General features: G+C 42.6%; 2 protein-coding genes across 4 annotated transcripts; one reads left to right on the top strand and one right to left on the bottom strand.

Moving 5' to 3' along the window:
* Nucleotides 1-91,904: 91,904 nt before the first annotated feature.
* DROSHA (drosha ribonuclease III) lies at nt 91,905-195,649 on the bottom strand. 3 transcript variants are annotated; one of them, XM_080933899.1, is made up of 35 exons: nt 195,525-195,649; nt 194,386-194,496; nt 192,584-192,651; nt 188,768-189,601; nt 186,117-186,209; nt 181,789-181,899; nt 181,307-181,538; nt 178,594-178,735; nt 176,333-176,487; nt 173,059-173,139; nt 166,534-166,620; nt 163,950-164,036; nt 158,284-158,355; nt 156,747-156,828; nt 155,571-155,645; nt 143,102-143,271; nt 141,026-141,150; nt 139,471-139,570; nt 137,406-137,513; nt 133,284-133,391; nt 132,727-132,865; nt 132,350-132,410; nt 124,588-124,647; nt 123,137-123,236; nt 120,334-120,436; nt 118,420-118,490; nt 113,521-113,565; nt 112,021-112,178; nt 110,775-110,880; nt 100,811-100,952; nt 98,963-99,045; nt 98,769-98,872; nt 96,144-96,236; nt 95,514-95,560; nt 91,905-92,166 (listed from the first exon to the last, which is right to left on the bottom strand). In XM_080933899.1, the coding sequence occupies exons 3-35, from the start codon at nt 192,598-192,600 to the stop codon at nt 92,036-92,038; spliced, it is 4,122 nt and encodes a 1,373-aa protein (XP_080790025.1). In that variant the 5' UTR covers nt 192,601-192,651; nt 194,386-194,496; nt 195,525-195,649; the 3' UTR covers nt 91,905-92,035. The 3 variants fall into 3 exon arrangements, with proteins under 3 accessions (XP_080790025.1, XP_080790024.1, XP_080790026.1); XM_080933898.1 differs by having other exon boundaries at nt 195,529-195,646; XM_080933900.1 differs by having other exon boundaries at nt 141,050-141,150; nt 195,529-195,646.
* A 226-nt stretch (nt 195,650-195,875) lies between these two features.
* On the top strand, nt 195,876-209,973 carry LOC308433589 (UPF0489 protein C5orf22 homolog). The gene is made up of 9 exons (XM_080933699.1): nt 195,876-195,990; nt 196,820-196,965; nt 198,903-199,052; nt 202,442-202,868; nt 204,386-204,448; nt 204,753-204,874; nt 206,801-206,867; nt 207,982-208,121; nt 209,193-209,973. The coding sequence occupies exons 1-9, from the start codon at nt 195,910-195,912 to the stop codon at nt 209,323-209,325; spliced, it is 1,329 nt and encodes a 442-aa protein (XP_080789825.1). The 5' UTR covers nt 195,876-195,909; the 3' UTR covers nt 209,326-209,973.
* The last annotated feature ends 293 nt before the right edge of the window (nt 209,974-210,266 follow it).

Below are 210,266 nucleotides of genomic sequence, written 5' to 3'. Positions count from 1 at the left end.
CAGGCTGCATGCTGTGCTCTGACAAGCGTGTTTACTTTTCCAGAGAGTAGAATCACATTGTGGTCTCCTCAGAGTTCAGTGATGATCATGGGTGCAGGACTGTAAATCTTCCTTTGACGTCTTAACAGAATCGTTTTCAGAACGGATAATTCTCTACTAAAAATACCAGACCCTGACAATATTTAGTGTGAAGAGCAATACCCTGTTAGGAAGCAAATACATGGGCTCACGGACTTGTTAAAAGTTAATAAAGAAATAGCTCATTTTTAGAGCCAGGAGTTTATGGTCTCTGCATCATCGATTTAATTTAAGCATTGCTGAGACAATCTTTAATCTCCCCATTTTGTAATACCTTATTTATGGTGCATCCTCCTTTTTTAATTTGGGGGGAACATTAGCCTGCCAGAGCCAGCAGATGAAAGTGTTAAAAAGAGGTCAAACGGAAACAAAGGCCATTACCTGCCATATTTCAGACAGGACTGGGGCACTTAGCCGAGGAGACACTTGGTTATTAGATTAATTTCAAAGGACCTTTTACAAGTTGCTTAATTCCATTAAAAGAAAAAAAACCCATGGATCACAAACTCAAATTTCCTTTCAAATGAGGTTATTTGACAAATGAGAAATGGCCTCAGTGTTATAGAAAAAGCATCCCGCTGTAAAGAGAGCTTGGTCCTCATGTGAGACTATCCTATTTATGTAAATATATCTGAAGCACCTTCAGTAAGCTTTTAGTTTTCTACGATCTATTAGTTTAGTGTTTATTAAAAAAGAAAATAAAAAACCCATATGTAGAATCACTTGGCACTCACAAGGAATGCTTGAACAACAAACATCCAATAGATCTGCTCAGAAGAAACACAGAAACCCTTCAAACCCACTGGGCTGCTCTGTCCGCAATTATTCTTACTGCTTTGAAAGGAAGCTGCCTCAGAATAGGCCTTGTAATAAGCGCCGTGTGTGTCTTCTCTAAGACCAAGCTAAGGCAGTTTGGCGTTCTCCTACTGTGACTTGTGATTTCTACTCCAAGAAAATAAAGGCTTTCTGGTATCGACTGTACTTACTTAAAAAATAATTCAAGTATAAATTGAAGCTTATGCCACCTTTTGAAGACCTACTGGCCGGAGTGCTCTATCCGTTCGTGTCTTCAGCAAGATGAACGAACGGGTGGATGGAAACCATCGGGCTGTCTTCCATCCATACACCTAGTTTGGCAGCTCTCCGTAGCCTTACACATTACATGGCAAAGTTTTCTGAGTTTGAAGAATGAGGTGGTACAGTATGGCTGGACCTTACGTTGTAGTCAGATGATAGATAACACACTCCTTGACACGGCTTCTTTTGTTTGGTTTTCTTTTCTTAGTCCTATAAGTTTGAAAAGAATGCAACTTTAAAAAGTGATTTCTCACAAAGAGTAAATATGCCTTTTGCAAATCAATTTTTGTAACGTTATTTATATGATATTACTTAATAAACTGTTTTTTTCTAACTCGTTTTTTTTTCCCACAATTCTCTCAACTATTGTTTGTCATGGCGGAGTTTTTGTTGTTGATGTTGTTGTAACTTCTGTTTTTTTTGTTGTTGTTGTTGTTTTTTTTTTTTTTTTTTTTTTTGGTTGGGGGTAGATAGTATATTTAACAACTTTTAATTTTCGAAGTCCAGTATTTCAACTTCTTGGATAGCTAACTAAAGTTAATTCATTACTCTGGAAGTAGCTTGTAACCCATCATTTCTCCCAAACAGCAGTCTATAACACTGGCCCTACGCTATGCATCACACTGTCGGGACACCAAGAATCCTGCAGTTATTTATGGTGCTACTGTATCGAAAACAAGGTTGTTTATCCCCCATGGTAATTGCTTCAGATAAAAAAAAAAAGTGGCAGTTCTATATTTGTGTCCCTTCCAAACCCCCATCCTTTATTCCATTCCTTTAAAAACAACTGTCTGTGGATCTATCATTTAGAGAGAGGGAGAGGGAGAGAGAAAGCAAGAACCAGACTGGAGTAAACTGAGAAGAAAAGCCAACATCCTCATACAAGGAATAAATGGGGGGCGTTTTCAGGCCAATCAGAGCTGTAAGGCTGCCTCCCTTTTATACAGAGGCTAGTCGATCATTATTTTTAAGTAGTAGAATTCACAGCTGTGCCTAGGAGATTTTCCTTTATTTGTTTCTTTGTTTCTAGTATTCTCTGTTGAGAGCACACAGTGCGTTGTGGAAAGTTCAACAGAGAACCAGACTAGGATCTCCCCTTCTCTCTAGGCAAGGAAGGTATTCGTTACTTTTGTGCTCCTGTGATTAAAAACACCAGACCAAAAGCAACTGAGGGAAGAATGAGTTTCAGAGAAAGAGTCCATAGCAGAAGGGAGACAGAACAGCAGGTGGCCTGAGCAAGAAGCCTGTTTCCTTTAGCCGGAAATAGGAAGTGGAGCGGAAACCGGAAGTGCGACAGCAAGGCTTTCGACTCTCAAAGCCTTTCCCCAATGCCATACTTCCTCCAGCATGGCTCCATCTCTGAAGGATCTGTAACCTCCACAAACGGGGTCACCAAGCTGAGGACCAAGTGTTCACATATGCGACCCTATTTTAGGCATTTCTCAGTCAAACCACCACAAGAGATAAGAAATCAAACAGAGCAACAGGGCTGGAGAGGTGGCTCAGAGGTTAAGAGCACTGACTGTTCTTCCAGAGGTACCGAGTTCAAATCCCAGCAACCACATGGTGGCTCACAACCATCTGTAATGAGATCTGATGTCCTCTTATGATGTGTCTGAAGACAGCTATAGTGTACTCATATAAATAAAATAAATAATAAAGTATTAAAAAAAAAAAACAGAGCAACAGGTGAAAGCAAAAAGAAAAGGATGCTTAAGCCTTGTAATGTGTCTCACCTGAGATCCCTAAAGGGAACTGGGCTTAGAAAATTCAAATAGTATCAGAAGGTATGAATGCCGCATAAACTTTTTTGTTTCTTCACTTGTCATTTTGTATTTCTTCGTGTTATTTTGCCAGGTGGGTTAGAAGGAATGTATTCAGAAACAGAAGTCTGCAGAAGGAAATGAGGCTGTTAGAAATAGTACATAGTGTGCTGTAGAACCAAGTATCTCCCCACTCAGCACCCCAACCTCAGCCCCAACTCTGTACAACACTCATAATTGTCTCATCCCTAAGGACAGACAACACTGACGAATGCTGGCTAAAACTTTCCTAACCTTGTATGCTAGGACAGGCAGGACGCACCGGAAGTACATGAAGCACAACCAGCCCTGCTTAGACAGACCGCTGGTATGCCTGCCTCACTATAAAAGGGCTGTTTTCCCCCCCTCCCTCCCTCCTTCCTCATGCACTGAATAAACTCTATTCTATAGTATACCTTTGTGTGTGGTCCCTCAAGGTGAAGGGATGCCTCAGCATGGGCCTGCCAAGCCACCCCCTTCTCCCATGCCTGACTACATCTCCATAGAACTTATACCCCCTCCAAACTATCTTTTTATAAACACATCAAGCCGTGTCTACTCATCATCATAAACATTCTTTGCTATGTTTTTAGTAAAGATTAGGGGAAACAACCTGTTTATTACAACCAAATAAATAAGTAAATGACTGCTGTCTCTATAGAATTGATCTATTACTGTTTATTATTATTATTTTATATGTTACATCATGACTGCAGTTTCCCCTCCCTCCCCTTCCCCCAGTCTCTACTCCGACCCAGCTCCCCTCTCTCCCAAATTACCTTCTGCCTACTCTCAGAAAAGAGTGGGCCTCACAGGAACATCAACCAAACAGGGCATAACAAGCCACAAGAAGACCATGCACATACTATCACATCAAGGTTGAACAAAGCAACTCTAAGAGGAAAATGGTACCACATGTAAGCAAAAGAGTCGGGGACATCCCTCATCCCCACTGTTAGGATGTCTCACTCTTGTAACATAAGAAGTAGCCTTTCTCCCTCTTCTACTTATGTACTGGGAAGCACACTGCTTCCAAGACATCCCAGGCAGGCAGAACTCAACCACTTGGGCCCAAACTAAGTGGGAAGAGGCTAGGATACAAATGACAGCTAGGGTATCATCAAAAGAGAAAGTCAGAAATCATTTCAAGTTCAGTCCTTGTTTCAAGTTTAAAAAAAAAAAAAAACATTTTAATGAGTATTTGTTTACCACCCCTGACTCCAAGCCCATGGAAGGCATTGATAATCAATTGAAACATTCATTGATCTCCTAAGTAAGACCTTAAACTATGATATAGTAGTATCCTAAGAAGCCATCATCAACAGTGTAATGTTGACCAATGTACTATTCCAAACCTAAGAGATAAAGTTCCCTAACAAAGACTATGCTCTCTTCCATTCAAATTTTGTTGACTACTCACTTCAAACATTTGAGATGAGTCTTCTGTTCTTAGAATTTTTTAAATTAAATTAAAGTTAAGAAGGTAAAGGACTTAGCCTACTTTTACAATTAACTATCATTTTTCTTTCTTAGAGCAATCATCTCTTCTCTCATAGGGCATTGCTACTTGACAGGGGTCCAGGACAAATGATAGTCAAAGTATCAACTCCATGGAGTCAGCAAGCATGTATCTCCTTATTCACACAATTGGGGTACTAAGTGCTAGACTTTTACACTTGTTCTGCTGCAACTCTCAAGGCACAGATCAGTGTGACGAGACACGGTGTTTGATAAAACTGACACATACCCTACATCAAGGGCTACTGTGACTAACTGTTCCATTATTAATAATAGTTTGCCCCACTAAACAATTTGTTCGGAATGGCACCATGATTCTTTATAGTGCTTTCCTAGGTTTCATATTCCTGAATCCAATACTTTTCCCAATATGCTATGAATAGATATAGCTCTTTAAAAGAAGAAGATTGTCTCCTACTTCTCTCGATAATATAGTTATTTCGTTTTTAAAATGCCTCCCTTGACATATTAGATCATCTTTATTACTTCCTGAGCCATTTAGTCTCAAAAACCTAACTTTTAAAGGAGATCATGTCTTGTTTGCACATTGGTAAAAACCTGTCTTCATACAGTCAGTCAAGAATAAGTTGTATTAAAGCTTTTAACTTTGCGTAGCTGCCTGATAATGCCTTACTTTTATACAGCACTTTAGAAATAACTATCATATATATTACTTAATAAAGTCTCTGTACATTAGACTGTATCATTTCTATTTCATGAACAAAATGCATAGGTCCATTTGCCTGAAGGTCCCCATCATAAGAATTCTAATTACACTGACTTTTTTAATGCAGACTCTGAAATTCTGCCATTGAACCCCACATTTTCTTCATTACACATATGTCCATTTGAGTGAATATTTATTGGGAAAGGAGGAGGGATTTTTCTCTTTATTCAAATTCTAATGATGATAGCTGTGGCCCCAAAGTCATTACTCTTCACGAGATCAGTCCAAAGGCTCTGTTGGGAGAAAGAAAGGCTGAAAAGCAAATTTCTGCCCATTAACCCCAATTACCCAACTAAGTCTTATTATAAAATTGGAACAGTGTTATTAAGAAAAAGTATCCCCAAGAAATATCAAATTCCACAAGATCTGCAAAAGCTCTAATTGTTTCAAAAGAGTAATCTTGGTACCATCGATACTTTGAGTATCAGTTAAACTGGAACCCCTGTCAAGTAACAATGCCCTGTGAGAGAATAAGAGAGGAATAAGCACTTTCTGTCTCTCCTTCAGTAATTCAGATGCTGTGACTAAAGTAGAAAGTATTATAGTCTGGGTCTACATTATCCCATAAAGACATGCATGTCAGTGACTTAGACCCCATCCCGTTGCACTATTAAGAAGTGATATAACCTTTAGTTGGTGAAACCTTATGGAACAAAGTTAGGTCATTGGAAGAATGCACTTGAAGAAGATACTGGGACTCTGGATCCATCACCCTCTTCTTTTCTTCCTGGCTACCAGGATATGAAGAGGTCTCCTTTCTACCAAACACTTGCTATGATATATTATGTCATGTGGGCCCAGTACAAGAAGGTTAAATGACATAAGCTAAGTTGTCTAAAACAAATGTAAAACTAATTTGTTTCCCTTCTTAAGTTGATTGTCTCAGTATTGCATGACGTTTCCTGGGGAGATGTGAACCAATATCTATCCAGATAAGACACAAATGACAGACTAAAGTAACTACTCAAGTCTAACTGGCGAACTGATGAGTTTAAATTCTTTCCATATCATGAGAGAATCCCCTCATCTCTCATCAAATGTCAAATACTCATAAATCTTTGGTAAGGTCCTCATGATCTTAAGATACCCTCTAAGCCTCCTCTATTTCCATGAGAAAGGATGAATAGGTCCAGTCTTCTAAGGCTCTCCTGTTGCTCAAACCTGCTCTGATTTCAATGATTTCAAGATAGAAATAGTCATGCTATGCCTAAAGACAGAATTCTGCAATACTTGTATATTTTGTTATAGTGATAGATGTTGAAGATTAATACCAATATGAAGGAAGAAGGGATATTAGTTGGTCATTAGCTACCACTTATGTGCCTTAACTCAATAGTGAGGCATCTGAGATAGTCACATAAAACCCAACTGAGCCATAGGTGGGTACAGTTATGAAAATTTATCAGCCACAAATCTTTGATTATAAATTAAGATAAATATTATTATTTTTTTCTAATTGGACTTTATTTTCTATTTTTCAACCCTACTATCTGTGAGTAGCAGAAACTCAGCTTTGACTATTCATAATAAATACTCTAGCTAAATTCTTAGAGGCTGAGACAATGTCAAAGGTTAGGCAAAACAGGACCAAAGCTTCAAGCTAACCACCTAAGAAAGAAGGAGAAACAGATGGGTTGCTCCATGCACTGGATAGTTTTATGTCAATTTGACTGAAGCTGAAGCTAAAGTCATTTGAGAAGAGGGAGCCTCGATTAAGAAAAAAAAATGTCTTCATAAGATTGGGCTGTAGGAAGGCCTGTAGAGAATTTTCTTTATTGGTGATTTATGAGGGAGGGCCCCACTCATTGTAGGTGGTACCATCCCTAGTCTGGTGGTCCCAGATTCTATAAGAAAGCAGACTGAGGAAGCAATGGGGAGCAAGCCAATAAGTAGCACCCCTCCAGGGCCTCTGCATCAGCGTCTGCATCCAGGTTTCTGTTCTATTTGAGTTTCTGTGCTGACTTCTTTCAGTGATGAACAGTGAAAAGGAAAGGTAAACCCAGTAAACCCTTTCCTCTCCAATTTCCTTTTGGTTTTATAACAGCAATTGTAACCCAAACAAGGACACTGAACAAATATGGTGGCTCTTTGTTTTCACCCTTCCCGTCTGTCCTTCCACTCACCACCAAATGAGACAGAATTGTATTGATCACATTTTATGTCACTGTTCTTATTTCTTAGTCTCAGAAGGTCAGAATGAAAAGCTTGACAAAAGCACCTGGTTTTCCCCTGAATTACAGCTTTGCAGAGATTTAGAAAGAGCTGAAAATTATCTCAGAATGTCACTGTTTCCAACCTAATGCTAATTTGCCATAAAGTTTTTTGAGTGTTACTGCCTTGAGCATTGTAGGAATGTATTTATTTGTGATATATAAAAATATTAAGTAATATTTAAAAATTGACCAGATTGGCAATGATTTCTGAGCTCTTCTTCTGTGATGAATACTTTGATACTTAGTTTATATATGGGGTATAGTTTTCCTTTATTATAAATCCAAAAGAACATGACAAAGTATTTTCTGACTTATGAATATGTTATATAAAAATTCTGCGATGTCACAAAATCACATTGGATACATATTTAACTAATATTTTACATTGAAAATAATAAAGATGTTCAATACAGACTGCTTGGCTCAGTTTAAATCTACTGACATCTCTTTCAGCTTTAAAAACAATTTGGTGACACACCTTTAATGCCAGCACTAGGGATCTGAAAGCAAATGGTCAACTTGGTCTATTTTGTGTTTCCCAGGACACCCAGGACTACTTGTTTCAAGTAAATAAATAAATAGGTGGGGGTCAGGAAAATAAGGAAATATCTCAGGAGGTAAAAGCACCTGTGCCAAACTTGATGATCTGAGCTTGACCCCTAGGAACCCCAGGGTGAAAGGTGAGAACCAGTTTCCACAATCTCCCTCTGACCTAGACACAAGCATGTATGCTTACTTGTATGTGGGGAAAGGTGAACCCTTATTAATGGTTAGTTGAAGTATAAATTTGTGCAGACATTATGGAAATCATTGTGGGGGCTGTCTCAAAAATCTAGAAATAGAACTAGCATTTGATCTAGCCATACCATTCCTGGGCTATACTGAAAGGATCCTGTCTTGTAGCTCACTACAGAGAGACTTGCTCAGCCATGTTCATTCCTGCTCTATTCATAGCATCTAGGAAATGGAAAGAACCTAGACATATATCAGCTAATGAATGGACAATGGAAGCATGGTACATTTACACAATGGACTATCATTCAGTTGTCAGATCATGAAGTTTGCAAGTACGTGGCTGGAACTAAAAATAATCACTGTAAGTGAGGAAACCCAGACCCAGAAAGACAAAACCACACAAACTTCTCTCAGTGATGTGGACCCTAGACTTTGGTCTTTAGATGTATGTGTTTAAACTGGAGCACTGATAGAAGTGAAGGAACTAAATGGAGGCCCTGTGAAAGCAAGATTTAAAGGAGGGGAGATAGTAAAACTCAGGGAAAGTGAGGAGATATGGCATAAGAAGGGTTGAGTGGAGAAGAAGATGAGAGAGCAGGGAAGAGGTTATAGAGAAGAATAACTAACACAAAAGTTCTCTGAAAAGCCATATGAAGCCTACTACTTTATATTCCCTAACACGAACGACACATAAAGAGTGTAGATGGAATTACACTATGTAGGGTGAGAAAGTTTCTCCAAGATTCCATACACTATCAAACAAATAAACAAACAAAACCAGGGTGATTGACTATGCTGGTAATGAAGTAGAGTCACCTTAGATCTACCTGGGCAAAGAGAACAGATATTGAAGGTTTGCCTCTATGAGTTGGCCTATAGGGCATTGTCTTGATTTGTGACTGATGGAAGGGCTGTCACATCTGGACAGATGGTCCTGGGTTACATAAGAAAGCAAGAAAGAAAGCAAACCATGGGGAGCAAGCCAGTGATCAGAGTTCCTCTGCACTGTCTCTTTCAGTTCCTGCCTCCAGGTTTCTGCCTTGTGTTCCTGCCCTAACTTCCCCTTAGCCTGTAAAAAAAAAAAAAAAAAGTAAAACAAAACTTGCTTTAACAATGGTATTTATCATAGCAACATAAAGCAAACTTAGATAATTCTTTCCCTACAAGTTGTTGGTCAAAGTGTCCCAGGTACTCATCCAAAACAATAAAAACTATTACCAGTGCTTTTAGTTACCCTCCAGAAATTAATGGAAATTTGCTAGCAACTTGCAAAATCAACCTAGTAATAACATGGAAGCTGTATTTCCATTGGTTAGACTTCATCGAGTTAGAATGTTCTAAACAGGATGCTTGGTGTAAAAATAATCAAGACCCTTACCCAGTTTTGAGCTATAATGGTTGGTTTGGCAAGGTATGCTCTACTGAGAATTAGTGGCATAAATTAGTTATGGAAGCAACTACATGCTTTCTGATTGGATTTCTAATGTCTGCTCCACAAGACATAACTCATGCCTGGGACTGTTATCTGGACCAAGAACACATGGCTGAGTAAGTCAAAGAGGAAGAACCTACACCATTATTCTGCTAAACAGTATCAATAGCCCTCCAAATAATTATCTCTGCACCTACTGATTGACATCTCTCAACACTCATCAGGGAATCTTTTTTACTTTATTTATTGGTTAATTGATGAAAATTGATACTGAGAGTCTCAACTAGTCAAGATGCAGAGAATTAAAGGTCATGGCATGGGAGTAGAAAAATGGCTCACCAGTTAAGAACAAGTAGCACTTTTGCAGAGGACCAAAGTTCAGTTCCCCACATCTACCTCATGCAGCTCACATCTGTAAGTCTATTTCTAGGGGATCCAACACACTTTTTTGAACTTCAAGGGTACCTACAGACACACACACACACACACACACACACACACACACACTATTAAATAAATCTTAAAAATATGAGATTGAAGTGCTCAGCCTTAAATAGGACATTTATATCATTCTCCTTCCTCCAAGACTTGGCAATTATTATAGGAAGTTGAGTATGTTTTAGTTACTTTTCTATTACTATTATAAAACATTACAACCATTGTAATTTATAAAATAAAGCATTTACTTAGACTTATAGTTTCAGAGGTTTAGAGTCCCTGATGGCAGAACAAAGGATCAGCAAGGAATTTATATCCTGATCTACACCCAAAAGGGAAAGAGAAAACTCTGGATATTATAGGAATCATTTGAAAACATACAAGTCCACCCAAGTAACACACTTCCTCCAACAAAGCCACCCCTTCTAAATGTTCCCTGTTCCACCAACTAGGGACCAAACATTCAACTATATGAGCCTAGGAAACCATTATCATTCAATACCTGTGAATTCCATTCATTGGCTCTCATAAACTCCTGAACACATGACAATAAAAAAAATGCATTTAGTTCAACTTCAAAAATCCCCATGGTCTTCCATAATTTCAAGAGAGTTTAAAAGTACAAAGTTTCTTCTGAGATTTACAACCTTTTTCTAGCTGTAAACTTCATATAATCAAAAAGCAAATCACATACTTTCAACATACAATGGCACAATATATTTATGATGGGTGTAAAAGAGAGGAGTGGAAACATAGTAAAACACAAAAACAAACAAACAAACAAACAAACAAACAAACAAAAAACTGGACCGGAGTAGGACCAAAGTGCAACATAACAAACTCCAAATTCCATAGCTCCATGTCTTGTATCAAAGGCTCAAATGGCTCGACCCCTCCAACTTTACTCCCTGTAAGATAGATATTTTTCTCAGGCTGATTCCGTACCACATAGGCAGCTCTGCTTGTCAAACACCCTACAACTCTGGCACCTTTAACATCTTAGGGTCTCTAATCCAATCTAGGCTTAATTATTTTTTCTCTGAAAATAGTTGGGTTTTTTTTTTTTTCTTTTTTATATACAATACCTTCCTCCTAGTTCCTTCTCTCCTGTCCTCCCATTCCATTCAAATACACAGCAACCTTTCTGTCTCTACTTAAAAAACAAACAGGAATCTAAGAAATGGTAATTTTCAAAAGGTTAAAATAAATTAGAATAGGACAAAACAACCAAACAAGAGAAAAGAGACAAAGAAAAAACACACAAAGCATATATGGACACAGAGACCACTTTCACAGCTTCACCCAGCCTCAGCATCTCTCCTCAGTTACAGAGGAAGATTCCACAACACCTTTACTCATGTGCCCATCATGACTGAAGTCAGACCAGGTGGATGACAATGTATGTCTTACTGCCAATTTGGGTTGAACCCTAAAACCCTGGCTCATATCTGTAGCGATTTTGACTTCTTGTTGCTGATCAGAGACAGGAAATTCCTTAGGCCTTTTCTTTTTACAGGTTTGAAGCTTATTTGGATGGTGTCTCACCCCACGGGCACCCTCCCTTTATTTCATTTTAGGTCAGGCCTCTTTATAATCTTCTCATCCCCTTCTGCATAAGCCTTTGATTCTAGAATTAAATTTCCTGATGCCTTCCCCCAACCCCATTTAAACTGTATATTTTATATTTCTTTTCCCCCTACTTGCTGTTTTTCATTGTAGACCTGCATAAAGTGATTACTAATGATAACTATGAGGCAGTGTCAATATTAGGCTATCTTAAGATCTCCTCTGCCAAGGAAATTAGTCCATTACTCTTCAATTTATCCTCAAGGGGATTCTTTGGACAATGGCAAGAACAGTTACATTATTTGTTAAAATGTCAAAAGAATCATTTGTGGCCCAGTTGCTAATATTGCCTCTCTGAGACCCCTAGAGCTGGGCCTCCATAGTCCACATTACTCTCAGCACTATTGTCTTCAGGCTCACAGTAAGATGATTCATTAACCTCTGCTTACAGTAGTCAACTGCTTTTGTAGTCCAAAGTCTTCTGTAATCCTCAAAAAGCCTTCATAGGTAGGATTGTTACCACAACAGCCCATTCCCTGGTGCCAACTTTTGTTATAGTTACTTTTCCATTGCAGTGATAAAACACCATAACCAAGGCAACTTATTAAAGAGTTTAATTTAGCTTATGATTTTTGAGGTTTAGAGTCCATGGTTGCAAAGCAAAGAAGCTGAGATCTTGTACCTGGACCTACAACCCTGAGGCAGAGAAAGAGAGTGTGGGATATAGAAGGAGTCTTTTGAAGCCACCTTCAGTGACACTTCCTCCAACAAGGCCACACCTCCTAACCCTTCCTAAATAGTTGTACCAACTTGAGATCAAGTATTTACATAGCCTGTGGGGGCCATTGTCATTCAAACCACCAAAAGGCAAAAAGATGATAGGAGCCTACGGTCAAAGAACATTGCTATGAAATAGGGTTTTCTGGAAACAACACAGTTTGCACCTAAGAACTCACAGAAGCTATTGCTTCATGAATAAGATAAAGCTAGCTAAACTTCCAGGAGAAATGGAAGAGGAGTGCCTGTAGTCCCATTCCTACCTAAAATACTTGGTAGTTAATTATAGGTCAGGGTAGCTAGAGGAAGGAGTGGGAGTTGAATCTGATCAAAGCACATTTTACATATGTATGTATGAAATTCTCAAACAATCAATCAAAAGTATACTTAACCAAAAATAAACGACAATTTGTTGGGAAGACAACGTTTAAAGGATGGGCTGGTGGGTGAGAGAAGGTTGAGGGGCAAATTGACCTCACCATGCAGACTTGAGCACCTCAAAGAAGAACAAAAATGTGACCCTTTAAAATGTAAGTTTTTTGATCAATATAAGAAAGAAAGTCAAAGTTAATCGATGTACATCACCAGCCTTAGATATTCCTCTCTGTGGAAACCCCACTTACACTGTAGTAGACTTATTAAAATCTACCACTTTATATTGAAAATATAAATTAAGTGTGGTCTGCTAGTTTACATACTGTTGTATATACCCATTAATTAGCCTTTTGTAAATTTTTGTCCTTTCTTCTTTTCTTTTCTTTTTTTACCCCTGATGCTATGACTGGAAACCCAATGCCTAGCTGTGCTAAGCATAATGATTCTCTACTGTTGAGGTTTAGAACTATCCCTGTTTGCTCACTCGTGTGTCTGTTGGTTGGTTGGTTTGATTCATTGGTTAGTTTTAGTACAGTATTCACAGAGCTATAGCACCTCTGAGAGGAAAGGATGGTCCAATGAGTACATAACAACACAAACAATGGAAAGATTAAAAATTCACAAGTCTGCACTTAGAACAAAGTTCCACAGACTCTTACTTCACACCAGAATCAAAGATAGAAACAAAGCCACTGAGCCAACAGAAGCCAAGGTGTGCTCTAGAAATTGTGGGTAGTTCTTTTGATTAAGAAAGGAGGTTCCTTAATGAGAATTTTCCTCACCCCCCCCCAAAAAAAAGAAAGAAAAAGAAGTTTCCAGAAGTGATGAGATCAGTAAGGCCTCACCACACCCCCTCCAACATTTCCATACCTGAACATCTCCTAAGAAGGTTGCAAGCTTCCAATTAAAATACCAGAAACCATACATACATATTTATTTAAATTCTCAGGTGAGCGCTCCCAACGCCTACACTTTTGTTCACCCAGAACTTTTCTGGCTACTTTCCCTGCATGTGTCAGTCAATAAGTAAATAATTGAAAGCCCTGTAGAGTTGATGTACCAGTTCAGCTAAGCATCTGCTTCAACTTCACTGAGCCCCAGCTAGGAAACTCCCCCTCTCCCAGGACCCAATCAGTTTCACTTCAATTAGCTTAATTGGAAGAAGACACAACTAAATCTCCAAGTAAAGTTCTAAAGGAGCTATTAGAATAGTCTATTTTTGTCTTTTTCCGTGTAAGCTCTCCTAATGGTCATTTTTTTAGAGGTAAGTATCCCTACAGGAGAGAAGGTGAGCATCATCAGATCAATTATAGCCATTAGCCACACCTCACCAGAAACCAGGGTCACTCCACTTAGGTGATTCTGAAGTGGTCCACGTATTCATTTTTTTTTGATAATTTTAATTTTTCTAGAGTTAATTAACATAGTTTCAAATGTCAAATGGATCTTCAGAGTTTGTGGTGAAGGGGTGGGTGTACAAAATAAAAGCACATGCTATAAAATCATGATTTGAATTCGATCCCTGGATCCCACTGAAAGGTGAAAGGAGATACTGTAATAACTTTTATTTGCCTGATGTAATCGTCATCTCAAAGACTGAATAAGTTCATCCTTTCTGACTCTTTCTGAACTCTGACTGTATGGTTCAATTCAGCTGTTCTGAGTCAAACTCCTCTCCAATTATTGATTCAATCTGGCTTCTCTCAGCTTCTCATAGGATTGCTCTACTTGGCCTCGAACTAACTCTGACACTCTGTTCTTATCTTCTGACACCTTATTCTCTGGCTTCAACTGCCTCTGCTTCGTGAACTAAACAAAACTCCACTCCACCACCTTCTGCTCTGACTGACTGAACTGAACTCAACTAACTAGAACACAGAGATCTGCTTACCTCTGTCTCCTGTATTCCAACCAGATTACACAGACCTAGAAAGTCTTTAGTTGTGATCCCTTCAGAGAAACCATGTTGCTGGATTAAAATTCCTCCACAAGGAGAGAATCAGTTGTCCTCTGATCCCCATATGTCCACTGTCATGCATGTGTATGAAAACATACACATACAATATATACATTTTGCATGTCACTCCTACTCCCTTACACAGAAATAATCTCCATCAACTCTTCGAGACTCCCATTAATCATGATGTTACCATTTTGTAATTTATAAAATTGTTAACATCAACAACCTCAGAGAAGTCAACCTACTGCTACTATTTCTTGGGGTTATAGTTTTAAATATGTATTGACTTTCCATTATTAAGAGTGATGATTTAGATTTTAGTACCCTCAAAACAAACACATATGCACACACACACAATTCTTTCCTTCTATCTTTCCACTATAATATCCAAAGCACATTAGGCAGTTTTACTTATCGAGTATGTGACTATCTCTGTGTAAATATACTGATACAGTACTATAAATTCACTCCATTTCTTACTCAACTTTCTCCTGAAATCAATATGCTTCTTAATCTTCACCAAATCTCTCATAAATCTCAAATGTATAAGGGAATTATAATATCAGGTAAGGAATTGTCCGTCTCTCTGATGTCGTAAATATCTCTAATTTAAATGCACTTATATAAGGAAAGTTTGGCCATCATGTTACCATCTACGATGTCTTTTCACAAATCATCCACTAGGAAGCAGCGACGGTGGTGACAGCAGAGGATAATGACTACACAAGGTCCAAAGTGATGGAGGGAGGTGGGTGGATGGATGAATAGGATACTGCATGTGGATGAGTGACAGGTAGAGAGGTGAGTATTATCCTGTGTGTGGATGAATGAGAGGTGGATTGTATGATACTCTGTGTGGATGAGTGACAAGGAAACCGTAAGTATGATACTCTGAACCACAAGAATAACCTTAGTTGTGGGCAGTACTGCTTCTGTTCGGGTCGGCCCACTCCCAGCCATCAGTATTTCACAAGGTCTTCCCCTCTGTTCCTGTCCATGCATGCTTACTTTTCTGATGCCATGTTTGTGTCCTAAAGTTAAAAACTCAACCCACTAAAATGAAATGACTTAAGTCACTTTTTAAACTTGTCTTTATGGAGTTGTCTGGTGTTCATTTTCTTTTCTTGGGGATTGATTTTGTTCTTTGACAATTTCATACACACAGTATTATTCTGATTATTCTTTCTTCTACACTTCTTTTGTCTCCCTTCAAGACGTAGCAAACCCCCATTCTTACCAGTCCCCTTTCCAGACTGATAACTTTTTGTTTGGGTTGGTGACACTCTTTAGTTTAACCAGAACCATTTGTATGAGCACTGATTTAAAACTATCCCTTGGGGCCTGGTGAGGTCACTAGTAGTTGTACAACTCAATGTAATAACAAAGGAGGCAAAAACACATACTGGAAAAAAAAGATATCCGATTTAACAAATAATCCTTATTCACCTCCAGAAGAACTAAATAAAATTCATATATTTTACCTTGTACAAAAAAAATCAACTCAAGGGGGACTTTAATTTAGAATGTGAAACAATGATACTCCAGGCAAACAGGGAGTGGAGTATTCTAGTAGGATCCTGAGCAAGACAAACATGGCTCTGCAGCTCTTCCTCTCCTGCCCACCCTTACCCCACCACTAAATTTGAAGACAGCATTCCTAAAGCTAGCCACCAAGGCCTATTCTGTTATTTGGTCATTTTCTCCTCCTGAGGCTGACCACCAACAACCAAAGTATTGGTCTTTGTTGACGTCTGGCAATCAAAAGCCCCCTTCAGCTCACCTAATTAATATGTCCAATCAAAACAATCCAACTCATCCTAACGCTATTTCTATTTAAACTGCCATTTGCCCATGGGCTCTTCTGTCTCAGGCTCTATCCAAAGACAGTCCTATGTCCCCTTAGAGCAAGTATCTCTTTTTCCCTTTCCCTTCTCCCCTTCCTCCTCCCCCTCCCTCCCTCCATCCATCCTTCCCTTCCTCCTCCTCCTCCTCCTCCTCTGTCTCTCTCCCTCTCCCTCCCTCCCTCCCTCCCTCCCTCCCTCTCGTTCCTTTTCCCCTCTCCCTCATCTTCTGCCTCGTTTCTTTCTCTCTTTTTCTCTGCCCTTTGTACAATCATATTTGTGGAAGAACTTGGTAATGTCTTCTGCCTATTCCTTTTCTTTCAGGCAACATTCTTAAAGAAGGAAAAGCTTTCTGAACAGAACATCAGTGGCTCAGGAACTAGCTCTAAGTATCAACAGAGGGGAATACATGACATTTAAAATGTTAGGGCTGAGCACAGGGAGCACCTCTTTAATCCCAGCACTCAGGAGGCAGAGGCAGGTAGAGCTTGGTGAGTTTGAGGCCAGCTTGGTACATATAGCAATCCAGAGATACATCCTGAGACTCTGTTTTGATGTTTTTCTACATGGTAAAAGAAACTTAACAGCAGAATAAACATCCAGCCCTCCTAATAGGGAAAAATTCTTTACTAGCTGGACTTCAGAAAAACTAAATATCAAGGAAATGAAGCTTCTATTCAACAAGTGGACTAATGAATTGAACAGGCAGATAAAAAAACAGAAACAAATGATATTTATTATATAGCAGTTTCCTCTAGAATTAAAAGACTCCATCCTTCAGGAAAGCTCCTTAAGATAGAAAGTAAACACAACTCAAAATAGCTCCAGGAAGTACCTGAAGCTGACCAGTCACCAGGCCTCCCTGTACTCAAGAGTAAACAGTAAAGATAGCTAAGAATTACTCTGAGACCAAGCAAGCTGCAAAGCAACAGATCCAGCATAGCTGCGTGGAAGAGGCAGAAAGGAGTTGAGCTGCCTGGAAGAGGCAGAAAGACATCTTCCTACCTGTTGAGCTGCCTTTCCGGCTGTTCACTGAGCTCCTGTCTCCCAGCATTATCAGTTGCCGCCCCTGCTGGAGTGAGCTTTGGTGATACAGCTGTCTGTGAGTTGTTTCTGCTCCTATAAGTAACCACTCAACCATATTTCTGTAACTAACCTCAATAAAACTCGATGGTTCACCAAGTTGAACTTTACTGGTATCCATACTTAGATGTCAGGGGCTCCTTATCTGGGGATGAATAGATATGTGAGTATTGTATCTCTCTTGGAAAACACTTTCATAAAATAAATGGCCTATAATTTTTTAATGTTATTTTTACTGGATATATTTTATTTATATTCAAATGTTATCCCCTTTCTCAGTTTCCCCTCCATAAACCCCATTTAATCTCTCTTCCCCTTGCTTCTATAAGGGTGCTCCCCCACCCACCCACCCACCTCACCTCCCTGCCCTGACATTCCCCTACACTGGGGCATCAAGCCTTGGCAAAATCAAGGGCTTCTCCTTTCATTGATGCCAAACAAGGCCATCTTCTGCTACATATGCAGCTGGAGCCATGGGTCCATCTATGTGTACTCTTTGGATAGTGGTTTAGTCCTTGGGAGCTCTGGTTGGTTAGTATTGTTGTTCTTATGGGGTTGTAAACCCTTTCAACTGCTTCAATCCTTTCTCTAGCTTCCCTATTGGGGACCCCATGGTCAGTTCAAAGGTTGGCTGTGAGCATATGCCTCTATTTGTCATAATCTGGCAGAGCCTCTCAGGAGACAGCTATATCAGGCTCCTGTCAGCATGTATTTCTTGTCATCAGCAATAGTGTCTGGGTTTGGTGGCTGTATATAGGCTGGATCTCCAGGTGGGGCAGTCTGTGGATGGCCTTTGCTTCAGTCTCTGCTTCAAACTTTGTCTCTGTATTTTCTCCTGTGGATATTTTTATTCCCTTTTCTAAGAAAGACTGAAGCATCTGCACTTTGTTTTTCCTTCTTCTGGAGCTTCATGTGGCCTGTGAATGGTATCTTGGGTAATTCGAGCTTTTGGGCTAATATCCACTTATCAGTGAGTACATACTATGGGTGTATTTTTTGTGCTTGGGATACCTCAGTCAGGATGATATTTTCTAGTCTCATCCATTTGCCTAAAAATTTCATGAAGTCTTTGTTTTTAATAGCTGAGTAGTACTCCATTGTGTAAATGTACCACATTTTTTGTATTCATTCCTCTGCTGAAGGACATCTGGGTTCTTTCCAGCTCCTGGCTACTATAAATAAAACTGGCATGAACATAGTGGAGCATGTGTCTTTGTTGTATGTTGGAGCATCTTTTTGGTATGTGCCCGGGAGTGATATAGCTAGGTACTCAGGTAGTAAAATGTCCAATTTTTTGAGGAACCACCAGACTGATTTCCAGAGTGGTTGTACCAACTTGCAATCTCACCTAGAGTGGAGGAGTGTTCCTCTTTCTTCACATCCTCGCCAGCATCTGCTGTCACTTGAGTTTTTGATCTTAGCCATTCTGACTGGTGTGAGGTGGAATCTCAAGGTGGTTTTAATTTGCATTTTCCTGATGACTAAAGATGTTGAACATTTCTTTAGGTGCTTCTCAGCCATTCGATATTCCTCAGTTGAGAATTCTTTGTTTTAGCTCTGCATCACATTTTTAATAGGGTTATTTGATTCTCTGGAGTCTAATTTCTTGAGTTCTTTGTATATATTGGATATTAGCCCTCTATAGGATATAGGATTGGTAAAGATCATTTCCCAATGTTGGTTGCTGATTTGTTCTAATGAAAACGTCCTTTGCCTTCAGAAGCTTTGCTATTTTATGAGGTCCCATTTGTCTATTCTTAATCTTAAAGCAAATGCCATCGGTGTTTCTTTCAGACAAATTTTCCCCTGTGCCTATGTGTTTGAGGCTCTTTCCCACTTTCTCTTCTATTAGTTTGAGTGTATCTGGTTTTATGTGTAGATCCTTGATCCATTTGGACTTGAGTTTTATACAGGGCAATAAGAATGGATCGATGTGTATTTATCTACATGATGACCACCAGCACCACTTGTTGAAAATGCTGTATTTTTTCCACTGGAAAGTTTTAGCTCTTTTGTGATCAAGTGACCATGGTGTGTGGGTTCATTTCTGGGTCTTCAATTTCATTCCATTGATCTACCTTCCTGTCTCTGTACCAATACCATAAAGTTTTTATCATTATTGATCTGTAATACAGCTTGAGGTCGGAGATAGTGATTCCACCAGAAGTTCTTTTATTGTTGAGAACAGTTTTCGCTATCCTGGGCTTTTTGTTTTTCCAATGAATTTGCAAATTGTTCTTTCTAGCTCAATGAAGAATTGAGTTGGAATTTTGATGGAGATTACATTGAACTTGTAGAGTGCCTTGGAAAGATGACTATTTTTACTATATTAATCCAGCCAATCCTTGAGCATGAGAGATCTTTCTATCTTCTGAGATCTTCTTCAATTTCTTTCTTCAGAGACTTGAAGTTCTTGTCATACGGATCTTTCACTTACTTGGTTAGAGTCACATCAAGGTATTTTATATTATTTGTGACTATTGTGAAGGGTGTCATTTCCCTAATTTTGTTTCTATGCCTATTTATCCATTGAGTAGAGGAAGGCTACGGATTTGTTTGAGTTAATTTTCTACATAGCCACTTTGCTGAAGTTGCTTATCAGCTGTAGGAGTTCTAAAAGTTCAGCTTTTCTAGAATACCACCTAACCCAAATCAGAATGGTCATCATTAGGAGATCTGGCCACAAATGCTGGAAAAGTCATTGGAAATACAGACATTATGGAAATCAGTTTGGGGTTTCCTTGTGAAGTTAAAAGTAGAGCTATCATATGAGCCAGATGTCCACTCCTGGGCACATCCTCAGAGAATCCCACACTCCATCACATAGATATTTGTACCTCCAAGTTTATTGCTGCTTTATTCTCTATAGCAAGGAAATACAACCAACTTAATTGTTCATCAATAGATAAATGAATGATGAAAATCTGGTACATACATAAAATGCATTCATTTCCGTGAACATTCTCCTCATTTTATAGGATTTTAATGCACTCTCTGAGAGGTTAAGCAAATTCATGAATCCTATCTGACAGGTCATGCAAGATTATGCATTTTTCATATCATTCAATTTGGTGGCACGAATAAACATTAATTATAATGAGTACCTAGCACTTTGGTTGGTGGGTTGTGTCTTGCATTATTGTCTAGCAGAAAAGAAGATACTTAAGTGTGCAGTTGAAAAAAAATGTTGTGATAGAAGTATGCCAGTCTATGAACACACATCAATGCTTCTGAGGGAAATAAATGATCTTGCTAGACAGTAACAATGAACTACAGGAGAGGAAGAAGGAATACCTAAGCAGAATGGTCAGCCTATCAGATTGCCCAAAACATGAAGATACTGTGATAAGCTAGAGAATTTAAAATGTCTGGTGTGAGTGGAGAGCAGTGTCACGAGGGGGAGGGGCGCTGCCATGAGGAAGGTGCTGGAAGGCATGCTCCTGAAGTATAGTGTGAGGTCCTTGGCGAGGTTTGGGCTTTAAAGGGGAAGCTATTGTGGGATGTAAACGTAGGACCCAATGATACAGTGAGCACTGTTGAGAGACAACTCTGGTTCCAGAATGAAGAAAGGCTGAAAAGACAGAAGGAATGACAAACAGAGAGTGGGAACACGCATAGTTGAGAGACGGTATGGCAAGCATCAGCAGTGCTGACACTGCTCTGGTCATTGTGTGTACGGACAGGAAGAGATTTCAAACCATTTTGCTGATGGACTGGGTTGAGGACAATTCCCACCTTCCTACTCTGAGCATAGATGAGACTTAATAGAAAGTGCCATCCAGATACCAAAGACAAGAAAAGGTTTGAAGTAAAGACAGTGTTGGTTTCAAACATGCTTATTTTCGGACACCATATACCGTTTTAAAAAGAGAAGCCAGGTAGTAGTTAAACCCGTTGAACCAAAGTTTCATATAAATAATTTAAGCTACAGATGTGGGTTTGAGCGACAGGGTCTTAGTCCATATTCTCTTGCTGTGAAGAGACAATATGGCAACTCTTATAAAAGAAGCACTTAACTGGGTCAGGTTTATAGTGTCAGAGACTTAGTCTATTATCATGACTCATACATGGCAGCCTGCAGGTGGACATGTTGCTGGAGAAGTAGCTAAGTGTTCTATATCTTGATCTTCAGATGGCAAGAAGAGAGCTGTTTGAAACCTCAAAGCCCAACCCGTTCACACACTTCCTCCAACCAAGGCCACACCCCCTGATCCTTTCACTTAATGCCACTCCCTTATTCAGATCTATAAGCTTGTGGGGGTGGGAGACAGGATCATTCAAACCACCACAGAGAGAAGCACATGGATGGCTAGTTGGGGTGAAGAATGAGATGGGTCAGAGAAATCCTGAGAGCCTGTAAGGAAGGCGAATAAGACCCAGAATCAGAGACACAGTATTCATGAAATAAGCTCAAGCAAAGAATGAGCTATGACTGAGAAAGACTTTCTCCAAAACTAGGAGGAAAACAGGAAACATTGACAAGTCCAACATGAGGAAAAGAGTCATAGGAAGGATGCAAAGTCAGCCAAGCAGCACTGGGTGGGTGGGGGGGGGGCAACTTGGAAAAGGATAGAGTTTTCAATGGACACAGAAAAATGAGGCCATTGAAGATCCTGGCTATATAATGCCATGATAGCCAGGCTCCTGCAGTTAAAGACACAAGATAGTTGAGGTTAGCTAGCCATTACCAGAAGAAAAAAAAAAAGCAGTAGGAAGAATGCAGAAGAGGATGTGAGGTACAAATCCTCAGAGATGACCAATTTGGAGTCAAAAGTGCTGAGATGCCTATAGAAAGATGATTGTGTTAGGTTTTACTGTGGAGAACAGGAGAAAGATGACTGAGAAAGAAAACTTACATTTTAGATGAGCCAGGCTACGATGGATGAGTCATCAGAACTTTTCCATTTTATAATGGTGTGGTCTTCAGTCAGCAGAAATCAGTCTGAATTTTGCATTCAGGTTTCTTCTTGGCCAGTGATCTATGATTCAGTCTCCTGAGAAGCTGGACAAGAACGTCAAGCCATGGGTCCCAGACAGCTACCAGACCCCAGGGGAGACACTTGTATACAGAGTGTGCTGAGCTGCTAATCTGTGGTGTTTGAGTGTTAGAATTCTTGAATGTGCTCTCTCCAAGGACCAGTTTGGTGTTTGAATCTGTGACTCTGCAGTGGCCTCAGTCTCTATGCTACTCTGGGTAAAGTTTGGTCACCCCTTCTATCACCACCCCAAAACCTAAGGGACAGAAGGCCACTCACCTTTCCACCAAACTGGAAAAATACACAGAAAATGTAAGGAAATGATAGTGCTGTGTGTTTTTATTGGTTAACCTTATGAGAGATTTAACAGTGCTAAAAAAAAAAAGAAAAAGAAAAAGAAAAAAATTTTTACCCTCTTAAGAATCTAGCTCCCAGGTCAGAAGATTATGTTTCTTTGGAGATAAGAAGCTTTTAAACATTTCTCTTAAGCAGTGATTTATTATTCTTACACTGTTGTATTAAAGGCAATTAATGACATTCTTAAAGCATGAACTGGTTCTGATACCTAAACACCTCACACACACACACTACAGTCTAATTGTAGGGTCCTACTATGGCATTGCACTGACACCTCTTAGCTTTAAAGCTGTACCGTGGTCTCAGATCACAGGTGACCTCTCTAATCAAGGTGGGCTGACGTCATTGCACTTGGAAAGCTTTGAAAGCATCCATGTTTACACTGTCTGTCCTCAAATCAGATTTGGCTTTTTTAGATGTACTTTCTTCCTTTTTCTCCATAGGTAGAACATATCTGCCGGGCACGAGTTGTGAGAGGGATGCCTGGTCACATTACTGGTGTGTGTAAGGAGCAGTTTTCAACACCATTCACAATAAGAAGTCCTCTTTCTTTTGATTTGTTGGTAAAGCCCTCTAGGAAATCGCATGCATGTGGTAAATACAATAATCCCTTATGGTCTGTCAATATACCTGCTGTTTATATACACAGTGGGCTCCCAATGAATATTTACTGAATACTGCAATAAATAAATTTGTAAGCCTTTGAAAAGTACCCTTTAATATCTGTTCTCTGGCAATGTCAAGCTGTGGCTGAAGCAATCAGACGGAGTGATAGTCATCTTGTCCTCAGCCTTGGCACCTCAAGTTTTACATAAGCATACGTTTACTTTCAGATAACAAGTGCACAAGACATCTCTGTTGTGTTTGTTATGAGTCTCCATATTAGAGACTCTCAGTGTTGCCACAGACACCGACCTTGAAATCCCTAGGTAAAATATTGGACAGTGACACAGAGAAAGATATTAAAGGTGTGTGTGTGTGTGTGTGTGTGTGTGTGTGTGTGTGTGTGTGATGTTGCATTTGGTTCCTTAATCAGGAGGAAAAGGTTGAATACCTGAGGGACAATATCATACAGAAAAAGACTGCTCGTCTCTTCTGAACACATGCTAATGGGGAGAATGATGGTGCTGAGCAAGCAGAACCTGTAGGATATTAGTGTGGACCATGAAAAGATGCTGCACAATCAGAACTGATGGGAGGGGGAGGGGAGGAGGGAACTGACGGGAGGGTACTGGGGAGGGGGAATTAATGGGAGGCGGAGGGGTGTGGAGGAAGAACTTCTCTCAAAGTTTTGAAAAGCAGCTACATTGTTTTTCAAAACATGGGCTTTTTTTTTTTTTTCTTTTCGAGTTTTAGAATAGAAATGCCTTCTAAACATTTAGTTCATTGTCAAAAGACAACATTGTTTTCAGAGTTTGGCTACTTAAGTAAAATAGTCTTTTGTTAGGATGAGGAAATAATAAAAAAGAAATAGCTGAAATTCAGCACCAGAAAGTTCTATCCAGGGAAAGAAAAAAAACCCACTGATTTAGAGGGAAACATGCTTTTCAGATGAGGGTTAATGAGACAAATAACTTTTTACAGGTACAACTGTTTTGTTTTAAAGTTACTCTCATCTTCCTAAACATCCCAGACATTTATGTGGCCTTTGTGTTCTGCTCACTCCAGCCCTCAGTCTTTTGTTTCTGGACACCTTAATTGGGGTGTTTCTGAAAGCATTTGCTATGTACCTTTACCACACACGGTTCCCTGCAATGCTCTGCAGAGATAAAAAGAAAGTTGGATTCTTCCTTGTCCTAGAAGAGCTGTTAAATATTTTCATGCTGAGAGTGTTTCACCATTGTTCATTAAAAATGCTTGTTTATATTCTCAACGGTTAGAATAAAAAAAAATTACTTGATTTATCTAACTATTTTACCAATAATAGATGGGCGTCTTTCTAACTAGTCTCTTATGTGGCTTAAGCTAATAAACCCCTAAGGAGAAATTAATAGGCTAACTTTCCACTTTGCAGAACTGGATACATTAAGTCATGATTCTAAGTATTTCAAAGTCTTTAACTCTGCATAATTTTGCATGGAGTGAAGGAGGAAAAGCTACATAAAAGCTATTCTTTCCCACTTGAGATGAAAATTTAAATTTAGAGTAATTGTCTAAATTGGTAATGTCCCTCCTCTAGCATATGGATTGCTAACTCAAGTAATTAGAGAAAAATTAATGAACAATTAAATATTTAAGTTTTTCATTGTCATAAAGATAATATTTGGTATAGATATGTGTTTATTATCATATTTTGACATGTGATCTCTTGATTATTAACTTCTTTGTCTATTTTCTGTGAAGAAAATCTATTTTGGATAGTTTTCTAGTTTGGAGGTGAACAATATCCCTTAAATATATTGCTATGGCATTGTTTTATTCTGTCTTTCATAATATTTAACTTGCCAAAATTATGTTACCAGTCAGTGTGCAATAAATATTTTTCTCAGCTATTCAAATAAATTATAATTAAACACTGTGCATGATGACCAGACTTTATCATCCTTTTGAAATATAAAGCCACATATTATATTGCAAAACATAAAGACCAGAACTTAAAATTGTATTAACATTTGGTTTTGTTAGTGAAGTCCTGTGGTGGTTTGAATACATTTGGCCCCTATAGACTTATATTTTAATGTTTGGCCCATAGGAAGTGGCACTATTAGGATGTGCAGTCTTGTTGGAAAAAGTGGCACTGTGGGGGTGGGCTTTGAGGTCTCCTATGCTCAAGCTGTGTCCAAGTCTCCTTCTGCTGCCTTGGAGTCAAGATGTAGAATTCTCAACAACAACACCACCATGCGTGCCTGCAGTCTACCATGTTTCCCATCATGGCAATAATGAACTAAACCTCTGAACCCGTAAGCCAGCCCCAATTAAATATTTTATCAGAGTTGCCTTGGCTATGTTGTCTCCAATCACCAATGTTAGCCCTGACTAAGACAAGTACTTAACATATTTGTTTTTTAAAGTCTGGAAATCTATCTAAATGGCAGAATGATTGTCTACCTAGTACAGGACCCTGGTCTAGAGTCTCAGCAGGGCATAAACTTCTAGGGCTACGTACTCCAGAACTCACAGCACTAAGGAAAATCAGGAGTTCAAAGTCATCCTTGGCTATCCCCCAAATACAAGACCAGCCAAGGGCCTGTCTCAAGGAAAGCAAAGAATAAGACCTTAAAATGTTTTCAACTGGCTGGTTACACAGGCAGATACCAATGGCTACAATGTAGTGTATTGTGGACATGTGAACACTGTAGTCTCATCTGCCAGCCTTCTTGTCTCCATCACACACCAGCATGACTCAGGTGTGGTATCTTAGCCAGGACTGCTTAGACTGCTTAGACTTAAATGAATCAAAGAGCTCTTCCTGTAAGTATGCCCCTAGCTAAGATTCAGTAACAGTACAATAATGAGCATTAGAGTACAGGGCACCATGCTCAAATACCAATATGATAATAGGTGAGAAAAGCCCATACATTTCAAACATGGAGAAACTGTTTGACCAAGGGCCATGGAAAATCAGGTCCAAAGTACCTCAGGTGTGGCAAACACTACTAGATTCTAGAGCAGTAATAGCTCTATCAGGGACCCTGGCCATTCCCCAATGTCCTCTCAGTAAGAAGCACCCCAACATAGGACTTTACATTAGCTCTCTTTCCCTTTCTCCTCCTAGCCACTGGCACGCTGTGGAGGTATCACCTGCAGCGTGGATGGAGTAAACTCTTGTGCTGGCTAGTTTTACATCAACTTGACACAAACCAAAGTCATCTGAGAAGAGGAAACCCCTCCATAAGATCCAGATATTGTGCATTTTCTTATTTAGTGACTGACTGATCAGTGGGGGAGGGTCCAGCTCAGTGTGGGTGGTGCCACCCCTGGCCTTGTACTCAACGGTCCTATAAGAAAGCGGGCTGAGCAAGCCATGATAAGCAATCCTATAAGCAGCATCCTTCCATGGCCTCTGCATCAGCTCCTGCCTCCAGGTTCCTGCTCTGCTTGAGTGCAGACCCTCACTGCTTTTAATGATGACCTATTACAGGGAACTGTAAGCAAAATAAATCCGGTTTTTCTCCTCAAGTTACTTTTGGTCCTGGTGTTTCATCATAACAGCAGTAATCCAAACTAAGACAGTTCTGGTGCCTCACATTTGGGCTGAGAAAAAAAATGAGTGCCTCTGAATGAAGAACCATCTCCTGAAATAAACCGTCAAGGAAAGGGCAAGAGCCTCTAAGCTCATCTTCACTTCCATCTCTTAATAAGTGGCTTTGTGCCATAGATGTTTGGGAAAATATCCCCCTAAGAGAAAAGCTTCTCCCATCCAAAGGGTCATGCCTTAGCAAAACAGATGTGAGACAGGTGATGCCTTCTCCCAAGGTAAATTGTCTTATTCAGGGTTTCTATTCCTGCACAAACATCATGACCAAGAAACAAGTTGGGGAGGAAAGGGTTTATTCAGCTTACACTTCCATATCGCTGTTCATCACCAGAGGAAGTCAGGACTGGAAATCAAGCAGGTCAGGAAGCTGGAGCTGATGCAGAGGCCATGGAGGGAATGTCACATACTGACTTGCCTCCCCTGCCCTGCTTTCTTATAGAACCCAGGTCCACCAGCCCAGGAATGGCACCACCCACAATGGGCTGGGTCCTTTCCCCTTTGATCACTAGTTGAGAAAATGCCTTACAGTATAGAGGCATTTTCTCAACTGAGGCTCCTTTCTCTGTGATAACTTCAGCTTGTGTCAAGTTGACACAAAACCAGCCAGTACACAAATGTTACCCGTTAGGTAGGATCTTTACTAATCTTATATCTGATAGAGGGCTAACATCCAATATATACAAAGAACTCAAGAAATTAGACTCCAGAGAATTAAACAATCCAGTTTTTAAAAAAATGGGGTACGGAGTTAAACAAAGAATTCTCAACTGAGGCATATCAAATGGGTGAGAAACACCAAAAGAAGTACTCAACATCCCTAGTCATCAGGTAAATGCAAATAAAAACAACCCTGAGATTCCACCTCACACCAGTCAGAACGGCTAAGACTAAAAACTCAGATGACAGCAGATGCTGGCAAGGATGTGGAGAAAGAGGAACACTCCTCCATTGTTTGTGAGATTGATTGCAAGTTGGTACAACCACTCTGGAAATCAGTCTGGTGCTTCATAAGAAAATTGGACATAGTACTATCTGAATATACAGCTATTCCACCCCTGCACATATACCCCAAAGATGCTCCAACATATTATAAGGACACTTGCTCTACCATGTTTATAGCAGCCTTATTTATAATAGCCAGAAGCTGGAAAAAACCCAGATGTCCTTCAACAGAAGATGGATACAGAAAATATGGTACATTTACACAATGGAATACTACTCAGCTATTAGAAACAATTACTTTATGAAATTCCTAGGCAAATGGATGGAACTAGAGACTATCATCCTGAGTGAGGTAACTCAGTCACAAAAGAACACACATGGTATGCACTCACTGATAAGTGGATACTAGCCCCAGAAAGCTCTGAATACCCAAGAAACAATTCACAGACATTATGAAGCTCAAAAAGAAGGAAGGCCAAAATGTGGATGCCTCAGTCCTTCTTAGAAGGGAGAACAAAACACTCATGGGAGGAAATACAATGTCAAATAGAGGAGCAGGAACTGAAGAAAAGATCATTGAGAGACTGCTTCACCTTGGGAACCACCCCATATGCAGCCACCAAACCCAAGCACTATTGCTGATGCCGAGAAGTGCTTACTGGCAGTAACCAGATAGGGATGCCTCCTCAGGGGCTCTGCCAAGTTATACAGATACAGCTGAGCATGCTGCAGCTAACCGGCAGACTGAGCACTGGGACCCCAGTGAAGGTGCTAGAGAAAGGACTGAAGGAGCTGAAGGGTTTGCAACCTCATGGGAAGAACAGCATTATCAACCAACAAACCCTCCACAACTCCCATGGACTAAAACACCCACCACTGAGCAAACATGGAGAGGCCCATGGCTCCAGCTGCATATGTAGCAGAGGACCGCATTGTCTGGCATCCTTGTAGGTGCAGCTCCATCGCGGTTTCTGTGGCACTGGGTACCAATGGCTCCTCTGTCACTGCAGGTGCCGCAATTCTCCTGCCTCTGTCACTGCTTACTTCACTGCTGCTTTCATGTCACCAGCTCAGCCCACTCCACCAGAGGAAGGCAAAAAACAAACAAAAAACAAAAACAAAAAAAAACTAACCCCTAACAGTAGCCTGTTAGAAAACTTAACTACAGTGCAGTTAACAGCCACTTCACAGGCTCCAAATGAAGCAGGTTCGGGTCACTTATGGACCAGCAGTAGACTGGAACCATCCCTTTGCTTTAGCTTTTTGTATCTCACGCTAGACTCCATTGTGTGAAGTATGCTGTCATCCCTCTGCCATGTCAGGACTCTACCTGACAGATCTCTACAAATTCACATGTCAGTGAGACAAGACCTCAACCAGACAATGTCTGAATTTCCCATGCAAAGCTTCTCATCTCTTCTCCAAAGCTAGCTATGTACCAAGGCAAAGATTAAAGTCATGGTGTACTTTGGACCCTAGACTGAACCCTTTCTGACACTCTGCTACATAAACAGTTCTAAACCTAGGATGGTTGACCCTTGGGAAATGGTTGTCAGGGTCTTTCAGTAGAGAAAAAGTCCCATATCACCCAATGCTCTAGGAGTCAAAAGGATTCTGGAAGTGAAATGTGGGTGCCTAAATGCTTAAATATGTCTTGGGCATAATCATGATTGAATTGACTTTTAAGAATGAGTGGCAATTTTGCAGACACAGCCAGCAGAGTCGTGTTCCAAGGGGAGAGATGACAACAGGGACCTCACCGTAGTGAAGGAGAGTGAGTCGGGATGACAAAAGCCAGCAGGAAGCGTGGGAGGACTTTGAGCCAAAAATAACATGACAAGGTGTTTGACTCTCCTTCTAAGGCTTAAAACATGTCCTTGAAGGGATCGAAGTAGACAAGTGACATAATAAATTAAGGATCCAGAAAGTTCAAAGCAAGAGCTATGCAAAGAATCGAGTCTGGTGTGGATTCGGTCCGTTATTTGTTATTCTAGGCTTTTAATCAAGATGCAATGTGGATTTCTAAATAAGACCACTTGATAAGAGTACAAAAAAGAAAAGGTGTGTGTGTGTGTGTGTGTGTGTGTGTCTGTGTGTGTGTCTGTGTCTGTGTGTCTGTGAGTCTGTGTGTGTGTCTGTGTGTGTTTGTGTCTGTGTGTGTCTTTGTATGTGTGTGTCTGTGTGTGTCTGTGTGTATTTGTGTGTGTCTGTGTGTGTCTGTGTGTGTCTTTGTGTGTGTGTGTGTCTGTGTGTGTCTGTGTGTATTTGTGTGTGTCTGTGTGTGTCTTTGTGTGTGTGTGTCTGTGTGTGTCTGTGTGTGTTTGTGTGTGTCTGTGTGTCTGTGTGTGTGTCTTTGTGTGTGTGTGTGTGTCTGTGTGTGTCTGTGTGTGTGTCTGTGTGTGTCTGTGTGTGTGTCTGTGTGTGTCTCTGTGTGTTTGTGTCTCTGTGTGTATTTATTTGTGTCTGTGTGTGTCTTTGTTTGTGTCTGTGTGTGCCTTTGTTTGTGTCTGTGTGTGTCTTTGTGTGTGTGTGTGTCTGTGTCTGTGTCTGTGTTAGACCACCAACTCTATCTGGTTAGTGACTGTTGGGTTGCTGTGCACTCTTGGAGGAAAAGAGTTGTCTTATGGCTAGGGATGTGTCTCAGTGAATAAAGCATTTGTTCCTCAAGAGTGAGGACCAGAACTCAAATTCTTTTTTTTTTAATTTTTATTTTTATTTTTTTAACAATTTTATTTTACAAAACAAGGATAAATGTACAGATTTTAAGCATTTTTGCATAAAATTATACAATACATTTTTGTCAGTACTTTTTTTTTTAAGATTTGATAGTGTGATAAAGATCCCACCAGTAACAATGAGCATAAAGTACATGTAAAACAAGATGGAACCTGGAAATAGTCAAAGTTTTCTTGGTGTGTAAAGATTTTTTTTTTTTACAATGAGCAGACAGTACATGTAATACAGGGTACAACCCGGAATTTGTCAATGTGTTCTTGGTGGGTATGGATTGAGCATGACTTTTTTTTTAGTCCAAGAAAAAAACAAAACAAAACAAAACAGAACTCAAATTCTTAAAACTCACATAGTGCTGGCCTGTCTGTAATCCTACACCTTCCACTCATGATAGAGACAGGGTATCACCAGGGAAGTCTGGATAGCATACTAGAAAAATTGACAATCTCCAGGTTCATCAAAAAAAACTCTGCCTCAAACAATAGAGTGAACATCAATTATGGAAGGCAGCTTATATCAATTTTGGAAACATACATATGCACACATGCAAACATGTGAATATACATGTTTTGGCATACATACACATGTACACATACCACATATACATAAATCTTAAAATAAGAATTCTCTTATTATAGGCTGGCCAATGGTATAAAAACATTTTTAATGTTCTATGACTCTTTTGTATACCAAATTTATTATCAGACTTCTCTCTGAACTTTATTAAGCTACTGAACACTGTATATATTAATTCTCCATTGCTATTGAAAAATACCAGTTCTCTGCTGCTCTCTGTTTCAAAGACAGTCACATCTTCTCGTGCAGTGCCAGTCTCATCCCTTAGACAAAATGGTGAAGGTTGGTGTGAACAAATTTGGCCATATTGGATGCCTGGTTACCAGGGCTGCCTTCTGCTCTAGATCTGGCAAAGTGGAGATTGTTGCCATCAACGACCCCTTCATTGACCTCAACTACATGGTCTGAATGCTCCAGTATGACTCTACTCATGGCAAATTCAATGGCACATCAAGGCTGAGGATGGGAAGGTTGTCATCAATGGGAAGCCCATCACCGTCTTCCAGGAGCGAGATCCATGTTTGTGATGGGTGTGAACCATGAGAAATATGACAGCTCACTCAAGATTGCCAGCAGCGCATCCTGCACCACCAACTGCTTAGCCCCCCGGTTAAGGTCATCCATGACAACTTTGGCATCGTGGAAGGGTTCATGACCACAGTTCATGCCATCACTGCCACTCAGAAGACTGTAGATGGCCCCTTTGGAAAGCTGTGGTGTGATGGCCATGGGACATCCCAGACATCATCCTTGAATCCATTGCTGCTACCAAGGCTGTGGGCAAGGTCGTCCGATAGCCAGGGCTACACAGAAAAACCTTGTCTCAAAACAACAGCAACAACAAAGAAGATAGATTTTTTTTTTCATACAGTTTATTTTGATTACAGTTCCCCTCCCCCTACTTTTCCCAGATACTCTCCATGCTCCCCCCTTTTGTCTCTTCTTAGAAAATAAATGGGCATCAGAAGAATAATAATAAAACAAGATAAGATAAATCAAAAACTAATAGATTAGAATATGACAAAACAATCAAAGAAAGAGCCAAAGAAAAAGCACAAGAAATGGATGTAGATTCAGACATACATGCTCATGTGGTGTGTGATAAAGGAAAGCAAAAATAAAAACAAATAAACAAAAACTAGTTTCAGCAGCAAAGAAAGAAATAAAACATTCCTTTTTTATTGAAAATATATTTTTTCACTCAGGAATCCTATAAAAAAAAAAAAAAAAAAAAAAAAAAAAAAAACAATGCTGGAAGCCATACTGTTTTGCATGTAAGATAAAGAATAAGAAGGAAAAACATGCCTTGATCCAAAGAAGCCTCTGAGTGTCTTTTGTGTTGGCATCTAGTGCTGGGTATGGGAGCCTACCCTTGTTTCCCCTGTGAGACTCCCTTGGAGAAACCAAACTTTTCATTTGCAAGTGGATATCAACCGGAGATAGTGTCTGGTTTAGGGCCTGGGGTGTGTGCCCACTTCCCCTGTCAGCTCTAGGAACCCATCTGGTGCAACCCACGCAGGCCCTGTGCATCCTAACAGTCTCTGAGTTCACAAGTGTTCCAGCCCTTGATTCCTTGGTGTGCTCCAGGTCCTCTCTTACACTCTTTTTGCCTCTTTCATAGAGCTCCCTGAACCCCGAGAGGAAGGATTTGATGAATACATCCCTTTTAGGGTTAAGTGCTCCAAAATCTCTCACTCTCTGCATAATGTCTGGCTATGGGTCTCTGTATTGGTTCCCATTTGCTGTAGGAGGAAACTTCTCTGATGATGGCTGAGCAAGATACTCATCTATGAGCAGAGAAGAATGCCATTAGAAATCATCTTATTGCTACGTCCCTTCAGAGCAGTGGTTCTCAGCCTTCCAAATGCTGCAGCCCTTTAATACCTTTCCTCATGTTGTGTGACCCTCCATACCAAATTATTTCATCGCTACTTTATAACTGTAATTTTGCTACCGTTATGAATCATACTATAAATATCTAATATTCAGGGTATCTGACATGTGACCCCCCAAAGGGGTTGTGACCCACAGATTGAAGACCGCTGCTTTAGCAGAACAGTACTATTTACTTTTCACCTAGGTCCCTGGACTAGCCAGTCTCAGGTTCTTAGCCACCCAAGCAGCACTGAGTATGAGTTGCATCTTGTGAAGTGGCCCTTAACTCAAGTCAGATATTAGTTGGTTACTCCCTCGAGCTTTGTATCACAATTGTACCAGCATATCTCTGTGCCTACTACTTTCTACTCTTATTAAAGGGTTTGTCCTTGGATTATTGTTTATCTTTCTCCTTTGGTAGTATGCATGGTAACTTCCAGTACTATGAATACTACCGCAGAGAGGTGAAGGCTTCAGGTAGATGAATATCAGCTCTACTTCTTCACGTTCAATGACTTGTGTGGGTGTTGTTTACAGTGATAGGGCCTTACCATCAACTTGTGGGGATCCATCTATAGCCTTTACAATATTCCAAGTTGTTTGGGGTTCCCATAAGACCCCTTTGGCCAACAACACTATTAGATAGATATAAACCATTCCTGTATTGGGAGCTTCATTTGGTGACAAGAGATAGCCTCATGGCCCTCTGTCTCCCCCTTTATTTGGAAATTTCACTTAGGTCACCTTCATATATGTATAAATTTTAGGAAGTTTCTACTGTATTAGGTTTCCATGCAACCTCTCAAATGACCTTTAGTTTTAGACATCCCTCCATGTATTTTCTCCTTCATTCCAATAGTCCCTCCCCATCGCTGTTTCATACTCCCATTTCAGTCCCCATGAGCCCCTCTGTCCATCCATAACTATCTATTCTATTTTCCCCTTCCCAGGAAGACACATCCTTCCATAGTCCTTTGTTCTCTACCTAACTTCTGTGGTTGTACAGACTGTAGCTTACTTACTGATGACTTAATAGTTAACATTCACATAAAAGTAAATACATTTCACATTTGTTTTTCTGGGTCTGAGCTACCTCATTCAGAAATTTTTCTAGTTCCATCCATTTACATACAAATATCATGATTTCATTTTTTTAAATGGCTGAGTAATATCCAATTGTGTAAATGTACCATGTTTTCTTTATTCATACATTGATAAACATCTAAGTTGTTTCCAATTTCTGGCTATTACGAATAAACATGATTAAGCAAGTATATCTGTAGTAGGATGAAGCATCCTTTGGATATATTCCCAAAAGTGGTTCATCTGGATCTTGGGGTTGATTGAGTTCCATTTTTCTGAGGAACCAACACACCAATTTCCATAGTGACTGTACACGTTTGCACTCTCACCAGCAGTAGATGAGTGTTTCCCTTACTCCACATCTTCACCAGCATGAGCTGTCATTTGGCCATTCTGATTAGTATAAGATGAAATCTCAAAGTAGCTATGATTAGCATGTCCCTGATTACTAAGGATGTTGAACAGAGAAATGAAACCTTCAAAATAGAATAGAGAGTTCAGGGTGCATTAGGGTATCACACAGATTGGGACTCTCTTAACTAATTTTCTTGAGCTATGAAGAGACACCATGCTGAAGAAGACAAGAACGTGTTACAGACCAGAGTGTGAGTCTGTGACTAATAGAGCAGAGGCATGGTGGCAGGCAAGCAGGCACAGCACTGGAGCAATAGCTGAAAACTTAAATCTGATCCACAGGTAGAAGGCAGAGAAAGGGCTAACTTGGAACGGTGAGAAGCCTTAGAAACCTCAAAGCATGTCCCTAGTGAAACACTTCATCCAAAAGGACCACGCCTCCAAATCCTTTCCCAACAGTTCCACCAAGTCTAACCATTCAGTGCATTGATCCTATTGGGGCCATTCTGGTTCACACCACCACGAAGGTGGGTCCAGAGCCAGTTTAGAAAGGTCCATGCTGAACCAACTGTTGGCAGCTCCAGGTTCTAAGAGTGAAGTTCTCTATTTGCAAGTTGCCCTGAGAACACATAACAAGGATCAGAATATTTGTGTCTTAAGGGACAAGCTCTGAAGCAGTGCCACAAAGTGTTCCAGGCAGTGAGAATTTGCTCTAAGCCATAGACTAGAACAGGTAGTACCCTGGACAAAGGACAAGCAGTGGCAAGCACTGAACAATCTCTAAGATGCACCATGGGAAAGGTTTCCAGAAGCCCTTTCCAGTATCCAGAGACTGTAATTAAGATGTACAATGCCCACCTAACAAACCACACCCCCTGATTCTGAAACACACATCATAAAGATCCACACTAGAAGTGTGTATAGTAACACTGCTTTAGCTTCAGTTCTATTGCTATAAAATATCCTTCCCGAAGCAAGGTATTTCTCCTCTCTTAAGGGAGAAATGGTTTACTCAGCTTTCAATTCCAGATCGTAACTGGAGGGAAGTCAAGGCAGAAACTTGGATCATCTGGTCACATGCAGTCAAAACCAAAGAGAAATATATATATATATACTGTTCAGCTCTTTGTTAACTCCATGACCCAAACCTAGGAAATGGAGCCACATAAAATGTGATAAGTCTTCCTACATCTATTAACATAATAAAAACAATTTCCCTCACAGGTCATCCTGTTCTGGATAATTTCTCATTGACATTTCCATTCCAGGTGCTTCTAGACTGTGTCAAGTTCAAGTGGACAAAACTAACCATCATGATCACAAATTTTCTGCTCTCATCAGACTCTCACCAGAAGGTCCCCCACAATTATCAAAGAAGGAAAGGCAACAGAGCAAAACAACAGGATCTTCGGCAGCCCACGACACGTGATGTCTTACAGATGTTCTGCACATGTTCTCAGGAGAGTAACTGCATAAAAACAGATGTTGCTTGTCTTAGTTAGGATTTCATTGCTGTGAAGAGACAATATGATCAAGGCAACTCATATAACAGTAAACATTCAATTGGGGCTGGGTTAAAGTTTCAGAGGTTAAGTCCATTATCATCATTGTGGGAAGCAAGGCAGTCTGCAGGCAGACATGGTGCTGGAGCTGAGAGTTCTGTGTCTTGATCCACAGGCAGCCAGAAGAGAATTATCTTCTACAGGCTGATAAGAGGAGCCTCTCTCTTCTGCACTGGGTGAAGTTTGAACACTCAGAGCCTTCAAAGCACCCCCTAAACTGTGACGCACTTCCTCCAACAAGGCCACACCTCCTAATAGTGCCACTTCCCATGGGCCAAGCATATTCAAACCACCACACTACATAATATCTAATTTTAATTTTGCACACGGAATAGTACTTCACTGTTCTCTACTTCTTACTATGTTTGTGTATTTGTACGATGTATGTATATGTATGTGTATATGTATGCATCTTATGTATGTGACTGTGAAGGCGTGTGTCACAGTGTATCTGTGGAAGTCAGAGAACAGCCGTGGTTGTCAGTCCTCACCTCCTACCTTGTTTGGAATAGTGTCCGCTCTTCACTGATGCATTCACTGGGTGAGCTGATGCACAGGTTTCCATGGATTGTCCTGTATCCACCCCTCATCCCACCGTAAGATTACTGAGACTACAAAATGCAGTACAATGCCTGGGGCTACACGGGTTCTGGAGATTTGAACTTAGTCCTCATACCTGTGTGGCAAGTAGTTTACCTACTAAACTATCTTTCTAGTTTGTGTCCCCCCCCCCTTCACTCTCGGGTTGGCACAGAGCATTTCCTTGTATCAGCCATCTGAGGGTTAGTATTGTATTACTGCATTTTTAACCCTTCTCCTTTTACTTCCTGTATTCACTTCCCTTTCTGCCTTTTTCTCTGTTGCTTTAATATTCATTAGTAGTGTTACTCAGCTTATTTTGTTTCTGTTCCAGCCCTTAGTGCACACTGTATGTATGCCTTAGTATGTACTATACCATCACTGTTCCTTTACAGGGAGGAAGTGAAGGAATCCTACCCACAAGAGGAAAGATAAGCGCACTTACGAAGCAGGAACACTGGATAGAATACTCAACAGTCACACGAGAAATAGGAAAGTTCCAGACATTATGAAAATACCAAAATGGTGGGAATTAATACACCTTTCAATAAAGACTAAATTTTAGTTAGCGCTCTCAGTTCCTCAGTCAAAAGACACTGACAGCCACGTTCAAAACCCACCTATTTGTTCCCCATGACGAATCCTCCTCGATGGCAAAGACAAACAGAACCTTAGGGTAAAATATGCAAAAAAAAAAAAAGAGAGAGAGAGAGAGAGACATTCCAAGTAAATGAAACTTGAAAGCAAGCAGATGTAGCCATGTTAAATGTCAGACAAAATAGACTTCAATCCAAATTTAGTCAACAAAAAAAAAAAAAACAAAAACAAAAACAAAAATAGGTACTGCACATTGATTAAGTAAATGGTCCATGAAAGAGGTATTATCATTCAAAACATGCACGTGCTAAACATAAAAAAAATAGTACATTATTTATTTACTTCACATCCCAATCTAATTCCTCCTCCTTTCTCTGTTCCTCCCTTTCATCCTCCTCTCCTCCCTTTCTCCTCAGAAAAGGGAGCCCTCCCAGGGATGTCAACCAGCCTTGGCACATCGAGCTGCAGCCCAGTGAAGGGGAAGGGATCCAAAGGCAGACAACAGGGTCAGAGACGGACTCTGCTTCCACTATTAGGAGTCCCACATGAAGACCCAGCTGCATCTTTCTTACATACGAGCAGAAGGCCCAAGTCAGTCATTTGCATGCTCTCTGGTTGGCAGTTTAGTTGATTCTGTGAGTTTTATTGGGGGTGTCCTTGACACCTCTGGCTCCTAATCCTTCCTCCTAATTCCTGCCACAGGATTCCTCAATCTCAGCCTAATTTTTACCTGTGGGTCACTGAGTCTCTTTCCATCCGTTGCTAGGTGAAGTCTCTCTGACAGTTTTGCTAAGCTCCTGTCTGCAAATATAGCAGAATATCGTTGGCAGTGTCCGGGGCAGGCTCCCTCTCATCGCATGGGTCTCAAGCAGGATGAGTCAGTGGTTGGCTATTACCTCAGCTTCTGTTCTATCTTTACCCTTAGAAAACTTGTAAGGCAGGACAGATTTGTGAGTCAAAGGTTTTCTGGCTAGGTCGGTGTCCCCATCCCTCCACTGGAAGTCTTTCCTGGTTACAGAAATTCTCAGCTCCTCCTGCACCACCCCTGCCTAGATACTGTCATACTCCCACCTTGATGATAAATGGACTGAATCTCTGAACCTGTAAGCCAGCCCCAATTCAATGTTGTCCTTGTAAGAGTTGCCTTGGTCATGGTGTCTGTTCACAGCAGTAAAACCCTAGTTAAGATCTTGTTAACCTTATTTTTGAGACAGGGTTTTTCCCTGAACATAGAGCTTACCTATTAGTTAGGCTGTCTACCAATGAGCTCCAAGGTTTCACCATCACCACCTCTACCCCCCATGCCCGCAACCCCTAGACACTCCACCCCAACCCCATTTTCACTGCACTCTGGAGTGTGACACAAATGTGCTGTCACACTCAACTTTTACACAGGTGCTGACGACTCTAACTGGGGTTTTCATGCTTAGGCCCAGGTGCTTTGCCAACAAACCTTCTCCCAAAGTCCCCACTTTTTCTAATTAAATTTAATTTTTACTTATTCGCTTTATATCCCAATCACTGCACCTCTCCCGATCACCCCCAATACACACAATCCTTCACCCATCCTAACTCCCCTTCTCTTCTGAGCAAGTGGGGGTTCCCCTTGGTATCCCCACCCTGGCACTTCTAGTCTCTGCAAGGCTAGGCTTATTCCCTGCCACTGAGGCCAGACAAGGCAGCCCAGCTAGAAGAACATATTCCACAGACAGGCTTTTGGGACAGCCCCAGCTCCAGATGTTCAGAACCCACATGAAGAGCAAGCTGCACATCTGCCACATATGTGCAGGGAGGCCTAGGTCCAGCCTGTGTATGTTCTTTGGTTGGTGGTTCAGACTCTGAGAGCCACAAGGCTCCAGGTTAGTTGACTCTGTTGCTCTCTCTTCCTGTGGAGTTCCTGTCCCCTTCAGGGCCTCCAATCCTTCCCGAGGTCCCTGCTTTTCAACCTTATTGAGTCAGTCTGAGATGCAGCCCTTTAGTGTTTATTAGGGAGTTGTTCTAAACAGTATGAAGTAAGAGGCAGGATTTTCCCCTACATTCAAAAGGTTGCTTACTCTGTTTACATTTAACAGACTGATAATACCTTTGACCTTAGCTCTACTTTTCACTTCATACTTTATGCTTTTAATGGTTTTTTTTATATATATATTTTGTATGCGATTTGGGTTTCTCTGGTTTTGTGTGTGACTCTGTGTCTGCAATAAATTTCTAGTTTCAAATTTTATGCTTTTGAATAATACATTTAATCTACTTTTAAAATTTATTGGTCAACTTTAAACAGTGTCCATAAACTTTCTTAAAGAAGATAAAGAAATTACCTTATATACCCATTCTCTCAAAATTTACACACACCCCCAATACATACTGATGTGGTTCATTGTGTTAAATTATCCTGGTATTATCTTTACATACTAAAATTATGTGCTTAAAAGTTCAGCAGTTGAGTTATCATGCTGTAATTTCTCAAACACCAGAACGAAGGCAGAGAAACAGGGGCGCATGCACCCGCCCCCAGCACCGCTTCCTTCCGACCTAACGACTGCTGTGTTGAGAGCATTATTTCTGCGCTGTTACAATTCATAACCTTCACTTTCTCTTCTGAACTCCCAGTTTCCTATCGCTTAGCCTTGGCACTGTATCTAAATTATTTCAGCACTCATCAATATTCAGATTCCCTATCCCTGAACTCTTTGTTTTTATTCAGCCCCCAATTGCTTACTTAGCTAGATTTTATAACCAAAGAGATATTTTTCCCAAAAACCTAATGTGTACCACGTTTCTGATTCATTTTGCATACCAAAAACAATCTGTTTGTTTTCTCCATCTCTGAATGATGTTTAACAGAGTACGAGAATCCCAGAGCACCCTTATTCCCTGAAGGCTTTGTGACAGTTACCATACCATTTGCCAGCATTCCTGCTATGAAATTTAATGCTGGTGTGACTTTCCCTGAATCTGGGTGGATCCGCCTGCTCACTTACCTAGCAAACACTAGAGAGCAGCCTACTGTGAGATGGTACTATTTTAACCACAAGGTCTATCATCAGATTTTTTTTTTCTGTAATCTGAGACAAGGTCTCTTGCAGCCCAGCCACAGTAATCAAAGACGACCTTGAACTTCTGGATCCCTTGCCTGGCCTCTCAGGATCACAGGTGTGCAGCATCACACTTAGTTTGATATGATGCTGGGGGTCCAGCCCAGGGTTTTGCACATGCTGAGCAAATAATCTGCCATCTGAGCTTCATGTTATCCTCCACATACGACCACGGGCCAGTTTCTTTATTCTTGACACCCAACAAAACTTCCCCAATTGTCCTAAGGCATGGGGAACTGGCATCCACCGCAAAGGCACAGAACCAAGTCTTCGTGGTGGTGGTTTAAAAAGAAAAGCATAGAAATGCTTTAGGAAGTACTTAACTAGTTTCATTCACTTCTGTTTGAAATCCGCATCATGATTTAATCCGTCTTCTGATGTGCACCATTCACTTTCCTTTTGTTTTCTTTTTCTTTTTTAAACCTCTGAAGTCATTTTCAAAGTTCCAACTTCCTTAAAATAGTTAGTTTCTTTAAAACTCCAAGGTATTTCTAAAACTCCAACAGTGTAAATAACTTAGTATCTAGTGTCTGAGATTCTCTCATAATTCTATAACAGCCAACATGAGTTTCATTCTTCAACACACACATCTTTTGTCTAGGATCAGGCTGGTCCCAACCCATGGCTACCTTTACTATTGGCTGGCATCTCCAAACGCTTGAGTCTTTACTGAAATTGAGCTGCACCTCCACCAATAGCCTCTCCTAGAGTCTCTTCAGGGACTCTTGACTCTGTTACTTGAGGCAAGTCCTCTATCTCCATGACCCCTTCAATCTTGGAGTTTCTTCTGCAGCTGAGAGCACAGCTTCACCAGGGGCCTTTCCCAGCCTCTCACAGTGTCGTGCCTCAGCTGCACTCCAAGACCCTGCCCTGCCTTCAAAACCTGAAAAACTCTTTCACTTTACCAAGTAAGGTGCAAGCTCAGGTACAGCCTTGGACCCTTCTAGACCACAGCCTCTGTGCTTGCTGACCCTGAGGAAATATTTCCAAGATTTTTGTCCCAATGTTTTTTCTCTTACTGCTAATTTCTCAGTCCCAGCTAACCAGCATCAATTGTCCCAACAAAGCAAAAGTTTCACTTTAGTGGTTCTTAATTCAAAATATCACACAATCCCAAAAAGTATTTAAGGGACTATCAAACTTCTCTCTGAAGACTCCACAGGAAGACCAACAGAGTCAACTAGCCTGGATCCTCAGGGTCTTCCAGAGACTGAACCACCAACCAAAGACTGAGCATGGGCTGGTCCTGGCCCTCCCTCACATATGTAGCAGATGTGCACGTGGTATTCATACAGGTTCCCCCACCAGCTGGAGCAGGGGCTGTCCCTGAACCTGTTGCCTGCCTATAGTTCCCGTTCTCCGAACTAGGTCACCTTGTTTGGTTTCAGTGGGAAAAGATGCACCTAGTCCCACAGTGACTTGATATGTCAGCATGGGGTGACATGGGGTTCCCCCTTCTCATAGGATAAGGGAAAAGGGTTGGGGAAAGGAACTGTGTGGCGGGGGCACTGGGAAGAGAGGTGAGGTAGATATTGGGATGTACAGTGAATGAGTAAATAAATTAATTAATGAAAAAAATTCCCTCTGAAATTTGTCAACCCAGGCCCCCATTGTCTGCACTTGCCTCAACATTACCTTCTTATTTCCCACAATAGTCCATTACACTCCGAACACTTAATAGCTTTTCTAATCCAAAGTTCCAAAATCCTTTCACAATTCACCTCCACACAGGGTCAAAACAGCAACACCCCACTCACGATACCAATTTCTACATTAGTTACAGTTTCTGTATCTGTGATAAAGCACCATGACCAAAATCAACTTGGGTAGGAAAGGGTTTTCAGTTTACAGTTTGACATTGGAGTGCATTGTGGAGTAAGTAGAAAAGCAGCACTCCTTCACAGCCTCTGTATCAGTTCCTGATTCCAGGTTCCTGCCCTGTTTGAGTTCCTCACCTGACATCCTTCAGAGGACTATAATATGAAACCATAAGCTAAAATAAATTCTTCCCTCCCAAAGCTGAATTTGGTCATGGCGTCTCATTGCAGCAACAGAAACACTAAGGCCTGCTTCCTTTTTAGAATGAGCACAAGGATCAATGGCCTGTGCTTAAGTTGCCTGTAAAAAAACATGTCGTTTACTATCATCTGACCAAAGCTGACTCCTTGAACATGGCGGGAACATGTTAGGGTCTGGAATTTAAGAATGCAGGCATGGGCTTGGATTTGGGCCTGGAACTGACTAGTAAGCTTGGGGTAAAAATAGCCCCCTTGTCATGGAACAAGAATGATCTGAATTGGTACATGTAATCATATCTGGCACTGACTAAGCTCTTGGCAAATATCAGCTATGGTTATAGTCAGTATTGTCATTAGAAGTGCCATCATTTCACAATATTCCAGTGTCTTTCTATAAAATGCCTGCATTTTTCTCCTAGTCCCATCTGGTCTGCAGTGTTAGTGTGGAATATGGACCTAGTGGTTTTTAGTTAAGGAACACCAGGAAAGCCCTCTAAGCTGTGCCTATTATTGAAGAATAGTCCTGTACATGTGAACTGTCCAGCCTGCAACCACTTTTGGCATCCTCAGGAATCGGGGCCAAATGGCCCTATATTTAGAAGCAATTCTTCCTAGTTAGGACTTGTGTCTGTCTCCTGGTTTCATTAAAGGTAGATCCCTTTGTTAGACTGTGTTGCTTTCAGCTGGTATTAGCGACCAGAGCTCAGCACAGTTATCTGTATGCTGCTATCTTCAAGCAAAAGCTCTTAATACTTTTAAATCCAGGAATATTTTTAAATAAGTGAGAGACTGGTAAGCGCCTCTTTCTCCACTGAAGCTTAAATATGAAGACATTATAAGAAGGATTTAAGAGTTTTTAATGCACTGTTCATAAAAGGATAGTTTAAACCTTAAAATCAGTTCCTAGGGGAGATTATTAAATCTTATTCCAATTTTGTACTTATGACTAAATATTTTCTTTATTTAGAAAACGATTTTGGATGTGAAACAGAAATATGGTGATAATACAAAATTGTGGTAAATAAATTCCAGGTTGTTATTTAAAGTGTCTATAAAAGTTTAATGAAGAATAAATATATTTTATGGCTTGAATAAATATATTTGAATATGCATGTTAATATAGATTTTTAATGTATGTTTTTCAGATAATATAAACCTGCTTCTACAACTCTTGCCCATAGTTTGAATTGTGATTTTAACTTTCCCTCTAACACTTGCCTTATTTATTATAGTAAAAGTATAATGTAGCAAAGCCAGTTCAATGTTAGCTTTTATTTTTATGTTAACTGGTGACTGTGAAGTCTTGTCACATTGATAAGAAAATTGAAACTATATTTAGAAATGATCTTTTTACAGCAACCTCTTGAGGTAGGATAGATCATTGCTCCTGCTTCACAGACAAGGAAACTGAGGCTTACAGGGCTAATTGCATGCCTGCCATAACTAGAAACTAGGATATTTACCGTGCTGCATCAGCTCAAAGCCCATGACCCTGAACAGGTGAGACTCCCATATTTCAGTGTTGCCTCTCCTAATAATGCAGACAGAACAATAGTCACTTTGTCAAGGACAAAAGAAAAAAATTAACTCAAGAAATATATCCAAGGTCACCCAATACTGAAGAGAAACTTAACACTAATGTCATTTTCATTACAGCTCTTGAAAGTTAGGAAACTGAACTTATATGTCCCAGAGCACAGAGCAAGTAAGGAACATCTAATCAATACTGCTCGATTCGTTTATAATTCATTGAAGCCTATTTTCCCTGTCCTAAGCAATAGAAGCAAGACACTCAGAAATGTGCTTTTCCAGGTGTTGCTAAATCTTCCAAAGCTGCACTGAATCTCCAAAACAGATGGTCACCTGGCTATTTAGCAGGGGGAGAAAGAAATTGTCCTGCCCAACAGCACATATAAACTGAATTTTTGAGGTATAATAAATACTTTCTCCTTGAAGATTTTTTTTTAATTTAGGTTTGCTGAAGTCCAAAGAGACAAATATAGCTCTCTGCTCCTCTGCATTGGAGGTAAATCATAAAGTGCATCTTTGTTTTAAAATCCCATGAATGTCAGAATAGGAAACCATCTAGCATCAGCTCCTAAATGGAGTATTCTGTTTGAAACCTTGACAAATGATTCTCTGGCTTTGCTCCTCTTTGTTGAGGAAGAAACAGTGGCCTTCTGGGACAGCTCTTTAAGGTATTTCCCTGAGATTTATGTGGCACGGAGAGCTTCCAAAGACAAATCAATATATCCAAGTGGAGCATTCTAATATAATCACACTGATGGAGAAGAGGGCCTCATCACCACAGATGTGTCATCTTCCATCTTCCTGTGCCACCTAAAGTTTTTATGCTCCCAAACCAAAGCTTTGAGTGACACTCTTTACTCGTGTTTGATATTAACAGAATTCCATGCAATCAGTCATCCCTGTAGTCACAGACTTTCTCTCGGGAAACCATTCAAGTCACAAGTCAGTAGAAGAGATAGCAGATAAAAAACAAACCTACTGGAGGAACCTGGACCTGGATTATGCCCTTAGAACTTGTAAACATAAAATGCATGCAATGGGAGTCTGTAAACTTTTGTTAAATCCTAAAACCTGTAATCCCTAATTGCTATAGGAATGGTGGCCATATTGCTCCACACCATTTCTGAAGGAAGATTTACTGATATCATGATTGTTAGGGCTTGAGTTCTCATGGGACCCTGTCTCCAAAAAACCTCCAGTTCCAGATGTGCACATCCCAGCTACTGCCCCTGCTGTTATCTTTCCACTGAGTACCACTGTCTCACTTCATTTCTAAAGAAGCTAAACAGCACCCTGATTAAAATTTCCCTAGGGTTTGGCATTAAAATAGAGTGAGATGGTGTGATTGCTAGCTTAAATTTCAACTTGACACAACCTAGAATCACCTGGGAAGAGCGTCTCATTAGGGAACTGTCTATATCGCATTGGCCCATGGAAATGTCTGCGGGAGGTTATACCAATAAAGTTAACCGAAGTGTGAAGATGCCCACTGTAGGCAGCACAATTCCCTAGGCAGGGCATTCTGAACTGTACAATAGTGGGGAAATCAAAGTGGGCACAAGCAACAAAGTGACTGTACATCTATTTATTGTTCTCTGACTTTGTGAATATAGAAGAACTAGCTGTCTGAAGTTCCTGTCTTGACTTCCCCACAATGGTAGGCCACAATAAGCTAAAACAAACCCTTTTATCGCCTATTAATTTAATCACAGCAGCAGAAATGAAACTAAATCAGTAGGGGGTGTGCCTCAAAATTATGAATAAGGATGTCTTTTTTAAGGCAAGGTAGGAACTACTACTAATAGAGTTTTTAAAACCATTCTCTCTTTCTTAGATGTAATGATAGGCACTTTACCACTATCATCAATTCATACATCAAAATCCTAAATCCCAGTACTACAGAATGTGACTTCATTTTAAAAACTGGGTCGCTGAAAAGGTCATTAAATTAAAAGGACATTTAAAGATTAGACATTAATAAGTAAATCAAACAAGACTGTCTTGGTTAAGGTTTCATTGATGTGAAGATACACCATGACCATGGCATGTCTTATAAATGAAAATATTTACTTGGGGTTGAATTACAGTTTCAGAGTTTTTAGTCCACTATAGCCATATTGGGAAGCAAGATGGCATGAGGCTAGACATGGCTCTGGAGCTGAGTTCTACATCTGGATTCACAGGCAGCAGAGTAAGACTGTGTACAACACTGAGCATATCTTGAGCATAGGAGACCTCAAGTCCCACCCCCACAAGACACAGTTCCTCTAACAAGGCCATACTTATACCCAGAAGAAGATTATGTAAAGATACAAGGAAAACCTAGATATCTATAATCTACACCGAGAGCTCTCAGAAAGACAATACTGCCAATACAATGGTATTTCTGACCTTCAGAAATTGTTTAATTATTCAGTCTATGCCATTTTGTTATGGTAAACTGAGCAAACAAATACACTATATCAGCATTTATAATCAGCTAACAAATAAGGAAGATAGGTCCAAAGTTTGAGCTTTGTTATTCAGAAGTTGGTTTGGGTCCATAGCTTTTGACCAACTATCAATAGTAATGACGTTGAACTCATCACCTCAAAGCAACAGGCCTGTTCTGGAAGGAGCAGCAAGGAGGAGCTTCTAGGACCAGCAACATCTGAAATATCCTCAAAGACTTAAAGCATTCATGAAGGAAGAGAACAACCACAGGGAGGGGGGAGTAATAGGAGGGGAGCTAATACACTCTGCCTCCATTTGTCTTCCTTTATCTTTCTCCATTTCATGTTGGGTAGGAATAGAAATCCTAAGAGATGGAAATAAGAGTCTTCGTGGTCCTATAATTCTCTCTTTAGTGGATCCCAAGTTTTATTATATGTCCTCTTTAGAGACATGAGATCAACCCTGGTCATCATCATTTAGACATGTCCTAGGCAACTAATGTGACAGAGCAAGACCTCACTCTCTTGTCTTCATTGTGATTGTGTTTCTGTGTTTTTTTTTTTTTTTTTTTTTTTCTTAGACCTTACTGCCTAATCTCAGACCAGGTAGATAGTTAATGTCTTGGTTTCTTTTCTGATGAGGTGATGAAACACCATGACCCAAGCAACATAGAAAAGACAGGTTTAATTTGGGCTTACAGTTCCAGAGAGTTAGAGTCAATAAAGGCAGGGAAGCATGGCAGCAAGCTACAGACTGAAGAGCTGGAATGGCAAGCTGGGAGCTCACATATCAGACTACAGACACAAAGCAGAGAAAGCACTGGAAATAACAGGAGTCTTGAAACTCTCAAAAGTCACCTCCATAATTCCTCCATCAAGGCCACACCCCTAATTCTCGTAAAAAGGTGCCACCAACAGTAGAACAGGTATTCAAATGCTGAAAACTATGGGCATGCAGAGGTAGGGGTAGTGTAGCATTTCAAGTCACTACATCTGACTTTCTGCTTCTTTCCTCTTTTGGTGTTCTTCCTCTTTAATGGCAAACTAGCCTGTCTACCACACTCAAGACCCATCACTTACGCTGATGGAGTCTATCCCCATTTTCTTCATTTTCTTCTATGGTTTAGATGCAGTTTGATTCTGTAAAGATTCATGTCCTGGAAATTTGGTGCCCAATGTAACTGTTTTAAAAGCTGGTAAAGCCTTTACCATGTAGGACCTACTAGAATGATATTGGCTCGTGAACACCCTAAGGAAGGAACTAATTCTCATTTCGAGGAATGTTGATAGGTGTCATGGGATGGACTAATACCCACGAAAGTCAAGTTGTTTGAAAGAGTGAGCCTGCCCCAACCTCTTGCTTTCTTTCTGTCAACATGGCTATCACACACACTTCCACCATGAAGCCCATACTAAACTGATGCTTTTAGAGCTCAAGCACCTTGAGTTAGACATAAACTCCAATTTGACCCCAATACTCGATAAATTAAAATTCTTCTAATGTGTGAGAGCTGAGGAGGTATGTCTGTAGGTAAAGCACTTACAATGCAAGCATGAGAACCTTCTTTCAAATCCCAAGGCTCACATAAAGCCGGATATTGTTGCATGTGTCTTTAATCTCGGTGTTCCTCTGGCAAGATAGGAGGTGGAAACTGGCAATCCCTAGAATCTCACAAGCCATTTGCCTGATACACCTAACACTGGACAACAAAGGAAAGATTCTGTCTATTATGGCTAGTCTTAGTTGTCAACTTGACTATGTCTGAAATAAATTTAAAAATGGAGGACACACCTGTGACAGATTTTCTGCTTGGTTTCAAGAGTGTGAATCCACTTCTAGTCCAGACCCAGCTAGAAAGACACTATTGATCTGGATCGTGAGGCAGAAAGACACACCTTTAATCTGGGCAACACTTTTTGCTAGAAGTCTATATAAGGACATAGAAGAAGGAAGTTCTTCCTCTTTGCCTGCTTGCTCTCACCATTTCTTCATGGGCATTGGGGCCTACTTCTTCAGGATTCCAGCATATATGAAAGACCAGTAGAGATACTCAGCCTTGTGAGGCTGAGAAAATATTAGATTCTTAGACTTCGTTCACAGCATACCATTGTTTGACTAACTGGACTGCAGCCTGTAAATCATTCCAATAAATTCCATATATATAAACAGGAAAAGAGAGGGAAGGAGAGGGGAGGGGAGGGGAGGGGAGGGGAGAGATTCATTTCATAAGTTCTGTGACTCTAGAGAACCCTGACTCAAACAGAACATTGCCTCAAACAAGGTAAAATGTAAGTATCAATGTTTATACTACAGAGTCTTGGGAAGAGTCCCCTATGGCAGAGAGAACCTTCATTTCATGCCTCCTAAGAGAAAAGTCAAGGAAGGAAAAGTCCAGAGCTACCTCCAACTTCCTTTTTGTTCTTGGGAGAAGAAAATTAAATTGGATGGCCCAATATATCACCCTCTTCTCTTAACATGTGCTACCTAAAGAGAAGTGTCTTGCCTTAGTTCTTGTTCTGCTGCTGTGACAAAAGCAACTTCAGATAGAAAGGGCTCAAAGTTCAAGTGAGCAGTCTATCACGGCAGAGAAGACAGGATACTAGGGCCTGATGCATCCGGTCTCATTGGATTCACACACAGGAAGCAGAATTTGGTGAATACTTGTATGCTCACCTCACTTTCTTCTTTTGATACAGGATCCCATCCTAAGGAGTGGTGCCACTTACAGTGGGCCTATCTTCCTGCTTTGATTACCTAATAAAAACAATTCCACACAGGCATGTTCAGAGGTCTATGTCCCAAATGATTCTAGAGTTCACTCAGCTATCCATGAAGACTGACTATCAGAGTCAAGATAAAGAGTCATGTGAGAGGTAACTGGGGTCCCAAACTCTGATTATAATTCAGTGAATACTTTAAAATGTCTAGGGAGACAGAATAAAGTTTAACTGACCATCCACTAAAGCTTACTCTCCCGCAGTTTTATTGGCATTTACAATACATTTTGATCTGCACCTACCCCAATCTACAGTTTCAACTCTGATCCTGCACAGAAAAAATGAATGTCACACTAACCCCTTCAGCCTTGGCACTTCTGAAAATCTACAATTCTGTCTGTGTTTTATAGATCTGCAGTGTTAGGAGCTTGGGCATAGGCATGCTATACAAGTTCACAGTTAAGGGCTTTGCTCCTAAGAGTTTGATAATAGCCAAAGAAAATGCCTCTTCTTGCCAGGTTAACCCAGGACCAGTCATCCCAAAGCAGCAAACAGCAGCTGTATTGTGAAATGGACACCTTGTGCTTTTGAGTGCCTCCTTGCTTATTGCTTGTCGCCTGATGACAGAATCCCATGTCACTTCTCAAATCCGTCCTTTAACTCTTTCTAAGTAATCCGTTACCATGGGGATTCCATTATTACCCGTTTCTGTTTGCAAACTTCTACCCCACGTTACAGCTCTTTATTGAATACCGTAAGAGTTTCCTAACTTTTTGCCTCTCTCCACAGCAATGTTTTCCAGCTCATGTCTAGAATATTATTGTTTCCAAAGGGTACAGTAGGTTATATCTTTCCTCACTTTAAAAATCGCCAGTGAGTCCCAATTACCTTCTTAATTAAATACAATATTTCCTGCTAGAATTCAAGGGAAGTGGAAAACCCTTCACAATAAGATTGTCTCTGTCTCTCTACGGTTTATAAATAATCGTGACAGTTTAATTACTGTCACCCTAACAACTTTACCCTTGATTTTTTTCCTCCCTGGTTTTACTGATATATGTTGTGTATGTATCCTTTTCCTTTCTCAAATGGATTTAGAAGGATAAGTAAGAACGAGTGAGGTGCAACTATGTCATGAGTATTTTCTTATCTTTCCAACCCTGACAGGAAATTGAGTTATTTTGGGGAGGCCGGAGGGAGCAACAGAATATAAGAATAGATTAATTTCTCAAGGCTGGGTCCATTAGTATCTTGTCACAGAGAAAAGAGGGACTTGTCCTGTCCCAGGGATGGGTTGCACAGCCATTAGCCGAGTGCGCATGCTCCTGTAAATACCATCTCATCTGGGCCCCTAAAAGCAAGCCTAAGAGAACTCATATCCACTGGGTCATCATACCCAAGAGAAGACGTGAGAGCATAGAGGGACAAGTTGAGAAGAGAGGGGGGATTAGCAGAAAGAGGCGGGACAAGAGAGAGTGAGTAAATATAACAAAAATACATTATTTGCAGGTATAAACATGTCATAATGAAACCCATTATCTTCTATGATAATTAATACGTGTTAATTAAAAATCACTTTAAAATCAAGCGCCATGCTTTTTTCTTGAATTTTGTGCTTTTATTTTTCTTTCTAGCTGCATGTCTATCTGTGTGAGGGTAGTAGTAGAAGCCCTGGAACTGGAGTTACAGACAGGTGTGAGCTGCCGTGTGGGTGCTGGGAACTGAACCCAGGTCCTCTGGAAGCCTGTGCTCTTAACCACTGATCTCTCGTTCCAGCCCTGACTTTCTGCTTTTTCTTTCTTTCTTTTTTCATTCTCTCTTTCTTTCTTTCTTTCTTTCTTCCTTTCTTTCCTTCTTTCTTTCTTTCTTTCTCTCTTTGTTTTTGCAACCTTTGTTTATTTGGCTGTGTTATAGTGACTCACCTCTTACCTCCAACAGCACTGGTGTTGTTTCTTGAGACAATTTCTCCTTTCTAGTCTCCTATCTAAGTACTCACCAGGCCCTGCCCTGCTTAGCTTCTAAGATCAGGTGGGTTTGGGGTGGTGTGGCCACAGACTTTCCTGTTCTCAGCCATCAATGTTAATACGATTTATTCCTCCTTTGTCTTCAAGAAGAACATTTACCAATTGGCTTCCTCTTCCCTTTCCCTGAGTCTTGGCATTTGGTATAGAGAAGATATGACTTATAAGACCCATGGGACACATAAAATGTTGGTTGGGTCTTTAAGAGAAGCTTCCCTTGTCACTGAAAAATTTTCAAGAAGACTTATTTTGCTTTTCTCGGATGGTATGGTGAGGATGTGAAAGCTAGCACTGCAGAAGTAATTTTGCCACTATGAAAGGAGAGTGTCCAAAGATAAATCTAGCACAAAGCAGAGAGAGCCAGCTAAACCCATCGTGGAGAAATTGTGTTATTTTGAGCTTTTGTGTTGTCGTCCTTGGACCTGGGCCTAATATTGTACATCCCAATCTGAACCTGATATTTGGACACCAGTGGCCAATTTTTTTACCTTCATACTAGATTTATGTCACCATTTCAGTGGGTCAGGTGTAAGCCTACTGTAATGGATCTCATAGAACCTACATTGTAGCCTTTTAGTAGGTATCTTTAAATGGGATTGATCCGTGCAGAGGAGGAAAAAAACATTTCCAGGAATTTACTTAGACTTTTTTTTAATAAAATAGAATAAATATTCACTAAAGGCTAGCTAAGCTGGGGTGGATACACTGATATTTCACAGAGACACATTGCATCAAGCAGATTCACTGTGGCAAATAGCTTTTAAATCCAGTTTTCTTAACCAAGAGGGTTCAGAAAAGCAACCAGTAGGAGCATTTTCTGAAGGCAAAACATTTGCAACATCACAGTGTAGACAGTGGGCACTCTGTCTTACTCTGGCACGTAGAGAAAATGCTCTCAGACTCCCCACTTAGAATAGTGCTGGCCACGGGTTTATCATATGCAATCTTTATTATCTTGAGGAACGCTCAATCTATACATGTCCTGGAGAGAAGCAGGTGAGTTGGAGAACAGCAAACACATTTGAGTATTGTGTAAATGCCACAAGGAAACCTGTCTGTATGCTGATTGGAAAATTAAATTAAAAAATAACTAGAAGTTCTAACACTTTATCATCTAGGCCATTTTCATATTTAATTAATATGGTCTGTCCCATGGAGCCAATTAACTTCTTTGAATAGCAAAATTATAAAAGCTTTGAATCCATATGCTTAACTCCAGAAGAGGCAGTCTTTTTTAAAGGCAGAGGGCCCAAGGCCATCTCCAAGGGTGACAAAATGTATCATAGGCAGAATAGGATGTTCTCACAAATGCAGGGATCCAGGTAGAAATCTAACTTATTAGATATAGCTGCAGCTAGTGAACCGGAAGTTGAGGGAAGCAGAAGAACAGAGATGACAGATCTCTCATTCAGAGTAATACATCATCATAAACAATGACTCCAAATAATTTCCATGTAACTAACAGTCACATGACTGCATGCTTTGCGTTGCTGTGCCTTGGCTACACTTTCTGCTCGGGGACCCAAGGTTGACTGAAGGCTCTAAAGTCTTTGAAAGTATGTAGCGGGACTGGCAGGAGTGAGTTATGGGTGTATACCCTTGAAGTGTTCTCTACTTCCTAACCATTCAAGCTGGTGGCAGATTTTCAGTGCCTTGTGATTGAGGAGTGAGGTCTCTCTTGCCTCATATCAGTCAGTCAGAACTGCTCCAGCGACACAAGGCCACCTCCGTTTCTTGGCACATGGTCTTCTCCATCTTCAAGTCAGCCATGATGCCAATACTCCCTGACTTAAGGGCTCACTTCCTCTGTCTCTGAGTTCCAGAATAAAATTTAAAGGCATCAGTGATGTAGATCATACCTGCACATTTAATGTTCCTCTCTAATGTCAATTGTTTGAGATTTTAATTAGGCACACACACACACACACACACACACACACACACACACACAAAACCACCCTGCACACAGCACTGTTGGTTAATGTTGAGTTAGACTACTGGAAGATGTGTGCAAAGTGTGCAAAGTGGGGATCAGAAATCCTGGGGCCTCTGCAGAGCACCACCTAACACACTACAAGGAGAAGTAAAAGTTAGTGCACAGCACAGAGCCTTGAAGTTCTCTTCAGGAAATCACGGTTCGTGGGACCATGTATGCGTCCCCTGCTCGGCTTGACTACTCTGACTCTCCAGTTTTATTATCAGGATGATACTGAAACAAAGATCCCTCTCTGTGTTTTGTTTCTCTGTCATCTCAGATTGCCATAACAGCATGAAATTATCCTTCAGTATCTACCAAAATAGGTTCCAGGACCCCTGTGAATCCCAATAGCCAGAGATACATCTATTACAAGAAATGGTATAATTTCCCATATAACCTATATGCAACTTCCTGTAAAACTTAAATCATCTCTAGATAACATATTCAATTTAATTTAATATAAACTGGCTTTTCTGTATTATTTATGGCCTAATGGAAAGCAGCCTTTACCTGTTCAGTTTAGATAGAGTGTTTGTACAAACATTTTCCAGCTCCTACTTTGTTGAATCCATGAATGCGGAGAACTCAGATGATTAGCTATGCCTTAGACTGCATGATAAAATAACAGGGACGTTTTCCTTACCACTTCAGAGACAGAAAATGGAGCAGCCAGCATGGCCATGAATTCTTCTCCATATAGTTACCTCCCAAAGGCTCCATCTCCAAATATCATGATATTGAAGTTAGGCCCACACTATAGAAAGGGGAGAGACAATTCAGTCTACAATAATTTAAGGGGATTGGAGAGATGGCTCAGTGAATACGAGCACTGACTGCTCTTCCAGAGGTCCTGAGTTCAGATTCCAGTGACCATCCATAAGATCTGATGCTCTCTTCCGGTGTGTCTGAAGACAGCTACAATATACTTATATATATATAATAAATAAGTCTTTTTAAAAAAAGGAAAAGTAAAGCCAACAAAAGTGACTTTAGGATTCTATCTCATCCCAGTCAGAATTCTATCACCAAAGAAACAAACAACACAAACCAGCAAAGATATTGCCAAAGAGAAACACAATTCATGGGAATGTAGACTGGCCCAGTCACTACAGGAACCAGTGAGGAGGTGCTGTCCCAAAATCACTAAAAGCAGAACTACTGTAGATGCAGCTATGTCGTTCCTGGGTACACACTAAGAGATACTTGCACATTCATGCGTATCCTGGCACTGTTCACGCAGTCAAGACTTGAGCCAGCCCAGATGTCCATCAACAGATGAATGAAGAAAAAATGTGGGGTCTGTGCACAATGGAATTTGATTCCACTGTAATGAGGAATGAAAGTATAGCATTCTAAAGAAAAATAAATGGAACCAAAGATCACCCTGTTAAGCATATAAGCCAGACTCAGATGAATAGCATGCTTTCCCACAGCCTCTAGGTTCAAGTAACGTACCCATGCACACATATGCACTGAGAGAAAGAGGACTTGGAAAAAAAGGTCTAGAGGGATGGGAAGAGAAAAATACTTGAGGTCAGGGAGGTGTCTAACCAGCAGAGCAGGGGAAAGAAAAAGTGAAGGCTATAGGGCAGAAAGGGTAAGAAGACAGTACAGTGGCATGTACGTGTGAAAATGGAACAGTATGACCCATTTAGCTGTATGCTAGACACAAGGTGAATAGAAAGCTCTGTTTATAGCATTTTAGGGCCCACGGCTCTAAATTTCTGCCACATATCTCCCACGAACCAGCTCCAAAGACCCAAACATGCCCATATTTACCATAGCAATGCCTCTGCTCCTTGGTACCAATTTTCAGTATCGATCTGGTTTCAAAGCTCTGTGACAAAATATTAAACAGAAATTCAAGGGAAGGGAGGTTTATTTTGGCTCATGGTTTTGGAGATGTTGTTCCTTGTGGTAAGGGAAAGGTGCTGCCTGGAGCAGTTCTGTCTGTGGTAGTAGGCACTGTGGCATCCTCCTCACAGAAAGCAGGGGTAGGAGGTTAGAACCAAAACCTCATGTGACCTATAAAAAAAACCTCTAATTACCTATTTCTACAAGCTAGGCATGACACCTCAAAGGTTTCCCAATGTCCCAAATAGTACCACCAGCTGGGTATCAAGTGTTTGCACATCGGGATCTGTAGGGGACATTTTAACTGAAGTTTAGCATGACTTCACTCTTTTGTTTCTTCCCTGTGTGCATGTGGTGTGCATACACATGTCTGTGTAGACCTGCACACACACACACACACACACACACACACACACACACACACACACACACATACACACACACGAAAGCCAGAGGTAGATGTCGGCTTTCTCAGTCTCCATGTTATCCTGTGAGACTCGTGGTCTCTGTCTCAGAACCTGGAGAACAGCAAGTACAGGAACCCTCCTGCATCTGTTCTTCCTCGGTGATGGGGTTACAGGCACTCAACCAACCATTCACAGTTTTTACTTGGATTGTGGGGATTTGAACTCTGGCCCTCATGCTTGTATAGGAAGCCCTTGTAACCACGGATTCATCCCCTAGACTCTTGTTTCTACTTTGAGTTATCATGGGGATCAAATCCCAGTTGTGACGGTGAGTGAATGTTTTGCTGTCCTGTGTATATACAAAGAAGAGCGTATCTTCTGTCCATGTTCAGTCTGGTGTGCACTCTTCCTGTGCTTTCCGAAGTACCATCATGGCCAGGCCCAAGTTCCACTAAAGACAGCTGCCCCCAGTTTCACTGTAAAATCCTTTTGTGTTCAAGATAACCTTGAGTCTCCAAATGGTTGACTGTTGCTAAGAAAAAAATAATTAAACCCTACCACCATCCATTACATTACATCTTGTTTGCACATTCTATCTGTGAGCTTCATGATTATTGTTTATTAACCATTTAATCTTGTTCTCATTATCCAATTCATATATTTTGCTCAAGAAATTGAGTACCTCAGACGCAGACAAAAAAATCCATTAACATTAATAACAGAAATGTTCTCTCCTGTCAAAAGCTTTTCCCCTTAGTGCCGGGGTTTTCAGGAAAGAATTCGAGGTTACAGAAGAGAGTTACGTGTGTTTGCTTTGGGGACTAAGCAGACCATTCAAGAGGTTTACCCAGAACAAAAGAACCATCTTCTTCAGAAAGGAGTTCTGATGTCTCCATCGAGCCGGATGACTGTGGGCAGCTTTTAAATGACATGTTTCCCAACTCTACCCATCAAGACTTCAAAAATCCTAGGGTTGAATTTCAACCAAAGCACCCTGTGGGAGGCATAAAATAGGTGTGTGGAGCTTGATTTCGATTAAGCCTCTGTCTGCATTGTCACCTGTGAATAAGCCTTCTCCCAGGTGGCCAGATGAATGGCCAGAAAGCAAAGGGCAGTTTTTCAGGTGTTGTGTTCAAGCAAAAGTGATATACCCCCAAAGCTTCCAGAGGCCTGTTATTGGAAAAGCAAAATTGCACTGTGAGAGGTCAGAAGTTCCTATACACCTCCCTGTGGTCACATGAAGAGACTTTCTCTTTGGTGGGGCCATAATATACTGTGGAGCAGCAAGATCACACTTCTGGGGCCATCAGTTGAAATCAATTTTAGAAAATAAATCACTCGTTCATTCTGACCATTTTACGAGTTCTGCAAATACTTTTAGGAAATGTCGGGCTGAGATGTTTAACTAACCCCACTAATTGCCTCTATCATCCCGAAACCAACTGGAACTGATTTGGCACCATATCTGTCCCTGTCTCACCGCTCCAACCTTTCAGAGATGAACTCAGTAAGATGTCGGAAATGTTACTTCACACAGACAGAAGGAAGCACTAATTGGGGCACGCCATTTATGTCACTTCTCTGAGTGGACGACTATTCATTCTGGTCCAATCAACCTGAGAAGGTAATGAAGGCTGTTGCCCAGAGTTTTGGTACAAAGGTCACCTAGACCAAAAAAAGAACAAAGTGTGAAAGAAAGTAAATGTTGGTGCCCTGGCTTTGACAGCACCGTGGGGATTGGCAGAGCTGTTCCCCTGACTTCTGCAAAGACAAGTCCTTTGTTCTGGAAATCTTATATTCAACCAAAAGCCGGATGATTTCAGATTTCACTCACAACTGCCTGCCTTCTGTCAGCCTTCCACTGAGGAGCAGTTGGGGGTGTGTCACAGACTGTTCACTTCCAGTGAGCTACCTGTGGGCCAAGACCCAAAAACTAAAGGGAAAAAAGGATTATTGGTAGATTAGCATTCAAAATAAATGTGTGTGTGGTAGGGTATATATGTGTTCATGTATGTGCACATAGTACACAGATAGATATGCAGGCAAAACATCCATACATATAAAAAATAAATTAGAAAATTTTTTTAAAGATCCATTCCTGCTACATTAAAAAAAAATGCAAAGGAGGAGAAAGTAGCTCAGTAATTTAAGTACTTGCTATGCTAACTGAGGACCAGAGTTCAGATCCTCCAAATTCCCATAGACGTCCATGTACTGATTCCTGGAGTTTGCTCTAAGTTCAATTGAAAGCTCCTGCTTCACTGAATGAGATGGAAAGCAATTGAATAGACTTTAATTGAATAGACTTTAACATTATACACACACACACACACACACACACACACAAACACACACACATACATACACACACACACACACACACACACAAATGCACATTTACTAAACCAAGCTTCTCACTGCTATAGACAACCTGGGCTACAGTCTCACTTTCCCTAAGTAACTGATTTGAAAAACCTCCCTGCATGTTTTGCATGTTACTGTCCTTAGTTCCTGCCCCCATTGGATCTATTCCTGTTGTTTGGGTCTGGGGGTTCTCACAGGGGTCTGCTTGGGCACATTCTAGTGCACAGTGTTTTCAGAATGCTAACTCAGTGGCACGTTTTTCTTCCACACATGTACTCTATTAGCATAAACCACTTCAGCCGGGAGCCCGGCAAGCACTGCCAGAATGACTATTTCTCTTTTCCAGCCTTACTTATCTAAAAGCAGCATGGCAATGCTGTAAGAAAAGCAGCCCAGAGTGTGGACAATGCATAATGGGAAGAAGTCTCCTACCTAGCGTCAGTGGCTTGCCTAAGAAATGCCTTTGCTGCCTCTGGTTTTAATTTGTGTGCTTGCAGCTTTCAAAACACTTAATAACAAGCAGAGGAGATTTCGGAATGTATCAAATTTATATTTAGCCTATTGTCTCCTGAAATGAAAGATGAGGATTTAATTAACTTATTCAGCTATTCTCTCCTCTCCACCTCTTCTTCCTTTTATTTGATGTATTATCATTTTTATTTCTTTGCTTGTTTATCTTTAATTACTTTAAATAATATACTTATGCCTCAATGTCTTATTGAAACAGGTTCAATTTTTCTTGAGCCATGTTCTTGGGAGTAAAAAAGGGATTAACTTCCTTTATTTTCCGTAACTAAAAGACCACATTTCACTAGTTGGCAGAGACCTTAATCATTGTCAATTCCTAGCAAACTGGATCATTTTACGTTTGAACTCTGCAAAGTCAGACTTAATTCCTCTCTTCCTTCTTACTTTTCCTGGGCAGGCAGACTTTTCCTGTCTTGGGGATTCAAAGGAGCTGAGGCACAGGAATAGAGAGGCTCTGAGTACATTCCCGACCCTTGTCCTACTTGGCATCTTCCCGTGGTCATTAGCTTCTCTATTGCTGTCCATTGTGCTTAAGGTACTGTCAAGATGAACTCTGGCCATTCATCCATTGTGTAGTGCCATTTATGCTACATTCTGGTAATAGACCCCCTTCAGGAGCTGGAGAGATGGCTGAGTGGGCAAGGCGCTTGTTACACAAGCATCAGGACCTGAGTTCAGATGCCCAGTGCCAGAGTGAAAAGCCAGGGCATGGCACCACACACTTGTTCCAGTGTTGGGGGTTTCCTGGCGCTCACTGGCTAGCCACCTAGCTAATTGGTGAACTGTAGGTTCAGGGAGAGACACCGTCTCAAAAAAAAAAAAAAAAAAAAAAGAATAAGGTGGAAAGTTTTGAAGGAAAACACGTGGCTTCAACCTCTGCCTCCATATATTCATACACAGGCAAGTGTACAAGTGTGCTCTTACACACATGGGGCACACCGATGCACAGACATGCAAGAGCCCCTTTAACTGGACTAGACTTCCTGTGACCCTACTCAAACACAGGAACAGTTCACCGATTCCATTGCTGTGGCCACAGAGACAAAAATCTGAGCAGACCCGTCTCAGGCCCTCTGTGCCTTTGGATGCCAGACAATTCCCATTTGCCATGTGAGGCACCATGTTGTTGGGAGGTGAGGTCATGCCTTTGAGGCTTGCTACCCAGCTTGCTGCTTTCCAGAAAGAAGTGTACAGCCTCTTAGTACTCCTCTCTTTTTCAAACCAACCTCTTCCACGTCAGCATTGGGGTGGAACAGAGGCAGAATCCAGGGAGCCTTCCCAGTACTTACTGCATCTTTCATTCTCCCCAACCTCTGACCTCTTCTTCTGATAAATCCGATCTTTGGGTACTGATTTTTGTTTGTTTGGTTGGTTTTGGTTTTGTTTTGTAGTTGCTGTTGTTTTTCAAGGCAGGTGTGTGTGTGTGTGTGTGTGTGTGTGTGTGTGTGTGTGTGTGTGTTGTATAGCTCTGGCTGTCCTGCAACTAGCTCTGTAAACCAGACTGGCTTCAAACTCACAGAAATCCACCTGCTTCTGCCTCCCAAATGCTGGAATTAAAGATGTGCACCATCCCCACTGACAGCTGTGGCTTTTGAGACAATGTTTGTTTCCAAAGCACATTCAGAATTTTAAAGGGAAGAATGTGATTGATACATGTATCCTTTATACAATAAACCCAGAAAGCCTTAGTTTAACATTCTGTGTTTAAGAAAGAGAACATACCCTCAGGATTGAAAAAAACAAATGTTCAGGTAGGTCTGGAATTCCCTACTATTTACCATAGGTGGATTCTAATAACAGATGCCAGTATCTCTTATCTTACTTTATCAAGCAAGGCTATCAAGAATCTTTTGGAATCTTTACATTATTAATCAGTTACCATCCACACTTAAAATGTTGCCCTGATCGAATATACATTCAGTTTACTTAAATACTACCAAGTCCAGAAACAGGTGATCCTGGACTGATACGATGGATAACAGCATTATTGAAAAGCCTGCATTATCTGCCGACAATGCCACGCTCAGCTTGTGGGCTTGTTATCCATGTTTGTAAGATGGCTGTAATTTCAGGAATGCATCTGTTGCAGAAGAGAAGGAAGGGCTGAACCCAGCTGTGTTTGTTTCCTTTACCAAGAAATGCAAATATTTTCCTATAGCAGCTCTCTGTCACACCCTTTTGTCTGCCTTTAACTAGTTGAAACCCCAACAGGTAACTGCACTGGTTGTGTCAGTGACAGGTTGTGGTCTATACCTTTATAGGAGTGTCTACCAACATCCTCACTATTCTTACGCACTAGTACAGCTTGCTGCACTCCATCAGTAAGAGAGACCATGTGGTCTCATTCAGTTACTGTAGCAAGCTTGAAGTCCACAATCTCTAAATGCTGAAACAGCCTCTCTGCCAAATATCCATGGCTCTTCTTGGGGTTAGGGAAGATCATCTTTGGCTAAGGAAAAAAGCATCTGACTTAGTTAGGGTTACTGTTGCTGTGATGAAACACCATAACCAAAAGCAAGTTGGGAAGTAAAGGGCTTCTTAGGCTAACAATTCCACACTATATTCCATCATTAAAAGAAGCCAGGACAGGAACTCAAACGGAGAAGAAACCTGGAGGCAAGAGCTAACGTAGAGGCTGTGGAAGAGTGCTGCTTACTGGCTTCCTCACCATGCCTTTGCTCAGCCTGCTCTCTTAGAGAACTCAGAGCCACCAACTCAGTAATGGCACCATCCACAATAGGTGGGGCCTTCCTGCAGTTGTTTATGAATTAAGAAAGTGCCTTATAGCTGGATCTTATAGGGTCATTCTCTCAACTGAGATTCCCCACTTTCAGATAACTCTAGCTTACATCAAGTTGGCAAGAAACTAGGCAGGACAGCATCTGACACACAGTGGAGGAGCGGAAACGGAATAACTGGAAAACAAAACGTGTAAAACCCGAACCAAAGCAAGATAGACATCTATTCATTTGAGAGGACGCAGACTATGAAGACCAGAGCTGCCCTGTGCATGTATCAAATCACACCATAGCTAAGACAGCTGTTGGCTCCTAAGTCCCTGTGTAAGTTGTTTTTGTATTCCTGTCCAGAGCCTCACCCTCAAACACCGTTAGCATAAACTGGAGAACTGAGTTTCTAACACTTGAAATTTTGTGGGTAGCACATTCTAACCATAGCACCGTTTTTGGTCCCAGAGAGTTTGTGGGCTTATTAAAAAGCAAATGTATTTGAAAAACCTGCCATTTTTCAAGCCAAAGTATGTTTTTTTGTTCATTTTTTTTGAGTCCAAGACTCAATGTAAACAAGCTGGTCTCAAACTCATAGAAAACCACCTGTCTCTGCCTCCCAAATACTGGAATTAAGGCCATATGGCACCACACCCAGCTCAAAGCATGTACCTTTGAGGACATACTTTGTTATACCAATAGGCTATTTCACCAAGAAGGCACCAGATATTAGTTAGTAATATCCAACTAAGGGAAGGGGGTGCAAAATCAAAATCAAAGATAAGACTGAACTTAACATCATTCTAGAATGCTTGACAGTATAGATTGGGGACAGTTGGTGACAACTCCATAGCTATGGAAAGAATTTGGAAACAGTTTTGCCAGGAAAGCTTGGATTAACTCAAGAAAGAAAACATAAGTCATGTATCAAATATGACCATAAAGTTTTAAATTAACCTCAGAAAAGCTAATCCTTTGATGTGGTATTTCTTTACCTTTTAATCCAGTAATATACTTTCATGTTTGCCTATAATGTAACATTTGAACCCGCAGAGGAGGGATGAAATTAACGCAGTCTATAGAACTTATAAATCCAGCCCCTCCGATTGGCGCAGAGTTTGACAAGTGGTTCCTCTCATTAGCAGTGTTACTAAGGCAACATGAACAGCAGGAATGATTTTAGGAAAAGAAAAAAGAAAAGAACCTAATCTCTAAATTTGAATTCTCATGGTACTCAGAGAGAGAGAGAAGAGAGATCTAAGAAGTTTCTGGATAATTAACTTTTAAGTTCTCAGAGCTGTAATCTGTGTGGTACCTCAGCATTCCAACCACCTCTTCAGAAATGCAAGTAGGAAGGAGATAGAGGGCTGGGTGAACGCCAAGGACACAGTGGTCAGAGAATTCCACAGGCCCTGAGGCAAAACTCCCTAGGACGCTTACACAGACAAGCAGGTTGGTGCCTGGTTCTGTGTGAGGAGCTGCGCTGCTTGAGCTGGTGAGACCATTGAGAAGCAAGCAAAGACCTGCAAGGTCTACAGATATCTGTAGATATCTGTAGATATCATCCTCATCCTAAAACTGTACAGTTGAGGCTTGGACTCACTGTCTGCTGATGCAGCCTCTGAGTAGAGACTGTGGTTCCTATTCCCTCCACCAAGAGCCAAGAAGTAACTTATCCCTGATGCCAGAAGCTGCCAGCTATCTCAGTGACAACTTTTCTGCCATTCATGATGGCTTCCCTCTCCTGCAGAAACCCAACATCTCAGCTTCCGGCTGTGCTTCCAACCCAAAGCCATTTCATGTTCACATTCTGACTTTTCGATCAATGCCCCATGCATTGGTGGCAAGTGGAGTTTTAAACAAAACTCTGTGAGGGTTGTAAAAAAAAAAATGCAATACCAAGTAAAGATTTAATTTTTATCTATAACCTGCTTCTCCGAGTGTTTCCAGTGTGAACATAGTTTAAAGCTCTCCAGGAAAGACAGCAACTGCTCATTTGCAAGGTTGTGCTGGGCACTTATTTCCCTACAGCCACTTGGTGCACATATTTATCTCATTACTCTTTAATGGATAATAAGACATATCTAAAGAGAACAGACCACATAGCGGGAAATCCCTCGTGTGGTTGTCACAGAACAACCCGGGTGGAAAATAACTGACTATTAGTGAAATGCTAAACGGGAAAATAAGCACCTGAGCGCCACGTTTGTCCTGTAGCAGAGAACAACACTAAACTGTTCCGACCTCATCTATCCAAACCCACAGGGGTATTCACAACAAGGGTGGAAACGTGGCAACTGGTAGAGTTTGCAGGATGTTTGGCTTTAGAGAGGTGAAGTGTTTTCCACTGACGCTTAGGTTTCTTGGGTTGTTTCTGTTGATGCTGAAAGGGTTTTTGTTTGTTGGTTGGTTGGTTTGTTTGTTGGTTGGTTCGTTGATTGGTTGGTCGGTGCTTGGAAGATTAACATTGTAAGTTTTTACAACTGATAATTGTTCTTTAAAAATATTGCAGGTCTCTCTGTGTATGTATACTTGTGTATATGTCTCTGTCTTTCTCTATATCTCTATAAATGTGTAGTGTACATGTGTTGTGTGTGTTTGTGTGCAGGTGTATGTGTGTGTGCATGTGCTCACATGCACATGCATGCATATGAACTCTCTGGGAAGAGAAGAGCAGGCTGAAGTTCATGACCCTGCTTACACACGGTCAGGATGGCAAATGCACATTCCTGGAAGGTCCTTGCTAACTATTGCTTTGGTTGCCTTTTCACACCCATGATCCAAACTGCTCAGTCAGCTAAAATGGATAACAAGTGAACTGATGTAAAGTACTGGAATTTGCCAGACAAGCTCCAGGAAGTACTCAGCCAAATGCCCGCGTAGTTCTATTAGACAAGCTGTGGAATTATGGGAACAGGCCAGAGAGATGCCCCTTTGACTGAACATTTCTGATGCTGGGCATCTGTAAGCATCATGAAAGAACGTAAGGGCATTACTTGAGAGGTGAGTCACTTCCAGGGCTGAGGAGTGGTTGTTTTTAATTTATCTATTGACCTTCAGTCATGATGAGTAATAACCCAAGGGAAGAACCGGTTCTCCACTTGAATGTCGATAACCGAAGCAGAGTGAGTGCTCTGTGGCTATCCTCGAAGGGCCTGAGAATCCAATGGAAAATGGCAAACGAAAACTGCCCACGGCCCTCTCAGTCCCAGTGGTACAGGCTTTGTGCTTGCTCTGCGTTCCTCTGCTAAGCACACTAACACACAGCTCGTAGACATGTCTGCATTCCTAAGCCGAGGAAGACTGAGTACCAGCTGACCACCCTTCATGTTCCATAATTGAATTTCTACTTCTGTTGGATACAGCAAAGAGCAGAAAAAAACCAAAGGTCTCCGAACACTTAACTGTGCCCATCTGATGACTGAGGCTTTGTGCATTTTATCACATTTAATTCATATGCCACCCTGAGCGATAGCATTATTACATTGATTTTTATGAACAATTTTAGCAAAATCACAATACTAATAGATTTTGTATAATCTATCCTACTTCAAAGACTGCACTCCACCCATGACCTTACTTTCTTGAACCAATTCGAAGTATTATCTAAAAATTGTAGGACAATGACTTTTCTCCTAGGCCCACCTTCAAGATGAAGTCTCCCTTGATTACACTCTTGCAGACTACTGTGTGTTACATTAAGTCACAAATAATAAAAATGAAAAAAAAAGCCATTGTCCTGCTTCTTTGTTATTGTAGATTGAATTTAAGATGAGTTCTCACTCGACTTCTGAGATAACTTGAAGTAATTTACAAGCTGAAGCACCATGTAAAAATATGACATTTACATCAGAAATAGAACTGCACCCATCAAAAGGCACTAATCCATTTCCTCTGCCATCACCAAATAGGTATTAGCCAGGCCCTTTGCTAGGACTCATCACAGGACCAAGATGAGCTCAGTATTACATATAAATAAATTCTAAGCAATTCACAAGGAATTGGAGGAAAGTAGAAATGCCTTCTATTGTGAAGTTTAAGTTTTCTAATAAGTTAGAACAATGCATTTCACATGAAAAATAAAAGATTCATTCAAAAAAAAAAAAAAATCAGGTAGATTAGTCATATGGGCCTTTATAGAAAGGCCACAGAGTAAACCCTGAAGAGAAAATCAAAACTGCCATTTTGAAAAGTACAAGGCACACTGTTCAAATGGGCGATTCTCCTATTGATCTCCCATATACTTAAGCTTTATAGGAATTAAAGTCTTGGTCATCAAACATCACGGATCAATAACTGGCACACAGAAGCATTTCGGAGCCGTCTGACAATGCTACAAGTTTCCAGTCTCCCGCGATATGCTGGAAAAAATATCCTTATGCAGAAAATTCGCTTCTCAAAAATTAACTCAATGAAAGACGGTATCAATCACGTGTCTTTTCTTAAAATTCGACGACGTGCTTTCAAAAGTCAGATACAGACCAGGTCTAAACTATTTAACATGAAGCACATGTACTAGACACTGCTTTGTAATTACCTAGTGCCTCAGATAACAGAGGTCCTGACACATCCACCCTCCTCCGTGCACCGTCCACTGTAGCCTGATGGAAACTGAGAAGGAAGGAGCTGTACGGAGCAGTTCTTCACAGAACTGTAAGGAAATGCTACAACCTAAAAGGCGTGCGGTGCTAAGATGAGCTCTGTGGTCCTACCTGGAAAACACTGTCTGGCGAGTCTTCTTAAATACAGTCATCATGCCCAAACCTCCCACACTCGATATTCTGCGCGCATCTGACATTTTTGACAGGCCCCACTATTTCTTGACCTTTGTCGTCGTCACTGCTTTTAGGGTGCAAGTGCTCTGGCGATTACCCACAATCCTTCTGGACCTTTTTTGTCACTCCTTCCCTGGCTTCTCTCAGCGATGCACTGGGGCTTTTAACACCCTGGTTCCTGTACCAAAAAAACAGACATTTAACTCTGTGCTCTGCTGGGGAAACAATCATTCCCAACGTCCCCACTGTCACTGAAATTTGCCTACAAAAACTCTTTCACAGACCCACTGCTCATACCTGTCACCTGAGCTTATCCCGTGGCTTGATAGATTCTTACCATCCCACCCATAGGCGTCTCAAACATTCCCTTGCACTGTGCCTCACCTTATACACTGCAGCCAAAAAAGCAGCACCACCATTTTCTTTAATATGTGGATAAATGATTTGATTGCTGTGTGCTGTTAGCTTTAAGACACAGCTTCCAGGGAGCCATTTTAACCCTACTTCAACTGAGAACCCGCTTCCTTTCTTTAAAAAGTGGTGAATAAGTCTGAAATTTATTTAAGTCTTTTGTTTAAGTGGAACACAGGACAGGTGTATTTGTTTCTTATGTTTATATGCCTGCTGGTCAAATAAATAGTGACAGTAAACCAAAAGTTTAAAATCAAATGGAATGATTGGGGGGGGGGGGAGATACAATGTGTCAAAATGGGGAAGGAAGGGAAAAGGGCAAAGATTTGGAATAAGATAAAGAAGGTGAGTTACATAATGGATAAAAAATAAGCAAGGCTTTAAATTCATTCATGTATCTTCTGCTTAAGAACTGCCACGGTTTAGGGAATGTCAGTAACAAAACATGCTCTAGTGTTGTGTGTTTGTGAGTGTGTGTGGGGGGTGGTCTTTATTCCAGAAGATATGACCCAGAATGATGCTTCTCCTTTGGAAACATGCCCATCAGTTAGGTCTACACTTCTAGCCTTGCAGCCAGTAAGCAACACCAGGCAGAATCCCGGCATGTAGGCTGCACACCCTGAAGCTAATCTAATTGAGAATCCCCTAATGCAGCTAGCAGAACTTGGGCTGCAGCCCATCCAAGGAATAAAAAGAATAAGGCAGAAGAGCCTGTGGCTTCTCAGCTGGGGAAAAGTGGCTGCCCATCAAAGAAAATGGCATGAGGACCCTGGAAGGGGGTAAGGAGGGCAGAGGCACACCCAAGGAGATGACATTGTCCTTCAGTGAATATCTAAAAACTACATGGTTGTCTAACACACTACTCTGCCAATACCACTGAACCCCGAAGTCCTTTTTAATTTGGTTTTATGTATTTTTTATTATTTTTTATTTTACAAGGGGTTATAATTAAGAGATTGCCTTCAGTCTCAGAAGAAACAGGGACTATTAAACTGTGTTGAGACTGTGGAAGACTATGGAGACTTTAAGTTGAACTAAATGCATTTTGAATTATGATATGGCTACAAGCCTGTGCACTGCAGGAACAGAATGTGACAGCTTGAATGTAAATGGTCCCCCTCTTTGTTTTTTATATAATATATACATTTGTTTATATATAATGCCTATAAATTATATAATTGTTATGTAATTATACATAATATAAATAATTTTATAATTTTATATGATTTATAGATGATCATTTATATGAACACTTGGTTCCAAGTTAGTGAAACTGTTTGGAAAGAATTACTATTTGTTGTGTTGTTGGAGGAGAGACATCACTGGGGGTGGGGGGGGATGAACTTAGAGATTTCAAAAGCCAGGCTATTCCCAGTTGGCTTTCCTTGCTGTATGCTTGCGGGTCAGATATAAACTTCCAGCTACTGCTTTAGTGTCATGCCTGCCTACAGACATACTGCCCATACTCTCAGATCATACTCCTTTTCACTCAGCACTGAAGACTTTCTCAAATCCCTGAATGATATTAAGGTTGTTGAGGCTAGAGAGATGTCTCAGTGGTTAAGAGTACTGTTTCTCTCACAAAGGACCCAGGTTCCATTCCCACCACCTGCATGGTGACTTGTAACCATCCATAGCTCCAGCTCCATGAGATTCTTTGGATCTCTGTAAGTACCAGGCAATATGCAACACATGTGGTGCATATAGAAATGTGTGTGTGTGTGTGTGTGTGTGTGTGTGTGTGTGTGTGTGTGTCCATATACAAAAAATAATGTAAAACTTTCAAGTTCACATTGTCTTGGAAATGTCTTTTACCAGCTTCTCCACTGAATTACCTTGTCAATATCCATCCACATGAACGATGACTCCCAAAGTTTAAAATTGTGTGTTACATACTTATGGCTGTTTGAATAAGAATGGTCCCCACAGGGTCATATAGTTGGATGTTTAGTCATCTGGGAGTAGAATTCTGATAGGATTGGAATTTGGATGTATAGCCTTTTTGGAGGAACTGTGTCACTTGGGGTGGGCTCTGGGATTTCAAAAGCCCAAGCCAGGCCCATTGTCCCTCTCCCTCTACCTGTGGATCAGGATGTAGGTCTTGGCTACTACTCCAATGACTCCCCTCATGCTGTCATGTTCTCCGCCATGATGATAAAGAACACTAAACTTCTGAAACTAAAAGTAAGGCCTGCAAGTCCAATGTTTTCTTTTATAAGAGTTGCCTTGGTGTCTAGAAAATACCTATGCTCCAAGTTTGCTGGAAACTTTACTTTCTTCAAAATAATACAGCCTAGAAAAAAACTGTGTCCATGAGCTGGCAATAAGCCACTCCTACACAAACAAGTACACTTTTGTGACATTTAAAAATACTATGTCATCAGCCCACTTAGAGCTACCTGCCCATAGTCTCCTGGGTTATCCACTGACTACTGCATTCCTTAACTGCAGCAAAGCTCCCTGCTCACTGTGCGTTTCTGGAAAGGAATGAAGGTCCCACTATCCCAGATGATGTCAATAGTGTTCTTGACATTTGGGAACAGAGTGTGGGTTTACCCCAGCACTGGCATACAGCAAGAGAGGGAACAAACCACGAAGACTAGCTGGGGTAAAGGGTGACTGTGTCTTTTCCTCTTGCTGGCTCACCATCTCACACAGACTCCACCTGTAAATGTCTTTGAGACTCTAATAAAGGCGTATGTCCTTGTGGTGGCATGGGACTTTCAGATCTCCCAGCTGTGTGCTCGGAAATAGAGCTGCCATGTTTGCACAGAGCCCGTGCTTCTGACAGCCTGCTTCCAATAACTGCATGAATAAGTACAGGTGTTCCTAAGAGAGCAGGGTTTCGATGGCGGGTATTTTGGTTGAAGGCTATCATTTGACTGTCTCCTCCCAAACTCATGGTGAAATTTAATCACTGGTATATTAATATTAAGAGAAAAAAATCTTCAGGCTGGAGAGATGACTTTGGTGTGAACACTTGCTTCTCTTCCAGAGGATCCAGATTCAGTTCCCAGCACTCACATGGTTGTCCACAACTATCTGTATCTCTAGTTCCTGGGGATCTGACACTCTCTGTGACCTCCTCAGGCATGTATGTGTGCACACACACATAAATTCCTTTAAAAATAATTTTAAAAAGAGAGTGATAAAGAATCTTCAGGAAGTAAGTCACAAGGACAGATGCCTTCATCGCAGTGTTCATAGAGGTGGGGTCCTGATATAAAAGATGAGTTTGACCAAAGTTTCCTCTTTACCTTTACAAATATTTCTTTCCCTTCTACCACACTGTGTCACCGCACAAATGCCTTTGGCTGCTGATATCGAGATCTTGAACTTTGCAAATCTTTAGAACCAGCCCAAATAAAAATTTACTGCCTATAAATATTCTAGTCTGTGGTGTTGTTATTGAAGCAGAAGATGTGCTACAACACTAGAAGACTCCATAATGGCTTTACCGAACTTCTCTTACATGGACAGCATTCTAAGAAGCACCGGCCAGAAGCATCCACCTTCCCTCCTGCTTTTATTCCTTCTCTCCCATCTTCTTTCTTCTTTCTTCCCCTCTCTCTGAGGATGCTTTCAGTTGTCTTCCCATTATCTTACTCAGATAGTTCCTGTAAGAAACTTCTTGAGTTTTAATACTGTCTCGACATCTTCTTATTGGTGTAAGTTACTATGGTTTGAATATACACGTTTGTTATTATGTTAGGAGGTCACAAAGCTTGAGGATAGGGCCTATCTAGAATAAGTAGGTCACTGGAAGTGGGTGATAAGGACCAGCCTTGGTTTGTAGAGCTCTGAGAAGGGGTGTTTGAGACGGTGAAAGTACTACACGAAGTGAAATCATGGAGCCAAGCTGATGGCCTACGTTCTGCTCAAGATAGCTTACCAGATAGAATTCTCTTAAGACAGCTCTCTCTTGCAATTCAAAAAACTCTCTGGCTAGAACATCTCTTACAAAGCAAAAGCCCAGTCTTTGTTCACATATCAGTTTAGTCATTGCTCCAGGTTCCCTTATGATTATCCCATGAATTAGCATTCCATGGCCTCAGCCTCATGATTCTTAGAAAAAGACAGGAAGCACATTCTTTTTAAACATTGGAAATAGATTCAGAGACCTGTCTGCCCTTGTACACATATACAATAAACTAGTTTAGTGGGATCTCGCTCTGAGATCAGCATTTCCACCACACCTGGGCCTAACCTTACTCTGTCTCAGGCTGACCTTGAACTCAGGAATATGACTGCCTTTGTATCTTTCTGTCAAGCTGGATTACAGTGCAGCTGTCTCTGTTTTTTTAGGTCGGCAAAGGTCCTTATACAATTAATATTGCATCCTTATATTTCACATAGTTGAGAAATGATATATTATTGAACTCTTGTCTTCAGAGTTCTTTCCTACAGCCATAAGGGCTGTCCTGAAAGTCTCAGCATTTATCATTTTGCTGAGAGATTAGCCATACTCTCACATCCAGGAGTCATGCTTTCTCTGATTGTCATGGAATCATTAGCCTTGGCAGAGAGGACATTCCCCGATAACCTTAGCAAGAAGAATATTTCCTGAAGAAGAAACATGAGGTTAAAAAAAATGATATATGAATAAGCTTCACATCTAGCAACAATAAACACTCATGGAGGCTCACACCCTGCTGACTCTGTTTCAGGGCTGGGAAACCAAGTCACACTGTCCCTTCCACGTGGCCAAGCAGGACTCAGCAGGTAGGCCCTTGGAGATAGTATTCTTGACCACTTCCTGCTTGCTATGGTACAAATAGCTATCTTACTGATCTTACTATTATGCTGTTCTGCTTAAGTACCTAAATCCAACAACCATGGACTGACTTCCCTGAGACTGTGAGCTCAAAGAATCCTTTGCATCTTTGTTTCAGTCAGGCATCTTGGTCACTATGATACAAGTGTCTAATATACTCATTGAATCTGATCCTCAGTTAAACTTATACTATTAGTTCCCAACATTGGACAAGCTGACTTTGAGACTTATAGAACTCATAGTCCATCTTTGGGCCTTGCATAGGGATTGCTGGCATCATGGTACTGCCCTGCAACCTGCCCTTTCTTGCCCATCCATCATAATATTTCTTCTGTCTGGGTTTTCCCTCATCTTTCACGTGGGACTTAATGCTCATTTCCAATCTAGTCCTTATGTAGCTTCCAGAAATAGTTTTCTGAAGAGAAAATAAGAACCTTACTGCATCACTGTCCTGTTCACACAACACCAGCTATTTGTCAATGTGTAAAGGTGGGGTGGGTCTGTGACTCAAAAAGGCCTTGGCTATGCACAGTCCTTTTTCTTCTCAACCCCACTCCCTTCCCCAGGCTCAGATGCTATCTTGACATACTGTATGTGGCTCCTCTATCTTAATAAGACCATGTCTACTGGCTAAAAGTCATTTCCTTTTGGTGGCAGAGTGCTTGCCTTGGATGTGCAAGGCCCCTAGAATTCTTTTTGTTATTGCTATTATTGTTATTGTTATTTTTGTTGTTTTGTTTTAATGGCCATAGACAAGAGTGGGTTGTCAGCATTAGAAAGCACAAGTAAATCTTACCAAAAATGAATACCAAAATGAACATTTGCTAGTCTATGACAAGAGATTCTTGTAGTAAACACCACACTACTTGGAACAAATTTGATCAGTATTTTGAAGTGTAAGAAAATCCATCATATCTAGCCATTACCCAACTGCTGTTGATGGTATCTGGTGCATGCCTGCTTTCCCTCCAATAAAGTCTGGCCATGTAGCCCAGGTTGTCAAAAAACTCATCATCCTTCTGCCACAGACTCTGGAATGCTAAGATTTCAGGAAGCTAGTGCGCCAAAAAAGCCAAAATAAATAAAAGTGGATTTCATAACAAAAAGAAAAGAAAATCCATAAGGAGTTGTAATTTAAAACCTAAAGAACACTTGATGGTTATAGAAAGAAAATAATTGAATTAATAGAATATTTAGTAACATCATTTATTAATTTATTTATTAGTCTAATTGGGTGTCTCCCCAAGTCCTCTGATGTAGGCCTCTGCCCAAGCCATGTGTTTGGCCAGTGAAAGCAGATTGTTAATCAATGTTAAAAACTCCCTTTTCTCTGATTGAGCTTAATAAGGACAGCACAATGCTAAGTCTTAAGATGAACTAACCTTGCTTTTCTTGATTATTTTCTTTACATGTTATATGTTTATATATTCCATCTCATTAGAGAACAGTCTCCTGGGCCAGAGGTCCGGCTCATTAATTAAGGTGACCTAGTATGTCTATTCTTGACCTGTAATGTATTGGCTTACATACAAGAGCTGGCCTTCCTTTCAGCTCTTACTGAACTATAAACTGTAGCTTCCTTGCTATCCTCCATCTGCCACTAGTCCCAGCATAGACAGACCTAGCATACTAACAACCCTGCTATACTTTAACTAAAAAGACATTCTACTCAACTATGCCATTGTATACCTAATGCCCCCACATCTGCTTCTCCAACATTGCCCCATACTTGAAGAATCGAGTAAGACTTGAGTTTCTCCATATTGCCACCTCCAATCATTTCATCCCATCTGAGAATCCTTGCTTTGTAGAACTCCCATTCATAGTAAGTTTCATGCATTTGGTTTTTTTTTTAAAACCTATGCTGTCTGGATGTCTATTTAACCTTGTATTTAGTGAATATTGAGTCTCCTCAGCACTTTGAAAGCAAGGGTTTTGCATTAAACATTAACAGTTGAGATAAGCATTATGTACTTGCTACTGTCCCCGGTGACCTCTCGACAGGACCATCTGTCATCATAATCTTGCTCCTGTTAGAAGACTCTTCTTGTGGTTCTCACTCACTGTGGGCCTTTCTGCAATAGTGCAGCAGTAAATTCTATTGGTTCTTAAACCCCTGTCTCCTATTTGACACTTGTACCCCTTCTATTCTCTGACATTCCTTGACATTTTGGCCCCTGAAGGGACCTTTATACCCATACATCACCACGGTGCTTCTTGCCTATTGACTATGAAGTTACCAGGCTCTCCAATGAGACAAATTATCCAGACATCCCCTTCCACCCCACCCCCTCCCCCCTCTCAGTCTCATGTATCTTAAACTGACTTCAAAATTGCAAGATAATTAAAGATGATGGCCTGAGACTTTTGATCATCCTGCCTTTACCTCCCACGTGCTGGGATTACAGGTGAGTGGCACCTACTTTTATACAATATGGGGCATTCAGAGCCATACTGATACAGAGGAGGATGCTTGCAGCTCACCATAAGACTGAAAACAAAGGTCCCAATGGAGAAGCTAGAGAAAGAACTGAAGGAGCTGAAACGGTTTGCAACCCCATGGGAAAAACAAAATTATCAACCAAACAAACCCACCACTGCTCCTAGAGACTAAAACACTAACCCATGAGATCTCATTGAGAGACCCATGGCCTGAGGTACATGTGTGGCAGAGGACAGCATTCTCTGGCATCAATGGGAAGAAAGGCCTTTGGTCCAGCAAAGTCTTGTTTTCCCAGTGTAGGGGGATGCCAAGGTGCTAAAGTGAAAAAGGGTGGTTGGGAGAGGGAGCACCTTGATGGAAGCAATGGGGATGGGGCTAAAGAATAACATCTAAAATGTAAATACAATGAATATTCAATTAAAAAAAAACAATATGGGGCATTGGGTCCCAGGCTTCCCACCATCCAGGCAAACTCTCTGACAACTGAGCTACATCTCCAGCCTTCACATTCATTTTCCTTCAGGGGTGTTATCTGTGGGAAAGACTTCTGAATTCTGGCTCCTAGCACCCAAAGATCATCTAAGTATTACAACATCAAAAATATTCTGAGACCAAGGTCATAGAGTTCAGATCAAGGATTTCCTGGTTACAGGTACAGACTGTAAGATGCAAACAGCATCATGGTGCGTTCAGGGACTGGTCTTAGTTTGGGCTCTATTTCTGTGAAGAAACACCATGACGATGGCAACTCTTATAAAGGCTAACATTTGATTGGGTTACAGTGTCAGAGGTTTAGCCCATTAACATCGTGGCAAAAGGCATGGAGGCACGCAGGCAGACATGGTGCTGGAGCAAGAGCTGAGACCTCTACATCTTGATCTAAGGCAGTCAGTATGATACTCATCTTCAGGTGGCTGGGAGGAGGCTCTCTCTGCACTGGGTGGTGCTGAAGCAATAGGAGATCTCAAATCCCGCCTACACAGTGACACACTTCCTCCAACAAGGCCACACCTCCAAATATTGCCACTTTTCATGGTTGAAGCATATTCAAATCACCACATCCATACAGGACTAGGAAACTCCCATATCCCTGACTGTCACATACCCATCCCCTGACAGGACCTGAAAAGTGCATTGTGGGGGTTGGAAATCTAATGTCACTTACCTTCTGCTTTGTACTGGCTGGTTTTGTGACAACTTGACACAAGCTGGGGTTATCACAGGGAAAGGAGCCTAAGTTGAGGAAATGCCCCCATGAGATCCAGCTGTAAGGCATTTTCTCAACTAGTGATCAAGGGGGGAGGGCCCACCCATTGTGGGTGGAGCCATCCCTGGCCAAGCCCATGTTGGGTGGGGCCATCCTTGGGCTGGTAGACCTGGGTTCTATAAGAAATCAGGCTGACCAAGGCTGGAGAAGCAAGCCAGTATGTGACATCCCTCCATGGCCTCTGCATCAGCTCCAGCTTCCTGACTTCCTTTGGTGATGAACAGCAGTGTGGAAGTGTAAGCTGAATAAACCCTTTCCTCCCAAATTGCTTCTTGGTCATAATGTTTGTGCAGGAATAGAAATCCTGACTAAGACATGCTTCTATTGACTCTAGCAGCTATACCTGAGATCATGGATGTGGATATGGTTTGTCCCCCAGAAACTGGAAGCTTGATCCTCATGTGCTTGTGATACAATAAGACTTTGGGTTTTTTGTTTGTTTGTTTGTTTTGTTTTTTAAGGGGTGGAGCTTAGTGGAAACTAATTAGGTCATTGGAGTTGCCATCTTCTCAATGGTTAGTACTATCTCCAAAAAGTAGATCATGCCTGGTAGGAGTGAATTAGTATTGGTGTGAGAGCAAGTGCTACCTGCCTAAGTTAGTGTTTTACTGCTGTGAACAGACACCATGACCAAGGCAAATCTTATAAGGACAACATTTAATTGGGGCTGGCTTACAGGTCAGAGAGGTTCAGTCCAGTATCATCAAGACAAGAATCAGGCATGGTGCAGGCAGAGCTCAGAGTTCTACGTCTTCATCTGAAGGCTTCTAAGAGAATACTGGCTTCCAGGCAGCTTGGATGAGGATCTTAAATCCCACACCCACAGTAACACATCTACTCCAACAAGGCCACCACTTCTAATAGTGCCACTCCCTGGGCCGAGCATATACAAACCATCACCCTACCCAAAAGTGTAAGACTGGCACCTCTCTGGTCCATGTTTTCTTGATCACACACATGTTCCTTCTGAGCTAGTCCCTTGCTGGTTCTCCACCATGCTGTGACCAAAGCAAAGGTCTCTTTTTATGCCAAAGCACAATACTGATTGCACCTTTGTATCTACCACAATGATAACAAAAATAATAATCTTCTTTCATATATATATACTATTCCATACCACCTTTTCCACTATGACAACACAAGACTGACTAATACAGTGGACAAGCAGAAGATAAATGAACTCAGAAGTGGAGGCAGAAAGGGGAGTGAGGGCTGTGTAAATCCCACTGGGAACAAAGAGACATATGGTGGGAGCTTGTTCACTACAGTCTCACACATGTCAGAGAATTCTGTCAATCAAGCCACTCCTCCAAACAGTTCTCTTGAGAACCCAGCTGTCATTGAATTAATTGGAAGGGAATAGACCTTGGTTTGGGTTTAGTTTCTGGGCCAGTTTCCCAGAATGCATCTCTTCTCTCTGCTAAGAGCAACTGAAACTCAAAGAAGATGAGACTTCCAATAGCATAGTCCGTGAAGATGTTCTTGCCTTTTGAGAGGCTCTGTGCTACAGAGGACTTGGTCGGCTGCTACAAACTCTAGCTGCTCTGACTTCGGGATCTTGATAACTACCTTTACTCCCCGTTTGACAGATTAGCCTTGTCGAGAAGTTGACATTCATCAAGCACCAAAACCTTAGGATCAGAGAAATAGAGAGATGATATGGTTGCCTGGGATGCCCCTCGGATGGTATCCTGATATCCCTGACGGTCCTGGACAACAGAATTCATGGTTTTGAGAGTCTGCTGCTTCACTTTAAAAAAAAAAATGGCAAGATGTTAAAAATGTTTCCTGGAGTCTCATAGCTAGTAAGAGACAAAGTTGATGCTTGCCTTGGATGTCAGGTACTTATACAATATGACCCCCATAAAGGCCAATAACATTTTTACTATTTTAAGTCAATTTTAATAAAAACCTTCCAGACAGAGCATCCATTTACACTTATCTTGAAATAGAGAACAGGAAAACGTATTGACACTCCATCCTTCCCATGCCTTAGTTACTGAACAAAAACAGTGGTTTTCTTCTAGCACTAGCTGTCATCATTTTATCCCAATTTAGTTCACTAAGCTTTACAACTGAACTCTTGTCCTCAGGGCCTTCACAGGGAGTGATGGCAAAGAAGAGACCGAGAAACCATATTCTGCCTGCACTGTTTCTTTTGTTGTAGCGGTTAGGATCTGTTTGAGACAAGATTTCCCTATGTAGCCCAGGCAGGCCTTGGCCTCCCGAGGGCTGGGATGCGGGGCAAACAATGCTACCCTTCACTGCTCTTTTTACTGACTTGTGCCCCTCCCACCCCTAAAACATGCACAAGTGCATAAAGATGGGTTTGCAGATGGCCATAGAATCTCTGGTTTTCAGACATCACCCACAGTGCTTCTGACTCCTGGAACAAGCATGTTCTTGCATGAAAACATAAATGTGGCTCCTGAAACTCCTCTGTTCTTGTTGGTAATCCTCCTTGATGGAGTCCTAATGCCTGTGGCTTCACCTCAGAGTCTCAGCTGTGTGTGCAAAGCAGACTGAGCTTCTGTGCTCTGTAAGAAACCAGATCTCTCTGTCTGTCTGTCTGTCTGTCTCTCTCTCTCTCTCTCTCTCTCTCTCTCTCTCTCTCTCTCTCACACACACACACACACACACATACACACACACACACACACACACGCACACACACACACACTCAATTTTCTATTTTCAGTCTGCCTTAAGTACAAACCTGGTTTTCTTCAAATGGCAACATCAACTTCCTGCTAAAATATTATTTGATTGTGAGCTTACAAATACATTCCGTGATCAAATTTAAAATGTGCAATGTCATGTATACCCTGGAAAATAATATTTAGCCAGTTCTTGATCCAGACATGTTCTTGCGAATGTACAACATTTGAGTTTTATAAAACAATACATTTCCAAGACTGCAATTTATATAATGACACCAGGCTTATCGTTTCCTCGATCTTAACATGTCTCCAGCTATCTTGAGCCATTCTCTTTATTTGCCTGTTTTAGCCCATGCTTGCCATCCAAACAGCAGAACTTGACTCCAGTGCTTATAGAAAGGCCTGGTCAAGAAGAGTCAGGAAGTCTGCAAGAGGAGCTAAGGGCTTTATTCTGTGGCAGCTTTTCTTGAGTGGGGTTGTTACCACTTAACTTCTGTGTCAGGGCTACACTTTGCAGAATGGAAGATATAAAACCGGTGAATGAGAAGCTACAGTCTTTAGTAAGCCCACGACATCTCTAGGGACAAAGGAAGCCTTGGTTTACTGACAATAGCCACAACTCCTAAAAGCCACTGTCTCCTCAAGACCTTTCTTTTGAAGGACACTCACGTTCCTGGCAATCTAGTGACACACCTTGGGAGAGCAAAAACAACATGGCTGAAAAGGACAAGAACGTAACGTAGCCATGGCTACTTATCCTGAAGTGGGATTTCCTCCAGCAGACTGGGAATGGTTTGTAAAGCCTAGAATCCCTGAATTTACTGACGCAGCACTGTCGTCTGTGAGGGTAATGCCAGGCCTAGGAAATGTCCCCTTACACTTCTCTTCATTTGGCTTATCTTTTCTGCTCTGTGTGCATCACTGACCCTGCCCTCAAATGCCTTGCATTCCTATTGGTGGTCTGAATTTTCACTTAGGGTTCTGTACTGAATTCTGTGGCTTCAATGTCTAAAATACCATAAAATCCTCACAGCCAACAATTCGTGGGTCCAAATTCCTACAAATGATATCCTGTCATGAGCATACCCTCCTGATGCACAGACCCTCAGTTAATTAAATATGAGACCAAAATAAAATCATTTTTGGCATGTTGTCCAAAATGCAGTTGATTGGTGTCCAATTATCTCATTAAGACAGGTATGTTTATTTCGGAACTGAAGTATATATTTCAGCTAATTCACACAGATGATATCAAATTGCTTTGATCAAAACTGTGCTCTTGATGAGAACATCATTCAAGCTACATGGTCCTGAAGAGGAACTAGGAACAACTGTTCCTCTAGTTTATAGGTCCACTGCTTTCTCTCATGCTCTATGGTGTAAAAGAAGCAAGGCTCAATCAATCTCTTCTTCAAGTACCAAATGAGTCTCAGAATTATTGCCTAAGGATGATCCCAGCTTCTTGCACCCTGGTCCCATACTATCAAATGACTATCATTCCAATTAGGTGGCTACTCATATTTTATTAAATAGAATTCCATTGCCACCAATTTGCCCTTCCAACACAAAGGACAAAGTTCCATGTCAACTGACACATTGTCTCTTAAATATAAGCCTCTGTCTGAAACCATCAACACCAAACTGTCAACCGGCCAATTCCTGTCAAAATTTCAGTTCAAAAAAAAAAAAAAAAAAAAAAAAAAAGGCAATGTTGGGTTGATGGACAGTTACTTAAAAATACATGTGATGTTTTAACATGTGCTTCAGTGATGCCTAAAGCCTATTGTTTGCTCAAACTCAACATGAGACTCACAAAGTTGGACCAGGCAATGTTTGCCTTTCCGACACTCCACTGCATGGTGATGAGCCCTTTGCTTTGGTCAAGAGACACTAGGAGAAAAGCCCTAGAGAGAAGATGGCATATTCACTTCCGAAATATGACTTGAAGGCATTGCTCTCTTGGTGTCACAATGTCTCCCCAGCGGCCCTACTGTAAGATGAACCTTGGAATTCATGCAAACCTAATCTATAGCCATCCAGGGAGACATAAGCTGTGTAAAAACCATGGTGTCGCTTATTCTGGGCTACAATAATGGACACATTCCTCCAGTTCAAGTAGCAATACGGTGATGCCTGGTGGAACTCCTTAACTCAAGACTTTATGGATCTATTAAAAAGACCAGGGGGAGAGATATACTTTACACTGTGCAATAAACACGAACCTCACTTAGATATGATGACTTGTAACTCTAGACAACTGGAGTTGTGATGTCCCTTACCAGACCCAAATCAAAGGCCAGTGGGGCCCTTGGAGCAGGTTGTTTTCTTTCTTTCTTACCTTGTTCTATTCCTGCTAACAACTGTCTTCTATGTCCTTACCACACCCATGTCTGGCTTGAAACATTTTGGAAAAGAACACTGTGTGTGAAGGGCCTAAGTGGCTTAAGTTTACATCACTGGCAGCCTTCGGCCATACTAAAACCATCAGAAGCAGGAGGATGATGGGCTGTTTCTCTCCTCTCAATGGCTTCAAGCCACTCCTGTCACTGAGGCTGGTTCTGCTTATCCAACTCAGGGTTTCATCCTATCCTGTTGGCATTGAAAAGCAACATGCAGATAGAGAAAGTTCCCAGAAAACCAAGAATAGGTAGAGAGGGAGTTGGAAAACAGAATGCTGTCAATAGAATAAGGTGCGGGGGAGGGGGGCGATGTTCCAGCCCCAGCAAGCATCAGAACACTGTAGCTTCAGCCATGTGGCCTGGCTTTAGAGTGAAAACTAAAAGGGACTACTGGACAATTAATGTTGGTCAGCTGGAGCTAAGAAATAAGTGGTGATTAAGACGATACAATACCAGCATCACTGAAGTGAAATCTTTTGTTTTCTGAGAACACAAAGAAGCTGTGTTCCAGAGACAGCCAAGGTTGTACCTCATGCTGCAGCTGTACTTGGTAATGTGTAAGAGTCACCCAGGTGGTCCTAGTTTGAAGGCATGAAGGGGTCATGGAAAGCAGTACTGTGTGCAACCAAGGAAGACCATTGGTGAGGGTGTAGCCTTCATTGAAAGTGACAACCCAGGACTGAAGGGGTCATGCAAAGAAGTTGAGGCTTGGCACCATGAAGAGAGCCTATGAGAGGACATTGTTAAAGTCCAGTTGCAGCAGAGAAGACTGCAGTGCATTGGAGATGTCAGTACCATGGGATAATCACCAAGAACAGCAGCAGCAGCAATGGTGTGGATCATCCTGTGCTTAGAGTACTACAGAGGGCAGAGATGGAGAAGTGAATGCAGCCCTTTAGAGAAGCCCAGAAGATCATGTGTGGATCCCAGACAATGGGACAAGAAGCTGTGATGCTCAAGTTGCCTTGGAGGCCCCAAGATATTTGAGAATCCAGAGCTCTGAGGTTTCTGCTGAGGAAATTGGTTAACAGGGAGTGGAACCATTCCAGGAGAAAGAAGTTTGTTGTAGTCAACGAAGATGAAAAATGGAGCTGGATATCTGAGGACCACTTTGACATCCAACATGGAGATGCTGAATTTCAAGTTTTTCCAGCTCATTTCCTTGCTTGCTTTGGGGATTACAGTTCCATGAGTAGAAGAATGCCAGAAGAGACTTTGAAGTTTGGATTTTTAACACTGTTGAGACCACTATAGACTCTGGGGACTTTTGACGTCGTTTTGAATAACTAAATGTATTTTGCACTATGCTATGTTTAGGCGTGGTCCCTATAGACTCATGTTTGAACAAGCCCATGTGGGACATGGAGTGGAATGTTATAATTTATATATGCTTGGCCCACAGAGTGTCACTATTTGGAGGTCTGGTCTTGTTGAAGTAAGTGTGTCACTGTGGGCATGGGCTTTAAGACTATTCCCAGCTTCCTGGAAGTCAGTCTTCTGCTAGCAGCCTTCAGATGAAGATGTAGAACTCTCATCTCCTGCACGATGCCTGCCAGGATGCTGCCATGTTTCTCCCTTGATAATGGACTGAACCTCTGAACCTGTAAGCCAGCCCAATTAAATGTTGTTCTTCTAAGAAAAAGAAAGAAAAAGAGAAAGAAAGAAAGAAAGAAAGAAAGAAAGAAAGAAAGAAAGAAAGAAAGAAAGAAAGAAAGAAAGAAAGAGAAAGAAAAGGCAACATGCTGGTAAGCATCCCTGTCTTCATCAGCAGTGAACAACTCAGCAAGGCCCCAACAGAAAGCTCTCCTCAGGACTTTGGCTCACCCCCAGCCACACCAACCACCACACCCCCTTATCTCAGACTACTCTGTGACCTCAGGCAATGGAGGCAACTTCTCCATCTACAAACAACTCTAACTGTGGTAATAAGTCTGTAGGAAGACTGCAAATTTCTGTGTCTAGGAAAGGGGCGGGAAGGACAGGGAGAAGAGGAGACAGCAAGACAGGTATGCATTCTTACAATAAGAAGAAAAAGGCACACCTCTTTTTTTTTCTCCTTTCCCCCTCAGCACACGTGGAGATACATTTGATATTCACTCTGAATAGGAAAGCAGATGCAATCGTCTTGCCCATAATTTTGAATGTTTGTTTCTCCTGCATCTTTTGTGCCCACCTTCACTTATTTTTGGATTCTCATTTTTACATTGTTTTATAGACAATTATTATTCTGTGTGGATTTTTTTTTTTTAAGTGTGGGTTCTGAGCTCTGCCTGAGGTTTGAAGAATGTCTCAAATCATTTGTGGAATGAGAAGTGGTATGTATTAATATGTCTATATGCTATCCGGAACATTTTTATGATACAATATAATCTTATAAAGTTATCTTGTCTTCCTTAATACTCCCAATGACCCTACGAGACAGACATTATGAACTCCATTGCTAAGATACGGCAGCTCGGCCTCAGGAAGACCCTTCCCCCATGGTTAGAATTAGATATGCATCCCCTCTCTTGAATCCCAGTCCAGAGATTTTTTTTTTTTTTTTTCTGTCACCCACTTGCCTCTCCACAGAGTCATTAGCCTTGCAGGTTTGCTACTGGCCTGGTAACACCAGTGACATGTGGGTGTCTGTGCCATCTGCCTGCTACGTGGCAGGTGTTCTATATGCATTATCTTATTTAGTGCTCCCTATACGCCAATGGTGTGGTGACTATATTCCCCTTTATAAACCATCAGCTATGCACAGGCAAGTCCCCCACAGTCATACCAGTAAGAGGAGACTGGAGATTTGAACCCAGGTTAATGCTGATCCAAAGTTCTTGCTCTTAGCCAGCACCCTGCAAGGGCATTGGTTCTGTCACCAAGTGACACTTCCTGAGGGTAGTGTTCAAAAAACTTTGGGTTTGTGTGATGTCACTGTGTGGCCGTGATTGAAGCACACAGTAGCAGCAGGCTGTCCCAACTTCCCTGACCTTTCCACAGAAGGAAGGCCACACCAAGCGGGTAGCAGGATCACCTTCGCCACTAATCCACTGTGGTTCATTAAAGCCTCAGGCCTTTCTGATCCCCTTCAGATCTGTGCAAAAGGGTCACAATCCCGGGCTTTGGTCCCAATTCATGTTTCCCTTTATGTTCAACCTGAGTGCTGGGATTTTTCTTAGCATTCTCTTTGTCATCTGTTTTAAGATTTTGACAGGAGCGTGAGCTAACAAGACTCACAGAGGAGTACTGGCCATTTAGAAGCAGCTGAAGATTCTTTGGGGGAAGTCTAATTATTACCTTGAAGTCCGTTCTTTTTATCTTTGAGATTTATTTGGCTTTTAGACCCTTTTACCTTAAGATATGCTTTTACGTTACAACAAACAAGGCAGACTATTTCTGAAAATATTCAAACATGGACTTGGGTTTCTTTTTCATCTTAGTATGTGCACCGATTCTTTTCATGTTAACAGGGCCACAGGATTGCTACTCTCTGGGTTGGCTGACTGTTTTGTTGGTCAAGACTCAGAACCTCCTTACTACTCTCTCCCTAGCTCCCGAGAGCCCTGAAATCTGTCCTGGTGGCTGACCTCAGGCACCAAACTAAGACGACTCACGGCCTGGGTTTTGTTCAGGCTCTTGTTATTCATAAAAATGAAGAAAAATATTCTCTCTCAAGTAGTTCTGAAGATTAAGTGAGGCAACATGCTTAAAGTGCTTGGAAAACCATATGCTGTCATGAAAACGCAGGATCATGCCTCTGGCCGGTGCCAACTTCAGACAAAGGCCATGTGTTTAAGGCACGTGCTGCGTAAATCACAAAGGCATGTGGGTGTGCAAACTAATTATCTGGAAGGCAGAGAATTCTGTAACTCCGCCATATTGTCTGCCTATTAGGGATCACGCACTGATTCCTAAAGCGGGACGTGATGCTTGCCATTTTTATCCATGGCCATAGCACGTCTGCAGACATAGGAAGGAACCACAGGTCACCTTACATGCAGCTGGCTTTCTGGTGGTATTTCCCAGTCTTAGAGGTCGGGACACAACAGGTCAAACCCAGCTTTGCCATCTATCTGCATCCCAAGCCAAGAATTTTTATTTTTATCCCTTAAAAGAGGTGAAAAGGAACCAAAATAATATATTTCATATGTGAGAATTGCATAGACTCATATAATGCATCATCTATAGAATGTTTATCACTAAAAAGTGTGTGTTTGTCATTTCTTATTTCTCTTAATACCAACATACTGTTTGTGATGGTTTGCATATGCTTGGCCGAGGGAGTGGCACTATTAGAAGGTGTGGCCTTGTTGGAGGAAGTGTGTCACTCTGGGGGTGGGCTTGGAGACACTCCTCCTAGCTGCCTGAGGATGCTTACTTAGTCTGTTCCTTGCTTCCTTTGGATGAAGATGTAGAACGCTCAGCTCCTCCTGCACCATGCCTGCCTGGATGCTGCCAGGCTCTTGTGTTGATAATGGACTGAACCTCTTAACCTGTGAGCCAGCCTCAATTAAATGTTATTTATAAGACTTGCCTTGGTCATGGTGTCTGTTCACAGCAATAAAACTTTAACTAAGACACTGTTCTTAAGGTTTGCCTGTTAGGCCACAAAAGCCACAGCATGTCCTGCCTGAGCCTTTAGAGTCAGCCGAGTCCCGTCTTAAAGTACTCATTCCGCCCCTGCCTGTACGACGCTCTAGATCCCCAATGTGACGCAGCCATGCTGCCTAAGGAACTTAATTTATGCTGAGACCTTAACAGAAAGATGATTATCTAAACAAAGGTAGACCTGATAGAGCAGAGGGGCCCTTTAAGGGCTCCATCGGGATGGGAACGGCCAAAAGTAATTGAGATGGGAAATAATGTGTTGAGGTGGAAGAATACAAATTTCTCTTGGCGCTGTGACTCAGATGTTGCCAGACCCGTGTGGTCCCTGCAGCTCTCTTTGTGGTCACTCTATTGATCTTAACACACGTCTTTATCCTTGCTGCACATATGAGTGAGCAATCAGTGTTTTGCCAATGCATTCTCAGGACGGGGGAATATGGTGCCAGCGGGGTTGCATTCTGTGATCCCTAACCACCAGTTAGACTTCCTTCCCTCCCAGCCCTCCTTGCTCACTCCCAGTTCTCCCAGCTCTAAGAACCAGCAGGCTCTGGAAGCCTCTCCCTCCCACACCTCCCCTCCCAGGCTTTCTTCTCTCCCCTTTGCCTGGGCCAAATTCACACCCCCCACTACTTAACTCTGCCTTGCAATTTGCCTCCTAGGAGAGAGGGGTTATGAATAATATATGAGGTTTCCCGGACCCTGAAAACATTGGGGAGTAAACTGGTGCTTTGAAAGCCTTTGTTAGTGGTTTGGGGGGGTATTGGCAAGTACTTCTGTCTGTTGATGGATTTCTTACCTGTAAGATAGAAAGCTAGGCTGAGAAAAAATAGAGAGATTCCTATGAGAAATCAAAGTCAAAGAGTAATTTCCTTGGCAACTGTCAGGCCCCGGTATGAGGAGTTGGTTGATAGGAAAGCAAATGGCTGTACCAGCTCAGAAAACCAAACCAAGGCAAAACCCAGAAGTGTTGTGGTTGTGGATGTTTACACATCAGGGTTGTCCAGTCATCACCAGGGCTTTCCCTTGTCTGAATTTTACACTTGCTACTTGTTATATAGTATCTGGATCTCACCTAAGCTTCTGAATGTGACCAAGGTTCACAAGAGGGTTACAGAAGTGGAACGGTGTGCGGGTCACCAGCCTCTCTGCCGCTAAGGGCAAGGAGGAATCCACAGAGTGAGTTCTGGATTCAGACACATTCTCATGGAACCGAGGCGAACCAGCAAGAGGAAGCAGCCATCAGCCACAGGGAGAAAACAGCAAGGACAGAACACCACTGGTGGTTTTCTAACATGTGCCCTTTCTGAGGAGTGTTCGATTTTAAGAACTAGAAAGTCCTTTGAGCAGGACTGACTTCTTAGTGGGTAAAATAACACTGATTAACACAGCGCCGCAGAGAGGCCTCCGGGGTCGGATCTCACATCCCCTTTGGACTTTGTCTGCAGGCAGCGAAACACTCCGGAGAAAATCCCTCTTCATGTGGCTTCTTGAGCGGCATCATTTGTGAGGCGATTGTTACTAGACAAATACAACAGAGCAACACACTTGTGTTCCTCTCTTATCAGAGACTCTAAGTTTTCCTGTGGCTGAGTTTTTTTCCACGCCTCCAAGTCAGCACCATTAAATTAAAAAAAAAAAAATTAAGTAATAACAAAAGAAGGAGAAGGGGGTAGAGAGTCCCTTGTGTTACTCAGCAAGAGTTAGGTGATTTGTAAGTTTCTAAAAATCCTTCCAGCCCTGCTTATTTTGACAAAACTACTTAACACTTCAAGCAATGAACTAGGGGGCATAAAAGTATAATCTGCAGAGAAAACCTTAATCCTCTGTAGTAACCCATTTGAATCTCCTCAAACACATTTCTGTGTGGAGGCCTAGAGAATTAAGTCAATTGTTTGATCTAAGAAGAAAGGCAATTAGGACTCTCTCTTGATCTTTCTGGCTGAATTCTAGTCAGGGGCAGCCACTGTTCTCTGCAGCCGCATGAGTGCCCTATTACAGTAATAACAGACTCGCTACCATTACATCTGACTGCAGGCTCATTGTGAGTTGTTTTATCGGAGAGTTTCAAATCACGATGGGCTAATGTGCAGCATGCAAATGATTAGCTACTGGATTAAAGAAAAAGAAAGAAAAGTCCATTCAAAAGTTTCTCCTAATATGAAGTAAAAGAACTCAGTGATGGGACAGCTGGCTTCACTTACCATTGGGTTATTGGCAGAAATGGTGGGGAGAGGGAGAGGAAGATTCTCTTCAAAGGGATGTCTCTGGGCCCCAGATTTGTGAGTCAGCAGTAAAAATTTAGCTGGGGTGGCCACAAGAGAAAACTCTCTGGGGTTTGATTTAGAATTAAACACAGAACAGCTCCCAAAATAGTAAACAACAGCAGCAGTTTGGTGACAGTTTAGTTGGAAATGAAGACAAGATGTATTATCAAAGACTACATGAAATTAAATAAAGGTCACTGGTCTGTAGTGGCAAACGTTGGGGAGGAAGGAGATTGGAGACAATGGGTGTTGGGAAGAATGCCTTTCTTTATTGGTTTCTGAGGCTGGTAGCTTCTGCTGCGGAGAGATAGACAAGCCCAGGGAGACAAAAGGCACCCTGTTTCTAGCTGCATTTCTCTGGGCTCCTGCGGTCCAGTCTGAGCATCCAATTCATGCTGAATTTGAGTGCAGGAGATCCTGGAGGGCAGCCATGTTTCCGTGGAATCCCATGGGTCAGTCTCTTCACCTCAGTCAGAAAGGTGTATATTACTTCGGAGGTAGCTGAGGCGTATGGAAAGAGGAGCCCGGCCATGTTTATTTGTTGAACAGTGATGGAATCCACAAGTAACAGAGGACAGTTCAAGAAGCCAGTGCTTCCGAGGCAGATTAATGATGACCCTGCTGATCCTGAGCTGTGGACTAGTAACATAAAGATTTTGGCCCATCCTCTTAATCCCAGAACTTGGCAGAGACAGATGGATCTCTGAAGTTCCAGGCTATTCAGTGAGACCTTGAGGAATTGGATGGGGGGAGGGAGAGAAGGAAGAGAGAAGAGGGAGGGAGAAAGAATAAGTTTGGTGAGACTACAGTGAAGCAGGCAGTGTAATGACAAGTCCAGGAAAAGACTGACCGGCGTTATAGTACCTGAGCTGAGGTCAAAAGCTAAGAAATGATCAGCAGAGAGATGTCGTGCTTGGGAAAGGAAGGGCCCTGGAGGGAAGAGAAGTGAGAACGCCGTGGGCTGGGCAGTATGCAGGCAGGGCTGTGAAAGAAGCTGATGCCTACACTCAGATCTGATCTTCATGCCACTAGAAGAAAGTTGGGCTTTATTCTAGAAGCCACAGGGAAGCCAGGACATAAGAAAGTTAGCATCTTGAACACCTGTAGCTTTCCCTATATAAAAGTAACCATCCTAACTACCTATCAAAAAAAAAAAAAAAAAAAAAAAAAACAACAACAACAAAAACCAAAACCAACCAAACAAACCCTCAGTAATTGGGGAGAGGCTGTTCCTAAAATATACATGTCAAAATTATCTAATCTCAATCTAAAACTGAGGCTTCAGACCCAACCTAAAGGATACAGGGAAAAGGCAGCTGATGCCACAGGAAACCAATGTGTTACGACTGGGAAATGATACTCCGTGCACTGACTGGAGGTTTGACTGTGCTCGGCCCAGGGAGTGGTACTATTTGGAGGTGTGGCCTTGCTGGAGGAAGGGTGTCACTGTGGGAGTAGGCTTTAAGAGCTTCCTCTTAGCTGCCTGAGGATGCCAGTCTTCTGTATGCCCACAGAACAAGATGTAGAACTTTCAGCTCTTCCTGTGCCATACCTGCCTGGCCACTGCCATCCTCCAGTCTTGATGAAAATGAACTGAACCACCGAACCCGTTGTCCACAGGAACTGTCTATTCACAGCACTGAAGCCCTAACTAAGACATTGACCTAGTTCCAACTCGTCAGGCAAAAAAGTAGAAGACTTCCCTAAATCAAGTCTAAAAGACTGAATGTACACTCGTCATGAACCTTAACTGAACCATTCCTTGGTCCAGCCAACTGCATGTGTTCATATAGACCAGTTATTTCAAGCTTCTAAAAGCTCGTTGGAAATTTTATGGTATCCCAATACTGTTTTGGTTAAGTAAAATGTTTGACTTGAAAGTCTTTTTGTTCGGGGGGGGGGGGTTAAGGTAGAGTCCACATAGTGGGATATGTTATATGAACCCCAACCTTCCAGAAAGAATAGGTCACTCCTTTCTGGCCCTGTGTGGCACCTGACACACACTGGCATTTCTTCTTCTAAACAGTGAGCTCCCTGGGGACAAGAACTTTGCATCCAGGTTATAGTATACGTTACAAATAAACCTCTGCATGAGGAGTGCTCTGAAAATCCCTAATTTGTACACAGGACTGTTTCATGGCTGTCAATTTTAACATGTCTCAACCTGCACACAGGAATTTCTGAGTCACATACATAGGCGTCAGTACAAGACACCTGTGAGCTGGTTCAGGGCAGTGTCTGACAATAGATGAGTGGACAGGTTTTGTTTTTGGTTTCTGTCTTTCTTTTTCCTGTGGTTGGGCTGAGAAACACCTAATTGCAGTTAAGTACTCAATATCAGGTACAGGAGTGGGCGAGCTCCAGGTTTCGGCTATGGTAGACAGGTGTTTCTACCCAGTTCAGACATTCAGCAGCTCCTGCTCACTAACCCTAACCCAACTGCAAATTCTTGCAAGATGTCCATGCAAGCTATCCCTCCCAGTCACTTGGAGCCCCTTCTTCTGCATATGAGCCTCCAACTGTCCTCTCACCCACACCAAGTAACGTTCAGAGTAGTGACCAACGGACTTGCATGCAGTTCAGTTGTTGCATGAACTTACCCCTCAGCAGACCTGAATGACGACACTGGGTTGGGGTGGAGTCTGTGGTCACAGCGGTCATTCTGTGGTCATGTGTCCATGACAAGCCCTCTATTGGTATTTTATAGACTTCATATTACTTTGGGAAGCAGAAAAGGGTCAGAGGACTACAAGTCCCAATATTCTTGACTGGCACACTGGATTGGCATCACTTTGGAACATTTAAGATTCATGAACATTTAAAGAACAATGCAAAGCTCAGCAGGTAAAAGTACTTGCTGCAGGGTGACTTGGGTTCCACCCCTGGAGCCACGTGGTAGAGAACTAACCCCCAAGAGCTGTCTTGACCCAAATATGTGTCACAGGATACTTCACACAGACACACACATGCACACACGCACCTCTTTTATAATTTTAAGTATATTCCTTGCATATTGGTTTTGCTTATAACAATGTTAAGGCACCCAGATATCTGGCACTCCCACTTCCTATCCTGCTACCCATAGCACATATAACTTAGATACATATATCCACAGATATATATCCACTGCACACATAACTTAGATACATATATCCACACAGATATATATCCACTGCACACATAACTTAGATACATATATCCACACAGATATATATCCACTGCACATGTTAGATACATATATCCACAGATATATATATCCACTGCACACATAACTTAGATACATATATACACAGATATATATCCACTGCAGATATAACCTAGATACATATCTCCACACAGATATATATCCACTGCAGATATAACCTAGATACATATATCCACACAGATATATATCCACTGCAGATATAACCTAGATACATATATCCACACAGATATATATCCACTGCACACATAACTTAGATGCATATATCCACACAGATATATATCCACTGCACACATAACTTAGATACATATATCCACACAGATATATATCCACTGCACACATAACTTAGATACATATATCCACAGATATATATCCACTGCAGATATAACCTAGATACATATATCCACACAGATATATATCCACTGCAGATATAACTTAGATGCAATGCTCAGCTATAACTATACCAATGACATGGATGACATGCTAGAAACAAGTGGCTCAATATGAGCTTTGCTCCCTCCCCCGCGCTGGCCTGTCATCCTGTCCCCAGCTTCCTTGGAAAGTACAAAGCAAAAACATGTGATGTGTATGGATATGTATACACACTGTACATGTACATGTGTGCAATCTACATATCTTTCAGAATCTTTGATAAAGACGGTGCATTCATACAGCCATTGACGGCAACATGTTCCACACGCCATGCCAGATAATTCAAAACAGCAAAGGAAACTGAATATACAGCATCCCGTTGACTATGTTTGAGTGGCGTGTACCCATACATGCATGGGTCTGACCGGATATACAAATTCTATGGGTGATGGAGTCATGAGGAATTTTCTTTCTTGCTTGTACTTCCTAATATTTTCTAAGTAACAGTTTTTTCTACTGCTAAAATACCGTTTAAAACCTCAGAAATGTACATTACACACATAAGGAACTTCCAGGTCCCTAACTGGTTCTTTCTGGTCCTCCTCATCCTAATTCAATGATGTCCTCTCAGGGAGACTTCCTCTAGCACCCCACTTACAACTGTACCCACTAACCTTCGTACCGACTGTGCTCTGGGCATGGGCACACAAGCTCGCTGAGGTGTGGCTGTGGTGTGTGCTGTCCACTGCTGTGTCCCCGAAGGACTGAACAGAACCTAATACAGTGGGAATTTGCTAGGTATCTGCTGAAGTAATGAATAAAACCACATTTGCCTTACAAATTTTGCTTTTATTAATAAGAAATCCTTGATGTTCCATGTAACGTGATTTTAAAATGCCCTGCTTCTTTACTAGGGGGACCACTAGAGAAGCTGTTGAAGATAAGAGAACTTTTCTTCCTGACTCCGAAATTAAATACTTCAGGAGACTCCAAAACAACCCCGAAGCCTCTCTAAACCCCACAGGAAGAGCAGCTGGTTTAAAGGATGTCCTGACTCAGCACAACTTCTTGCCTCTTCTGATGACTCAGAGAATATGAGTGGCTCAGAGAGAGCGGCTTTCTCTTACCCAGGACTCGCTGCACTGCTTGGAATGGTTTAGCTTCAGTAGTAACATGTGAGTACCCGAGAAATATCCAGATGAAAGCCGGAAAAAGGTGATCAATGATCCATATTTCAAAAAAGTAAAGCTGTTACCACAGGCAGTAGTAACAAATACCAACAGTGCCTGGAAAAGTGAGTATGTCCCTTGTCAGCTGACAGTCTGAAGTCACAATCTGAAACAGAAAGCAGCAACTATTTCGCTGAATATGCCCGCCTGAATTTTATGTATTTATTTTTATTCAACCTAATGATTCTCTTTTTTTTATTGGATATTCTCTGCATTTACATTTCAGATGTTATCTCATGCCCCTCCCCCTCCCCCATTCCCTCCATGAAGGTGCTCCCTCTCCCCGCCACCCCTGAATTGTCTATAAAGGAAACAATGCATGTCTACTAAATAGGAATGGAATACTCTAACAGAGACCACCCAGCTAGAAACGGAGCACTCAGCCATTAGGACAGCAACCGCAGTGAGACTTTATTTCAATGTGGACACTTCATTCATTGTCTGAAGGAAAACCAGGCTAGGTCTCGATGGGCCACCGTCACAGTTCTTAGGAAGTCAATGCACCGCCACTTCCGTGTCCTCCTTTACTTCTTTATGTCTTCAGCCTCATCCGGCTCTCTCTCCTGATGCTCTCTTTCCCACCTCATTTCTTTTAACTCTTGTCTGTATTTCCGTTCAATGAACCGCTTCTGATGAGCCATCTGGGGAAAGTTATCTGACAAGGAGATAAGTTTAATACTTAATAAGGGATATCCATGGGTGCAGACGAGAACCACCAAACATGCACACAGACAAACATGTGATCAGCACATATACAGAACTGTTCTATAAAACTGACACTGAAAATGATTTTTTACTTTTTCGTTATGCACACACACACTAGAAGTCTGGATTGGCATCTCAGATTCTAATTTCAGTATCTGATGTATGTAAAACAGAATGAAAACGCCGAAACAAAGTAACTTAAAGATGGAAGGTTCTGGAAGGTTTCCAAACAGGCAGGTGCTTTAAGGAGAATTCCCTACGACTAGTGACTTCCAGGGAGACAGGGAGAAGGAATGTGAGGCTTTATGGCTTGGAAAAGCTCGAATGAAAAGTTTCCAGCAAGCAAAGCAGGCGTGATTGCAAGACGGAAATTTTCCAGACAAGCAAAACCGCACCAGAGCACAAGGAAGCCTCGTTCTAAGTCCCCGTGTCCCCTGATCAATTCTATCTTTAGTGCACCAGAAAAGGCCCCAGCTCTGCCTGCACAGGTAAGTCGTGTGGAGAACGCTGATGGATAAGGACACTGTCACTCGGTGGGACAGGTGAGCTATATTTAGTTTGAGAGCCAGACACAAGGAAACTCCGGACTAAGAGTTGGAAATTCTCCTTTTCTCTTCACATGGCACCGTTAGTGTCACCTCGTGCTAGGAAACCAAGCACAGAGTGAGAAAGCCATTGCGTTCTTAGCCAGCAAACACACAAAGGTCATAAAGGACACTCTCTGGCAACACCACGAGAAAGGACCAATCCTCTGCTTGGCCAGCCAGCTAAGGATTATTCTGTATTTCACACATGAAGAATGGGGGGTAAGGGTGTGGTCTGAAGGAAAGCAAGTCTGTTTACTTGTTTGCTGAATGGATGGAGTGTGAGGAAGTGGGTGTGTCTATATGCACCAGGCTCCTCCCCTTTTTATCCCTTTTTTATACTGTACCTGTCTTAGCTGTCGGCTGGGGACACAGACAACATGGAAAAAGCACTTGGAAGAAAGCAGTAATACTGGGTCCTTATATACCGTAAACACTGTTACTTCAAATACTGTATACACTTAGAAAACAAACTTATCAAATAAATTCCCAGAACTCCACTGTAAAGACAAGTTTATGCTAAACAGGCCCCTTTTTTTTCAGTAGATTTTACTGTGTAACTAAGTTTGCACTAAAAAGTCCTATGTTCATATCTACCCACAGACAAGCTTTCGGCACACATCCATGACTGTTCTACTACATTATATAGTGACATACATAAGTACATGCTTTTATGTATGTTTACATACACTACATAAACCGTGAAAATCCACTCTCCTCCCCTACACTGCTATGCATTGGTGGATATAACATTATTCTTTATTTCAGTACAAGCATTTCCTGTATCAGTTTCCAACGCATTATTTCAGCAGATACAAACATATCCCATTTGGGTGTTCAGGAACTGGTAAACTACTGCCAATACGCCAAATACAGCTCTCAGTATTCGGTTTCTGTAAATAAAACACACACGGACATTGGGCACCACCTGTGCCACAATGTCAGAATTCAGTGTAACCGAGACCAATTATGGCTCGTGAAGCCTAAATCCGTGCAGCCGTCCTTTACACAATGTGTGTGCACACGGCCCTCGCTCACTTGCTGTTCCATTTTATTTAAATGTTATGCTATTATAAATCGAGTTGTCATGATAACTGTGGTATGTGAGCTGTAGCTCAGAATCTAAGTATTTCCTTAAGTCAGATTCCTGGAAAATGGAATCAGGACCAAAAGGTAAAAACTTCCTTAAGGATGGGACATAACACCAACTCGCTTCCCTGCATGTAAGCAATCCACGTCTATTGTGCTTTGGGGGATGTCTGTCTCAGAATTAGTCATTTTTGCAGTGCCATTTTATAGCTGACTATACGCATCAGAAGCTGGGGAGGACTCTCTTGTTATAACTGGAAGGAAGAATCCCACTCTCATTCAATTAAATGATGGGGCATTTATACAACGATCAATAAAAATGTTCTCAGAAAGAGTCAATGTAAAACTCTCAGTGTAGATTCTACGGATGCCAGACCCTGGCTGGCAGCACTGGCTTCTGTCCCCACCAACTACTCTCCCTGCCTCTGAAGAGTAAGCCACAGTCTGCTGGTTTCCACGTGGCTAGAGGGCCTCTAACCTTCTCCTGGGATGCGTCACTTTGAGCCTGTGCATTCACTGTCCCCCACTCCGTTAGCTGGTCCTCCAAGCATCGGCATATTGTACCCACAGGTTCTTCTGGGAAGCACAATGGACCTTAGAGAAGACTGCCCTCTGCTAGTGCCTTCAATTCACAAGACCAGACAGCTCTCGCCACCGCCCGTTATGCCACTGAAGTGTCTTCAGCATGGGCATGCCACTCTTGAGACCATCTTCAGAATTCAATGCACCACAATCTAGATGTGTATTGTAGACACTGAACACACACACACACACACACACACACACACACACTCAAACCTGTGAAGCATCCACAATAATAAGAAAATAAGAAAACCATCAATGAGATAAAGCACAGCCTCAGTGGGAAATGAAAACAGCATGCAGCTATTAAGGAAGACCAAACTGAAGCCATTCCCTGTGCTCTATGACTTGCAGGCCGCTCAAGACATGGCGGACAAAAGTATATTATTATGTATATTATATATATACATTAGCATGTAAATGTATGCAGAAGTATGTAGCTGCCATCCAATTTAAATAAGACAAAGGTTAAAAACTAAACAGAAAAATAAACAAAAAACTCTCCATGTATACATTTTGCCTGTATAAAATTTTATATATACATATACATATATATATATGGTTTCTCTGTATATACCAGGCTGGCCTTGAACTCAAAGATCTGCTGCCTCTGCCTCCTGAGTACTGGGATTAAAGGTGTGCACCACCACACTCAGCTTTTTTTTTTTTTTTTTTTTTTGACGTGAGCTTTCATGTGGCCCAGGTTCACCTTGCCCTCATAATGCATGTAGCTTGAGGTGACCATGACCCGTGATCCCCCGAATCTACCTCCCAAGTGCTGGAACTACACAGGCATGTGTCCCCATGCCTGGCTTATGTGACTACAGAAATATGGGAAATACGGTCAGAAACAGGCCACTCACAGAGGAGCCTATGCTGAGTGGGTGCCATGTAAAACAGGAAAATGGGATTTTGATAAAATGTGATCCACAAAGATTGATCACATTTCATCAAAACTCAGCCACTCCTCTGCTTCCTTTTCCTTCCGTAAGACCCGCCTCACGCTGTGGAGGCGTGACTGTGGAAAAAGAGATGAGCTTACATTTTTCAAGTGCGTCCATTGCTGCTCCCATCTCCGCCTGCTGAATACTGTAGACGAAAAGAAAGGTGAGGCAGACTTCAAAGGTTTGCTTCATTAAAACCACAAGTCATTAATGCTGATTTCCATATCTAGTGCATAAAAGGTCACGTGATTACTTCCATCACATACTGAGCTGCATGGCTAGGAACACACACAGGAGCTTGCACACGTCTTTTATTTACACAGAGGCTCTTCAAAGTATTGGTTCCACGCTAAGGCTGCAGTGGAATATCTTCCATTTCTATTAGGGCTGAAGTATTTCTTAAGTCTGAAAATACTCCATGTAAAGGTTAAACATGAAAAGGAGAGACACAGGCGAGACATAGATTATATATATATATATATTTCTTTTCTCTAACTTGTGTAGCAACTGATGCAGTTTCTCAACAAGACCAAGACTCCCTGTACGATGGTGTGCCTGGCCCAAGGCTCATTTCTAAGTTTCTCAGTCGGCCTGGAGGGGACATTAGTCCTCGGGATTCATTTTGCTACAACTGAAGACACTTGACATTCTAACCTTGCTATACAGGCTGCAGAGGTAGGAACTTTCCAGAACACAGATACATGAAATTCAGTGTTTTCTCCTCATACCTTGGTCCTTTCCCACAGCCTATCCTTTCTCCCTTGAAATAAACGGCCACGGTGTAGGTTCTAGCATGAGATGGTCCCACTGTCTGCAGAGTCCTGAAATGGAAGAACGTTAATTATGATACAGTGCTCAATTATTTTGCTATTGTACAACTGACAAAAACAAAAACAAAACAAACAAAAAAAACCTTATTTTTACTACCCAGAAATAAGGTAAGAATAACAAGAAATATGGAAAAAAGGAACTGATTCAGTTTCTGATTTGCTAACCTAACAAAATTTAGAGCTATAAATTAGAATTTTTTTTAAAAGTGCATTGCAGTTTGATATTTTTCTCAAATAGCCATAGTGCCTGATGGCTCACGGTTAAGTATGAGATACTTTAAAACAACTTCTAGGAGTTGGTATTCTAGTATCACATAATTAACAAACTTTTATTATGAAGAACTGGGGGCTTTAGTTTGTTATTTTACAATGCTGATCACAGCTAAAAGCAATAAATGGGTAATAACATGTCAAGGCATGGCTGAATGGTTTCACACCCCTTATGAATTCTTTCTAATGTCTGGTACTTTACCTAAGATCAGAAAATATATTTAATTTCTGAAACATCTGTGATCATTTCAGAGATAATGCTATAAGAGCAAGCATATTACACAACCACAAAAAAAAAAAAAAAACAAAGCTCCAGGTACTCTGGATTTAATGACAAGGTGCAGATTTCAAACGTAAAAAACCTGATAACTCATGGGAAAGGGAAATTAAAAGAAGCCAAGAATGATAGTGGAATAAACACAGTAATCACGAAGACTATGTAAAGCAACCCCACCATCTTGATAACAAAGCACAAAGTCACCAAGTACTTTTGTGGGAAGATTTATGGGCAGAGGACACAGCAATTTCCTTTCTGTTTACATACTCGAGGGTGTGTATCTCAGCTTAAGGTGGTACTTACTAATCACCCGCGTTATAAGACATGCGCCATCTTTATCACTGACCCTCAGCAATCACTTTGATGGGGAAATTCTTCAGTCATACCACATAGCTTAGACATTCATTATGCTTATTAGGCAGATTGATAACCTGTTTCTCTTAGGGATTTTCTCCAATAAAGATAACAGTTTCATACCAGCAGCCCCTTGCCATAGGCAACTAGTCTTCTGGCTTCTGTTTCACTAGCAGCACAAAAGCTTCTAAACTGTTACTTTTTTTAAAAAAAAATATTTTGGTTAGAAAAGTCCAAAAGGAAAGGCTTTCGGGAAGAGCACAGCTGTACAAATGGGTGTGTTAGAGCCTTCTGTTCCCACAGGCATGGAGTAAACAGTATTGAAACTAGATTTTTTAAATTAGTAACAAATATATATGTGTTTACATGTAGATGTGTCAGAACACAAGTCCAAGGATGAAGTTACATGAGAATTTTGAGTGCTTGTGAGAAAACTCCAAGGAAATAAGAGTCTTGTGACTTCAAAACAGGGAACTGTTCTTGGGATATGTCTGCATGTGCCTCTCTGATGCAGCAGACAGGAGAGAGTTTACTTCAGCTGCTGTGACCCATGTACCTCTATGGAGGAAAAACCTTGCTATGTGTGTCTTGTCTCTGTGATTGAGCACTTACTCGTGATTCTTCTTAATCCCAGAGTATAAACTGTCTGATGCTTTGAATAAAGTTGGCTACCTCATGCCACTGTAGCCTGGCTCGGTTTCTAGGCCCCCACCCTGTCAGGTTCACGCCACCAATTAGAGAGGTAAACATGTGCAGGTGCCCAGAGGCCAGAGGAGTAACTGATCCCTGGAGCTGCGTGACAGGTGGTTGAGAGCTGAGTGTGGGTGCTGGGAACCGAACCTGGGTCTCCCTGCAAGAGCTAACTGCTGGCGATTTCTCCAGCCCAATATAATTAGATTTTTAAGTATCCCTAAAACAGTATCCACAGTACCTTGTGAGGCAGACATGTACCCTAATGATTACATTGTGATTCCCATTTAAACTCCCTCTCAATCCACAAGTGACTGTCACAAATAGAAGGCAACTTTTAATTAAAATTTCAGAAAAGGCAAGGACTTGACTAACACAGTAGCAGCAGAAGGCATTTGTTCCAATTCTCTCCGGCTTGGGAGACAGCCTTTCGGATAACAGAGGCCAACAGGGGCCCAGGGGAAAGTACAAGTAGAATCCAAATATTGCTAAAACAACACACTGTCCATTACTCCTACACAAAATCAGACCAAAAAAAAAAAAAAACAAAAAAAACAAAAAAAACTACAAAAGAACTACTTCATGTGGGGACCTAAGAGATATAGTTCAGGGGATGAAAGCACTTGCTACTCTTACACAGGACCCAGGCTCAATTCCTGGCACCCACATGCAAAGATCACAACCATGACTACATTAAAAATCAGCAAATACTACATCTGAATTGCTACACCTTGACCTTATATCTTAGTGTATCTTTGTGCCAGGCAGTAGGTAATTTACAGATGGGAGAAAGCAGAGACAGTCAGGGTGCACCCGCTTATGCAGGTGGGCGCTAGGACAGAGCACTCTAGGGCTTAGCTAGTGTCATGAGAAGTCCCTGCGTTCTCCATTTAAGCACGCGGCAGGGCGGCTGACAGACAGCAAGCACTTACTTGTATAAGGGGATGTCTGGCTCTTTCCCTTCGGTCCTCAGGGTCAGGCAACACTGCTGCAGCTGTGATTTGGGGTCATTCCAATCCTGATTCAGAATGAACTCCTGTAGGAAGCCCCCAGAGCAGAGAGTGAGTGGTGGTGCTTCAGTGCCACCCGCAACAAGGCAGGCACCGATGGAGACGGGAGCGCTCACCTTCAGTCGTGGAAAGAAGCAGACGTTCATGAAAGTATGAACATATTCCAAGTCCTTGTCGATGTACAGTGCTGCAATAAATGCTGAAAAGCAAGTGGGAAACGGGCAACTCACTGTTATTTAGCAGAAATGGCGTGAGCTGAGCTTCCTTCCTTATTGATCTCTAAATGTAAGTAGGTGTGGAGACGTGTGTGGTAGGAACAGAAGGAGGGTCCTCCGTGAGTGCCCATAACTACTGAGCCACCCAGCCCCAAGGTACCTGACTTCTAGACACTCTTTTCTTTTAAGCACAATTATTTCTTCTTTCTTTTTTCTTCAAATAAAACTGCACCCCTTATCACTACTATCAGAAGCACCAACACAGATGTGTGGTTAAAATGAAAAAGCACAGAGCAGACACCAGTTGCCCTTAGCTAGTGGCTAAGCAAACAGTCTAACTGTGGTTCTCACCCTCCTAATGCTGGGCCCCTTTACTGAGGTCCTTCATGCTGTGGTGACCTCCCCACTGCAACCATAAAGCTCACTTTGTTGTACTAACTGTCACTTTTGTACTGTTATGATACAAATCTATCCTACTCTTAGGCAACCCCTGGGAAAGGCTCACTGCACCCCCAGGTTGAGAACCACGGATCTAAAGGCCACACCAACACTGTAGTGCGGATCAGGGATGGGACCTGGGGACACGATGGAGTGAATGTCCTGAGGACCTGGAGACTCCAGCGGCGGAGCACAGACAACGCTGGGACATCCCGAGAGCACTGTGCACCAGCACCAAGGTGAGTTCCATAGCCAGAGAAAGAAAGGGGAAAATTCAACAAAGACGCGGTGATTCATGTAACTGGATTAATAAGGGGCGATTCCAAAGGCGGGCTCATTTAAAAGACGTTTAGCCGAGTCAACAAATAGTGCATTAATTTAAAAGATGGCAAGAACCTTTTATTGAGCTAAAATGAAAATGGCAGTGACACCATCCACTCAGCTGAACTTTCCTTCCTTAGGTGCCTTGGTTAGACTGCCTTTATGATCTATAAGTAAGCCAGCTTGCACAGTTGGCTTTAATATTATATATAATTTCGATTCTGAAAAATACTATGACATAAAAAGCTCTAAGGCCCAGAGAATATTCTAGTTCTTTTGAAGAATGTTAGAAATAATAAAATTATGTGTATAATCCCTTAATTAGCTATAATGAACTTATTTATGCTTTGAGACAATATCAGAGAATGAAAAAGATGGTGACTGTTTAGAGAGTTTTGTTTTCACTCAAAACAATACGTGGCGGTTTTAGTGTTTATGAAAAAAATTATCTTTTACTCTGTGTCCCTTTATGAAGGGTGCTGGTAAGCAAAACTAACAAACGGAACCCACTACTGTGCTGCTTCTGCATAACCAATCTGTACTTCCTGCTACCGTTTCATACAAAGGGACATGATGACTGAGAGACAGGACAGTGGGAAACGCAGCCACCCCTGAATACAGATCCAACAACAAAAAATGTATTATTCACATGGCTTACTGCAAAGCAAAAATAAATAAAAAACGAAAACAAAAGAGATTACTCAGACAGATGTGGTCATCCAAGCATGTAATATCAGGAGACAGGCAGGGGCGTCCCAGGAGATCAAGACTACCTTTGACTATACAGAAATTTCAAGGCTAGCCTGAGCTACACAAAAGAAAAGTAGAAAAACAGATAAAAGAGGTTCTTTAGCTAGAACAAGAACAATATCATCATCATCACCACCACCACCATCGTCATCATCATCATGAAAAGAGTAAGTTCTAGCTGGTTTAATTTAAACCTTGGACCTACAAGTTTAAAAGCTTCACACTGTAGGTAGGACTCACATTCCAAAAGGTCTGCCAGAGTCTTGGTTCTCAGGGCCACGGGTCTCTTGGTTTTGTCATTGGTGATGGCATACTCTTGCATGCCCAGTTCCTCTGCTACCTTGGCTTGAGTTCTGTTGTTCACTAAAGAACTTCGTAACAACTGGTAAGAAGGAATTGGTGTACAGTTAGAAACCACATCAGCTCTGGACTCCTGCTCCTGGGCTGAACCCAACCACCTGACAGCGGACACCTGAGGGCCTAAGCCCTCTATCCTCAGGTGACTGCAGCGTACTCCAAAATGCTTCTACGGTCTCCTGGATGACTCTCCTGCCCCCACTATCTGGACTTAATGGAGCAGTTGTTAGATGTCGCACTGAGCAGGACTTTGTGGAGGGTGCACAGCAACTGATAAGGAAAGACTACCAAAAACCTCAAAGCTACCACATCAGGAAGCATTAACTTTTAAAAAGAATCTTACTTAAATATAACTTGTACTCAGTAAATTATACCCCTTTTGTGTACAATTAGATACATTTTGAAAATCTTACTTATTTTTACTACCCCAAACAAATTTAGCATATCCCGAAATAATAATCAGTCTTTGCCAGTGATAACAGGAGCACATCCACCAATCAAAGTTGTGCTTAAAGTTGTCCACAAGAAACATAATTCATGACATGGGTCCTAGTTTTGATACTACTACATGACTAAGAGAAGCGATGTTCCAATATTATTAAAACACCTATTTATTTATATTGTTATCTTAAAGATTTATATTACATTCCCTGTATCTCAGTCTCTTCATGCTCAGACCCAGATCCTTTATCTTTAACTACATTTAATATAAAATTAGGATTTGACTTTATTTATATTCTGTGTATGAGCTGGGAGCACACATGTGTAATGCATGTGTACAAATAGCTGTGAAGGCCACAGGAGGCTGGACTTCCCAGAGCAGACCACAGTCAGCCTCCCCACAGAGGTATGAGGAACAGAACTCAGATCCTCTACAAGAGCAGCAAGCTTAAACCACTGAGTTCCAGCCCCAAACTTCAATTTATTTATGTATTCCAACCTCAGGAATTCAAAACGGAAATGTCTACGAGGAGCTTGGGGCTAACAGCCCTCCAAGGACTATTCACATAGTAATGTTAGACACGGCCTAAACATTATGTAACTGATCCATTCCAAGTGTCCAGAAAACAAGCATTTAACACACTGTGGAAGAGATGGGAAGCAGGCAGATTCCACGATGGGAATTCACCAAACGTTAAAAAGTTGACATTATTATCTCCGATCCCTAAAACACGAGGGAACGATGTACTTGAATCTACATTTCCTACCAGAAGCATAAACAGAGAGTTGGCTTCCTGAGCCCAGGACAGGCGGAAGCAGCTGTGAGTCACGCTGACAGTACTGCTGCCACTGTCCCATAGAGCACTGGGTTTATTACATGCGAGCTTTATGCTCTACGGCTCCAGTGTCAACAGAGCTTATGAAAATCAAGATTTATCCTCAATGCTTGATAGTGAATCTTTGACAATAGATAAATAAGGAACAATATGTTCTTAATTTGTCTGACAATGATTCATGAAGCAGAAATACAACTTGATCTCCATAAGCCCTGCCTGAATTGGATCTTAGACTGTAACTCTCTGCCTGCCTCTGCTCCATTTTCATTCCCAATTCCCCTTTAGCTACAGCTTTTCTTCAGTACACTAGTTCTTCAAAATCAGTATATGCATGTTATTTTGTACAATTAACATATAGTAATAAATATATATATATAAATATTATATATATATAATTTAATATATATATAAATTAAAACCTACAAGGAAGCTTAAAAATGAAAAGGTCAAATGTGCCCCAAGCAATAGAAACCTATATCACCAACTCACAAAATCCAAGAGCTGGAAGGACCATCTCTTTCTGTGGCTTGGATTTCAAGCTGAAATAAACCCCACACAGATAGGAAGGTTATTCTGGGAGTGATGCTATGTTGAGCAAGTTGACTCTATGCTTTGGGGAAGCTCCACGGGCTGTGGAAATGGCATGTTCTTTCCCCAGGCCCAGTGGGACCAATGTGACACACTGCTAGCCACGAGGACACGGCTGCCACCTTCCAGCATCACAGACCCTCCTTCAGTGCCATGCAGTGACACAGTCTGACAGAAGGAAGCAGTAAGGATGGAGACAGGAGTTGATTGAACCAGCTATGCTTTAAGACAAGTCCTGGAAAGTCTTAGAGCAACGAAGTAGCAAAAAGCAAGTGAGATCTTACTTTTAAGTTCTTGCTGAAAACTCAGAGTAAGAACCAAGAGTCAACGAGAAGGAAACCAGTAATTAACCTTATTTTTGCAGTCCATTTAACTTTGAATCAGGAAGTAAAATGAGGTAAGACTTTGCTCTCTACCTAAACATGAAAGTCCAAATGGAGGTTCAATAAAGTGACAATTTCCATCTTTGTCCTCAGCTGAATTCAACTTCAGAATAAAGTTAACGAAATAAAATACTATTGGCAAACCACGGGTACACTAAGGCCCAAAAACAGTGAGCAAAGCCTGTGAGGTTCTGGGGTTGACACGGTGGCAGCGCAAGCTGATCATTCTCCAGGTCTGCGCTGAAAGCTGAAGGCCCAGCAGGACCAACAACATCCTTTTTAAAGTGCTTCAGAACGAACCCACGCTGAAGAAATACACACACACGCAGATGCAAACACAGGCTCAGAACACACAGCTGCTCTTCCAACCGAGCTTCCCAGAGAAGGTGACCCAGGAATCCCCTTCTCAAAAACATTCCGGTCAACTTTAATACTGCGGTCTAAGGTGCTTCTCCAGTACTGGTGCCCACGTCAAGGGATCAGGATTTTGAACTCTGAACTTTGGGATGCTTGCTTTTTGAAAAGGTTCACGTGGGTTCTGATGAATGTAGAATTTGACCTAAGAAAGACTGGGGCAGTTAATGGGAAAAGGGCTGGAGAGGGTTCTCTAGGAAAATTAAACATAGTGGCAAAAGTAGAAACAATGATATGGCAAGATGACCATGGTGGGAGGTAGAAAAAATAAAAAAGGGAAGCCAAGTGAGGGAGAGCTGGTACAAGCAAGGCCACCAGGAGACAGAAGGAAGGTAAATGTCCCCGCAGAAAATAAGAGATCCCCAAAGATGGGTGGCAAGGCGAGATGCTGATACTACAATTGCTGTTTTCCAGAGGTGTTATCTACAGCAGCATCAATATTCCAGAAGATATGCTTGCTCCTCAACAATAGGGAAAAGATTCTAGAAAGCCGTAGAACCCCTCTAGATTTTATTTTAATACCAAACCTTCTAGATATCCTTTTCCTTACTGCTTTCTAAATCCTCCCCTTTACCAAACAGTAATCTATTGCTAACAATCTTTCTCGCCCTCACTGAAGTTTCATTCTAAATCAGAAACAAGAAAGAGAAGCACAGCTAAGGCCTCTGTAAACCCGACAAAGGGACTGTCGGTCCCTGGTGCAGTGATGGCCCGTACATGTTCCAAACCTCAGATTCTGGTTTTGAGACTTCAAGACGTCCCTACAGTCTCAACAGAGACGTCTCCCACAACGACTTAAAGCTGAAATTTCCATAAGAACATGAAGATTGATAGCCTTCCTTTAACACTCTTGGTTCTAGGAGGAAGCCTTAGTGTGGGACATAAGCTACCCAAGAGGGCCACCTAGTGTAAGGTGAAGGGACAGATTTATTATTTTGAGGACTTCAATAGAAGACAGTGCAGCAAAACCGAAGTATACAATTAAACTTGACAGTGATATGCCACACAGGTTTTTTATACGGAAAGTGGTAGGTGGATGGTCTCCATTTCCCATGATAATTAAAGAAAAGGTACACAAAAGATAGCCGGCAGAATGCAGGTCAGACACGAGGAGCCAAATTATGTCAGTGATAGAGAAATCCTCCGTGAGGAGGCTGGGGAATCCATCTTCTCAGAGCACTGTTAGATAGGGCACCTGCCTGCCTGGATGATTTATACTGGCCGCTGTCAGGAGGCAGCAGGGCAGGATGAGATCACCGCTTCTCAAGCATGTTTGCAATCCCTGCTCCCTCTTACCATCTCGCACTGTTCTCTAAAATCAAGCAAAACACTTCCAACAAGTTCATCCTGCTGGTGCCTTTCACCCCTGGACACGGCGCCTGACACACAGCAGGCACAGAATGAGCAGCTCCTGCTAGCTCAGCGGTGGAGGGAAAGGCTGATGTCCCACACTAGGGCTTCCTCCTAGAACCAAGAGTGTTAAAGGAAGGCTATCAATCTTCATGTTCTTATGGAAATTTCAGCTTTAAGTCGTGGGAGACGTCTCTGTTGAGACTGTAGGGACGTCTTGAAGTCTCAAAACCAAAATCTGAGGTTTGGAACATGTACGGGCCATCACTGCACCAGGGACCGACAGTCCCTTTGTCGGGTTTACAGAGGCCTTAGCTGTGCTTCTCTTTCTTGTTTCTGATTTAGAATGAAACTTCAGTGAGGGCGAGAAAGATTGTTAGCAATAGATTACTGTTATGGAAGCAGGACGGGACCAAATTTGCAAGTGCCATAGGACAGGCATTCCAGCCTGAGCGTCAGTTTTCTCTGAGGTTCTCTCGCTTCACGCTGACCTTACCAGGGAGGCTTACCCTAAAGAACAAAAACTTCAGTGTACAGACAGAACATCTGTCTTGACAGCCCAATCCAAACTTGACTAAGCTATGGCTTCTGTATCTGATTCACATTCTTTCCTGAGCAGGCCCCTTCAGTACTTTCTCACAGGCAACCCTTTTCCTCAACAACCTGCAACATTTGGAAAACAGTTATATTTGCCTTTTTCTCTTTATTCTTTAGAAAGCAAGGGTATATCCAACCAGCTCAATGCTAAGGCTTTCCAATGTAATTAGCTGCCATTCTGTGCCTTTAATTACAAGAAGGAATCAATTGCTGCCCTTCCGATGCAATTCCAGTAATCTGCACACTTCATTTTTTTTAATCCTTAAGCATTTCAAAGTCAGCTTCCAGTCCACTTCTTGACATGTAAAGTAACAGGCGATTTCTCACGGAGCCCCATGCTCTACCCGCAATGTGGCATTCCATTCTGTAGCTCCCTGCTGCACCTCTTCACAAGTCTGTTATCTAAGTACTGCAGGGTTAGAAAACTACAGCATACTCATATAGAGCTTCTGGTCTAGTGGGGATAGGCAAGCTGAAATAGAACAGCACTAGAATATTCTAGCAAGTGCTAGAATAGAAAGGAGCACAGGGTTCAGACTTGAGTGGAGTGAGGGGTCAGGTCAGAGCTGCCAAGTGAAGGAATTAATTCTAAAGGATACTAGGCAGCTAAAGAACTCGGTGTAGATCGGACGCCAGACAGAAGAACTGCAGGCGCAAAGGCAACAGTAGTAGGATCTGGACCCAGCAGGCTGGCACGGAGCGGAAAGAGTACAGGGCATAGGGCTCGACTGATAGACATGACCACTGAGGTCTTGCTGGTTCTCTAGCCATTGTCCAAAGAAGAATCCGAAATCATTCATCAAGGCTGTGAAGATCGTTCATTCAAAGACTATTTTCTCAGTACCTATATAATAGGAATTTGCCAATCAACCAAAAATCAGAATAAAAGACAAGACATATTATTTTTGTAGGACCCCCTTTCGGGGACCCCCACTTGAGTCTCAGGACACAGGGTCACCCAATGAAACACGAGAGACCTTCTTGTTGCAAAAACATGAGGTAGTTTAATGACAGTGCTCCGGGCCGATACCTATTCAGTTTATATTCTGATGGGAGAAGACTAGTAAAACATATACCTGCTTGTCCTAGGGAGAAAATGGAGTTGCAGTTCTACTCTAAGGGAAGGAAGGCAGGGACGAGAGGAAGAGGCTGCATGTGAGAGGAGACTACTTATAAGATAACTGAACAGAAGCTAAAGGAGGCAAGGAGCTGGGTACAAGGATCATGAGAGGAGGACTGGGTACATGGATAACTAGAGGAGGACTGGGCACATAGATAACTAGAGGAGGACTGACATGGATCACAAGAGGAGGACTGGGTACATGGATAACTAGAGGAGGACTGGGTACATGGATAACTAGAGGAGGACTGGGTACATGGATAACTAGAGGAGGACTGGGTACATGGATAACTAGAGGAGGACTGGGCACACAGATAACTAGAGGAGGACTGACATGGATCACAAGAGGAGGACTGGGTACATGGATAACTAGAGGAGGACTGGGTACATGGATAACTAGAGGAGGACTGGGTACATGGATAACTAGAGGAGGACTGGGTACATGGATAACTAGAGGAGGACTGACATGGATAACTAGAGGAGGACTGACATGGATAACTAGAGGAGGACTGGGCACACAGATAACTAGAGGAGGACTGACATGGATCACAAGAGGAGGACTGGGTACATGGATAACTAGAGGAGGACTGGGTACATGGATAACTAGAGGAGGACTGGGTACATGGATAACTAGAGGAGGACTGGGTACATGGATAACTAGAGGAGGACTGACATGGATAACTAGAGGAGGACTGACATGGATAACTAGAGGAGGACTGACATGGATAACTAGAGGAGGACTGACATGGATAACTAGAGGAGGACTGGGCACACAGATAACTAGAGGAGGACTGACATGGATCACAAGAGGAGGACTGGGTACATGGATAACTAGAGGAGGACTGGGTACATGGATAACTAGAGGAGGACTGGGTACATGGATAACTAGAGGAGGACTGGGTACATGGATAACTAGAGGAGGACTGACATGGATAACTAGAGGAGGACTGACATGGATAACTAGAGGAGGACTGACATGGATTACCAATGTACATGCTAAGTTCCCACTCTTTTAGGCCAATGTCAATGTCCGATGGGAGAGGACGGCGTGAGTCAGAAAACAGCACCACAGTGAAGTCCGTGCAGAATTTACACGAAGGTAGAGTTGGCAGGTTATGCCAGTGTTGGGGAGGTGTAACAGGAGACAAAAACAGGAGTTAGCAACTGAAATAACGGAATAATCCTTTCGGGTAGGAAGAACACTGAGAGGAGACGCAGGGCTGAGGGTGGAAACTGAAAACTGTTTTGTTTTAGATGCATCAGTCAGCTACCTAATTAAAGATCTGCATGTCCTCATAGTCTAGGTATTTGAGTATTGCTATATTCCATAGACAAGAGCCTAAAATATGAGGAGGAGATTTGGCTTTGGGCATAAATCAGGAAACAGCACACAGATGTTACCAAAGTCACAAGACAGAATGAGATCACCTATGGTGCAGAAGTCAGGGACGATTTCGATGGTAGCACATTGCGGATAAACTAGTTGGTGTAGTCACCGGACAGCTGCTGTGAGTCGACTCTCGGTTCAAACACATAAAATGGATCTGAGGTACAAGCTGATAGAAAAAAATGACTTCACAGCATCCTGAGACAGCTTTAAACTGTCCATCTCTTAGGCTGAGGACAAAGTGCCCTCAAAATACCAAAGAGTAGCACAGAGTCAGGGAGAATCTGGGGGCCTAGGAGTCTACTCTTCTTGCAAAAGGATGCCCTACTATCCTGTCTTTGAATGACCAAACCACTAGGCTTCCCATCCTTTACATCGTTTTAAGTGTTACTGCTTTTAAGTGGGTCTCCCTGTCAGTCACATTCCTCCTGTAACACCTTGATGGCTATGAAGTGACCAGGTGATCGGAACTGGGGGGGCAGCGATCTGTGATGTTATTAGGTGGTAACGAAAGGACATGCTCCAGAAATACCAGAGTTACACTGTTAGGACTCGGGAGGAAGCCAGGTCAGGAGAGGACACAAAGATGACTCCTAGGTTTCTGATCCACAGGACGGGAGAGCTGATGCTGTCATCAACCCATTACTCGGGGAAACTTCAAGAAGACCAAGGTGGAAAAGGTTATATTCCATCTTGACACCTGGAACTGGAGCTCGGGATAGAAGTGACCCTAAAGAGATCAGCTCCAAGTTCCCTGCAAGTGAGGTAAAATTGCTGACACACACATGCGTGGACTGAGTAGTAGACATGGTCTACTAGCAGGAGACATGGTCTAGCTGTGACCTCTTAGATGCCCACGTGTTTACTAGCTGGAAAGAATAAGCTGAACATGCTAAGGATGCTAAGACACAGTAGTTAAGAAAAGAGGTATGGAAAAATCCAGAATACTGTGTGACAGAAGCCAATAGAGATGCCATTCAAGGAGGGAGCAGTCGTGTGAATGTTTAACAGCCTTTAAAATATGTGCTTATGACACATCTTCCTCTTGCCAACAGAGCTGCTGGTACTATTCGTTTCTGAGAGCTTTCTGTAACAATACTTTATAGAGCCACCATATGGATCATAGTTTTATCATTTGCTATAACCAGTATGGTAAACGCTAATTTTAAGACAGCAAGGCTGATACACTCATTTGTAGAGGCTGTACTTCCGCAGCACCCATAATGCCAGCCTTGGGGAAACTCAGGCAAGAGGACGGCTGTGAGTTCGAAACCAGCCTGGACTACAGAACAGAACCTTACATCAAAATAACAAAATCAAAGCAATCACACCGCTGGCTCCGAAGGGAATGACCGTGGAAAAGAGCCAGGCCCTGTCCATGCAGCCCTGCCCTGGGCCTGCTTCATCAGCTCACACTTTACCAGAGCCAGCTAGGATTAGCACAGCGGAAAGCAGGCCCCGTGCCTAAGACCCTAGAGGAAGAGCAGGAGGCCACTTGAAGCACGTATTTTCCAGAGTCCATCAGGGGAGCTATTCTTAAGCTACGTGGCATGCTTTGGCTACTTCTCACATAAATCAGGCCCTTTGGATATACATGATGTTTCTTCTGTAGTTAAGAAGAGTCAGCACACAACTTATGTTTTCCTAAGCAAGATGCAAGACACTAGCTCCCAAAAGGTTCATATTTTCTAAAGAATTCAAAGGGCAGTTCATTCCTCATGGCAACCACCCCGCTCACTTAAAACTGAAGAGGCGCTCGTGACTCTTGTCACAGCGTGTGGCATATGACAGAAGCACAGCCCTCACCCAGGGAGTGGGACTGAGATGAGAAATACCTGAACTCCACGTTCTCTCTACTTCCAATACTTAACATCTCGGAGCTGCAGAACTATGGTTCAGTTCCAGGCAAAGAAAACCACACACAACAATTTTAAAAGTATGAAAGAATTGCTATTAGCATCAACACAATAGAGGCCACACAGAAGAACACAGGGTGCACACCATCTTCCACCTAACAGAACCCCAGCTTTCCCGATAGGCAGTTCCTAAGGGGCTTCTCAGGGCTTAGTCGGAAGCCTTCCCAGATCCGGGAGTGCTAGACAGGCTTTTCCCACCACCTGGGCATACACCGACAGGTTTCAGGGTAAACAAAAACTAACACGGTCTGGTTTTGGACGGCACAAGTGAGAGGAACGTGGCTGGTTTACTCTGTCTGACTATCCTCTTCTCTGTGCTTCCTTCCAACTGTGCCCCAGAACCAACGTGGGCCCCACCGCCTCTCTGTTCATTCATTTCCCTTGCTTCCCTGGACTCGGTGTGAAGAAAGCCACTGCACGGAAACCGACCCTTACCAAATTCACAATGGCTAAATCCTGGCCATCTATGAGGGTCCGACATCACAGACCCACGACACATTCCCTGCACCCTGTAACTAGAAGAATCTTTTCCTGACCGTGTAAGCCCAGCAACTGGTCTGTGTCTCTGTAGTATCTGACATTACATACTTCATTCACAAACATTCACAAGTACAGTTATTCTCTGTCACACTTTTACAATGAGCACGTGTGTGCGTGTGTGTATGTATACGGATATACATACACACCTTATATTGAAGAGTATTTATTCCTGTGGGTAAGAAGAGTGACTATCATAGTCACCGAGAGATAAGGGATTAGTTAAACATGTATCTGGGCCTCCTGTTCCCTTCTAAGGAGTAACTGAGGACACTCACCGTTAAGTGCCCTTCATGATGGTCTGGGAAATGAATGAACAGGTACTCTGTAGCTACCAGCTGCATTATGGAGTCACCTAGAAATTCCATCCTCTGGTTGTGGCCTCTGAAAATGAAACACCACTGTAAATAAACCAGGAAGTGCTTGTGGATTTTAAGAAACACATGCTTTTTCAGATTACAGCCTAAAAATATAATTTGTTCATTTTGTTTTAAAGCATAAAACTAAATATAGTAAGTACCCTGATACCCTCAACTGTGGGAAAATTCTGAAAATAATTCTTTTAAATGTAATTTTTATTTAATCATGGGCATGTGTGGTGTGTGTTTATGTTTTTGTGTACAAGTACATGCACACAAGACCAGAAAAAAAAAAAATCACCTGATCCAAGTGACTTATATTTGTATCTGACTCGAACCAAGCTCAAGTCCTTAGAGAGCAGTAACGACTCTTGACCACTAACCCATCTTCCCAGCTCCAATGGCAGTACTTTAAGGAAAAGTGAGTAAGTTTCTTCCCAGCTCCAATGGCAGTACTTTAAGGATAAGTGACTAAGTTAAGACTGGTGAACAGCACCTGGCCAGTAACACAGCATTACTGAAATGTAAAGTAAAATATAAAACAATGCTCTTGAAAGAAAAGAGCCCCTAATTATTTCTCTAAACCTATTAAATATGTATGTTATTTATTCACATCTGCAATTTAATTAACAAATGTTTACAAAATCTATGTCTTTAATCTTACAGTTTAAAGAGAGCTGGGAATTTTCCATTCAAGGGAAGGGAGAAATGTTTTATAGAACATAACAACTCCTACACAATCAAACCTCCAGTTTTACTACTTTTCTTTCTCTCTTTTTTTCTTTTTCGCTGTTCTGAGGGCTGAACCCAGGGTTTTAATCTCTAGAAAAGTTTTTTCTATTTTCAATTTCAATAGTCGTAACAAATTTATCTAAAGTAGGAGTTAGAAAGCATATCCTCTCATAGCCTGTTGGAAGGTTTTTGTAGAGATTGGTCACAATTTTTTTTTTTTTAAATCTATGGCTATTTTTAAGGTATTATGACATATCATAACAAACAGACCACACGGTCTTCAAAGTATGTATAATTCTTAGTCCATGTCTCAGTTTACTTCCTTCAGACCTCAAACTTCAAGACATCAAGATAGCAATGGAGCCGAAAGCACAGGAGAGGGGTGGCGTGTCTGCCCTGAAGTCCTCTGGAAGGTCAGGAGCCCTCCACTCACAGCGTCAGGTGGTTAAAGCCCACGGTTCTGAGTGTGAAGGCCCGCGCCAGAAGCCGGACGTGAGTGAAGATCACTCCAATCGCTTCTTCAAACTCGGTAAGTTTCTGTAGAACTGGGGAAGTTTCAATAAGTTGTCGATCCGTATTTGGCTCTTGTAGCTTCAGAAAGAGAGAGAGAGAGAGAGAGAGAGAGAGAGAGAGAGAGAGAGAGAGAGAGAGAGAGAGAAATTGAAATTCACAGTTTTTGTTACAAGAGTAATTATCAATTCTTGGACACTGTTCTGTAAAATTCCATCTCCCGTGGGCAGAAATTTGGGAAATGCCAAATAAAACCTGAAAGCCTCTTTCTCAGCTCTTAGAACAGCAAACAAACCTAATATTTAAAGAAGGCTCAAATAATATTTTCCAATCTTCATTCAAATTTCAAGGCCAAGTTCTGTACATAGATAGTTCAAAATCTCTGGTATTAGACTAACTCTCTAAGGAAGACGCAAGCTAAAGAACTGCTGCCATATACGTGTGTGTGTGTGTGTGTGTGTGTGTGTGTGTGTGCGCGCGCGCGCGTTCATGCATGCCTAGAGTGGGAATTGGTTTTTCTGACAGGTTTCTAGGAGCTGCCCTTTATGAGTCTCTGGTTTTGGAGGAAGTAGACCACTTTGCATACTGAACATGTTGTACACACTGTTTTGGCAAATGAGCGCCATTAAAACTGAATTAGCTTCCGGTGGATATTATTATCCCTCTAGACAGGTGGTGCTCCATGTAACAATGAGCCTTTAACAACTGGTTAAGAGAAAATGTAACTAAAATTAGCATTTTCAACAATATTGGGTAACTTATTTTTACTAGAACCTTCTTACAGCGCTGAATTGCCGTTTATTATCATAAACCCTGCATGAACATCTGATCACTGGTGACTACTATTCTTTATGTTAAATATATATTTACACATAACATGTGTGACTAGGGGAAATACGCATATCCTAAACTAAAGCAGAAGAAAAGGCCAGGAAAAGAAACTTTTAAAGCTAACTGAGGAAAAGCACATCACCACGTGTAGATCTTTTAAATTCCTAACTCCCGGATAAGCGGGTATCATACAGCACTAAATCTTTAATGTGTAGTAAATTTTCTACAATCAATTTAGCAATATCCATTTAGTACTGGTTCTACTTTGTTTTAACTATGTCTAAGATCGCCTCTAACACCACTTGCCCCCAATGGCAGGCATGTGGAGTGCGGGCTCCAACACTGAGTAAAGCGCCTGTCGGGAGAGGGTTATTCCTCCACGGCCGCTGTTTGTCTCTCAGGAGCACTGGCACCAGGCTTTAGGGAGCACAGACAACACGTGTGCATTTTACTACTCCTTTCTGACACTTCCCTGAGACCCAATGTAAGGTCATTAATTGTGGGGAAGAGAACCAGAGAGAAAAGGTGGGGAGGAAGGGAAAGGCAGCCATGGAGCAGCGGGGCACACTGCAGACAAGACGGTCGTACTCACTTGCAGAGGGTGGAGCGGATAATTGAGCCAGACTTCTCTCAGGTCCTGGAAAATGGAACGATGTCGTTAGTGCTCAAGAGAGTCGTTGAACACACTCGAGAGTACTAAATAAAACGCCGTTATTTGAAATGCTGAACTATTTCAGATGCTGACTCCACTCACTGCAAATTCAATAGTGCTAGCAAACTAATTTTTTAAAAGTGTATTATTCACCACTCAAAGTGCCTATAGTGACTGCAAGTAGCCTATTAGGCGGGGGGAAGGAAGGAGCCTTTCAAAACTAAGTTCCATGTCTGCTGAACCTAACACACTGGATTACACTCCTGCTGTCACAGCCCAGACCTGGGGATCTGCTGCAGCGACTGTCACCTGGCACCCTCTGATTTCACTTTATTGTCACGAGTCTGTTTCAGAGGAAGCGGGCACACCTCACGTCACGTTCCTGAGCCTTCACAAACTCTGAGACCGTGCTTGGACGGGATTCATATAAATGTTTACTTGAAATATGATAATAAATAAACTCTTTGGGAAATCCTGGTATATTACCTCAGTGGCTGAGCTAAATCCAGAAGCAGTTAGAATTCCGATTTCCTTGAGGGGAAAAGTAATTTTCTTACAGGTTCAGAGTCTAGGGAACCTCTTCTACCTGGATCTACTCTTGGCCCTTGATGCTAGGCTTTTTTTAAATAGGCGAGAAAAAGAACCTGAAATGTTTTTCTAAAGTGTTGGTCGGATACAGGAAAGTTTAGGATCATTTGTGATAAAATGAGATAGAAGCTCAATGGTTCTGAACAACTAAAGCACTGATGTTCTCAGGCACTGTTTAAAGAAAGGGTTTAAATATCAAACTGTTCTTTAAAGGCACAAGAAAGGACTTCTGTTAACCAAATCAATAAGCTCTCCCTTTTATTCCCCAGTGTCAGCCCCTCCTCACACTCCCAGTGTTCCCTCCACGTCTTGTTCCCCCTCCCCCACGAAAGGATGAACTTCCCGACAGCCTCTGGCCACCCGTCTCCTCTTGTGTGCGGCACCATTCCTCCCACGTCCACCCCCGCTTCTGTCTGGATTCTTTTATTCCGCTACAGTGACCTCTCATCTACGCCATGACTGGAAACACCTTACGGACATCTTTACCTCACATGCACTAGGGAGTGTGGAAGCTCGGGCAAAGAGCCTAGGTTTAATTCTGAGTGCATGCTGGTAACTTACTTATTCTTCCCAGGCCTCTATTTCCACAAGTATAAACTGAAGCTAATCCTGGGTCCTTCCTTCAAATTGGTCCCCGACAGTAGCTCAGTGAGTAGGGCACTGAGAGCATGGGCAGGGCAGTCAGAACACCATGATCGACAATCACATGGATAACTCAGCTTTCCCTCCCAACCTTTCCCAGTGTCTCCAGAACTCAAGACTCATGTGACACTGATTCATTTCCTTCTCGATGCTTCATGTTTTCCACTTAAAAATACTTGTGATTTCTCCTGGGTGTCCATGGCCATCCGTCTTACAACCAGACAATTCCACGCGTGTCTGTTTCCTTTTATTCACCCCAGTGTAGTGTCAGAGAAAATACACTGCAAAGATCTAGACTGGGGTCTGACAACACTGTTAATCAGCTCTAGGTTTATGACTTATTCCTAGAAAATGCTCAAGACTGACTGGGCCATTCATTAACATAGCATATTGATATTAAATACCCATTATGTATTCCGTTACTAAGATAAATAGGACACAACTCTGTCCTCCGAGAGGCCTAATGAGGAATAACAGAGCTTGCATACCTGTAGTAGGTCCCTTAATAGTGAAAAATCATTTTAAACTACACCCCAGCTGCCTGTTTCTCAGACAGACTAAATCTCTTATGAAAAGCAATGGATGGACTTGAGGTAAGCTCACTGACTGAGGTCAGGCTACCAAGCTGGGAGGAAGTGGGCACCAGAGGAAAAGCTTTACTCTGCCCAGGGTTACCAAAGAGGACTTTAAGAATAGAGGAAATCTAGCAAGTCCCAGAGAGGGTGAGAACCAAACACCAGGCAGACACAGGCAGCAAGGAGAATGTCTCAGGATGGCATAAAGACGCTGTGGACAAAAAATGGAGACCGAAACCAGCAGAACCATCAGGGGAAAATTTCATCCCAGCCCTCAGAAGGCAGTGGTCGGTGACTCTTTCTAAGTTCAAGGCACCCCTGTTCTACACAGTGAGGTCCTGGTGAGCCAGGGCTACTTACTAAGGCTGTTTAAAACAGCAACAAAACCCCACTGAAGCCTTCTATATGTCACGCTATATAGACTTTGGGGGCTAGTAGTCAAATATCTTCAAAGTGGAAGCCTGTCACCCCCAGAGCACTGGGGGATGGTGACCCACAGTTAACAGGCGAGAGAGGAGGGGCCCTGGGAAGAACGCGGGACAGCTTCGGGGGAAGCAAAGCCGGAGTCACGCAGTCAAGTGATGAAAATTTAAAACTAAATGGATTTACAGTGGCGGGTTGGGGGGAGCTTAGGGCAGAAAAGAGTCTAAGGCTTGTGATTTAAAGATAAAAATAAAAGCAAAGTATGCTCGAGACAAAAGGCGATGGGGCCAATACTAAACCTGTTAAAAATGCCAAGTCTGTGGAAGACCCGTACCAGGCTGCTCAGAAGCAATTTGAAGAGACACCTTTTCCAATTTCTAGCAGGCCAGAGAAAGGCTTGGGTCAGAGATGCTGGGGACAGATGTGTAATGAGAAAAGAGAGAAGATAGCAAAGATGATGTAATGCCTTTCAATTGTTGTAAGAGGGCCCTCAGGGTACACTTTCCACACAGGCAAACTCACTGGCTAGGCCTGAAGGCTTATACAAACTAAAAGCACATAGTTTTTAGGGGGAAAAAATGTGAGGTGAGGCAGAAAAGACAAGATATCCCCACTATGGAAAGGGCCAGGATGAGAGAACTGTTGTCAACAAGGACATTAACAGGAAATAAGGCCTCCTTCCCAGCCGCCTGCAGGAGAGAAGTCAAAGGACCCTCTCTGTGAGTACCTAAGGCCATTCTGAATACACCGACCTCTCAGCTGCCTCGCTCTTCCCCGTCCCCTAAAAACAACTACTGGGCTAGGTTGCTAAACCACCTCACAGAAGCACTCAATTTCAAACTAACCCCTTCTCTTAATTTGTCACACACATAGCAGCCAACCAACACCATCTGTTCAGCACCGGCCCCAGCCTTAAAGCCCTTAGCCTGTCTCCTCGCCAACACAGACACCCCTGAGTTAGAGAGTTCATCAACCTGCATAAGTTGTCTATGTTTTTCCTCTCTGTGTTCAGCTTATTACATGTCCATAACACCACCACCAAGACCAAAACACACACACACACACACACACACACACACACACACACACACAGTTTGTCCATGTTTCGCCCATTCAGTAGCTAGTAGATTCCAGCCAATTTGGAAATGTCAGTCACGTTCAAAGGCTCCAGCGTGTATACATGGAAATTCAGAAGCAGAGCATTACTGAGCCTTACTCAGTTTTACAAGAGACACCAAAATGAATTCTGAACCTCAGCTGTTCCATTTGTAAGATAATGCTCAGGCTTGGCTTTTCCGCTCAGACCCTTCTTCACTTGGCCCTTTAATAAGTATTCAGTGCTGGGCAGGTCAGCGCCACGTGGGCGCTGGAAGTGTAAGATAAGCTTACTAAGTAGACAAGTGGGACAGAGAAGTTTAAAGGGGGGGGGGGGGGAGTCTGAACACAAGCAGATCCAATTAAGAACAAGGAGAGAAAGCCACGGGGAGGGGCACCGGAGTGGGTGCAGGTTAAGCCGGGACAAAGGAGCAGCGACAGCGGAGGTGAGGGGAACACTCAAGGAGGCAGGAGAGGGCTGCTCAAGCTGCTGACAAAAGATAAAAGTCAGGACGGGGATATTTTAAAATTTGAGAAAAAAGTCTTAAAATACATGCCATCTGCTCCAGACACACATCAAGATGCAGTTGTTTGTGTATGTAGGGCAAGATGGGCAACCATGGGTCTGCAGAGGGCTCTTCTCTCACAAGCAAATACACCAACATAAAAGTCATCACATCTCTAGAAAAACAATCTATAATTCTTGGACATACCATGGAGGTTGCATGTTTAAAAGTATTGACTTTTAACTACACAGAGCAATGCGGTCGTTAACACCAGACAGCGTGTACGGTGAGGGCTTCGCCAGACTAACAGCAGCAGTGTGCTGTGTGATTCATTCTTCAATGAGGATAACATTTCGGTCTGGAATACACGGCTGCCTTTCCCTTTTAATGCCACACCGGCTTGTTTTGGTACAGAAAGCATTTAGGACGCTTTAGAATACGCAGCAGTAAAAGGACATCTCTGACAATATTAATGGCTTAAAACATTAGCAACACAAACTATCTTAGAATCTTAAAAAAGAGAAAACCTGTAATTTGCTTCAGAAAAAAAAATTCTCCTAGGTTATTTATTCATAGGCCCATCAGAAACTACTGTCTAAAATAAATATGTTCCTCTGGTGTAGCTAATTTACAAAACAAATCACGAAGAAACTAATATCGTTAACTGAGCCTGCATGGGGCAAGTATTCACATATTTAAAACTGTAGGATCATAATTATCCTAGAAAATCTACAGAACGTAACAACTCCTATTGTATTAGTAATGCACATTTAATCTAGACATAGTTAAATGATCTTTCCACAAGGAAAGATCATGAGGTTAAAAAAAAAAATCCTGGAAAAAAAAGTCACAGAACTCTCCCGTCAAGCACCGCACAAGCTGATGGGGCCGTATTTGTCACCCACTACCTACGAGAGGCTGGCATTTACTTTCTCCCCACAGTCTTTTCAAGAAACAGAACTTCTGTGCTGATACACAGTGGAGGAAAAGAGATGAGTTATCATAAATACCGGATCATTAAAGAGTAAGCGTCCAAATAACTGTTTGGCTTCCTCCAGGCTTCCCTCCAAGTAAACAGCTCCTAGATGAAAGGAAGCAATGTCAAAAGGAAGGCTGCATTAATATTCAGAGAAAATTACACAGCTCTATAAAAAGCAAAAAGTCAAGCTAGACCCAGTCGCAGAAGAGAGCCTAGGCGCTAAGAGGAGACTGTTTTAAAGGCTCATTCCTGCCCTTAGCGATGCTTTTGTGCTAAAATTCAGACTGCCACATAAAGTTAATTCACTAAAATTTGTAAGGAGAAGAGGCTAAATATGAGCTGTCATGAGAGATAAGGCATATAACCTATTAAGGAGACAAAATTTAACCATGCTTCTGTTTTTAAAGTGCATATTTTAAAACAAACATATACACGTTTTTTTTAAAAAAAAAAAAAAAGTCATACAGATAAAACCAGAATCTAGGTCAATAAAGTTTTCTAAAAATAAAAGCCAGGCTAGGCTCCACTTTTAATTTGAAATAATGAAGTACTGTAAATGCACTTAGCATTAATCATAAGCTGTAAACACTATAGCAACAATTTAACTTGGTAGCAAAATAAACCTAGAGTAGAAAAGTCCTATTTTCTTAAAAATCAAAATGTTCTGTCTTCGGAATGGCCACATTTCCATGTATAAGCTACAATGCTAACTAAGAAGCTTTTGATCAATAAATATTACTGAATGTATCAACAGTTCCATCAAGAATGATGCAACAGCAGCTGTGGTTCAGGGGCTGGCAGGCACCAGGGTCACTACTCCACACTCCTCACCGCCTCTTCTCGGGGCAGCCTGGGAAAATCGTCAGAAGATTCTCGAGATTCAGGCTCGGGGCTCACTGGTGCAGGATTCAGTTCTATGGAACTCTACTCTAGAACTGGGCTGCCAGGACCAGGGCGACTCTTTCAAGAACTCCTTGAAGAAGTGACACTACCTCCATCTCTGACAGGCAAATGAACATCAGGGCTTGGATTATCTGCCAGAGACGGGTTTGTAACACAAGTGATGGAATCCTGTCCGCTCGAGCCTGAAGCCAGACCATAACCCTGCCAAATTGTGTGGACAGGACACAATAATTCCATGTGAAAAGCTCTCTGGAAATACAGCTATTTATGAAAAACACACAGCTTAGAAAGAGTGGAGAATTGTTAACATTCTTTTGGCACTATCATCAGTATAAAACTATAATAGGAAACTTCTGTGTGCATTTCCGAAGAAAGGGAGCAAAAAAGTACAAAGGTCTTTGAGAAATAAATGTACTTAATCATTTATTTAAAAGCAAGAAACTGTTGGTTGACTATAACATTTTATTATAAAGTGCATTTCAATTACCAACTAATTAATTCTCTATTAATTTTCCCACACCAACAGCTAACCATATGCTATAGTTATAAAGCCAACAATAGTTACACAGATTCAAAACCAAGGATTCGAAAGATTTTTTTTTCAAGATAATAAAATCAGAAAATCTTACAAGCAATTTAAAATGTGTTCAAAAGCCACACTGGGACATTACTAGCAACTTAGTTCCTGTTTTCTTGTGTGTGTGTGTGTGTGTGTGTAATACAGAAAGTAAGCCATCTACATATAAATTCACTCCAACACAGAACTGCTAAGCATGACATCAGACACTGAGAATGCACTAACTAGAAAGCATGATTGATTCCTTAGAATCAATTCCTTAGTTACCGAAGTAACTACAGCACAGTGTGGAGGTGCTCACATGCTTGGGAACAGGTAACTATGGTGCTCACATGCTTGGGAACAGGTAACTATGGCGCTCACATGCTTGGGAACAGGAACTTGTACTGTAAGCTTCTACAGTGATCTTCATGCACTCTGCGACAAGCTCAATACATACAAGAAACAGATTTTAAAGGAAATTACCTATCAATGCTTCAAAACAGTTGGCCATTGCATGCCGGAGGTCTGATTCTCTACATAGGTCGGGCCCATGGGCATACAGCATAAATCGATCCAGTTCAAGTTTCTATAAAATCCAAAGTGACAAAAAGTGAGGACATTTACCAAAAGAGCCTTGTATATCCTGGGGAAAGGAGCAACGGTGAAATGCATGGACCTCATGCAGGTTTATCAGGTGCTTAGTCTAACACTTACAAGAAATCCACACAGTCCTGCCCAGCTGAAGGATTTTCCAAATGCCAACCGTCAGATTTGGCATCAGAAATGACTAGACCTGACTTTTCAAATCTAAGTGCAAACCAAGTATGAGACCTCACTAAAAAAGATTCTGCTATAAGAACATGGGTGTTTGGATTCACTTAGAGGATGCAAATCTAACCCAAGGGTGTAGCCAAGAGTCTGAGTCTTTGGAAAACACTACATGGATGATGTCTGGTGCCACACCGAACAGGTGAGGTTTGGCTCCTTTACCTTGATTTCCACATCTACTCAGTTCAGATCCTAATATACAATTAAATATAAGTCCTTTTAGAGCTAGACCCAAACAAACACATACTTCCTTATAAAATTCCTGAGACTTTCTCATAAAAGGAGAAAGATACAAAATTACATAAATATGTATTAAATCTGTTTCCATGTTCATAAAATTAAAATTGTAAATACTTCCTAAACAAATGTCTAAACATACTAGGGTAAGACACAAGCTAATGAACAGCTGTAATCTTGTCAGCCTTTGGGTTAAAGACGCTCAGACTCGATCCATATCCACTTGGACTGGAACGACTGCTAAGAATCTAGGGTATAAAACATCTTGACTACCACAAAGATAACAGCACAAAGTTCCTTAAAAAAGAAGGAAAAAAAAAAAAAAAAAAAAAAAAAAACACTTGATCCCAAAGTGCCAGAGTTTATACTAGACTATGTAAACGTCATCTGTTTCACAGGCTCAGTGGGAAATACAATTGCTATCTCAGGAGTCCTGCTTGGGAGCCGACTGCAAACGGCATGTTTTATGTTAGAAACAATTATTCTGGAGAGCTGTGGAGTTCCAACTTCTCGCACAGCCCACTCTCGCAGCCTTGACTTTCTGAGTAGGCTTTAGCAGAACTCTGAAGGAAAGTGAGCCCTGGTGTGAAGCCCCTAAGATGCACAGCAGTTTTCAGTCCTTCTCCAGCTCCTGGCTCCTCAGCAGCTGCGGGGCTACTGCTCCAGAAAAAAGTGGGACCACCTCAGTCTTCTGCTGGAGACAAACGCTACAGGGAAGGAAGCTCGGGGATGTCTGGGGAACTTTGTAAGATAATTTATCCTGTCTGGTTCTCCAGAAAGATTTATATTTGATTATATATGAAGATAAGAAATAAGTAACTTCAGAAATCAAATAAAAGAAGAATATGGCTGAAGACACCATATTCTCGGCACAAATCTCAGGATTCCAAATCGCAGAACTGTGCTAGGGTGGGTTTGGTGAAATAAGACCGTGTAGCAATCCCTGAAGGGGAACCCTGGCCATCCAGTCATTCCTCGTGGCTCTAGATAGCATCCACTGTACTACGTAAAGACTTTCATTTTCAATTACATTCTCCAGTGCCTCCAAGGGTGGCTTGCAGCCCTCCACTGTAACTGTGGTAATGAACTACACCAAGTAAAACAATGCTTTTGTGCTGACACAAAAAACGTAGGCTGAAAATTGCTACACTTTTAATATTATTAACATTCTTACACAACCAAATCAACAAGCCAGTCAAAATGAGTCTTTTCCAACTTTTATATCAAAATGAAGGGGAAGGGGAAGAAACTACTTCAGGCAAAAGCAAAGGAAAGCTTTTCCAATAGACACCGATGTCCAGGAATTTAAAAGCTTTCGTTCTTTCTGATGTTGCATAAACACAAAAGCCTATAAAATCTGAGAATTTTTTGTAAGAACAATGATAAACAACACTAAAAATAGCTGCTACAAATTCATTTACATCTTTGTGTGGTTTCTATGAACAAAAATCATGAAACCCACTTTAAATAGACTCATAAAAACTCTTAATTTCATTTAATTCTCATAACCAGCATGGGTGTGGAAGCTAATGGCGTTATCCACTCGAGATGTGAGGCTTTGGGAGAGAACAACTGTCCTACATGTAAACCCACACAGGGTGTAACACGGGGATGGACAAAACATAAGGGGCCACCAAAATGACCATGCTCCTCTCTGGTATGAGAAACTGTAAGACACATGGAAATGGCAACACCAGCTCAGAGCAGGGGGATAACTTCCTAGCATGACTGTTCCGTCAGCCACTCAGCTAAGTCAAAGAGGCACGCATACAGCCTAAATCTTAATTAATGGGATTTGTGATTTGGAGATTCTCAAAGGTCCAAAAAAGTGTCCCGTATGGATGTGAACTGTCTGAAATATTCTGTTCAGAGCTATAACTCTGCCTGTTAACATAAATTAATACACAAATGTATTACAAAAGTACTTCATTTCTTTTGTAAAGCTCCCATGTTCCTTTCCCCCAAATGCTTAGCTGATGGTGGACATCTGGCCGTTTTTTACTCATCTGTTTTCAAGTTACCCCACAGCTGAGTTCATTAGCTGCTGGCGAAATTCACAAAGGTAACAGACCAAAACAAAGAAGTGAACAACTCCACCATGGTCTGGTCCATAAAGCCCGCCTCCCTGGAATACTCTCAAGAAGGATTCACTCGGCTGCAGCTTTGTGGGCTCCGGAAGCCAATGTCAGACTCCGCAACTGCTTCTGATGTCCGACAGTACCTTTGCAAGCATGGCGAGGTGCTGGTTCTGAACGATGGCGGTCCGGTAGGTTGCCAAGCCTCCTTCCTCCAAGCTAGGAAACAGGTAGTAGAGGTGGACACTGCCGGAAGAGAAAGAACACACAAGTATGCATCACAAACTGCAGCCCTGCAGTACAGACAGAGTGACGTCATGTACTGAGAGACGCTAGTCAGGTGCACTGAACTAATCCGAAGAGTAATTTACGAACACACAGAACCCTAATAGCAACATGTATTCATATGTCCATATGTATTTGTGTTAAAAGACTTCTCTGGGGACAGACACGATGACAGACATCTGCTACCCCAGCATTCTAGAGACAGAGACAAGAAAATCACTGTAAGTATAAAGCCAGCCTGGTGTAACTGGCGAGTTCCACACCAGTCAGGATTAGATAGTAAGACCAGGGCTCAAAAAGTAAAAGCAAATAAAAAGACTTCTCTAAATCTGATAATGATACCATCTGTCACACTTTTGTGATTAATGAGAGCAAACATCTAAAAGTCCAAACTTGGGCCTATAAGCAGATGCCTTTTGCTGGGTAGGATTTTAGGCGGCCCCTGGGGACAATCCAGGGAAGTCCTGAATAGCAACATGGTTGTAAAGTATCAAAAATACAGCAGCCAGGAACAGAGGAGTGAGTGACATCTGGAAGGTTCTATGCAATGAGTCAAGGAACTCCGGGGCAGAGTGGCCAGAGTAGAAGGACCAGAACACATCTGGATCACAGCTGCAGCTGCCCTCTCCTACAGCACTCTCTACGTCATCAAACCTGCTGTCTACCTCAACAGCTTATGTTCTTCTTAGGCAAACAAATGACCGGAAAATAATAAAAATAGTTCAAGATAGTTCCCAGGGAAGTATGGGTCAATGTCACCTCCTTAAGGAAAAGACTGTGAGCACGGAAAGACAAAATGTACTTTCCAGTCTGTACCCCCAATGAACAATCTTAGAACTCGAACGCACGTGCACACACACACACACACACACTCACTCCACCCATGTGCGCCCCTGGTCATTAAAACTACTTGGAAGCTTTACTTCCCTCAAGATTAGAAAGACAGAACAGGATCAAAGGCAAATCCTGGAAGATGAAATGACATTTTAAAATATCATCCTTTCCCTTTCAGATGCAGGATAAGCTCTGAAGCGCCCAGTCCAGGACCAGCTGATCTCCTGTGGCTGTGAACAACTTTAACACATGCTTGACAGGACAGAGGCACCAGCCTTTCATCTTGTAATCTCACTCATCACAGCAGCAGCAAGAGCAGTTGTCAGGGCCAGAGCCACAGACATGTGGCTTTTAAGCTTTCGGAGGAGAAAATACTCAGCATTCCAATGCCTTGCTTAGAATTGCTGGCTAATTACAAAGGAGGTAATGCTTATCAAATGTAATCACTGGGGGGGCTCGATGGGGAAGACCTACTTACCTGGTCAGAAACTCAACAACAGCATCTCCCAGGAACTCCAATCTTTCATTGTGATTAATCCTACAATGAAAATGTAAAAGGCCACTTAAAATAATACATTTAGGACCAGTGAAATGGCTCAACAAGTAAAGATACTGCCAGGATGAATCCCAGGGCCTACATGGCAGAAGGAGAGAATGACTCCAGACAATCTGTCCATGGATCTCCATACATGTGCTATGACATGGATGGACGGACACATGGACACACGTACGGGACACACACACACACACACACACACACACCCATGAGGCAAACATAATTTTAAAAAGCTTTTATTTGAAAAACAAAACAAAAACAAGAAAAAATTCCCAGCATATTTACCTTCCTTCCCTACTCTTGAAAAGGGAAACACAGGGTTAGCTCACTGAGTAACCCAACACCTTACTGGGCTGTCTCTCATATGCAGAGCAATGACTATCTTATCCTGAAGTCACGCAGATCCCACGCAGTAGGAAGGTGTAGTGGTTTGAAGAACGCTGCATAGGCTAGTACATCTGAATACGCAGTCGCCAGGGAGTGGTACTATTTAGAAGGATTTTAATGGTTGGGGGGTGGGAGGGGTGGCCTTGTTAGAGGAACTGTGTCACTGGGGTTTTCGGTTTCAAAAGCCCATACCAGGCGGTGTCTCTCCTCTGCCTATAGACCAGATTCATCTCTCAGCTACTGTTCCTGCACCTGCCTGCCTGCTGCCGTGCTCCCCTCCATGAAGATAATGAACTGACTCTGTAACTGTAAGCCAGCCCCATTTAAATGCTTTCTTTCCTAAGAGTTGCCTTGGTCATGGTGTCTCTTCATAGCAACAGAAAAGTGACTACAAAAGAAGGGGAGAAAGGAGTTCAGTCCTTCATACTACATGGTTCCAACTTTCAAACTCAAGGCTTTCTTCCCTAGCAACTAGACTGAAAACCTTCCAGAGAGGGCAGCTATCACACTGACTATGGTGAGTATCTCTACTCTGATCCGGAGAACTAGAGAGCGTGCATTCCAGAAGAGTTCCTCAGACAGCACCTCATCTCACCTCCAAACTCAACAGGCCTAATGTGTCTCAGTGGCCCCTGCTATCCTCTCCCACCTGTGTGACGGACTCCCGTTCCAACCATGTGTGCATATATGACACATACAAAGCACAAGCCCTATGAACAAATTTCTCACTCTGCCAAATGTACACTATCTTAAAGGATGCTTGGGGGTTTGTTGCTTTCACTACTCCATTACCCAAGGGTGACCAGAAGGATTACATTTTTTTTTTTTTAATTGGGCCAAGCATTGGGTGGTGCATGTCTGTAATCCCGCACTCAAGAGACTGAGGAAGAAAGACTCTGAGTTGAAGGCCAGCCTTGACTACTTAGTTTAGGGCAGCACTGGCTATAAAACAAGACTGTCTCAAAACCAAACCAAACAAAATCCACTGACTCCAAAAGTGTCTGCTAATTACTCTTACTGAAAGTATCAAGGAATAAACATTATTTAAACATAGAATGAGACAACTTTATAGTTCTCTTAGTGTGTGTATGTGTGTATGTCTTATGTGTGTATGTCTACGTATGTGTGTATATGTGTGTGTATGTATCTGTGTGTGTGATGTGTGTGTGTGTATGTGTGCGTGTATGTATATATGTCTATGTGTATGTGTGTGTTTTTTTAAGTTACTCAGTTGTTGTTCTAAGAAATAGAATTGCCAGGTGTAAAGGCTCACACCTATAATACTAGCACTCAGGAGACTGAGGCATGTGGAATACCCTTAAGTTTAAGGCCATCCTGAGTTACAGAATTCCTTGTCTCTCTGTCTGTCCCATGTATGTCTCTCTACACACACACACAAACACACACATACCAATTTAAAAAAAAAAACAAGTTACACTATGCTAGTCTGAGCTATGAAAATAAAAATCCATTTTCTTTGATAGAAAATTTTTTCCCTAACAATCCAAAGTATTATACAGCAAAATCTATTTAACGTGAAACATAAAACCCTGCTAGGAGTTTGGGGGTAGGTGTGAGAAGACAAGCTATATCTGAACTGTAGGCTTTATTAGAGAATAACAAGACATCTAGTCAAAGAACAGGAGCTACTTTAAGTCATATGATTTTAAATGAAGTCTTACTGTCATAAATTTCTTCTAGAACTTGCATAGAGACAGAAGACTATGTCTAGTCTTTTAATTATGAGAAATTGGACCATTCGATTAGCTAAAATCCAAGATCACAGTATTAAAACAGTTTGTTCAATAGTAAATTTACTATTCATTTATATATATATATATATATATATATATATATATATATATGGCTTTGATTTTTTTATTTCTACATCACGACTAAACTCTGGCAATAATCATTACCCTAAAATGGGGACTTAATTCCACTCTAGCTATTATGCTGGTCAGTTCCTAATCCAACAGTTCATCTACAAAATGGACCCAGAGTGGTAGTTTGAATGAGAATGCCCCCCACAGGCTCACAGATTTGAACACTTGGTCCCCCCGCCCAAGGAATTATTTGGGAAGGATTAGGAGGTGTGGCCTTATTAGAGAACATGTCACTGAGGGTAGGCTTTGAGGTTTCAAAAGCCCATACCGTTCTCAGTGAGCTCTCTCTACTACTGTTCCAGCACCATGCCCCTGGCTCCCACGCCACCAAGATAGTCATGAAAACTCCCCATCTAGAATGGTGACCCTCAAATCGAATGCTTTCCTTTACAAGGTGCCTTGCTCTAAGGCTCAGAATAAGCTACCAGTGCTCATGGCAGCAGCAAACCTCCTGCCCTTTTCATTGTTTCTGCTTTAAGCACTGCTATTACTAACAAAGCAAGATCCATGGTGAAGTGTCTGCTGAGTAGTAAACACTGTTTGAGAACTGAATTAACAGAGGCATTATGAGACTGAGATTATCTGTTACGTTTATACCCCAAATTCTGTCTAAAATTTCAATATACCTCATAAAATATATAATCTCTCTACACTAGCCAACAGTCTAAGGTCCATTTATTCCATGCAAAGGCATCTTGGCATAGGTCTAATCCAAGGGTGAACACACATTTTCGCACAGTCTCAAGTAGTGACTGGTAGGCTAAATCTATAGGGACCTTGAAGGTTGGGGAAACGCCTACCCACCTCAGGAACTTCTGTCACTGTCTGACCTGGATTTGAGGGAAAGAGAGAAGAGGACACAGCGTCATCAGATCTCGGGCCCACTGGACTAGCATGGTCATGTGAGCAATGCTCGGGAAGAGTAATCAGGGAAACACTGAACCTTTGGCTTCCACATTTACACACAAAGGCATGTGCGTTTATACATACACTTACACATACACCACATACACACAAACAGCGGCTATTGTGAGCAGTAACTTTTTTGTTGTTGTTTTAATACTTAATTACTGAAGTGTCTTCTCTGTGAAAGGAACTGGTTACAAAATGAAAGGAGAAGAAAAAGAGCAGGAACACAGACTTTGAAACCCTCACTGTCTAATAAAAAAAATAATAAATGAGCTCTGTGGCATGATCAGAACACACAAAAGAACAAGACACATAGCATGGAATCAGTACCGGCGGGACCTCAGGAGCAGATGTAAAATGACGATCGGCAAGTGAGAAAGAAAGAATGCTTGACAACTCAGAAAGCCTGTGGCTCTCCACACGAGAAAGACAAGGCCATAAACACAGTCCAGGGCCAGGACACATGAGCTGCGGCTGCCGGGTGGCAGCTCAGCCTTTGCTAAGTTGGTGGGAGCTTTGGAGCAGACAACAGCTAAGATGGAGAAGTGAGGCTCAGAGGCAGTAGGATGTCTAATGCAACAGTAGCTCCAAGGCCAACAGGCAGAATGTGGCCAGCCACGGGGATGGTACTTCAGGGTGGCCACAGGGGGTCAGGGCACCAGAAGTAGTCTGTGAAGAACTCAGTGGACCAACGTGCTAGCTTCGGTGCCTCCCTTCTCCCTTCTCCCCTTGATCAACACTAGAAACATTCTCTACCCAACCTCTTGCTTGAGATCTAACCACCAATTCTTAGACTCTCGGGAAGTGCGCTTCAAAGATAAGCAAAGGCTTCCAAAAAGCAGAGACAACCGCACCCCATTTCAAACGGCAACTGAGAAACAAACAAAGGAGAGGGCAAATAGTTTAATGTCAACTCAATTATTCAAGTGCACTGTACAAAGCTGACCTGTAATCCCAGAACTACTGCCCCGTCTATCCTGAGCCCCTTGGCAACGGTTTGCACGATTCACTTTTGATCTTTACTAAAGCCCTTATCAGAGCCTCTCCTATATAATTCATGTCTCTAGCATTCTCATCCTATCCTAGGTAATCTTGCCTCCCAAGGACGGGGGTCTTGTGGCACTTGGCTTTGGATCCCCTAAAATACCTACAAACTGCCTCAGACTAAAAGGCTCTGGATAAACATCTGCTGAATTAAATTTGTACGGGTTCTGTGGCCGCATAGCTGCAAAGGCCCTGGAAGCAGTCCCCCTGCAGCAGACCCCGCAGCAGACCCACCCCCGCAGCAAACCCCACAGCAGACCCCGCAGCAGACCCCACAGCAGACCCCGAAGCAAGGTCAGGGGCTCTTGAGATCAAAATCAGACACCTGAGGTCAATCAACTCTACATCCACAAGGCCCACAACTCCATGGCCAAAGTCAGAGAGGAAAGACACTATTAGTTCTTTGACTGTGGAGAAATGGTGGCATTCTGCCCGCTGCCTGCGGCCAGCGGCTGCACTCAGCCAGCTAACTGCTTTTGCCGCCTCTGTTTTAGACCTTACCTGCTGCCTACTCTGAAGCTTCAAAACAGTAAACTCAGAAATGACATCATTCTGAGATTTCAATCTTTTCACAGTGATTAAAAATCTTGCTCGCCGAGCCCGCCTCTCCTTTTCTATCCCCCCCCCCCCCCCGTTCACATTCCCACACATTCAAACTCTTACTCTTACACTCTCTCTAGAAATGGAATCCAGGGTGTTATAAATGCTAGGCATGCGCTACCAGACAGCCACATCCACACAGAATCTCTGTTAAAGGAAGAGGAAGAGGAGAAGGGGAGGAGTGTGAGGAGGAGGAGGAATGGGGAGGAGGAAGAGAAGTTCTGTACTCTGAGCAATGGACACCATCAGAAGATGTACTTTACAGACAGACAACAGTGGTGGGTGTGATGTGCTTTGCCAGGGAACTGTTTTAAAAACTGGTCATCGAGAGCTAGAGAGACAGCCTGGTGGCTAACAGCACTGATGTTCTTTTAGAGGACCTGGGTTCAGTTTCAGCACCCACATGCTGGCTCACAACAGTCTGTAACTCTAATTTTAGGAGACTTAACACCCTTCAGGCCTCCATAGGGACCAGCCACACACATGGTACACTGACACACATTCAGGCAACACACCCGTACACATGAAATAAAAATCATAAGCAAACAAAACTACAGCTGGTCATCTCAGTCAGCGGGATGGCTCAGCAAGTAAAGGAACTGGCTGTCACTCTTGCATTGGATCCCTGGATCCTGAGGGTGGAAGACAAGAACCCATTTCCTGCTGGTTGTCTTCTGCTGTCCACATGCAGCACACTATGTGTGCCCAAATGTAATAAAAGTGTAAAAAAACTGCTCAGCTCGAGTCTATGACACAAGAGAAAATGGAACCAGGGCTATTATATCTCCGAGGGTGTGACTAGTTACTTCATAAGTAGTCCTTCTATAATCTCAGTTAAGACATTTCAAAATAGAATTCTAAAGCTCAGTTCTTCTGTATCTCCTGTTTGTTTGTTTGTTTAAGGCTGGGCTCCTTGTCCTAGCCCTATCTGTCCTGGAACTCACCCTAAAGACCAGGCTGGCCTTGAACTCGCGATCAGCCGGCCTCTGCCTCCCAAGGGCTGGGATTAAAGGCAAATGCCAACACTGCCCAGTTTCCTTTATACCTCTGAATTGAAGAGGAAAACCATGGTTGGAGCTAAGACAACCCAAAAGAAAGAAATCTGAGTCAAGCCAACTGAAAGGGAGAACTGTAAGGCCTACCTACTGTCCCATTTGCTCCAGTGGAGTGTCACTTCTTAAAGGTTCCACAATTTTCTAAACAGTGCCACCAGCTGGGGACCAGCTGTTCCACCACACAAACCTATGAGGGGTGTTTCACATTGCAGCCAAAACATGATGTAGATCTCATATAGTCCAGCCTACTTCCTTCCAGAAAGGACTCAAAGCCAAACAAGAATGAAGATGTTAATACAGATATTGTAGTGGTTTGAATATGCTAGGCCCAGGGAGTGGCACTATTTGGAGGTGTATCCTTGTTGGAATAGGTGTGTCCTTGTCAGAGTAGGTGTGGCCTTGTGGAGTAGGTATGTCACTATGGAAATAGGCTTTGTAAGTCCCTCTTCCCAGCTGCCTGCAGGACAGTCTTCTCCAAGCTACCTTCAAAACAAGAGGTAGAACTCTCAGCTCCTTGGCCCCATGTCTCCGGCCTTGCTCCTTCCTTGGTGATACTGGACTGAACCTGTAAGCCAGCCTCAACTAAATGTCGTCCTTATAAGAGTTCCCTTGGTCATGGTGTCTATTCACAGCAATGAAAACCTAACCAAGACAAGTATCTTTTGTGAAATCAAGAATTAAGGAAAATTAACCAATGGCCAATAATTGTCACACTAAACCAAATAAAAATATCACAGGAAAGAAAAACTATGGACCAGTATCTCAAAAGTTCCTCCAAAGCTATCAATCAACACAGTGTGGTTCTGGCAGAGGGCAGACCTCATCCGCAGAGGAAGTGAGCCCTAAAACAAGTGCTCATATCCTTAACAGGGCATCAGGAGACTCCTCAACAAATGCTGTTGAAAACAACTAGATAACACAAAAGAACACAGTGGGTGGTCTCTACATCACACCACATCCAAAGTAACTCAGAACAAGTTAAAAAAAAAAAAAAAAACTACACAAATTATGGAAAACTGTAAAAACCACTAGCTGTGCATGCCTACACCTCCAATACTGACAGACACAGGCAGGTCCTGGAGCTTAGTGGCAGTCAGACTAGCAAAGGCACATGTTTTTGGTTAGTCTAGAGAGCCCATCTTAATACAATAAGGCAGAAAGCAATAGAGGAAGTGTGCATACACACTTACTATGTACATGCTTTATACTGTACCACACACACACACACACACACACACACACCAAAATTTTAAATTAAATTATTTTTTAAGAGACATAGGAACACTTATACACTGCGATTGTGAATTTTAAAAGAAGAAGAAAGTTCCTTAAAAGACAAAACAGTTACCACGTGACCTCAAATTCCAGTCTTGGATAAATACCAGGAAAAGTCAAAGCATATGTCCACAAGTCCAACAACTACCGAGTGAATAAACAAAATGTGTCAGATTTCACACCATGGCATATTATCTAGCAAGAGGAGAAATAAGAAATATTTGTTACACACAGATTTCATGCCAAGAGAAGTGAGCTACCGCGCAGGGCTGCTCACTGTTCAGAAAGGTGTAAGAAGGGAAGACGCAAAGATGGGGCGGTTGTTTAGGGCGGTGGAGGCTGAGGGTTATCAGGACTCCTCGTGGGCACAGGTTATTGGTTTTGACATGAAAATGCCCTGAAATTAGACACCTACAGTTCAAGAATTTCATGAATTTCCTCTCCAAACCATTTGAAGCCTACACTTAAAGTAAGTAACTTACAAAATATGTACATTTCTTCTCAGAAATTTGCTTTTTAAAAATTTACCTTGAAGGAGTCGGATCATCTTGGCCGAGGCGTGACATGATATTTATTAGAGTGTTAATTCCTATTAAAAAAAAAAACCACAAACATACAAAGAAAATAATTTAAGAACTAATTTAGAACATATGATATCTAGAAAGGAATTCTCACCCCACTTTTGACTTTCAAAACTTTAACATCCACATCTCAATCTTTAAAATATGTGATAGAAGGAAGAAAATTGTTTAAAGTATGCATCCGTGCCCGAAGTGAACGTTACCCAGGATGTGTGAGAAAGGGGTTTACGGAACCACCAGGGAACTAGTCCAAGAATAGGGGTGAAACTTAGGAAGCAGCGCAAAGCAGACAGACAGTAGAGTTTTACAGGCACCCAAACAAACCTTTTTTCCGCATGTGCATGTGATGAACTTTTCTGTCTCCATATTTGGGCTGTCGAATTCCACAGTTAGACAAGGAATTCCTGGCATGATCAGGATTCATTCCAAAATTTAAATGATGACTCGGATGAGTCATGGCCAGCTACAGTTTTAATGAAAAAAGCTCAGTTTAGAAACTCAGCACAGAACCACCACTTCATAAATACTCCAAACAAAACATTTCAGGCAAACATTAAGGCTCCTTCAGAATCCAATCGGCAGAACTGAGCTGCAAGATTTTTTCCTATACAATCCTAAAATCCCACCCGTTCCAGGGAGGATTACAATCCAGGGGCTGTAGAAAGAAGAGCCGTAAACAAGGGAATGCTGAAAGAGGTACTGCCCCCAACAGAGTACAACATCAGTCTACAGACTCAAATAAATACAAGATAAAGAGCCTGAGTGCACCCAAGGCAGAGGGGAGAGCAGGGAGGGTTCTATGTCTATACTATGAATATGCCCTGCAGGGTGAGCTCTCCCAGCCTCACTGCCGTGAGGAGTTCTGGAACAGCACTTCTTACCTGGAGCAGACAACGATCTTGGAAAGTATATCCTATCAACTTGTCCAAGTGCATTAAGCATTGATGGTATCGGATGTGATGGGTCAGGACAGGCAGCATCATTGCATGCTGGGGGGGGAAGAGTTCAGTATGTTTAGCTCTATAAAAATTCATAAGAACACTTTGTTCATTCTACAAAAGAAAGAACTATTTTCTCGCCCCAAACTCCATCACACACGGTCCTGAAGCAGTTTGCTAGCTATGTGGCAGCCTGCAGAACCGTCTGTGAGGAGTGCCTGGCTCCTGTTCTACCCCTCACTCACTGCTTGACTTGGGGCTATTTTATTCTGCCTTTTCCTCACCTCTAAAATGAGGATATTAACTGTAGCTAAGCTCAGGAACAGTTAAATGAATAAAATGTAAGAGAAAAAAATCATGTTTTTCCTCCCTTTTTGCATGTGCGCGAACGTGTGCATGCTCAATGTGTGTGTGTGTGTGTGTGTGTGTGTGTGTGTGTGTGTGTGTGTGCTCCATATGTGTCCATTTGTGAAAGCCCAAGGTCAATTAATCACTCTTCATTTTCCGACAGGTTCCTCATCGAACCTCCAGTTCACTGTTTTGGCTACACCACTTGTCCCGTAAATCCCAAGGATCTATCTTCTGGTCTCCCATCCATCTCCTGGGGTTACAGAAATATGTTTCCCCATTCAGCTTTTACATGGGTGCTGGGGACCTGACATCAGGTCCTCACGCCTATAGACTATTTTACCCATTAAGACATCTCTCTGGTTTGCATTTACTTACTGACTGACTGACTTATTCTTTAAGTCCAAGGCTTTGCTCTATACCTAAGGCTAACCTGGAATTTGTGATGGAGAAGTATCGCCTTGAAATCATAATCCTCCTGCCTCAGCTTCTAAGTGATCATGGCCATCTCCTAAGGAATAGCTCTGGATTTATGAATCCTCAGCAAAACAGCTTCAGGTAAGCCTTTCCCTTCCTCCCTGTCTCTAATTCTAAAGGAATAAACTAAAACACATATGTACACTTTAGAGTCAAGATATTTGAAGCCTCAAGTAAAAAAGCTTTCTCCAGAAAAAAATCCTATATATGCAAAATCTGTATCCAATTTTAATGTGTGCATAAACCAAGCCTTATCATTATCCTTCAATACTATGTCAGTCCCATGGTGTACAAAAGCTACACTGGGTCTGATAGTTTCTGATCAGACATTCAAAGAGAGCCTTTATAACACCACGAATACAGCCACGGCAGCTGAGGACTTGGAACTGAAATCTTTGCTTCAGTCACTTTTCATCTGGCTAAAGATTCCTTATTGGGAGACGATTTCATGAAAGGCATATCTTTTGCTTTTCTTTAATACTGTTTCTCAGGAACGCAAGAGAATGAAGGAATCATTCTTATTCATCAGAAGCTGGAGGGTGGGCACAGCCCACAAGATGACTGACACACGCTTTTCATGTTGGTCTCTGAAGTATTTTAAGCTCGTATTATTAAAAATATACATGAAAATGGGTCTACTTGAAGCTCCAGAAATCAGTTTTATCTTATTAACCTAAAAAGAAACACTAGTTCTGCCAAAGAGGATCTAACCAACAAAAAGCCTTTCTCGCTGGGCCAATTCGGTGTCTACTGAGCATCTACAAGTGCAAGGCCTGCCTGTATCTGTGGAAGATGGGGGGGGAAAGATGAATACACAGTTTTTGCACCACAGGCTTCCAAGAGAAACACCATTATGGTATACATTATCAGCACTTCGTCAGTTTTATTTCTCTAAATACAATATGATGCTTGTTTACAAAGCATGCAGCCAATAGAAAAGCATATCCAGTCACTTCATGAAGCCCAAGAGAGCTGACATGAACAGCTCAGTGTTAAAACACAATTATTAAACCTCTTACATGCATGATGAGTGCATGTATTTAAAAGACAGAGAGAGAGGGAGAGAGAGGCGGGGAGCAAGGGAAGGAGAAAGAGAATCCTTTGAAATCGTGTAAGAAAACAGTATATAGTTTTCAAATTTCAACTGGCCCATAAAAGTCAGGCTCCTGATACTTCCCACACCTAGACAAGCAGCTAAAGGCAGCTACTAGATGCTGAAGAAAGGCCATTTTTCCCTTGGCAGGGAGTGAGGGTGGGATGGGGGATTCACTAAGCCGCTGGTAGTCGCCTAATGCTCTAGTAGATGATCTACACACATACACACTAACTGGACTTAGCTCACTACTAAAAGTAAGAAAGGGGAAAAACGATGTAAAGTTGGGAAGGAGATGGAAAAGAGATGGGGGTGGGGCTTGAGTCAGAGATTGATATGACCATGAAACAGTGAATACATGCATAAGTTTCAAAAAATTAAAAAATAATAAAAAAAAAAACCTACCAAAACCAAAGATCCCTGAATAAGAGCAGTGTGCAAAGACAAAGATCTGTGGTAGTGTCGGGATCTACATGAGAGAAAAGGGGAGTAAGGAGCAACTGTGTGTAAACATGAGCAAAGCCAGAGCGGCCTGTGCACACTTAGTTCCCGAGGTGAGAAGTGCAGGAGAAGGTACCCTGGGCGCAGAAACTGCTTCTGGAGGAAGCAGTACAGGGCCAAGGGAAGAGAAGGCCTAGCATACACAGGCAAGGGGCATGACGGACAGAGCCCAGCAGAACCGCCCCATCTGTCCTGGCTCCTACTGCCTTCCAGGATACACAGGGAGGAGGTATCTCTCTCACTCTGCTGAACTTAACCAAGTTAAAAGAACTGGCAGAGCTACAGAGAACAATCATAGTTAAGACTGTCAATAGGAAGGTGTAAATTTAAAAAAAAAAAAGTGAGAGCTATAAAAGAAAATGACAAATAAGTTTGATAAAAATGAAAATCATGAGGAGAAAAGTTTCTAAAGAGATGAAACTCCAAAGAACACAGACACAAGCTGCCGCAGTGGACAGACACAACGAGGGTGCACAGCATCTTACAATATCACGTTCGGTTCCTGAGATATACGACCATCCAGAAAAATTACGTGGTAACTTCAAATAGTCTGAGGGAGCATGAAAGCAGTAACAGTGTGTTTTAGAGAGCTCACAGTAAGATACGGCCACGCTGGGTATGGAGCTGCACTGCACGGCATCTCAGAAAGGCAACTGGTCGACCAGCACCCCCACGGCAGCTGACTCCAACTGTCTCCAACTCTTAATTAACACTCATCAATAGCAGCTCATCTTAAGGCAAAATTACTTTGGACTGCTACTCAGAACATTAATTTTTTAACAATATTTTCAATAATTTGTATAAAGACCACTGCTCAGTTAAATGGCAACGTGATTTTTTTTTTAATTCATTACTAGGAAATGAATACCTTTATGTGTATAACCTGGACTTTTAAAAATGCATGCTACCATTAAAAGGACATGTAGAAGCTTTTTTGTAAGGGCAGAATGGAGCCAACTGTCCTACTTACCCAATCTGTGTGGCTCAGCTCCTTCACTTATCTACTTGAACCACAGTCAACCATGACAAAGAACCAAGTAAAATCCCACAGAACGCACCACGGTGGTGCAGCATCAAATCCGGTGTAGATTTAACTACAACAGATACCAATGCTTACAAATGAGTCATTGACAAAAGCAGAAATGCTTCTCTCGTGTTTACCCAAGGGAAAAGTACTGTCATTGCCACACAGAAAATGCACATTGTGCTCATTAATACTGGACACAGGTCCCGAAACTTCGAATACTTCTGGTGACTCTGTGTGGCTGCTGAACTTTCACATGAGTATATACACATGTGCTGTGATGGGGAGACATCTGAAAACGGACTTGTCTTCACCCAAGTGACTGATTTTAATATTCCACTCATTCATCTTCCCTACTGCTCCTACACACTACACGCGCACACACACGCACGCGCGCGCGCACACATACACACACACACACACACACACACACACACACACACACACGAGTGTCATCACAGAAAATAAAGACAAAACCTCAACAGCTAAAAAGAAACCTATGTCTGGTGTCTGATTTCACATCAGAGTATAATCCACAGAAACCTCTCAATTAGAGACATGCTCAATGCCAGCGCCTGTGAGGAAGATGTGTAGGCATGACTGTTTTCAGAGGCATCATCACCTGACAGACATCAGAACGAATGCCGGTTTTCCAGAATCCTTGGCTGCTCAGCTCCACAGTGACTTCTCGCCGCATTGTGTTCTTTTGCCGTATTTTCTGGAGCGCTTCCTGCAGAAGAGCTCACTGTAAGTGACCCAACATCAGCAAAGTAATTCTAAGCCAAGAATCAAGCATGAGGAGATAAGAGCCCCTCAATATGTCCTTACACTCAGGCACCAAGCCTTCTCTATGCAAAAGAACAATATTTAACCTGAGGTGAAGGCCACGGTGTGAGACACTCTGGGTACAAAGCAATCCTCTCTACTGACCACATGTCAAAAACGCTAGACTAAATCTCACTAACCCAGCATGTCTGAACAAAATACGTTTTTACGAATGAGAAGTCCTATATGGCTTGGGTCCTGAAATCACCACGTAAAAAGTGTACTTCTATCCAGTCTTATATTAGGCATTTCCATTTAAGAAAGACAATCAAGCTGATACCCACATGATTCTAATGTTGCCTAATCTATAAAGTCCCTACAGTCTTGCTGCAGGAGTCCACTGTAGAAGTGGGGGGTGGGGGAGGGGAGGAGGTGGGAATGGGGGAAGGGACAAGAAGGGTACAATGGTGTGCACCAACTCACAAGGTTTTACAAGATAACTGCAAATTAGAGTACAGCCTGACTATAAAATGACATTCTCCAGAATAAAGAGTCCAGAAAAGGTAAAGACAAGGACCTCAGACTTCCCTCATGAGATACAATCGGAAGTCACATCTTCCTCTTTACTACTCTTCCTATACTGACCTGTACAAAAACACTGTACATTTGGATACATACAATTTAATAAAAGTCCCAGGAATTCATAACAAAAAGTAACTACAGCCATTCCACCACCAAGTTCCTACTAGAGGCTGTCGACCAGGAGATGAGCAAGGCCTCAGAGCCTTCCTTTATAAAGGCTGACTGGCTCACGTCACAGCGAGTGACAAAGCCAGAATCCACATCTTTCCTCAGCTTCTTAGCCTTGTACAGTAGAATAAAACCTCACTGAGAAAAAAGTCTGTGTTGATACTAAATTTATTCTTACCCAAAAACTAAAACAGAATCTTGAAATATAGAAGGTAATACTACTCATCAGTATGGGAGCATGGGATGAAGATCTCAAACTTTACAAAGTAAGTTCATAATGGGAGGATGGTCTCTTACAACAATAATACCCAAGAATTATGGCCCAATGTTATGCAATGTAAGGTTAGGGATAAAGGCTGACTTACAAGTGTGAGCTTTTTCTGCTATCACAGAGGCATACTTAAAGGCCGGGTTATTGCTCAGTAGTAAAGTGCTCACCTTGCATGTAAGTGTGTAAGCCTCTGGGTCAGTCACCAATACCAAAACAAACAACAGGTAATGGGATTCTCAAAGACAGATCTATTAAGAAACTGGCTCTTAAGGGTAAAAATGTCCTACAGTAGATGTCCCTATACCTCTGCAAACACCAGCAACACCAACCAAACCCAGTGGTGAAAAAAAAAGCATGAGGTGGAGTAGGGTGGGGTGGGTGGGGTGGGGTGGGGGCTGTGAAGTTATAAAGAAGACCAGGCAAGAAGGATCTGGGAGAAGTTAGAGTGGACAAACTAAGGTGGACAGATCAAAACACTGCAGACATATATGAAACTCAAGTAAAAAGAATTTCCCTTGACTACTAAAAGATTTTTAAGAAGCAATCAATCTACTAAAATACAGAGAGAAACATCCATAATTATTTAAATCTTCTTTTTAAAATATTCTTCTAGGGGGCTGGAGAGATGGCTCAGTGGTTAAGAGCACTGACTGCTCTTCCAGGGGTCCTGAGTTCAATTCCCAGCAACCACATGGTGGCTCACAACCACCTGTAATGGGATCTGATGCTCTCCTCTGGTGTGTCTGAAGACAGCTACAGTGTACTTATATATAATAAATAGTAAAAAAAAAATTAATCTTTAAAAACAGAACATTATTCTAAAGCTAGTGTAATGTGACAATCTGAAAATAAACCCAACATGCACCGTCATTCATTGCCAGGGAGTGGGTTCAGTACCGACCTCCCGCTGAGCCAGCTTCTGTTTGTCAGTTTGTTTGACTTTGGGACTATTTGCCAGGAGGTGGCGAAGTTTCACATAACTTTTCCATAACTTTTGGTACCTAGGAAAAGGACAGAAAGTTATCTTAGACAAAGAGAGGGCCGATCTACTGTGAAAAACCAACCCAATTGTTCTAATAACCCTGCTCAAACATATGTTTCTTTAAATACCTTAGTGGCAGAAAAGCTCATTCTGAAGAAACCCATGGTTTGAGAGTTCAGGAACTGGATGACCAAGAGCCATGCGGAGCCTGCTGATCACGTGACTGATAGTTTATGTGGATCAAGAATGAGGTGCAGACTAAATGGATGAGCCTCTGGAAACAACTCAATGAAGACTCACACAACCACTTCCGCCGATGGACTCATGCCCTCTTCTCAGCGCTACCTCTTTATAAGTGATGTGTTTATCTAAATTTGATATATCTTTTGTGGGGAAAAAAAATCCCTCTCGTAAAATAGAGACGGGGGATTTGGGAGCACTACAACCAAGAACCCATTGGTGTATCCATTTGCCTGCTGGAGCTCGGGAAGGCAAAGGGTGTACCAATTTGTTAGAGCGATCTGAGAATGCAGACGACGCAGTCCTTTCTCAGTCCCCAGTCCTGACATGAGAGTCCACAAGAGCCCAGTCACATTCTCCTAACATCTTTGTGACAAGAAGGGGTCTGCAGACTGCCTGCCCTGTTGCACCTGCTCCCTTACAGACTCTGCTTGGTACTGTTCCTTTGTCAACAGTTTTAGAATGGAGGAAAGAAACAAGTACTTACACAGGGCCTGGGTCACTGCTTCCTACTTTTATCCAAAGAGGGAAGAAAAACAGAACCCTTTAGCCTCTTCTAATACACGACAGCCAGAACTGCGGTTAAGAACGGAAATCTCCCAAGCCCTTTTCTCCCAGTATGGGTCCTTCTCTCTTTAAATTAAGTCAGGAAATCGTTTATTTGTCAAAAAAGTAGGAAATCCAAACACACCTGAGAGGTCCTATCTATCTCCATTCCCACAAATCCTCATCTTCTCTCAGAAAAATATTAATGTGCCAATTAGAAAAGCTCCCACCTGCAAGGCAGTATAAATTCTAAGGGTAGGAACGCAGGGCTCCTAAATCCCACACAACACTGAAGTCTGTATGGGATCTTCCATGGGATCTTCCAAATGCCCCCCCTGCTAGAAACCAGCACAGTGTTACCTGCCATTCAGAGCACTGAGCAAATTCAAACCGAAACGAAACAAATATTCTACTAGTAAGTGAAGGAAGAGCTCCCTGGGGTCTAAATCCATGGAAGACTCCGGGTCACAAGCTTGTGGACAATAATCTTCTGGGTGATTTGTTGCAGTCACATGTGTAAAGAAACACATTCTTCACCAACTACAAGACCTAATTTGTAAAATCTGAGATAGGGTTTGTTTCAAGTCTTAATCTGTAAAAAAAAGATGTCCACTAAAAGTATCCTCTGCTAATTGGGTTGTTAGTCGAAGGTGAAACTGGCTATGACAAACACTGAGAAATATCTTACTGTGGGTCTCCTGCATAACTCAACTGTGCAGGGCGTATCCCAAAGTGAACGATGATCGGAAAAGTGATCACTTCCGGGTTGAACTGCTCTCGATCCAGTTGGTCAATTCGGACAGAGCTTGGTTTCTAGGGAGAAAAGAATTTCAGGATCATTTATTCCCATCAGAAGTCCTGAGACATCAGCTTAAACCTAAAAAAAGAGATCAATCAGATTTTTTTAATCAAAATCGTCATTTAGGTGTGAAACGTTTTGTTTGGGCTTATGGTGGCATACTGTTTTTTTTTTTTTAAGCTGTATAAGGAATGGTAATGAATTATTTCTGTATCACGCTACTACTTGTATCGCTACCATCTACAGAAGCAGTGAGGACCTGCAATTACTGCTACCCAAGATCACGTGAGCCCCGCCATTCAAGACCAGCCTGAGCTCAGAAGCACGGCAGCATCAAAAGTCTCCCAGCAGCTGAGCAATCACGCAGCGTCTAACCCCAGCCCGTGGGACGTGGGAAGAGTGGGCGGGTCCAGTTTAAGGCCAGCCTGGACTCATAAAACCTTGACTCAAAATACCGACATTAATTTTTAAAAATTAAAGATCATCTCTAAATTACGAGGACAGTGGGGTGGGGGATGAAGTAAATTCTAAACTTTAGCCACAGTCACAAATCTATCATTGCGTCCCCCTGTAAGAATGTAAAGCCTTCCCACTAATGACCAGTGTTCTCAGGCAGAGGCACAACTGCCAGGGAGGAACATTAATTATCTTAAGTCTGCAGCCAGAAAGTATTTAATGTGACCATAATGGCTGGGAAAACTCAATAAATTTCCCAATGTCCTTGCCGCCAGGCAATCTTTCAAACGAGCACCGTACAGGGTAGGCTGCAGTGTCGTGCCTACTCGGCCCAGAAACATCACACATCCACAGAATACACAATGAAAAGCCGCTTCTGGGACAAAACTATCTTTGCATAAATAGTAAGAAACACCTGCCGTCATCATCACGTCCAGGAGCCAAACACCCATGCTTACTTTCCTAATCCACGTCTGACCATTTCCCAGCAGAAGCCTTAGATCCCCACTAATCCAGACCAAGCCATTCACCATTTCTGTGACTTTTCACTGTCGCACTTTTGGAACGCTGATCTGCTACAACTAGGGGTTTCAGTGTGGGGGCCACTGGCTGAACGTGCGTCACAGACAGGCTGGGCTGGCTGCGGCTCCCGCACCGGCTCTTCAGTCCACCCGCTGCGGGAGGGCTGGCTGACCTATGCATCAGAGCTAACCAGGAAGGGTCAGAAGCACTGGGACTGTTTAAACACCTTAACTTCTGCAACAAATGGGATGAACTGTCCAGAGTGATCTTCACCTCTTCCTAACGGCCTCTGACTGTAGGATTTCAGGAAAACTGACCATGCGACAGAAGCAAGCCCAGGGTGACGTGCTCCCAAAGAGACCACTACAGCCATTCTCTGACTTAGCTCTAAGGTAGTCAGAAAAATGCACCTGTTTAAAGGGAACAATTCAGTGCCTCATACAGGGCTGGTATATTTCTTTTAAGATACTTTAGTTCTAAATGTTTTGGATATGTACCTATTAAAAATAGTGTCTATATGACAAATGATCAATAACAATAAATAAATACCATAGAATAAAATCAAACAATGGGTAATAACAGACAACTCACTTAAAAATATAAGAATTGACAAAACAATTTAAAATACAAATTTTCACTAGAAACTAAATCTAAAAAACTAAGTAAAATACTAATTTCCTCCACTACCAAAGTGGCAAAGGTTTTTTGTTTTAAAGCTAGTACAAAAGAATGAATATTCTCATATAACCCACAATCCTCCTGGGGAGAAATCTACAATGTACATCAAACGTCTTATAGGTATATACAGCTTCAGGCAGGTGAACAAAATATGCCCAAACTGTAGTATTTTTCTTCTTCACTGAGTATTTAAAGAAAACTTATCCAAAGGACAAGAGGCCGCAGCAGCATGCTGTGACATTTGTGTGGGTGTCAGAACGGGAAAGGCCGCTCGCCCACAGTCCGGGTTGCGTCAGCTCCAGAACTCACCGTTCCAGGGTTGGTGACTATCATGCCTTTGCACTCCTCTGCATACTTCTGCCACTCGAGCTCCTCCCACTGAAGCATATTGGCAATCTCCTCCTCGGGTACCAGGGCCTTGCTACACCGGAGCAGGTAGAGAAGAATCTGGTGCATTGATAGCACCTCTTTGCCTCCATCTTGGGGTGGGAGAAGAACAGAGCTACTCAATTTACAGCAAGGCTTCAACTCACTAAGGTAAAACAAGACACTGGCTGTGGAAGAGCCCATATAAAGAAGTCATTTAAAATTTACACAGTTCAGCCAGGTGCCAAATAATACGACCACCGTTTGTCTCATTGACGAACAGTACTCGTAAACCGTCTCATTTACTAAAATGGGAACGACATTATAAATGATAAAGGCTTTCTTCGTGAGGTATGAATACAAGAAAGGGTGTTTGCCTAAATAAATTTAAAGTAACCTCGCATAAGAAACCACAGTTTATAATAAACAGAATCGTGTGATGTCTAAATATTTTATCGTTCTTTCTAGAGTAACAGATGAAAGCTTCTCAGAAGTGATATTCCTGTCTTAGGGAAATTCTAAGCTTTAGGAGATATTTATAGATGTTTTCAATAAGACGCTGTTGCATTATGATCTAATTTGGAGGCGCTAATGTGCTGCACCTGCCACGGTGATCCGAGCTCAAGAGCCTGTGCTAATGTTACGGAAGATCGTTACGGAGTTAGTGCAGGGAGAAAATACCAACTGTCTGACGTTTACCAGGACTGTGGACTGAAAACCACAAAAGGCACAATCAAAAGTCAGCTCAGAAAAGGACAGTCCATACCTTACAGACCAAAGACATGCAACTCATGTGTGCCCAAGATGGAGGCTGCAGGGCTGTCTGCTCTTTGGATTTAGCTTCACGACCACAACAGATCATGTACCACTTTTTCCTGACTACCACCAGGCAATGGGATGAGCACCCTCCTGGGGACTCTGAGAAAAACTTTTCTGAGATCACTACCCTCCCCTCAAACGTGAGCTAAAATACAAGCCAAACAATGAGTGGGCAAAAAGGAGCAAGAAGACCCCTTTTGGGTCGAAAGAACAATGGGCCCCACAGAATCTAGTGGGTAGATAACACAGGAGGTTCACTGCTGGTGGGATTGCAAACTGGTACAATCACTCTGAAAATCAATCTGAAGGTTCCTCAGAAAACTGGAAACAGATCTATCTAAAGATCCTGCTATACCACGCTTAGGCATATACCCAAAAGATGTCCCCCCATGCCACAGGGCACATGCTCCACTATGTTCATAGCAGCTTTATTTATAATAGCCAGAAGCTGGAAAGAACCCAGATGCCCCACAACAGAATGCATACAGGAAATGTTCATTCACACAATGGAACACTACTCAGCCATTAAAAACAATGACTTCATGAAACTCAAGGGCAAGTGGATGGAACTAGAAGATATCTTGAATGAAGTATTGTACTGGTGATTTTGTGTCAACTTGACACAAGCTGGAGTTATCACAGAGAAAGGAGCCTCAGTTGAGGAAATGCCTCCATGAGATTCAGCTGTAAGGCATTTTCTCAACTAGTGATCAAGGAGGGAGGGCCCAGACCACTGTGGGTGGTGCCATCCCTGGGCTGGTAGACCTGGGTTCTATAAGAAAGAAGGCTGAGCAAGCCAGGGGAAGCAATCCAGTATGTGACATCCCTCCATGGCCTCTGCATCTGCTTGAGTTCCAGTCCTGACTTCCTTTGGTGATGAACAGCAATATGGAAGTGTAAGCTGAATAAACCCTTTTCTCTCCAACTTATTTCTTGGCCATGATGTTTGTGCAGGAATAGAAACTGACTAAGACAAGTATCTCAGACCCAAGAGGACATGTAAGGTATATACTCACTAGTGGATATTAGCCAAAACCTACAGAATATCCAGTGTACAATCCACAGAAGTCAAGAAGGTTAACAAGTCAAACGGCCCAAGTGAGGATGCTTCAGTCCCACCTGGGAGAGAGAACTGGGTGGGAAATGGGGGGTAGGAAGGGCAGGGAAAAGGGGAACATAATCAGGCATTGGCAGTAGGGGGGAACAGAACTGAAGCCCTTAGGGTCAGCAGAAAGAATAGAAACAAGCAATCTTGGGAGGTAGGGAGTGGGCAGGGGTGCCCTCTAGAATACACCAGAGACTGGGGAAGTGAGAGAATCTCAAGACTCAACAGGAGGGACCTTAGATGAAATGCCCAACAGTGGGGAGGGAACTTGTGGAGTCCACCTCCAGCAGAAAGACAGGGCATCAAGTGGAAGGATGGGGGTGCCATCCCACAATCAAAAACTCTGACCCAGGATTGTTCCTGTCTGAAAGAACTGCAGGGACAAAAATGGAGAAGAGTCTGAGGGAAAGAAGGTTCAGTAACAGGCCCAAATTAGGATCCATCTCAAGGGGAGGCTCTGAGGCCTGACACTATTACTGATGCTATGGTGTGCTCACAGACAGGAGCCTAGCATGGCTGCCCTCCGAGAAGCACAGCTGACTGAGACAGAAGCAGATACTTACATCCAACCAATGGTCTGAAGTTGGAGACCCCTGTGGTTGAGTTAGGGAAAGGCTGGAATAAACTGAGGAGGAGGGTGACCCCATGGGAAGACCAGCAGTCTCAACTAACCTAGACCCCAGAGATCTGTCAGACACTGAGTTGCCAACAAGGCATCATACACCAGCTGGTCTGAAGCCCCTGACACACACAGCAGAGGACTGCCTGGTCTGGCAAAAGCACCTAACCCTTGAAAGACTTGAGGCCCCAGGGAATGGGAAGGCCTAGTGGGGTGTCAGGGTGTGGGGGAGGGGACAACCTCTTGGAGATTGGGAAGGAGGAATGGGATGAGGAACTGTTGGAGGGCAGACCAGGAGGGGATAACAACTTGGACAGTAAAACAAAACAAAACAAACAAACAAAAAAAAAAAGTATTAAAGATAATAAAAAAAAGAAAGAAAGAAAGAAAGAAAGAAAGAAAGAAAGAAAGAAAGAAAACCATAAAGCTAAAGTATGGTATCATTAAACATTTAAGTGTCCTAAGTTAAGATAATACTAAACTGAGTTTTCTATCTATTGCAATTCCTTTTAGCTCACAGTTCCACAGGTTACATTTCATTTTGAGGGCGTCACAGCTGCAGGAACTTAAAATGGCTAGACACACCAGAGCCACAGTCAGACACACAGTCAGACACACAGTCAGACACACCAGAGCCGCAGTCAGACACACAGTCAGACACACCAGAGCCACAGTCAGACACACAGTCAGACACACCAGAGCCACAGTCAGACACACAGTCAGACACACAGTCAGACACACCAGAGCCACAGTCAGACACACAGTCAGACACACCAGAGCCACAGTCAGACACACAGTCAGACACACAGTCAGACACACCAGAGCCACAGTCAGACACACAGTCAGACACACCAGAGCCGGGTCAAGAGCAGAGGGAGGAGCTGCATGCTTGCACTCAGCCAATCGTCTCCTTTTTTATACAGTCCAGGACTCCCCATGAATCAACATAATCAAGGCAATCATGCAGAGACCTGCCTTGAGCCAACCTGATGTTCACAACCTCTCTCTGCAACTCTTTCCCCAGGTGACACTAGACCATGTAAAGTCGACAGTGAAAACTACCCACCACAGTGGGCAAAGAGCAGCTTAGTAGAGTGAGGTGGGTATGCTCCAGGGACTCAGGCAGTGTCTCAGCACAAATCAGACAGGAGGAAGAGAGGCAGCAGGAAGTGGCAAAGCTTGCCGAGCGAGCGTTGAAGCACTCACTATGAGCTTGGTGTCTTATTTTTAACCATTAGGTGCCAGACTCTGTGTGTGGCCCCATGTTAGTCATGCCAACTCCAAACAAAATCCACAAGCCTTGGGTTCTCTTCTAGGGTGGACATGATCACAAGAGCACGGTCCTACAGAAGATGAGGCCTGCCTTCCAGCTGCTTCTCCCTTCCTCTGTCTCTCAGCCCCAGGGATGCTGTCTTTGAACTTAAAAGAAGTGATAAGAAAGCCAAGTCTGCTGCTACGGCCCTGTCCAGTTCTAGGCAGGAGGATCATTGCAAGTTTGAGGCTAGCCTGATCTACAGACCAAGACCCTGTCTCAAAATGGAAACTGAGACAGGCAGGCAGACACACACACGGGGGTGGGGGTAGGGAGGAAGGGAGAGAGAGAGAGAGAGAGAGAGAGAGAGAGAGAGAGAGAGAGACTTCGTTTTGTTTTCCGTTGCATTGAGGAAACAATGCTGACATGTTCACCTCTCATCCTCCAGTGAGTCTGAGGGGAACAGGCAGACAAGAGACACTGTGTGACTCTACACTGCACGTGCCTACATACAGAACAGCAGGAGTGAGGGGACCTGGAACTCCTGAGCAGTGACCGCCACACTGAGGAGATTCAGCAGGAACCGAGGGAGGAGCTCACTCGTCAACTCTAACTTGCGCTGAGTTTGTCTAGGAAAACTGTGGGCTCACAAGGCTGCGCTCCAGTCCGAGACAGCGGAAGGAGCGGGATGTTCTCTGCCTTAGGATCTGGAAAAAGCTTCATGTTTTTATGAGAGGAGAACAGCATGGGGATAGGAACAAATATAAACAGAGATGGCTATAAACAGCACAGGATCTGTCTGCATGCAGTTATGCCGGGCTGACTCTGAGGCACTTCAAATACCGTGAGATGGATGAGGGGTATCTAAAGTGAAAAGGCTAAAAGGAGCTATTGGCAGAGGGAAAGAAATACTTAAGTCTACAAAACGTCTGTCTCTTAAAAACCTCAAGTCCTAGGCCAAATAAGAGGTATAAGTGTTCCCCATTGAGAAGGGGTATCTGCAAGATAAAAAAACAAGGCTAATAAATGCTAACAAGAAGCCCACTGCGCAGTCTCCAGTTTGGGTTAGGAGCATCCCGGCTGATGAGAAGGCGGTGAGTTTTATAGCAACATAGAAAGAAGCTGGACATAATATGAAGGAAACACAAACTACACATCAGGTGCAAAAGCTGCTGCTATTAAGAGAGAAAACAGACCCACGCTAAAAGTCGGCTGACTAATTCACACGGCAGCCACAAAAAGACAGTCATTCACGACTGTGGGAAACACAAAGTCAGGACAGATGACCTGAGATGCAAGGATGTCCAGGAAGGGGGCGGAGGCTCTGCTCCATAGTTGGTGCCCGGATGCAGTCTTCACGGAAGCATTAGAGGAGGCAGACAGAACCACAGTCCTGCACCAGCCCACCAGGCACAAGCTGTATCCCTCACACCCCTCCTAGCAGAGAGACACCATAATAAACAGCCGTGGAATGACTTTCTGAAGCCGATTAATCACATGACCACTCGCCCTCCTGCTGCCATGAACTTACCAACCTTTAATGAATTGGCTCTTTGCGTTTGTCTGTTTTGCTACATGTTTATGTTGGGGATTTATGGAATTATGTCACTGAAGGCAACAAAGTCATTTTTATCTCTTTGGCTAGACTAAAGAGGACACAGTACAAAGGAGGAATTAGAGCGGGTAAGCTAAGGTTAGCAGGGATTCTGCCAGATCTGGGGTTGGAACCGTGACAACGGCTCATTATTCGGGAAGAAGTAGAGTTTGTGTTTCAGGGAATGAATCTAGACAGTCATTAATGAACTGACAGACTTTATAAACTCTTTCTTAGAGACCCAGCTCCCTCAGTTTATACTGCTCGGTTATTTATAAGGTAATTTGGGAGAGGGACAATTTGTTAGGAAATCTGTGTTAAATATATGGCTGCTCCTACTAGTATTTGTCAACGACAGAACAAATACCCGATTCCCCTTTCTTTACACTAACAGTAACTATACACTACATCTTCCACATAATCCACCGAGAGGACTTGGAGTGATTTGATTTCCTCAAGTTGGTATTCACAACAAGTACTTCTTCTTTTCACAGTACAAAGTTCTGTTAGGAGCTGGAGGTGGCTCGGTGGCCGGGAGCACTTAGCGAGGGAGCACTTAGCGAGGGAGCACTTAGCGAGGCAGACAGTGTCCCGCTCCTTCCACCATCTTGGACTGTATGCATCCTTGGAAGCCCACAGCTCTACATAGACTCAGCACACCTCAGAGTTTCTAAGCCAGCTCCTCCCTCGGTTCCTGCTGAATCTCCTCAGTGTGGCGGTCACTGCTCAGGAGGGGAGGCCTCCCTCACTCCTGCTCCTCTGTATGTAGGCACATCAGGGCAGCCAAACACCTTCATGGGACCTGGATCTACGTTCCAGCACCCATGTATCCATAAATAACCCCAGGTCAAGAGGACCCAATGTCCTCATCTGACCTCCAAGGCCATCAAGCATACACATATATGCAAGCAAAACACTTACACAAATATAATTTTTAAGTTTTTTAAATAAATTAATAAAAAAATTAAAGATGTCGTATCAAATGAAGTCCCGCACCCCTACACACACACCCCAATACTTGCTTCTTAGAAATGCTGAAATGCCCTCTATCCTCCTGGCCTCCTGTCAGCCATACAGGACAACTACTGCCCCAGACAAGGCAATTTCCAAAATTCATTTCCTGGAGAGCCAATCTGCAAATGGTCAGGATTTCCCAGCTCACTCCGATGAGGATGCAGTTCTCTAAGGTTTCCTCCTGTCCCAGTCCGTTTAGAAGAAAATCTTATCCTGGGTCTAGTTCCTCCCAGTGCTTTTGCAACCAGAGGGGAGAGCAGCATGAGAAAGGAATAAATGAAGGAGATTCCTAAAGTCTAAACTCAGCAACCACGCGACCACTTGCCTTCTGGTAAGCTGACGTGCACTGAACATCTAGTTGGCGCTATCAAACGGGGGTTTGTACGAATGTGTAAGGCAATCGAGACCTCTTCAGATTAGAAAAACGAAGAAAAAATAGGATGACCGGCCCAACTTTAACATTCCATCTGGTATTGTAACTCACTGATACTGACAGACAGCAAGCCAGGCGTGGTGGTGTGCGCCTTTGATCCCAACACTAGGGAAGCAAAGGTGGAGGTGTGGTGGGGGCGGGGTGGGTTGTAAGTTTGAGGCCAGCCTGGTCTACATAATGAGTTCCATGCTAGCCTGAGCAAAAAATAAGTAGTAAATGAAAAAAGCTTTAAACAAAAGCTAAGTTGAACAAAAAGACAACAAAATACTTGGAAAACAAACTACTCAGCCTCTCAGAAACTCAAGAAACATGTACATGCCAACAATGGCACCGTTTTTTGTGACTTAGGTGAACCAAACTGTAAGGGACAGAGAGTAATATTCTGTCAGCAAGTAACCTTTTCAAAAGAATATTTTCACAAAAATTCTTGGCCAGAGGTCCCAATGGATGTGTACTTTTTCAAGAATACACTTTTTTAAAACTTTTTCTTACTTAAAGTTTGTACGTTCTGTTAACTAAGCAACACTGTAGAATTCTATCTTTAGAGGCACACACATGCAAGTGAACAATTGCCCAGGACCACTGCTGAATTATTCTATGGAATGGGCAAAAGAGGAAACCCTCAAACTTCATCACTTGAACAATTGTCAGCATTAAGAATGGCACAAAACACTTACACAGAAAAATGTCTCAAGTATTTGAGTAAAAGGGCAAGTTATATAGCGTGCCCAATATAATTTCTTTTGAAGAGCAAAGCAAAATGTGCTTCATACAGATTAAAGCATGAGCAGGAGTGTGCTCAGTTTTCAGTGTATACTCCCATGCACTGTCTGTGCACACTAGCCAAGGGCAGACCTCACGTACTGTGTGCACACTAACCAAGGACAGACCTCACATACTGTGTGCACACTAGCCAAGGGCAGACCTCATGTACTGAGTGCACACTAGCCAAGGGCAGACCTCACATACTGTGTGCACACTAGCCAAGGGCAGACCTCACGTACTGAGTGCACACTAGCCAAGGACAGTTGACAAAGGCATTCCAATGCTATGAAGAAATGTCTTTAATAAATGGTATGTGGTAATTGATATCTATACTGAAAATAAAGAGGTTTGGCCTATACCTATACTGGTTATTAAAACATTTAGACAAATTTAAGATAAAGACATGAAAGAAAATTATGACATTAGAATAGGCAAAAATTTGATCAACAAGCTACACACGAAAAGAACCAAAACTGTAAGCTGGAGCACAGCCTTACGATTAGGAGTTCGCACTCCTTACCCAGAACCACTCAGAATGTGTGACAGAGAACAGCTCACACAGACAGGCAAAGGGACCTGTACCTACAATCCCAACACTCGAAACTCAAGCAGAAGGACTAAAATGGAAACTGAGGCAGAAGGACTAAAGAAAGTTAAAGACCAGCCTGCTCTACACAGTGAGTTCTCTGCCAGCCTGGGCAACAGTGTGACAACTGTTTCAAAAGAGGGAAAAGGGGGCGGGGGTGGGAGGCTGATGAGATGCAGACAGGCACAAAGGCTTGTAGACCTAAGTTTGGTCCCTAGGTTCCACAAGGAAGCAAGAGAGAATCAACTCCTGAGATATGCCCTATAAGCATATGTGTGTGCTATGGTGTGTGCAAACACGCACGCTTTAAAAAGTCAATGTGTAAAATTTAAAGAAAACACTATGTGCAGTATTTTTGCAAATATATACAGGAAAAGGAAGACATGACTCAATTAAACAATGGGCATGAATCGAACGAGCTCTTCGACCACTGTAAAGAAGTAAAGTCCACGGGCAAAGTTGTACGCCATGTCATTAGTCACTGCAGTAAAGCAAAAAAGAAATCACGTGGGACTTCTGACCGAAGGGGTGGAAGGGAACTAAAACCAACGATGAAACAGCTTGGGGTCTGGTCCAGCGACACCGACAAACAAGAGGTGTGGGAAGAAAAGTGTGTAGAGAGTAAGGGGCAAGTGTTGGAAAGAATGTCAACTTTTACACACTACTGGTGGACAATAGCTTCTGAGAACTGAAAGAAATACAAAGCTTAATATAAAACATCTGTACATCTCAGAAAAAATGTATGCAACAGACTCGGGTCTTAAATGAACATGTATGTGCTGCTTTAATACACATATGTATGAAATATCTATCTATAAAGCTTGTGTTTTAATTTCACATATTATAAAATCTGACAATATTAAACTGTTCATTAGTCAGATTTATTTTAACCGTATAAACAGTCCAGCCATACACAGTAATTTCAGTAACAGCCATCTCCAAACATACTGAACCACAGAGAGCATGGAATTCCAGTTTCTATAGATCAGAGACAGGTAGACCTAGTATGCGGAACTGCAGGCCAGAACAGTGGTCCCTATGAAGGTTCTAGGCAGTGAATGGTAGATCCAAAATGGCTTCTCAGACACAGGCAGGCTTGATCTGCTAACTGACGGCAGGGTCGCCTTCCTTCAGCAATACGCACTCGGCACTATTCTTAGGGCGTGTGTATTTGTCAATTTTATCACAGTTTGGTTAAAGCTTTACTTTAGAAAAATGAGATACAGTTTAAAGTCCTATCACCTTGAACACACCCAATCTGATGTGCTCTTCTTGGTACCTAAGCAGGGCTGGATCCAGTCAGAACATGGATGGGAGAAAAAGGAAAGACAAAATAACAGATTTGGTGATATATATCCATAATCTTAAGAAACTGAGGCAAAGGAATATGAGTTTGAGGCCATCCCAGGCTATGTAACAATTTATGAGGCAACCTGGGCTACAAAACAAGAATGTCTTTTTAAAATAAACAAAACTAGGTTTGGGAAATAACAAAAATGTTTTAAAAGCATCTTCATGGATAACTAAAACATCAATATTTAAGTAAGTACTGTCACACTGGAAAGATTGCTGTTTTACTTCCCAGCTGGGAATGACTCCCAACTACCTGTAACCCCATAACCAAAAGATGTAATGCTCTCCCCTTAAGCAGCCTTACTTTCTACATACTCATTTACAGTGTACATACATATCTGGAGGCACTCAAATACACATATGAAATAAAAGTAAATAATCTTTAAAAAATAAATAAGGTGCTATTATGGCCCACGAAATAAGATCAATAATTAAGTATTTATAGGGTCCCTGATAAGTGCCAAGAGTCACATGATCACGATACTGCCAAAAGCAGACATGGTGGAGCATGCCTGTAAAACCTGCACTGGCAGACAGACGTCTAGATGTCACGTGTGAGACAGGAGAGGTGAGTCTGTGCAGTCTTTATTCTTGACCTCAAACGACAGCTGGCTGGACAGTTTTCTTACTCAGGAAGAAAAGCGTGTGGGAGGGAGAGAAGAGGGAAGGGCCTTCCTGGGTCTAGTGTTAAAGAGCAACAGCGTCTTTTTCACAGCCATGCAAACTGTGGTCATTCCTTTCATGAGAAATTTGGCAGCACTATAGACTATAGAACGAAATGCTTAAAAATATCCATCTGCTCAATAAATTATTTAAAAATAGGATGCAAGACTAATGTGGTAACTATACTGTTAAAAAAATCTCATGCATAGAAACATATGGAACTATGTATCAGATGAAGCTTTTAATTCACTTTAAATGATCTTTAATGAAGCAACTCTGAAAAACAAATCAACCATGTGCCCCCCAGTACAAGAAGAATATTGTACAGTGGGCATTGTTCTGTAGCCTTTGGAGTTTTTAAAATATGTATATTTTCAGAGGCAGGTTTAAAACAAAAGCGAATCCTGCTTAAAAATAAAGCAATAGACCTTTCCATTTATGACCACCTAAATGTTATCCTATAGTTATGAGGAGCATTTTCTACACTGAAATCCCATAAAATAATATTTCTCTATATGACGGTTTTAAAACTGCCTACTTTCTTCTAGATTTGTTTGGTCATAAAATGCCGAGAGGCAGAGAGGTACCGAAAGAACAGGCTTTCCAGCGATGTCTCTCTAATACTATTTTCTAAGACGCTTGTTGTTGAGGCCCCATTATGAAATCAAAGATGCATTCAGTTGAAATGAAACCAGAAGCAAGATGAAAAAGAGCTTCTGAATGCATCTCCTAAATGAAATCAACAATAACAATAATATTAAAAACACAAGCGATGCTCTCCTAACATAAAAATAAGCCAGTGTGACAGCCTAGATAAAGAATGTCCCCCGTCCTCAAACTCTCCAGGGAATTGGGGAATGAATAAAAACAACTAAGGAACCAAAGAAGGAGAATAGAGAAGCCAGAACCCAGATGGAGTCAAGAGTGCAGGCGCCACCTCGAAGCGTGCAGCTCTCCCGTGCACCTCTCTGCAGGAAGCTGGCCCTGCCATCGAGGCTTCAATGCATCTGGCACTGAAGCAACGCTTGCCTTGAATAGACTAAGAACACTTGAGGAAACCAGCTTATCAGGTTCCTAGGAAGGTTCTGGGGCAGGGGGAAGACCCCTGAAGTGTGACCGCAGAGCGGGATTTTGTATTGGCCCTCAGGAAAAGCAGCAGGGTTTCCTGCCTCCGATTCCGGAGTGGACCACACATTAGAAAGGGCTGGAAAGATGGCAGGGCAGTGGTAATGGTACAGGGGACTAAAGTGGCAGAAAGAGCCATGTTTAGAGAACTTAGTGAAGAAAGCAAAGTGGCTGTACACATGAGAAGGGATAGAGTCCACTGAGACAAGAGGGGACAGAAGAGAGAAGATGTCACCCCCAGGCGAAATACTGGATCTCGATTCTGGGAACAAATTCATTTAGAGTGACAGTGTGGGCCAAGGTTTTAAGGACTCGGTGGCTGAGTTGTAGCAGTCATTAGAGTGGAAAGGAGGGATGTGGTCTGGCTCAGGGAGAACGGTGCGAGGCATTCACTAGCTGGTAGCAATGCTCTGTGAACTGCACAGCGCTGCATTGAACAGCGCAGGTGACTGCAAGGTCGGAGAAAGACCGGGTGCCAGGAGACTCCAGAGAAAGACTGAAAATAAGGCTTCCAAAGGTTTCACTAAAAACCCAATCACTAATGAGACTAATATGGACATAGCTTATAAGTATACTCTTGAAAAAAATCAGAACCACTTCAGCACAAACTACTCACTGACTTAATTTAATGGAAGAACAAATTATATATCCTTTTTCACTGCAAAATATTAAAAGCACATCTATCAAAATAGAAAATCAACTATAATCCTATCACCTTAATATAAATATTATTGCAGTAAGTTTAGCATAACTCTAATTATGAATTTTCACTAATTGTTTTCCAATTGACCATATGCAGTACTAAGCAGCATGTATTTTTCCATAGAGCACTTACATGACAAATTTACTAAGTGCATTTTCAAAATGTATAAATCATCTATTGCCCAGAAAAATCAAGGGTTCTGATAAATTATGAAAGGTATAAATCAGCATGAAAAGGTTTACATTTCCAAGTTCAACCTGAGAAGTAGATAATTAACAGCATCCAAGGTAGAAAAGCCATCCCTAAAGACTAGAAGGAGAACAGCAGGCTTGTTTTCAGACACACAGTCACACCAGGTCACCGGCAAGCCAAAAGATTTACCTGGAAGAAATCTTACAAAACGTGGCATGAAATGAAATCTCGGGCAGCAGGGAGGGCTGTCTTCAAACAAAGGACCTAAAAGAAACAAGAAGAGAGAAAGAAAAGAGAAATCAGACCGCCACAGAAAACACACACTGCAACTGAATTCCCAAGATTTATAGTAACCACAAAAACCAGCACCAGAGGCAGGGACATAAACAGGACCACTTCCCCCACTCTGCCTCAGCAGCAATGAATCATCTGGAACTGCCTCAGGTGCCTGCAATGAGAGACCCACAGCAACTCACAGGGATAATGAAAGCCAAGGAGGCAATGCTCACGAACACACACACACACACACACACATATCACTTTGTAAATTAAAAAGTACCAGCTTCTATACTTCGTTAGAACTGAAGTATAGCATTAGATGACATGCCCATATGTTAATTCCATCAGTTTTCAATCAAAGCACTAACAAACGCTGCTGCTGGTTCAGGAAAGCATTTATCAGTGCACTTGTCTTTTAAAAGCTCCTCATTTATTTCATGTAAAAACTACCTTCCAAAGTCTTCCTCTGAAATACAGGTTTAAAAATAAGCAAATTTAAAAAAAAACGGGCACCTACAAGACCACGCGTTTACCTGGCGTGTGCATGTAAGTTTAAAGACTAATTGGTTCTCTTAATAACCAGAGTTTATGGGCTGGAGAGATGATGCCTCAGTGGTTAAGAGCACCGACTGCCCTTCCAAAGATCCTGAGTTCAAATCCCAGCAACCACATGGTTGGCTCACAACCATCTGTAATGAAAACTGATGCCCTCTTCTGGTGTGTCTGAAAACGATATATAAGAAATAAATCTTAAAAAAAAATAATAATCAAAGTTTATTACAGCGATGGTCACTGTATTTAAAATATTAACCACTGAGATTTACTCCCTAAAATACATAAATCAATGTGGTTCTATTAGTAACTACAGCCATTCTTGGCTACCAACAGGCACTGACAACCTGCATGAAGAAAATCCATAGCCATCCATTCATGCTGAATAACAGCATTCCTATAGATAGCCCACTTTTACTCACACACTGACAACATGAAAACTTCAACTACGCCCCCGCCGTGTCATGAGAGTTGTCATATGCACTGTGAGGTGCACCTCAGAAATGCTTCTCTTTTCTAAGCCCTATTACTTACCTTTAAGATTCCAGTCATATAATTCCAAAATATCTCTGAATAGGAACAATGAAAACAGTTCAAGTCCCTTCACACAAAAATTCTGAAAAATAAGCCAAAATCAAATTACTATAGATCTGCAAATATACATTAACTTTTCCTGGCCGAGTATCTCAAAACTGATGAAACCAAAGTGAAAGCTTCCCTGACACGGCCTGGCCACTGTCCTAAATGGCTTGCCAATTTCAAATAGAAATGAAGAAGACAGGGCTGCCATTAGGATTTCCCCAGAAGTGTCCATTCAGCCCTTTTGACTGCACAAGTAAAATATCCAAAACAGAACATTGTACGTCTATCTCCATTTTCTAATCTAGCTGTAAAATGTGTAAGAGTCTCCTGGGAACATTCTGCTAATTGAGGTTACGTACACAACTACAAGCTGACTAGCTTGTCCCCCACCCCATCCTCCCTACCCCCACAACCCAGGAACACTGTTGCCAAGTTACCAAAAAGCAGGAGACCTCTGTAGCACAGAAGCTTCAAAGTCTTAGCAGAGGCTAAGGGCAAAGAAAAACTACAGAATTCTACCAAAATTCCTCCTGCAGACAAGCTGAGCAGATGACATATTTGCAAGTGAGTTTTGTCTCCTAAGTCTTCTGCCTACTTGTTTTGCCCAGGGTTCATAAATCACCCTGCGTGAGATCACATCAGAAGTCATAAAGTTTTACAACACTAAGCAAGGGCTCATGACCTTAGAATCAAACAGAAGCAAAACAAAAGTAAGAAGGAAGGGCCAGCCTTTGCTTTTTATGCTATTTAAATGCAGGTAGGATGACCAGGACTCAGTAACTTAGCATGAAGCCAGGTCGTCCGGGCCCTCCCCATTGCTCCCTGACCTTCCAGGACAGTGCTCGCCTGTTCAACAGATTCCAGGAGCCAAAGGCTCCAGAAATCATCCCCATCGCATCAAGTACACAAGCTTGTTTGCTGTCTTGTTATTCCTTACTGTGATTTGTTGACAACACTAAATTCTAGACCAGGCAATGAATCACTCCGAGATTCACATTAATCTTACTTTGGAATTTAAAATCCCTTGCATATATTTAGATAAATCTGCTGTTTAGCATCTGCTATGAAAAACAATTAAGAAAAAAAATGTAAATATAGGGGAAGAAAAATGAACCTAGCACAGATCTTGTCACTGGAGATAATGAGTCAGATTATTCCGACAGCCCTCGGATTCAGTGTCACTATTCCAGTCCTCTCTGTGACAGTGGCCAGTACCCAAACTCTGTCCCCTAAGCAAAACTGTCAACAGATGCACAGTAACCATCAGCAGATGCAGCAGGAGCAGAAACGGGTTGAACCGTGGCACCAGAGTGGATCACAGTGAGCCTTTTGACAGGGAGCATGGCGTTTCAGGGGTCTCGGGTGACAAAAGACCGGCGCTGACCAACTTCAATTATGGTTTGGTTTGGTTTTGGTTTTTCTTTTCTAAGAAAAATATTATTTAAAAAAGACAGAGTGGATCCAGTTAGCTGCTGCGCTCTCCTCTTACCTCGGGCATCATCTCTTCGATAAAATGAATCGTGTAGTCTATGTTGAATCGAATTACTTTACACAGTGGGACCTGCAAGAAGAAGAGCTGTTGAGTCCCCAGCATTTCTCTGCCGGCTAATGACGCAGGGCTCCCTGTCTGACCCAGAGGCCAGGAGCCAAATCATCTCTGACCTCCACTTCATGTGGCAACAACCTTGGCAAGGTGCTCAATCGCAGCTTCTTTCTTTCTTGTTTTTTGAGGGTTTCACTCTTTGACCTTGCTGGTCTGGACCGCCTGTGTAGACTACTAGACTAGGCTGGCCTCGAATTCAGAGAAATCTACAAGCCTCTGCCTCCTGAATGCTGATACTAAAGGCAACCAATGTGTCAGTACACTAGGCCAACACTACTCCATTCTAAAGGCAAGACCCGAGCTTTGACCGACCTACAGGAGGGGAGGAATATTGGTGTAACACAAACTCATCAAGAACACGCTAGACCCAAACACACCACCTCTAGAAAAAAATGAAATAACCAATTGTGTACTTATTTTACCTTAACTCTTCACACGGATCAGGAACAGGGACACAACAGTTTATCAGCTACATTAACTTTGTTCCTTGATTCGTTCACAATGCACAGCTCGTTCTACGGTTGTGGCAGTCAGTACACCCAACAAGTATAAAAACAGGGAGTATTCACTGGGCCAGGAACTGGTCTAACTACTCATCACAGGCGCCCTAAAGAGTTTTCACCATTATGTACTTAGAGGGAAAAAAACTAAGATGGGGAACCATCAGTACCGTGCCTAATGGAACAGATGGCTGATTCTAGACCCAACTCTTACTACCAAAGAGGGTATTCCTCGTTTCCTACCGCCCAGAGCATGTGAGGAATTGTAGGCTCGGCATGAACTAGCCCACAGCTGTCTCCTCCCGGTGTACCATCAAACACTAGCCTAGTATCCAGACACAAGAGGATCCCATAAATAGATTTCTCAATGAATAAAAGAATGGGGGAGGGAAGGAAGGAGGTCACAGATCTGGCTAGCTGGGTACAATAATTGAAACCAGAGGCCCTGTAGATGTGTTACGCTGTCTTTCTGGCTTAGCAATCTGTCCATGAAACAATGTAATCACTTTTACAAACCACAGCTGTCAGAAAGAAACAAACTTTAATTCTCCCAGCAAAAAGAACAGTAAGATAGTCTTATGATGCCATCTACTGGGAAAAAAAATTTAGCTTTTAGATATTCTTTTTTTTTTTTTAACAAGCACATGAAAAAACATAAAAGGTACAGGTAACATTGGGGTTTCTTTGAAAAACCAGCACGAAGCTAGACACACGTCTATAATACCAGCACTTGGGGGAAAAGGCAGGATAGCTGAGAAGCTGGCCAGCCTAGTCTACATAGTAGATCCTAGATCAGCCAAAGAAATACAGCAAGAGTCTGCTCAAAAAAAAAAGGGGGGGGGGGCAAGAAAACAAAGGGACACAGAAACACAGGTGAGGAGGGCAGGTACTGGAACACAGAGAAAAGGGACCCATGATTGATGTCCCAGCTCACTGTGGGCGGTGATACTAGTGGAGCCATAGAAAGCATGCAAAGTGAGCCAGTAAGCAGGGCTCCTCCACAGCCCTGGGTCACTCCTGCCTGGAGATCCAGTAAGCAGGGCTCCTCCACAGCCCTGGGTCACTCCTGCCTGGAGATCCAGTAAGCAGGGCTCCTCCACAGCCCTGGGTCACTCCTGCCTGGAGATCCAGTAAGCAGGGCTCCTCCACAGCCCTGGGTCACTCCTCCCTGGAGATCCAGTAAGCAGGGCTCCTCCACAGCCCTGGGTCACTCCTCCCTGGAGATCCAGTAAGCAGGGCTCCTCCACAGCCCTGGGTCACTCCTCCCTGGAGATCCAGTAAGCAGGGCTCCTCCACAGCCCTGGGTCACTCCTGCCTGGAGATCCTGTTCTTCCTCACTTTCTGGGATGATGTGCTACAAATCACAGCAGTAGAAACCCAGACTGAAGCGACATCTGAGGGCACATTAGAGACAAGCTAAAGACAGAGCCAGGGCAAAGCTACTCATGACAGCTGTCCAGCGTCATGAAAAGGTGGAGGTGAATCTTTCAGAGTGTACATAGGAGGGACACACTTTGGGCTTCCATCCATGCCACCAGGGCCCTTCTGAGAGGCTTAGAGCTGGAAAGGTCACCATTCCCACCAGCTCACATTTCCACCTCTGTCTGAAACTTAGAAAGAACTTATTCTCTCTCTAGAAGTCACCCAACCAAAGCGGCATCCATCAATCCACAAAATAACATGATAGCACTTCTAAAAAAAGATCTGATTACTTATAAGTAAGCATAGTTGTATGCTGACACTAATCCCTAACCCAAAATAGCAAAATTAATTAGTAACCAACCACTAATTCATACATTCAGGCCCTATTTCTTCTAGACAGTGAATGACCAAGTCATCAGTGGTCAGAAAAGTGGAAAACCAACCAAGTTCTTGATCACAGAAATGGCCACGGGGTTTTCTTGTGCATATGACAATGTCACTTGATGTGTACAATCATTACACTTTTTGTCAAAGCTGCCAACATCATCAGGTACTTTAAGTACCCACAAGTAAAACACACAACAGGATAAAATCCCTCCGGAATGCTACACACTTAGCTTTCAATCCACTTCACCTGAAGACCTTAAGCCGAGCCGCCAGAGCCCGGGTAAGAGTCCATGTGACCGGAACCTGTAGCCCTTCCTGCTGATGGGCTCAGTCTGAGGAACGCATCAGATTAGCAACGCAGTTTAAAAACCTTGCTGTGTGGGCATCTATCTCAAATCAAGAGCTCTTAGATGGCTCTACGTCCTATGGACTTTAGAATACTCAATCCAAAAATTTACTTCTATTCTCAACATCACCCAAAAAAAATGATAGAGCTGTTTATTATAAACTGAAGTCGTCAGAATTTAAGAGATTCAGTATTTATATAAATATATGATGAGGTAAGGGATTTTGTTGTTTTGGTTTCATCTCCTCTATAACACAAGAAAAATTTAGTAATTTAGTATTAACTGCCTCTCAGCATCAAGCCTTGTGCTGAGAAACTTTTTAAAAAATTATCTTTATAAAGAAAAATGAAAAAAAATAAATAAATAAACCAGACTTTGTACTCACTCTTGCTGTGATGCTAAGACTGCTCGAGAAAAGCAAACACACAGTTTGAGGCTGATCTGGACCACATGGTAAGATCCCGTCTCCCAAGAATAGAAACAAAATAAAAAGTCTATTCTTCAACATAAGTCCAGTCCGGGGCTGGAAGGAAGGCCCAGCAGTCACTAGCACTTACTGCTCTAAGAGGAGGCCTGAGACAGAGTCCCAGCACCCATGTCAGGCAGCTCATACCTCCTGGATGTCCATACCCGGGTGACCTAGCTTCCATGGGTACCTGCACTCCTACACACATATTCACACATAGACACACACATACACACACACACACATAATGAAAATCAAATACAAATCTTTTTAAAAAAAGGAAAAACAGGCCTGATGTTAACTAAAACCCTAAGCATAGCTATCATTCATTTATAAAGCTCAAAGAATCACCAGTCAAAAGTAAAGCAAAAAACAAAGAATTAAAAGATTCAAATGAGGGGGCTGGAGAGGTGGCTCAGTGGTTAAGAGCACTGACTGCTCTTCCAGAGGTCCTGAGTTCAATTCCCAGCAACCACATGGTGGCTCACAACCATCTGTAATGGCATCTGACGCCCTCTTCTGGTGTGTCTGAAGGCAGCTACAGTGTACTCACATACATAAAATAGATAAATCTTAAAAAAAACTCAAGCACATCTGTTCCCTATCTCTCCCAGTATGAGGTATCAGTATTTTTTATGCACCAACACCATGACAAACATTTGCCATGTGCATTTATTCTTCACAAAAATGGGAAGCTTAAGCACGCAGTGCCCCACCTTACAGACCACAAACCAAAGAGCACAGACTTTACAGTGGCAGCCCACCCAGCTAGTACATGGAGCCCACTACCGTGAGCTCACTCGTGCAAAACTGCTATCTACAAAGCCACACCGCTTTTAGGGTGACCTAAAGTCAAAGTAAAATCTTAGGGAATTAGAGGTAAGATGATAGATAAGGTTAGGCATTTTCATGCCAACAAAACTGGTACTTACAAGTAGAGGTTAGTAGACTCCAAAACCTTCTCAACGCCATTAAGACTCTTAAGACTAAAATGTTGTGAAGAATGTGATCGTCTGAGGCACATAAACACAGCAAAGAAAACACCGAAATTCTAAAGCTTCTTTAGCATATCCTCTGACGTGAAAGGAAAGAACTACGGGGACCAGGTCTAAGTGGAGAACATTAACAAGTAGTGCAATGGTGAGACAGAGCGTTGTGTATTTGTTGGTATTCAGAACCTAGCTCAGAGAGAGACATCCACTGATAGACAGAGAGAGACATACACATGGCATGAAGGCAGAAGGAAACCCCTGTGGGGAGAGAAAGGAGCTGACAGTGGAATGGAGGACAAATGTGAGGAATGCTACAATACACGTAACGATACTGTAAGGAAGCTTATGGTTTCATATATTATTAATACGACAATCTTCTGAAAGAAAATTCTCCAAAATAAAACCAGATATGGCTATGCATGCCTGTACCCTGTACTCAAGAGACTAAGGCGAGAAGATCCGAGTTTAAAGACCCTGGGCTAGTCAACAAATGCTAGGCCAACTTAGTGAGACCTTGTCACAAAAATTCAAACAGTAAAAAAAAAAATAAATAGAAATCTGTAAGGTGATATAATGTGAAATAAGAAAGCACCGTTTTAAGTTAATGTGAGTACTTAGAATTACATCTACTTAATAAAGGAAAGAGTAAAGTAAAAAGAGATGACAGATAGAAACAAGGTAGGAACAAGATTTGAGACTCAGCCTCCAGTGGAAAAGTTCACACTCCAAGTAGGTATAGTAAGGTGACCTTCTGACTATAGACAAGCAACACAGTGAAACCCAAACTCGCCAGGCCCCACGGGACACTCAGCCCAGGTAACGTACTGCCACGGTCTTCCCAACACTACCACCGCAATCACTGATCAACCTGAAGAAAAATGAGCACCGCTATTCCCAACTTCAAAACGGGACGACTCTGATGCAGGTACAGAGCATCCATTTCTCCCTAATGATCAGATAAACAAGTCAGAACAAGTCTCCAAGCACAGACAGAGCCCTGGAATCCAAAGGCGGAAACCCCATGAGGTCACTTTGGGCTCAGTGTCCTGAACAGGTCCTGTTTCTCCTTCTTTTGCTCAGGGACATCTGTTACCTTCCTTTCAAACTTCAACTTTCCTTTGAAGGACAACAACCCCAAATAGCTCATCACATCACCCCACAGTTTTATCCTCTTTTTCAATACTTCACACTCTCAAAACGTTACTCTAACACATTTGCTTACACCGTTTAATGCGGCCCAAACCTGTGACTCATTAGCAGACTCACAGGCCTGCCTGAGACACGGCTGCAGCCGCCCTGCAGTTCACATGGGTGGGATGTAGAATAACTTATGAACACATAAAGGGAATTTGTTTGGAGTTGGGGGAAGGAAAGATAACAGAAAGGCAGGGGAGGCAGGTGTGAGGAAGGAGACGGGAAGCAACTGGCACATACTTACATTGGTCAGAGGGGCGTGTGCAAACATCGAAAATCCTTCAAAGATATACTCATGGTCATCGTACTCTATGACTGTCGGCCTGTCAGTCTAAAAGTAAACAAGATTTAAATCAGTGGCAGCATCTGCACGTGCAGGAATCCACCCAGAGACAGACTAACTCAAAGCATAAACAAAAGCAACTTTGTAGACTCAACGTGTCCTCAAATATCAGTAGTTAATTATGTTATACTAATATACATTCATTTGAAATCCCCTGGCTTCAGGTGTTACTTATCACCCTTTATATTTAAATAACCAATGTTTCTAGTGGACACCATCAAGAAAAGTAAAGGCTACTTTGTAGCTTCCTTTTCTACAACACTGCTGGTTCCACTTCCCTGAACTGTACTTTGGAACAAACAGGTTGGCAGTGCTAGAGTGGAGACCAGAAACAACCTAGGGAGGACCCTGAGGGCTGGGTCCCCACCATCCCCAAGGAGAAGACAACCCACCAAACCCTGCAGAAGAGTGGGGCCCAGGCAATGCCAAAGGCTTCAGTTACCTGGGAACAGAATCTAACCCGTGATCTAAATGTCAATCTCAGCACAACAGACTCTCCCCCTCATAAGTCATTCTCAATAGCCAATTCTTTTGCTATTAAATGCCGAATGTGCAGAAAATTATAAAGATTGGCTGCGTAAAAGATGCTTCTTACCTAGATACCAAACATCATTATTTCACAAATTATCTACATGAGAGCTGGAGCCAACTAAAGAGGATTTATAGACATTTTCCTTTTGTCAATGTAACTGTCATTTTCTATTTGAGTGACCCAATACAACTAAATTAAATGTAATGAGAAGATTCTGATGAACAAGGATTAATAATGAGCAGAAGAACCATTCTGATCGATAGGCTGTTCCTCGGAGCATTAAACAGTCAGCATACACATTAGCAACCTCAGTCCTAACTATATACCCAAAAGATAGCCAATATAATTATAGTTAATTATAGTAATAACTATTACTTCCCCCTTCCCTGTCCTTTCCCCCAGTCCCTCCTTCTTCCTATTTTATTTTATTTTATTTCATGTGTATACCGTGTGTATGCTTGCTGTCCAGAGAAGCTAGAAAAGGGAATCAGGTGCCCTAGAGCTACAGTTACAGATGGCTGTGAGCTGGAATGTGGGTGCTGGGAACCAGAAGTGAGTCTTCTGGGAGAGCAGCCAGTGCCCTCACCTGCTGGGTCATCTCCTCAGCCCCACACATGGACTCCCCTCAGCACTATTCACAATAGCCAACAACAGAAACAACCCAAAGCCCATCAGCTGAGTGAATAGATTAATGAAGCATACTGTAATCATACAACACTCACACACACACACAGTATTACCTGACCATTAAAAAAAAAAAAAAAAAAAAAAAAAAAAAAAAACACTATAAAGGATGCAAGTCTCACACCTCTGTGCAGGGCACGTGTACAGTATACAAGAGACTCTGAGTTGGATAAAAGGAAGAAGGGAAGAAGGGAGAGAGGGGAGAGAAATACTGACACATGCTATAGCACTGACAAATTTTAAACAAAACAAACACCCTCTAAGTAAAAGAAAGGAAACAGAAAAAGCAGAGGCCATGTGGCCCCAGGCAAAGTATAGGCCAGCCAAGTCCATCAGACACTTGCCACCTAAAGGATACAAAGTTTCTTTTAGGATAAATGTTCTAAAGTTAGACTGTGGTGCTTTTACAAGTCTGTAATTATGCTCAACATCATGAATTACACACTTTAAATGGGTAAAGCTGGTGGCACCAGAAGTCTAGCTAAATAAACTTATTAAAATATGTAATTATGAATAATCCTGAAATCAAGACTTTTCAGCGCATGTAACAAGTAATAAACTTCATGAGTAGTATGAGAGGCAACGCAACAGAGCGCAGCAGACACGTACATTGGAGCAGACTCCCTGGCTTCTGAAAGCCACTATACCTAGTACCTGGGCTACCATTACTCAGCCTCATCTATAAAAAATTAACTAAGCCCCAAGTGGATAATATGAATAATACATATACAAACGTGTATTGTAAAATCAGTTAACCATGTCAACCACTTAGAATGATGCTAGAACATACATAGTACATGTGTATGCTAACCATACTACCATTCTGCCATATTATACAAAGAATTTTCTGATTTGGTCACAAGACGATAAGCTGCTACTGACTTTTAAAACATGTGGAAATGTCCTATTTAACTCTTCGCACGTCACTATTCCAATGAATAGCTCCATAATTCACTGGCTACCATCAATTTGGCTAATGCATGGAACCCATACAAATAAATAAATACAATACAAATAAAAAGACATACTGAAACGGTAGAGGAAAGCTGAAATCAGTATTAGCACGATAAAGCCAAATTTTATCAAGATAATGATCTTAAAAATAAAAATGATGTAAGGACTGAGTGGAGGCTGGTGTGATGGCTCATGCAATAATCCCAGTACTGTGGAGACAAGGCAGGAGAAATGCCGCAAGTTAGAGACCAGCCTAGGCTACATAGCTAAATCCCAGGCCATCCTAGGCTAGACTATGACTCATTAGTAACTTACTAAAAAGTTGGTAGGCGGGGAGACGGTAATCCGATAGTGGAAAAGTCGTCCAGCGTTGTTGGTCATAGGACGGCAGGGCTTGATTGCCTGTGGGGAGGGGAAATGAAAATGCTTTACAAATTAGGTAGAAAATCATTTTCTTTTAAAACAGACTATCCTGTCAGCTTCCCATTTAACTACCGCTTTTATATGTCTTAACAGACTAGTAGGAAAAAAAACACTGCTTGCTTTAGTGTATATTAACTAAATGAGTAATTAGTTACCGGTTCTCAACCTTCCCATGTGCAGTAGGAAAGTGGGACCAGACTGACCTGTGATCAGTGTGTTCAGGGACAAGACCTGTCCGTACACCTTTTGCTCCCGCACCAAATACATGATCTCAGTGACTTAGTATCTGTCATCAGCTGGGTACTTGGAGGACAGGACTAGACCTCCAGTATATACAGTGGGACCTGTTACTGGTATAATCTGGTTCTATTCAGTACAAATAGGTAATTAAGTGACTTCAGCATCCAGGAGGGCTATGGGGAACTCATGAAGCTTGCCATCCAAGAGCCTATCTGGGACCCCACTGGGCACAACTACCAGTAGAGACAGCCTACCACTTGGCAAACAGCCGAACTGGGTCTCTGTATAAGAGGATGCACCTGCAATGGCGTCCAATAGTCCAGAGTAGATGAACTACTGTTGTGAAGTCTTTACTGAATTCTTTGCCCTTTCCAGGGCAATGAGGCCCTGAGGCGCCTATTTAACTCTAGACACTATGCCATAAGATCCACAGAATATTTAGCTGGTGGTGGGTACCCTTTAAAAACAACTGTAAAACATCTGACCCTGGGATAACCTGGTGAGGGCTTTTCCAGAATGCTCTTGTCCCAGAGACAGCACTTGCAAACATCACTGGGATGTGCCTGAATGTGTTAGTGCCCCCCCCTCCTCACTTTAAGAGCTTAATGTGAGGAGCCCAGTGCTAAGAGGCAGTCCACACCAGGCCACAAACAGCTCCCAGAGCAGAGAAGAGGAACGCCACACGTATGTTCTCCTGCGTGGATGCCCTCCAGGGTAAACCTTGTTTAGAGGAACATTCTTACCACTTCTGTAGTCAGCCACCAGCTGTGGTATGCCTTGGCCTGTGAGTTGCAGACTATCTTTTCAGTACAATGTAACTGACCCGCCTCGGGGCACACCTCTTTGTGGACCTGGGATGTCTACAGTGAATGCTTTTCCATCTGAGCGGATTGTGTATGTGGCAGCTGAGTCCTTAACCACGCCCTGAGTGATGAATAACAGTGCCCTCTGCATAAGCGCTAGAGATCCGTCAAGCAGAGTGAAGCGGTTCTGAGGGGACCCGAAAGACCTGAGCAAACTGTTTGGTTGTGTGTACACCTGACGGAGGTGGTCTGCAAAGGCTGGGTACAAAATAATGAGCAATCAACAAGAGTGTGAGCAGTTTCCACAAGCAGAAGAACTAACGAAGAACCAGATGGCCAAAGGCAAGTTACTCCCCTGGGCAGTCATTCTATCCCCTGGGCAGGACAAGCTTCATCAAGACTTTAAGACTGAAATCCACTGGCTGGGAAAGTAATCTGGCTGCAGGAGCAAAGGTCCTGTACACTGTAATGATTAAACTGGTGATGAGTATCTATTTCCCAACAGATCCTAAGGGTATTTCCTTGAGACTGTACAAAGTGGGAAAGAGATATCCAGACAGTTCAATGAGTATTGGCCACAGTAGCCAAATAGTCATTGGTAGCATACAGACTGGATGTGTTATCTTTGCACCTAGTAAGAGTAGACAGTATGATGGAATGTTGGCCAAGTCTGGGTTAGTAAGTCTACTTCAGATCTAACAAGCACTCATTTCTCTGGCCCTTGAGTAGCTCATTGGAACTGACAAATCTTGGCATATGAAATTATTCCCTTATTAGTTCCTAATGTGGAAAGAGAGCAACCATAATAGCATGACCAGGAAAAATCTACTTAAATTACAACCACCACTCCTCCAGCCCATGTACCAAAAATAATATTGCATTACAAGGAAAAGGGAGATCCGTGCCATCCTCAAGGAATCACAGAAGTACTGGCACTGTTGCATCCGCCAGTGTAGATACTAAAGGATCCTAAAGAGTAATAGTAGGCAACCATAATCTCTTCCAAGCAGTAGCTCTGATGGCAGCCACGGGGCGGAGCACTGTGGCTCAATGAGACATTAACCAAACTCCATGGCAACTCATCCTGTCAATGTGTCTGTCGCCATCCCAATCAAAACTGATGACTGGAACTTCTCACTACATTATATCTCCATCGTAATATTCATAGAGGTCCCAACTGTCCAGACTTGCTACAGCCCAAACTGCTCCATTATCTCTGTTGTACTATGATATCCAACTAGAAACCTTAATAACGACATTATGTACTACAGAGGATCAGAGAAAAACCCCACAAAGCTTCAAGAACCTACCACATCCAACAATATTCTATTCCCAAGTCCAGTTATCTAGAAACCATCAGAACAACATCAAGAGTAAAAGATATATTATTCTAACCATTCCCTTTCTACAACGAACAAAGAACCATAACCTCTGGAAGTCCTCTACAGCTTCATAGGACAGGAAACACACACTCACCAAGACTTCTCTGGCCATTACACAGCAGCACATAGGGTTGCAGTATAAAGTGGGGCCCAAGAAGGTCCCTTAGCATGTCTAGGTTAAAGACAAGCACTCCTGTCGCTGTGATCCAAACAATTCAGCAGATCCTATGGCAAGGTCAGGAAAAGGTGCCAAGAAGAATCCATGGCAGCCCACACTGGCGAATCATAATGCTGGCCCCTGGACCTAGGCCTGGTCATCTTTAGTAAAGAATTACATGCCTTGGTGGTGGGTGTGAGGGATTGAAAGGTAGGGTATCTATTTAGTATGAAAGGCCTGGCTTTGGGATATCAAATCAATGTGTCCAGACCTGCCCATCACAAGCTGGATTCTGTCGATCCCAACAAACAATTAAGCTGAGTGGCACAGGCAGCAATCCATTCTAATGGAAGTTGGCAAATACAGAATAGAACACACAACAGGAACAAGGGACAGACAAGCTGGCTGGCAGATGGCCCAGATCCCTACTGGCTCCAACACTGTGGCATCAGCATCCCCCCCCCCCCCCCAGCTGATGGCTAGGGATGTTACGTTGGAAGTGGAGGGGAAAGCTCAGGCCTCGTTTACAAACAAGTTAGGTTAAGAGGTGGATACAAAAGTGACTGCACTGCAGTCCTTCACTGGGATGACTTTGAAAGACACCAATGAGGAGACGAACAGTTCCAGCAGTGTCTCAGATCTGGTACTTAGAATGGAAAAAGAAGTAGCCTCAGGTGCCCACAAGGAAAAAGACCAAAAGATCCAGAAAAAAAGTCTTGGGGGAGATTTGTAACCAGGCAGGTGGGAGGGAGTATGACTTCATCACCATGGCGACCATCAGAGAACAGCTACTCTGGAAGAAGCACAGGAGTACCAGACAAAATGACAGGGCAATCATGTCTGCCCCACCCCACCCCAGAACTGACAGGGTGGGCACAGGAGTGACGTGAGAAGATGTGACAATCAGAAGATGGCCATTTCACATGACCATGATGCCAACAGCACATGCCCCACTTAACGAGACTAAAACAGCCAGCCTACACCTGGAGCTGACCCTGTGCTACAGTTCTCTATACCCAGACCCCACTGGGAGAAAGCTGGTCTCCCAGTAATGCTGAAACACCTGAGAGCACAGGTGAGACCACCATTGCTGTTCTGGAGCCCTCAGGACATAGGAATTGAGGAGCAGTCTGGGACAGACCAGTCCAGTTTCCACCTGCACCTGGAGCTGACCCTGTGCCACAGTTCTCTCTGGCCAGACCCTGCTGGGAGAGAGCTGTTCCCCCAAGTAGTGCTGATACACAGGCTCACAGGAGAGTCAAACCACTGTCAGAATCAGCAAAACCAGCTAACACCAAAGATAAGCAGATGTCGGGAGGCAAGTCCAAGAATCTAAGCAACAGAAACCAAGGCCACTTGGCATCATCAGAACCCAGTTCCCCCTCCACAGCAAGTCCTAGATACCCGAACACACCAGAAAGGCAAGATTCTGATTTAAAATACAACTCATGATGATGTCAGAGAACTTTAAGAAGGCCATAAATAATTCCCTTAAAGAAATACAGGAAAACACAGGTAAACAGGTAGAAGTCCTTAAAGAGGAAACACAAAAATCAACAAAACAGGTGAAGGAATTGAACAAAACAGTCCAGGATCTAAAAACAGAAATGCAAACAATAAAGAAATCACAAAGGGAGACAACCCTGGAGATAGAAAACCTAGGAAAGATCAGGAGTCATAGACACAAACAAGCATCACCAACAGAATACAAGAGATAAAAAAGAATCACAGGGGCAGAAGATACCATAGAAAACAATGACCGAGCAGTCAAAGAAAATGCAAAAAGCTCCTAACCCGAAACATACAGGAAATCTAGAACACAATGAAAAAAATCTAACCCGAGAATAATAGGCATAGAAGAGAGTGAAGATTCCCAATTTAAAGGGACACTTAGTATTGTCAACAAAATTACAGAAGAAAACTTCCCTAACCTAACCAAAGAGATGCCCAGAAACATACAAGCCCACCGAACTCCAAATAGACTGGACCAGAAAAGAAATTCCTCCTATCACATACTAGTCAAAACACCAAATGCACAAAACAAAGAATATTAAAAGCAGTAAAAGAGAAAGGTCAAGTAACCTATAAAGGCAGACCTATCAGAATCATACCAGACTTCTCAAAAGAGACTATGAAAGCTAGAAAATCCTGGGCAGATGTCATACAGATCCTAAGAAAACACAAATGCCAGGCCAGGCTATTATATCAAGCACAACTCTCAACATAAATGAAGAAACCCAAGATATTCCATGACAAAACCAAATTTACACAATATATGACCACAAATCCAGCACAAGGAGGAAAACTATACCCTAGAAAAAGCAAGAAAGTAATCTTCTTTCAACTAACCTAAAAGAAGACAGACACACAAACATAATTCCACCTCTAACAACAAAAATAACAGGAAAAAAAGTCGCTTGTGCCTAATATATCTCAACATCAATGGACTTAATTCCCCAATAAAAAGAACAGACTAAAAGGAGGACCCAACATTTTGTTGCATACAGGAAACACACCTTAGTGGCAAAGACAGACACTACCTTAATAAAAGGCTGGAAAACAATTTTCTAAGCAAAATAGTACCAAGAAACAAGTTGGAGTAGCCATTCTAATACCAAAATCAACATTCAACCAAAGGTTATAAAAAAAAAAAAATAAGGAAGGACACTTCATACTTGTCAAAGGAAAAATCCACCAAGATAAAATCACAATTCTGAATAGCAATGCTCCAAATGCAAGGTCAACTACATTTATTTAAAAAAAAAAAGTTATTAAAGCTCAAAGCATACATTGCACCTCACACAATAATAGTGGGAGACTTCCAACACCCCACTCCCATCAATGGGCAGATCATTGGAGACAGAAACTGAACAGAGACACAGTGAAACTAACAGAAGTTATGAACCAAATGGAATTAACTAACAGACATCTATAGAACATTTCATCCTAAAAAAAAATTATACCTTCTTAGCACGTCATGGTAACTCTCCAAAACTGACCATATAAATGTCACAAAATAGGCCTCAACAGATATAAGAAGACAGAAATAATCTCATGCATCTTCTCAGATCTCCATGGACTAAAACTGGCCTTCAATAACAACAAAAACAGCAAAAAGCCCACATATACACGGAAGCTGAAAATGATAACTTGGTCAAGAAAGAAATTAAATATTTTTTAGAATTTAATGAAAATGAAGGCACAACATACCCAAACTTATGGGATACAATGAAAGCAATACTAGAAGGAAAACTCACAGCTCTGAGTGACTCTGAAAAGAAACTGGAAATAAAAATCACAGGAAACTAATCTAAAGGGAGTAGTTACAAGTGGCTATGGAGCGACAGTGTTCCCTCCCTTCAGTCAAGCCTAGAGTGTCTGAGAAGCCCGGGCTGGGGCATCCAGTCAATGGGAACTCACAGTTGGTAGAGACAAAGACTCTGACCTGTACTACAGTGAAGATAAAGAGCTACAGGAGGTCCAAAGCAGAGTAGGTTCCCAGGAAGAGAACATCACCTCACAGCTTCCTGGGGCAATTCATAACCACTTCTGAAGAACACTGGAAACTAATACCACAGTGTGCACAGTTTGAAGACTCAATGACAGCACATATAACACATGAGCCTTCCAAACTCTTCTTAGTTTCCCTGACAACGCTCTGCAGTCTACTCAAAGCCCAATAGTTTTTCTCTATAACTGTCAGTAAGAGTCATAACAGGGAATGTGAAAAGGGTATTTGGATGACATTATTCCATTTAATGAAAAAGAATAACAATGGCATCTGTCTACTTCTGACTCCTTGGTGTTTATATAAATCATAACCCAAGCCAGTTACCTCTTCTCCGGGATAAATGCTATGCCGAATTCCTGTGCGTCTTGCTTTTGCACTGCATTTGCAAAGTGGTCCGTCGTTCATCTGTCAGAAACAGAATGCAGGTCAGTGTGACTGGGAGTTTTCCACACAAGGCAGGAGTATGCCTTCGAAACCATGTGCTCCAATGTCATGAGTACTGAGTCTCTGAAGAGGCTGTCTGATTAGAAGATTAAACGGGTCTTCCAAAACCAATAAAGCTGCCAACTGCCTATCAAGTCTGATAAAAGGAAGCTGCGACAACCCTGGAATCCCAAGTTTTGTGTGCAGCCAAGCAGGAAACACCAATGTCAGCAGCTGTCTGTCCCATTGTCTCCTACGCAGGGCTCTCGCCTTTCTCTTATTTCACAAAAATGATGTCATACACAGAGAGATGTGTATTTCACATCCTAAAGGTGTGAATACTTTGAATTAGTCTGCTCTGAAGATGACCTACAGATTAAATGTCTTAAAAACTGAAGTATATGAAGCAGAGGGGTCGGAGGAGTATCCAGAACACACACACACACACACACACACTTTTAACACACCCTCTTCCACTTTCCACCTTGTTTCTGTTTACTTGGTAAGTGAACAATATCAAATGCCTCACAGAAGGGGATAAATAGCAAATGCCCATGAACTCAAGTAACACTTATTCTAGAAAGAACAACAAATGAACTTGAATTTTGAAAGAAAAGGAAACGCCATCTAAATGGACGTCCCACTGGAGCTGCTGTGGTTGCTTAGGCCAGGCCTAAAGAGAAGAAAACCAAGTGCTGAGTGGTACAGAAAAACACAATGGTTATTCCACACAGCAGCAGAGGCACGAGAGAAAGAAGGCAGTGTCACACTTGTGACTGTGACACTTGTCATCCTCAGGGCATACAGCCCAACGGACAGAATGGATCATGTGTGTGAAGACCAAATGAGAGCTTCACTCAAATCTAACAAGCTGTTTGCTCACAGGACCTGAGTTTGGAACCCACCAAGCGAGATGGCACACGCCTTAACTCTAGCAATGGCATGATTCGAGGTAGAGATGGGCAGGTCCTGAAAGCTCAAAGACCAGCTCGCTTGGCCCATGTTCCAGGCCAATGAGAAAATCTGCTTCCCCTGAAAGGTGGAAGGTCCCTGAGGACTAGATGGAGCTTGTGTTCGAACTCACCTGCAAACACACACAGCACAGGCTTATGCGCAGGCACACCAGTTGTGGAAGTTCATCGAGTATAAATGTACTAAGGATGAATGTTTGTTTTTACATTTCCCTAAATGTGTAACAATGACTGAGGTGGTATTGTGTTGTATTAGATATTATAAATAATCTAGAGATTTAAAGCATAAAAGAGGTGTGTGTCACTTACATGTAAATACTACAATTTATTCATGAGACTCTACACCTGTGGATTTTGGTATCTGAGCAGATCCTGAAATCAATCTTTTTAGACATGGAGGAGAGACAATATATTGATACATTTTTTTTTAAGTACCTAAGATTTGTAATTCATTGTATTCAATTAAAATACAAATGAAAATATCTCAATAAGAGTTTGGCAAGAAATAGTACAGTGAAAAACTTAAACTCTTTTTAGCCTTTTGGGAAATCTAAAGCTCTAGGAGGCATAGCAGAAAAATAACATTATTACCTAAAAAATAGTGTTAGGGTATTTTGAAGTAACAGCTGGAAAGTAAGAGGCTTAATAACGTTTCATCAAAAATCACAACACACGCCTAGTGCTAGTCATAGCTTCCAGGGGAGCAGACACATAGTCACATTCTTGCCTTCCGCCAGCATCTGCGATCCTACATGAACCCCTTCACAAGGCTCAAGTACAGAAGACAGTGTAACATAGTACAACACACAGAACGGTGTAACAACAATGTAGCCCTAGTGAGCATAAACAGAAAGTGCGCACACACCCACACACGCACACACTCACACTCACAGCAAGGCTGATACTTCCTGACTCACAACAACCACCAGTGAAAAAGACCAGGTACCCAGGTATGGAGAAAGGTTTCTTTTCAGACACACAAAAGTGCTCTAAAACTTGTAGTGCTGCGGTACAGTTCTGAAAAAAACAGCAACGGATTATGAACTTGTGTAAATCCTATCACAGGACATGTAACCCCTCCGTCTGAATGAAAAGGAAACACTACGTGTGGGGGCATCTGTTTAGAATGCCAGCACTCAAGAAGCTGAGGGAGAAAAAAGTCACAGCTTCAAGGTCAACCTGGAGTAGCGATAAAATCCTGGTTTAAAATACGCTGAAAACTTTGCAAAGGTCTCCACTCAAATCCAAGGACTCACAACTATATGTAACTCCAGTTGCAGAGGATCCAGTGCCCTTTTCTGGCCACCATGAGCACAAGGCCGGCAAGGTACACAGAGAGACATGCAAACACCCACACACTTAAAATAAAACAAAATAACAATTTCTAAAAAGCTTTTAAAGTAGCTATAGTCTTATCACAATCAGAAGAAAATCCTAATTAATCCCGAAAGGTATGAACTTATTCACAAACTAACTGGTAAATTGCCACACAGAGCAAGTCCGGAAGTGTCTTACTATACATAACAAATCACATCCATAATAGGCACATTTCCATATGGACTGTGTATCTGTAAGATACAAGTGTGTTATAAAGTTACTGTGTTTAGAACCAAGCCCTGTGGCCCAAGCCTGTAACTAACCTAGCACTCAGGAGGCCAGCCAAAACTAGTGTAATTCTGTCTCAACAACAAAGAATGCCTATTTACAATTTTTATAGGATGTTACTTCAAAAAACAAAATAATCAGAAAATTGTAGCTGTTCCAGCTGCTATGGCTTTACTTCAGCGCTCTACCAAGAAGAGAATTCAAAAAAAGTCACAACTGTTACCAATTAAAACAAAACAAGCGATACTGGATAGAATGCTTCTGTTCACTACTTAGCAGCAAGCCCCCTTCCGGGTGAGAAGCCCACTTCTCTCCTCCTGCCTTTCTGCTTCCTCCTGCGAGTCTGATGAAGAACATGGCTTTGCTGCTCTGAACAAGGTCACAGGCGCTGTCAGTGTGACTCAGGGAACAGCTGTTCTGGGCTCACACTCTGCAGCTGAACTTTGAAGCAGGAGGGAAACGGCTCTGAAAAATGACTCACAGCCCTGGGAGTAAGGTTCCATTCCAATACCAGCCAGCATGCACCCTCTCAGCCCTGAGTCATAAATGTGACATGTGGGTCCGAAACTTTCAGAGCAAAAACATAAAAACACCCGCACCTGGCCCGGGTCGTTGTACCAAAGTTCATCATGAAGTCGGTCAGGGTGAGCCTTTTTGCGTTTTATCTCCGCAATGACATCGAACACCTCCGAGTCCGAGCTGCTTGAACAGGTGCTGTCCTCGTCCGTCTCGCATTCAGATTCACTGGAACTCTCTAGTAGAAGGTGGGAGAAAACAAAGTTCAGGGATGTAACAAAATGGCTCTGCAGAGACTTTCAAATGCCCTAAACCTCTAATGGTACGGGTCAGCTGGGGTCCCGGTTCACTCCTACAGGAAATTTTTGAGGGGTTACTGGGCACCAAACACTGCTAAGCAATGCCAGTTCAGAGTGTAAGTCATAATGTAACTGGGAAACAAAAAAAAAAAAAAAAAAAAAAAAAAAAAACAAAAAAAACAAAAAAAAAAACAAAAACAGATTTTATAAAGAAAATAAGAATTAATAATGACAAATATCAATTAAAAATAACACAGTAATAGTGATTTCACACTGTAAAAATGATATCGATTCAATAAAGAGCTAGTCCACCATGAGCCAGAAGGGTCCGTGGCATTTCACAGAACAGACACTTGCGACTGAGCAACTGGACAGAAGAGGAGACAGACAGACGGAAGGGTGGGAGAGAACGGGGACCTCCATGTAGTCCAGACCCGGAGACAGGCCTGGGACAGATTCTGAGCACAACAGAGCAACCCTGGTTGGGGACGGAGGCACCCCAAATGCCAGACTCTAGGCTAAGGATGAAAACACTGAAGATCTATCCTTTTTTCTCTTGATAACAGCAAGAGAAACAAAATAAAAGGGTTTGTCCTTTCTGAGTATAACCCTTCATCGCAATTGTAACCCAGTACTCGAGGGGATGCAGGGGGATCGAGAGTTCAAGGCCACCCTCAGCTACATAATGAATTTGAAGACAGGTTAAATTAAATGAGACTCCATCTCAAAAAGAAAACAAAACAAAACCAGAAAAAGACAGAGTTCCTGAAAGCAGCTACATGAAGAGAGACAGGTAACTCTGATGTGTGAAATAAGCCACAAGAGACAAATACTTCATGAATATTGAAGCCATCAGATACAGAGACAGAAGGTAATGAAGGTTGGGAGTGGGAGACTGTCTGCATTTTAGCTTGATGGAAACATTTCAGTTTCGTAGGATGAAGAGTTCTGCAAACTGGTTGCTGACAACACCCACGTACTTGCTAAAAAACTAGAGGGTCCCAATGGTTATGATGGTACACTTTGTGTTGTGTTCTGTTACAACTTGAGAAACGAGCCAGAGAGTAGCGGCATAAGAAAACCCAGTAGTACACAGTTTACCTTAGACAATGCACTCAGTCACGTTTTACAGTGGGAAAACCGGGACTCAGAGAGAGGCTCATGCCCAAGTCACTTAAGAGGTAAAGAGAACAAGGATTCTGAGCCAGGCCATGTGGCTTCCGAGTCTTTAATGCTGCCACTACTGCACGGCATGAGACAAAATGAATCTGGGCAAGGGAGAGCTAGACCCAAGAGGGGACAGCATACGGCAAGCCCCACTGTGCCCACCTCCCCACCTTCTGGCCAAGATCAAGTGTAGTAACATCTGAGCACGGCACTATGCTAGGGGTCAAGGACACAAAGTGGTAAGAAGCATGTCTACTCTCAGAGATACCATCAGCACACCTGGTAACCTGCAACCCTTTGAAGGCTGAAGGAGGGAAGAGGACGACCACAAGCTCAAGTCTGGCCTGGGCGAGACACTGGATTTCAGGCTAACTGGACTGCAAAATGAGAGCCTGTCTCAAAACAAACAAACAAACAAAAAACTGGAAGGGGGCGGGGAGAATCTCACCGTCTACTTCAAACATCAGAACGAACACTTAAAACATAGACGATGAAGGGGAAAGAAATCTATGTCAGTAGGCAGAGGCCGGGGTGATTCACTCACACCGGAGTGATGCTGTCTCATCAAAGCAGTGCCTGGCAACAGAAGAAGCATCACCGCCTGTGTTCAAGAACGTAAGGCACAGCTCCTCTACAGGGGTGCCAGAACACAGTGCTTCCCGATTCTAGGGCTAGACAACTCTGCAAGAGATGAGACAAGTCAGCCCGCCTTACAAAACGAGATCTTACACAGTCTGGGATGGAGAAAGGGAGACCACATATTTGCTGACTATAGCTAATGAAAAGAAGAAGAAAATATTAAGTTGGGAATCTGAAGGCTGTTTCCCAAAGGCCAGAGCCGAGCAGTACGAACGGCAGCCTAGAGCGTTTCCACTCACCTAAATCTTCATCTAGTTTTGTCTTCGGAGGCTCCCATGGAGGCCGGGCAGCTTTGGCCTTCTCTTGCCTGTTCCCCAATTCTTCCTCAAATTTGTCATACAAATCACGGAGCCTGCTTGTTCCAACGACAGTAGAGTCTCCCTTTGCAAAGTAAAGGATCAGTGTGAGAAGCCATATTAACGATCATCATAGGGAAAAACCCTGAACTACAAAATGCCATTTATAAGTCCCCAATGCAATCAGTATTTAGAAAGGAAAACACCCCACACTGGCAGCAAGCTTCTGAATCAAACACACACTGTATGCCTGGTGGTTTACCAGTGTGCGTTTTGGTCACACCAAGCAACATTGGAACCGTTTGCATATGCCCATTATATGTGACATTAAAAACTTACCATGACCCTTGGAGCAAAAAGGAAAGTCCCCTCCCCTCCTCTCTCCCCAGTAAGCACATCCAAGAAGCACAGGGCTTGGAGGAGTCCTCTGCCACAGCCCACTGTCCTTCCACAATAAAGATCACTTTGAATGGCCAGACTGTTTAACCCAATGACCGCAAAATATAAGGAGTAGAGCTTTCATACTTAAAAATAAAACTAAGGCAAACTGTGATTCATCTGTCACTCTGAAGAGGAAATGCCTGCTGTCCATCAATCCTTCCCAAGACTCTCGCTGCCCTGACAGCTCTGCCATCCTTCCCACCTTCTCTGTGCACCGTGTGTGTGCCTGCCACCTCGTCGGCCAGGAGATGTCAGACCTACAGACAGTTGTGACCTGCCATGTGGGCGCTGGTATTAAACCTTGGTCCTCTCTGAGGGCCTCCGGTGCTTTTAACCACTAAGCCATCTTTTCTAGTCCCTTCTCAAAGGGAAGGCGATAAGACACCGGCAGTCTTAGCATTTGGCTTTGAATCTTGACTCTGGCAGAGAAGGCAGATAGAATGTCAGGGCTGTCACAGAAGAGTCTGGGGAATGAGGAAAACTACAAATGGCTACCAAAAATGAAGAACCCACAGGAGATACTGAGCAATCAAACAAGAACCTCCGCTCAATAGCTACAAAAAAATGGGAAGTGCCAGAACGTAATGAGAAAAGAGTTTTCTAGAGCTCCAGAAAGGAACATACTGCTCCTCTGACACCTTGACTTAGACAACGAAATCCAAGCTGAACTTCTGACCGGGGAGCTGGGAAACCACAGACACTTGTTTTTCAAGCCACAGGGCTCATTAAGCATTGTCATGGCCTCGAAGGAAAATTCCATGGCCAGGAGTGGCACAGCTCTGGCAGAGGTGGAAGGGGACCTTGGAAAAGGCACATGTCTCCGTATCCTGGGTGCAGACAGACATACAATACAGAGGTAGGAATGGCCTCCACAGTGTCATTTGGAAACTGTGGAGGATTCTCAAGACAACATTAGACGCTGTCCCTGAGCCACTAACCAAATGCTGGCAGTGACCTCCCTCAACACTTGTAAGAAAACTAAGCCCAATACATTAAGCAGCGTAGGAGTGTAACTTCTGGTTATACTTTATCAAGTATCACACCACCACCATGAATTCCTCAATCCCCTTTCTTCCAAAGACAAGGAAACCTTTCTAGTTCTGCCCAGGGAAGGCTCACAACAGAAGCAACTGACAGTCCAAAAGCAATACATACTCAGGAGAAGATGCACTTTGGGACCAGCGAGAGGGCTTAGCAGGTAAAGGTACTTAAAGCCTGACAGCGTGAGTTCAGTCCCCACAACCTTCCAAATGGACCAAACCAACTCCCACAGCCATCCCGTGATCACACACATGACCACACCTATACACAATATCAATAAATGCTTACAAAAAGAAAAGGTATTTCATATTTAGGGTTCTAATCTTTTCCCAAATTAGCAAATGCTGTGTGACCTTCTCTTGAGGCTGGGGCAGTGGCAGCGATGCTGCTCTCAGGCATCTCTGCCGTGACGAAAAGGCACAGCCCACATCCTGTTTCATACTCTGCTGCCAGGACACATGTTTCAGAAACTTTACAAGAGCTACTCAATATGTCATTGTAAGTCAGACTTTGTAGATGATTTTGTCCAACCACAGAGTAGACCCAAGGGCTCTGAGCACACTGAAGGCCGAGCAGAGTTAACTGACAATTTGCTGGGTGTCTTAAATATAACTTGGACTTAAGACATCTTCAACTTACAATGGTGTTGCTAAATGTAGCCCTGCCCTAAGTCAAGGAGCATCTCTATACTTACAAATTCCCAAAGAGCAAAACGCCACCTTACGTAACTTCATGCACTAAATGTCACATGGCCAACTTCTTGAGCCCTAAACCTATAGGGGTATTGTTCCACTCATTCATTTAATTAATGACCCTTATTTATATCTGGCTTGTATCAAGTATGAGACAGGAGCCTAATTTATACCTAATTCAGTATAACACCTGGTCCCCACGTGGTGGCGCTGCTGGTGAGGTTACAGAATCTTTACAAGGTACAGGCTTGCTAGAGGAAGAATGTCTCTGGAGGACAGGCTCTGAGCCTCACATGCCTCCAGTTCTTTGTCTTTGAGTTTCCTACATGCCACTGAGATGTGATCTGTTTCCCAGACCTTCTCTGGTCTCAGCCCTAACCCTAACCCTAACCATGGGACCTCCCCACAAAGAATTATCTGCCTAAATGCCACCCTGCTGAGGTGGAGAAATCCTGGTCCCATGGACCCTGCTTCAGACCTACCACCTGATCCATGGGGTCACTAGAGTAATAACTTTCTGAATGTGTGCAGCGAATCCACACGGGCTTCAGAAGCTCTTCATCCTCCTCCTCGACTTTCTCCGGAGGCACCTCCTCTGGCTCTTTTTCCTTGATGGACGTATAGTTCTTCTCTTTGCCAGAGCTCTGGCTGTCACTCCATCTGTCTTTTTCCTCCTCCCAACGAGCTCTCTTCTTCTCTCTGCTTGGAGAACGACTTCAAAAATGGGAGGAGGAAGGGGGAGTTAGTTATTGAAAATAACATTCCATTGTCTAAGCTACCTGGTGCATTTTCCCCTACATGCCCATGAACCATGCCCACACACTATACCAATGCACCACGCCCACACACCATGCCAAGTTTCACTAAACCAGTGATTCCCAAATGCCAGTCTGCTAGCATCCAAATCACCTGACTTATCTGTATAGAAATACAAATTCCCAGGCCCTACCACAGGCTTACTTACTGATTCATATTCTCCGGGGGTGGGGCCCAAGAATCTGTAGTTTTAGTAATCTCCCCAGGTAATTCTGGTGTGCTTCCGGCAGGCTCAGGAGTAACTGATAAACCGTAACTCCTAGAAGAAAAACACACTCAGAAAATATTTCTACTTATGGACGATCTCATCAAAGAAAATGACAGTTTTGAATCTTCCACATACTACTTTGCTAAAATAATGTTTTAAAGCTTCCCAAAGCCTGGCCTGCACTTGGCTATGAATTTAATCTAACAAGCTAATCCAGGAAGCAGCAGAAACACTCCTAACCTTGCTCTGGAAAAACAGACTTAAGTATTACACCAAGTCAATCAAAACTGTGGCTTCTTATGGTCCTCAAAATACTAATGTTAACTTAGTTAATAAAGAGGATACGAAATCTACTATACTTGAATTCCTGGGGCTTAAAAATACATAAAGATTAATCCTACAAATGTACTTGGAGAAAAATATCCATAGGGTAGATTCTAACTTAAGCCTATTAAAATTAGAACCTAAAATCCTTCAAAAAGACAGCTGGTGAGAATTGTCACATTATTAAATCAATGTTCGCCCCATGGTCTACTGATAAAATTACTACTACCCAATAAAGTTTGCCTCTAGACTTACGTGAAAAATTATTTTGAGACAGACACGGCAAGTTGTTGTGGTCTAAATAAAATGGCCCCACTGAATAATAAGGCATGGTATTACTGGAGGTATGGTCTTGTTGGAGAAAGCACATCACTGGGGGCGGGGGAAGGAGGAATTAAAGCTTTGATGTTTCAGAAGGGCAAGCTCACTCTCTCTTCCAGCTGCCTTCAAATCCAGATGTAGAACTCTCAACTCCTCCCCATGCCTGCCTGCATGCTGCCATGTTACAATGGAGTGAACCTCTGAACTGTAAGCCAGCCCCAATGAAATGTTTTCCTTTCTAAGTGTCCTGGATCATAGTGTCTCTTCACAACAATGGAAACCCCAGCTAAGATATGGCTCCTGCCTGCAACGCCAGCACTTTCGAGGCCAAGGTAGGAAGACTGTTTCAAGTTCTAGACCTCCATGTCAGCCTGGGAACAAATCTGAGACCCTGCCTCAAAAACTTCTATAAATTCTAGACACAGATATTAATTATAACATGCATTAGCTTTGTTACCACAAATCCAAAAGTGCCTCTCAAAAGAAACCTGTGGAGCCAGTTAGAAGGCTCCTCAGGTAACAGTGCTTCCTGCCAAGCCCAACAAGTGTGATGCCCAGATTCTGTGTGCTGAGAGGAGAGAACTGTCCCTGTAGCATACTCACAACAGACCTAAGCACGCCCTCCCCCATACCTACACACGTAAATAAGCAAACAAGTATGTGTTCTCTGTAGAAACACAAGCATAAGCCAGCAGATCTCTGAGTTCAAAGCCAGCCAGAGGCTACACAGAGAAACTCTGGGTACACTGGCTCAAGCCTATAATCTCAGCACTGAGGAGGCAAAGGGAAGAAGATCGCTGCAAGTTATCTACACAGCAAGCTTAAGCCAGACAGAGCTACATAGTAAGACCCCACCTCAATAACAACAAAGAAAAAGCAAAAAAAATAAAATAAAATAAAATAAAGAAAGCTTAAACATATTAAAAGTTATCTAAAATACTACTTACTAATAACAATTATATTCTGTATTTTTGATATTCTTACTCATTTATTTTTAATGTTTTTAATATTAATTAGACTATTAATTCATTGTAGCCACAGCTGGCCTCAGAGCTTTCAATTCCTGATCCTCCTGCTTCCGCCTCAGAAGTGCTAGGACTAGAGGGTGACCGACCACTGGTGTCTACTCTCCTCCTCCTACGTGCTCACCATCATAACAAACCTAATGGTAGGTTAGTTAACACTTCCCTTGCGGGAACACCACCACATCTTTGTAGGTTTGTCAGATCAATTACCTTAGTGTGTATACATCGTCTCTCCAAATATCTAATGCCCGTTTAAACTATCCTGGAAAACATACACAAGGTCCTATTTCCACACATCTCATCAAAATAGTATTTTTCAAATCTTTGCTGTAAGCCAGGATTTTTTTATTAAATTTTACCTGATGGTTGCATACGTGTATTTAACGCATTCGGGTTATTCCACCCACCCCTCTTATAAAATGACATACTCCTTGGATCATTCTTGCAAATGGACCATCCATCATCTCTGCTGCATTCCGAGCCTCTTGGGGAGCACACAATTGTTATGTCAATGCCATAACTAGTCTGTGTCTTCCTTGGTGAACACTGGTTATGTTACTGCCGCAAATAGAACCGATTTTCTCATCTCTGTCTTCATGTCCCCTACCCACAACAAGGGACAGCAGAGCTCAGAGTTATGACTGCTGTTTCTTCCCTGCTCCAACACGGCTATTCAGCTCTCGAGTCCTAATAAGACTTGGTATCTTAATTATCTACCCTCATTATCACTCCCGCTGCCAAGGTCTAGGCCATCGGATCACTCCCGCTGCAGACTAGCACAGCATTCCCTACCCTGCACCTTCAGGCCTCAGTACAATGTCTCTGAGTCCGCTCCACACCATCTTTTGCTCCACACCACCTTTCACTGCTGGGTTCCCAGAAGATCATGGGATTGTCCTCCCAAAAAGCCCTGGACTTTTACTCTCTCCTATTAAGAAGTAAGTATCACATTCATGACAGCACAATACTGAGGGGACACAATGGTGCTGTTTTTAATTTGCCGGCAGGAAACACTAAGCAACAGGTAGTCCTTTGTTTCTTTCTGTGGGAAAACCTCCGGGTTTCAACATTTAGATGGCTCTTTTGAGATAATATAAATCGCATTCATCAATAAATCACTATTCTTTCATAAGTGACCATTCTTTCGTAATGGTTTCACTCTAAATACTAGTTTTACTTACTAAATATTTAATAGGAGAATACTGATAACCAGTTTTTTTAACACAAAAATTCCTAATACTAACCTATCTATGCATGTATTCTTGGGGAAAAAAATAAATAAAAAACCTCTCCTAATTACTGTTCCTCACACTACTGAAAACAACTTGCTAACTGTTTTAATTCTAAGGTGCTTTCATCCCCAAAGAGACTGCCCTGTAGCTTCTCTTCCCTAGGCTGGGTTTTGCGATCTGGATAATCCCTGCAGTCCAGCTCGGCCTCCCTTCTTCAAGTGCTCCACAACAGTTTAAAGCCCTTTTTGTACAAGAAAAATTAGTTTTTGCCTAAGTAGTTTTCTGTTGCTTTATGAAATTTATAAATTTGTTTTCCTAAAACTCAACCCATTGCACTCAAGTATTTAGGATTAGAATAGAATTACATCATTTTGTAATTTTTGGTAAATGTATTTTTTTTAATGTGTACATGTGTTTTGCCTGCATGTATTTCTATACACCAGAAGAGGGCATCAGATCCCACTGCAGATGGTTGTGAGCCACCATGTGGTTGTTGGGAACTGAACTCAGGACCTCTAAAAGAGCAGTCAGTGCTCTTAACCGCTGAGCCATCTCTCCAGCCCGCTTTTTTTTTTTTTTTTTTAAGATTTTGAGACAGAGTCTTACCCCGCAGCCCAGGCTAGTCTGAAACTCAGCATTATAGCCCAGGCTTGGCTCAGACTCAGAGTGGTCCTCTTTCGTCAGCAGCCGCCCAAATGTTGGGACATGGGTGTGAGCCACCAGCACCCTCAGCTTCCTAAATCAGCTCTGCTGATTCACTGCCTAGTTTTAAAGTCCAGTGCTCACACGGGGAGACTCGGTTAGCACTCACTTGGAACGTGAGTGCTATGCTTCAGACAAGAGGGAAACCGAGTCACTCGCACTTGCATGGAAAGATTACCGCTTAGAGAGGCCGGGTGACTTCAGCTAGAAGCAAAGCTGAGAGAGGTAGTCATCAGCCGGCACTGTCTGACCCCAGGACGCACTCCTAAGCGCCATGATCTAAGACCACAGAGTTCCTTTCAGACACAGAAATGACGTTCTCAACTGCAGCCATCACAACTGTGCCGCTGGACTGCTAAAGGTGTCTAACTGAACACTTGGCTCTTTTCCCTCACACAAGCAAATTGAAGAGCATACTGATGATGAATTTCAGGTTTTCATCTAGACGTATATTCTTTACTCTAGATTGAGAACTTCATGGTTTTATAGCACTGTGGGTCCACACATGCATACTTACAGACAGACAAACAGACACACTTTCTAATTGGAGGACACTTGGTGAGATTTTCCTCAGCATTAGGTCTGTCTGTGCCAGAGCTGTAATGAAGACTTGACAGAATTGGACAAGCACAGAATTGTAAGAGGTACTGCTACAATCGCTTACCTTCCAGATCTCTTATACTCTTTTTTGTAGGACCTCTCCAGAGATGGCGATCTGCGGGTCTCTCGGTGGCGGTGTCTCTCTCGCTCCCGCTCTCTGACAGGAAATAATACATAGCTGAGAGACTCAAAATCACCAAGTCTTCACTGAACCTTCCTCTGAAGAAATTACACATCTGAGAACATTTTAGGGAGTATTCCTTATTGCTCCTCAGTTTACTGAGGGACGGGCATACACTCCATGGGCAGTTTTGGATGTTATCCCCCAGTGTTCAGCACCTGTCTTAGAGTTTCTATTCCTGCACAAGCACCATGACCAAGAAGCAAGTTGGGGAGGAAAGGGTTTATTCAGCTTACACTTCCACACTGCTGTTATCACCAGAGGAAGTCAGGCCTGAAACCCAAGCAGGAGCTGATGCAGAGTCCATGAAGGGATGTTACTTACTGGCTGGCTTCCCCTGGCGTGCTCAGCCTGCTTTCTTATAGAACCCAGGTCTACCAGCCCAGGGATGGCACCACCCACAATGGGCTGGGCCCTCCCCACTTGATCACTAGTTGAGAAAATGCCTTACAGCTGGATCTCATGGAGGCATTTCCTCAACTGAGGCTCCTTTCTCTGTGATAACTCCAGCTGTGTCAAGTTGACACAAAACCAGTCAGTACAGCACTCAACACAAGTCTCTCATCTTCTCAAGAACTTTGAATCAGCAAACCTACAGCCAAAGAACCCTCTCACTACTGGCCTCTAGAAAGCCATTGACTTAACGAATAAATTCGGACTAAAGGTCTTACAACAAAGACAGGAACAAGCAGGGTGATAGAGTGCCCTGAGCCTTAGGGAGGGAGGGCCCTTGAGCTGCAGCTGGGAGTACTCAGTGACCCACCAGACTTCGAGCACATGGGCGCTACTTTCCTCTAGAAAAGAGCCCCAAATAGGCAGATTTATCTCAAGTGAAATGAGAGATTGAGAAAGTCTAAAGCTTTAATACAGTATCAGCTTGAGTCTATCTGACAGATGCAGTGAAGACCTAGAATAAAGCCAGCACCCAGTGTGTGCAGCAGATGCACCCAGATGGCCAGCAATCTGAAGGAAGAAGTCATCACCCAACTGAAGAAGGGAGGTGAGGAGCAGAGAGATGACCATTCCCTTATTTGAAGCTTTCAAGATTAGAATATTTATCAACCTTACAAAGCTGGGTATCCCTTAATTTGAAAATCTGAAATCTTCAATTTCCAAAACTTTCTGAGCAGGATGTAACATCTTGATTCTTCAGACTATAAATCTAAAACATCTGAACTCAGAAATAGCACCTACCCACCCCCCCCCCCACTTATAGCCAAGAAATGGAAAAACAGTAAAATCAAATCAGTCGAATTCAACAGCTACTTAGCAATTCAGACACAAAATATTTTTCACTTAAAGATTACCTCATTCACAAGGAAGATTACTCCAAGTTATATGATTCTGGAATACACAAATCCTCAGGTGAATACCAGCAAAATAAAACACCCAGAGGTGGGAACTCACTGCCCATCTGAAAGACTTCTGAGACCACAGTTTAAGGAGCCTCAACTACAGCGTAAGGGACAGCTGCTTCTAGTTCCAAAGTGAGGACCCAAAGACAAAATGGCTCGATGCCCGACCACCCTGCAGAACCATGTGCTAGTACCCCAGTCCCAGGTTTCTCTCCCCACACTTTAGAACAATCCTGATCTTTGATGGTAACAAGGACATAGAACTCTTTCTGCAAAGTCTGCCTTGGAACAACATCTATTTATTGCTATTTATATTTGGGGCACAGGAAAGCATGTAAGCGTTCCATGGTCTCTGCTCTGACCATGGATATGATGTGACTGGCTGTTTCAAGTTCCTGCCTCGTATTCCCACAGTGATGGACTATAACTTGGAATCAGAGGCCGAAATAAACCATTCTCCCCTAAATTGTTTAAGCTTTTTGGGTTTTTTTTTTGTTTTTGTTTTTAAGATTTATTTTTTATTTATATAAGTGCACTGTAACTATCTTCCATCACAGATGGTTGTGAGCCACCATGTGGTTGCTGGGAATTGAACTCAGGACCTCTGGAAGAGCAGTCAGCGCTCTTAACCGCTGAGCCATCTCCCCAGCCCTCTTTAAGCACTGGGACACATTACCTCCTGTAAAGATTTTTTTTTTCTAATTTAGAAAAATTTGGTACTAGAAAAAAAAATCTACAACTAACAGTATTTTTCAAAGACAACTTCCCTCCATGAGAACATTTCAGCGCAGGAAAACAGGCTAAAGCTATTTGGAGACGATCACTTTAGTCTTGCTTCGCTTTCCCAAGGCAATGGTGTCACAGCACCCTGAACAGCTCTCTCAGGTCAGTAGTGAGCAACCTGAAGGTGACCACGATGAGCAAAACGTGGCTTAAGACAATATGAAAGAAATTAAAACAATTCTGCGCAGTGTCATGAAGAGGAAAAGGCCACAGTGGTCTACACCGGGCATTTTGGAATGTTTCCCTGAACCGTTCCAGGACGACCTGGGCTACCGAGAAACACTGACTCAAAACTCCAGGGGAGAAAAGTGCACAAGCTTTAGTTGGTCTGCAGACAGAAACACGCCGTGTCGGTGCCTCTGCAGCTCCATTAAGGAACTCTGCGCCTGGGCTCACCTGCTCCTTTCGTAGCTGCGGTGGCGAGGGGGTGGCGTCCTCCCCCGATCGTATTCAGAGCGGTAGCGGCTATCCGGTCTTCTCCTTTCGGGGCTGCGGCCGCGCTCCCTGCGCTCCAGGGACCGATGCCTCTCACCTCGCCCGTGACTGTGATCTCGGTGCCTATGGTCATCATAGTGTTTAAGCCTTTCGGGGGACCGTCTCTCACTCTGAGCCTTCGGGAGTGAGTAAGGGGGGAGATGTCTAAAATGAGGAGTGCTGCTGTTACTAGCGCTGGCTGGGAAGGAACTGGAGTTGTTCTGAAAACTGTTGAAATTGGGAGGTGGGAAACTGTGCGAGTATCCCGGAGGGTACTGATAATTAACCTGCTGCGGCATGACGGGAGGGGGAGGGGGGTGGGGCATGGACGGAGGGGGGACCATGAAAGGGAAAGTGCCTTGTCCAGGAGGTGTCCCAGAGACTGGGGGGTTATTGGAACAAGGCATTGGAGGGGGCATGGGTGGGAAACAGGGAGGCACTGGGAAAGGGTGTCTCATCTGGTGGTTGGGGTAGGGAGGCCTAACCGGGCAGGATGGGAGAGGGCCCTGTGCTGACGGTGCAACTGGTGGAGGATAAGGTGCAAAGTCTGGTCGTGGGGGCATAAAGTTGGGGGCTTGAGAGTTCGAGAACGAGGAAGAAGGGGCACTCGGAGGCTCATATTGATATTGTGCAGGAGGCTGCTGAGGGTGAAGAAGTCTCAGATTTTGGGGCCTGAAAGCTGGTGCTGAGGGTCTGGCTCCATGTCCTCCTCGTCCCCGGGGACACCCTCGTCCTGGGTGGTACGACATTCTGTGACTTTTTAGAGAAAAGAAAAGGAGAAATCACAACACTGGTCTCACCAAGAGCCACAGTGTGGAGGGAAGTGATTCCTGCAAGCTGTCCTGTGACCTACACACATACACATACACACACACACACACCACTCAGCAAACACTATGCAAACAGGTTTCCTGAACACCTAACTACACAGATGAGCCCCTAGGCATTTAATCAGTAGCACCAAAATATTCAATCCATATAAAAACTCCTGTCCTAAAATCTTTAAAGCCAGCTCTTCTTTCTCATCTCTTCCACACAGCCCACCACTACAGCCAACCCCTGGACCCGACAGCTGTCCCTCCTCCTCTCCACTCATGTCCTATTCTTTCCCTCTAACCTTGCTCAGCATCTTAACAGCTCATTTGTTAAAACAACCGAAGTAGCTCTGATCCACTCTGCTTTAGTCACAGAACCAGGCAAAGCCTCAGACCCAGGAGGAGCCAACATTTCATTCCCTGAAGGCCAAGCAGAAAACAGGACTGCTGAACGCCACTGAAATGGGCAGGCCAGTGCCCATGTTATCTCAGTCAGCTTCTGCCAACACCTCCCTGGCACCCACCAGCAGGCAGTTTACTTTCCAGACCACCACGGATGCCGCGTGCCATCCATGGGCATCCTTCCTCACATCTCAACCCCTCCTCCTCGTTTACAGTAACCTCTTCTTTTAACAGAAACACCAACACCATCAGAACTGATGCTGTTATCAACTCACCAAACTCATCTGCATCCAACCCCATCCCCAACTTCCTGCTCCTAGCAAAGCTTATCTTGCTAGAAGCACCTAGGGCTCCATCCCCAGACACATCCTTGGGACTAGGGTACCACTTTCTGCCTGCTATCTCCCAGTCTATTCACCATGCAATGCTTGCCTTGGCCTCCAGTTCTCCCTCAGCTTTGCACTGCCTTTTTCCATGCTCAGACTTCCTCAAAATGATGGTATGGACTGAATGTTTTTGTTTCCTCAAAACCTATATTCCTGTGGTGCTACGTGGAGGCTGGAGCTTGAAGAAGTAACTAGGAATAAAGTAAGTCTCGGGTGTTATTAAAGCGAGTCATGAGTGTGGTGGTTGGAATGAGAAAACCCCTCCCCACCCTACCCCCCCCCCCCGTTTGTTCATGTATTTGAACCCTTGGTCCCCAACGAGCAGAACTTACTAAGAAGAATTAAGACTTGGAGGAGCTGTCACTGTGGGCAGGCTTTGCAGTTCCAAAAGCCCACACCAGGCCCCGTCTTACTCTTTCTGTTTCATCTCTCTCTCTCTCTCTCTCTCTCTCTCTCTCTCTCTCTCTCTCTCTCCCCCCCCCCCTCCCTCCCTCCCTCTGTCCTTTCCTGCCTGCTTAAGCTCTTAGTTCCTCCCTGCCTGCCACCATGAGAATACCTCCAGTCAGATGCTCTCTTACAAAAGTGGCCAGATTTCTGGTGTCTCTTCACAGCAACAGAAGAGTCCCTGTGACAATGGGGTAACCTCACGATGAGATCAGTGCCCTTATTTATGAAGACAGGAGAGAACCTGGTCTCCATATGGTGAAGAAAGATACTGGAAGAAAGCCATCTGAACAAGAATTATGACAAGAGGCTTCACCACAAAAGCAAACCTGAAAACTGACCACTGGCACCATGACAAAAGCCTACAGTCCTCCCTCAGAATGCAAGCAGGATTAGTACCAGGACCTTTATTTCTACAGTCACTGAGAAGCAGGGACGCTCAATTCCCTTCCAATAAATATCATTTCTTAAGTATCAAGACATATACACATACCAGGGAGTCATCCTGAAGCCTTTTTCTCCCTTCCCTTATTTAACTAAAACTTTATCTCAAAACTGGCATAATGTATGTGTCATTATATGTAATAAAAAGGTTTGAAGTCTGTTTTTTGTTTTGTTTTATGTTGGTTTTGTTTGTTTTTTGAGATCTGGTCTCATTCTGCAACCCTAAGTTGCCTGGAACTTGTTATGAAGCAGATTATGATCTCTGGAACTCACAGAGATCAGCCTGCCTCTCTGCCTCCCAATAAAAACCCCTGCCATTTTCTTTGCAAATACTTTAATAATAGTTAATAAATAAGTACTTCCTTAACTAGCTACAGTAATATTCTTCCTGCTCGTTCAGCAACACCACGAGACTTCTGTGATGACCATTCTTTGCTGTCAAACTGGTTATCATTAGAACCAAAACCCAAAACCTGAAGCCACGGTTGGGGATTTTTGCTTAATTTATAGTAGGAAGATCTACTTCCTATCCAGATCTTTAAGGTAGGGAGACACATCTTTAATCTATCTGTACCTAATCTGGGCCACACCTCCTTGCTGGCAGCCTACATAAGGCCATGGGAGAAGGAAGCTTTTGCTCTCTTGCCTGCTTGCTCTTGCCCTGTGAGCAAGTTCATTCCTTCACTCATAGTAAAGCCTGCTTTGATTAGTTTCTGGCCTATACTGAAGAGCAGCTCAGACTCATGGACTAAGTAACTACAGAATGGCTGCACCTTCACAGACATTCACGGCCAGCCATTGTTGGGTTAGCCAGAAAAAGTCTAAGCTATTCTCCCAGTCTTCTTATGAAATGAAAGAGAGTCACTCTACAAATTCTTTAACTCTAGAGAACCTGACTAATACACCTTCCTTAGATTTCCTGCTCTTACAATACCGTGTGAAATACCTCTTATAATACGTCTTAGCAGGTCCTGTAAGCATCACACTCCACCAATAACTACGTATTGTGCCTTCAGAGCCGACGGCCCATCAAGAAGTGTGAGCTTCATGAGAGGAGAGTTCTGGGATGTTTCATTGACTCTTCTGGTCTGGTTCCTAGCCCTACACATAAACCTCTTAACAAGTCAGGACCATAGGTAGCCGAATGAGCTCAGTCCTCACCCTTGCCCTGTATCAGAAACTTTCCCAACCTCTCTGGCCCGCTGCCCTCTCTTCTCCAGTCTCTCCATTTCCAGCACATCACTCACCATGTATTGCTTTGCATTCCGACGCGTCCCTGTAGATGACGCTACATCTTCCACTCGCGATGCGAATTCTACAAGACAGAAAAGGTTTAAACACATTTCTGAAACTGACAGTGCTAAAAAGAAAGAAAAAGAAAAGAAAAGAAAAAGGAAAAGGGTTGTTTTGTTTACAATTATCAGTAATTTTAAATCCTCTAATGTGTGGAGCTCAGCCCATTTAGAAAATCAGAAAGATACTGAGCTATTGTCGATTTTCCAAGCAAACTGCTGTCCTCATTATTGGGGCGGTGGTGTTGACCCAAAACGATCTATCGCTAAACTGACCAGAAGCACAGTCACCTCCCATCTCTGGTTTAGTAAAAAACTGAAGGAAAGGCTTCCTCCACCCTCCACAGACAAATCCCCCTTCACTATAATATAAAGTAGGCAGCACAAAAACCCCTGAAACCTGAATTCAAATCCAAATACAGTCACAACCTAACACACAGCGACCATTTCTTTCCTTTCCTTCTCAGCTCTTCCCACAGAACAGTGTAAACATAAATGAAATTCCACAAGGTCCTTTAAAGCACACTGAATTGAGAACACACAAGGACACAAACGCATGCACATACATTTTGGGCTATCCTAGCCCGGGAGGGGGGTCAGGGCAGAAACAGGCAGATCTCTGTGAGTTCAAAGCCAGCCTGGTCTACAGAGCTAGAGCTCTAGGACAGCCAAGGTTCTAATGTATGACCATCTTTCCAGGGTCTATTGCAAAGTCCAGTTTCCAGCACCCATGCTGGATGGCTCACAACCGCCAGAAGACCCAATGCCCTCTTCTCACCTCTGGAGGTACCTGCACACAAGCACACATACAAGTATGTAGACTAGAGGTTCTTCTCAACCTTCCTAATGCTGTGACCCTTTAAGACAGTTCCTCATGTTGTAGCCATAAAGTTATTTCATTGCTACTTCATGACTGTAGTTCTGCTACTGTTATGACTGTAGTTCTGCTACATGTTATGAGTAAATATGTGAGAGGCAGGACATCTAATATGAGACTCCTGTGACTTTCCATTCATTAGGCGGATCACAGCCTGCAAGTCATTCTATAAACCCCCTTTGTATACATGTAGATTCATTCTGTAAGTTCTTTAAGTCTAGAGAACCCTAATACACATGCACACATACACACATATATACAAACATACAGACACACAGACACAAAAGTAAAATTTTTAAAAATGTTTCTATCAAACTGACATTTATATGTGTGTGTGTGTGTGTGTGTGTGTGTGTGTGTGTGTGTATGTGTGTATGTGTGGGTCTATATATGTGCATGTGTTTATATATATACATATATATACACATACATACATATATATACATATAATTGAGTTCTATCAATTACTGCTTAATAAACAACAGCTACCAAATAATAGGATTAATGATTGCTCCTCAATCCAATACTCTCACAATTAAACTTGGACCTCAAAGAGCTACTACTGGTATCACAGCCCAGTTTGAGGAAAAATACCATGCTTGATACCCAAGGCCCCACAGAACCTGAACCCAACTTCTTCCAAGCTTATCATCTTATTTCCTTCTCCACAAAGCCGTCAGCCCACAGTTTCTGGACCACTCAACATACCAAGCATTATCATCACACTTCTTTGCTTCCGTTCTCCCTAACTTGTCCAATGAATTCCTACCCATCTGCCAACCTCTTCTTGTGCAGAACTCTGACTTCCTTTGGGAATCCAATCTCATTCCTTCTAGGCTGCTACTGCTTAGTGTCTACTCACTTCATTTCCAGAACTTACCAGAATCCGCCGTATGTGACAACCATGTGTACCCATGCTGAACTCCTGCAGCATTTACTAGATCCTTGAAATCATGGGTTTATTCGGTCATTCCTGCATCCTTCACAGCCTCTGCACACAGAAAACAGCAGGTAAGTTTTAATCTCCCTGAGTACGTATCTAAATCACGACGTTTACACTTCCGTTCCATTTCTCCCCACAAATATACACTTTCAAAACCATCTGGGAAGTGGGCGTATTCATTGATTCCATCACTTACTGAGCTAATACACTGTGAGACACTGTCCCAAGCTCTGCAGGCTCAAAGATGAATGAAGGCACACAAGCCTGCAGAGTTCAAGAATCACAAAACCCAAATACAAATGTTTATATAATAATAACAACAACAATAATACAATGTCCCGAACCCTACAAAAAGAAAAATGAATGTGATACATACAAGAAAATAAGGATGTAAGGAGTCGAGGAGAACAAAAAACGCTGAACTGAAGCTAGAGTTGGACAACGTGAGGGGAATTAACACCTCTCCACAGTGTAAAAACGAACGGCACACTCCGTTACAAAAGCTAGACAATAATGTACCACTGTACTGTGGATGCAAAGTTTCATTCAAGTCAATGAATTTAATGCAGGTGGGAAATGCCTATTTCTGGGCTGCCCTTTGAAAGCAGGGAAACCGGGGGGAGCTACTCTGAACAGTTTACTTGTCCCGGACCTGCAATCGACACAGGAGAGTTGCAAGGTGTGCCTAGAAGTCGCTGAAACCCCGCAATATCCCCAGGTTGAACCTGCAGCCCGGCCTCTCCTGCTAGATGATGAGCAATTGCGTGTTGGCTGGTTTGCATCTCCCGCCAGCCTGCGAGGTTAAGTGCGGGACTCCAGGACTCGCCTCCCTCTGCACCCGGGCGGCCCCAAGCCTGGATCAAGGCTTGTGCTCCACAAATAGAAGAAAGGCATCCCATCCCGCTGCTCCGTATCCACAGGATCTGTACCAAGGGTCGCTCTTTCGCCCTGGAGGCAGATCTGCCCCGAAGCTGCCATTCACAACTCCCAGGATTGTTTCGCTCAGCCCCGGACTCCATTTAAATCCCGATCGTCCACACTCGTTCTCCGAACGCCCATCAATCGCCCCCGTTTACCTACAGAGAGTGCCTGGGTCGCCGCCACCAAAGCAGTGCCTGGTTACTATAACAGCCTCCACGACAGAGGCGCCGCCCGCGCCTCCGGAACAGGAAACCCCGGGAATTAAGAAGCAAACCCGGAGAAAGCTGGGCCTGGGGAGGGAAAACTCTTCGGAGAGCCTCGCGGCAGCTTTTGCGCCGTAATTGGCAGGTCAGCGAGAATGACGGGCGTCTAAACCAATCGACATTTTGTACAGTTCTCACACCCGCCCCTCCACCTTTTTAGCCTCCAATCAGGAAGCGCAACCGGGTGAGCGCGCGTTTCCGCCGCGAATGGGCCGTGGGGCGCGCGGCTTGGACGAGCCGGGCTCCTCTGCCGGGTGCCTCTCAGTCGCGCGGAGACATGAGTGACACCGGAGGCGGCGGCACGCGCCTCAGGCGCTATCCCAGGCTTCCGGTGTGGGTGGTGGAGGATCACCAGGAGGTGAGCGGGCGGCACCAGCCACCGAGCCTTGGCTGGAGGGAGTCAAACCCCGGCAGCCTTCAGAGACTTGATCAGCACCTAAGGCTGGCTGCAACCTGGCCCCTCCTCCCCCTGCCGACGTCATCATCCTACCGTTTAACGAGAGGGTTAGCTAAGACCTGAACCCCGGGCTGTGAAATGGGGACAATAATCGTAGATGGTGTTATAGGGCTGACGGAAGCCTTCGGCGTTTATTAACGTTTTATATGGCAGTGCTGTAGTAAAGCGGGTGCCTTAAGTAGACTCGTGGAAGACGAACAAGCAAGTGTAGATTTGTTCATGGACCCGTGGAGTGTCTCTGGATATCAAACAAAAGGGATCAAGGGTGAAGCTCAGTGGTACAGTGCTTGCCGCAGACCTGGGATCAACCTCTTCCCCCAGGAAAAAGTGGGAGAAGGTTATTTACTGATGGAGAAAATTAAAGGAGGAAAGAAAGTCGGTCTCTGAGACAAACCCAACTTTGGACTAGTCTGGGCTTTTAAATTTGGTAGTAAACTTGGATGTATGGGGTATGAGAGGAAAAAGTCATTTAGTCCGACTCCACCATCCTAAAGGGACAGAAATGCCGAAAACGACACAGTTTAATGCTAGAGTGAGTGATTCTGGGTTGTTGGGTGATAAAGATGGAGATTATTATCAGAACCATCGACAGTAAAGGATTTTTGTATTTTTCCACTTTTAACAACTTGATGCACGTTAAATTAGTGCAGTTTTTTTTTCTTTTGTTGTTTTTGTCTGCACGTGACAAGATGCGATTCTCAATGTGTGTGTGTGTGTGTGTTTATTACAGGTTCTACCTTTCATATACCGGGCCATAGGTTCGAAGCATCTTCCTGACCGTAACATAAGGTTTTTACATTTTGACTCCCACCCAGACCTCCTTATTCCTGTGAATATGCCAGCAGACACTGTGTTTGATAAAGAAGCACTCTTTGGGTAACATGATTTTTTTATCATATTTTATGTATATGAAATACAAACGTATAGCAGATGATAAACAATAGATTTTGCTATATTAATGTTTGGGGTTTGTACTTGTTTGTTTGCCTCTTAAATTTTAATTTAAGACAATTTTTTTTGTAACCAACTAAAAGCCAAAATAGGGATCGGGGCAGTGGCTGATACCTGTGATCCCAACCGTTGGAATGCTGAGGCAGGAGAATTACAGTTTAAAGAGAGCCAGTGCCCCATTGAAGGTTATGGTTAAGTGTTGTCAAGATTCTTGACAGAAGTCTAGATTCTTTGCAGAATCTAGAATTATCTGAGAAGGGGGCTACAGGGCTTGCCTGTGGGGGATTATTTTGATTGGATTAATTGCGCTACTCCCTTGCCATTTGAGAGTCTGTGGGCCCATTCTTATTCAAACCACCACTCCTTCCTATCCTTGATAACTAATATCTTAGTGTGCTGGCTGGTTTTATGTCAACTTGACACCAGCTGGAAGTGTCACAGAGAAAGCCTCTATGAAGGAATTGTCTCCTTGAGATCCAGCTGTAAGGCATTTTCTCTACTAGTGATCAAGGGGGGAGGGCCCAACCCATTGTGGGTTCTATAAGAAAGCAAGCTGAGCAAGCCAGGGGAAGCAAGCCAGTAAGTGACATCCCGCTATGGCCTCTGCATCAGCTCTTGCCTCCAAGTTCCTGCCCTGTGCTAGTTCCAGTCCTGACTTCTTTTGGTGATGAATAGCAATGTGGAAGTGTAAGCTGAATAAACCCTTCCCTCCCCAACTTGTTTTTTGGTCATGATGTTTTGTACAGGAATAGAAATCCTAAGACACTCCCACTGAGGCCAGACAAGGCAACCCTGTTGGGGAACAGATTTCACAGTCAGGCTACAGTCCCCCCCAACCCCACCACCTATCTCCAGTTGTTGAAGATCGACTTGTTATACAGCCAAGGCTGACCTTGAACTCATGCTTCTTGCCAATGTGCCCAAGGGTTTTCGTTCTTTTATACTCTCAAAAATCAAGCCTTGGAATAGTAAGTTATGTTATATATGTTTACTTTACTTTAAATTAATAGTGAACTTTGTTAATGATCATTGTAAAATATGATTGTGTCTACATACACAGGTTTTCTTATTTTTAAAAAAAAGTACATTTACAAATCTCATGGCATTATTTAATTAAGATTTCCTTAATTTTTGCCCTTGCAAATGACACAGGGACTCTCCGTCTGTTTTAGTCCATTGCTGTGTCATTTTGATTGAAGTTTCTGAGGAAAATCCATACTCTTACAAAAGTGATTAGAAAATAAGATGGTATTTTCAGTACTAATTCAGATAAGTAATGCTGTGACTGTTCTTCAATCCTCCACCAAAACTCCACAGACTTCTGAAAGCCTAGCTGGAATACAGAACCCACCAGTTAAGAATCCAACAGCCTCGTGCTGAATAATAATTATAGCTAATTGATCTTTCAAAGAAAGAAAGTCATACTGGTTTCAGAATTCAGCCTGAAGCGCTTTTCCTTGAAGCACCTGCTGTACTTCCCAGTCCACAGGAGAAGTTTTGTCGTGGTCCCCTTTTTGCTACGCAGAATATTTAAAAATATCTCCATAGGAGCAAGAATTAATAAAACCAAGGGCATTCTTCAATAAAACTACCTTTGAACCAGGTGATTGCTAGTTACAAAACATGTAGTGACTACTCAGAGACCTTGCATGGTACAGCACTTGGGATACCAGCCCACCATGATGCTTTTGTGCAGTCTGTACAAATGTCTGTTCAGCGAATAGAAAATAGTATTCCCATGAAAATAGCTTTAATCTTGTAGTCTCAGGAGCCTCCTAAGGGGTCATACTCTTAAAAGCTGCTGTCTTCAAATGTTTGGGAAGAAAAATCATTGATATTTTAATGTTTCCATTTTTTTCCAGAGAACTAAGTATTGAAAACTGGATTATGCCTGCGGTTTACGCTGGCCATTTTTCTCACGTCGTATGGCTTCATCCCACATGGGCCCAGCAAATCAGAGAAGGCAAACACCACTTCTTAGTAGGCAAAGACACTTCTACCACAACCATCAGGTAATTTCCTCATTTTCAATGAGTATGAAAGGATTGATCTTCATATAACCCATGTATCGGTTACTAGTTAAATTGTTCTGCTCTGTTTTAATAGCATTTCCTGGAATTTGGATTCCATTGCTGGCTAACTCCAACTAGTCTTTGTAATACCAGAATAACCAACAGTGCTGTGTGGTACTGTGTGACCATAGCAGTGTATTGTTAATAACCAGTGGTGCATTTTTTTCTGCTCCCGATGCAGCTATAGTGTGTTGAATTTCACTCTCAGAAGTGAGCCGGGCAGGGGGAGGGGCACACATCCTAAATCGCTGACCTTAAGAGGCTGACGTAGGAGGATGTTCAGAGTTAAGAGTCAGCTCAAGGCCCTGTGTTAGATGCAAAAATAAGGACTGGAGGTATACCTCCATAGTAGATCACTGTCCTAACGTGCCTACAGCCCTGCGTGCAAGTCCCAGCACAGAAAGAAAAAACAACGTAAGTTTACATGGGAGTTGGGGCACATGTCTGTAGTCTTAGCCATCTAGAGGTAGAGGCTGGAAGATCCTTAGCCCCAGAGAGAGTTTGAGGCCAGCAGAGGCTACATGAGACCCTGTCTCAAACAAACAAAAGAACAACAGCAAAATTCACTGTTTTTGTTTTCATTTTTAATAAGTCAGTATCTGGACATATTTAGGTTTTGCACTTGTTGGTGTGATTTTTTTGGTATTTAGTCCAAGTTAAATTATTATGCTGTCTGACTGGAGCTGTATGTGTATCAGGTTTTTTTGTGTGCGGTACTTAACCAGCATCCCCTATCTAGTATGGTACAGAGTCATCTTTAGAAGCAGCAGTCAAGTTCTGACTTCTCTTGAGATAAGAGGAACTCTTTATGAATATACACATAACTTTCTGGGCCCTAACTGATAATGAAATTGTGCCCTTTGTTTTTGTTTCCATTTTTATGACAGCATTACCTTTGGTGGTGTATGTTTTTGTCATTTATGTAAGTAGCATCATCTTGATTTATAAAAACTGTACTTACTATATAATTTTTTAAAGTAATTAAAACTCAACATGTAACAAATATTGTTTATAATGTTGGTCTATATGAGAGTGAGTTCAGGATGTTGAGTGGACCTAATAGAACCTATAAAATCAAATCACTTCATAGGTTTTTATTGCTGCTATTATCTGACAGACGATAACAGCCCTTTGTCTCCCAAATGCTGTGGTTAATAGTGTAAACTACTGTGCCCAGCTTGACTGGGGTGTGTGTGTGTGAGAGAGAGAGAGAGAGAGAGAGAGAGAGACGTGTTCTCACTTACCTTGCGTAGCCTACAACTCTCTGGAGACCAGGCTAGACTTGAACTCAGAGATGCCCCCTCCCCCCGCCCCCAAGTGCCAGGATTAAAGGTGTGCATCACGTACCTGCTGCGGTTTTTCTGAGACAGGGTCTTATTCTGGCACAGGGCAGCATAGATATTTTTGGAAACCCAATGCATAATAACAGTGTGGGGAATATTTTGCTTACCTCATGATGTCAGTTAATCTAGCAAGTAAATGGATGACTAGCCAATTACATTGTAGCCATGAATCTGAGCTCATTTATTTACAGAAAAAGAGAGGGTAAAATTTGCTTTACTAAAAAGATCATAAGGCTGTGAAGATAGCTAAATTGGTGAGGCGCTTGCCACACAAGCATGAGGACCTGAGTTTGATTCCCAAACCTATGTGACAAAGCTCAGCATGCAGCACTTACGTCTAATGCTAATTCTGAAGAGACAGACAGGCATATCTGTCTCAAAGCGAGGCAGAAGATGCTCTGGGGATGACCCCCAGGTTAACCTGTATCTTCCATGTACACATACTAACTTACATACCCACATATGGACTGTAAGTTTAGGTTGAGGTTACAGGCTTGACTTTAGTAGGATGTTCCAGTTTTTAACAATCTTAGGCCTTTTTATTTAATGTCGTTGATCTGTTTTGAGAACTGTCTTTTTAAGTTTATAGCTACAGGGACTAGGGTGGAGCCTCAGTTGGGTGTTTGGTTAGTGTGTTGAAGGTCCAGACTCAGTCCCCAGCACAGATACCAGCTATGCTGGTACATGCCCATAATGCCAGCACTCAGGAGGTGGAGACAGGAGAATCAGTCGTTGAGGGCCAGTCTAGGCTATGTAAGACCCTGTCTTCTCCAGTAAATTTAAAGCTGTGTGTTAAGTGTGGACAGGTGGGAAATAGGTTGTATTATTTTTGTGTAATAGAGTATGTGCCTTAGGGCTTTACTGCTGTGAACCCTAGCATGACACATGACCAAGGCAACATCTTCATCTGAAGGCTGCTAGTGGAAGACTGACTTCCAGGCAGCTAGGATGAGGGTCTTAAAGCCCACACCCACAGAGACACACCTATTCCAGCAAGGTCACACCTCAAAATAGTGCCACTCCCTGAGCCAAAGCATGTACAGACCATCACAGTATGCCTCTGAAAAATGTATTTGAATTTGGTGTTGTAATAAGTCTTCGTCAAGACATGATATAGTCAAAAAGCTGAGAACATAACCTAAGTACATATTTCTAGAATCAGAAATCTACATATGCTCATTGTCCAAGATTCTTGTGCTGTTGAGGCAAGATTTCTTGAACACCAGAGTTAGTACCAGAATGAGCAACATGGTCACACTGTCTCTTTACAAAAGAAAGAAAAAATTGGGGCTAGAGAAATGGCTCCGCGGGTAAGAGCACTTTCTGCTTTCTCAAAGGACTGGAGCTGGGATCTTAGCAGCCTTGTTCCGGAAGCTCCCACACACCTGTCTCCAGCTCCATGAGATCCACACACACCTGCACATACATATATCAAGCCTGTATAACAGCTCTCCAGTTTACCTATCTCTTCTGTCTGCCTTGTCCTGCCGTGTGTGTGTGTGTGTGTGTGTGTGTGTGTGTGTGTGTGTGTGTGTGTGTGTGTTATAGGCCAGGTTCCACTTTGTAGCCCAGGCTAGCCTCATTAAACCAGCCCCGCCCTACTTCGCAAGCTCTGAGACTATAGGCATGAGTAAGCACTCCCTGTCTTCACATTTGCCCATCACTTGAGTCCTCAGAGTAACTTTCTACTTTCATGGTCACCGGCTGGCTAGCAGGGAAAGCAGTGCCAGTCGCCTGTTCTGTCACAGGCACTGACCAGAAAGAACTCCGGTGGCAGCCATATCTAGCTGCAAGGTGGACTGCAAGAAACACGTAGTCTTTCCTTCTTGCAGTGGTGAGCCAGCTTGGAATATGGAGAAAGCTGATTCTCCTGAGGAGGAAGTGCAGGGGTTAAAGCCCCTTGTTTTTGTCACGTGTCTTTTGTCTACAGTGTCACGGTATGATGTCAGCTCACTCGTTCCTTACGATATTTTTTCTTTGGTCCAGGGTTACAAGTACAGATTATTACTTCCTAAGTGATGGTCTGTTTGTACCTGAAGATCAGCTAGAGAACCAAAAGCCTTTACAGTTAGATGTGATTGTGGTAGAACCGTACAAACTCTATAGCAACCAAGATGACAGTGACTCTGTGTCTTCTACAAAAAAGCCCAAGCTGGCCCTGGGAGGTGGAGAGAGGACTGATGCTGCTGATGGGGACTCTTGCTCAGAAGGACATCCAGGGGACGCAGTGACACCAAGAAGTGACCATGCTTGCCAAGAGCCGTCCTGCTCATGTTCTGGAAGTCAGCAGAGCCAGGGCGCAGCCAGCACTGCAGACATTCTGGCCATGTTGAAGACTGGAGATGCATTTGTTTTAGATATTGACTTGGATTTTTTTTCTGTCAAAAACCCCTTCAAAGAAATGTTCACTCAGGTAAATGATAGTTTGAAAGCATAGACCTTAACAACTGCTTAGCATGTATCTGGGTTCCAGATAGCAAGCTTTCTGCAGACAGCCAGATGATAATTATTTTCTCCCCTATAGTCTTCTGTTCTTTTCCAGTCTTTTAAAAGTATATACAAGTTAATTGTCCCTAGTTAAAAATTACGAAACCTAAACTATTTCAAAATCCAGAACTTTCTATGAACCATGATGAAGTACACCTGCCAAGTCCCCAGATAGTCCAGAATCTGAAAGACAGAATTTGATAGGACTTTTGCTTCCAACATCTCAGATAAAGATATCCAACCTGCATTATACTTGTAGCATTACTAGCTATATTTTTATTTATTACACAAATTTATTTATTTGTGGGTGGGGGTAGCACATGCCACAGCACACATGTGGATGTCAGAGGACAACTTTTCAAACTTGGTTTCAAAATTACCGGGCTTGGTCACAGCCATCTATACCCTCTGAGCCGTCGCATTGGCCCAGCTTTATTTTTAATATAAGCAAAGATAACAGGATAAGACATAATGGCACATACTTATAACACCAACACTTGGGAAGTAGATACAGGAGATCATGAGTTCAAATCCAGCCTGTGCTACATGAAATCCTGTCTCCAAAAAAAAAAAAAAAAAAAAAAAAGATGATGATGATGGGTAATTCCAGTTTCTCGAGTCCATTGCTTACCAACTGTGTCATCCTGGGAAAGGGACTGCCTTTCTGACTTTGGCATAAGCAGTCACTCACAGCCTGCTAAGGGTGCGGCGCAGTACTTGAGTACTTGCCTCCCTCGCTCAGGGTCGTGCTTTCAGTCTCCAGTGCTACAAAGAAAGTGCTTAAATAAACCCCAGCTCGTAGAATTGTTCCAATCAGTGAAGCACCGAAGACAGTGCTGCAGTGTGGTGCCTCATCCATTCTAACTCTTACCTAGCACTAGCCAAATAAAGCACCCGAGGCTAGAGGCAGCCACTTACATGTGGAGCTGACTGGCTGTGTTTTTAAGGAGTTTTCTGTGTTGCTTTCTTTCACTTTCAAAACCTAATGTCTTAGGCACCTTCCTCTGAACTTAGAGTCTGTGTCTGCCATTCTGCGGGCCAGCATAGCTTCTGTACTCCAGAGCTCTCTCTGCCACTAGGAAAGTAGCCACACAGTACACAATGGGAGACTTCTGTCATTGTCACTGAGGACATGTATGTCTCCCATAAACAGCCAAAGTCTCTTTAGATCGAAGGACGTGTCCGTTCACATAATGGTAATGATACTGGAAATGCTTTCATGACCTGTTAGCTTATTAGCTCATTTTTATACTGTGTAATGCCCAGCTGGATAAACTTGTGCTGATAAATTAGGAATTTGGAAATCGAAAGTATACAATATGCCAGTTTTTAATACAAAGATAAAGTTACAGTTCTCTCAGACAAACCTTTGGGTGTTATCTAAGCTATATAGCAGATATTGTTGGGAATTCCTGACCTTGGAGGGGTTGTTTTGTCTTACAGGATGAATACAAAATTCTGCAGGAGCTTTACCAGTTTAAAAAGCCTGACAGTAACCTTACTGAGGTAAGCCGTGCACTTGGGTTTTCAGAGAGAGCCTCAGATCCGGCCTCCTGGGTGCTGGGATTGTGTGAGCCGTCTTCCCAGGCTCTAATAGTATCTTGTAGTTTATTTAAATGTTCTCAACTATCCAGACTGTGTGTGTGCATGTATACTCACGCACATGTGTGTGTTGGTGAGATATACATACTTAGTACATAGAGGATATTTTAGCAAACTGAACTGGTATTTTCATCATAATTGTACTTTGTTTTTTTTTTTTTTTTTTTGAAGAAGTAACTGTAACCTCAGTTTTTCATTGTTTTTAAAGGAAGATTTGGTAGATATTGTTGATTCCCGGACTCATCAGTTAGAAGATTTAGAAGCAATCTTTGCTGATTTGTGTGACGGCGATGGTGAAGAAACTGTACAGAAGTGGGCTTCAAACCCTGGGTAAGACCCTGAGCCTTTTCTTCCCAAGTCATGAATCATCCGCTCCAAACACATTTCCAAATTTGTTGGATGATTTGCTCTTTAAAATTCAACTAAGCTTAGGGGGACTGCTTACTCTGAGTACTTGCTATATCACCGTGAGGACCTGAGTTCAGATCCCGACATCTACTTAAAGAGTTAGGCTCTGTAAGACTAAGGAGGTAGAGACCAACCAGCCCAGCTGAATTGATGAACACAAGAGTCAGTGAAAGATCACTTCTCAAAAAGTCACTAAAGACATCACACGGGGCTGACTACTGGCCTCCAGCCTTTATTGAGTGTTATTGACGTGCTCTCTGGCAAAGGATTTGGAGATAGAGACGGGAAGATGGGGAGTTGAATATCATCTGTGTATTAAGTTACAAGCTAACCCAGAGTTTATGAAATAGTTATTTTTCTAAAATAACAGTAAAAATAGTAATTATATTAAATTTTGTTTAAAAGACAGGCAAAGTGGTACACATTAATTCTAGCACTCGGGATAGATGTAAGAGGATCTCTGAGTTCTGGGCTAGCCACAGCTACATAGTGAGACCCTGTATCCAAAAAAAAAGAAGTTCAGTCTCTTTAAAATATCCAATCTCCTTAAAAATCTAAAAGACTCTTTTAAAAGTTCAAAATGTCTCAACTATAGGCTCCTGTAAAAATCATAAAATTAAGTTAAATACTTTTTTACTTGAAGAAGAAAGAACCAGAACAAAGCAAAATCAAACTCCTAACACTGCAAATAACTCAATGTCCAGTAAGTAATCCGGGATTCATTCACAATCTTCTGGGCTTCTCCAAGGGCTTGGGTCACTTCTCCAGCTCCACCCAGCAGCACACACTTGCCTTCTCGGCTCCAGCTGGCTCCTCCCCAACGCTGCTCTTGGTTATCACATGGCACTGGTGTCTCCAGAACTGCTGGGCTGCACTTTCACCAGTAGCCTGTCTCAGCTCTCTTCAGGGACTCCAGTCCTGCCACCCAGTGCCAAGTGTCAGATACTCTCCATTCCCTTTAACACCTTCAAAACCAGCACCACGTGGCTGGTTACTGCCAAGTTCAGGTGCCAGCTCAGAGCACACTGGCCATGCCTGAATCACAGATTCTATGTGCTGACTCGCAGTGATGCTTCAATTGACCCAATAAAACAAAGGTTTCACTTTAGTGTCGGGGGCTCTTGCGAATCACAGCTGGTTCTTCAGCTTCTGCTGACCAGACAACACGGGTTCTTCACACAGATGCCCAGCAGAGCCTTTGCTTCCCTCCGAGACTCCATCACCTGCAGTGTCCTCAACATGCTTATTTTCCATGTGCCAGCAGAACATCACACTGAGTGCTCACCCAAAGTTCCTAAGTCCTTCCAAAGACAGCATGGTCAGATCTGTCACAGCTATATCCCACTATGCAGAAATCAACTTGTCTTGGGTTACTACTGCTGTGATGAAACCATAACCAAAGCAGGGTGGAGAGAAAGGGTTTATTGAGCTTAGGCCTCCACATCACACCAAAGGAAGTCGGGACAGGAACTCAAGCAGAGCAGGAACCTGGAGGCCGGAGCTGATGCATCGGCCATGGAGAGGTGCTGCTTACTGGTTTGCTCCCTATGGCCTGCTTAGCCTGCTTTCTTAGAGAACCCAGGACCACCAACCCAGATCACCCACAATTGGCTGGACCCTCCCCCATTAATTAAGAAACTGCCCTGCAGGCTTACCTGCAGCCTGCTCTTAAGGAGACATTTTCTCTATGAAGCTTCTCTCCAGTGACTCTAGCCTGTGCCAAGTTAATGTAAAATTGCCCAGCACAACTCCTAATCCCAATCCATGGTAAAAGTTATGTCTATGATGCCATTTGGTGCTAATTCTACTCACGGTTAATGTATTTAATGGCTGGTGGCTCTTTTCCAGAAAGGAATCACTCGTCCCACTTGTACAGAGCTTGAAAAAAAGGATGGAAGTACCAGACTATGAAATGGTAAATATTTTATATATTTGCTTTATACAGGTAATTTTGTAGGTGAAATTTTTGTTAAACTGACTCCTTCTGTTTGTTACTGCTCTCTGACTTATTTTTTAAAAATTAATGAGTAATAGAATAATATGTACTTTTTAGAAACAAGAATCATAAATATTTCTCTAGCAAAAAGATCCTTACTATAATTTGAGACAGGATCCCTTGGAGCCTATGGCCTATAAAACTCTACCTCCCAATTCTGATATTTCAGGCATACACCACCACAGCTGCTATCACTGTGTGTGTGTGTGTGTGTGTGTGTGTGTGTGTGTGTGTGTGTGTGTGTGTGTGTGTGTTTCTGTGCTTGTTAAGAGTTCAGTCGACCTCACCATCCATAAGTTAGTCTAGAAATTCAAATTCTGTCCACTCATTGATTTTTTTTTTCAGTGCTATGGCTGGGTTTACTACAGAGCTCTGGCCGGCCTGGAACTTGCCATGTAAACTAGGCTGGTCTCAGACTTCTGTAGTGGCTGCTGGATAAAGGGGTGAAAGGGGTGTGCCACCACAGCTGGCCACTAGTTCCTACTTCAGCTCTTTTCCTGTCTCTGAAAACGTATCTGATTATAAGCTGAGACAGAAAGAAACAGTGTTTGGTCCAGGAACTTCATTGTTTATCAGTCAGAGCCTGAGTGGAAAGGCAAAAATATTTCTAATTGAAATTTCTAAGTTCATGTTTATTTATTTAAAGCATATATTTTCTTCCTGGACCCCAAATTTGAGAAAACTCAAGATTTAAAGTTCAATGGGAGCCAGGAAGGCTGTCACTAGTCTCCACACCCTGGGAATATGGGTGCACTAGCAGTTTCCAGGCTAGTCTCAGCCACATGCTTTCTTCAAAGCCAGTCCAGGCTGTACAACCAGGCCCTGTGTCAAAACCCAAAGTTTAAGTGCAGCTGAGAGACTGTTAAGAAGCCACTGTCACCAGACTCTGCCTCTGCACCTGCCACTTCTGTCCTTTAGAAGTCTTGTTTTCAGTTTGGACCATGAACCCAGTGCGTGTGCACACTAAGCTTACACTCCACCATAGAGCCATAGTCCCAGCTCATTGCATCATTTTACATTCCGTTTATTGTAGGTTCACCAGGCTGGGCTAACCTGCGACTATTCAGAACTTCCTCATCACATCAGCACAGAAGAAGAAATCGAGCATCTTATTCAGTCTCTGTATTTTTTATTAAAGAGTCTACCAAAGCCTACTCTTGTGACAATTGCAAGGTAAGTGTGCAGGCTGAATACCAGCCCAGCAAAGATGTCCATGGCCCGCTGTCTAGGACCTGTGGGTGGGGGTCTCGTCTCTATGACAGTAGGGACTTTGCAAAGTGATGAATGTAAGGACTTTGAAATGAGATTATCGTAAATTACTTGACTGGAACCAGTACTGTGACACAGGACTCCTAGAAGGAGAAATACCAGACTCGGAGGAGGTAACCTTTGGAAGATACCATACTGTGTCTTTGAAGGTAGAGAACGGCCACAGTGAGGATGGCAGGTAGCATCTCCATGCTAGGAAAGCTGAGAGAACAGATCTCTCCTCACGCTGTATGTTTTAAACCCCACCCACCCCTGACCCTACCCCACCCCCACCCTACACACACACACATAGAGGAATTGGCTAAACAATGAGGAACATGTTCTACTCTTGGAGACGACAGGCCTGAGTTCTGTTCCTTGCACCCCACATTGGGTAGCTCACAACTACAGCTCCAGTTTAAGGGTGTCCAGTGCTCTGTTGTAGACTCTGAGGACACCGGCACACATGGCTGCACACTCATACATACAGTACAAACACATACACATAAAAGTTTAAGAAACAAGCTGTCCGTACCCTGAATCATGTTCCCACCTCTGGAGATTGTGAGCTTGAAGAAGCATGTTGAAGGTGACCTCGGGAGATGGCTGTGGGTGAAGTGCTTGCCACCCAAGTGTGCGGACCTGAGTTCAGCCATGGTAGCACATGCTTTTAATAGGCATTTATAGGCAAGGCAGGAACGTCACAGGAAGTGAGACCAGCCTGGTCTACACAACCAGTTCAAGGCCTTGGTTCTCCTGGCCGATACATCCTGTCTCACTACAAATGCCAGTCCTTAGTGATTGTGCCTGACCTGTAGAATAAGGTTTTAAGGAAATAAAGGGCAGTTCTTGTACGACACTAAAGTGGGGTCAGCAGCTTCCAGCTCTTAGCCGTGACTCTACTGCTGCCCCCTGGTTCCTCGATGACAGCCGCGCACTGGCTGTCCCGCTGCACACAGCGACTGTTCTCTTCTTCCTCCTCTTCTCTTGCTCCAGGTCGAGTCTAGATGATTACTGTCCTCCAGAGCAGGTTGACATCATTCAGGGAAAGGTCCTCGATGTGCTGCGCTCCCTCTACGGGACCCTGGACACTCACCTGGTGTACTCGGAAGAGTCCCCTTCGTGTTGAGACGCATCCAGAGTGCACTTTTTACGTTAACTGTCGGCTGGAATCCGATATTTTGACTCTCCAAGCAAATATCAGTGAACAATACAGCATTGGGGTAGAGGCAGGGGCTCTTGTTTGGGTTTATTGTCCGCACCAAGTGTGTTACCCCAGTTGATGGGAGACTGTCGCCTGTCTCCCTTGCTTCCCGTCGCTACTGCCTTTGATTCTGTAAGAGAGTTGGGGTTTGGTTTGGTTTTGTTGTTTTGTTTTGTTTTGTTTTTTTCCTTTCCCCAACAGGACTTTGGATTATATGAGATTTATTTTATTTATTCGTTCAGCTGATGTTTATCTAGCACTTTGTGTGCCAGACACTAGTAAAGACAAGATGCCCCGCCCTCCTGGGAGCCATGAGAAGCAAATACTGGCGCAGTCTCAGGAGAAAGGAGGGCCACGGCTGCGTCTGGCATACTGTCAGCTCCCAGGCACCCCCGCCTTATAGGAAAGTAACGTTCGCAAACGTCCTGGTAAAAGATCCTGCCAGGCCGTGTCGGTGTCTGCAGCAAGCCTGCCAGTCTAAGGGTGTTGGAATTGAACCCACGTTTTTGCCAAATATTCTCCAAACTTGTTCTGTTTGAGTGAACCTAATCAAACAAAATTGTAGAGTTGTTTTTTTTTTTTCTTTTCTTCTTTTTTTTCGGGGGGGGGGTTGTTTTTTGGTGTTTTGTTTTGATTAGTTGGTTGGTTTTGGTTTTCTGAGAAGGGGTCTCTCTGTGTATCCCTGACAGTCGTGGAACTCAATCTGTAGACTAGACTGATCTCGAACTCAGATCTGACTGCCTCTGCCTTCCAAGAGATGAGACAAAGCGTGCACCACCACCCAGCGCTTGCAGTGTTTGATAACTGGAAACGCCTTTGGGGTTTCTTTTCCTTGGTGCTCATTTTGGGCCTCAGTTGGCATTTAA

Source organism: Micromys minutus, assembly GCF_963924665.1.
Source record: "Micromys minutus genome assembly, chromosome: 20".
In the NCBI taxonomy this organism is placed as follows: Eukaryota; Metazoa; Chordata; class Mammalia; order Rodentia; family Muridae; genus Micromys; species Micromys minutus.
Note: the sequence above shows the minus strand (reverse complement) of the source record. Positions and strands in the feature narration are given on the sequence as shown.

Bases quoted from the DNA above. Each gene is read 5' to 3' on its own strand.
- DROSHA (XM_080933899.1), bottom strand. The intron at 181,900-186,116 runs GTAAGCGATTGT...TTTTTCTTCTAG, and splicing joins GAGTATAAGAGATCTGGAAG to GAGTTACGGTTTATCAGTTA. The intron at 95,561-96,143 runs GTATGAGGAGAA...TTTCGTCTACAG, and splicing joins GGCTGTGGGAAAGGACCAAG to TATTCAGCAGGCGGAGATGG.
- LOC308433589 (XM_080933699.1), top strand. From the start codon at position 195,910: ATGAGTGACACCGGAGGCGGCGGCACGCGCCTCAGGCGCTATCCCAGG. The intron at 195,991-196,819 runs GTGAGCGGGCGG...TGTTTATTACAG, and splicing joins TGGTGGAGGATCACCAGGAG to GTTCTACCTTTCATATACCG. The intron at 206,868-207,981 runs GTAAATATTTTA...CGTTTATTGTAG, and splicing joins AAGTACCAGACTATGAAATG to GTTCACCAGGCTGGGCTAAC.